The 237,420-nt window shown below is 49.7% G+C and overlaps 16 protein-coding genes and 1 long non-coding RNA gene across 40 annotated transcripts; 5 read left to right on the forward strand and 12 right to left on the reverse strand.

Annotated features, from left to right (window-relative positions):
• The first annotated feature begins 796 nt into the window (after positions 1-796).
• HDAC6 (histone deacetylase 6) lies at positions 797-20,486 on the forward strand. 5 transcript variants are annotated; one of them, XM_082609073.1, is made up of 29 exons: positions 797-932; positions 1,955-2,095; positions 2,180-2,308; positions 2,444-2,532; positions 4,495-4,579; positions 4,668-4,708; positions 5,440-5,536; positions 5,683-5,780; positions 6,771-6,875; positions 7,000-7,068; positions 11,991-12,117; positions 12,214-12,279; positions 12,371-12,430; positions 12,509-12,598; positions 12,899-13,005; positions 13,095-13,162; positions 13,402-13,573; positions 13,668-13,796; positions 13,966-14,134; positions 14,445-14,578; positions 15,112-15,180; positions 15,290-15,482; positions 16,938-17,087; positions 18,411-18,585; positions 18,696-19,162; positions 19,246-19,350; positions 19,484-19,630; positions 19,728-19,856; positions 20,065-20,486. In XM_082609073.1, the coding sequence occupies exons 2-29, from the start codon at positions 1,985-1,987 to the stop codon at positions 20,131-20,133; spliced, it is 3,450 nt and encodes a 1,149-aa protein (XP_082465199.1). In that variant the 5' UTR covers positions 797-932; positions 1,955-1,984; the 3' UTR covers positions 20,134-20,486. The 5 variants fall into 5 exon arrangements, with proteins under 5 accessions (XP_082465199.1, XP_082465201.1, XP_082465203.1 ...); XM_082609075.1 differs by having other exon boundaries at positions 2,183-2,308; XM_082609077.1 differs by having other exon boundaries at positions 1,955-2,077; positions 19,728-19,860.
• Positions 20,487-20,569: 83 nt separating this feature from the next.
• Positions 20,570-25,034, forward strand: ERAS (ES cell expressed Ras). 2 transcript variants are annotated; one of them, XM_082609078.1, is made up of 3 exons: positions 20,570-21,485; positions 21,734-21,791; positions 24,042-25,034. In XM_082609078.1, the coding sequence occupies exon 3, from the start codon at positions 24,086-24,088 to the stop codon at positions 24,785-24,787; it is 702 nt and encodes a 233-aa protein (XP_082465204.1). In that variant the 5' UTR covers positions 20,570-21,485; positions 21,734-21,791; positions 24,042-24,085; the 3' UTR covers positions 24,788-25,034. The 2 variants fall into 2 exon arrangements, with proteins under 2 accessions (XP_082465204.1, XP_082465205.1); XM_082609079.1 differs by lacking the exon at positions 20,570-21,485 and having other exon boundaries at positions 21,491-21,791.
• A 1,134-nt stretch (positions 25,035-26,168) lies between these two features.
• On the reverse strand, positions 26,169-31,872 carry PCSK1N (proprotein convertase subtilisin/kexin type 1 inhibitor). The gene is made up of 3 exons (XM_082609821.1): positions 31,681-31,872; positions 26,914-27,386; positions 26,169-26,530 (listed from the first exon to the last, which is right to left on the reverse strand). Exons 1-3 carry the CDS (start codon positions 31,792-31,794, stop codon positions 26,338-26,340), a joined length of 780 nt encoding a protein of 259 aa, XP_082465947.1. The 5' UTR covers positions 31,795-31,872; the 3' UTR covers positions 26,169-26,337.
• A 4,594-nt stretch (positions 31,873-36,466) lies between these two features.
• On the reverse strand, positions 36,467-52,021 carry LOC309797008. Of its 2 annotated transcripts, XR_014292524.1 has the most exons (6): positions 51,904-52,021; positions 50,080-50,389; positions 45,971-46,022; positions 38,534-38,624; positions 37,840-37,877; positions 36,479-36,553 (listed from the first exon to the last, which is right to left on the reverse strand). It is a non-coding gene; the product is annotated as an uncharacterized lncRNA (long non-coding RNA). The 2 variants fall into 2 exon arrangements; XR_014292523.1 differs by lacking the exons at positions 37,840-37,877; positions 38,534-38,624 and having other exon boundaries at positions 36,467-36,553.
• A 1,382-nt stretch (positions 52,022-53,403) lies between these two features.
• TIMM17B (translocase of inner mitochondrial membrane 17B) lies at positions 53,404-57,328 on the reverse strand (the record flags this gene model as incomplete). 2 transcript variants are annotated; one of them, XM_082610028.1, is made up of 6 exons in its annotated part: positions 53,404-53,777; positions 53,868-53,978; positions 54,065-54,193; positions 55,114-55,177; positions 56,272-56,371; positions 57,161-57,258. In XM_082610028.1, 6 exons carry the CDS (start codon positions 57,184-57,186, stop codon positions 53,689-53,691), a joined length of 519 nt encoding a protein of 172 aa, XP_082466154.1. In that variant the 3' UTR covers positions 53,404-53,688. The 2 variants fall into 2 exon arrangements, with proteins under 2 accessions (XP_082466154.1, XP_082466153.1); XM_082610027.1 differs by lacking the exon at positions 56,272-56,371 and having other exon boundaries at positions 57,161-57,328.
• On the forward strand, positions 57,242-60,985 carry PQBP1 (polyglutamine binding protein 1). 3 transcript variants are annotated; one of them, XM_082610024.1, is made up of 7 exons: positions 57,242-57,339; positions 57,843-57,927; positions 59,458-59,569; positions 59,770-59,882; positions 60,064-60,348; positions 60,541-60,604; positions 60,771-60,985. In XM_082610024.1, the coding sequence occupies exons 1-7, from the start codon at positions 57,283-57,285 to the stop codon at positions 60,925-60,927; spliced, it is 873 nt and encodes a 290-aa protein (XP_082466150.1). In that variant the 5' UTR covers positions 57,242-57,282; the 3' UTR covers positions 60,928-60,985. The 3 variants fall into 3 exon arrangements, with proteins under 3 accessions (XP_082466150.1, XP_082466151.1, XP_082466152.1); XM_082610025.1 differs by lacking the exon at positions 57,242-57,339 and adding an exon at positions 57,360-57,495; XM_082610026.1 differs by lacking the exon at positions 57,242-57,339 and adding an exon at positions 57,636-57,732.
• A 77-nt stretch (positions 60,986-61,062) lies between these two features.
• SLC35A2 (solute carrier family 35 member A2) lies at positions 61,063-69,437 on the reverse strand (the record flags this gene model as incomplete). Of its 4 annotated transcripts, none has more annotated exons than XM_082610769.1 (5): positions 68,877-69,437; positions 67,180-67,362; positions 64,265-64,416; positions 62,630-62,776; positions 61,063-61,319 (listed from the first exon to the last, which is right to left on the reverse strand). In XM_082610769.1, exons 1-5 carry the CDS (start codon positions 68,965-68,967, stop codon positions 61,152-61,154), a joined length of 741 nt encoding a protein of 246 aa, XP_082466895.1. In that variant the 5' UTR covers positions 68,968-69,437. The 4 variants fall into 4 exon arrangements, with proteins under 4 accessions (XP_082466895.1, XP_082466892.1, XP_082466893.1 ...); XM_082610766.1 differs by having other exon boundaries at positions 61,171-61,319; positions 62,630-63,366; positions 68,877-69,428; XM_082610768.1 differs by lacking the exon at positions 61,063-61,319 and adding an exon at positions 61,486-61,546 and having other exon boundaries at positions 62,630-63,366; positions 68,877-69,430.
• Positions 69,438-71,256: 1,819 nt separating this feature from the next.
• PIM2 (Pim-2 proto-oncogene, serine/threonine kinase) lies at positions 71,257-75,860 on the reverse strand. Its single transcript, XM_082610538.1, has 6 exons — positions 75,692-75,860; positions 75,449-75,558; positions 74,702-74,752; positions 72,425-72,797; positions 71,808-71,984; positions 71,257-71,710 (listed from the first exon to the last, which is right to left on the reverse strand). The coding sequence occupies exons 1-6, from the start codon at positions 75,750-75,752 to the stop codon at positions 71,547-71,549; spliced, it is 936 nt and encodes a 311-aa protein (XP_082466664.1). The 5' UTR covers positions 75,753-75,860; the 3' UTR covers positions 71,257-71,546.
• Positions 75,861-78,944: 3,084 nt separating this feature from the next.
• OTUD5 (OTU deubiquitinase 5) lies at positions 78,945-106,161 on the reverse strand. Of its 3 annotated transcripts, none has more exons than XM_082610721.1 (9): positions 104,805-106,161; positions 94,898-94,991; positions 86,511-86,575; positions 86,267-86,423; positions 86,022-86,170; positions 82,197-82,400; positions 80,520-80,721; positions 80,318-80,431; positions 78,945-80,006 (listed from the first exon to the last, which is right to left on the reverse strand). In XM_082610721.1, the coding sequence occupies exons 1-9, from the start codon at positions 105,396-105,398 to the stop codon at positions 79,882-79,884; spliced, it is 1,704 nt and encodes a 567-aa protein (XP_082466847.1). In that variant the 5' UTR covers positions 105,399-106,161; the 3' UTR covers positions 78,945-79,881. The 3 variants fall into 3 exon arrangements, with proteins under 3 accessions (XP_082466847.1, XP_082466846.1, XP_082466845.1); XM_082610720.1 differs by having other exon boundaries at positions 94,898-94,988; positions 104,805-106,141; XM_082610719.1 differs by having other exon boundaries at positions 78,945-80,003; positions 104,805-106,141.
• Positions 106,162-108,892: 2,731 nt separating this feature from the next.
• KCND1 (potassium voltage-gated channel subfamily D member 1) lies at positions 108,893-116,910 on the reverse strand. Its single transcript, XM_082609640.1, has 6 exons — positions 114,195-116,910; positions 112,094-112,256; positions 111,908-111,991; positions 111,721-111,819; positions 111,199-111,449; positions 108,893-110,115 (listed from the first exon to the last, which is right to left on the reverse strand). The coding sequence occupies exons 1-6, from the start codon at positions 115,313-115,315 to the stop codon at positions 109,887-109,889; spliced, it is 1,947 nt and encodes a 648-aa protein (XP_082465766.1). The 5' UTR covers positions 115,316-116,910; the 3' UTR covers positions 108,893-109,886.
• A 1,715-nt stretch (positions 116,911-118,625) lies between these two features.
• Positions 118,626-139,515, reverse strand: GRIPAP1 (GRIP1 associated protein 1). 3 transcript variants are annotated; one of them, XM_082610661.1, is made up of 26 exons: positions 139,449-139,515; positions 137,311-137,377; positions 137,108-137,169; positions 136,099-136,125; positions 135,085-135,192; positions 132,365-132,515; positions 131,349-131,533; positions 131,109-131,156; positions 130,376-130,407; positions 130,225-130,272; positions 129,986-130,085; positions 128,602-128,679; positions 128,298-128,390; positions 127,428-127,562; positions 126,927-127,022; positions 126,484-126,696; positions 126,239-126,352; positions 125,364-125,441; positions 125,184-125,279; positions 124,999-125,055; positions 124,793-124,892; positions 122,699-122,829; positions 121,447-121,569; positions 121,200-121,293; positions 120,209-120,363; positions 118,626-119,174 (listed from the first exon to the last, which is right to left on the reverse strand). In XM_082610661.1, exons 1-26 carry the CDS (start codon positions 139,488-139,490, stop codon positions 119,082-119,084), a joined length of 2,526 nt encoding a protein of 841 aa, XP_082466787.1. In that variant the 5' UTR covers positions 139,491-139,515; the 3' UTR covers positions 118,626-119,081. The 3 variants fall into 3 exon arrangements, with proteins under 3 accessions (XP_082466787.1, XP_082466786.1, XP_082466788.1); XM_082610660.1 differs by having other exon boundaries at positions 131,109-131,159; XM_082610662.1 differs by lacking the exon at positions 128,602-128,679 and having other exon boundaries at positions 131,109-131,159.
• Positions 139,516-148,724: 9,209 nt separating this feature from the next.
• Positions 148,725-160,708, reverse strand: TFE3 (transcription factor binding to IGHM enhancer 3). Of its 5 annotated transcripts, XM_082609855.1 has the most exons (11): positions 160,449-160,533; positions 158,315-158,401; positions 158,056-158,169; positions 156,778-157,081; positions 155,865-156,110; positions 155,682-155,786; positions 152,866-152,983; positions 152,452-152,508; positions 152,199-152,274; positions 151,070-151,217; positions 148,725-150,576 (listed from the first exon to the last, which is right to left on the reverse strand). In XM_082609855.1, exons 4-11 carry the CDS (start codon positions 156,994-156,996, stop codon positions 150,133-150,135), a joined length of 1,413 nt encoding a protein of 470 aa, XP_082465981.1. In that variant the 5' UTR covers positions 156,997-157,081; positions 158,056-158,169; positions 158,315-158,401; positions 160,449-160,533; the 3' UTR covers positions 148,725-150,132. The 5 variants fall into 5 exon arrangements, with proteins under 5 accessions (XP_082465981.1, XP_082465979.1, XP_082465982.1 ...); XM_082609853.1 differs by lacking the exon at positions 158,315-158,401 and having other exon boundaries at positions 160,449-160,708; XM_082609856.1 differs by lacking the exon at positions 158,315-158,401 and having other exon boundaries at positions 156,778-157,016; positions 158,056-158,227; positions 160,449-160,561.
• An 8,741-nt stretch (positions 160,709-169,449) lies between these two features.
• CCDC120 (coiled-coil domain containing 120) lies at positions 169,450-184,512 on the forward strand. Of its 3 annotated transcripts, XM_082609737.1 has the most exons (12): positions 169,450-170,061; positions 173,968-174,131; positions 177,393-177,529; positions 177,661-177,751; positions 177,880-178,013; positions 178,680-178,820; positions 179,175-179,478; positions 179,825-179,887; positions 180,183-180,357; positions 180,489-180,587; positions 181,922-182,836; positions 183,337-184,512. In XM_082609737.1, the coding sequence occupies exons 3-12, from the start codon at positions 177,476-177,478 to the stop codon at positions 183,449-183,451; spliced, it is 2,091 nt and encodes a 696-aa protein (XP_082465863.1). In that variant the 5' UTR covers positions 169,450-170,061; positions 173,968-174,131; positions 177,393-177,475; the 3' UTR covers positions 183,452-184,512. The 3 variants fall into 3 exon arrangements, with proteins under 3 accessions (XP_082465863.1, XP_082465861.1, XP_082465862.1); XM_082609735.1 differs by having other exon boundaries at positions 177,393-177,492; positions 181,922-183,424; XM_082609736.1 differs by having other exon boundaries at positions 177,393-177,435; positions 181,922-183,424.
• Positions 184,513-184,925: 413 nt separating this feature from the next.
• On the reverse strand, positions 184,926-187,850 carry PRAF2 (PRA1 domain family member 2). Its single transcript, XM_082610031.1, has 3 exons — positions 187,560-187,850; positions 186,181-186,398; positions 184,926-185,747 (listed from the first exon to the last, which is right to left on the reverse strand). The coding sequence occupies exons 1-3, from the start codon at positions 187,736-187,738 to the stop codon at positions 185,608-185,610; spliced, it is 537 nt and encodes a 178-aa protein (XP_082466157.1). The 5' UTR covers positions 187,739-187,850; the 3' UTR covers positions 184,926-185,607.
• Positions 187,851-188,195: 345 nt separating this feature from the next.
• Positions 188,196-193,391, reverse strand: WDR45 (WD repeat domain 45). 2 transcript variants are annotated; one of them, XM_082610029.1, is made up of 11 exons: positions 193,289-193,391; positions 191,807-191,878; positions 191,604-191,678; positions 191,410-191,514; positions 190,434-190,542; positions 190,216-190,310; positions 189,646-189,725; positions 189,325-189,533; positions 189,144-189,245; positions 188,915-189,060; positions 188,196-188,668 (listed from the first exon to the last, which is right to left on the reverse strand). In XM_082610029.1, exons 2-11 carry the CDS (start codon positions 191,859-191,861, stop codon positions 188,559-188,561), a joined length of 1,086 nt encoding a protein of 361 aa, XP_082466155.1. In that variant the 5' UTR covers positions 191,862-191,878; positions 193,289-193,391; the 3' UTR covers positions 188,196-188,558. The 2 variants fall into 2 exon arrangements, with proteins under 2 accessions (XP_082466155.1, XP_082466156.1); XM_082610030.1 differs by having other exon boundaries at positions 188,198-188,668; positions 190,434-190,539.
• Positions 193,392-201,460: 8,069 nt separating this feature from the next.
• On the forward strand, positions 201,461-201,857 carry LOC309796689 (cytochrome c oxidase subunit NDUFA4-like). The gene has a single exon (XM_082609939.1). The coding sequence runs from the start codon at positions 201,480-201,482 to the stop codon at positions 201,726-201,728; it is 249 nt and encodes an 82-aa protein (XP_082466065.1). The 5' UTR covers positions 201,461-201,479; the 3' UTR covers positions 201,729-201,857.
• A 14,910-nt stretch (positions 201,858-216,767) lies between these two features.
• Positions 216,768-224,210, reverse strand: GPKOW (G-patch domain and KOW motifs). The gene is made up of 11 exons (XM_082609641.1): positions 223,670-224,210; positions 222,727-222,881; positions 222,503-222,627; positions 220,598-220,707; positions 219,583-219,796; positions 219,082-219,214; positions 218,273-218,426; positions 217,971-218,094; positions 217,810-217,879; positions 217,190-217,275; positions 216,768-217,096 (listed from the first exon to the last, which is right to left on the reverse strand). Exons 1-11 carry the CDS (start codon positions 223,825-223,827, stop codon positions 216,965-216,967), a joined length of 1,461 nt encoding a protein of 486 aa, XP_082465767.1. The 5' UTR covers positions 223,828-224,210; the 3' UTR covers positions 216,768-216,964.
• Positions 224,211-237,420: the final 13,210 nt, after the last annotated feature.

The raw sequence follows: 237,420 nt of genomic DNA on the forward strand, positions 1-237,420 counted from the left end.
CCAGGTAGAAAAAGAGTGGAAGGGAAGAGAAGGCTGGAACTGGGGTTTGCAAGTGGGTAAGAGGGCCCGGCTACTGGGCGGCGGGGCTGTCAATCTGTTAGTTAGTCAGCGATGCTGAACCCCAGACCGCTTATCTCTCCCGCCCCAGCCTACAGCCCGGTAGGAAATGGTGAAGAATGAGAGAGGGAGATTAGGAGGACAAACCGGCCTCCTACGGGTCTGACATTTAGGCATTTAGACACGGTGTGGGGGGGGAGTTGGGGGGTGGTGCACAGTGGCAACTCCCCCTACCCCTTAGGCACACACTTTCTATTACAGCCTGGGGGCAGAGGTGACCCAGTGGAGGGGGCCGACAGGGAGAGCCGCCGCCCAAAGAAAAACTCCCCTCCTGAGGTCCATTGCTCCGGCACTATAATTACCAAAATTTTCCAGATGAGAAAACTGAAGCCCAGAGATGCTCAGTAACTTGCTCAAGGTCACATGGCTAAGTCGCATAACCTCAGTTTCCTTATCTTCAAAGCAGCCTTAAGGAACTACCTTACAGAATTGTGGCCTGCGACAATGCCTGTCACATGTTACTTGCTATCATCACAGTTATTTGCCTCTACTAAGACTCCTTCCGCTCCACCATTCATTTTCACGGCAGAATATTAGTAGCTATCATTTGGTGAGTGCTTCCTGTGTACCACCTTAGTGAATATGAACTCAGAAAATCCTCACATTTATTAACATCACCACTCCCATTTTGGCCGCCACCAGCCTTGTCCACTTCCCACCGCGCTCCAGGCCCACCCTCATACGTCATCACGGCGCGTCGCGCGGGAAGCCACTGGGAGGAGAGAAGACGCCCCTTCCTAACGGCCTTGCTTGCTTGCTTGCACTCTTGAGTTAATCGTACGGTACAGTTGGCGCTGGTCCGGAGGGCTCCTAAGGTAACTGGACAGGGACGGAGGGACGGCGGCCACGGCCGCCAGCGGCGGTGGTTGGGAGAGGGGCTAGTCTGACCCCGAGCGCATCGTCCAGCCATTGGCGCACGCTTCTTACAGGCGCAGCACGGCCTGCGTTGCCAGCTCTCGGGCAGACCCGCAGTTTGTGAGTTCGCGGGAGGTGTGGCCCGTACGAGGGGTGCGGCCTTGCGGCAAGACCCCCAGTGTGGGAGGGATTGGGGCGGACTGTAGAGAACCCCGGCCCAACGGAGAAGAGGGCGCTCGGGGAATTTTGAGGCGTCAGCCAAAGGCGGAGTTTGAGAAAGGGGCTGCGCCCGCGTCGACGGTAGGGGCGGGAAGGGGGAGGGGCTAGCGGGAGGTGGCTCGGAACTGGGTGAAGGGGCTTGGTGAAGCGTTAGGGATTGGGCCTGGGTAGGGGGTGGAGCCTGGTGGGAGGAAAGGGGCAGTCCCCTGAGGAGCTGGGCTTGTTGAAATGTGAGGGGCGGGATCTAGCCAAGTAGAAGGTGCCGGTCGGGCCCGATAAGGGGTGGAGTTAAGTGGATCGTTAAGGGTGGAGTCGGGGCCCTGGCTGGGTCTGGCTGAGTGAATGAGTGGGTGATTATCCCGGGAGATTGGCTGGAATGCGCAGGTTTGAGAAGGGGTGGGGTCTGGGTGAGGCTTTGAGGAATGAAAGGGTCTGGGAATGGGGCTTGATAGAGTGGAAGGGGCGGTGATTAGCTGGAAAGGGCAGGCTCTAGAACGGACTGAGCCAGGGGGTTAATTGCTCTGTGAAAGGGCAAGACTTTGAAAGGAGAAAGAATAGTGTTAAAGGGGTGGAACCTAGTGGAATGGGCGGGACCAGGTAGAATGGAGGGAGAGAGCCTTGAGAGGCAGAGTTTAGAAGGTGGTGTGGAATAGGTAGCAAAAGGGATAGAGACTAGCGTAGGGGGCGGGGCCTGGGAAGGGCTGGGATGTAGGGTTTTTAGGGCGTTGGGCCCCTTCAGAGTCACCTCCACCCCACCCCCCAGAAACGCTTCAAGGGTGAAGTCTCCCCAGCCATGACCTCCACCGGCCAGGATTCCACCACAACCAGACAGCGAAGGAGTAGGCACAATCCGCATCCAGCCCCCCACGACTCCAGCATCACCTCGGTGAGGCCCCAGACCTCGGTGAGGCCCCAGACCTGCCCTGATGAGGGGGATGGGGAGCAGCGGGCTGTGCGTTGGACTCTGACCCTTCTCTCTGTTTGGCAGAAGCGAGGTGTTAAAAAGGGTGCCGTACTCCGCTCCAGCCCCAATCTAGCGGAGGTAAAGAAGAAAGGCAGAATGAAGAAGCTTAGTCAAGCAGCCGAGCAAGACCTAGTCGTGGGGCTGCAAGGGCTGGTGAGAGGGGCCTGGCCGCAACTTAACCTCCTGTGACAATCAAAACCCTGAGCTTCTCCATCCTGGACAGTGTGGGATGCTCCCTCCGACTCAGGCCCTCAGTGCATCAGTCTCTCCCATTTTTTTTCCTTGCAGGATCTGAACCGGGAGGCCAGGACACTGTCTGGCACTGGCTTGGTGTTCGATGAGCAGCTAAATGAATTCCACTGCCTCTGGGATGACAGGTGAGGCTGGCTCCTCCAGGTCATACCCAAGCCATACAAAGACATACACTTAGAGCCCATTAGAAGAACGAATCCTTTCTTACTCTAGCCTAGAGACCGGAAGCAGATGATTTAGGGAGATGGGGCTCAGGCTTGAATGGGTTGTTTTCATTTAGCCAACAAACATTTATTGAGTGCCTTCTGTGTGCTGGAGATGGTGATACAAATGTGTCAGACAAGACAGGGAGCTGACAGGTGAGTAGGAGAGCAGGTCACTAAACCGCCATCAGCAGTGTGAGGTGTTTAATGAAGGAGGACCTAAGACCAGAGCTTTCAAGAGTGTTTAATAGAGGACCCTAGACTAGCATCCAGGGTTCCCAGAAGGATTCCTTGAAGAAGGGATGTTTGTGCTGAAATGGAAGAATTACACTTCCCATTCAGTCACACATTACAGTCCATCAGCAAATTCTTTTGGCTCTATGTTTGAAATGTATTCAATATCTGACCTTTCCTCACCGCCTCCACTGCCACCACCATCATCAGTCACCTAGACTTGCAGAGGCCTCCCTGTTTCCACCCTCACCCCTTCTGCCTGTTCTTCACACAACAGCCTAAAAAAATATGTACGAGATGATATTCTCTCTTAAAGTCCTTCAAGGGCAGGGTGTTGCCCTGAAGGTAAAGTTCAGATTCTTCATCCTGGCCTCTAAGGTTCCACATGATCTGGCTCCATATCACCATGGTGACCTCGTCAGCCAATCCTCCCCCTCATTCGCTTCGCTTCACTTCACTTCACACACACTGATTCCCTTGCTGTTCTTCCAACATGCCAGGCCCTCTCTCATCTCAGGCCTTTACCCTGGCCAATCCCTTTTCCAGAGATTCATTTCCACCTTCTCGTCTCCTAGTTAACATTCACACCTCAAGGAGACCCTCTGAGAGGGCTTTGCCTAGCCACTCCGCTTCCCCCACACCTGAGCATCAAGATATTCCTAGCCCATGCCACTGTTTGTCCATTATTATACTTATGTGTTTACTAGTTTAGTATCTATCTCCCCTATCCCAGTGGAAGACTCAGGATGGCAAAAGACTTCATTATTGAATACACATCTACCGTCTCCTGAGGTGCTAGGGACAGGCAGTACACAAAATAAACAAAACTCCTGCCTTTGTGGAGATTACATTTTAGAGGAGGGAGACAGATAGTAAACAAGGAAAAAGCAAGTGATAAAGTGTGTTAGAAAGAGAAGTGCTGTGGAGAAACACTGAAGCGGGAGGGGAAGTAGCAGAAAGTGCAGTGGAGGGGACTCTTCAGTTTTAAATACGATGATCAAGGAAAGCCTTACTATCTGAGCAGGGATCTGAAGGAGGTGAGGGAGTGAGCTATGGAAACATCTGGGAGAAGATTGTCCTGGGCAGGAAGAAGAGCTAGCGGAAACGTACTTGGTTTGATTGAGGAACAGGGAGAAGCCCAGTGTAGGAGAAGCAGTGAGTGAGGGGGAGAGCAGTAGGAGATAGGGGTCAAAGAGGGGATGACACAGGTCGTCAAGGGCCTTCTGGGGCATGGGGAGGACTTTGGCTTTTACCCTGAGTGAGCTGGGAGCCAGGAGAAGTTTTTGAGTAGAGAAGGGACGTGACCTGATTTGAGTTTTAACCAGTGTCTGGGCTGCTGTGCAGAGAAAGGACTGTTGGGGGAGCAAGGGCAGAAGCTGGGAGGCCAGCTGAGTGCAATAGCCCAGGCGAGAGGTTATGGTAGCAGCAGTGGGGGTGATAGGAGAGGGCCAGGCTCTGCATATATCATGAGAACGGAGACCAACAGGCGCCAGGGATGACTCCAAAGTTTCATGCATCAGCAGCTGTGGAAGGGCAGATGGGGAAGATGTGCAGAAGCAGATGTGGTGCTCACCAGTGTCATATATATATATATATATATATATATATATATCTGTATCTATATCTGTATTTGTATCTCTGTCAACCCAGCTTCCCTGAAGGCCCTGAGCGGCTCCATGCCATCAAGGAGCAGCTGATCCAGGAGGGCCTCCTGGATCGCTGTGTGTCCTTTCAGGTGAGTCCCCCAGCCGACATCCTGGGCAGAGGGAAGCAGCTGGTGGGACAGCCAGAGCCTTAGCCCTTTATTCCTCGTGTCTCCCCAGGCCCGATTCGCCGAAAAGGAGGAGCTGATGTTGGTTCACAGGTGAAGGCTTGGGGGCCTTGTAGGGATCGGGAGGAGGCTGCCCTGGGCCAACCAGGGCAGGCCAGATGCTTTGGGAAGGAATGTCATGGGCTCTGTGGTCTTGGGCAAGTCACTGAGCCTCTCTGAATCTCAGTGGCATTGCTTGTAACTTGGGGGCTAGTAAACATGAGCTCCTCAGGAGGGCTTGATATGTGTCAGGTGCTTAGAATGGTGCCTGACATATCATCAGTCCCTGATGAGCTCTTTTTGTTATTGTAATCTGATGTGTAAACAGATGATGGATATGTGGACAGAGTGATCAAGGGGTTCCCCCAGGGGGCTGAAGGAACCCAGAGTAAGAGGCCCGATGTGGTATGGCTCAAGGAAAGTTAGTGTGGCAGAGGGGGTATCTGAGCTGAGCTTTAAGAGGAGAAAAAGAATGAGTCCCGTGAAGCAGAAGGCTGAGGAAAGGGAGATGCAGACAGCTGGAACTGTCTGGTCAAAGACCTGGAGGTAGGATTGGCTGTGGCCAGAGCAGAGGGCAAGGGTTGTTACTGGAAATGAGGCAGGCTGGGGAAGAAGCAGGGAAGGTATCCTACATCCCAGCTATTCCCTGGATTGACAGTTGAGGAGGCCTGACTTGTCCAGGGGTTTGGTGCGTGGAGGACTCAGCTGGGAAGGGGATAGGGCCCTGGCTCAGGGCCCGGGAGGGAGGCGGGCCCCTGAATCCCATCCCCCATCTATGTACCCAGTCTAGAATACATTGATCTGATGGAGACGACCCAGTACATGAATGAGGGGGAACTCCGTGTCCTAGCAGATACCTATGACTCAGTTTATCTGCATCCGGTATGGATGAGAACTGTGAGGGCAGAGGGTGGTGGCAATCCCGGGGTCCCCCATCCCCACGTCCACCCCACCTTGGAGGGGGGCAGCTGAGTGGACAGGGCTGCTGTGTCCCTCACTCCCTCTCTGGCTCCCCACTGTCTCTCCAGAACTCATACATCTGCGCCTGCCTGGCCTCAGGCTCCGTCCTCAGGCTGGTGGATGCAGTCCTGGGGGCTGAGATCCGGAATGGCATGGCGATAATCAGGTAGGACCCACTAGAATAAGGCTTTTTCACTTTACAAAACATTCCTTTCTCAAATGTAACAGGTAATGGTATGGGAAGTATATTCACATGGTTCAAGAAGCAAATGTTAAAAAAGGTTGGGGGTCAGGTACAAGTAAAAGTCCTCCCCACCCCCGTCTCCAGACACCTGAATCCTCTCCTGGAGGCAATTGCTGTCACCAACGACTCTTGTGTCCTCCCAGAAATAGTCTGTGCCATTCATGGAATAAATACCATATTTTGTTGATTCTAAGATGTATATTGTTTTCATATTTGAAACATCTTGAAATCCAGATGCATCCTATGAACAATGGTGCCTCAGAATTCCTTTGGCAACATTTTCTGCTTTGTTATTGGCACGTAAAATCACAGTACATCTTCTCATCACTGGCATCCCAGAAGTGATGAAATGCAGAAGACGTAGCTTTTCTCCTACCTCCCCGTTTTTAGCCACAAATTATGGTAGCACTCGACACACTCCCTGTATCATGCGTTTTTCACTTATATATCTTGGAAAGCTTTTCTCTTAACAGTGCATAGCCTAGACCCATGTAGAACGCCATTATACAAATGCACAGTAAGTTAACCTGCCTGCTACCACTGGGCATTTTGGTTCTCTCCAATCATTTGCTGTTTCCAAAAAATGCTGCACCAAATATCATCCATTTATAAACATGTTATTTCACCCTTTTTGTTATATAGGTTGTGGACTAAGTCCCCAGGAGCAGAAGGACTTGGTATGAGGGTGTATGCATTGATAATTTTAATGAGCATTATCAAATTTCCTTCAGAGAGAGAAGAGTAGACTGGGGGTGAGGATCTGAGGGACCCAATTACTCAGTTCCTGGCAGATGTGCAGGCATCGGCACTGGGGGAGTTGGTGGTCCAGGATTAGAGAGCAGGGAAGAGTCCATCTCTGAAGAGTAGGACCCCTCACCACCATCAATCTGTGGCCTTCCCTGCCCTTCCCAGGCCTCCTGGACACCACGCCCAGCACAGTCTTATGGACGGGTATTGCATGTTCAACCACGTGGCTGTGGCTGCCCGCTATGCTCAACAGAAGCATGACATTCAGAGGTCAGCAGCAAGCAGCAGGGTGGGTGTAATGAGGGTGGCGCAGGGTTGGGTGTCTTGGTCTAGGCACTTCCCCCAGATGCTCCTTGATCTTCTTACATAGTGCCCCCCTCTCTCCCACTCACAGGGTCCTTATCGTGGATTGGGATGTGCACCATGGTCAAGGAACACAGTTCACCTTTGACCAAGACCCCAGGTATGCCCGGAGTACCACCCTAGATGCTAGACTCCCAGCCACCCGCCACCTTTACAGGCGCAGCCAGAAGGGGCCCAGGAGGGAAGGGGAAGCATTCACATTTGTTGGGCCTGCCCTGGCAACAGGCTCGGTACTGCCCTCTGCGTGTCTGCTGTCTCTTAATTCCACTCTGAGGCAGGGACTGTTGGGTTCCCCATTTTACAAATCAGGGAGCTGAGGCTTACAGGTTAAGAGGTCATAGAGGAAGTTGAGGAGACGAGATTTGAGCCCACAAATGTTTGGAGATCTCATTCACCAGTTTATCCTGGAGCTGGAGTGAACCTCAAATTACTACTTTATGTTTTCCGATTATGACAATACTGCAAATTTTATTTCTTTAAAAAATTAAAGGGAGTTAGTTCCCTGGCATCCTAGTGGTTAGGATTCTGGCCTTTAACTGCCTCTGCCAGGGTTCAATCCCTGGTCGGGGAACTGCGATCCCGTAAGCCACATGGCATGGCCAAAAAACAAACAAAACAACTAAATATCGAAATGTCTAAAGCAGTGAGTCTCCTGTAATTCCTATCACCTCAAAAGTAACTGTTGATAGTTACAGAATTTTTCCTGTAGATGTATGAATATTCATCATTATCATTATTATTATTAACATACTACCACTACATTTTCTTCAACAACTTGCTTTTTGCATTTAACAGCATGGTGTGGACACCTCTCCATGTTAGTGCCTCTGAAGAGCATCTCGTTCTTTATAAGAGCTGTACAGTGTTCCATTGTATGGCTATACCTTTGGTCATTTAACCCCAGGACGTTTATAGGTCTTCCCAGTCTTTGCTATACAGATAATTCTACAGTGAATAGTCTTGTAAATATATAATTTTATACTCCTCTGAGTATATCTGTAGGATGAATTTCCAATTCGTCAGAGGGTCACTGTGCTTGAAAGTCTAGAATCTAGTGCCAGACTTCCCTCCAGAAAGAGAACCACCTTACCCTTCCTGCAGAAAGTGATTGAGCCCATCCTTGTCAGTAGGGGACACTACTAAACAGTTGTTGTTTTATCCAGCCTTTTATTGAATTGACTGCATAAATTCCACTTTTTCCCATGGTTCCTGAGCTCCTGTGGCCCACTATCTAATCTAGGTTGGTTGTTCTCCAGACATTGCTTCATTATTTTCCACCATTCAGTGTTGCTGACAGATGTCTAGATGTCAGTCTGATTTTCTTTTTTTTTTCTTTTTTTTTCTTTATTGGAGTATAATTGCTTTACAATGGTGTGTTATTTTCTGCTTTATAACAAAGTGAATCAGTTATACATATGTTCCCATATCTCTTCCCTCTTGCGTCTCCCTCCCTCCCACCCTCCCTATCCCACCCCTCTAGGTGGTCACAAAGCACCGAGCTGATCTCCCTGTGCTATGCGGCTGCTTCCCACTATCTATCTACCTTACGTTTGGTAGTGTATATATGTCCGTGCCACCCTCTCGCTTTGTCACAGCTTACCCTTCCCCCTCCCCATATCCTCAAGTCCATTCTCTAGTAGGTCTGTGTCTTTATTCCCGTCTTACCCCTAGGTTCTTCATGACATTTTTTTCCTTAAATTCCATATATGTGTTAGCATACGGTATTTGTCTTTCTCTTTCTGACTTACTTCATTCTGTATGACAGACTCTAGGTCCATCCACCTCATTACAAATAGCTCAATTTCGTTTCTTTTTATGGTTGAGTAATATTCCATTGTATATATGTGCCACATCTTCTTTATCCATTGATCGGATGATGGACACTTAGGTTGTTTCCATCTCCAGGCTATTGTAAATAGAGCTGCTATGAACATTTTGGTACATGACTCTTTTTGAATTATGGTTTTCTCAGGGTATATGCCCAGTAGTGGGATTGCTGGGTCATATGGTAGTTCTATTTGTAGCTTTTTCAGGAACCTCCATACTGTTCTCCATAGCGGCTGTACCAATTCACATTCCCACCAGCAGTGCAAGAGTGTTCCCTTTTCTCCACACCCTCTCCAGCATTTATTGTTTCTAGATTTTTTGATGATGGCCATTCTGACTGGTGTGAGATGATATCTCGTTGTAGTTTTGATTTGCATTTCTCTAATGATTAATGATGTTGAGCATTCTTTCATGTGTTTGTTGGCAGTCTGTATATCTTCTTTGGAGAAATGTCTATTTAGGTCTTCTGCCCATTTTTGGATTGGGTTGTTTGTTTTTTTTTGTTATTGAGCTGCATTTTCCTCTCTGGAAGGTTTTAGGTTCTTCTCATTATCCCTGGCGTTGTGAATTTTCACCGTGCCCCTCATTCTGCTTACCAGTGGTAGATATTTTATATCTGAAGACTCATGCCTTTCTTAGATCCTCAGAAGTCTTCTTCTATTAGATTGTTGATGATTTCTTCTACTGTGTCCTCTCTGGTCTCTCTGTTAGTCAGATGTTAGACATCCTGGGTTGATCCTCTGTGTCTCTTATTTTTTATCTCATGTCTTCTGTCTCTTTTTTCCTTTTGCTCAGTGTCCTGGGAGATTTCCTCAACTTTACCTTCCATTCCTTCTTTTAAGCTTCAAGAGCACTTTCTTCCTCTCTGTGTTTATGCTCTACTAAGCTTTAGTTTAGTTGTTTTCCTTGTCTTCATAATAGTATTTTAAGGGCTATCCAATTTGTCTCCAGCCAGGACCCTCCTGATGGAGTTAAGAGATCGAGAGATGGGGAGCTGGGAGATTGAACGTCATGGATAGATTTTTTTTTATTTATACATTCTTATTCATAAAGAAGAATGCATTGAATATATTCACAGTTCTTCATATCTATGCACATAGTCATATATCCACAAAATAACACAGCTATTGCCTCCAATGCACTTTTAAAACAAAAAGGAATGATTAATGATATTAAGGAATTCTTGTTATTATGCCTAAGAAAATTAACAAGAATTCATTTATTAAACTAAAGCTTAGTAGTTAAAAGGAACAAGTAAATTTAGTGAGTTGGTTATGCAGTGAATTGGCTATTCAGAATTGATTTTGTGAGCATTGACCTGGATCTGTGCTTGACTTCTCCAGAAGGGAAACCTCAGATTGTCTTGGGTGACTTCCCAACCTGTTCAGCATTGGAGAGGGCCTGCTGGGGCCCCTGGAGCCTCAGACTACTTTCCAGAGATGTGTTGAAGTCTCTAATTGTCTGACATCCTTTCTCCCACTCTCTGTCTTCCTGGGTTGATACTTGTTTAAAATTCCTTTACTGTCTTTTGACTAGGATTGTAGGAGAATGAGGAGGTAAACCTGTGCTATCAGTCCACCATTCTTTTTTTTTTTTTTTAAAGAAGATGCTGGGGGTAGGAGTTTAGTAATTTATTTATTTATTTTTGCTGTGTTGGGTCTTCGTTGCTGTACGAGGGCTTTCTCTAGTTGTGGCAAGCGGGGGCCACTCTTCATCGCGGTGCATGGGCCTCTGACTATCGCGGCCTCTCTTGTTGCAGAGCACAGGCTCCAGACGCGCAGGCTCAGTAGTTGTGGCTCACGAGCCTAGTTGCTCCGCGGCATATGGGATCCTCCCAGACCAGGGCTCGAACCCGTGTCCCCTGCATTAGCAGGCAGATTCTCAACCACTGTGCCACCGGGGAAGCCCAGTCCACCATTCTTTTACTGGAAGTCGGTTGAACTTATTTTAAAATCTCCTTCTATTTGCTTTATAAACTTAATTTCCTTGGGTGTTAGTTCTTCTGTTTGTTGACTTTGGTGGCTCTCTTGTGGGGTGGACTTTCTTCAGATCTTTTCTTTATTCCTATCTTTCCCAATGATAATATTTATGTTCTACTGTATGTTTATCTGTTAGAGTCAAAAGTAAAACAGTCATCCCCCATCTCCTCAAGACCAGAGCTTTCACATGGTCTTTATTCCCCAATTCCAAAAATCCTTGTATACCAATTGCATTTAATTTCACAACTATATTATCAACATTTATTAAAATGTGACTGTTAAGTTTGTCTAGATTTATTGCTTACCACTGTTTCTTGCATTTCCCTAAAAAAGGAAAAAAATGCTGCCTTAAGTCCTTTCTGGAACAAGGCAGGGAGTGGATGAACAGATGGATGGAAGGATGGATGAGAGATATTCATTTTGATCGCCTCAGTCAGAATCAAGCCCTCCTACTTGGCTTACTATCAGAACATATACCATTGTGTCTTTTCAGTATCTGTTCTGTGTCAGCCCCTCTCACTGCTCTGAGTGCTCAGTTTCTCACCTAGAAAATAGAAGAAATAGTAGAGGTAGCCTGTAAGGTATTGGAGACAAGGAATTGCCCCCTCACTGGCCTCATGGAGCCCCAGCCAGCATCCCCACTCCAGCTCCACATACAGAACCGAGTCCCACCCCTCCTAACCCCTAGGCCCCGAGTCTCCCCACTTCCTTCAGGGAAAATACTAAGCTCCCTAGCCTTGCCTGGTGTTCTTTTCAGCCTTAGCTGGCTCCTGCCAGCTAAGAGTCTCATGCCTCTGTGGACCTCCAGTGTCACAGGGTTTGTCCTGCTGGTGGGTGGGCAGGCATGATCTAGAGTCCCCCACGGGGTCAGGAGCCCTAGGGGGTGGGATAGACTTGATAGCTCTCAGGGTCTCAGAGCTAGAACTGGGTGGGCACTGAGAGGGGCAGCAGTGTTTGCTGAGGGAGCAATTTCAGTAAGAGAGCAAATGAATGAGTGAGTGAGGTAATGGATGAATAAATGGAAGAATTAATGGATGAGAGGCTGAAGAAGCCGGAAACTGAATGGAAGAATGAATGAATATATGAATTAAAGAATTCATGGGGAAATTAATGAGAGAATGAATGAATGGTTGAGTCAACTGTGGTAGCTGTGGGTTGGGGGTTTCTGGGGGGACTGATTCCTCAGCCCCCACCTCTTTTTTTTCTCTGCCTCTAGCGTCCTCTATTTCTCCATCCACCGCTACGAGCAGGGTCGGTTCTGGCCCCACCTTACAGCCTCCAACTGGTCCACCACAGGTTTTGGCCAAGGACAGGGATACACCATCAATGTGCCTTGGAACCAGGTCAGTATCTTCCCACCCTTTGCCCCCAAAATGAGGCCCACCCCTGCCCTTCAGGGCAGATGGCAGGATGTCCCCATCATGCCTCCCTGTCCGCAGGTGGGGATGCGAGATGCCGACTACATCGCCGCTTTCCTGCACGTCCTGCTGCCGGTTTCCCTTGAGGTCCTGGGGGTCTGGGGTGTGTTGGGGCAGAGGCGATGTTGAGGGAAGGGCTGTGAGGGCAGGTGGCCTCATGTAGTTCCTTCCCTCTCAGTTCCAGCCCCAGCTGGTCCTGGTAGCTGCTGGATTTGATGCCCTCCAAGGGGACCCCAAGGTAAGGCAGGTGCACTGGGATGGCAGGAGGGCAGAAGGGGGCTGCACGGAGCAGGGCTGACCCTCCACGTCCCTCCAGGGCGAGATGGCCGCCACTCCGGCGGGGTTCGCCCAGCTAACCCACCTGCTCATGGGTCTGGCAGGAGGCAAGCTGATCCTCTCACTGGAGGTGAGTGACTCACTTCGTCTCTCAGTCCGTGGATCCTGAAAGACGTAAGAACAACTTTCAGTCCTGTCCCAGCAGTTCCACTTACTAGCTGGACAACCTCTCCTAAGTCACTCAGCTTCCCTGTGCCTCTGCTTTCCTTATGTAAAATGGGCATTATAATTGTAGTAATCACCCCATAATACTGTCCAGCACGTGAAATGAAGTCAGCCTTCAAATGCCCTGTTGCTTGACAACACCCTACTCGTCTCTGGTAACATCTGGCTCTTTCCTGCTGTCCCTCATGTGAACTCCTTCTCCCAGGGTGGCTACAACCTCCGCTCCCTGGCTGAGGGCGTCAGTGCCTCGCTCCACACCCTTCTGGGAGACCCTTGCCCCGTGCTGGAGTTCCCTGGCGCCCCTTGCCCGAGGTGAGCCCACGTGGAGGAGGGGAGAAGTAGGCCCCTCATTGCCCACTCAGGGGCCAGTTGGTCACATTTTCCTCTCCCTTGCCCTCCAGTGCCCAGGCGTCGATCTCCTGTGCTCTGGAAGCCCTTGAGCCCTTCTGGGAGGTCTTTGTGAGATCAGGTAGTCGGCAGGGAGTGCGCTGGGTGGGGGGTTGGGCAGGGGAGGAGCTGTGGGAGGAGACTCTTCCAGACCCCACTCTGACTTTCCTCGCCGCCTTGATGGGGGAGGGTCAGGCCCTCTCTCTCACTGGGCCCTTGTTTCAGGCCTCCCACCCCATTTTAGGTTTGGGTAAACTGAGTTCCAGAGTATTAAGGGGATCCAGGGTGGGGGAGTAGGGTGAACGTGGCCTCCCCATGCAGCTGAGACCCTGGAGGAGGAGGACACTGTGGAGGGGCACGATGTGGAGGAGAAGGAGAAGGAGGGAGCGTGGCAGCCCCCTGAGCTCCCAGTCCTGACGTGGCCGGTGCTGCAGGCTCGCACAGGGCTGGTCTATGACCCACAGATGATGGATCACTACAACTTGTGGGACAAGTATGCAGTCGAGAGAGCCGGGCTAAGTGGGAGGAGGGGAGGGAGCCCCCACTTCAAGCGCACTAAGCCCTGCCTCCGATTCCCCCACTCCTAGCCACCACCCTGAGACGCCTCAGCGCATCAAGCGTATCATGCACCACCTGGAGGAGCTGGGTCTTGCCAGGCGCTGTCTCGCCCTACCGGCACGTCCAGCCACGGACGCTGAGCTGCTCGCCTGCCACAGGTCAGACCCCTGTGGCCGGGTTGGGATGGGGCCTCAGAGCACGCAAGCCACCCTGGGGGCTGGAGCCTGGGCTTGCCTCTGTTACATGGAGCTGCTGCGAGACACAGGAGAGGACGTGGAGGAGACAGTCACCTGGGTGTCCCCTTGAGTGCCCCCTCTGTGCCTCCAGTGCTGAGCACGTGGATCGTCTGCGGGCCACGGAGAAGATGAAGACCCGGGAGCTGCACCGCGAGGGCGACAGCTATGACTCCATCTACATCTGCCCCAGCACCTTCACCTGTGCGCAGCTGGCTGCTGGCGCCGCCTGCCGCCTGGTGGAGGCTGTGCTGGCGGGAGAGGTGCCTGCACTTCGGGGAGGGGACCTTGGGCTCCAGGAGAGGAAGTCCTGGGGGTGGAGGGTGGGGAAAGAGGCGGCTCTGAGAGGTGGGCCAGGCCTGAGGAAAGGAGGCATGCAATGGGAGGAGATCCCAGCTCACCAGAGGCCTGGCTCCTGGGGAGGTGCACCCAGCGGGATGGGGGCTACAGGCATGGGGGCCCCTAGCAGCTGGTGGAATAGTAGAGGGACAGGAGAGATGGAAGAGGAGAGGAAAGGGAAGGGAAAGCGGGGAGGGTGGGTGGTCTAATCTTTGTTCCCTGCCCCTCCCCCAGGTTTTGAATGGCATTGCTGTGGTACGTCCCCCCGGCCACCATGCAGAGCGGGATGCCGCTTGCGGTTTCTGCTTTTTCAACTCTGTGGCTGTGGCTGCTCGCCATGCCCAGGCCGTCAGTGGGCGTGCGCTGCGGTGAGGGCTCCCTGCCCCCACTGCCTGGTGCTTATGCAGCAGGCCCCATAGTGCAGCCCCCAAAGTTACCCTGAACCACCCAAGGGTCCAACTGCCCAGCACTTCCAGAAAAGGACCAAGGATCTAGCCTCTCAGTGCTTACCCAGATAGTATCCCCAGATTGCGGCACCCAGGTACTTATAAAACAGAATCCAAGGTCCCCTTCCCCAGAATTTCTGGCCCCTGATGACTATCCCAACAGAACTCAGGGTCTGGCCTCTGGTGCTTCCTTCAAAAGACCCACGATCTAGCCCCTGGCACTTACCCACACAAGGCCCAGGATCTGGCCCTGAGCACTTGCTCGGGCCCACAGTGAAGCCCTTAGGACTCTGATAGGACCCACAAGCCTGCCACCCAGTGCTTTCCCCAGGGACCCAGGGTCCCCCCATCTGCAATAAATGCCCCTGCATACAGACTCCAGGGGTCTAGTCCCTGCCCTCCCCCAGGGGGCAAGTGTCCCAGGGTAACTGAGAAGCTGTCCCCTCCCTCCTCAGGATCCTGATCGTGGACTGGGACGTCCATCATGGTAATGGAACTCAGCACATATTTGAGGAGGACCCCAGGTGAGGGGCTGTGGCAGGGGGTGGGGTGTGGTCAGGGAGGTGGGCGGGCCATGCCTCATGGGTGCCTCGCTAACCAGGCACATCCCTCCTTCCCACCATGTTCCTGCAGCGTGCTGTACATTTCTCTGCACCGCTATGATCGTGGCACCTTCTTTCCTATGGGCGACGAGGGTGCCAGCAGCCAGATAGGTCAGGCTGCAGGCACGGGCTTCACCGTCAACGTGGCCTGGAATGGGCCCCGCTTGGGTGATGCCGACTACCTGGCTGCCTGGCATCGTCTGGTGCTTCCTATTGCCTATGAGGTATGATTTAGGACGCACGTGACAAGACTGTGTGGGTGGCAGCAGGCGTGCATGTGTCCGACGTCTCAGTGACTGATCCTGTGAGAGGACCTGCAGGTGGCTGCTGTGATGGCTTTGGGGGAGGGGATGTGACTCTGATGGCCTTTGGTTACGTTTGTACAGTGGCTGTATGTGACTGCCTTCTGTGTGTAACTGTGAGGACTTGGGAGTGTGCGGGGGTGGTCTTGCCTGGGGGTGTGCCTGGCTGTGTACCTGTCCTGTGTGTACACCATCACTAGTGCCTATCTGTGTGTGATGGTGGCCCCATGTGACTGCCATCTCTGGGGAACTGCACGTGCCAGGTGGGGAGGGGTTCGAGCACGTGTGAAACTCTGCGCAGGGAGCTATTTGTCACTACCGCTGCTCTGTGTGATGGGTGTGATGTTGTACGTCATTGCACATTGCTCTCTCTGACAGCCAGCGTGTGACTTTCTGCATGTGGAAGGCTGTGTGTGACAGTCATCTCTCTCTCCTATGGCCTATATACATTTCCCTGACTCTGTGTGAGTGGCTGTAGGTAACTGCCTCCTCCGTGTGTAAACTGTGTGTATGTGTGGCAAATCATGTGTACATGACTAACTCTGAGGGTGGATGAACGTGAGTGCCATCTCTGTGCAGACATGCGTGTTCAGATGTGTATGTGTGTCTGTGCACAGTTGGCTGTGACTATCTCTGTGTGTGTGTAACTCTATGAAATAGTGTGTGTGTGACCATGTGCAAGCGACCACCTCCTGTGGGTGCAACAGCACATGTGACTATTGTGACTGGTGGTGGCATGTGTATGATTGTGTTTGTGCAGGGGTAGCTGTGGATTACTCTTCCCTCCGAGAAACTGTGTGTGTGTGCGTGACTAGTACCATGTATAGTCTGGTCTGTGTGAGACCGTCTGATTGTGTGTGGGTGTATGTGACTGTATGTGACCATCTTCTGTGTGTGGCACTTGGGTTGTCATCTTCTGTGATGGAAACGTGTGCACCTCTCTTTGGTGCCATGTGTATAAAACCCTGTGTTGTGCCCATGTGTCCCATGTCTGACCCAGGGAGGGGAGTGTGTGCCTCTTGGTCTCACCCTTGGGTGTGTATGTGAGGACATATCTCTCCGTCTCATGTCACTGTCTCTTGACATGAGTCTCCACACCTCACAACTCTGCTTCATGCCCCTGTCCGTCTGTTTCTTACATCTCCGTATCTCTGTGTCTCGGGTCTCTAAATCTGTGTGTGATGTATCCACGTCTCTGAATCTCTCTTGTGTCTCCATGTCCTCCCCTCCCTATTTTCAGGGCTCTGGTCTTGTGTCTCCATCTCTCTGACTTGCATTGCCGTGTCTTCGTTTGTCTGTGTCTCTGGGTCTCCCTGAACTGCTGCCTCCCCACGCCCCCACCCTCATGCTCACGTGTCTCTTCTCTCCCTGCCTCAGTTTAACCCGGAACTGGTGCTGGTCTCAGCTGGCTTCGATGCTGCCCTGGGGGACCCACTGGGCAGCTGCCAGGTGTCGCCTGAGGGCTATGCCCACCTCACCCACCTGCTGATGGGCCTGGCCAATGGCCGCATTATCCTTATCCTAGAGGTAGCTGTCTCGGTCCCTCTTCCTGTGGTGGGAGGGTGGTCGGGAAGACTTGGGTGTCCCCACCTGGGGTTGTGGGCACACACTGGGCATTAGTAATAACACCAGCATTAGCAACTTGAATTGAGCACTCACTATGTGCAAGACACTCTTCTTGGCACTTTACGTGCATTATTAATGCATTTACTTAACAAAGGAGCCTTGTGAGGTAAGGTCTACTGACCTCATCATTTTCCTCTCTCAAGATCAGGGAAACTGAGGTACAGAGAGCTGTGGTGACTAGCCGGAGGTCACACATTTAATAATGGCAGAGCCAGGCCTTGAACCCAGGCAGCTTGGCTCCAGTCTTTGCTTTTTACCTCTACTTGAACTACCTCCGACAAAATCCTGAGACAAAGGAAATTCACTGACCTTTTGTAAAGCACTCAGTGCCCCCACCCCCTGTGCCTCAGTTTCCTTGTCTGTAAGGTGTGGCTGGCTAATCGTGGAGGGGTGCCTGGCACATGGTAAGCCCTGTACAAGAGCCGTGGCTTCTTATGGTTATGCGTTGTTCGTACACGAGTTTAACCCACTCAGCAACCTTCTGTGCTGTCATTTGTACTCCTTCACAGATGAGGACAATAAGTCACAGAGAGATTAATTGGCTGGTAAGATGTCCCACTGTGTGCCCAGGCCTGCCTGTGGCGGAGCAGGGTGGTGGACTCTTTCCTCAGGTAGCCCAGGTTCCACCCTCAGTGCTGCCTCTTACCAGCTGTTAAGACCTCAGACAAGCCATCTAACCACTGTGAGCCGTAGTTACTTTATCTGGAAAAAGAGCAGAGACGGGGGTTCCTGTAGAGTGTGAGAAAAGAGGGTTCCCATACCAGGTCAGGATAGAGATTCACGTAGAGAGAAAGACCAGTTGTTCCTGTACCAGGGCAGGGCAGGGCCTTCTGTGTGGGTGGGGCCAGAGGTTCCCATACTATGAAGGCAGGTCCCCGCACCGATTCAGCACACGTGGTTGTGAGGACTCAGTGCTTAGAATAGGGTCTAGCACACAGCAAGCACTTAGTGAGCGTCAGCGGTTACTAATGTTGCCATCAGTACTGTCATTCTTGTGGTTATTATTATCTTGCACTTTACGTCACAACTCTATCCCCCTCAACGACCACCTCACACAGTGGGTGCTGTCCATCTGACAGATGTGGGTTCTACTTACTTGTCCCCAGTACCTACCCTCCAGACTTGCAGGACCCCAAGGGGAGATTGGGAGGCAGGACATCTCATCTCCCAAATTCCCTGAGGACCCCCCCATCATACCTTTCCCTCCTCTTTTCCTTAACAAAGGGTGGTTATAACCTGACATCCATCTCGGAGTCCATGGCCGCCTGCACCCACTCCCTCCTTGGGGACCCGCCACCCCTGCTGACCCTGCTGCGGCCCCCACTGTCGGGGGCCCTGGCCTCGATCACCGAGACCATCCAAGTCCATCGCAGATACTGGTGCAGTTTGCGGGTCACAAGTGAGTGGGTGACGGGAACCGCGGGCAGTGGGGGCTCAGGGGAGGGCAGGGATTAGAGGCAGGAGAAGGGGTAGCACCCTCACTCAAGGATCTCCCTTCCATGGTTCCAGAGGTCAAAGATAAAGAGGGACCCTCCAGTTCTAAGTTGATCACCAAGAAGGCACCCCAGCCAGCCAATCCTGGGTCAGCCAAGGGGATGACCATGCCAGAAGGGAACATTCTGGAGACAGGCACGGGGAAGGCCACCTCAGCAACATCTGTGAAAGAGTCCACTCCAGGCCAGACTACATCAGAGACAGCTGTGATGGAGTTCACTCAGGACCAGTCATCAGAGACAGCCATGGGAGGAGCTGCTGCGCTGAACCAGGCCACCTCAGAGGCAGCCACAGGGGATGTCACGCTGGACCAGACCACCTCGGAGGAGGCTGTGGGGGGAGCTGAGCTGATCCAAACCCCTCCAGCCTCATGCACTGACAATCAGACTCCTCCAGCGTCACCCATGCAAGGAGCCACAACCCAGATATCCCCCAGTAAGCTGACTGGAAATCTCAGGACCTTGGAACTAGACAAGGCACAGGTAAGGCCCACCACACCCAGGTAGGGGAAAGAAGGGACAAGAATCAGGCCTCCCGGATACATCTCTTATCTCTGTGTGTATAGGAACCCCGAGAAGAGGAGGAGCTACTAGGAGAGGCAGCTGGAGGTCAGGACATGAATGAGTCAGTACTGATGCAGGTCACTGGAGACCATGCTGACACTGACCAAGTGAGCTCTGGGAGAGGCTAGAACAGTGGCTTCCTTCTCATGCCCGTTTGTGCCTCCACGTAGGAGCATGGGCTATAGGAACATATAATGGGAAGCTGGAGTCCCTACCTTACTCAGTTTCACCCACCCCCAGGCCATGTTTTATCCTGTAACACCACTGCCCTGGTGTCCCCATTTGGTGGCAGTATGCCCCGTACCTGAAGCAGGCCTGGATGTGACCCAACCTTGTCAGGACTGTGGAGCACTCCAGGAGAACTGGGTGTGTCTGTCTTGCTACCAGGTATGCAGCCGAGGAAAGGGATAGGGTGGAGGTTGGCCCAGGAGCAAACCACAGGTGGGTGCTGATTCCCCACCCAATGCTCACTCCCCAACCTCAGGTCTACTGCAGTCGTTACATCAATGCCCATATGCTCCAACACCATGAAGGCTCGGGACACCCGCTGGTACTCAGCTACGCCGACCTGTCTACCTGGTGTTACCACTGTCAAGACTACGTTCACCACGAGGTGGGCCCTGGGCAGACCCTCTAATGTGTGCACGCTCACTCACACTCCCCCCCCACACCTTTTGTGATTGCATAAGGGGCGAATGGAGACCCTTCTGCATGTGGGATAGGCCAAGAGACAGGGAGGTTGAGGGCTGGAGTGGGGGTAGCCTCCTGGCTGAGGTGGAGGGGTGCTCACTCTTACCTCCCCTCTCTTGCCTCCTCCTCAGGCTCTCCTAGCTGTGAAGAACATCGCCCAGCAGAACAAGTTTGGGGAGAACACGCCCCACTCACACTAAATCCCAGAGTGTGCTCCTCTTCACCTTCTGAGAGCCAAGATAGACCAGCCTTAGTTCATCCCAAGCTATACCTTTGATGAGGGGGTAGCCTCACTCCATCCCATCCTGAAGACCCTTTACAACTCCCCCAGGGTGCTGATTTAAGTGTATATATTTGTAAGAGGACTGTGATCAGTTACAGATCTCCCACTGCCTGCTCAAGGGACTCCATCTGCTCTGCCCCAGAAGGCAAGGGGAGCAGCTCAGTGACCCCAAGAGGGGGCTGATATAAAGATGATACTTTGGAGGGAAGGGGGATCAACTGGCAGGTATGGCGGGGTTGCATATGTAATAAAGTACAAGCTGTTACAAAACTTGGAGAAAGCTTTTAATCTTGAGTGGGTAAAGAAGCCCACCTTCTGGGCCAACAGGGCTGATGAGTAATGACGGAATGAGGGTGTGGGTCTTTATCAGGTCAACCCCCTGCTCATCCAAAAACTAACTGGAAATAGAGCAAGCAGCTTGACTGGCTCCACAAGAGATTAAATGGTGGGAATCTGTGAGAAAATGAGCTCCTGCCTTAGAAATAGGAGCCTCACAGCCAGTCCCAGCTACACCCTGGGCTGGGAAGGCAAGAAAACTATCATGAAGTGTCTTCATTAGGCCTCAGTCTCCCCATCTGTCTTTGTCTTGATTGGGGGGTGGGGGGGTCCAGGTTTAACATACTTGGATTTGGTGGTCATGGGTAGCTTCCTGGGGGAAGGAGTGTCTACCACTGACCAAGGGTGGGGAATTGTGGGATAATTTTAGGGTTTTATTTCTCCCACATAATAAGAATTGCTTCGGCAACGCAAAGGAGTCTGGGTTGAGGTTTCCTGGACTTTTCTTCATGGCCACCCTCTGGTGGTTTCTTCCGAAACCACCCTCTGGTCATCACCCAAGATGACCACCAGAGCCCCACCCAATCAAGAAGAGGAGAATGGGAAAGGGGAAGGGTCAGCTCAGTCATCCTCTTTGAAGGAGCATTGTGGTTGCCCCCGCCCCACAACTCCTGCTTACATTTTATGGGTCAGAATTGTGTCACATGACTACCATAGCTGCAAGGGAGTCTACGAAATTGTGTAGCTTGGAACACATCCGCCTCAAATCAGGTTCTCTCTGTCTTTACAAAATAACCCCTCCTCTGCAACTCTCTCCCTCCAGGACTGGACGCAACTCTCTCCCATGCTACCAAAAAGCCCGCTTGAGGCAGCACAAGCTCCAGGGCCTTAGGCCCTCACAAAACATTTGGCAAAGTCTGGACATTCAGGTCAAAAATCTGACACCCCCCCCACGCAGTAAAAACACGAAATCACGTCCCAGATGGGGATAAGGTAAGGAAGAGGTGCAGCGGGATGCACGGGGCACACAGCGGAGGTCAGCGCTCAGAGCGCACCCCAAGAAGACCTCCTTTGCGCACACTCGCCTGGCGGGCAGTGACCCAGCACTCACCCCGGGGCAGGGGCCGGATGAGCTACGGAGGGGCCCGAGGGCGGCTGGCTGCGCATGCGCACTCCCTCCCCGCCCATTCCCCCCGTCGCCCCATACCCCCCGCTGGAACGAACATCTCCTTCCCTGTCAGTCCTGTCAGAGCAGCGGAGGGTTCGGGTCCCAGCGCCACCGGCCATCCCGGGACACAGGTGAGCCGGGCCGCCCAGGCCCCCCCCCCCCCCCCGGCACCGACCTGAGAGGTCCTTCCACTTAGGGTTGTGGGGGTATGGCCGAGGTCGGGTGTCGGGGACCCTCCCCTGTTTCCTCCCATCCTCAGGGGCCAGCAACCCCGGGCCGCCTTTGTGAGGACGGACCTGGGTGAGGGTGTGGGCGCCGAGCAGGGAGCCGGGAGCTGAGCGGGGAGGTCCAGGCCGAGCACGGGGTAACGGCTTCGGGGTGAAACTGGGGGTCCCCCCTCCCAGCCCCACGCTGGCCAGCCGCCCGGGCTTAGGGGATGCGTGTACGGGGCCCGGGCCAGCCTGGAAGGGGGTGGGACTGCGCTTGGGGGTCGCCCCCCGCTCCCCTCAGGTCAGGGAGGTGACACAAAGGAAGGGGTACGGGCGTGGGGGAGGGACCCCCGACAGTGCTCCACTGGCACTTGGCACTGCGGTGCTTCCATATTCCCGTGTCGCCCTGCCATGGGCTGTGTGACCTCGGGCCAGTCACCGCGGCTCACTTCCCCGAGCCTCACGGCTCCTTGACGAAGCGGCCATGGCGCCGCCAGCCTAGCGCCCCTCCAGGTGTCGGGAGGTCGGCCGGCCCTCTGCTGCCAGTGTCCGGTGCTCTCGGTGTCAGCCCCAGCGACCGCCCCGCCCGGAGCGAGGGCCCCCTCACCAGGCCCTGCCTCGGGAGACGGCACCCACCTCTCCAGTCGCCTGGACTCCGTCCCCTTTTTCCCAGTCCCTCAGCAAATCCTGTCAGGCCTGCCTTCGGAACTTCTCTGAATCCCACCCGGCTCATCCAGATCCCCCACTGGTGGCCCGCATTACTGCCCTGGCCTCCTCGCTGCCCCCCTCCCCTCAGCTCTGTCCTCTGCTTACATCTCCTCATCATGGCCCCCTTCTTCCTGGGCGAGCACATTCCACAACTCTTTTCAGGGATCCTCTCTGGGCTGAGGGCCCCACAGCTGGATCCCCACCTGGGACCTAGCCCCCCAACCCTGACCCCCGGATCCCAAATTCCACAGAACCCCCCTCCACCCCCACCCCCTGTGGATCCCTCAAACCCACCACCTGCCCCCCAGCTGCCACTGTCCCAGGGCTTCCTGGGACACTTGGGGCCGCAGCCATTATGATGCATTTCCTGAGGCCACACACCGAACCAAGACCAGGATGTGTATTGAATGGGTTAATGGTGACTTAGTATTAATAGTGAACGCTAATTGAGTACCTGCTGTGTGCCCATCCTCTTCTAACTACATGGTAATTTACTTGCTTATCTTGTTTATTGTCTCTTTGTCACTTTCAGAATCTAACCCTCCCAAGGGCAGGGACTCTATTTTGTTCTCAGCCATATCCCCGCCCCCCACCCCACCCCCCATCCCTGCACCCATCACAATGCCTGGCACGCAGGAAGGTCCTCGAATTAATGAATGAAAATTAAATTATAATAGAAATACCTAACATTAACCAAGCACCTTCTGCCTGCTTATCACCTATTGCTGAAACATTTTTTACTGATTTATCTTTGTTGTTGTCTGTCTTCCTGACTAGAATGTCACGTTCATGAGGGCCAGGGGTTTCTTAATCTGTTTTTTCCCCACCTCTTTGTCCTTGCCCCACAGTAGGTTCTCAACAGCTGTATGTTGAATAAGTAATAAAGACTAAATTCCAATGACAATGGCTAACAGACCTCATCATTTGCTTACCTATTTGGTTTATTGTCTCCATCTTTTAAAACGTAAGCTCCTGGGGGCAGGAATGTTGCTTTGCACCAACTATGACTAGCAGTGTGCCAGGTTGGGGTCCAATGGTGACACAATCCGAAACCAAAACCGACGAAATCCCTGCCCTCCCTCCGGAATGGGGAGGGACTGCTAATGGGCAGGGGGTGTCTTTTCCGGGTGACTGGAAATGTTCTAAAATTAGACTATGGCGATGGTCACACAACTTCGTGAATGTACTAAAAAACATTGAATTGTACACTTTAGCTAGGTTAACTTTACGGTCTATAAATTAATTAAGCTGTTTTTAAAATCTCACAGCGTTTATGTGGTAAAAGGGAGTGAGAGAGAATAAACAACATAAATAATGTATTATAGTATATTAGGTGATTAGCACACACTAGGCACTCAATAAATGTTGATTCGATGACACCCGGCTGTCCCCTTGCCCCTAAATGGTCTCACCTAACCTCCCAACCCCCCACCCCCATTGTCTTTCTTCTCTTTCCACCTGCAGGGCCTGCTATCCACATCTCTTCCCTGAGCTGCCCACTTGGGGCCATGGCGCTGCCAACAAAGCCTAGCATGATTGATCTGGGCCTGGGCACCTGGAGCCTTAGCTCCCAGGAGCAGAGCCACAGGGCTCGGGCACCCTCCAGGGGTGTTGGCAAGCAGCTGCCTGAGTACAAGGCCGTGGTCGTGGGCGCGAGTGGCGTGGGAAAGAGCGCGCTGACCATCCAGCTGAACCACCAGTGCTTCGTGGAAGACCACGACCCCACCATCCAGGATTCCTACTGGAAGGAGATGGCCCTGGACCACGGAGGCTGCATTCTGAATGTGCTGGACACGGCGGGGCAGGCCACTCATCGGGCCCTGCGTGACCAGTGTGTGGCGATTGGGGATGGTGTGCTGGGTGTCTTCGCCCTGGATGACCCCTCGTCTCTAGCCCAGCTGCAGCAGATGCGGGCCACCTGGGGCCCACACCACACCCAGCCCCTCGTCCTTGTGGGCAACAAGTGTGACCTTGTGACCACCACCGGAGATGCTCGTGCTGCTGCTGCAGCCCTCGCAAAGAGCTGGGGGGCCCCTTTTGTGGAGACCTCAGCCAAGACACGCCAAGGTGTGGAGGAGGCCTTTTCCCTGCTCATCCATGAGATCCAAAGAGTCCGGGAGGCCATGGCAAAGGAGGCCATGGCAGGGCCAGGTGGGGATAAAGGCCGGCACCAGAAGGCCATGTGCCGCTGTGGCTGCTCTGTGGCCTGAAGTTCTTGGTCTAGAAAAGTGGACCCTCCCCCAGACCAGGGTGGTGGTTCCTTCACTTGAGACCTGCCCGCCCCACCCCCCCCCCCACTCCCCGACCCCAGCAACTAGCTGTGTGGGACACTGTCGGTGTACTGGGGATAGATGGACCCTTCTCCTGGGGATGTTTTCTTTTGGTGATGGGCTTTTTGGCAATGTGGGGCCGTAGCGTTGGTTATATATTATGTCAAGTTGATTTTGTGCAAAATTAAATAGTGTTCTTAGGTTTCAAAGCTGCCTCCATGCCAAGTGTTATGTGGGTGGGAATGAGACTGGGGAGAATGTTACTTGAATTGTGAGAATTATTTCATTCAAGAAATGTGGGGGAGGGCTTCCCTGGTGGCGCAGTGGTTGAGAGTCCACCTGCTGATGCAGGGGACACGGGTTCGTGCCCCAGTCCGGGAAGATCCCACATGCCGCGGAGCGACTGGGCCTGTGAGCCATGGCCGCTGAGCCTGCGCGTCCGGAGCCTGTGCTTCGCAGCGGGAGAGGCCACAACAGTGAGAGGCCCGCGTACCTCAAAAAGAAAAAAAATAGAGGCAAGCAAGACACTAAAAGCCCCTGCCCTTGTAGATATAACATAAGGCTATGTATTGAAGGCAGGCAGAGGAACAGAGTGACAGGGAGGTCAAGGAAAGCCTTACTGAGTAGGTGACATTTGGGTAAAAACTTGTGCATAACTAGGGGCAGAGGGAATAGCCAGTGCACAGGCCATGACCACAAACCAGTTACCACACCAACTCCCAGTACCTTCAGGGCTGGGATAAGAGTACAGATAGAATGGCTTCTATACTATATAACTAAACATTACATATCAAACTAACAAAATACATCCTAGCCTCCTACCTTGACCAATACACTTCCTCAAGGCCCAGAGAGTTCCAGGCCAGGAGGTGATGGTGTTGGGAGGGCTGGCCCCTGGCCGGCAGCCCACTCCGTTTCTCTTCCTGCTGGTAGCCCCTCCCCATATCAGCAGGCAGGCGCTCATGTGTGCAAGTGGTCGTGCCAGCACCGCCCAAGCTCTACTCATATGCCTCACAAACAGCCACCCCTTGACCACCACTTGGTCCCCAGGAGGATGGACCCCCAGAAGATGCCGCTGAAAGTGGCTTCAAAGTCTTCTTGGCTCCCCATTCCCAAGCGAGGCCTAGAAACGGCACAGAATCCGGGTGGGCACTGCCATTGTCCATATGGGTATCTCTCCAGTGAGGAGAGGCAAAGACTGAGGCAGGGGTTGTCTCAAAAATGCAGGATGGAGGGCAGGGGCCCCTTTCCCCTTGTCTGAGGGCAGCCGTCTCCACCCAGTCCACCGGCCCCCTAGACACTGCCACTCAAACAAGCACATAGTTGCTTCAGATCATATTTATTGTGGGGTCAGGGGTGGGGATCTTGGGGTTCCAGGGCAGCAACTGGCTGTCGGGGTGTCAGGGGCGAGGCGGTCCCGGGCCCCCGGAGTACGCGCAGGATCCAGGCGGTGCTCAGGGCAGTAGGCGGCGCGCTGATCCAGGCGGTGCTCAAGGCAGGAGGCGGCGCGCTGGGGGCTGGGGTGCGGGGGTCTCCAGACGCTTTACGCGCAGCAGGGCCCCCAGCACGCCCTCAGGGGGAACCTCAGGGCCCAGGTCCTGGTCAGCGGCTCGGCGGAGGCGACGCGGGGCAGCCACAGCTTCGGGGTCTGCGCTTCCCGCGAGGATCCGCCCCAACAAATACCTGCAGGGGAGCAGAGCGGAATGCAGTGAGGACGTGTCCGTGCGCCAACGCCCCGGCCCTAGGACCTGGACAGCGCCGCTACCCCTGACCGCCTGGGGACCTGGCAGCCACCTCCCACCCATCCCACTGCTTCCAGGAGACAGATGTCTCCGCCTTCCATCCCTGAAACTATAGTTTCCCCGCCTCCCATTCGGACGAAGGAAGCCGGCCAGGCATCTCTGCCTCCACACCCTATGTCCAGGACTAGAAAATTTTCTCCCAGGGTTCCAGGACCTAGGTGTTCGCACCTCCACCCCGTGAAGCAGGCCCCCGCCGCTCCTCGCCCTCCTCCTCCCGGGATGTAGGCGCCCGCCCCCGCCCCGACCACCCCTTGTGGGGGGGACCTCAGCAGCTCCGGATCCAGGTCCGGCGTCTCGTCGCCGGTGTCCTCGGCATCTGGGCCCGTGGGGCCGTCGTCGTAGACTGGGGGCCGGGGTCTGAGTGCCGCGGCGGGGGCAGAGGCGGGAACAAGCTGGGCTGCGAGGGCAGCGGGGTCCAGGCGGGCGCGGAGCAGGGCTCGGGCGAGCTGCGCGGCTGGCGCGTCGGGGTCGTCCTCCAGGCCCAGCGCCGGGTCGTTGGTGCGGGGCGCGCCCCAGACGCGCAGCAGCTGCGCCAGGACGCGCGCTTGCTGATCCTCAGCCTCCTGCGCCTCGGCCCGCGCCCGCTCCTGCCGTTCGGCCTCCAGCAGGTGCGCCAGCGCCCGCGCCAGCTCCTGCACAGCCCCCGCCGCCTCTCCTCGAGTCGCTGCCCGCCGGAAGCGGCGGGGAGTGCTGGCCTCAGCCTTTGGCGGAGAGGCTGCGCCCAGGCTGCGGGGCTCCTGCGGGAAGACAGGTGGGGAGCGAGAGGTCGTCACCGTCCGTCAGGCCAGGGACCCCCAACCCGGGGGACTCCGTGGATCTCAAATATCCCTAGATGCCAACATGCCAACAAAGGCACCATGGCCCCTCAAATATGAGTAGACACCCCTAAGGTCAATGGAGACCTCCAAATATCTCTGGACACTTTTAGGACCACCAAAGACCCCTAGATTCACCACCCCTAACGATTTCCTAGTGACTCAGAACTTGTCCCAGGGCTGCTGAAGACCAGGGTTTTTGTTTTGTTTTGTTTTGTTTGCGGTACGTGGGCCTCTCACTGTTGTGGCCTCTCCCGTTGCGGAGCACAGGCTCCGGACGTGCAGGCTCAGCGGCCATGGCTCACGGGCCCAGCCGCTCCGCGGCATGTGGGATCTTCCCGGACCGGGGCACGAACCCGTGTCGCCTGCATCGGCAGGCGGACTCTCAACCACTGCGCCACCGGGGAAGCCCAAGACCAGGTTTTTTGGTTTGTTTGTGTTTGTTTGTTTCATAGGAGTAGCGATGGTAGATACGACAGCTATGGATTTTTCTATATTGATGTTGTGGACAACAGGAACCTGTATTTGCATTTTATAGATTCCTATTGTCCACTTGTTTTACCCTAAAGGTAGCAGACTGTTCTGCACCTTGCTTTTTGGAATCTAGATCTAGATCAGTACCTTAAGAGCATCCTTTCTCTCTCTCTTCCTTCCTTTCTTCTGTATTGATTCTCTTTTGTATGGATGTATAATAGTTTATTTAACCAGCCCAATTGATGAACATTTAGGGTGTTTCCAATCTTTTGCTATTCTCATAAATAATGTTGGGATGAATAACCGTGCCCATATATCATTTGGCATGTGTGCAAGTCTATCTGTAAAATAAATTACCCAATGACTAATTTTCAGTTCAGGCAGTTTTGAAACAATTTCAATAAGTTTAAAGAAATAAAAGACTATCAAAAGTATGAGAGAGGAACTAATGACCATTAAAATGACCATGAAGATTTGAAAAAGAAACATCTAGAACATCTAGAAAAATACTTTTAATGAAATCAAAAATTAAATGGGCAAGTTAAGCCGCAGATTCGATTGCAGTGGAAGGAATAGGATTGAACAGAGCTTGGAAACAGATCCACACACACTGACACTTGCTACGACAGAGGGGACACTGCAGAGCAGTGGGGACAGGACCAACTCCTTCAATAAATTGTGCAGGAACAACAAGTGATCCAAATTTGGGAACAATGGAAAGGAAAAGACAAATAATTTTAACTACATTCAAATTAAGAATTTCTTTTTATCCCAAGACACCCTAAAAAGAACGAAAAGTGAAACCAGAGTGGGAGAAGATGCTTGTAGCACAAACAGTCAATAAAGGATTAATGTCCAATAAACAGAGAATGCCTAAAAAGCAGTAGGAGAAAAGCAAACTAATATAAAAATAGGCAAAATTGATGATCAAGTATTTCACAAAAGAGGAACCAAAAACAGTTACTAGGGCTTCCCTGGTGGTGCAGTGGTTGAGAATCTGACTGCCAATGCAGGGGACATGGGTTCGAGCCCTGGTCTGGGAAGATCCCACATGCCACAGAGCAACTGGGCCCGTGAGCCACAGCTACTGAGCCTGTGCGTCTGGAGCCTGTGCTCTGCAACAAGAGAGGCTGCGATAGTGAGAGGCCTGCGCACCGCGATGAAGAGTGGCCCCCTTGGGGCTTCCCTGGTGGCGCAGTGGTTGAGAGTCTGCCTGCTGATGCAGGGGACACGGGTTCGAGCCCCGGTCTGGGAAGATCCCACATGCCGTGGAGTGGCTGGTCCCGTGAGCCACAACTACTGAGCCTGTGTGTCTGGAGCCTGTGCTCCGCAACAAGACAGGCCGCGACAGTGAGAGGCCTGCGCACCGTGATGAAGAGTGGCCCCCGCTTGCTGCAACTTGAGAAAGCCCTTGCACACATTCGAAGACCCAACACAGCCAAAAATAAATAAATAAATAAATTAAAAAAAAAAAAAAAGAGTGGCCCCCACTCGCCACAACTAGAGAAAGCCCTCGCACAGAAACGAAGACCCAACACAGCCAAAAATAAATAAATAAATAAATAAATAAATTTTAAAGAAAAAAAAAATACAAACAAAGTTACTAAACAAATGAAAAATAGTGAACCTCATTAGTAATCAGGAAAATGCAAATTAAAATACCAGTGAGATACACTATGCAGAATACGTCCAAAAGATTGCCAAAATTAAAGTCTGATAATGTCAAATGTTGACATGGATATAGAAAAAATGGAAGCTCTTATACATGGCTGCTGGGAACTCAATTGTTAAGATACCTTTGAGGAACAATTTGGCAATGTCTTAAAAGATGCACATATCCTATGCCACACTCCTGGGGTGTTACACCCCAGACTAGCTTTTGCACATATACTGCTGGGCACAAGTGCATGAAGAACTACAGCAGCACTGTTTGTAATAACATAAAAGTGAAGGGAGGAAAAAAAAAGAAAGAAAAGCTGGAAACAACCCAAATGTTGTTGCTGACGTATTAAGAATGTATCTATAAACCATGATGTACACATGGGATAAAATATTATGCAGCATGGGCTTCCCTGGTGGCGCAGTGGTTGAGAGTCCGCCTGCCAATTCAAGGGACACAGGTTCGTGACCCGGTCTGGGAAGATCCCACATGCCGTGGAGCGGCTGGGCCCGTGAGCCATGGCCGCCGAGCCTGCGCGTCTGGAGCCTGTGCTCTGCAATGGGAGAGGCCACAACAGTGAGAGACCCGCGTACCGCAAAAAAAAAAAAAAAAAAAAAAAATTATGCAGCAATAAAAATAAATGAATTATAGCCACATACTTCAATGCGATGAATCTCACAACCAATGTAGAGAAAAAAAAAAGCAAGTTACAGGATTCCACTGCAGACTGCCTGCGACTACCAGACACCCTGACTACCTAGTGACCCCTAGTGACTACCAGGAGCCACACACCCAGTATGATTCCATTTCTGTGAGGAAAAACTAGACAAGATATTGTTTAGCGATACATACATATGTGACAAGCTGCAAACAAAAGTAAGGGATCAATTAACAGAAAATACAGGATAATTATGGAGAAGAGGGGCTGCCTTAGGGAGAGGCACCCAGGGGCTTCTAACGATTGGTCATGCTCGATTTCTTAAGCTGAGTAATGGGTACACAAGAGGGTTATCATTATTACATTGTATATACATATGTTTAAATGTATTATGTCATATATAAAAAATATTTAATTAAGAAAAACACCATCCTTGACGCAGACAGCCTTGAACTCTTCATGAAGAGTATGTGCTCCAAGTGCCCTTGATGCCCACCACCCCTCAGACACCCCGGGGAATCACACACAATCATGGCCTCACACACACTCATTTGGACTGACAGGCCTTGAGACGTCACATATGCAACTCAACACTGCCACATCCACACGCAAGGAACTGCACATGTTCATGCACACCGATGCTCATGCGGTTACAGTCGCCAAGCCATCCAGATGCAAGAACAAGCACCACCCTTAAAGACATAATGCAGCACAGAAAGAGACATCATGGCTCCTCTCCCCACAATGACACAGCTCCACAAAGAAGCAGGGAGGAACAGCCTCGTGAACACACATACAAAATCCTAGTCACTCAGTTCAACAGAACCAAAATGGGATATGCACTCAGGGATGCAGAGACCACTCTCTCCCAAACAAAAACAAGACCACACAGACACACAGAAAGACACGCCCATAAGTCACGCCATTACCATAGAATTCACAAGCACACAGTGTCACTGAGAAAAGTCACAGGCAGAAGCATCACACACTGCACACCCGGACCCACACTGGCACCTTTGTATGGATGCTCGGAAGCTCTTACATGAAAAGACACACACAGGGAGAGCACACCCTCACGTCCCTATCATCACATCATGCGCACACAAACCGATGCCCGCACCCCCTGCCTTAAAGCGCGCTAGTCCCATGGACAGAGCCACAGGCGGCGGGCGGGCCGAGCCCGGGCGGACCGGCAGAGTGCGGCGGCCCAACTAGCCCCGGACACTGCCACCCGCACACCCAAGAGACCAACCCCGGCATGGCCTGGGTGCAGACTGGCGGCTGGACCCCCGGCCACCCTGGCCGATCTCTCCGCACGTCCCGGGAGCAGGACCAGCGAGAATGAGGAGCCAGAGGCCAGGCACCGACCGTCGCCGGTAGCATCCTCCACCCCACCCCCACGCCGCGCCCGACCCGGGTCGCACCTTTACCGGCCTTGCGCAGAGCGCGGGGGGCGGCTCGAGTAAGCCCAAAAGCAGCAGCACCAAAAGGCCGACGCCCCCGGCCCGCGGCCCGCGGAGCAGCGGCGACCCCGCCATGCTGCCCCAGCGAGCCGGGCTCCGGACGGGCTGACTGGCTGGCAAGTGCGCAGCGCCTGGGCTAGCGGACACGGATGCGGTGCTCTGCGGCTGCGCACGTCAGGGAACCCTGCCCACCCCCTCCCGCCACTCCACGCAGGTGCAGCCTAGGAGCTCCCGCAGCCCCTCCATCCCGCCCGTTGCCATGGAGATGCCCAAGGGGCAAGGTGGCGAGCTGGAGACTGCGATGGCGGTTGCCATGGCGGTCGGAGGGCAGTTGCCAGGGCAACAGACCTTGCTGTCGCCTCAGCAGACAGGCAGGAAAAATTGACGCAGTGGAGGGGAATGAGGGTCTGGTGTCAGCCTCTCCCTCCTTGGGGAGGAGATATATGACTTTGTTCATTGGATAAACAGTTACGGATGCCCTATGGACCAGGGCCTTTACAGGGTGATGGGTTCATTCCAGGTGATGTGACCATACATAGGTCAGTTCACCATTCTAATGTGCAGCCCCTTACCTGCATAAAGGGGTTACTGGTAACTGCTTCCCAGAGTGGCTTTGAAGGTTTAATGACATTCAGCAGGAGCTCAATAAAAGTTCCTTTCTATCCTCTCCTTGTCTGTTTGCCAGTATCTTCATCTCTCCATGGCTTTGTGTTTCTCTTTCTGACCCTATGTGTCCATAGCTCTCTCTGTCTTCCCCTCCCATCTGTCTCTCCCTGCCTCTGATTCTTTCTCTCCCTTCATCTCCACAACACTCCTCCCGTCTGTCTTTATTTTGTTGTCTGTATCTACTTGTTTTTCCATAGATATATAGATAGATACACTGATAGATTTTACTCATATATTGTTCCAAAAGGATTTCAAGCATCAAAAGGATTCAAAGGATTTCTTTGCATTCCTTCATCAAAGGAAACAAAACTTTGGTAAAATTTGTGTATCCATAGGGGGAAAAATGTTAGGAAGGGCATGTCAGTGGTATGGAAGGGCATGTCACTGGGGGCAGGGAGAGATAACTGATGGTTTGTCACGTTCTCCTTTACACTTTTCTCAGTTGTCTGGGGAAGAAAGATTCAATGAATAGGTATTACTATTATAATCAGATAAAAAATAAAGATATTTTCATTTTGGTTGGAATTAAAGTATGGTAACATGACATAAATCAAAAGTGAGGAAAAGAAAGATCCATTTATGTTGTGAATATATCTAATCCATTTATTCTAACTGCCTCTATCTCCTCAGTATTACAGACAACTTTACAATGAAAATCCTTTTACACATCCCCTTTGGACCTGAAGAGTATATACCCAGGGATGATGTAATGGACATGCAATTAAGATGACTCCCATGATCCCTGCCTTCTGATGTTCACATCCTTGGGTAATCCTCTCCTTTGAGTGTGTGTGTGTGTCCAACGGTGACCAGATGTACATGATTACATGTAGATAATTATGTTAAAAATGAGGTTGAAATGATCAACTTGTGAGGCAACTCCCACTCCCTTGCTGGCTTTGATGAAACAAGTGGCCACTTTGGGGAACCTCACATGGCAAGAAACAGAGGGTGGCCTTTAGGAGCCTAGGGTGGCCTTCAGCTGACTGCCAGCAAGAAATTGAAGCCTTCAGTCCTATGACTTCAATGAACTGAATTCTGCCAACAACCTGAGTGAGCTTGGAAACAGATCTTTCCCCAGTCGAGCATCAGATGAGACTGCAGCCCTGGTAAACACCTTAGGGTCTTGTGAGACCCTAAGCAGAGAACCAAGTTAAGCCACACCCTGACTCCTGACCCACAGAAACTGTGAGTTAATGTTTTTTCAAGTTAAGAAGCTTATGGTAATATTGTTACACAGCAATAGGAAACTAGTATAAATGGGATAATAAGACTTCTATAGAGGGATTTCCCTGGTGGTCCAGTGGTTAAGACTCCATGCTTCCAATTCAGGGGGCATGGGTTCGATCCCTGGCTGGGGAACTAAGATCCCACATGCTGCACAGTGTGGCCAAAAAAAAAAAAGACTTCTATAGAGAAAATGTTAAACTTCACTAATAGTTATAAAAGATGATCTGAATAAATGAAGACACATTTCATGCTCTTGGATGAGACTATTTCATATTATAAATATTTCAATTATATCCAAATTAATATATAATTTAAATATAATCTTAATTTAAATCCCAGCTGAATATTTTAAAGAAAATCAAGAAAACATTTCAAAATGTATATAAAGAGTCCACACAAAGCTTATACATGAATGTTCAAAGCAGCATTTTTCATAATAGCCCCCAAATAGAAACAACTCAAATGTCTACCAACTGATGAATGGATAGACAAAATGAGGTACATCCATACAATGGAAGATTACTTGTCCATAAAAAGAAATGAAGTACTGATACGTGCTACAATATGGATGAAACTTGAAAATATGCTAAGTGAAAAAAGCCAGACACAAAAAGCCACATATTGCATGATTCCGTTTATGTGAAATGCCCAGAATAGGCAAATCCATGGAGATAGAAAGTTAATTAGTGGTTGCCAGGGGTTGAGGGGAGAAGAGAATGGAATGGCAGTGGGTGCGGGGGGGCAGTTACTGCAAATAAGTACAGTGTGTCTTTTTGAGGTGATGAGAATGTTTTGGTGTTCGATAGTGGTGATGGCTGAATATACTAAAAACCATTGAATTGTACACTTTTTTTTTAGGGCAATATATGACTTATCTTCATTTCAAGTAAAGATATCTTTATCTAACAATTAACAATTTCCTTTTATTCAAAAGTACCTTTAAAATACCATTTAGTCCCAACGACAATTTCTTGAGATGGAATTGTTCTCTTTACAGATGAAGACATTAATGCTCTGAGAGAATATATTGAATTGTACACTTTAAAATGATGAACTTTATGGTATGTGAATTATATCTCAATAAATAAATATCTATATAAAAGAATAAAGGTCTGTGAAGAGTTAAATTAATTCTGAAAAAGAGAAGTAAAGGAGGTAGACTTTACTTACCAGGTATTAGGATGTGTTCTAAGGCCAGAAAGGTAGATGGTGCTTGGAAAACTGGAAGAAAATAAGCTGGAGCCCTACCTCACACCATATACAAACAGTAACTCCAGACCTTCATGTAAAAGGAAACACTATAAATTAATAGAAAAAAATAGCCTATGTGACCTTGATATGGGGAGGGACTTCCTGAACAAAACTTCAAAAGCACAAACCACAAGGAAGAATGTTAATGACAGTATACACATCAAAATTTACAATTTCTGGGGGATTTCCTGGTGGTCCAGTGGTTAGGACTCCCTGCTTCCACTGCAGGGGGCATGAGTTCAATCACTGGTCAGTGAACTAAGATCCCACAAGCCACACGGCACGGCCAAAAAAAATGTACAATTCCTGTTTAATGAAAGCCCCTATACACAAAGTTAACAGACATAACAGCAAATATCTACTTGCTATGGCTGAAATCACCAGAGGTTAAACATCGGAATATAAAGGTGCTTTGGGAAATCAGCAAGAAAAAGACAGGAACCCCAAAGAAAAATGGACAAAGGATAGCAACAGACAGATCACAAAAGAGGAAACCCACGGGGTTATCAGGCATATGAAGACACGCTCAATTTTACTAATGATTAGAGAAGTGCAAATTTTAGAAAAAACAGTGAAATATTACTTTACACCCATCATATTTGCAAAAATTAGAAAACCGAATCACACGAAGTGCTGGAAGTCATGTGGGGATACAAGAACCTTCATGTACTGCTGGTGAGAGTCTGGGCTTGAGCAGCCATTCTGGACAGTTGTCTGGCAGCACTCAACCAAATTTAGCCTCTACACCAGAGTTGTCAAGTACCCAGTGGTAAGAGGGTCTACCACCCATAGTGAAGGGGGGCTGGGAAAATTCCCCCTGAGAAAGGGTATCCATGCTGAGAACTAAAGGTCCAGGAGGAGTTACCCAGGAAGCTGGGTATAAGGGAAAAGCATTTCAGGCAGAGGGAACTGCACAAGAAAAGGACCTAAGGTGAGAAGCAGCATGGCACATTCATGGCACATAAAGTAAGGCCAGTGAGCCTGAAGCACAGCAGGGACATGTTCTGATTTGCTGCATTTTGAAGCCTTCTGGGAGAGTGTAGCAAATTGGTCTAATGAGCACACACATCTGTTGATACCTCCCTTCCTTCCCCAAATTCTCCCAAAGCAACCCAAAAAATACCCTGAAAAGAAAATCTTCAGTGGTGCCTTTCTTTCCTTCTTTCTCTGTTTCATTCATTCTTTCTTTAATTTTTAGTTTATATTGAACTATAGTTGATTTACAATGCTGTGTTAGTTTCAAGTGTACAGCAAAGTGATTCAGTTTATATATATATATATATATATATATATATATATATTCTTTTTCCAATTCTTTTCCCATTGAGGTTATTACAGAATATTGAGCAGAGTTCCCTGTGCTATACAGTAGGTTCTTGTCGGTTGTCTATTTAAAACATAGTAGTGTGTATATGTCAATCCCAAACTCCCAATTTATCCCTCCCCCCCTCAACCTTTCCCCTTTGGTAACCATAAATTTGTTTTCTAAGTCTGTGAGTCTATTTCTGTTTTGTAAATAAGTTCATTTGTATCATTTTTTTTTAGATTCCACACATAAGCGATATCATATGATATTTGTCTTTCTCTGTCTGACTTACCTCACTGGTATAATAATCTCCAGGTCCATCCATGTTGCCAGTGGTGCTTTTCAAGGGAGCCATCAGGGGACCGAATATTCTCTAGGAGACTGCAGATGGAGTCAAGCCATATGGAAAAAAGAGCTAAGGGAACCACAATCTAAATACAAGCGGCAAGGATGGACTTTTGCAGAAGTCCATCCTGAGTGGAAGCAGACTGTGTGGCTTCAGGCTGGAGCACTCAATTGCCAGTATGAGCTCCTCCAGAGCTCTGTCATTCTAATTCCTTTATTTAAAAAAATATATATTTATTTATTTAGGCTGTGCCGGGTCTTAGTTGCAGCATGCATGCAGGATGTAGTTCCCTGACCAGGGATCAAACCCAGGGCCCCTGCATTGGAAGCATGGAGTCTTACCCACTGGACCACCAGGGAAGTCCCTCTAATTCCTTTAAATAGCCTGTATTCACTGTAACTCCCAAATTCACATCTCTAGCCTGGGCCTCCCCAGATTCAAAATCCAACTGCCTCCTCAACATTTCCACTTTGATGTTTCATAGGCATCTCAATGCTAACTTCCCCAAAATCGAACTATTGAGTTACTGCCTCCAAGGCCTGCCCTTCCACGACAAAGACAAAAACAAAACAAACAAAAACTCTATTCCTCTCTCAGTCTCCCCCATCTCTGTAAATGGTCCCTCATTCACCCAGCTTCTCAGGTCAAAAACCATAAAGCATCCTTTTTTTTTACACTTTTATCGGAGTATAGTTGATTTACAGTGTTGTGTTAGTTTCAAGTGTACAGCAAAGTGAATCAGTATATATACATTTTATATATAGTAATGTGTATATGTTAATCCCAATCTCCTAATTTATCACCTCCCCCCATGTTTCCCCTTTGGTAACCATAAGTTTGATTTTGAGATCTGTGAGTCGGTTTCTGTTTTGTAAAACGTTCATTTGTATCATTTTTAAATTAGATTCCACATAAAAGTGATAATCAGGGGCTTCCCTGGTGGCGCAGTGGTTAAGAATCCACCTGCCAATGCAGGGAACATGGGTTTGAGCCCTGGTCCAGGAAGATCCAACATGCCGCGGAGCAACTAAGCCCGTGCACACCAACTACTGAGCCTGTGCTCTAGAGCCCGCAAGCCACAACTACTGAGCCTGTGAGCCACAACTACTGAAGCCCACGCACCTAGAGCCCATGCTCCGCAAGAAGAGAAGCCACCGCAATGAGAAGCCCGCACACCACAACGAAGAGTAGCCCCCGCTCGCCGCAACTAGAGACAGCCCACGTGCAGCAATGAAGGCCCAACGCAGCCAAAAATAAATACATAAATAAAATAAATTTTTTTTAAAAAAGTGATATCATATGATATTTGTCTTTGACTTACTTCACTTAGTATGATAATCTCTAGGTCCATCCATGTCGCTGCAAATGGCATTATTTCATTCTTTTAAAAACCATAAAGCATCCTTGATGCCTCTCTTTTTCTCACCCCCACATCTAGTCTCTGAGGAAGTCCTTTTGGCTCCACCTTCAAAATAGATCCATAATCCAACCCCTTCTCATCCCCTCCACTGTCAGCACTGTCATCAGTCATTTGGGCCCTTGCAGTAGCTCCCTCACTAGTCTCCCTGCTTCTTTCCTTGCCTCCTTACAGTTTCTTTTCCTCATAGCAGCCAGAGGTATCCTACTCTAACTCAAGTAATTTCTCTTATGTACTCAGAATTCCTTCCTGGCTCCCATCAGAATAAAAGCTAAAGTCCTATGGTCCACAAGGCCCTGTGAGATCTAGTCCTTGTTACATCTCTGACCTCCCATCCTACCACTGTCCCCCTCACTCTTTCTGCACCTACACTGGTCTCCTTTCTGCTCTTCATACATGCTGAGTGTGCTCACAACTTCATGCTCTTCGCTATTTGCTATTCTCTTTGCATGTGCCTTGTTCCCTCATTTCATCCTGGTCTGTTTAGATATCGCCCCTTCAAAGAGGCCTTCCTTGATATTTCTACCTCAAGTTTTCTGTCTCTAGAGTCTGCTTTATTTTACACTGTAGCACTTAACAATTCCCTTCATCATATTACCTCTATAATGCTTTACATACTGTCTCCCCAACTACAGTGTAAGTTTCACGGGGACAGAGTCTTCAATCTCTTCACCACTGCATCCCCACACCTGGAATATAGTAAGAATTCAGTAAGTATGTATAAAGCATTGAGTTAATTTAAGAATAACCAATAATACAAAACATAAGGACTAAGAACAAATGGAACAGGAAAAAAAAATGAGAGGAAACAAAAGTAATCAAAGGAGTATGGAATCTTCTTAAATATTGATGACACTACACTTGCAAAATAAGAATGGGCCATGTGTGGGGGCAAGGGGCATTGGAAAATCTTTGTATCTTTCTCTCAATTTTTCTGTGAACCTAAAGCTGCTCTAAAAAACTATAGTCTTGGACTTCCTTGGTGGCACAGTGGTTAAGAATCCTCCTGCCAGGACACAGGTTCGAGCCCTGGTCTGGGAAGATCCCACATGCCGCGGAGCAACTAAGCCCGTGAGCCACAACTACTGAGCCTGCGCGTCTGGAGCCTGTGCTCCGCAACAAGAGAGGCCGCGACGGTGAGAGGCCTGTGCACCGCGATGAAGAGTGGCCACCACTCGCCGCAACTAGAGAAAGCCTTTGCACAGAAACGAAGACCCAACACAGCCAAAAATAAATAAATAAATAAATAAATTTATTTTTTAAAAAAAAGAATCCTCCTGCCAATGCAGGGGACACGGGTTCGAGCCCTGGTCCAGGAAGATCCCACATGCTGCGGAGCAACTAAGCCCGTGCACCACAACTACTGAGCCTGCACTCTACAGCCCACAAGCCACTACTACTGAGCCTGCGTGCCAAAACAACTGAAGCCCGCGTGCCTAGAGCCCGTGCTCCGTGACAAGAGAAGCCACCGCAATGAGAAGCCCGCTCACCGCAACGAAGAGTAGCCCCCACTCGCCGCAACTACAGAAAAGCCCGCACGCAGCAACGAAGACCCAATGCAGCAAAAAAAAAAAAAAAATAGTATAGTCTTGGGCCTTCCCTGGTGGTCCAGTGGCTAAGACTCTGCACTCCCAATGTAGGGGGCCTAGGTTCGATCTCTGGTCAGGGAACTAGATCCCACATGCCACAACTGAGAGTTTGCATGCTGCAAGGAAGATCCCGCACACAGCAACCAAGATCCGTGCCACAACTAAGACCTGGCACAGCCAAATAAATATTAAAAATTTTAAAACTATAGTCTTTTTTTTTCTTTGCTGCACCACAGGGCTTGCGGGATTTTAATTTCCCGACCAGGGTTTGAACCTGGGCCCTGGCAGTGAAAGAGCCGAGTCCCAATCACTGGACCACCAGGGAATTCCCGAAAGTACAGTCTTTAAAAAGAAAAAAAGAGGCTGCAATGAAAAGAGCAATCAGCAGACAGAGGGCTGAATAAATAGAATGGCCGTAACTGAAAACAGAATTAGTAATTCGAAAAATAATTTTGAAAAAGTCTTTCAGGTATGAGGATCCAAAAAGACCAAGAGATAGACAATGGAAAAGGGAAGTTAAGGGCTATGAAATACTGATGTTGAAAATTCAACATGCATCCTCCTTTTCTCAGTGCATTTGCAAATGCTATACTTATTTAGAATCAGCTGCTCCCTTGAGCACCTTGTATAAATATCAGCCTTGTCCTCCAGACATTACTCTCTAACATTACACCCTGTTCATTCCCTTTATTGCATTTATTGCAACCTGTATTTATGTATTTGTGGGTTATCTACCTCCTTCCCCCATTAGAATGAAAGTTCTGTAAAAAAGAGCAGGGGGAATTCCCTGGCAGTCCAGTGGTTAGGACTCAGTACTCTCACTGCTGTGGCCTGGGTTCAACCCCTGGTTAGGGAAATAAGATCCCAAAAGCCATGCAGCTCAGCCATAAATAAATAAATAATTAGCAGGGATGCCATCTGTAATGTTCATGGCTGCATCCCCCGTCACTATGTCCAACATAAAGAATGCATGTTGTATTTGATTAATTAATTGATTGATTGATCCTGGGGAAATTTAGAACTCCAAAGGTAAAGAAGAAGCTTCAAAAGATGTAAAATAGGGCTTCCCTGGTGGCGCAGTGGTTGAGAATCTGCCTGCTAATGCAGGGGACACGGGTTCGAGCCCTGGGCTGGGAGGATCCCACATGCCGCGGAGCAACTGGGCCTGTGGGCCACAACTGCTGAGCCTGCGCGTCTGGGGCTTGTGCTCCGCAACAAGAGAGGCCACGATAGTGAGAGGCCCGCACACTGCGATGAAGAGTGGCCCCCGCTTGCCACAACTGGAGAAAGCCCTCGCACAGAAACGAAGACCCAACACAGCAAAAATAAATAAATTAATTAATAAACTCCTACCCCCAACATCTTAAAAAATTTTTTTAAAAAGATGTAAAATAGGTCACATAAAATATTACAGGAGTATCGGAGTTTTCTCGGTCAGCACAGTACTCTAACACAATGGGGCAATATCTTAAAAGCTATGAGAGGCAATTTTTAAGCTAAAACTCTTTACTCAGTCAACCTAGTATTCAAGTATGAGGGCAAAATAAAGATCTTTTAGGATATCTACAATTTTGATTATTATGTACAAACCATCTCTGAAAGAATTGCAAAAGCGTGAACTGAAAGAAAAAAAACAGAAACAATGACAAGAAACTTCCCAATTTGGTGAAAAACAGGAATCTATACATCTAAGAGCAACAAATACCAAGTAGGATAAACTAAAGGAGATCCATATCTATACGCATAGTAGTCAAACTGTTGAAAGCTAAAGACAGAGAAAATCTTGAAAGCAACATGAGAAAAATGACTCATCATGTACAAGGGTATCACAAGAAGATTAACATCTGACTTCTCAACAGAAACCATAGAGACCAGGAGGCAGGGAGGCAACATATTCAAAGTGCTTAAAGAGGGAATTCCCTGGTGATCTAGTGGTTAGGACTCTGTGCTTTCACTGCCAAGGCCCCGGGTCCAATCCCTGGAATGACTGTCAACCACGAATTCTATATCCAGAAAAGATACCCTTTAAAAATAAAGGAGTTGGGCTTCCCTGGTGGCACAGTGGTTGAGAGTCCGCCTGCTGATGCAGGGGACACGGGTTCGTGCCTCGGTCCGGGAGGATCCCACATGCCGTGGGGCAGCTGGGCCCGTGAGCCATGGCCGCTGAGCCTGCGCGTCCGGAGCCTATGCTCCGCAACGGGAGAGGCCACAATGGTGAGAGGCCCGAGTATCGCAAAAAATAATAATAATAAAATAAAATAAAATAAAGGAGTAGATTTATGTTATGTGTATTTTACCACAAGTAAAAAAAAATTTTTTTTAATAAATTTATTTATTTTGGCTGCATTGGGTTTTCATTGCTGGGCGTGGGCTTTCTCTAGTTGTGGCGAGAGGGGGCTACTCTTCATTGCGGTGCACAGGCTTCTTATTGTGGTGTTTTCTTTTGTTGTGGAGCACGGGCTCTAGGCGCACAGGCTTCAGTAGTTGTGGCACGCAGGCTCAGTAGTTGTGGCTTGTGGGCTCTAGAGCACAGGCTCAGTAGTTGTGACGCACGGGCTTAGTTGCTCCGCGGCATGTTGGATCTTCCTGGACCAGGGCTCGAACCCATGTTCCCTGCATTGGCAGGCGGATTCTTAACCACTGCGCCACCAAGGAAGTCCCAATTTTTAAAAAAAAATTAAATGAGGGAGAAAGTGAAGACATTTTGTTTAGTAAACAAAAACATCACTAAACAGACCCACAAGAAATACTAAAGAGAGTCCTTCAAGCTGAATTGAAAGGACACCAGGGGACTTCCCTGGTTGTCCAGTGGTTAGGACTCCGCCCTTCCACTGCAGGGGACACGGGTTCAATAATCCCTGGTTGGGGAACTAAGATCCTGCAGGCAGTGGCACGGCAGAAAAAAAAAAAAAAAAAAGAAAGGACACCAGGTAGTCACTCGAATCTGCATGAAGAAACAAAGAACACTGCTAAAGGTAACTACAGAGGTAAATATAAAAAACAGTATAAATATGTATTTTGTAACTCTTTTCTTCTGTTATCTGATTTAGATGACAAATACATAAAGCAATAATTATAAAATTGTTGATGGACTTATAATGTATAAAGATGTAATTTACCTAATGATAATAGGGCAAAGGAAGAGAAAAGGAACAGCGCTATATTGGAGCAAATTCTCTGTATGTTATTGAAATTAATTAATAATAATTTAAATTAATTATTAATTACTCAATAATTTGAAAACTTCCCACAGAGATGCCCAGATCAAGATGACTTCACTGGCGAATTCTACCAAGCATTTAAAGAAGAATTAATAGAAAATTTTCACAAACTCCTCCCCAAAATTGAAGAGGAGAGAACATTTTTCAACTCATTCTATGAGGCCAAAAGCAAAACCAGACAAAGGCAACCCTACAAAAGTACAGACCAATATCTCTTATGAATGTAAACTCAAAACCCCTCTTCAAAATTCTAGCAAACTAGGGGTGGTGGTGTGATGAATTGGGAGATTGGGATTGACATGTATACACTGATGTGTATAAAATGGATGACTAATAAGAACCTGCTGTATAAAAAAATAAATAAAATTAAATTAAAAAAACATTCTAGCAAACTAAAGCCAACAACATATAAAAAGGATTATACACCATGACCAAGTGGGATTTATCCCGGGAATGTAAGGTTGTTTAATATCTGAAATCAATTAATATAGTAGGCCATAACAATAGAATAAAGTACAAGAACCACACGATCAACTCAACAGAAGTAGGAAAAGCATTTGACAAAATTCAACACCCCTTCATACGTTTTTATCGTGAATCAACATATCATCAACAACCTAGGAGTAGAAGAAAACTTCCTCGACATGGTAAAGGACAAAAACCCCACAGCTAATATCACACTTCGTTTTTTTTGTCACAAGAAACTGATCTTTACTCAACAAAGTTCTACACAAGTGGAATCTCATGCCACCTCAGTGCCAATCCCCAGCACAACACAGTGACAAGTGGACAGACCCTGGAGGAAGTGGGGGGAGGGACGTGGGAATGAGAAGGACGGCAGATCCAGGCCAGTCTGGGTCCGCAGCCCCAGGCGGGGGAAAAGGTTGAGAAGCTGAAACTTCATTGTGCAAAAATCAACCACAAATATTTTAAAAATTAAATAGTTTCTTAAAAAAAAGAAAGAAGAAAAGGAAAGATAACTAGAACGCCTTTCCTGAAGGTGGTTGGAGCCACCCATCCTGGATGGAAAAGGGGTTACCAATCCCACCAGGAAGCCAATCCATCCACACACCCCAAGACGCAGCAGAGAATGCTCCAAAGAACCTAACGTCATACTTAATGGTGAAAGGCTGAAAGCTTTTCCCCCAAGGATCAGGATTAAGACAAAGATGTTTGCTTTACCACTTCTATTTGACATTGTGCTGAAGGTGCTAGCCAGGGCAATTAGGCAAGAAAGGGAGATAAAAGGCATTCACATTGGAAAGGCAGAAGTGAAATCATTTCTGTTCGCAAATGACATGATCTTGTACATGGATAGTCTTAAAAGAATCCACAAGAGGGCTTCCCTGGTGGTGCAGTGGTTGAGAGTCCGCCTGCCGATGCAGGGGACACGGGTTCATGCCCCGGTCCGGGAAGATCCCACATGCCGCAGATAGGCTGGGCCCGTGAGCCACGGCCGCTGAGCCTGTGCATCCGGAGCCTGTGCTCCGCAACGGGACAGGCCACAAAAGTGAGAGGCCTGTGTATCACCAAAAAAAAAAAAAAAAAAATCCACAGGAAATCTGTTAGACCTAATAAATGAGACCAGCAAGGTTTCAGTATACAAGGTCAACATTACAAAATTCAGTTGTATTTCCATACACTGGCAATGAACAATCCAAAAATGAAATTAAGAAAACAATTCCAGGACTTCCCTGGAGGTCCAGTGGTTAAGGCCCCACGCTTCCACTGCAGGGGGCATGGGTTCCATCCGTGGTTGGGGAACTAAGATCCCACATGCCACGCGGTGCGGCCAGAAAACAACGACAATACAATAGCATCAAAAAGAATAAAAATGGGCTTCCCTTGTGGCATGGTGGTTGAGAATCTGCCTGCCAATGCAGGGGACACAGGTTCAAGCACTGGTCCGGGAAGATCCCACATGCCGCGGAGCAACTAAGTCCGTGCGCCATAACTACTGAGCCTGCACTCTAGAGCCCATGAGCCACAACTACTGAGCCCGCGTGCTGCAACTACTGAAGCCCATGCACCTAGAGCCTGTGCTCCACAAAGAGAGAAGCCACCGCCATGAGAAGCCCGCACACCGCAACGAAGAGTAGCCCCCTCTTGCTGCAAGTAGAGAAAGCCTGCATGCAGCAACAAAGACCCAACACAGCCAAAAATAAATAAATAAAATAAAGTTTTTAAAAAAGAATAAAGGGCTTCCCTGGTGGCGCAGTGGTTGAGAGTCCGCCTGCCGATGCAGGGGACACGGGTTCGTGCCCCGATCCCGGAAGATCCCACATGCCGCGGAGCGGCTGGGCCCGCGAGCCATGGACGCGGAGCCTGTGTGTCCGGAGCCTGTGCTCCGCAACGGGAGAGGCCACAGCAGTGAGAGGCCCGCGTACAGCAAAAAAAAAAAAAAAAAAAAAAAAAAAAAAAAAAAAAAGAATAAAAACACTGAAAAATAAGTACAAGATTCGTACACTGAAACTATAAAACTACCTAACACGATCTCAAATCCAATAACTTTTTTTTTAAACACAGTAGTGCACACATCTGTAACCCCTCGTGCCTTCAGCTAATTGAGTTACACCTCCTTGCCAGTGTCTGGGAGTAAGTACACAGTGAATTGAATATAAAACTTTCTGCCTTGGATTTCTTTGTTTTCCCAGGGAAAAGGTTCCCCAGGACTTTGGTTACCTGATCAGATATGCTTTGTTATTTGGTAAAGTTGTTTTCTACCTCTCTACCACTGCTCCTATAGTCTGTCCACTTGTATAGTATGAGTGTTATGTTTAATTACACAGATGAGTGTTATTTTGCAAGAAGTGGGAAAGTCTATAGGGAGAGAATGAGCATATTTGTGATACTCTATTCTCCAGCTGTCCCTGGGGGCTGAAGAAGTCAAAAAGTCTTCTCAGACCAGCGTCCTTTGGACAAACCTACTTTGGATCACATCATGTGGAAGCAGGGTCTTGAAGAGCTATTTGTATACCTCTGTTCATAGCAGCATTATTCACAATAGCTAAAATGTGGAAGCAACCCAAGCATCCAATGGTGGATGAATAGATAAGCAAAATGTGGTATATACATAAAACAGAATATTATTCAGCTTTAAAAAGGAAGGAAATTCTGACACATGCTACAACATGGATGAACCTTGTGGTTGTTATGCAAGGTGGTTGTTATGCAAAGTGCAATAAGCCAGTCACAAAAAGACAAATACTGTATGATTCTACTTACATGAGGTAGTCAAATTCATAGAGACAGAAAGTAGAATGGTGGGTGCCAGGAGCTAGGGGGAGGAGAGAATGGGGAGTTATTGTTTAAGGAGTACAGAATTTCAGCTTCACAAGATGAAAAGAGTTAGGAAGATAGATGGTGGTGATAGTTGAACAACATTATGAATGTATTTAATACCACCAAACTGTGCACTTAAAAATGGTTGAGGGCTTCCCTGGTGGCGCAGTGGTTGAGAGTCCGCCTGCCGATGCAGGGGACACGGGTTCGTGCCCCGGTCTGGGAAGATCCCACATGCCGCGGAGCGGCTGTGTCCGTGAGCCATGGCCACTGAGCCTGCGCTCTGCAACGGGAGAGGCCACAACAGTGAGAGGCCCGCGTACCGCAAAAAAAAAAAAAAATGGTTGAGGTAGGGCTTCCCTGGTGGCACAGTGGTTGAGAGTCCACCTGCCGATGGAGGGGACCCGGGTTTGTGCCCCTGTCCGGGAAGATCCCACATGCTGCGGAGCAGCTGGGCCCGTGAGCCATGGCCGCTGAGCCTGCGTGTCCGGAGCCTGTGCTCTGCAACAGGAGAGGCCACAACAGTGAGAGGCCCGTGAACCACACACACACACAAAAAAATGGTTGAGGTAAATTTAACGTTATGTGTACCTCACCACTAAAAAAAAAAAAAAAAAAAAAAAGGAAAAAAAAACCTTACGTGAACTTTCCTCAGTCTTGTTTTTGTGTCCCTGAGAATTGCTTTGTTTAGTTTCATCTGCCCAGAATCAGGAAGGTTTTTATTCCTGGCCCAATATCAGTGATGATTGGCCTTTGGCCAAAATCTGGAGACACCAAGTCACACAAGCACCACCCTTCTGGAACACTGCAGTTCTCGGGAGAACTTCCAGTCTAAAACCGTGCCCCTTGCAGGCACGGTTGCTTCCTTCATGTTTTCTCACTGTAATGTCAACACATTATCTAAGTGGCAATTTTCACCAGGGAAATTTTGGAATTGAAATAACCACTTTGAGAAACTTTTGCCATGAACAAGATTGTCCATTTGAGAGATTCCTTAGAACAAAAGGGCAAAAAACCACACGAAGAGCTTGCCTCTTTTATTTTTTTTAATATTTATTTATTTATTTGGCTGCACCAGGTCTTAGTTGCGGTACTCAGGATCTTTGTTGAGGCCTGCAGGATCTTTAGTTGTGGCATGTGGTATCTAGTTCCCTGACCAGGGATGGAACCCCGGCCCCCTGCATTGGAAGCGTGGAGTCTTAACCGCTGGACCACCAGAGGAATCCCAAGCTTGCTTGTTTTATCTGTCTCAAGGAGAGAGATCATTTTGTTTAACATAGGAGACACCCTCCTCTTCATTTCTGTATTTGGGGATTAAGAAGTGCTTATTTTTTAATAGTATGCCTTGATAAAATTGTCAAATTGCCTGAATTATTGTTTAAACCAGCTATAATAACTCTCTTTTGAGTATGTTTATGTCAAATCGCATTTTCCTGCAGCCAAAATTCTTCCCTTCTCCTTTCATAGGGAAATGTAACTAGCCTTTTACAGTGATAATTTCATATTCATCTGAAGCCACTACAAAACCCTTATCAAAATGGACAACAAATGAAGGAATTTCTATATAGCTTTCCATTACTTGTGTAAACAAAGAACGTTGCCTACCATTCCAATTCTACGAGGAGCCGTTGCAATCACTCACCTACAAGTATACCCTGAAAGGAATTCAGGGGGAAACATTCTATGTTTTGGATATATGGGCCCCTAGATAGTTAAGATGCATATCTAAAGAAGAATTTCAATGACCCCAGATTCTTGCATCTTCCCATATATAGATAAGCACTAAAATCCTTAACTGAGATATGGTGTGTGTGTGTGTGTGCGCGCGTGTGTATGTGTGCGTGTGTGTGTGTGATTAGCAGTAATCTTTTACCAAGATGCATATTTGGCTACATGTATTTCCCAGCCAAAAAAATTATACATTTACTAGTTCCTCCCCTACCTCTTTGAAGCAGTTCCCAGTTTTCAGAAACACTGAATAAAACTCAACTCACAGCTCTTATGTTGTGTGTTTTTTCTCCAACTGACACTTGAGATCACCATAAGAAGAGTGGAGGTTAACAAAAATGCTTCATGATAATAGCCACAATAGCAGAGATAAATTGGCCTTCACACTGAACCAACATTGATGGGGTAACTTTAAGGGTCTTGCTGAGATGGTTCCCTTGCGTGTCACACCTCATAACAATCATGACAAAGACTGAAAAGGTAGGGTGCGGATAGAAACCAATAGCTTGAGGCCCTTTTGAACACCTCCAAAGGGCTATGAGCAAGTTCTGGCTGTGGTTTATTTTCCAGGTGAACTGAGTTTTTCCTACTGGTCAGAGAGTTATCACTGTAAAGGTAGGGAAACTGCTTGCTTTTGTATTCCCGACTCAACTTACCTCTCCAGTAGCAGGGACAGGCATTGCACTTATTTAAAGAACTCTGTTATTTAAAAACTCTGTAAAGTTTTAACTTCCTCAGAAACTCTACAGCCATTATCACCTATAATCTTCAGAAAAAGTAGAGAGACCTAATGGAATTTGGAAAGTAAAATCAACAAACTTCTAATCCTAACCCTCAAACTTCCAGGGACTAAAGTATTGCCATTAGCCTTGATGGCAATAAGCTCTAACCCCTCTGGGGACCACCTATAGTTAGCTACTTCTGAGTTAATAACAGACTACCCTAAGTGTTTTGTAATTGCACCTCAAATCCTAGATTCTACTCTCTTACAGGCCAATGTGACTTCATACTACTAGAGACTCGTGTGATGCCTCCAGATGTCTCCATAATAGGTTCAAGCTGCATTTCCAAAAAAGTCTGCATGATCAAAGGGAAAACTGCCCTTGAGCCTCAGCGAAAAAGACCTTATTAATAGGCTTCAAACTGAGGATTCTTAGGAATTCTCCAGAAGCTGATGACTGCAGACTTGGATGGCTTCTGCTCAAGGTGACAGAACAAGATTAATTTTCTGATTCTTCAGCACCTTTTTTTCTTTTTACTTCACTATTAATCTTGACTATTACTGTACCTTGATACCTTCTAGTAACCAAGTAAAATATCTCTCACCCTGTTACTTTTGACCTGCTATGGATTCCCTCTGTCACTTAGGGAAAAAACGAAACTACCTTGTGTGTTTTCTCAGACTACAGTACTATGAATTTGATTGCTGGATCTCTCAATCTTGATCTCTCTCTCTCTCACTCTCTCTCTCTCTCTCTCTCTCTCTCTCTCTCTCTCTCTCTCTCATGCAGACTCACACACCTACCTCAATCTGACAAAAATGTAATAGCTCATCTTTTAAATACCTCAGAAGGTAGCTTTCTTTCTATAGGTCCTCTCACATTTCCCTTAAAAAAATAATCCCAAACCTTGATCTTGTAAAAATTGGCTGTTGGCCTCAGAGAATACTTCTGCTGAAGTCATTACAACCCTATCAGCAAGACCCAGCCCATCAGGAATGGGAGCTAACAGTTGGGGCAGTTTTTTCTCTTCAAACACACTCTAGCCTGTTTTGCTGCTACTGTTTAACTCCACTCAAGAAATCCACTCTAGAGGACTTCCTTGGTGGTGCAATGGTTAAGAATCGCCTTCCAATGCAGGGGACACAGGTTCGAGCCCAGGTCCGGGAAGATCTCACATGTCGAGATCAACTAAGCCCGTGCGCCACAACCACTGAGCCTGCACTCCAGAGCCTGCGAGCCACAACTACTGAAGCCCGTGCACCTAGAGCCCATGCTCCACAGCAAGAGAAGCTACCGCAATGAGAAGCCCACGCACTGCAACAAAAAGTAGACCCCGCTTGCCGCATATAGAGAAAGCCTGCACACAGCAACAAAGACCCAACGCAGCCAAAAATAAATAAATAAAAATAAATAAATTTATTAAAAAAAATAGTTCACACCATCCATGAAAACCTTCAAGTAACACCCACAATTAGGATGGATAATGTGTTGTCCCGGAAATTATGTTGCAAGTGACCTCTGAAACTCTATACACCGTAAATAAGACTATAAATCCCAGCTTTGCCACTTTCAGGCAGTATAACCACGGGCAAGTTGCTTTACCTTTTTGTGCTTTCAGTTTCCTCATATGTATAATGAGCGTAAGGAAAGGAAGGTTCCTCTGTCACCTCCGAAGTGATCACTGGCATATCCTTCCTCTTCTACAGGCTTGCAGGTAATCTGATGACACTGCAGACCCCGTGGAGATGGCCCCGATCGGTCAGTTCCAGAGGTTGGCCCTAAATGGGCTCCTTGGGATGGTTGCCAGGTCCCGACATCAGAGCGTAGATCTCTAAAGGTGTATCCCTGGGGAAGGCAGGGGTGGAGCTATCAGGGCTGTCCTGCCCAGCCAGGTCCCGTTCTCCAACTGCCACTAAGAGAACAGAGGAAATGAGAACACTCAGACCAGCAACTCCCAGACTCAGAGTAAGGTATGCACCCAACTCTTCTGACTCTCTTACTTTCTCTTCCTCCCACTTCTCTTTTTCTTCTCTGCCCCTTGCTTCTCTTTTCTTTGCTATCTCTGTCTCTCCCAATATGTCTCTATCTCCTCACTTTCATTCCCTCTTTTCCCTTTTTTTTTTAATGTGTACTGCTTTTTCTCTTGGTATCTCTTTCTCTGCAACTCCATTTCTCCTTTGATGTCTCTGTAAACTGGCTATTTGTCTCTCTCTCTATCTTTTCTCTCTGTCTTTGATTTCCCCTTGTCTCTCTCCCCAGCCTCTCAGGGTCTCTGCCTGAGGAAGTGGACAAAGGGATTTCCCCAATCCACTGTCAGGGCTGGAACCTCTTGCTCTTCTCTGATTCTGTCCACCTCTCTAACCCTCCTCATCCACCAAATATCTTCCCTTCCCCACCGCATGCAGACAGGTGGATGGCAAACCCCAGGACTCAGGGAGGGTGAGAGCCACCAGCCAGAGAAATCAAAGCAGAGAAATGAGGAAAAAGAGCTGAGAGACAGATCAAGACATAGAGGCAGAGTTGGGGCTCAGGCGGGGAGGGAGACCGGAAGGAAGAACCTGAGGGAGAGCCACTGAAATCCTTATTAGAAACAGATGGGATTAAGTTGGAAATGAGAGAGAGAGAGAGAGAGAGAGAGAGAGAGAGAGAGAGAGAGAGAGAGACTGCAATGCAGTTTGGGCATCTCTGCCTCTCTGAGGCCCCTGAGCTGGAGGGTAAGTGGGCAGGCAGCCTGAGGAGGCCTGGCCTGACAACCCTTGTCGGTTCAGCCCCTCAAACCAGCTCAGAACTCTACACTGCCACCTCGACTTCTCTCCCGCCTTGGCCTCCTTGACGCTGAGGGTCTTCCTACTTGCATTTCTGACCCTCAAACGGCTTCTTCTTGCTCCTCTTCCTGTCTCTGCCCTTTCTCCTCGTCTCTGTCTCTTTTCCTTTATTTCTTGTATGTCTCTCTGCCTCTATCTCTGTCTTTCTACGTGTCCATTAGTGTCTCTATGTCCCTCTGTGTATGTCCCTCAATTCCTACTTCTCTCGCCATCTGTTTCTCTCACTCTTGCCTTCCCCGTCTCCTGCCTTTTCTGGGTCTCTGCAACCCCACCCCCACCCCCGGTGGAAACCGTCCGGGGTGTGACCCCGCATTCCCTTCTTTTGGGAAGAGCAGCAGTCAGGTCAGGGGGCGGGGCCTGAGGACTCGCCCTGGCTCCAACTCCCCCCAACTCCGGAGACCTGCACGACACCGGACGCGCCAGCGCCACCTAGGAGCCGGGTGACACCGCGGCAGCTAGGCTCCCACGATGCCCCGCCACCACTCGATGCCGCTCTACAACTCTCAGCCGAAGCCCAGTCCTCCGCTACTAAACCCAGTACTGGTCCCGCCCGGCCCAGCCAGCAGCCCCAGGAGCCAGAGCACAAGGCCCTGAACTTCACCATGAACCGTTCCACGGCCCCACGGCTCCAACATCCTTCCAGACCCGGAGACCTTGAGCGGGGCCCCCAAAGTGGGAGGAGGGCGGGGCGCCCGGGCGTTTGAGGTTCCCGAAGCGGCGGGACCTTAAGGAGCAGGAGAGGGCGGGGTCTGAAGACGGGAAGAGGTAGGGTCTAGAGGCTGCTGAGGGCGGGAAACCTGGGCCTGCAGGAGGCTTAGAGGGCAGGGCTGAAAGATAGGAAGGGGGTGGACCTGGGGGCGGGGCCTGGAGACTTAGGGTCTTTGAACAGCACAGCAGCCCGAGGTGGGCGGAACCTGAGGGCTCAAGGAAGGAAAAGGCTCAGAAGAGCTAGCGGGCCTGTGTTTGATAGGAGCAGGGTGGGGTCTGGAAACGCAGCGGGGATGGGGCCTGGAAGTGAGGAAGGGCGCGGCCTAGGTGTACCGAATGGGCGGGACCAAAGGAAGTGGCCTGGAAATACAAGGGTTGCAGCCTGGGATACCCAGGGTCTGACTGGCATCCCAGTCCTACCCAGGCAGGTGTGTTGCTGCTGCTGGCGTGGCCATGGAGTCGGCAAGTTCGAGGCCAGGGCCCTGCTGGGGCACTGAGAGCTGTGTGCACGGCGCCTGCTACCCGCGCCTGGCACTGAGTCCATCAAGCAGCGTTGCAGTTCTACCTCCGAGGACCACTAGGACCTCGTTGGGGCCTTGGGAGGCCTGAGAACTCCGCATTTGCACCCCCAGGGAGCGAGTTTGTATAAGAGAGAGGGCATTTCCACCTCTTTGCAATGGCTTGCATAAAAGGGACAGTTGGTGTGTCTCCCATGAGGCCATCTGCACCCCAGTGGAGGCGTCTGCCCCACACGTGTTTGCATGCAAGAGACAGTGTTTGGAGCTGATGTCCATCCGAGAAAATCTCTCCCCCATAACCCCCACTCCACCCCCAAAACGAAACCTCATCTGGTACCCTTAAATACTGACAACCCTGAGCATCGCAGAGCAGGAATCTCTCTGTAGTGCAGAAGAGAAGATTAAGGGCACTGTCTTCAAGGAAGCTGGGTCTCCCCGACCCCTACTTCCATCCCAGGTCCCTGGTGAGGCCACATGGACGGGGAATTATCTTCACAAACGGGGTGACTGGTATCCAGAAAGACAGAGTTCACTGTGAGGTCAGATTTCCCAGTCTTTCCAATGGGGACATGGGGGAGAGGGGTCAGAGGTGCCGCATGCTGAACCACCCCTCCACCCCAGCAATCCTGTGTTCACTCATTTCTTTCCCAAGCCTGTTCCTCTTCTGTCTGCTTGTGATTCAACACTTGGCCCCCTTATTCATGTACTATTCACATCTGGATTCATTCCCCCTCCTACACATTCATCCCACAAACCTTTACTAGAGCCCACTCTCTGTGGGACTCCAAATCCTAGGGCTCCCAAGTCCCTGAAGAGGGTTCTACCCCTTGTCCTAGTGAGCAGCTCCAATGGGTGGCTCAAGGAGTACATACATAGGCATTTCAAAACTGGCTTTAAATACTGATCAGGGCACAATGCAAAGGGACTGGGGTGAGAGCTTGTTACATATGAGTGGGGGCTGGGGTGCCTGAGAGAGAAGGGACCCATCCATCAGGGCAGCTGGGGTGCCCCACCCCCAACCTGGGATAAGGGAACAGAGTAGAGGCCCTCTCTGGAGGGTCCCAGGGCCACCTGGGAGCCAGCCCTCCCTTCCGAGGTAGATCATCGCGGAGGGAACCAAGGAGGAGCTCCCACGGTGGCGATGACAGGCGGTCACTTCCTCAGTGGTATTGCTGATAGCTGGGGTAGCCTGGGGCCGGGGTACCCTCCTTAGGGGGCAGCTGGCTGGGGTCCTCCAGGAATGGCGGTGCTGCAGTGGGGGGAATTAGATAAAGGTGAGTGGAGGAGGCAAGGCAGAGCATTTCCCACCTCTCCCTGGCCAGCTTCACCAGGAACTCACCATTGCGGAACTGCTGGGCGGTGTAGCGAGTGAGGAGGATGCCAACACCCTCGATGAGGGCCAACAGAATGCCTCCCATCATTGCTGAGCCCACCATGGCCAATGGGCCACCTGGAGGAATGAGGAGGCACGGGGAGACAGGTGAGAGCAGGCAGAATAGGGTGGAATGGGCTGGGGCCTGGGGATGGGGCACTCACTGCGGGCAGCCAGCACAGCCCCGGTCAATGCTCCACTGGTGATGGAGTTCCAGGGATCTTCCTTGCCCCGCAGCCGCACCAGACCGCAGTCGATGGTGGAGAACAGGCCCCCCCACACTGCGAAGCTACCTGTTGGGGGACCATGGCCTAATTAGTGTTTGTGGAGAATCCCCAGAATATACGGCTCAGGGTCCAGGGACTCCCAAGGCCTGAACGCTCTGGCAAAGAATGGGGAGAAAAACCCAGAGGCAAAGGCAGATGGCAAACTCCTAGGGGAGAGCCCCCATCTGTCTCTGTGGTAGCTCCTTCAATCTGTCTGTAATTGCCATCGGCACTCCCTTCACCTTCATAGGGGGCTGACAAGTGTTTACGGGTAGATTTATCTGCTTCTATATGGCTTTTTTCTTGGCCTCCCCATGCACTCATTCCTCTCAGTTCTCTGACCAGGGACTGAACCCGGGTGACGGCAATGAAAGCCCGGAATCCTAACCACCAGGCCACCAGGGAACTCCCTTCTATATGGCTTTTAACAGAGCAACTTTGATTTTCGTAACTACCACACAGAATTGGAATTCTGACCTTGGTTTCAGGGAGAAGGAAAGGGGTTAGCAAAGCCAGTTAACAATACAATAGTTAAAATGTTTACTCAAGTCTTACTGTGTGCCAGGACCTGATCTATGCACTGCATGTTACTTGACTTCTGAAAATTTATATTAGTTAATACTATCAAAGCGCTTAACAGAGCAACCAGCGCTTAGTAAGTACTACCTAAGTTACATAAATTACAGAACTTACTGCTTTGTCATCCCCATGTTGCAGATGAGGTTCAGAGAGGTTAAGCCACTAGCCCAAGGTCACACAGCAGGGAAGAGCCAGGTCCTGGATTTAAACTCCAGAACTCACCCATATGAAATTGTTGGGAAACGTCACTCCCCCAGGAAGTCCCAGGCAGAGTTGGGACTAGAATCTGGACCCCCAACTTGCAGTCTAGACTCAAAGGAGCAACTACCTCAACTCTGTTATCACACCTGTCTCCCCAAACCTCTCACCTCCAATCTGAGGGGCTCGGATCCTCACAGCATTGACACTGCCTCTCATTCGGTGCCGAATTCCCTGGAGGAAAGTGAGGAGGAAGGAAATCAGAGCCCAGTTGAGGCCACTGGCAGACAAGGTTTCTAGCTTTTAAGAGAGGGATGGGGGCAGGAAACCTGGAGGAGTATCAGGGGTAGAGATGTGGGGAAGTGGCCAAGAACTAGGGGGCTGGGGAGCACCCCAATATAGGTGCTCTCAGAGCTGGGATGAGAAATCATTCATTCATTCATTCATTACTTAGCACCTATGTGCCAGGCACCGTGCTGTATGCAGGGATACAGCAGTAAACAAGGTAGACCTGGCCCCTACCCTCTCAGAGCTCACATTATAGTCGGGGAGACAGATCCTAAATAAGGGTACAGATAAGATAGCTTCAGACAGAAATAAGAACCCTAGAGGAAATAGGATAAAGAGCTATGACAGTGGCTGAAGGGTCAGGAAAGACCTCTTTAAGGAGGGGGGCATTTATGCTGAGACCTTGAGGATGAGAGGGAGAAACCTGGACAAAGATCCAGGAAAGAGAGCTCCAGGAGATGAGGGGAAGGACAGGGCTAGACAGAAACTGCAGAGACCTTGACAAATGCATGGCATTTAAAGTCATTACATTTGATGAGGTCTCCCAGGAAGGGGAGGGGGGTTGTCAGGGATATATATAGAGAGAGAGAGAGAGAGAGAGAGAGAGAGAGAGAGAGAGAGAGAGAGAGAGAAGGAATCGATTACGTTAAATTAAAAGCATTTTGTCAGCTTTAAGGCTGCCCTCCTCCTGCCAATTAAACTCCTGTCACTTCCCTCTATCCAGGCTTCCAACCCAGAATCTGCCTCTAGGTAAAATCTGACTGGCTTTGCACACACACATTTAGGTTTTGGTGATGACCCTTTTGACATCACAGCATTTCCACAGAGGAGCTCCAGTTGGGTTGGGGGGTGAGGGGCAGAGATCATGTTTGCAGTTCCTCCAAACTTCCAGATCCTGGAGCCAGGCCTGGCATATAGTAGGTGAGCAGGCACCAGAATGAATAAGTGCATGTGACTGGCAGCTCCAAGCAGTTTTCAGAACAGTATCCCATGTGGGCAGGGCAGGACCCCCGCACCACCCAGGGAAGGCCAGGACTCACGACAGGGGCATTGCGGAAGCCCTTAATGGCCTGGAAGACTCCACCGCCGATAACACCCATAGTGAAGGCGCCACCGCAATCATCCACAATTCGCCATGGGCTGCAAGCGGGAAGGGGAGGATGGGGTTAATGTGAGCCCTCCCTCCTGCCGTGTCACAAGGACTCTTTCCAACTGGGAGAAACTAAGTCACCCAAATGGGAAGCAGAATTTCAGATAATAGATTATTCTCCCCCTCATTTAAGCAAGAAGTAGTGCGAAGGAGGGAAAATAGTAGTAGTCTTTGCCCTGTGCGCCCCTCCCCTTCGCAGCCAACCAAGGAATCAACCGCTTTACTACTATCAATGATTAAATGAATTGATAACAAGCAAAGAGTTGGCAAGTTTAAATAAGCGCTACAGAAGTGTTAAGCTAGCACTGTTACTAAAGCAGAACGGGCTCGCACCCCCTTTTCCCACAATGAGCACGTCCAACCAAGCTACGCCCTCTTTTTTTTTTTTTTTTTTAACCCGTACAACTGGGAAAAACCAAGCGCAGACCGGGGGGATGATCCAGCACCGCTCAACACCGCACCACCCCCTCGGCTTTAATGGATTTGGCCAGTGTGTCTTTTCGTTAACAAAGAGAGACTGGGTGGTACGAAGGCAAGGGAAACGTGGAGTGGTTCGTCCTTGCACCGTACCTTCTCCTTTAGGCACACAGTTGTGGCCCCTCTTAACGGAGCCTGACTAGGAGGAAGCAAGTGGAGGGGAGCAGAAGGAGACAACAAACGTCTAAGAGTCTCCCGAGTCTGGGACGTGGCGCTGTGTGGCCAGTGCCTCCCCCGCCCGCCTCCCACCGCTGGCCGTGGCGCCCCAGCAACAGTCCCGAGGCCTGCGCCCCTCGCCGTACCAAGGCTCCCGAGCGTACTCCTCCATGGCGCCGACGTCCGGCCACGCAGTCTGACACCGGCCGGGCCACACCCCCACCGTAAATGCTCACAGGCGACCGAGCGTTCCACCTATTCCAGGGCAATGATTGGGTCGTTTTGCCAGAGGTCAGACCAAGGCGCACTCTCATTGGCCAGCAAGGTTTGCGTCTTTTGTTCGCTGTAGCCTGAGCGTAGTGCAGTTTCCTTCAGGCTCAGAGAGAGGACTTTGTTCTGGGCTTTGGGAGAAGAGAGTCGTGTAGATGAGAGAGAGACACGGCCAGGCCGTCAGCTTTCCATTACCCGCGTGACTGTATTGGTAATGTCGGGGTGGGCGCATTTTTTGGAGCTGGAGGTGTTGCACTCTGTTCCCCCATCCCAGCGCTTTGGTTCCTTCCACCCAGTAGTCTTCGGGGGAAGTTGGGTGAGCCCATTTCTGGGGCGCGGTCCTGGAGCACCCGGCCCGGGAGAGGAGGATTGTTGAGAGTTTTGGTGATATTGCCATTTATCCCTTACACCTTTTAGTGTAGGGTCTGTCGCCCAGCTCCTAGTGTAGGTGGGGAGGTGGGGGTCCAGATGAGTACTTGCTGGGGGGGAGGCGCTTGGTTACAAGATCAGTTTCAGTCCTCATCTGAGATGTTTTTTGGTCTGTCTGTTCTTCCCTAGGTCTGTCTGCTCTCCGCTATGCCGCTGCCCGTTGCGCTGCAGACCCGCTTGGCCAAGAGAGGCATTCTCAAACATCTGGAGCCCGGTGAGAGAGCTAAGAGCAGATAGGCCTACCATGTGGCAGGCTTGACAGGCACTTTGTTGTTCATACTGCCACTTGATACCTAGCATGGACCTACTTCGCACCAAGCAGTGGGGTGGCAGGCATTTCACTGTTAACGATGCGTATTCCTGACACCCATTCCTACCGTATGAGGAGGCGGGTGGGGACGGGGAATAGACATTTCATCCTTAATAATACTGGCAGCTGACGTGTATTTTGGGGTCTTCTATATCCCAACTTTAATCCATCCATCAATCCCTGGAAGTGGTTACAAATTATCTAATAGTAAGGATAGTAACAGTTGACAGAAGCTGACATCTACCGCAGCCTCCTGTGGGCCAAGCAGAGTGGCAGGATGCTAATACTTTGTTCTTTACCATACTAGTAGATAACATTATTTTAGACCTACTGTGGAGCCAGGCACTGTGCTGGTGATATGTACCTTATTGTTCACCGTATCAATAGCTGACAATGTATTGTGGGTCTACTTAAGTGTCTGTCATACACATTATGGTAAACAGTATATAAGATAATGATAGGATCTATCATTTAGGCCTACTGTGCCGCTGTTGCTAGTATTTCTACCTTATTGGAAATAATAGCAAAAGCTGGCATCTGGTTTGGGCTAAGGTGTTCCAGGTACTGGAAAACTCATCTTATTTTCACTTTATTGATAAGTGACATCTATTACAAGCCTGTTGTGTGCCAAGCACAGATCTTTGGTTAATAATGCTGATAATGATCATTGATATGACATTTACTTTAAGACTGTTGGTACCAGGCCCCGTGCTGATTGTATATATCTTACTAACAATACCGATGATTATAGCTGACATCTATTTTGGGCCTGTTGTGTGACAAGCACTCTGCTGTTGCTGACATATACATTTCATTGTTAGCTATATCCATAGGTGAAATCTATTATAGACGTATGGAGGTCCAGGTACTCATACACCTTTTTTATTCTGTTGATAGTAACTGACGACAGTCGTAGGCCTCAGGAACTGAATAGATTCAGAGAAGCGTTTGGATAAATCCCTTGCTATCCAAACTTGCTAGTCAATATACTGGAGTCAGAAACCTCGTATTTGCCAAGTTTGGGAGCTGAACAGATTTGGACATGTTTTTAGATAAACCCCTTGCTGTTGAAACTAATTTTATCCAAATAGATTTGGATAGTATGGTATCACATACTCTCTGAACTCAGGAACTGAATAAATATGGATACATGTTTTTTAATGAATCCCTGTCTAAAGTCTGAAACCAGATAAGTTCAGGTAACATTATGTCATATCTGAACCCAGAAACAGAACAGATTTGGGTAAATTTTTTGGTAAATCCTGATATTCAGATACTTGGATTTGGAATGTGAACAATATTTTTTAGGGCACTTGAGACCTGGCACACACACGTGGTCCATGTGAATGTGAGTGTGTCTCCTCAGGCCCTGACTGCAGGGTGGGGATCCCTCTGGTCCTTACTGCTGTCCTCCTTCCCTCCTTGTCCTGCCAGAACCAGAGGAAGAGATCATTGCCGAGGACTATGATGATGATCCTGTGGACTATGAGGCTACCCGGTTGGAGGGCCTGCCACCAAGCTGGTACAAGGTGTTTGACCCTTCCTGGTGAGTCTGGGGATGCAGGGGCGTGGGCTGGGGGTAAATGGGGGCCACAAGGGAAGAGATCTGGGGGTCCTCCCTGTAGGGTCCTGGCATGGGGCAGGTACAGGCAGAGACTGGGGAGACAAGAGTTGAGGCTACAAGGAGAGGATATCCGTGCTGACATTCCTTCCCTCCCTCCCTCCCTCCCTTCCACTGCCCTGCAGCGGGCTCCCTTACTACTGGAATGCAGACACAGACCTCGTGTCCTGGCTGTCCCCACATGATCCCAACTCCATTGTTTCCAAATCTGCCAAGAAGCTCAGGAGCAGTAACGCAGGTGAGTTGGCAGATACAAGGGTGCCTCAGGTGTTCTAGCAGTTCTCCAAGAGGGATCAGGTAAAAGACCAGGGCAGGTAAGACCAGGCAGACCCAGCCCCAGGCAAAGGAGGCTGTTGAAGGCAGAGGCTGCTGGCTCCTGAGGTGGGAGGAGGAAGGTCACAAGGCTTTTGAGTCACCAGATGCTGAGGAGAAGTTGGATCGGAGCCATGAGAAATCGGACCGGGGCCACGAGAAATCGGACCGAGGTCACGAGAAGTCGGATCGCGGCCATGAGAAGTCAGAACGGAGCCACGAGAAGTCTGACAGAGACCGGGAGCGTGGTTATGACAAGGTGGAGAGAGAGAGAGAGCGGGACAGGGATCGGGACCGGGACCGCGGGTATGACAAGGTGGACCGGGAAGAGGGCAAAGAACGGCGCCACCATCGCCGGGAGGATCTGGCTCCCTACCCCAAGAACAAGAAGGGTAAGCTGGGGTGAGGCAAGGGGGGCACCAGGGGGGCACAGTGTAAGGAAGCCCTCTCTTGGCTTCACACGAGTGCCTGAGCCTGGGGCCTGGCAGCCTCAGGCTCCATTTCTTCCGGGGATGGGAGAGCTCGGTGATCCGGGACTCCTTGTGCCCCCGTCGAAGACCCCACTCTGCCACCTACTTCCACAGTGGCAAGCCGGAAGGATGAAGAATTAGACCCCATGGACCCCAGCTCGTACTCAGATGCACCCCGGTAATTGACCACCCCTCAAGAGCCCTTCCTTTTTCCTCTTGACTCACTGCACCGCTGACCGTTCCTTTCTTCCTGTCTCCTTTCCCCCTTTGTCAGTTGTGGGTGGGAGGTGCCTGCCACAGTACACATATTATACATTCCCGCCCCCACCCCTTGTCACCCCCAGGGGCACGTGGTCAACAGGACTCCCCAAGCGGAATGAGGCCAAGACGGGTGCAGACACGACAGCAGCCGGGCCCCTCTTCCAGCAGCGCCCTTACCCATCCCCGGGGGCTGTGCTCCGGGCCAATGCCGAGGCCTCCCGAACCAAGCAACAGGACTGAACCTTCCCCACCCCGGCCCGCCCTGGGGTTTTGAATAAAAGCTTTTCGGTGAATCATGCCCATGAGACCTGAGTGCTTCCTTCTCTCACACTTTTGAGACTGCCCAACCCAAGCCAGCAAGATGCAAAACACGTTTTATTTACAAAAACTCACCTAAGAAATAGTGTACGGGTAGCAGGGGCATGGGGGTGGTTGGGTCCTGTCTGGGCCAGAGTTTAGTCATGTCAGCCCTGCGTGGGAGAGGGGGTGTGGGGACAGGGGGTTCGGTGTCTACCCCTCCCAATACTGATCAGAGCGTTTGGTCCTGGCTGGACCAGGGCAAGAAGGGAGAGCGAGGCCAGGCCAGCGTCTTCAATCCCAGCGGCTAGGAACCCTTCACCTTGGTGAGCAACCTGTGGTGGGAACGGGGAGGAAAGAAAAACACAGAAAGCTGGGGTGGGCTGGCAGGTGGACGTCCTGAGCAAGCGAGGATGACTAGTGAGGCTGGTAGTCCCCAGGGTTAGTAACAGAGCCCGTGTGGAGAGAGCGGGTCCCCTGGGTCAGAAAGCTACACGTGGACTAAATAAATACAGTATCTTTATTTGGCATTGGGTATCCTGACATTTGTTCATTACAGTTCCTTAAAAAAACCAACCAAAAAATCAGAACAAATTAATCAAAAATAAAGATCCAACGGCCCCATGTACATATAGCAAAGACAGCCCAGGCACTGTGCACACGCACGTGCGCGCGCACACACACACACACACCCATATACACCCTGGGAGACAGTTAAGGGGTCAATAAGCTTTGGGGAGTGCAGGGGGCAGGTTCCACATTTCAACAATTTAAAGACACCCCTCCCCATGAAGTAAGGGTGCCTCATACAGCCAGTGGGGTATCACGAGTGTGGCTGGCAGCTTTATTTTTCCTCTCAGGATATCTTAGAAAATAACCCTGCATCCAGCAACTGATGGTGTCTTAGATTGCATGAGATCAGGCCACTTCAAGGACCTCCCTTCTCCATTTTTCCCACACCCTGGATCATTCATCTGATTACACCACAAACCCCCAAATCACAAACAAATGGCCCCTACTGCACCCTCCCCTTGAATGGGCCGATGCAAAAATCTCAGCTGTCGCCCCCCTTCCTCTCTCCCTGGGTGCTCACAAGAGGCCCATTTTCAAGTCCCTGTGTTAGGGAAGCTGCCCCAAGGCCACAAAAAGAGCTACTAATATGATCCAGTGTGGTTGTCAGGGAGGAGAGAAGGCCTCAAGCTATCAGAATCAGAACCCCACACGTAGGCATCAGTCATTACTAAAGAGCTGTAGGATTTTTGTCCAATTTGTCCCTACAAAGGTGGAGGGATTGCTGGGAGGGACTCTCCCAGGCATGAGACACAGGACGCCTCTGGCTGAGGGGGGCAGACAAAAAAAGCCTTGAATGACAACACCCCCAACCCGGTCCCCAAAGGGGTTAGACTGAGACAGAGGAGGCAGCTCTAAAAACCCCTGGCTACAAGGAAGGGTTCACGGGATGCCCTGCCCTAGTCCCACAAGCTTCCAGAAGTCTCGACAACCTGGAAGAAAAGACCCTTCCAACCCCAGGGGAGCCAGGCCCTGGTGGCAACTTGGGTCCTGCAGATGCCCAACACCCTCCACCCAGTGTCCCTCCCTGTCTCCCCCCACCACCACCGCCAGCCCTCACTTCACCAGCACTGACTTTGGCAGAAGGGGCTCCGTGCTGACGTCTCCACGGTGGGAAGACAGCTGCGGTGGCGGTGGCTGCCCTGGAGGCTGCTGGCGAGTGCAGGGCCCAGAGGTGGAGGCAGACGCGGAAGCTATGGCTTTGGCTGCACCTCGGGGCAGGCTGTAGAGGTAGACGGCACCGATGACCAGCCCTGCGCCAAGGGCAAACAAAGGGTCCACGTGGAAGCCAAAGAGGCGGATGGAGGCAACAGTGGACAGCACAATGGACAAGGAGGTGGCAAAGCCCTTGAGGATATTGTCGGCATACTTGACGACAACAGCCACCAGTAGCCCGCCGAAGGCCTGGTTGAGCACCACGCCCCAGACAGCAGGCGTGTACCCGAAAAAGAAGCCGCGGTGGGCTACAGCAGTGCCCTCGGTCCACCAGAGCCCCACCAGGCCCAGGGCTGTGCCGAAGAGGCCCAGCTGCAGGTTGCGCAGCCACACGGAGCCTGAGCTGCCTTTGAGGATCTTCTCAAAGTAGACACCTGCGAATCCCGAGGACAGACAGGACGCCACGACAGCTGCTAGGCCCACCCCAGGGTTCTGATCCAGAGGCCGCGGGCCCCCACCGCCGGCTTGCTGTGCCTGGACAATGGCGACTCCGGTGAAGAGGAGCAGCAGGGAGGCCCACTGCAACCGGGAAAGGCTGCGGTTCAGCATAAGCACGGAGAACAGTGCCGTGGTCAGGATCTTCAACTGGTACGTCACCTGCGAGTGGCATGTGGAAGACACTGAGGGCTGCTCCCGACGCCCAACATGTACATGTCGGGGACGGCACCCACTGTGGGCCCCCAGGCACAATGGAGGGACAGGGTGGGGTAGATAACCATAAAAACAGCAAAAATATCCAGCCACTGGCCACTGACTGAGATGCGGCTAAATAGCTCTGAGGTGCCTCCCAGAAAGTACACAGGAGGATGGCTGTGCAAGAACGTCCTGGGCCACACCCAAGTCCACATCCCAACCCCATGTCCTAGCTGTGTGACGAGGGACAAAGCACTTGCCCTGTCTTGAGCCCTGACATACCATCTGTAAATACAATTGATGTATGTGAAGCACCTCACACAGCAGGTAATGAATGAATGGTAAACATCCTGATGAGGGAGGTCTTGATAAGGATGTGTTGATACAAATGAATCAGCCATGAAATGACGTCAGTAAACATTTACATAGAGCCTACTATGTGCCAGGTGTGGGTCTAAGCACTTCACATGAAGTCATTTAATCCTCACATATGAAGTGTGTTATTGTAATGTCCAATTTAAAGATGAGATGGAGAGGTTACGTGACTTGCCCAATATCACACAGCTGGAAAGTAGAGCTGGGATTTGAACGCAGGCTCTTTAACCATCTTAAAGGTTGCTTGTAAATAGCCTAAAGCTTATCCATCACCAACCAAGGGCTCTTCCCAGATATTACTTCTTTTAATCATCTCAGTGAGTAGCTACTATTACCATTTCCATTCCCAGTTCTCACAGATGAAGAAACCGAGGTTGAGGAAGATCCAAGGACATTCTGGAGGAAACACAGCCCCTGCTCTCTGCAGCCCTCCCTCCCCAACATCCTATATCCCCCACCCCAGCCAGTTCCTGGGCTTGGGGCTCACCTGGAAAGTGGCAGCTGGCAGGTTGGAGATGGCAACATACTGGAGGTTATTCTGCAAGGTGTAGATGAGAGAGGGCACTGCGAGCTTGAGTGTGTCCACATACTGCACCAGGACAGCCTCGTGGAGGAAAAGAACCAGGTGCTTCACGTTACCTAGGTGGAGGGAGGAGAGCCCTGTTTAGCACTGAGTTCCAAAGATGGGGATCCTCTAAAGGACAGGACTGGGCCTGGTCCTGTGTCTCCCCACCACACTCTGACTCCCTGAGGGCTAGAATGAGGTCTGCGCTCTCGGTTTCTCTACAGTACAACCACGTCTCCAGCAAGCCTTTCGGATACTCAGTCTGAGAATCACAGACCATATTTCACTCATCTTAGAGCCCACCTCCCTGGCACAAAGCCCCGGGGCAAGCACTCAGTACAGTTTGTGCAATGAAATAATCAGCACTAACTAGGAACTTGTGAAGTAGAAGCTCCAGGAGTGTGGGTGGAAGGCTGTTTACCAAGCAGAGGGAAAGTTTTAGACTCAGCTTTTATTTATTTTATTTTATTTTTTTAAAGATTTTTTTGATGTGGACCATTTTTAAAGTCTTTATTGAATTTGTTACCATATTGCTTCTGTTTTACATTTTGGTTTTTTGGCCGCGAGGCATGTGGGATCTTAGCTCCCTGACCAGGGATCGAATGAACCCACACCCCCTGCATTGGAAGGCGAAGTCTTAACTACTGGACTGCCAGGGAAGTCCCTTAGACTCAACTTTTAGACTTTTTCTAGTTCCTTCGTAGCCTGAGAGCTGCCTGAGGGCAGGGGCCATCTTCCACTTGGCCGCCTCCTTCTGTCAGCCCCACACACACCAAGCATTTGCCCCTGTCACATGGAAGAATGCAGGCTTGACTCTAAAGCAGAAAGTCTGGTTGGGACCTGCTCCAATCAGTAAATGAGAATACTTTCCTATATAATAAGACCTTTGCAAATCTCACCCCACTTTTTTGCAGTTCATCTTCTAAGACTCATCTGAGTGTCCCTCCTCAGGGAAAACCCCACAACCACCGCACAAGGTTACTGCAGGAACTCCTGCTGATGCTCATTCACAAAACCCTGCCCTTGCCCTTCATGGCATTAATCCCAGGAGTAATTATCAATCTCTAACCCTTTACCCAAATTCCCTGGGCCCAGGGGTTTGGGTGTTCAAAAATGTCCAGGTGTTAGAAAGGTAACACAGCATATATGCTATATATTTCACATAACACACACCAGGTATATGGGGCTGCACACCGTAATCAAGCACATTCATATTTCTGCAGTGACCCGTGACACATTCACACCAAATGAGAAAACTAAAAAAAAAATAAAACGGGGGGGGGGGTTTGCTGAAATTATAGATAAGAAATGAAAGCTGTGATTAACCTGTAGCTATTTGTTTCTCCCCATCTAAAATATCAGCCCCCTGAGGGCAAGATGCACGTCTGCATCGCTAACATGTCCACCTCCACAGCCAGAACACGGCCTGCCACAGTGTTCACTCGAACCGTCTCAGAATCAATCTAGAACAGAGCAGATGAGTTCCTAATGAGTGTTAATGGTGCTAATGAGTGGGTGAGAATGCTTTCTTCAGTGTAAATACCTAGGGCAGAGCCGCATGCGAGGCCTCTATAGAGAAATGACTGGGCAACATTTTAAAGAAGAAGGCCTTTGGGGAGCTGTTTAAATTAGTAAATAAATTCAACTTATAGGAAATATAGAGGACAGAAGAACATGTTAAATGAGACCATTGGGAGGCACTCAGCAAAATCCAGGCTACCCAAAGTCTACAAGACAAACAACCTTATGTCTTCGAGAACAGAGGAAAAAAAAACAGTTGGAGGGGAACCTAGAGGCTAGCCGACCTAGAAGACACCAACCAATTACAAAGCACTGACTTTATATAAACCTGATTCAAACACAATTTTTAAAACTTTTATGACATTTGAGAAATCATTACGAATTTAAACACTGACTGGATATTTGATTATTTTATTAACTTAAAAAATTATTGTTAATTTTTTGATGTACGATTTCTAGCAGTCATGACTGATTGAAGTCATTATTTTAAATGTACCGAAATATTTACCCAAGATAATAAGAGGGAATTTACTTCAAAATAATACTTCATGTGGGACATACTTCAATAGAACAAGGTGCAGGAGTAGGTAAACAGACACATAGATTGGTAGTGAGTGGATAATCACTGATGCTGTTTAATGGCAGAGTGGCCAGGAGTTGATCGTTGTTGAATCTTGGTGATGGGATGTGGATATTTTACCATTTTTTTTTTTTTTTTTTTGCGGTATGCGGGCCTCTCACTGTTGTGGCCTCTCCCGTTGCGGAGCACAGGCTCTGGACGCGCAGGCCCAGCGGCCATGGCTCACGGGCCCAGCCGCTCCGCGGCATATGGGATCCTCCCAGACCGGGGCACGAACCCGTATCCCCTGCATCGGCAGGCGGACTCTCAACCACTGCGCCACCAGGGAGGCCCTATTTTACCATTTTATTATTTTCTCTGATTTTGTGTTTGAAATTCTCCATAATGAAAAGTTAGAGAGAAATCAATAAATCATCATGTAAGGGTCACCTGCTACCTTATGGGCACAGACTGTCTCATTCCTTCAGTGTTTACTGGCCAGCTCCTGGGGAGTTAGGGGTATAAACATGTGGATGCAGCTACTCATAGCTGGAGGTACAAGGCAGCCAAGCCGCACTTACACAGTCCCCAGGCATTTTCATAGACACAGAGATACTCCCCCAACCAAATCCTCCACGTGGGAGCGGGTACGCACGCACGCACGCGCGCGCACACACACACACACACACACACACACACTGCCACCCACCGACTCCAATGCAGCCCCCTCCCTGCAGCCCCCCTCCCTGGCTCATACCCCTCTTCTGTGCGAAGAGCAGCAGCAGGCAAGTGAGACCTTTGAGCACTTCAGCCATGACCACAGCAGTGGTGGCAAAGAAGCGGTCCCCAGGCAATGTGCGGGCATAGCGGATGCTGAGGATGAGGGAGGCATTCTGGACCACCAGCACAGCTAGGGATATGTATTTGAGGCGCCGGCGAGCTGTGGGGAATGGAAGGAGTAAGGGGGAAGAAGGGGTCAAAAGCTGCTGTGGCATAACCACACTACCACCCTCCCCTCTCCTTTCTCGACCAGGATCCTCCTAGCCACCGCTACTTCCTCCTTCTGCCTGCCTATCCTGAGCCAACGTGAGTCTCATCCCTGCCAGCTTCCACTGCCTCAGCCACAGGCAGGAAGAGCCAGAAAGGGAGAAGTGGGCCTCTCCCTGTCCAGCCCATACCTGGAATCCTTGCTGAGGTGTCAGGAAATGGGTGGGGCAGGTCCTGGACACCCACCTCAGCCCTCTCTCTCCCTCCCCTGAGTGAGAAGCAACCCTGCCCTGGGCAGAATACCAACTGTATCCTCGACATTTATTGAGTGCTTACTGCGTGCCTATCACTGGGATAAGGGATTTATATGGATCACCTCAACAGACCCCTACATGGCTCTGATCTCTGAAGGAACTATCAGTGTTCCCATTTTATGGATGAACAACCAAAGATGTATATGAAATGATGGTTCTATTTAGTGAAGGATTGTCTTATGTGAAAAATGATACCCTAATACAAGGAATGAGACCACTGTATAAGGCATGTCCATCCCCTGAGGAACTTTCTCTCATCTAAGTTATTCCATTCCCTTACACTCAGAATGGTCTCTCCAACCCCTCCCGCCTATGATGACTGATTCCTCCCTGCCCCAGAATGGTCTAACAAATATAAGAAATGATTCCCTCACTGTCCAAAGGACTGAACCCCATGTAGTAAATGGTTACTCCACTAAGAATGGTCTGGGTCCCTTAACGATATAAGGAAATATTTCCCTATACACCAATCATCCTCCCACCACCGCATACCCCCACCTCCAGCCGAGGAATTACCCCTTGTCCTGCTCACACTCACAGTGAACTCTCCCCATTATAAGGAGTGGCCTGGCACCCTCAGAACGTCCTTTCTCCGCCATATAAGGAAGGCCCCTCCCACTGCAACATACAATGAACTATCTCCATCAGGAAGGGACCCCCAGAACGGTCTTCTCCCCATATAATGGACATCCCTATCCTCAAAACATTCTAAGTCATATAAGGAAGAACCCGCCCCACCCTAACTCACAATACCCCTGTCCCTTTACAAGGAAGAAACCACTACTCTCAGAAGATCCCCTCCCTTCTGTAAGGAAGAACTCTCCCGCTCTCAGAATGGTCTCTCCCTTGTATAAGGACGGACCCCCACACACACTCAGAATGGTCTTAGTGGTCTTAGCCTCCCCAAAAGGAAACACCCGCCTCCAACTCAGAATGGTCTCTACTCCCCATTTGCAGAAGGGACCTCCCCATCACCCTCAGAATGGTCTCTTCCCCGCCCCCAAAACACACGTCCTCCTCCCACCCCCCACTCCCCACACATAGGTTGGTCCGTACGGGATGCTCCCTCTCGCCTCAGTGAGGAACCTTTCTGACCCCCCAGCGATCCCGCCCCCCGGCCCGCCGCCGACTGCTCAGCCACAGCCTGTCTCACCCGCAGTCGCGGTCCCAGGCTCCAACGCCCCTGCGGAGACCGCCCCTGGCCCGGCCGCCGCGGGGGAACCCCCGGACCCCACCGCTGCCATGTTGGCATCTGCCTGGCCCGTCCCCTCGGCAACAGTAGGCCACTTCCGTGTCCGTTACTTCCGGTTCCGGGACCCCAGGGTGGGGATGGGGCGAGCGAGAAGCTGCCCAGAGCGGTGGCTCTCCTCGTTCGCTCCTGAACGCTAGTTTAAGAGTGGCCTCAGGATTTCCAAATTCCGTTGGGATCCGGAGACAGGGCACGCAGCCGGCTCAGTCTCCCGCCGTCTTTACAGAGCCTCTTTAGCCTACTCCCATGACTAAACCCGCCCTCATCTTCTTTGACCCCGCTTTCCACATCGCCCGCCCATTCTGTCTCCTCGTCTCTTTGGTTCCGCTGTCCGTCTCCTGTCTCGGCTCTTTATTGCCACCTTCTGATGGCACCGCCCTTTCTGCATCAGAACTCCTGGGTCCTTCCGGGTTGGACTGAAGTTCTTTCCCCTTCTGCCGGCGAGGCCAACCCCCGCCCCCTGGAGAGACAGAGGGCTCCTGGGAGGGAAGTGAGACTTTGAGGGAGCAGGGCAGGTGAGGGTCAGGCAGGTAAGCGAGCAGATAAAGGCAGGGCAGTTGAGGATACACTAGTGAAATGGCACAGGAGAGTTCAGGCTGAGAAGGGAGGACAAGTGAGTCACCATTAAGAATAGAAAAGTGAGAAGGGGGTAGGTAAGCCAGCAGGTGAGAGGTTTACAGCTTAGTTGTATTTTTTGTTTTTTTGTTTGTTTGTTTGTTTTTTTTTGCGGTACGCGGGCCTCTCACTGTTGTGGCCTCTCCCGTTGCGGAGCACAGGCTCCGGACGCGCAGGCTCAGCGGCCATGGCTCACGGGCCCAGCCGCTCCGCGGCATGTGGGATCTTCCCGGACCGGGGCACGAACCCGTGTCCCCTGCATCGGCAGGCGGACTCTCAACCACTGCGCCACCAGGGAAGCCCTGTTTTTTGTTTTTTGCCACGCTGCCTGGCTTGCATGATCTGAGTTCCTCGACCAGGGATTGAACCCGGGCCACCTCAGTTAGGACTAGCACCTAGCCCTAACCACTGGACCGCCAGGAAATTCCCTAGATTAGCTGTTGAAAGCAGGGCAAGAGAAGGTACAGCTGAGGTCGGGACAAGTGCAACTATGATAGAATAGGGCAGGGCAGGTAAGTCAAGAGTTGAGGAAGTTGAAGTGAGCGGGATGAACAGGTAAGAAGACAAGGAAGAGGTGAAAAAGGTAGGGGCAAAACAGGTGACTCCACCTTGGAGGTTATTAGAAAACAAGGGCGGGCTAGGAAGATTCCTGTCAGCGCTCAACCCCCACCCTGCCCTCACCAAGCCCCAGAAAGGGCTTTTCTTCTCCCATGGGGAAGGTATTTCCTCCCCTGGGCTTGGGGGAAAGGAGTTTTTTCTGCCTCTGAGCTGACCATCTTTGATTTGGGAATGTGTCCCATACATCTTCAATGTCTACGGTATCTCCAAAGCAGCCCTTCTGCACATACGGGGTGCTACATAAGAGCTGAGGGGGAAATCAAGTTTTTCTTTCACCTTAAATGAACCCATAAAAGACCTTCAGGATGGCACCACAAGACTGAGGCTTCCCGTGGGCAGAGAGGTCCAATCCATCTCCCTCTTGGCTCAGCATTCAGTAGATGCTCCACGAATGCCTCACCACATCTACAAATGGCCAGTCGCTTCTGATTCTATTACGTTTATTAAATAGTGGGTTTCCACACATGGCTTTTTAAATAATCCAGGCGGGGGAGAAGGAAGAGGAAGATACAGTTGGAGCTCTCCTTCCCCAATACATAAGTATTTACATTTCAGCAACTGGACAACCCTGGCTCAGGAGGCAACAAGAACCCAAAAAAGGTGGAGGGTGGGGCCCTAGGAGAACAAACAACAAGATTTATTTCCCCCAACCCATCCCCCCAAAACCATCCACCCCATCCTAGTGGACTCTAGTAGTGTCCATCTCCCATCCCCTCCCAAATCATGAAAGTGGGGCTTCTCCTCACCAGAATAAGAGCACTTGGGATAACAGAGTAGGGTCCCCTCACACACACACACACAAAAGCCCTGGGACAACAATAGGGCTTACCTCCCCCAGAATAAACAACCCTGGGCTGAGGTAGGCAAGCAGCTTGACTGAATATGGGACCCTAGGCTAGGGGAAAGTGTCCCTTTGCTAAAATAAGAGCCGCTGGAGTATTGGAAGGAAAGCACCCTTGCCCAAGTCAGAGCATTTCAACTAAATTTGTGTGGTGGTAGCAGGAGGTGCCAGTGTAGGGGCTACTGCTCATCAGAATAAGAGCCCTGGAGGCTCAGAATGTAAGTAATTTCAACCAAATAAACACCCTTAACAAAACAAGAAGCAAAGAAGGACCCCCTCCAGAATAACAGAGCGTACGTTCTGGGAGGAAGGCTCCTTAGCAGGATTGGGATGGGGACTAGGTAAACTTGGCTTATGTCTTCTGACCCCTGATCCCCAATCTCTGACCCTAGTAACACTGGATTTTTAATGACCTGTAAAACCAGATCAACAGATGTCCATCTATCCCTGTGGCGTGGCCATGGGATGGCTATTCCAACTAATGGGGGCCCTGGCCAGGACTAGGGCAGTAGGGACCAGGCCAAAGGGGTGGAACTCCCTTTGGGAGTGTTGAGGGATGCATCCTCGGCTGGTATCTGCATCCAGGGGTCCAGCAGGATCTCCTCCAGTGTGGGTCGGGCAGAGGGTTTGGGGGCCAGGCACCGGCGGATTAGGGCACAACAGTCTGCAGATCAGAAGCACACAGGAGATTAGCAGTGAGTTGGGGGCACCAATCCCTGGGAGGGATGAAGTTTGGTGGGCTAGGGCAGGTGGGGCCTCACCTGGGGAGACGTGGGCAGGGAAGTGGAGCTCAGCCTCCAGAATCTCCTGGTCTCTCTCAAAGGGAATGTCCCCACATACCATGTCATAGAGGAGGATACCCAGTGACCAGACAGTGGCTGGGAGTGCGTGGTACTGGTGACGAGAGATCCACTCCGGGGGGCTGTACACCCTTGTCCCTGCACACAAGCCACAGGTTAGACCATTCTCTGATAATGCCCTTCTCCCATCCCACCCTCCCCAGGAAGTATGGTTGCTTCACTGGAATTAAGAGAACTCACTGTATGAGCAGGGTCCCCTCACCAGAATAGAAGCTCAATGGAATAAAAGCACTTAAAAGGTACAGTAGGACCTCCTTACCAGAAAAAGAAGACTCAGGATAATAGCAGGATCCCCTCATCAGAATAAGAGCCCAGAACAAGATCAGGGCACTGTCAGAAGATGGACTTATTAGAGGGCGAGGCTTGAAAGCCCCTAATATTAAAATTCAAGAACCTTATAAAGGTGTACTATAGATCAAGGGTTACAGGATATCCCGGCACTGGAGGTCAAATGTCAAGAGGCCAGAAAGATAAAAGGTGAAAACTCCCCCCCGCCCAGAGATTTAGGGAAGCCTTACCATCAAAGTCAGTGTAGGGTTCATCATGAAGCAGGGCGCCAGAACCAAAATCAATGAGTTTGGCACAGCCCCAGCGGAGGTCCATCAGGATGTTCTCATCCTTGATGTCACGATGGACAACTCCACGGGCGTGGCAGTGCCGAACAGCTGCCACTACCTGGGCAAAGAGACAGCGGCTTCGGCCTTCACCCAACGGGCCCTGCTCTGTGATGTAGTCAAAGAGATCCTGGGCAGGCAGAGGCCGCTCAAGGACCAGCATGAAGCCCTCTGGTGTCTCGAACCAGTCAAGCAGGCGGATCACACCAGGGTGCCCACCACCTGCACCCACCTTCCATAGCAGTGCCACTTCCAGTGGGCATGTGACTGAGTCTGACTGGGTGGGGGGAGCAGGGAGAGAAAAGAGAATACAGACATCAGGCTAGCAGCTTTGAGGCTGACTTCTCGCCTGAACTTAAATCATAGCTCCTCAGCCTCCTGACTGTGTGGCCTTGAGCAACCTGCTTCCTTCCCTGGGCCTCAGTTCTCTCATCTTAAGGGCTTAAAACTCACACAGCCATTGGGAAGGCGATTCAAGCTTAAGGCTATGGGGTGGGGAGGGATAAATTGGGAGATTGGGATTGACATGTACACACTACTATATGTAAAACAGATAACTAGTAAGGACCTACTGTATAGCACAGGGAGCTCTATTCAATACTCTGTAATGACCTATATTGGGAAAGAATCTAAAAAAAGTAAAAGTGGATATATGTATATTTATAACTGATTCACTTTGCTGTACAGCAGAAACTAACACAACATTGTGAATCAACTATATTCCAATAAAAATTAATTTTAAAAAAGCCAAAGCCTTTGCACATCTGGCATGTAATAGGAGCTCAGTTCTTTTTTTTTTTTTTTTTTTTTTTTTGGCTGTGCCGCTTGCAGGATCCTAGTTCCCCAACCAGGGACTGAACCTGGGCCACAGCAGTGAAAGTGCCGAATCTCAACCACTGGACCACCAGGGAATTCCCTCAGGAAATGTTTGAGGAATAAATGAAGGTGGTTATTTGAAGGCCTTAACAAAAGGCCTTCAGCAGAGGCAACTGATAAACACTATTACGTAGTAATTTATCTGTTTTGTCCACTGACATCTGTAAAGAGACTAGAATAGTACCTTACACACAGTGTTGCTTGATAAATGTTCGTTAAATAGATAAAAGCACTTTATAGCATAGAATCTGACACAGTTAGCACTCAGTAAATACTATTATTGTGTGATGGTTTGTCTGCTTTGTTCATTGCCATAGCTCAAACACTAGAACAATGCTTGGTAACAGGGCAGAGCTCAATACATAGTTGTTAAATAGGTGAAAGCAATTAGTAGAAAAGGACTAGCACAAAAAGAGCTCTCAATAAATGTAATATTTTGCCAAGTGCCTAGAATTGTACCTGGCACGTTCTAGGTGCTAATATACAGTTGTTAAGTGGCTAAAAGTGATTAACTGCAAAGGAACTGGCACAAAGTAAGAACTCAATAGTGTCATTATGTGATATTTTGTCACTGTCACCAAGCATCTAGAACCGTGTTGAATGAAAGTACTTAGTGGAACTTGGAACACAGTAAGCTTTTATGATGAAGCAAAGTCTGAGGCATACAGTCGGTGCTCAATAAAAGGCATACATGTTACTGCTCACAAAACCCGCCCCGCTCTCGAAGCCCTGCGCGGGCACACGGACTGCCAGAAGCAGCCTTCCTGCCTGAGCTAGGGCCCTCTGCCGGCCAGTGCACTGACTTGCACAGCCGCAGACAGGTTTTCTCACGGTGATGAAAATTCCGCTACTGCGCAGGCGCACCTTCTCCCTCTGGGTCCCACAGCCTGCTCAGGCGCAGTTTCCCCAGAGCCCGCCAGGGAGCGCTCCCGCCCCTACAACTTGCCCAGACCCGCCCTGTTGTCCATTAGCGCTCTAAGGCAGAAGAGAAGCAGCCACCGTCACCATGGCAACCAATGACCTCTGCCCCTCTTTCCTCACCAGCATGCCCTGCGGGCAGCCCCTGAGGCAACGTTTGGAGGCTGAGAAAGGAGGGTGGGAGGGGAGAATCCAGGGCTCTAGGGGAACTGGGGTGAGTCAGAACTGTATGGAGGTGTGGATATCACCACAGGGGAGTAAACATGGGCTGGTAGGAGTGTTCTTCTCACCGTTACAGGGCCCAAGGAGTTACACAAACCATAGAAAGGCGAAATCCATCGTCAGAGATGGCGTCGCCAGGTCAAAAAGGACTGCAAAGATACTCACCCAGGGGGACCAGCCCAGCACGCGATTCCGGGGGATCACTTTGATGGCCACCTGAAGAAGCGGGCTGAGATGAGGGGGCCAGCACATGACCCTCAGACCTCTCCCGGTCTGGACCCTCACCCTAGTCTTTCTGGTCCCAACCAACCACTCCACACCACAACCCCAAATGAGCTGGAGCTTCTCCCCTGCCCTCCAAGTCTCCAAAACCAAGTACACCTCTCCCACCATCTTTGGCCCTGGGCTCTTCCTTCTCAAGGCTTCAGGACCCCTCACTCCACGTGACGAGTTCTGAATTTCCTAACGCCCCAAGCCCTCGATCTTCCCATCCAGCCCCAGGACACCCCAACCCTGTAGGGGTGGTCCTGGTCCTCACGGCTCCACCCTGGACACCTGCCTCCAAAATCCCCAAAATCTCAACTCTAGGTCCCCACCTTCCCACATATTTACACCTCTCCTGGATCGCAAGGTCTAGAGTCCTCACGACCCCCCACTCTCCAGTCTCACTCCCTGGACTTCCAGAATCCTTGCCCTGAAACACCCCCTTCCCCCACATACCCACCTGGACCGCCACACACACACAGGCGCGCGCGCGCACTCAGACACCCTCAGCAAACCGGATCCCGGCCCTCATGACCCTACCACTCGCACACTGTAGGCTCATTCCCTGCTCAATTAGCATCCCAGCCCCGGGGCTCCCGCCGCTGCCACACACACACCTGGCCCTCCCAAGACCCTCGTGGTGGATACCTGGAGTCGGTCTGTGACGCGATGTCCTGCGAAGACGGTGCCAAAGCCCCCCTTACCCAGGAGGGGGCCGAGTCGGTACTCGGCCTCGAACGCTTCCCGGCCCTTGCCTCCTACGCAGGCGGAGGCGAGGAAGTCAGGGTGGCGGCGTGCTGAGGCCGGCCGCGACCCTCTCCCCCTCCCCCCGCGCCGCCCTCAACCACTTCAGCCCGCCCGGCCTGGTCGCGCGGTAGGGGAGTCTCTCACCTGGCGGCGGCGTGGGGGTCATGGGGGCCACCGGGAGCCCCTGAAGAGGCTTAGTCAACATGGAGGAGGAGCTGCGTAGATTGAGTCCGTTGAGCCCGCAAGGCGTGGACGCCCGGGGTAGCGAGGCCGGGGAACCAGGACTGAGGGGCACCAGGGTGGAAGGTAAGGAAACTGGTGGCCCAGAAGAGCCGGCAAAAGGCGCAACGCTAAAATTCGCCGCGCGCGCCAGCCCCGACGCTACTGAGGCAGGGCACGAGCTTCCCGAGAGAGTCGCCCCGGGCGACGGCCCCGCCCACTTGGCTTTGATCAATCCGGACGCAGCACCTGCTGTACCCCAGCCAATCGGAGCCAGCCCTTATTTGCATACCACCCTCAACGTTTCAAGTACCCCGTTATGCAAATAACATGCCCGGATCTTCCGCGGGGGCGGGGTCTGCATGCAAATGAGGGGGCGCGTGCGAAGAGGAAACTGGTTTTGGGAATCCCTTTTGCAGCAAGCGCGTTTGTTTTGGTTGTTGCGCGGAGTTGTTTTTATATGTGTGTCTGTATGTGAATATATAAACTTAAAAAAAAACTGCACCGCCTCCTTTCCTAGGAAGTTGGTCGGCCGCCGCTGCCTCGAGATTAGCGCGGAGATAACGCCAGGCCTTCTAAGGGTTCTAAGAATCCCGGCCTGTGGTTATCTAGGACCCTGTCTCCGGAAGGGTGCTCCTCAAACCAGGACCAGAGCCCTCTAAGCGCCCGGCGGCCTCCGCCCGGAAACTGAAGCCGGGGATCCTGGAAGAACCTGTTCAGCCGTCAGGGAGGGCTAACCTCCCTGACAACCACCTCAGGGGAAGCGCTGGTCCAAGGCACCGTTCCCATGCCCGGAGGCCACGGCCTGTGGGGTGTTTGTGGAACCCTTAACGTAGACAGACCTGGCTTGACCCAGCCATGAACCCTGTCAGCAGGTCTAGAATCGGGAATGGCGAGGGGGGTGGGGTTCTTGGGGGTGGGAGCAAGCCAGAGTGGTGGTGGCTTGGGGTGTGCTTCTGGATGAGAGAGAGAGGGGCTACGAGGGCTCAGGGAGGTGGTAAAATACCCTCAGTCACAAATTTGGGAAAAATAGGCCTCATGCTGCAGGCGGACAGACATGCACTCCAAAGACACACACACAGAAGCACCATGTGAGAAATACACATACGGCCAGACACATTCACATGAACTTGTCCTAGACACACATGTACATATGTACTGTCACACAGAGGCTGAAATCTACCGTCAGGCAGGCATGCTGCCAGAAAATTATGTCCCAGAATGACACCAGAGATGCACTGTTACAGAAAGGCACTCCAGATAGATTCACATAGACCTACACTGCCATGTGACAAAGACACAGAAATGTCCTGTCAGACATACCACCAGAACTTGTCACAAAGATACTGGCACCATCAGACATACAGTGTCACAGAAAGACTTGTACTGTCCCAGAAATGAGACCCAGAGTCTGTCACAGGAAGACACACAGATGCTCAAGACACACATGCACTGCTCCAAAGGCAGACATATACTTATGTGATAGAGCCACAGATAGGCAGTGTCACAAAAACAGACATGGATTGACCCAGTCACAGACACACACACACACACACACACACCAGCAGACATGCAGTGTTGTCACTGAAACTGTCCAGAAATAGCTACCCAGAATCTGTCACAGGAATACAAACGGACATCCACCCTATCAGAAAGAAACCACAGATGCACTGTCACAGACAGACCCACACAGACATGCACTTGTCTCAGAAACAGACACAAACTGTCACAGATAGAGTCCCACACTCAGTCACCATCTGACACACCTGGAAATAAGCCCTTGTCGTACACACTAGAGAAAGACACTGTGAGATGCACATAGAGACTTGGACTCACCACAGTCTCACACACACACACAAACACCCAAAAAGCAAATACACACATGTACTCTCCCTTATTCATCCAACATTTATTAGGGGTCTACTGTAAGCCTGCAAGGCCCTAGACGGGGTGCAGATATTAAGAGATACACAGAAAAGTCAGGCATCATAGCCCTTGCCCAGGAAGGTGATAGTACAGTTACTGGGAAAGGAGTAAAGACATATTTGTAGATAGAAGTGAGAATGTGGACGGGGTCACGCAGGACTTCTCAGGAGACCCTCTACCCATCTTGAAAGACAAGGTTGGAGGCTTGGGACAGAGGAAAGGCAAATTCCAGGCAGAGGCCAAGGAAAACTGGACAGAGCGGCAAGATGAAGTAGGCAGGGGCCAAATGGTGCAGAAATTTCAACATTAGGATAATAAATAATACCTGCTAACATTTGAGCTCTCAGAATGCGGCAGGCACTGCGCCGTCGTACATTATGTTGACCATATACACTCTCTCAATGCTCACAACCAGAGAGAGCATGAGGTAGTAGACATTAATCACCCCTGTCCTACACATGGGACACTTGAAACTCAGAGAGACTGTGATTTGACCAAGGCCACATAGTTAGAAAAAGCCGAGGTTTCAAACCAACTCTCCAACATATGTGCTTAACCAGTGGATTCCACAGAGACACCCTGCAGACAGCCACACCCTCACCTGCAGAACTGGACACACATCCTTCCACAAGGGCCCCATTATTGAGGGACATCAAAGACAACTGACAAAACCTGAGGGCCAGCCATCCTTCTCTGCCTTGGCTTTACCTAGTCTAGGAAGGGAAAGGACAGACGTGTCAAGAGAACTGGGGAACATGAACAAAAAAAGGTTTAGCTATTCCTCGGTTTCTAAAACCAAGTGTGGGGGGGTCCCCTCTGGTCACTTCCACTAAACTCATGTTGCTATGAAGCAACCGTTGTGGCTGACCAAAGCATTTCCTAATCAAACAATCACAAGGAAAGAGCAAACATATTGGGGCGAGAGGCAGGCAGAGAAGTTGGAGGTTCAGTCCCTGCCTTTAAGCTCACAGTTCTCTGCTCCCATCACACCCCAGGAAATAGAGTGGGCAGGCTACATCCTGTGCCAATACTGAGGCAAGGGCGATGGGCAAAGACAGAGCTTTCTTGGTGGTAACAGGTCCAAAAGCTGGTTTAGTAACCAGTGAATCAAATATGAACAAACTCTGGGCCCCCAGAAAGACCCCAATGGAGAGCATATGGCCCTTAGAGGTCAAGCCAAAAGGTCTGTGCCATCACCGCCTCATCAGAGGCTCACCCACCCCCGTCCCACACAGAACAGAGGCGCTCAGGGGAAACTGACATTTGGTTTTATTGTGCCAAGGACATTACAGATGGTGGATCTTGCTGACACCTGCAGGGCGTGGGTGCCCCATCTGCCAAGGCCGCTCCCACCCCCCACACTCAAATCCTGGGCGGCGGCCGTGATCCTCAAAGGTGCCCCCCACCCCGAGATTCCAAAAAGACTGGTGGTGGTGGTGGAAGCATAAGGAATGCAGCAAGGTCAGAGTCTCATTGTCCAAAGCCCACTTGACACCTGCCCCCCCTGCCCTCCCACCCCACCCTGGCTCACACTAGACCCTGCCCGCCTCCACAGAGCTGGAGGCCAGGGACATCAATCACATCTTCATGCCCCATGGCCTGCCTGCCCCCAAACCAGAGAGATGCCACTTTCATAGAGCCAGTGCTGTTGTCTACATCACTTTTTGATTGGCTGATTTTATAAGATAAAAGTACAGTTTAATAGAGAAAAATTTCAACAATGACTGGGGTACTGGGAAGGGGATTTTCCCACTTTCTCCTCCCACCTCCTCGGCATCATTTGTGCTGGGGTGACAAGTTTCTGATCTTGGAAGGAATCGGGGACAGGGAGACTTTCCTCTGTCTGAATGTCACTCCTCAGGGGCTGCCTGGCTGCCAGCTGGTTTGTCTCTGTGTGCCTCTCGCCTACCTTCAGCACCCTTGCCCGAGTCCCCTGTGGAATGCAGGGATGGTGCTGTGCAGGGGGCAACAGGGCACGTCAGCTGGCGAAGAGACAGGTGATGATGGTGGTGGCAGCGATGAGAGGGCACGCAGGGGTGGGCTAGCCAGAGGGAAGTGGGGAGGAGTGAGAGGAGGGGAGAGAGGGAAGAAGGAAGAAGGCAAGAGGGAAGAAAGCCAAAGAAGGTGGGGTGGCACCAGAGGGCAGGAGTGTGGGGGTTGGGAGATCGTCTCCAGTCTCTGGGTCTCCATCAACTCTTGTCTGGGGGTGGGTCTCTGTGCACTTTGTTTTTCTTCATACTGTCTAGGTATTCCTGTTGGGACACTGCCAGCACCGACGCTAGGATCTCATCATCATCCCAGTCGTTCAGGCCTGCTGGGCAAGAGGAAGGGAAAAAGGATGACAGAGCACTTTAAAGCCTGCCGTCTCCTTGCCCTTTGCTGATCCCTGGCTCTGGAGAGATCCCATTCAGGCCCCCATCACTCTTTTCTCTAAGGAGAAGACTCCTCTAGGCCTACAAAACCCCACTCAGATCCGCCTCTGGGACAGACTCTTGGACCTGAAAAATTCTCTTTTCCTGGGGAGATGGCCAGAGGCCCAAGAAGCCCCCTTTTCAGGACTAGCTGGTTTTTCCATCTCTCCCCAACTCCCAGCTGGCCCCTGGACCCTAGACAGACGAGGCTTACCAAAGGCAGAGGGGGACATCTGCTGAATGAGGGCCCGGCACTCCAGAGCAGGGTAGAGGGACACGAGGGGAGAAGTAGCCCGGTCGGCCCCTGTCGAGAACTGGCTGCTCGTACCTGGGGCAGATGGACAGTCAGAGGCAGGGCCCAGGACCTAGGCAGGACCTCCTGACCCCTGCATGCTCCCTATCAGCAAGTCACTGACCTGGTGCACAGGGTGAAGGAGGTTTGGCAAGAGCTAAGACAGTGCCTGGGGAAGGGGGCTTGATGCCCAGCTCGGCATGCAGCTCAGGGTGCTCGGGTGACGAGGCTGAACTCCGCTGCCTTGGGGACCGGCTGGTCCACTCCTCCAGACCACTGGAGGCTGCTGCTGTGGCAGAGCTGCACGTGGCGCTGGCTTTCCGGGGCTGCAGTGAGGAAGGAGGAGGAGGTAAAGACCAATACCAGTCGCAACCCTCCTCTGCCCCATTCCCAAAGGGCTCGCTCCCTCCCAGGATCCTGGCTATGATATAGCTTCTACATAGGCCACCACCATTCTTGTTCACACAATGGACCACAGGATGAAGGTAAGCTCTTTTAAAGCCCCTCTCATACCCTTACAGCCAATCTGACAGGAAACCTGTTACCTCCACCTTCAAAATAGATCCAGAATCTATCCCCTTCTCACCCCCTCCCTTGCCAGCACTGTCGTCAGTCACCAAAACTGCTATAGTAGCCTTCCCCTTGTTGGTCCCCTGCTTTCACCCTTGCCCCCTAGACTCCGTTCTACACTCAGCAGTCAGGAGGATCCTGTTAAATCCTAAGTCAGATCCCACTCTTTCTCTGCTCACAACCCTCTCATGGCTTCTGCCTCATTCAGAAAAAAAGCCAAAGTTCTCACCACAGCCCACAAGCCCCTTCCAATCTGGCTCCACCGCCTTCTGACTCCATCTACTACTACATTCTCTTCTGCCACAGTGGCCTCCAGGCTGCTTCTGAATCACACCAGGTGTGCACTTTCTTCAGGGCCTTTGCTCTAGCTGGCTCTCTGCCTTCCCTGGCATAGGCACTTAATCCCCTCACCTCTGCAAGCTTTTGCTTAAATCTCACCTGCTCTGAGGCCAACCCTGACCATGCTATTTAATACTGTGAACTCCCAGCCCCACTCAGTCCTACTCATCCCCTTTATCCTGCTCTACATCTTTCATCCATACTACCTCTCAATTAATTTATTCATTATGTTTATTTTGTTCCACTCTGCATAAATGTAAGTACCACAAGTACAGGGATCTGGGACTGCCTGGCTCACCAATGTACCCCTATACACTGAGAACAGTGCCTGGCATAGACCTGCAATAAATATTTGTTCAACGAATTACTCAGCTCTTGCCAATGTCTATTAATCACTCTAAACTCCTTGTGATTCCTCAAATGCCTGGCTGTCATGCCCTAAGAATTCAACCTTTCTGTGTGGAGACTGACCAGAGCCCTCACCTTCACTGGTCTCCCAGCCAGGGTCAAGGGTCCCACTGATGCATGTGTTTCCCTTAACAGACAGAATCACTGAGGGTGGAGTGGGCCAGACCTGATTTTACATCCTCAGCACAGAGCCTGCCACACAAGAACATTCAGCAAAAGCCTGTCCCTCTGAAACTATCCATGAACCCTGCATGTCACCACCAGTGGCTGCCCTCCCTCACTCCTTAAAAGAGCTAGTTCTGCACAAGCGTTGAGAGTTCTAAGGCACAATGCCAAGACTATGGCCAAGATGAGGTACAGACGGGGCTGGGAGCTTCCTTCTCTCCCAGATGCCAAAATTGCTAGTTTTTTTCTGCCCGTTTGTGGGCAGAACGTGGGAATTAACAGGTTCTTAGCCAGGCTAGTGACAGAACCCAGGACCCACCTGGCTGGGGCCACGGACTTGGCGAGCCTGTTTCTCCTGATCCCTCAGCCACTGCAGGTAGGACTCCCGAGCCACCTGCTCCTCAATGGCCTCATTTGTGGCCTCCCAGTCTGTGGCCCGCTTCTTGTCTTCCAGCATCTGCTGTTCAATCCACGATTCCTCTGATGTTTTTATGGCATTCTTCATCAGGGACTGCTCTGCAAACTGCAAGAAGTGGGGGAGGAACAGTGATGTGGGCTGACACTCTGAACTCTGGCCAAGAGCCAGAACTGGCTCAGGGAGGTGGGCCCACAGGCCCGGAAGAGAGTAGGCACAAAGGCAGGTACTCTTACGAAGCAACCCCCTGGGCAGGCTGCCTATTCATCAGGGACTGGGGGGGAGGCGGGCTTGGGTTGTGGGACGTGTCGTTCCAAACTCCTATACTCAGAAGCTCTGCTCCCAACCCCAAGACACCTCAACTGAAGTACTAAGCCTGGGGCAGTCAGGTGTTCGCCAGCCAGGGCTAGAATTTAAAGAAGCCTCACCCAGTGACGACTCAGTTGTTGAGGCCTTCCTCACCTATGCCCAGATGGGACAAGGAGAAAAGATCACCCGAGAAGTGAGCTCTGTGTCCACAGGGTAGAGGGAGTATTGGGGCATTTAACTGGACAAGAGAACAGTGTCAGCATGGTGTAAGGTGCTGTGAGTTGTGGAACACTGTGTGAGAGTGTTCTCTGTCAGGCTGTGAGACATAACAGATTTTTAAAAACAGAACAATGAAAAGTATCACTGCATATCTCAGGGAATAAATGTGCAGTACTGTTCAGTGAAACTTATTTTAATGCACATATACACACCACACACCAATGTGTGCATGCACTAAGTAATGATGTAAAATGTAATTTTTTACCCATGGATAACTGTCCAAAAAGAATGTAAAACTCTGTTAGAATAAGCCAATTAAAAAACGGGGAAAAAAATCTAAGCACAACTTCAAAGAAGATATACAGATGGCAAATAAGCACATGAAAAGATGCTCAACACCATCTGTCATTAGGAATTGCAAATTAAAAATAACAACAAGGTACCCATCAGTTAAAGATATCAGTAAGAACTATAGCTTCATGTAGATACGGATGGTTACATATAGAAATATTTCTAGATATGTGTATACACACAGATTAGTATATACACATATACTTCCTTGCTTTGTCAGCTGAAAGGGCCTAGAAACAAGGATACCCCAATAGCAAGGAGCAAACTCAGCACCCAGATGCTGGTTTCTAATAACATTCTCCAATAAAAGGAACTAGGACTCCTTGGAGAAATGGCTGGTTCTAGGAATGGGGCAGGAAATATACAAGGTGAGCCTGGAGCACCTTGTAGTGCCAGAAAGTAAGTATTCAAAACAAAATAAAACAGGGACTTCCCTGGTGGCGCAGTGGTTAAGAATCGCCTGCCAATGCAGGGGACACGGGTCAAGCCCTGGTCTGGGAAGATCCCACATGCCGCGGGGTAACTAAGCCCGTGCGCCACAGCAACTGAGCCTGTGAGCCACAACTACTGAGCTTGCGTGCCACAACTACTGAAGCCCGTGTGCCTAGAGCCCGTGCTCCGCAACAAGAGAATCCACTGCGATGAGAAGCCCGTGCACCACAACGAAGAGGAGCCCCCGCTCGCCGCAACTAGAGAAAGCCCGCGCGCAGCAACGAAGACCCAACACAGCCAAAAATAAATAAATTAATTAATTAAAATAAATAAATAAATAAATAAAACAAAAACGAACAAACCAAGAAACACCCCCCGCTGCCAAAACACACCACCACAATGATGGAGGTATGTCAGAGACGCAGGAACCAACAAAAAGAGCTCCCAATAGCCAAAATTGGAACAATTTGAGCATCAAAATAAAAACAGTGTTGGATTATAACCCAAAGTGTAAAAGTATTAAAGATATACCCATCAGTCCACAATGATATAAATGATTGAATAAATTAATAATGGAGGATAAGAGACAAATCTCCCTTGCAGAAGAATTCCAAATAATTTTTGTAGATACTATGCTCTCAAGGAGATGGAGTATAACACCCCCCCCCTTTTTTTTTTGGCTGTGTTGTGCGGCTTGCGGGATCTTCTTTCCCCAACCAGGGATTGAAGCCAGGCCCTCGGCAGTTAAAGCGCAAGTCCTAACCACTGGACTGCCAGGGAATTCCCTAACCCCACTTCTTAAGTGTGGGCTGTAAATGACTTCCTTCCAAACAGTACAGCATGGAAAAGGGGGTGGTGTGGGGGAAGAGTAATTTTACAGTGGAGAAAACTTGATAAACACTACTTCTGCCAGATGATCAAGGTCGACATCAACAGTTATAAATCACGTTCACAGTATACACTGTTGATATGATGTGATGAGAACGGCACTTTACCACTGTGATCCTCCTCCCTGAAACCCACAGCCCCAGTCTAATCATGAGAAAAACATCAGACGAAGTCCAAAAGAGAAACATCCTACAATATAGCTGACCAGTACGCCTCAAAACTGTCAAGGTCACCAAAATCATGAAAGTGTGAGAAACCATCACAGATAAGAGAGCCTAAGGAGATATTATGACTTTAGTTAATAATGATATGTGAATATTGGTTCATATACTGTAACAAATGTAGCACAGTCATCTGATATGTGAATAATAGCAAAATTGTGTGCAAGGGGGAGGAGGGTATATGGGAACTCTTTACTACCTTCTCAATTTTTCTGTAAATCTAAAACTATTCTAAACAAGTCTACTAAAAAAAAAACTTAGGGCACTCACATTTTTAACAAAAGGAAAAAGAAAAGATACACGTGATTAAACCACAGAAAGTCACGGATGAATCTTAAGTGTACAGTGTTACTTGAAAGAAGCCACTGGAAAAACTACATACTGTATGATTCCAATTATATGACATTCTAGAAAAGGCAAAACTATAGAGTCTGTAAACAGATCAAAAACAAGGAAATTCAGAAAAACTGTCACAGAAATATGGTCTTTAGTTAATATATCAATATTGGTTCATTAAGTGTGACAAATACACTATGCTAATACGTTAATCATAGGAGGGTATATGGGAATTCTATAATCACAATAATTACATAAATCTAAAACTGTTCTGAGATTAAAAATTTAAAAAACAAACCCAAAAAACCTTTATGTTAGAGGGTGTGTTGGTGTTGGGGTGTGTTTCCTAAAATGAGGCAGGAGCACTTTCTGTTTGTAGGAAGTGAAACCTGAATAGAAGATACCAAAATCCCCAGCAGACAACTGTTTATGAGACAGAGAATCAGAATCTGTCAGTGTGTGCTGAGAAAATGTACTGCCACCTTCTGAGCACCTACTAGGCACCAGGCCCAGTGTTAGGCACTTTCTGTATCGGCCAAGCTGCCAGTAAAATTACTTGTACAATCTGCCTTAGGTCCCAAGCCAGTAAGTGGTGGGGCCAGGCCTACACTCCAAGTCTCTGTGACCACAGCTGTCTGTACCTGCTGAGGTTCAGAGGAGGATCCATGTGGGTGCCAAGACACCCAGACCAAGCCCTGGCTCACAGTTCCCAAGTGTGACTCCATATCCCCAAATGCCAACCCTTAACAGGCACAAAAGATGGGTGAGCCAGCTCAGACAGGCAAACCAAGACCACAGAATGAGCCCTGAGAGACCACCTTGGGTAACTTCCTAACTTCACAGAGGTGAGACCTTACGGGCGACTCAGAGAGGTGACAGGATGTTTTTGTGGGCTAGGGGCAAAACTGAAACTCCAACAGAGATTTCTGGTCTCTATATCCAGCATCCATTCTGGGCACAGGGACCTGCTTACCCCCGGTTTGAATGATGGCAGGCCCAGCCCCACGCCAATGGTGGCCTTGTTAGGATTCACCACTGAATTGTAGTGGATATTCCGATGGTAGCTGACACGGATGGGTTCATCCTCATTTTGATGGATCCCATGGAATGTGTTGATGGGTTCTGCAGAGAAAGAGAAGGAGGGAGCATCCACAATGGGCTGGGTGGGGCAGGCTCGGACCAGGCGTGATCAGTCGCTCACCAACACCACAGAAGTACCTGTGCTGTACTGGTACACCTCCACGGGCCGGTTGTACATCTCTGCCATGGCCTGCATCTCAATGTGGTTGCCATGGCAGTTGTTTTTCCGCTTCCGGTTGATGTAGGTGGTAAAGTCCTCTGTGACATAGTTAGAGAAGTAGTCGGCATTCTTCATCTGCAGAATAGATCAGAGGAGCAAGCTCTATGTGGAGAAGAGATCCTCCCACTCTGCCCCCGCCCCAAGGTCTCTGCAAGGTCTCACCAGATAGTCCATGCAGTGCTTTCGCACAACCTCATGCATATCCTGGTCTCCATACACCTGGTCAGCTGTGGGGACAGAAGGAGAGGCTGGGGTCAGAGCTGCCACCAAAGAAGAGTTCTGAGTCATAGAACATCCTTGGGGGTGGAGGGCTGGGGGCCAGGGAAATGCCCTTTCCTACCCTAAGGCATGGAGAGTTCTTGGCCTTGTGGGCTGGAATAGGGTCATGAAAAAAGAGGCAGGCAGGGACAGTCTTTAAGAACAAGAGTACAGGTAAGAGGGACACAACCACAGGCCTCTTGAGCAGATGACTTTGTCAACAAACATTTTAAATCCCTAAGTGGCCTTAAGCACCTTCAATTCCACATACACCCCCCTTCGCTTTTCACATGAGGAAACTGAGGCTCGGGGAGTTTGTGGCTTGACCAAGGTCACACAGAAGTCAAGTCTGTGACAGATTCTAGAATTCAGTTTCCTGACTCTCAGGAGTGAGTATGGCCTTTATAAGGTTAAAAAAAAAAAAAAAGGAAAGGAAAGGAAAAGAAAAACAACTGGGCTCTAAGCCCAATTCTGCTAGGTACTAGTGAACAAAATGACCAGAGGCAAATGACCCAAGTGTTCTGACCTTCATATGCCTCACGTGTAAAATGGGATGGAGCTGGATGACTTCCTGGCAGGCCTCTCGTGGGATTAATAAGATAATAGGTGTGAAGTGACTAGCACTGGGTTTGGGACAGAGCAGTCACTCAGAGCCCCCTTTCCTGTAGTGGGGCCTGAACGTGCAGTACTGTGAAGGTGATAGAGGTGAGTAAAATCCTGCCCCTATCCGCAAGAAGCATGTAGTCTATAAGAGAGATAAGACACATATGCATCTAACTTAAGCTTAATTCAGGAAAGGCAGCCTGTGGCCCAAATGGTCCAGGCATTATAGGGTTTTGGTCACAATAAGAACTAGGCTCCCTCTGCCTCACTTAAGGATGTTCAAACATGCCATTCCCTTTTCAAGACATTATCTCCATCCTCCTTGTCTGCCTACTTGTCAAATAGCAATGTATTCTTAAAACAGTTCCCCACCCTCCAGAGCACCTCTATCACCAGATTTATCAAAGGTGCGTACAGACTTCATCTGCCTGATCACACTGGGTTCCCACTGAGGGCAGAGGGCAGTTCACATCCAAGTCCACCCCCAGCTCAGAGCCTGATGCAGTGCAAGAAATTGGGAACAGTTTGCTGAGTGGATGGGAAGGCTGGGGGAGCCAGGGAGCCTTCTCCCTGAGAAATTAAAATGGGCTTGAAGATGAGGCACGCCTTATGTCCACTGGCTAAGAAGAAGAGGGAATTTCCCTTTGTCTCCCCGGAAGACCGTTGCTCTGACGGGATCTCCCTGGGGCACTGGGGCACTGGGGCAGGGGCAGGGGCAGGGGCAGGTCCCGCAGGGAACAATGCAGAGTTCTTCCACGACAGCCAGTCTACCTCTGTGAAGAATCGCCAGAAGAACGCCTTCGCTGCCCTCCCCTTCCTTCCCTGGAGGGTTATGTGAGATAAGGAGAAAAAGGCCGAAAACAGGGCCCATGCCTGTCTCACGTCCTCCTGGAGGTGCAGAGACCTGAGAGGGATGGGGAGTGGGGGCTGTGAAGGCGGGAAGGGGTAGTCCCTTCACCGATGTAAACAAGGATGTGGGTTCTGCGGCCACGCTCTCCCCTGCCCCACCCCCCAGCGGCACTTCCAGCAAGTCACATGCCCTGTGCACAGGCTGGGGGCCCCCTGCCGCTGCCTTTCTTAGAAGCCAGGACCACAGAACCCGCTGTGGCTGCCGGAGCTGCCCGAGGAGCTATTTCTGTAGAATAAACTTGGGGTGCCAAAGAGGCAGTGCTGTCAGCAGCTGCAGTAAACAGGAACTGAGACAGGAGTGAAGGGGTTAAAAAATAGGAGTTGGTCTGTCAGGCTCAGGGAGGTGGCTGAGATGCTCCTAGGGAAGGGTCAACCGGCATTTCCCGGCCTGGGAGGTAGATCTACCCGACCTAGATGCCAGATGCAAGAAGTTGGGGGAAAGAGGGGAGACTGTGGACAGGGAAGGGAGTTGGGGGAGAACCTTCCCATGAGGGTCCCCCCATTGCCCTGTGACTCCTTTGCCTGACAGAAAGGCTCTTCTGCCTCCTAGCTATGTGGCACTGGAAAAGGCCTTTAACCACTCTGGGCTGCAATGTCCTTATCCATAAAGTGGGGGAGAGTAACGCCTCTTCCTCTCATGGGGCGTTGTTAAGACTACAGGGGATGGTCTGCTGAACACCTAAAGCATACTAGGTGTTCAAGAGACAGGGCTCCGTTTGTCATAAGGAGGACGGTGACTCCTTCAGATAGCTAGCCACCCACAAGTCAGCTAGAATGTCACCGGAACCACTTATTAAGCCCTTCCTCATTTCTGTTGCACTTCATCAGCCAGAGGAAAGCCCCAAACTCGAAGTCTAGGTTGTCCCTCCTCATGAAGGCAGAACTGGTTCTCTACCTTTGCTGAATCCAAAGGTCCACAAGCCTACATTCTGTGCCTGTAGTTCAAATCTTTAGCAACCAAACAGGCCTCACAAACTGGGTTCCTTACATGTGGGCAAAGTATGACCTTCTCTACTCATCTATAAAATGTAAAATACCACCTTCTCTATGGTACATGTATTTAATCACAGCTTTTGGGAGGGGGGAACCCACCTCACTGGTTATAAGATGTACCCTAGGGCTTCCCTGGTGGTGCAGTGGTTGAGAATCTGCCTGCCAATGCAGGGGACACGGGTTCGAGCCCTGGTCTGGGAAGATCCCACATGCCACAGAGCAACTGGGCCCGTGAGCCACAGCTTCTGAGCCTGCGCATCTGGAGCCTATGCTCCGCAACAAGAGAGGCTGCAATAGTGAGAGGCCCACGCACCGCGATGAAGAGTGGCCCCCGCTCGCCGCAACTAGAGAAAGCCCTCGCACAGAAACGAAGACCCAACACGGCCCAAAAAAAAAAAAAGATGTAGCCTAGTTTGGGGATCATCACCATGGAAGAAAATGTGCGTCTCTGATCCAAGGAAACAGAGCAACAGAACCAGGCTCCCTCTGCCTCACTTAAGGATGTTCCAATGAGGCAGAGTAGAAGGATCTTTTGAATGACGTAAGGCAGGAAAAACACCCAGTGCAGGGCTAAGAACACAGACATCCTCATTCAGGAGATGCTTGTCTGATTTTGCCAGCCCTACCTCTGTCCTCCAGAAAGCCCTCCTCCTCCCGAGAAGGTGGCACATGGAACCCGGGGCTGAGCTGGATTTCCCTGTGGGGTCCAAGGTGGAGGGAAAGGGCCCAATGGTCCTGCAGAGGTAGGGGAATTCACAGCACTTGTTTTGATAGAAACCGAAACTCCTCCTCTTGCTGACACTGCACTTGTGGGCAATCTGCACCTGCTCTCCCCTCCCAGAGTCCAGCTGGAAAGGGGTCCCCACTACCTCACCTCTGTCCCCAACCCAAATAGGGCTCAGAAATCCTCAGTACAACACTACAATTGGTTCCACCAAGGCCTTTTCACATTCTAACTCATTCCATTCTTACCCCAAAAAACCCTACTTTACACAGGACAGATACTGAGGTACAGAAATGTGGCATAGTTGGCCCAAGGTCACACATTTGGGAGGTTGAAGGAGAGGCCAGGCTTTCAAGGAGTAACTGGTAACTTCAAGCACTGATGCCCCAGGTGACATTACCACCACTCCCAATCCAGCTATCCACTTAGCCACCTGACTCCCTAGGCCAGGCCTGATCCTGACTGCCTCAGTTTCCCCACCAGCACAAGCAGGAATCAGCTGGAATGCAGGAAAGGCCTGAAAGTGGGCAGAGATTACAGGTATCAGGGGCTGTACCCCTTACTAGGGCCACAGAGGTCAGCATGGACTTTCCCTCCCCACACCCCACTTCTGTCCCTTCTCTGAGCGTACAGAGACACCAGTATAGAAATGCACATGTGCACGCACACAGCCAGCAGATCCTGCCAAAGATGTTCCCTGAGGCCAAATACCCACACAACAACCCTCACAACTGCAGAGGACTATCGTATCCAACAAGTAGATGCCCTTGCCACCAACCAGGAAAGACTGAAGGCTGGACAAGACACGAGGCTGTACAAACTGAGGACCCCTCCACGCCTCCTTCCTAGCCTTTGCCAGGGGGCCTGATGGGAGGGGGGAATAGCCAATGGCTCTAACAGACTTGTCTCAACCTCCCTCCCGTGCTGCCTGGGGGAAGGTCCCCCAAAATGTAGTCACTATTTGTTGAGGAATTATGTGGAAGAGCAAGACAGGAGAGCCTGGACTCTCTAAAGAGTTTAAGGGAAACTTCATTGGAGTTCCAGTGATTAAGACTCCATACTGCCACTGCAGGGGGCATGGGTTCAATCCCTGGTCGGGGAACTAAGATCCCATATACTGCATGGTGCAGCCAAAAAAAATAGTAATAAAAAGTTTTAAAAATAAATAAAGAGTTCAAGTACAAGGCCCTACAATTTGTTTTAGAGGCACCTGGGGATTACCCCCTACCAGGCTGCTGCTGCTGCCTGCCTGCCTGCCTGCCTACCTGCCTGCTGGAAGAGCCACAGCGAGTTCCATTGAGGACAGAAAAGGAAGCTTGGTGTGTGCAGGGAAATCTAAAAACAAACCACACAAATGTGTGTACAAAGCAGTAGAGGGAGACAGGACCTGCTCTATTCCCTGCTCCTCTCCTGGCCCAGTGGGAACCCTGGCCCCACTGAGGAGATGAACCAAAAAAAAGCCCTCACCTGCCTGTCAAGCAGCTGTGGTGCATACCTGGCCTGTGGCCCCAGCTACCCCAACTGGCACACCCTCAGCGGGGGAGAAAGCAGGACTCAGCCCTCTCAATAGCCTGGTCTCTGAGATGCCTGCTCCTCTACTCAAGAATGCCCATTGCAGGACTTCCCTGGTGGTCCAGTGGTTAAGAATCCGCCTTCCAATGCAAGGGACGTGGTTTTGATCCCTGGTAGGGGAACTAAGATCCCACATGCCGCAGGGCAGCCTGCATGCCACAACTAGAGAGCCCGCACGCCACAACGAAAGATCCCATGCGCTGCAACTAAGACCCGACGCAGCCATAAATAAATAGATAGATAGATAGATAGATAGATAGATAAAATGCCCATTGCAAAGATGGGAACACTGAAGGAGGCAGGGCAGAGAGAGGTCAACAGAAGCTGGTGTACATGGTGGCCCATGGGATTCTTCTCCTTCTGGCCTGGTTCAACCTCAAACACCAATGTTCTGATACTGGCTGTGTGACCTAGATAATAAGGCCCTGACTTTCTCTTACGGCCTATTTCCCTTTTATAGAAGAGTCAAAATTGATCGAAGATCCATTCCTCCAATGCTGATAGTCCATGTTCCAAGACTAAAAGGTCCAGAGCAGTGGGCCTCGCTAATGTTTCCAGGCCCCATCACTGTAACGTGCACAGTCCCAGCTGTATCCCCAAGGTCCACACAGACACACGCACATGTGGCTGCCACTCTGCCCACAGAGGCCGAGGCCAAGGCTAAGACCAGGGCCAGGGCCAGAGGTTTTGCTGAGTCAAAGCCATATAGAGAGAGGGAGGGAAGAGAGATGCAGACTCACGTTTCCAGGAGGAGGTTATCTGAGCATAGCAGGGGCAGGGTGGACCACAGGATACCTCTGGGACCCAGGCTCCCAATTCCACTCCACCCAAGCCTGTGCCAATGCTCACGAGTTCCCAACAGGCGGTGGTGGAAAAGAGAACTGGGCACAAGCAGTGGATATTGGTTCACACTGGGGACAGCCAGACCTCAGAGGTAAAACAGAGGGTAGAAACCCACCTGCCTCAGGATTCCTAAGAGTAGAGGACCACAGGCTCCTAGTTGGAAGAAGTAAGACCCAGAGAGGTCAAGGAATAAAGCCAAGGTCACCCAGCCAGTTGACGGCTAAGCTAAGAAGCTAGGGCTTCCCTAGGGTCATAGAAAGAATGTGTCCTTTGGATACCTCTAGGTTCCCATGCAGTTCTGCCACTAATGACCCTGAGCATGTCACCTCCCTTTCGTGAGCCTCAATCTTCTCACCTGTCTCATGGGATAATGATCGCAATTTTGCAGGTGAACCTGAAGCACCCTGAGGAATGCCTAGCAATCACTCGGGGTCAAGGAACGACAGAGTGGTCTCTGTGTTGGTCCCCCCTCCAACTCCAGCCCTCAGTTACGTGGTCCTTCTACTATTCAATATGTGGCAGCCTGTAGCCCTCCTCACCAGAGCCTAGGGGAACTACCACCTGTCCCTGTCCCAAGCTAGGCTGGAAGCAAAGGGGCAGCAGAAAGCTTGAGGATAAAGTGCCCTCCCCAGGCACGTGTCCTGTGCACTCTGCCCCAGGGAAACCTCAAGGTGAGGCCTAGAGACCCGGGGGTCATGTACTTCTCAGGGAGAGGCCGTGGGGCTTCTGAGGTTTTACGAAGAAAACCCAAGGGCAGCCCAGTCAGAGGAAATGTGTAGCCATAGTGCTGATAGGGAAAGGCCTTCAACCTGTCATGGTCAGCTCTTCCTGTAAACTTAGGCCCCTTACTGGAAGGCCCCAATGAGGGGGAAGGGTCAGAAGGTGTTTGGGGAGAACAGCTAGATGGACACACCCTTAAATTTTGTTCTTGACATGGGTTACTGCCAAGCCAGGTCCTCACCAGGCCCAAGGTCTGCCTCAAAGACCACCCAAGACCCAGATGCCCAGCTGCATTCTCTGACCCTCACGCCACCAGCAGCCTTGCTTACCCCACATTCAACCTAAGGTCTCGGCACAGGCCTAACACCTAATGGGCCCCCACCTCTTCTTTCTTTGCCTTCCTTTGGTCCAAGATGCCCCCAAACCTAGCTCTTTCTCTAGGAAACATCCCAGGGAGGACATGGACTTGAGCCACAGGGATAGGAAGGCTGGAGTTTTCCCAGCCCAGCAGATTCCATTGCCTGAACCTCTTCTGCTTGGTAGAATAGGGAGGCAACCAGTCACCCCACCTAACTTTCTTTCACCCACTCAAACATCTGTGGCTCTGAGGCACCACTAATAATAGCATTCAAGCTTTATCAATGCTATTGTTCCATGAGAGTCTACCAAGTCAGGCACTAAAGGGATTTACTACAGTAATCTCATTTAACCATCATAACACGACATCTTTTAGCCTCATGGTACACAGGTACCTGAGATACAGAAAACAGGCTCAGGGAAAAAAGAGGTGCTTGCCCAGGGGCACACCAACAATCAGTGGTAGAGCCAGAAGTGGAGCCTGAGTCAGTCCAGCCCACCAACAGACATGAAGGGTGTGCAAAGACTAAGAGAATAGCAGACCCAAAAGGGATTCAATGAGCCCTTCCGAATCAACACCATTCACAGATGGGAAAATGGAAGTTATGAGTCAGGGGAGGAAGAACTAGAAGAAAGGGCTTCTGACTCCCAGCTCAAAGCTCCTATGGGAGAGCACTTTTCCTTGGGAGATATCAGGGCTCCAAAGGGAGGATCAGATCACACTCCCAGCTTCCCTTGGACACCAACACAGGACCTCACAACTGCTTGTTGAGTCAGAGATTCAGAGCCAGAGAAGCTTCAAAGATCTAGCTCAGACTGGACAGTAGATGGTATTAAGGAATTATTAATTTTGTTAGGTATGATAATGGCATTTTTGTTATGTTAAAAGAGAAAGAGAGGGCCCTTATCTGTCAGAGAAACATACAGAAATATTTACGAATGAGATGATCCATGATGGGGTTTTGCTTTAAAAATACTCATTGCAGAAGAGTAAAAAAGAGTGGGTGGGGTAGTGATGAAACAAGGCTGGCAATATGTTAACGATTATTTTGAAGATGAATGATGGGTACATGAGGGTTCACTATTCTTCTTTCGTGTACGTTTAAAAAAAGTCCTATGATTCCAGGGTGACAGCTGTGTGCTGCAGTTAAGAGGCCTCAGACTCACCTAACCCAGACTCCGACTCCCGACTGTTCTATGTACTCTCTGACCCTAGGTAAGTCATTCCCTATTTCTGAGATGCTTTTCTCATCTAACAACTGGAAGCAATAGTCCTACACTTACCTAGCTTGGAGGAGAATTAAAAGGGTTTACTGTAGTGTCTGACAGAGCAATCTGCCCCTAAGTAATGTTACTTTCTTTATCACTATTATTGCTGTTATTACTCTCATACCACCATACTACCTCATGACTGAGGGCTAGAGGCCAGATACTAACGTGAGGCTGGGGACTGGAGTCCCTAAAAGATCAGCTAACTCTGCCCCCAACCCTGTCACACGGGTTACTCCTGACAACTGGGACACAGCTCAGGGGCAGCCCTAGGCCCTTGAAGGCTGAGGCAGAGACTCACCTACAGCCCGGAAGAGACAGGCGCCGTCCTCCTTCATCTGCTTGATGATGAAGCCCTTCTTGTCTCGCAGGGCCTTTTCAAACCAGTGCTCCTGCTGGAGGGAAGAGGTGGGGGTCAGCAACAGGAAAGGCCTGTACCCTCGCCCCAGGGCCCTGCCCCTGAGCTCTCAAGGGGCCCAGATGATTGGCTGAGAGGACAATGGGCAGGGTCCAGTTTTCTGCCCTGCCTGACAACTCTGTGCATGTGAAGCAGGAGGAGACCCTTTCTTTTAGGGAATCAGTCACTGTGTGAGCAGAGCAGACTTGCTCCCAGAGGGGTCTCAGCTGCCCTGAGAGCAGAAGCCCCATCTGTATTCTGACCACTGCTAACCATGCTGGGAATCCAGTGTTGGGCCTTCCCCTAGGCAGCCAGAGGCCCAGACCCAGCAAGTGCCTGGGGGGAAAACCTGGCTCTACCTCGAGGAGTTTCACCTGGGGACCCTCTAGTCACTTAGGGTAGGGGAGATGTTTAGGAGGGAGTGACTGGCAAGAGTCTAGTTCCTGAGCTCCACATACAGCTAGGGAATTCCAAGATATACTGTATAAGGCAAAACATATACAAAGTATGATCTCACTTGTGATAGAACACATTTAACATATATATATATGTATGCATATGTATACAAACACACATGCACACAAAGTTGGGAAGACCTTACACAACAAAATATTATCCCTAAATGTTGGTATTACAGGTGATTTTACTTCACCACCTCCTTTATAAAAAGAGGTATACAATACCTTACCCAAAATTCCAAACTTCTAAAAGCTTTTAAAACCAAGTCTTTATTTAACTCATTTAGCATCACAATCCGACCTGAGTTGACAAGAACCCATTTATTCCACTTAGAGGAAAATATTCAAACATTTCTATGCAGAAACATTCAGGCGTTTGACTATGAGGTGCGGCTATAGACCCCACGGGAGGTGTCACATAATACACAGTACATATACCAGGTGACTTTCCTAAATTCTGAAATTTCTCTGAATTCCAAAGTACAGCTGGCCCTAAAGGTGTGGGGTTAAGTGAACCTGTACAAGTGTGTATTTTCAGATGTTTTTAAAAAAAATAATGGAGAGGGACTTCCTGGTGACCCAGCGGTTGAGATTCCACGCTTCCACTGCAGGGGGCACGGGTTCAATCCCTGGTCAGGGAACTAAGATCCCGCATGCCGCCTGGTGTGGCTAAAAATGAATGAATGAATGAATGAATAAATAAATAAATAAATAAAGGAGAGATGGATAGGCGGAACATATAGGATGTCTAGGGCAGTGAAACTATGCTACATACTGTAACAGTGGTTACATCATTATACATTTATCCAAACCCATAGAATGTACAACACTAAGAGCAAACCCTAATGTAAACTATGGGCTTTGGGTGATTATGATGTGTCCGTGTAGGTCCAATGATTGTAACAAATGTACCACTTTGGTGGGGGACACTGATTATGGGGGAGGCTCTGAATGTGTGGGGGGGCAGGTGGTATATGGGAACTCCCTGTACCTTCTGCTCAATTTTGCTGTGAACCTAAAACTGCTCTAAAAAATAAATCTATTAAAAAATAATGTCCAAGTGTCACTTAAAACATGTTTTCCATCTCAAAACAAAACAAACCAGAAGCAGCAGATCTTTCCCAGCCTCCTCGCGCCATCTGCTGGCCACCAGAAGAAGCCAGCCTGAGCCCGCATCAGGTCTAGGGACCAGAAAGTCCAAGGCTGCTCCTTGGGGACACGACCCAGCCTAGGGATTTACAGGATCTGGGCTAATGCCAATCAGACAGAGGAGGTCACCTCTCTGCAGGCGATTTTTAGCCAGCTCAGGTGAGAGAAATTCCTGGCAAAGTAGGAAGCACAAGGTTTAGAGGCTAAAAAGCTCTGGGTTCCAACCCCAGCTCTGTCACTCACTTGTTGCATGAGTTCAGGTAAGCTACCTGAACTCTCCAAGCCTCAGCCTATCAAACAGGGGATATGTGATCTGCCCGACAGCTGTCAAGAGGTTAAGAGGAGCTTCAGGACCTGAAAAGGCTTTCTGAACAACATACCATGCACTGGTGAGGTGGTCATCAGTAACAGAAGAAGGGGCAAGACCAGCACAGACAGAGATGACGTACAACTGAGAGGCCTTCAGAAAGTCCCAGGTGAGTGGCTAGACAGGAGGGGATGAAGGGAGGGTGACAAGGGAATAGCCAGTAGCCCCACCATCAGGGCCCGCACACCAGGAAGCTGTGGCTGGCTTTCCAGAGATGACAAAGGCACCTGGAGGCTCTTAATGGGCTTCCACAGCACAAACTCTTGTTTGTGTACAACATTCCAGCAGTCCAGGTGTCCCTCCTGCCCTGAGGCTGTCAGGCTGGACTGGCCTACTCCAGCCAGTTCCCCTATCCCTGACCTGCAGAGTCAGCCATCTCCCAGCACCATGGTGCCTGCCCCAGCCAGGGGTCTTCAGCAGGGAAGCTGCAACTATGACTACAACCCCAGACTGGACAGAAGTAGTAGTTCTAAAAAAGCAGGGCACACAGCAACCTCCTGCCCTCAAGCATGGGGGGAAAAGAGATCGAGAGGGGACAGGGGATCAAAGAGGACGAGAGTGGCTCCTACTTACTCATCCAACAAAAGTTTACCAGGTAGCTACCAAGTCGGACCCTGGGCTGGCAATGAGGACAGAAAAATGAATCAAATTTGGTCTCAACCTCGATAAATTCATAAACTGCTAGAGGGGTGGGGAAACAGGCAATGTCCACACTGAAGTGTGAGCAAGGGCTTTGAAAGAGGTGAACACAGGGGTGCTATGAAACAGAGGAAGGGACCTGGCCAGTCATTAAGGCCGGCACTTGAGAGGAGGTGCCACCTGGGTGAAGGAGTAAAACACCAAGACCTCCAGAAACGCTTGTTAACTGGATAAGAGATCACTTCTGTCACTCCAGGGATGCCAGAGGCCCAGCAATGAGTTCAGCAGAGCTAAAGTCCTGGATAGGACTAGGCAAGTAAGCAGGACAGGGCCAAGAAAAAAGATGAATTCATATTAGCCGAATGCCTGCCCAGGCCAGGTGCCAGATGCAAAAGGTGACCTCATTTAACTGTCCTTACCACAGCTCAGGTGGCAGGAAGCATTATCTTCATTTTACAAAGGCAGAAAGGAACTGGGGTTTGGGCACCAGCAAAGCCTAGTGTAAAGGCAACAAGAGAAGCCTCATGAGTCACAGCATGGAGATGTACCTGGCAGCCCATTTGGGAAAATCCTGATTTGTCCTTAAAAATGAAGAAGGCCTGAGCATTCCCCTTGCACAAGCAAGGCTTTGGTACTGGGGCAGCCAGACTGGCATCTGGGCCTGGATCTGGAGGCCAGACCACTAGCCACCCACTGCCTTTGGCACCAGCAGCCTTTAAAGCAGGCTCTGGCTGAAACCCCTTCTCTCTCTCCCTCTGCGGGCAGAAACAGGGAGGTCATGGTCCTGGGCTCCAAAAAGAGCTTAGAGCCCCAAGAGCTCAGAGCACAGTCTTTTCCTTTCCCCAGATGGACAGGAGCCTCCAAGGAAAGTGCCAACTTGAGAGTCGTTTAGGAAAATGGCCCAGGAAGGAAGGGCTGGCGGGAGTGAAAGGTGGGAGCTGGCCCAGCCATAAGCTACATCAATGTCCAGGCCTAAGAAAGTCAAATCCAGACCCTGGGACTTCCCCGGCGGTCTAGTGATTAAGACTCTGTGCTTCCACTGCAGGGTTCAATCCCTGGTCGGGGAACTAAGATCCCACATGCCGTGCAGCACAGTCCAAAAATTAAATAAAAAGTAAATAAATAAAATAAAATAAAAATACAAAAAGTCCAGACCCTGAATCTTCCAAGCCCACTGCTGAACCTGTGGGTGACTCTCTCCACATCTCTGAGCCTCCACAAAGGGGCTGGGCAAAGCTCTCTGACACCAGGGGATCCAAGGTGCAAGACTGCAACCTACTGGTCCAAAGGCACAACAGAAGTTGAAGCAGGCTGTGGGACCCAACTGACTGAGGTTTCAATCCAACTCCACTAATTATTAGCCATGTGATGAACTGCTCTGAGCCACAGTTTTCCAATCTGTGAAATGGGATAACAAGCCTCCCAATAATAGGGATACTGGGAAGACTCAAATATTATACGACTTTGCCCAGTATGAGAGCACTTAATGAGTTCCCTTCCTCGCCCTGGAAGGGAAACAAGAACACCTCTGTAGTAGGCTGAATAATGACCACCCAAAGACATCAGGCCCTAATCCCTGGAACCTGTAAATGTTACAGGAAGAGGATCTTTGCAAGTGTGGTTAAGAATCTTGCGATGGGGAGATTATCTTGGAGTATCAGGGTAGGACCTAAATGCAATCACGAGTGTCCTTAGAACAGCAGAGGAAGACCTGATACAGACAGAGGAGGAGACCACCCATACACAGAGGAGAAGCAGGCAGAGGTCAGAGTGATGCGGTCAAAAACCAAGGAATGGGAGCAGCCACTAGAAGCTGGAAGAGGACTGGATTCTCCCATAGAGCCCGTGGAGTGAGTGTGGCCCTGCCAACACCTTGATTTGGGCCCAGTGAAACTGATTTCGGACTTCTGGCCTCCAGAACTGTGAGAGAATAAATTTCTGTTGTTTTAAACCACCCAGTTTGTGGTAATTTGTCACAGCAACCACAGGAAACAAATACAACCTCCTTGTAGCACTCCCTTGTGTGAGCTGTGAGGCAACGTGGCAATGCTCATATCCCACAGGATCCACCCTGTTTGCATCCCCCCAGGGAAAGGGTTAGAATTAAGGCTGCAGGGGCCTGGAATCCCCCCTCCCAGCCTGGGAAGCTGCTGACTCTGTCTATTGATGAATGAGTTGCCACTGAAACGGGGAGGAGGCAGGGGGAGATGGCAGCAGCAGTGGCAGCTCACGGACAGATGTCTTCCCAGAACCCACGGCCAAGAGGTTTTTCGTATTCTGGGCTACACAGCTCTGTCCCAGCAAGCCTGGTGCCAAGACCACCCCTCTCTCCCCCAAAATACCCAGGAACGCTGGCTCTGCTCCACGGGCTAAACACAGGCAACACATCCAATGAGAAACAGACAGACACACTGCTAAGGACTAACACAAGCTCTCCAGGGCAGAGGAATCGGAAAAGAGCAAAAGGCCCCAAACCTACTGCCAGGCTGCTGGGGTGGGGGGTGAGGGGGATTAAAAAATGAAGATTCTATTATTCTGCAACAAAAAGAAACAAAGTCCTGATGCATGCTACAACATGGATGAACCTTGAAAACATTATGCCAAGTGAAAGAACGAAGTCACAAAGGACTGCATGTTGTATGATTCCATTTATATGAAATATCCAGAAAAGACAAATAAATCAAGACAAAAAGTAGATTAGTGGTTGTCAGAGGCCGAGAGGGGATGAGGGGATGAGGGGATGGGGGATGATGATGATGCGGGGTTTCTTTCTGAGGTGAAAAAATGTTCTAAAATTGACTGACTGTGGTGATGGATGTACAACTCTGTGAATACACTAAAAGTCACTGAATTGTACACTTTGAACTGGTGAACTGCATGATGTGTGAATTATATCTCAAGAAAGCTGTTAAAAACACACACACAGGGGGTTTCCCTGGTGGCGCAGTGGTTAAGAATCCACCTGCCAATGCAGGGGACACGGGTTCGAGCCCGGGTCCGGGAAGATCCCACACGCCGCGGAGCAACTAAGCCCTTGCGCCACAACTACCGAGCCCGTGTGCCACAACTACTGAAGCCCGCATGCCTAGAGCCCATGCTCCGCAACGAGAAGCCACTGCAATGATAAACCCGTGCAACCGCAACGAAGAGTACCCCCGCTCACTGCAACTACAGAAAGCCCGCACGCAGCAACAAAGACCCAACACAGCCATAAATAAACAAACAAATAAATAAAAATTTAAAAAAAACCACACACACACACACACACACACACACACACAGGGACTTCCCTGGAGATCCAGCGGTTAAGACTCCACGCTTACACTACAAGGGGTGCAGGTTCAATCCCTGGTCAGGGAACTAAAATCCCATATCCCGAGTGGTGAAGCCAAAAAGTAAAAACAACATCAACAACAAAAGAAAACAAAACACACACACACAAAGGCCTACAGCACTGGCTGGGGAGAGGGAAGCTGGTAACTGCTTGAAACTTCATAGCATACTCCCAAAAGCCAAGGGGCCCCACTCAAAACTTTCACAATGGATGGGGGGAGTAGGGAACAGAGAATTAAAGAGATTACAACTAGCTTCAGAACAATGAGTACAACCTCCCTCCCCACCACTACCCATTTTATGGATGGAGAAACTGAGGCCCAGAAAAAGGAACTGCCAAAAGATACAGGACTCAAGCCCAGACCACCCAGACCACCCAGGCAGAGACCACTTCCTGCTATACCACTCTGCCTCCTCACCAGAGGAATCAGCAGGTTCCTAGACGCCAAATGAAGGGTCTTTGCCAACAAAGATCAGTTGTTGCAAAGGCTCCTAGGAAGAACCCAGATGATCCTGGGGAAGCTTCAAGAGAAGAATCAGCCAAGGTCCAAGGTGGGCCAGGTCAGGTATTCAGACACTCAATAACCTTGGGCATGGGTGGACTTTTAGCAGCTAAGCAGGAGGTCCTGGGATTTGAACTCAGGCCTGCCAGCTCCAAAGCCTAAACTTTTTCTACACACAACCCTACTTCCAAACCATCCAAGAGGTCTCCCAACAGGCAACCCCCGAGCTTATTCACCACAGCAGAGCTGGCCACAAAAATCACTGTCTGCCAACCCTGAGCCTCACACTGACCAGGCCACTTGTCCTGACCACCAAGCTTGGATGGTTGAGAGGGAACACGGGCAGGGGAGAGAGGAGAGGAACCCAGTTCTGCCTCGAAAGACACCTACTGTTCCCTGTCACCTCCAGGCCCAAAGGGCTTTGGTGTGAGCTCCCTAAAATCCCAAAGCTAAACAATACTTCACCAGCTCCTTACCTGACCAAAGAGAAAACTGTGGCTCAGAGAGCACCGGCAGAACTATTCTGGTTCATCCAGAAAAGCCCCATCAGAGCCAGGGTGGGAACCCAGGCATCCTGGCTTCAGTGTCAGGTCCACCTCCTCCCACCACTTCAGCACATGGGCCCCCTTCACAAAATGCTCTGTGGGGTCCTCAAGCCCAGGACGCTCTCAAGCCATTCTTTTCATAGGGAAGACTCTCGGCAAGGCAGCCATACCTGGGAAAGGAAACCCCTGACACCACCACCTTCCTAGCAGTGGGACCCCCAGGGTGTCAAAAGGGCTCCCAAAGGCAGTAGATACAGTAACAGGATCAGGACAGACAAGTCTGAGTAGTCACAAGGACCAGATTCACCATCTGGGCTCCCTCTCAACAACTCCCCTCTTTCCCAAGGATCTAATTGGCCTCCGGGTTACAAATGCCCCCAGTGATGGTTCAGGACCAAGCCTAGGGCAGCAGGAAAAATGTCCCCTCTTTTCATCCCCAAGTTCAACCAGGTGAAGCAAAAAGCAGCATCTTCCTCCTCCCTTTGTCCCAAGAAGTGGGAGGACAGGAAGCCTCTCCTCCGTCATTGGGAAGGGAAGGTATCATGCAACCACAGAGCTTTACTTCCATGTTCTTATGGGAACAATTACAAGGGAGGGACTCCTAGCCCAGGAGATGCAAAGGGGATGTAAGGAGGTGTCTTTCTAGTCACCATGGCAGCATATGACTTTCTCTCTGTTCCTGGCACTCCTCGTTTCTGTGGAGAAGGAAAGGCACACTTTACTGTAACCAGAGAGAAGAAATAACTCTTGGTCCTCACCCTGGCAGATGATTTATCCTGCCTGGAGAAGTAGTAATGCATGGAAAGGGAACAAGAACGGGGGCTCAAAACCAGGCCCTGGCCCTGGCCCCCGTGAAGTACACAAAGATTTACCTGAACCAAGAGAGAGAGGAATGTGGGTGGAGAATTTCCTGCAGTGGGGATGTCCCAAACCCCTTCCCTGTCTCTGGGAAGAAAAAAGCTTATTGAAAGCAATTCAGGAAGCTGAGAATACTTCCATGATCCAGGAAATTAGAAGCATAGCTGGGTCAGGGAGAGACTCAACACATCTCCTAGATCTTGAGGGCAGGCCTCAGTCCTCACGTCCCCAGTACCTGACAACTTTCTCACAGAAAGTAAGGAGAACTTCCTAGCCTGAGCAGGCTCAGGTAGGGAGTTCTTATGACTGTGAAAAGCATCCAGGTCCTTCTGTCCAATGGGGGAGGCCTCAGGCCACATTGGGGAGGACTTCCCGTCCCTCTCCCTGGTGAGAAAGGATTGCCTGGTTGGGGGGGAAGGGAGGGGAGGAGGAGCCTCATACCCAAGTGGGGAGCTCAAGCCCCTCCCTAAGGTGAAGGATCTCTTGTCCCAGAGGGGAAGCTCAGGCCCCTGCGAGGAGGCTCAGACCCTTTCCCCCAGAATCCCACCTTACCCATGTCCCCAAGAATAATGAGGAGCCCGCAGGACTTAGTTCAAAGTGGAAGGCGGGCTTAGGCTCAAGTCCCCAAGGCATGAAATCTTATGCCCCCAAAAGGCCTCTAAAACTGGGGTACACGTATGCTGAGAGAAAGTTCAAACTCATGAGGGGAGATGCGGAACCCTATTCCCCAGGGACTCTACCCATGCCCCAAAGGAAGAGTCTCAGGGCTCATATCTGGTCAGGGGAGACCTCCCGTTCCTGTGGAGTACCTTAAGTTCCTTGAGGGGGAAGTTTGGACCTCACCTCTAGAGACACACTGGTCACTGGGGGTAAGTATGCATCTCTTGTCTTTGAGGGAAAGCTCAAGAGTCCTTGGCACAGTGTGTCTCAGCTGCCCAAAGAGAATACTCAGACCACTCCCTGAGGAGAAAAGTCCCCTAAAGACCTCTGTGGAGGGGTATCAGTTTCCCGAAGAGGCTTCAGACCCAGTCTCTGAAAGCCCCAGTCCATAAGCAGGGGGAATCCTAGGTTCCAGTATCCGAAACAGTGAGTCCCATTTTCTTGAAGAAAGGTTCAGGCCTGGTGCTGGGGGCGGGGTGTCTAGACCTTAAAAAAAGCTTAAGCTCCTAGAGAGAAATGCAGACTCTTGTCTCCAAAGAGGTCTCAGACCTCTTAGAGAAAGCACAGACCCGTGTCACTTAGAAGGGGATGAATCTCATGTACCCTAGCACGCTTTCTGGTCCCAGGGTGTTGGTTTTGACCCTTGTTCCCATAGGGAAGGGGATCTTAGGGGGGTATGTATGTGTGTGTGTCAGGCCCTTGACTTCTAGAAGAGGGAGTCTCAGACCCCACTGCTGCATGGTCCTGTGCTGTATCCCCCTGAGAAAGAGAAGGGGGTTGTCCTATATAGAGTGTCTCAGACCCCTGAAACGGTTTTGGCGTCTTGGGGACACTCATATCTCTGAGATCTCCACCTTACTTGTATTCCCTGGAGAAGAAGTCTTAGACTCTTATCCCAGAGGAAAAGAAATCTCAAGTCACTGAACACAGACCAAGGTCCTCTGGAGAGTCATGAGACTCCCCTCTCAGGAGGCATTCCATCTTTCCTGTCTCTCCTGGGGAGTTCCTACCTATTGACCCTACACGATGAGGTCCCTGGGCCCAGAATGACAACTACGGGCCCTAGAAGACACCACAGACCCCACTTTTAAGTCCTCCATCTTATCTGGGGCCTCTAACCCCAAGTCCTTGGCGGGGGAAAGAGGGTCTCTCACACCCCCACTACCAGAGAAAAGAGTGCCAGGCTCAGAGAGAAGAGAAAGGCCCCTTGGAGCGATCTCAAATAGCCTTCCTTGGGTCCCTACGCAGTCTGGGCATCCCGTCCACCACACCCAGTCACCCGTCACCCCCCGTCCATACCTGCTCAACGGTGGCGGGGTCCATGGTCTCTATGCGCGCTGCAGCCGCTTCATACTCATCCTCACTGTTGTAACCTGCGCCGACCTCCTCACGCTCAGGGCTGGCCCCGCCAACCGCGCCAACCCCAGGGGCTTGACGCCGCCGCTTGCTGTGACCCGGCCCAGAGCAGCAACCACCCACGCCAACGGCGCTGCCCACGCCCACCACCACGCCCGCCGCGCCCACGCCCGCTGCCGTGGTACCCAACGCGTCACCGGGACCGCCGCCGGGACCGCCGGGGCCCCCACAAGGAGGAGGAGAGGCCTGCTGTGGCCGGGGGCCCGCCACGGCGCCAGGCGGCACGGCCAGCGCCCAGCGATGGAGGGCACCCGGTGGCCCCGGGAGCGGGCCCTGAGGCGGTGGCGAGGCTCGAGGACGGGCGCCAACGACTCCCGAGTCACGGTCGCGATCGCCGCCGCCCACACCCGTGCCGCCGCCGCCCACGCCTACACCCCCGCCGCGGCGAGGCGCCGGGGGCAGCGGCCCGGGCGGCGGCGGCTCGTTGGCGGGGTCGGCGTCGGGAGGCGGTGGTTTCTTTTTGGGGAGAATAGTCATGGCGGCACCGCCGAGTACCCCCCACCAAACTCGGCGCGGGGCACGCCGGGAGAGGACCCGGATGAGGGGGGCTACAGTGGTGCGCGAAGCACGACGGGATCGCCGGGACCCGGATAAAGAGATCGAGGCACCGGTTCTCGAGCCGTCGGCGGCGCGCGGGTCACGCGGCCGGAGAACCCGGATGTGAAGTCCAAAATGAAGACACCACGGCGAGCTTGTCGTAGCCTTCTCTCCAAGTCCAGCAAGTTTATTGCTACGCTCTTTCCGGCCTTGGGCTTCAAAGAAAACAGAACCAAAACAAGCACCTCTTCGCCCCGCCCCCTCGCAGGTTCTTGAACTACCGGGTGGGGCCCGGGGCGTTGCGCAGGCGCGCCGGGGCACAGCCCCGCCTCTCGCTCGGAAGTACGTGGGCAAAATCTTCGCCGCCGCCACAACAATTGAGGGCACCAACCAATCGAAGCGGTTGCGTGGGTCCTCGATGATGCCCACGAGCCAATCAGAAGCGAACAATCGCCCTCCCCTGCCCTCTGTCTCAGGTTTCAAAGTCTGCACCCTTGTTCCTTGCCTTTCCTCTCGGTCCCGTCGTGCTCTTGTCTCCCCGAGGCTCTGACTCGCAGGCGGGGGCACTGCAACAGGACAGCGTGGCCTGCCCCGTGCACGAGTTTTTAAATCGCCTCCCTTCCGGGCTTCCAACTTGGCCCCAGTCAGCCGGACTGACTGGAAAATATCAACACTCCCAGAGCTTAGCTAGCCCCTGAAGCATCACTTCCGTTTCCACCCACCAGAAATCCGCATCCGGTAGAGAGGCGGGCACTGCTTCACCCTGGCAACAGGCCGGGTTCTGCGGTGATTGGTTAAGACGTGCCACCACTCAAGTCGAACGGGCCAACCCTGGGACAGACGTGCACCTTTGGGACAGTGGGTGTTTGGGAAGCAGACACGCCCACTCTGGCACCGGCGCACCGCTGCCCTCGTGTTGACCTCCCCGCCCCCGTGGCTAGCGCGCAGGCGCAGCACAGCCTTTTCCCCCACCCCACAACTCCCCTCAGCTGTGTTTACCTGAATCGAGCAAAGTTTCTAAACCAGCTCTGTCAGCAACCAGCGTCTCGCAATAAGTTTGGTAAAATTGCTGCTACTGAACGGGTGGAGAGCTACAAGCTAATCCTAGCTGTGCCCCTCCTGAGTGATCTCTGGCAAGTCATTTAACACCCACCCCATCCTCAATTTCTACTTCTCTGTAAAATGGCAATGATAATCCCAATTTAAGGATCAGAGGTTAATGCTTGCAAAGGGTCTGGTGCTGTGCCTGGCATCTAGTGAGTGCTCAATAAATTAGTCTGCACTGCAGTGCAGTGGAAAGAATCCCAGGCTTTGGAGTCAGGAAGACCTCAGTGCCAGGCACGGTGGACCATTACCAACTGTATGACCTTCAGGAGGTCATTGTGTCTCAAATTTGAGGTTACCCATGTGTAAAACGGGAATGATAATGCCTGCCCAGACTACCTCAGGGAGTAGTTATGGAGTTGAGATGAGCTCATGAACGGAGAAGTTGTTGTGAGAGGTGAGGGCTCCCTGCCAGTCTTAAGAGCCAAGCCATATACAGGCCATCAGAAAGCTCTTCTGAGTGCCACCTAACCTGCTCCCTTCAGATGCCAACCCTAGTTGAAGTTCTTCCTTGAAGGGTGTTAGTAATAAACAGACTATGGTGGTATTTTCTGCTCATGAGACTTAATGGGAGGAGAAGACTCACGTTTACTGGGCTTACTGTGTCTAGGACACTGTGCCAAATGCCTGTGCACATTATCACATTGAATCTTCTCAGGACCATCTCACTTGATCCATGTATCCCACTCCCTACTCAATATTTGTCCAGCACTACACATCTAAAACTGAACTTATGATAATAATTGTAGTTAACCTTCACCAAGTACTTTCTATGTGCCTGTCACTGTGTGCTCAACAGCTTTGATGTTCCCTTTGACAGTGAATGAATGGCACCCCCTCCAGCCTTTGCCCAAGGCAGAAACCTGGGAGTCAACCCTGACTGCTCCCTCCTCCTCAACTCCCACATACCTGTCAATCCTAAATCTTGCCAGTCCTATCTCTGAAATCTCTTGACTTTCCAACTCTTACTGCCACTATCCCGTCTAAGCCACTATCACCTGCCAACTCGGCAACTGCAAAAGCCGCCTCACTGTTCTTCCTCCCTCCAGGACTGGCTCTCTATAACCCACTCCCCACAGCCAGAATAATCCTTCTGAAACACAAAACTAGTGATGACTTTCCTGTTTATAAGCCTTCAGTGGTCCCCATTATCCTTAGGATGAAGTCCACATCTGTATCATAGCTTCAAAGGCCTTTTGTGATCTGGTCTACCTCTACATCCTCACCCTCATCACAGTCTCACACTCTCCTCACTAGCTGTGCTGAACCACTTCAGTTTCCCAAGGCCCTGAGCTGGCACTCTAACCTCCAGGTCATTGCACATGCTGTTCCCTCTGCCTAAAACATTTTCACTCTTTTGTCTTTTGCCTGGCTAACTTTGACTCATTGTTCAGCCAGGTTAGGTTCTCTTGCCATCTATATGCTTCTGTAATCCACTAATCTTGGTTCTACTACACTATATTGTAACTGCTTAATTGCCTTCCATGCTCACCTCTGTAGATCAGAGATGATGTCTACTTTGCCCATTTTTGTACCCCTAGGGCTAGCACATGATATGCAGTTAATAAATATTTGGTGAATGAATGAATGATTATTTCACAGATTAGCAACCTGAGGCAAGAGAAGAGAAGTGATTCTCTCACCCAGGGACTGGAATCCAGGTCAACCTGAATCCAAGGTCTATCTTCTCTGTGCTCCACAGAGCTCAGTTACACTAGTCTAGTATATCCAGTAGTCCAGAAGAGACAATACAGATAGGGGACATCCACAGGGAAGGGGAATTTGCCAAACTGAGAGATGCTTCTCATCAGGGTTCAGTTCAGAGCTGTTTGCTATCAGGAAGCCTGGGTTCAAGTCTCCTCTAACCAAGCGTGTGCTGCTTTGGGTCTCAGTTTCCCCATCTGTGAGTGAGGGGGCTAGAGCAGATTATGTCCATGGGGCATGTCTCAGGACGTCCTAGCCTACCTCACTGGCTGCAGATTCACCTCTTCGAGCACCCTCTTTCATTTCTCCTAGATCCCCATCTTCCAAAACACACCAGCAACCATCCACCTCCCATAACTTTCCCCATAACAGCCCTTCTACTAGTTAAAAGGAATTGAAATTGGGAGTATTTTCAACCCCTCCAGCCCAACTCAGCCCCCAAACCCACAGAGCCAGGAGGTGCTCATCCTTGTCTCTCCTCTCAGGTTTTATTGACTGATGGAAACTACATCTTTGTCAACCACCAGCTCCGCAGGGACAGTGCTGGGGACAGGGAACCTGAGATGATGCCAGATTTCAGCCTGAGAGCAGACAGAGAGTTCCGGAAGGTGACCGAAGAGGGAGAAGAGAGAGGGATATGTGAAAAGGCATTGTGGGGTGAAGGAGGAGATCAAGAAGTTCCTCCTGCCTCCTCCAGCTGCCAGAGCTCAGGAACAACCCAGGCCTCAGCCCCTGCCACTTCTGGACTCCTGCCCAAGAACATGGAATCAGCCCATGATCTCCAAACACAGCCCAGCTCTCGCCAGCTGCCAGGCTTTTATCTCAGCCAGTCCAGACTCCAGCCCAACCCAGGAAGGAAGCAAGCCAGAGAAGAGAGAAGGAGGAGTAGTTAGAGGTGGCCCCTATGATTAGGGCAGATGTAAATACTGCAGCAAACTGGGCAGAGGCTTTGCATAATGTCACGGCAGCAGCTGCTATTGCTAGAGTTTGCTGGGGGCCCAGTGGAGGACGGGGTTGCAGGGGCCCATTTCCAGCAGCCAGGAAAGGGGGGTGGTGTTTGTGCTATCTGTGTGTGTTGGGAAAGGCAGCCTGACCCCTGAACCAAGGTCACTGCTGAGGCCACAGCCCAAGAAGCCTGTGGTGGCACTCCAAGCTTCGGAATTTGAGAGTTGTTGGGCCTGGTGGAGGGTGGGGACTTCTTCTAGAGGCCAGATCAGAAGTGAGGGTTCTCTTCTTTGAACCCCCAAACCTCCACGGCTCAGCCAGAGAGAAGAGGAAGTTTCACCTCTTCTTCTTGGGCCAGAACTCCTGAGGGGAGGAGCATGCAGGAGGCCCGCTTGGGTAGAGGGGCCAGTCCCAGTGTGCTGGAGCAGGGAGGCTGGGGGCCTGAGGAAGCCCAGTGCTTCAGCTCCCACAGGGAAAACTGTCTGGGGTAGGGGAAGTTTCCCTTTCCCTGGCTATTTCCCCACCAGGTGGGCCATCCCATGAAACTCCATTGCATAGTTCTCAGTGGGGGGCAGAAGGGGTCCCCAGGCTGTCCTTCTCTGCATCCCCAAAATACGGCTTTGGAAGGGAGCCCCCAAGAATTGGGAGAGCGCGCTGTATGGGCAGGCCCGTCCCTCATAGGGAAGAGATCTTGACAGTCTCGGGAAGGAGGCAAGGGGTACCCAGGCTGGAGTTCCTGAGGGTGCTGCTGGCCCCACTGCCACCACCGCCAGGGGAGGAAGGTTGGCTCTCATCTGGGGTGTTGGCAGGAGGGGTGGGGATACTGATGATGGCAGCCACGAAGTCCCGGCTGTCGCAGTTCAAGTCAAGGCCGTCATGGGGCTTGGCATTGAGGCTTGAGCGGCTGTGGATAAGGGTGGGAAGATGGAAGGCTCTTAAAAAGTCATCTTAATACTTGCCACGGCAATCATGACATTTATTGAGTGCCTACTGGGTCCCTGGCACTGTGCTAAATGCTTCCCCTGCACCCTCAATTATGGTGGTGCAGAGTGAGGGCTCTGGAGTCAAATAGTCCTGATCCCACCTCAACCACTCTAAACCTCTCTTCTCTCATCTGTAGCATGGGAATAACAATGTTTTCTACCTCACAGAGATGTTGTGGAGATTAAATAAGATAATAAATGATACAAAATGCTTAGAGTAGTGTCTGCTACATAATGAGCACACACATCAAAGTGTTATCTATTGTGCTTACTCCTTGCAGTGCCAGAGTCCTCACAACAGTCTACTGTAAGATCTACACAATCTGGTCCCTGTTCCTTTCTGATTTTACCTCCTACCACTCTCCCCCTCACTCACTCCACTCTACTCACAGAAGCTTCCTGGCTGTGTCTCTAACATGCAGACCCATTCCTGCCTCAGGGCCTTTGCACAGGCTGTTTGCTTTGCCTGGAAAGCTCTCCCTCTAGGTATCCACATGGCTCATTCCCTCTCCTCCTTCAGATCTCAGCTCAGACATCACCTCAGCAAAACCTTCCCCGACCACACTGTTAAAACTGCATCACACCCTGTTCTACACTCTCTATCCTCCATCCCTGATTTATTTTTCTCCTTGGCACTTAACGCACTGCATCATCTGTGTATTAGTTTTTTAACTGTCTCATCTCACTAGAATAGAAGTTCCATAAGCTCAGGATTTCTGTCTGTTCTATTCACTGCCAAAATTGAACTAAACTCCTAAACTAAAGTGAATTCCAAAATGCCCCAAATTGTGCCTAGCATACAGTAGATGCTCAAAAAATGTTTATTGAAAGTACAAATGAAAAATGAGGAGTTCCAGACAAGATAAGCCCAAGCTTCCAGCATGGAGGAGTTTGGGTTTGCGCTTGACTTGCTAGGAGGCCCGGAGTCATGAAATCTCAGACCGCTTGGTCCAAGCTCTGAGCTTCCCCGGGAGAGGGGCTGCACAGCAGGTCAGCATGCTTACCTCTGAGGGGCAGGGCTCCTCTGCAGCCCTGCCAGCGTGTCCAGCTCCTGCATGCTGCCACGGCTGACCGAGGCAGTGGAGTTGGCAAGGCGGATGGCACGGCGCTTGGCTCTGCGGGGGCAGCAAGAGGATAGCAGGCTGCCAGGCCCCACTGGCTGGGAGGACACGGACGTGCTGCGGCTGGTGCGGCCACCCAGCGAGACAGCGCCCAGGGCCTCACTGAAGGTTAGCTCATCCGTGAACTCATGGCACTGTGGGCAGAAGGGAGGCATGGTCACAGGGCACCACAAGGAAGCTGACCTCACCCCCAGGCTTTTGCTTAGGCCATTCCTTCCTTTCTGTAAGTCGCTCTCTCTTCCCTTCCCTTGCCCATCCTTCAAGGCTCAGCTCTACTTGGGCCTCTTCCGGGAAGCCCTGTGTGATTTCCACAATTAGTAGTGAGCCTCCCATCCCAGGAGGGAGCTGGCTTGGTGGCAAAGGGACACCCTTCATTCTGCCACACCACCTCTCATTAGGCCTCACCGTTGTCTTCTCTAGACAATGCAGCAAGTGGTGATGTTGCTGCTCAAAAGCAGAACGTTTCCTGACACACAGCGCCTGTTCTTCCCCACTGCTGCTGTCCTGGAGTGGATAGAGCAGAGAGGTGAGGTGAGCACCTTCCTCCTCCCGTCACTGCTCACCTCCCACCCCAATCCAGGCCCCTATCCACCTCAAGACCCCCGTTCTGCTTGTACTGCAGGAAGGCGTTGGTGGTACCACTCTTTGCCAACCGGATCCTTGCCAAGCGCACCTTCTACAGAGAGAGGAGGAGATAGAAGGTCAGGTAGGCAAACATAAGAGTAGACTGGCTTGGGGTGTGGGGAATAGGAGGTACTCAGACGGAAGGTGCAGTTACCTGCTGTGCTCGGCGCTTGTCAGCACGCTGGTTCTGGTGGTAGATGCGGCTAAAGTTGGACACAATGACTGGCACAGGCAGAGCAATGACCAAGACGCCACTGAGTGAGCAGATGGATCCGAAAATCTTGCCAGCAATGGTGCTGGGCACCATGTCTCCATAGCTGGGGCCGGGGGAGGTAAGCCAAGGTCAAGAAAAATACCCACCCACCCCTCAGTCCCCCACTGCATCCCATCCAACTTGACTCACTCTGTGACCCTGGCCAGGCATTCAAACTCTCTGGTCTCAGTTTCTTGCTCTGCAAAAATTGGGGAATGACCTCTCTGGCCACCAGTGGGGGTCAAATGAGAAATGGGCCCTCAGCCCCTACTGTCTGCTGCCCCCATCCAAGCCGTGCACCGGGCATCTGAGTCAGCTGGAAATCTATTAATACCAAGCATGGGGGGAAGGAGGAAGTCACAGGCAGTAAATATAGCCTCCCGGAGAGAGAGTCCCACCACCACAGGCCAGCTAAGGGGCTCTGAGTCCTGGGAGCAGTGCTCTGTTGGTTTTGCTTGTGTCTGTCTTACCTTCTCTAGGTAGCACCCTATCCTATTCCCCCAGGGGAAGCCTTGAAACTGTCCTCATATTAAAAAATAGAGGGGGAGCCTTGAAACTCCTCCCTCCCTTTCTCCATACCACCCCCCCTCCCATGGAGATGGAGCAGAGCCAATCTTACCAACTTGTTTGGTTGGGGGTGGGGGGCGTGAAGCTCAGCAAGGTTCCATAACTGATTTGCTCAAAATCACACAGCATACTCTTGTTCTAACCACGGGACCAATCAGATCCCCTCCACAGAAACGCAGCCTCTGCAGTCTTCAGCCTCTAGGCCTTTGCCCCCACCCCTCCCCCAGGATGCCTCTTCCTTATTCTTTACTTTGACTCATTTAAAAGTCTCTCCAGGGCTTCCCTGCTGGCGCGGTGGTTGAGAGTCCGCCTGCCGATGCAGGGGACACGGGTTCGTGCCCCGGTCCGGGAGGATCCCACATGCCGCGGAGCGGCTGGGCCCGTGAGCCATGGCCACTGGGCCTGCGCGTCTGGAGCCTGTGCTCCGCAACGGGAGAGGCCACAACTGAGAGGCCCGCATATCGCAAAATAAAATAAAATAAAATAAAAAATAAAAGTAAAAGTCTCTCCAACTTGGCCATTTCTGGCACTGCGATGTATCATCTCTGACTGGGTCCTCAAGTATGAGACATATTCCCAGGGTGAGGACTGAATAGGATAAAAAGACATCAGAATACCCAGTTCCAACCTGTTCTCAGTGCTCAGTATTTGTCAATACAATCCTGAAACTCCAACCAGAGTTAATTTCTACTTTTTAGAAACCTCAAATCAATTTTTCTGTTCTACTACTAAGGTCCTGAGTAATCCCAATGTATCCGTTCAACAGATACTGAGCAGCAACTGCATACCTAATCCCAGTGATAGGAATTTAGAAAAGGACCACAGTTATCTGCCCTAGACAATGTCTTTAAGAGCAACATGAGTTTGGTGATTTCATTTGATGTGCTTATCCCATTTCCTCTCAAGGACTGGCAGTAAAAAAAAAATGATGCTGAAAATATCTTGTTCTGGGGAAACATCAAGGAATCACCGAGCCACAGAGGTAGTGCCCCACACAGCAGATGAATCTAAAGGGTTGAGAGACATGGGTCCTCAAGATGGAAAAAGGGGTGATAGAAAGCGAATATCTATTTATCCTGCACCAGAAACATTCAGATAACTTTCATAACCATGATGTCACTGAATCCCCTCTGGATGTTGAAGGGATCATCATTTCTCATTTTGCAGAGGGGAAAACTAGCCCAGAGAAAACAAGGTCAACAGAAAGAGTGCAGCTAAGACCATCGTTGAACCCAAGTCTCCTGACCTGAAAATTAAGGTATTGTCAGAGCTGGGAGGGATTTGGAGATTAATCCAACTCCCTCACTTTTTACAGATGACCAAATTGAAGTTCAAATAGAGAGAGAGAGATCATTTATCTAACCTTTTTAATTTTACAGAAAAGGTGAGTGTAATTGACTGATCAGGCAGCTCCCCACACAGGGTCTGCACTCACCCAAGTGTGGTCATGGTGACAATGGTATACCAGAAGGCCGCGGGGATGCTAGTAAAGTTGGTCTTGTTTGTGCCCTTCTCGGCATAAAACATAACAGTGGCGAAGATGATGATGGCCATGGTAAGGGAAAAGAGGAGAAAGCCCAGCTCAGAGGCACAGCTCTTGAGTGTGTAGCCCAGAATCCGCAAGCCCTGTGAGTGCCTGGAGAACTTGAAGATACGGAACACCCGGAACACCCGCAGGGTGACAAAGGCCCCCGAGACATCTTCGTTCTTGGGCACGAGGAGCCCAATGTAGTAGGGCAGGATGGCCACCACATCGATGAGGCTCATTACACTCCGCAGGAAGCGGCAACGGCTAGGGGCCGCGAACAGCCGCAGAAGGTATTCACCTGTGAATATGAGTACACAGGCCGTGTCCATGCAGAAAAAGGCCAGCGGGAAGCGCTCGCCACAGGGCTGCTCCCTCGGGGGCCGCCGTGAAGGGCCGCGGCACGGAATGGTCTCAACCACGTTGGCGATGACCGACACAGCGATGAAAAAGCCGGTAACGTAGTAGAAAACGAGGGCTGCGGTGCTCGTGTGTGGGTTCTCAAAGGCCCGCCAGAGCTGTTGCCGCAGGGAGCTGCCAGCTGGCAGGGATGGGCCGTCCCCGGCCTGCTCAGCCTCCTCGTCCTCCGCCAGGCGCTCGGCGTTCTCCTTCTTGCGGTCCCGGTACTCTTCGAGGCAGCAGTCGCCCATGAGCTCAGGCACCAGGCCATAGAAGGCCAGCTCTTCGTCAAAGGCCTGGATGCACTCCTGCCGTGGGCAGTGCAGGCGGCCCGTGCGGTAGAAGTTAAGCACGTGCCGGAACATGTCTGGGTCGCGATCAAAGAAGTACTCGCCTGAGTCGGCGTCATAGAAGAATTCCTTTTCTGAACTGCCCAGCAGAGTGTCTGGGTAGCGGTCGAGCGTGTTCTTCCAGGTCTCAAAGCGCCGTCCGCTCACGTTCACCACCAGAACCTCATCCCCTCGAGATGTCTTCACCCCCGGCGCGGGGGGCAGGGGCTGCTGGGCCAGGGGCAGCCAGCCCACCGCGGCCGCCCGTGCAAAAGGCAGCCATGTGGCCACGCCTGCTGCCATCCTGCCGCGCCCCAGGCCCACGGAGACTTGGGTGGGGGGTGGCCTTTAGGAGAATGTGGCTGTCTCCAGGATGGTGGAGGCTTGGAGAGGCCCTGGGCCACTCGCACAAGGAAACTGGGGGTGTCTAGAGAGGCCAAGAGGAACCGGGAGGAGGAACTAGAGAGATGGGCAAGGGCTTGGGGGACATATAGAGGGTCTTAGAGGGACCAGGGCGATGTCTTGAGGGAGTGAGAAGGGGCTAGGGGACATGGAGAGGAGCAGAAGAGGAGCGCCTAGAGGTGCCAAAAAGGATCCGAGGGAGTGTTTAGAGACTGAGATGATTCTAGAGGGGTCAGCACTGCCTGAGAGGTATCTGGGGGTGTCTAGGATGAAGCAAGAAACACTGGGGAGTTGTCCACACTCTCAAGAGCTCTGAGGGAAGGAAGAAGGGACTGGAACCACTTAGTGGGGTTGGAGAGGGGATCGGGGCATCCGAAGGGGTAGAAATGGAACCAGAGGTGTTTGCAAGAGGCTGAGAGTGTCTGGAGGGGGATTCTGAAGGAACTGAGTGAGGAGGGTTGTCCAAACCCTCAAGACTTCTGGGGAGAAGATAAGGGGGTTGGAGCCCCTTTGTGGATCTAGGAAAGGGGTTGGTGCATCTAAGCGGTGGCTACAGAGCCAGGAGTTTGTAAAGAGGCTGAGAGGTGTCTTGGGAGTGCCTAGAGCTGCCAAGAATAGCCTGAGGGTGGGGTGTCCACAATCTACAGGAGTTCTGGGGAAGGAAGGAGAGGTGGGGCCCCCTAGCGGGGCTGGAGAAGGGGGTGGGGTATCTAAAGGGTTAGATATGGGGCCAGGTTATTTTTCGGAGGCTGAGAGGTGTCTGGTAGAGAAGGGTATCCAGGGGGGCTGAGAAAGCCTGGTCCACCCTCTCAAGAGTTCAGGGGGTACGGAAGGGACCTGGAGAACCCCTCAGGGCTAGGACTCAACTGGAAGAAAGTTGGGCACAGCCCCAGAGCATCCAGAGAATCAAAACAGACTAAGATAAGAGGAAGACGGGGTCCCCCTCAAAATGGGTTGGAGGGCAGGGTGGGGTGTTGAAAGGGAGTTGGGTGTGTCTGCAGGGAGGGGGGCTCCTGGGCCTTACGGGAGCCCAGGAAGGCTGGGATCAGGCTGCGTCCCACCGTTGGGGGCTGGTCTGGGGAAACCACACCCCGAGGGGCTGGTGGTATGTGCTGGGCAGCGGCAGAAGCAGCAGCGGCAGCAGGACGAGAGGAGGAAGAGGAGAAGCAGCCACAGCCAGGCCTGGGAGAGGAGAAGGCAGCACAGGCAGGAGGAGGGGGCTGGGTCCCTGGAAGGAGGCTCTGGAAGGACAAGGTCCAGTAGGAGTGTCCCAGGATGGGCTAGGGCCTGGGGGCTGGACCAGGGAAGGACAAGGACAGCACTGTTGGTGGCCCCCTCCCCCTCCCCATAGGGCCGTCCTCACCTGTGTCCCCGCTGCAGCAGCGGCAACAGCGGTGGGGCTGGGGGTACCAAACACCGGAGCTCCTGCCCCACTCTGCAGAGCTGCCCAAGTTCTCCACCTCCTCTGGCTCTCTCTCCCCGCCCCTCTGAGCTTGCCGGGAGATGGAGAGAGAGGCAGGGAGGGGCCTCGTGGCTCCCAGAGCCCCCTCCCCTAGGACTGCCTGAGAGGGACCCTGGGGAGACTCCGCCTCCTACAAAGCTGGTTGGGCCTCAGTCGCGTCATCTGGAAAATGGGGGTGGCAGGGAGCTTTGCCAATTCTCCCCACCTCCTTCCTGGACTCCCCCCTCTTCCTGCCCAGATCCTACCCCCTCTGCCCCCAGGGGCCCCCACCCCCACCCGTCTGAATCAGCAGCACTTAGCAGATCCGATCGATGGGGAGGCATCTGTTAATGGCCCCAGAGCGGGGAGTGCCACGGGGAATGATGCAGCTGCAGCGCTGTGTCCCCTCCCTGCCCCCTAGGCTGGAGAAGGGGGGGTGGGGGAAAACTGGTGGGGGGGTGTTTCTCTAGAGGCCAGGCCCCCAAAGCTGCTCCCCAGTGGTGCTGGAGGGGTTAGAGTCCTGCTCTAACCAAGACTGCTGCCTTGGGACTGGAGCACTGTCCTGTTTGCGGATGTGGAACGTCGCGGGGGGGTGGGTAAGGGGAGTACAGATGGGGACAAGCCAGGTCCCACCTCCATAGCAGGTTCTCCCCCAGGCAGGCCCCACGCTGAGGTGCAGTCTCCATCATCTGTCCACATCCAGGAGCCTCAAATCATGCCTCCTCCGCTAGAGGGCTCTGCTCCTGGGTAACAAGAGCACTGGGTACCAAGTGCCTCAGGCATGGGTGGGTTCAAGCCCCAGCTGTGCCACTGACTTATGTCCTTGAGGAAGTGACTTGCATTCTTTTTCTCTTTGTCGGGTGGACAGTTACCCCAGCTTGATAGTGTCTTTGGGAGCAGTAAATGGAGTGATGTGAAAGGGCCATGGCACACAGAGGACGCCTTACCTTTAACAAAGGTGTTTGGTAATGTGGGAGCAGTAATGCAGGGCCAATTTTTGCCTTTCAATGGATTTATCCATCCATGTAATCCTCCATTTGCTCATCACACTCCTGATTTGTCCATTTGTCCATCCCTCCTCCCATCCACCACCCACTTATCCATCCATTCTCCCCCTCACACAGCCAATTACTCTGTCCTTCCCTCTAGCCACCCATCTGTCCATTTAGTCATTAATCCACCTACCTATTCACTCATCCATTTGTATATTCACCCCATCTACCCCTACCCATATGGATCCCCACCACCCAACTACCTGTCCATCTATCCATTGCTCTATCATTTATTCACCTACTCTTTACTCTTCCCATTAGCTCATCCATCTGCCCACTCATCCATCCACACATTTCCCTAGCCATCCATCTGTCCATTTATACCCCCACCTATCCATCCTCTACCTATCCACCTAGCAATCCATTTGTCCATTTATTCATCCAATCACCTATCCATCCATTTATTTCCCAACCTATCCATCACCAATCCATGCAACCTTCTACTTATCAATCAGTCCATCCAACCACTTATCCATCCTCCCGTCTATCTACTCATCCATACCCACACCCCATACACATTCACCCACATACATATCTGCAGATATTTCTGCTCCATTCAGTTTGAGAGGCTGGTCAACAGTAACTGGAGACAGGCTGGGTGAGGGTGGGGGAAGGAGAGTAAAGTTGCAGCCAGAGACCACCCTCCCCGTTCTAATGGTATAACCTCACCACCCCCAGCACACCCCTCATGGTTGGAAAGAATCAGAGCAGACAGTCAGTGGGTGGGCCAGTCTGGCCAGATGGTATTTTGGCTGCACAGCTTTTACACACACACACACATGTTGCTAGAACGCTGAACATGGACCGTGCCCCACCCAGCATCCCCAATCCCAAATGCAGAGTAGCCAGGCTTCCAGACATAAATTAAAAAATAAAATAAAATAAAAAAAGAGTTGGTCTCTGGGAGGGAGAGCTCATGCAGAGATGAAGGCAAAGGCCCCTGGGAGCCAGGGCCAAGAAGGAGGAGAATCCCTGCCCCTCCCCTCAGGATTCCCCACTCCCCAGGGGCCTCAGCCCCTAAGACAGGGTCACTAATGCCAGCCATCAGGCCTCCAACCCCTTTAATGTCCAGTCTCCCAACCTATCTGATTTTGGCGCTGGCCCCCATTTTCCCACCACAGCCCAAGGGAATGGCGGGTGGGGAAGGGAGGGAGTGGGTGCAGCCTGCAGGTCTTTAGCTGGCTTCTCCCGGCTCTAGGTCTGGGTCGGGGGACCCCACACACTCCTTGCTGAGCCGCACAATTTCCTGGGACAGAACTTCCATGTCCTAAGAAACAAATGAGCCATCAGGAGTCAGAGAAGGTGGCAGTCGATGGCACCCTCAGCAAGCCTGGGTGTCATCCTTCTCATCCCATCAATGCCCAGGTATGTCTAGCCTGAGACAGGAAGGTATTTGGAGCAGCTCCCAGAGCTCCCAGCAGTAGGCTGGGCTCGGAAAGGTGTGTGTGGTGTGTGTGAGGGGGTGAGGAGTGCCTGGAGCTAGGGATATGGACATGGGAGTGGATCATCTGCTCTGTGTGGTGAGGCTGGAGGACATGACCCCTACCCCTGCCACCTTCTTGTCTCTAAATGGTGAGCTTGCTTCTCAGAGGCAGGGGCCGGACTTGCATCCTTTCTGACTTCCCCCAAAGGTGGGGAAATACTTGGGTGGCAGGATGGGTTAGTGGACACGTGGGTGGATGCATGGGAGATCCATGGTAGGCAAATAGGTGGAAAAATAAACTGTTCAGAGGACAGATGGAGGACAACAGGTAGGCAAGCAGGTCGCTGGGCGGGTGGGTAAAAGGTAAGACAAGGGGTGACTGATGAGTAGGTAAGAGAGAGTGATGCATCAGGAAATGGGTGCAGGGGACTTCCCTGGTGGTCCAGGGGTTAAGACTCCATGCTCCCAATGCATGGGGCCCGGGTTCGATCCCTGGTCAGGGAACTAGATCCTGCATGCTGCAACTAAAGATCCCATGTGCCGCAAAGACCCGGCACAGCCAAATATTAAAAAAAAAAAAAAGGAGATGGGTGCAAAGGCATGGGCAGATGATTAGACGGGTAGCAGGGAAGATGGGCAAATAGTAGGTGGGTTGATGGGAGAGTGGCTGAATGTGTGTATGAATGGATGAGTGGGTGGTTGCAAGGACAGAAGGAAGAGTGAAAGACTAAACTGTTAGTGAGTAGGTTGACTGGAGGATGGGAAGATGAGGGGGAAGGAGTGCTTGGTGAATGGGGTGTGTGGAGAGGGGACTGACAGATGACCCAGGGGCTATGTGGCTGGAGAGAAAAAGGGGTAGGCTGGTAGGCCACACTTGCCTTGTGCAAGTGCATATTCTTGGTGAGCTGTTCCTCCAGCATGTTCTGTAACTTCTTGTTCATCTCCCGAAGGTTCTCGTCGCCTGGCTTCACTAGGTCTCTCAGGACGCTGCCCAGCCCACTGCGGTCTGTGTGGCCTGCTGCCACAGACACATCTGCAAGGGCCCAGGCTGAGAATCACCCCCTCAGTTGAGCCGAAGGAGAGACAGAGACAGAGCGGGAAAGAGGGAAACAGAGAGTGGGGGAGAGAAATGGGGGGAGAAGCCATCTAACGGAGGGAGCAGAGGCTTTGCCATGTGAGACCTGGCTTCACTTACTAGCTGTGCGGCCCTGAGAAATGGGGTTAGGAACTAACTCATGGAGCTGGAAGAACACATATGACTGTATGCAAAGCACAGAGCACACGGTCAGCTCTCAGCAAGCGTCAACTGGTATTGTTCTGATTAATAAGGAAAAAACAGGGAGAGAAGATTTGAAAGAAGGGAACAAAAGAAATAAAAATGGGGGATGGAGGAAGGAAGAGGAGAAAGGAGGACAGGGGAGGAAGAGCGGAGAGAAGGACCCTAAAAGGGATATGCATCCAGAGAATGAAAATTTCCAGAGGTGGAACCATTTAGACAGGCAGTAGGAACAGTGAGACAAGATGAAGGGGGGGGGGGATGGGGCGGAAAGAAGAGAAGGGAGAGAAAGCAGAGGAAGAGACACAGGGAGGAGAAAGGGCAACGGGAATGACAGAGAGACACTAGAGAAAGGAGAGTGGAGAGACGACAGAGACTCAGACAGGAGGGAGGAGCCGAGACAAGAGATGGAATACAGAGCAAGACACACAGGTCCTGGCCTGCCTGGCTCTTCCCTCTAGCACCTGTGGTCTCGGCAGTAACTTTGGTGAGTTCCGTAAGGAGAGGAGAGAAGCCGCAGCTCTGGACAGTGGGGAAGGAGGGGGTAGGTGAGGGGCTGGACGAGGGGTGAGGGCTGGGGAGGGGGCACTGACCAATCCGGCTATCCATGACATAGGTCTCGATGATGGCGCTCTTCCGGCAGAGGTCCTCTGCCATGGACGCGCTGCTCACCTCCAGGTGCTTCACCTGCAGGGTGGCCCAGCCCACCTCAGGCCCTCAACTGCGCATGTTCACCCATGAGGAGGGGCCTGGCCAGATATCGCCCCACCACCCCCAACTCCTGCCACCCCGCCTCCTCCCCAAGGGCAGGCCAAGAGGGGACGAGCAGGCAGACAGCACCTTCTCCTCCAGCATCCATTTCTCCTGCTGCGTCTCTGCCAGGCGCTGAAAGAGCTCAGCCACTTCCTCATCTGACAGCTCTGCTGGCCGCGGGGGCTGGGCCTGAGGGCTGCTGGATAAGGACTGCGGGGAAGAAGGCAGAGAGGCCAGCCCAGGCTCAGTGCCGACACCCCAGATAGGATCAGGGGCTGAGAAGGAGAACCAAGCCGGGGTGGGCTTTGCAACTGGGGCTGCAGACAAACTGCAGACAAGTCTCGGCACCCTCAGAGACTCTGGATCCCCCTTTGCCTTTTAAAGGGGGAGACAGGAACCACCACACCATAGCCTTACTGAGACCATGAAGGGAGAGCCTATAACAAATGAGCTCTCACTTCCAGTTGACAGGAAAACTAGGGGAGAGAGAAACGAGCTGAATGATACCACTAGGAAGCCAGCAGGAAAATCCCAAAGGTGGGACACTTTCTTCAGGTCAACTGGGTTGGTCTCTTCTACAGGTTGATGTCATGAAAAAAAGGGATCACACTAGATTCAAGAAACTTAAGGCACATAAAGCAACCAGATGCAGCAAATGTGCTCTGAAATTGAAAGCAGGTTTTCATAAAACCAGCAATAAAGCACATTTTGGGACCAACTAGAGAAATCTGACTAAGGTCGAAGTATTCAAAAAGATGAAAATTTACCAAATTGGGAGGGTAGAGATCAACAGGTTACTTGTAATCTTATTTAGGTTTAAAAAAGAGAGAGAGAGGTCTAGAACGGTATGAACTAAGGATTTATAGTGGTGATCTCTGTATGGTGAAGATGTGATTTCTTTGGATTTTTTAAAAAAATCTTTGCTTGTGTTTTTAAAACTTTTCTACAATGTATACATACTACTTACAGAATGATAAAAAGGTTATTTACAAAGAAAAGTGTCTGGCAAGGAAGCCGACACAGACAACAATAATAATAAGTGATAATTATGAGTTGGAAAAAAGGATCTCCCACATGGATAATGCACCTACTATGAGCCACATATTTTATAGCACCAGGAAAGGTGGAATTAGCCCACAGATGATGAAACAAAAGTCAGAGAGAATAATTTGTCCATCCCCCATTTAGCAATCTGAATCCAAGTTGGTGAGCTCGAGGAAAAGTTGACAAGAAAATGTGTGTGCTGGGCCCAGAGTAGAAGATGGCTGCAGGGGAGGGAAAAAGGAGGGCCCAGAATTTGGGTAGAAGCTGGGGCTGTAGGTTCTTCCCCGCCCCTTACCCTGGCTGGAAGAGTCGAGCTCTCCTTCTCCCGCAAGATCTCGCGGTAGCTGAAGGAGGAGATGCTACTGCTGTCCCCAGTCTGGGTCCGGCTTGGTGAATTCATCTCTGATAGAACCAGCTCCTCGAGCCCTGGGAAGAGAGGGAAGAGAGGGAAGAGAAATCTGAGCCCCAATCCCCCAGGGTCCCAGGGCACCAACTGGCAAGAAGAGGCAGAAATAGATTTGACAGAGATGGAGGGAGGCACAGAGACACTCAGGCATGGGTAACAGTGGAAGCAGACAGTAGGGTAGGGAAAGGCAGAAACCGAAAAAGGAGCTGCCTCTCTAGGCAAACACACACCAGAAGTGAAACAAAGGTGAAGATGGGGAGAAAGATGGTGATGTGGACACACATGGGCATAAAGTGGCGAATGCACTCAGACTCAGGGTAAAGACAGCTGGAGAGGGCAGAGGGGCACCCCTATGTGCAGACAGAAGACCCCAGAGAGACAGCAAGCCAGAGCTGATGATAGAGGCAAACAGAGACCCTGGCTAAGGACACTAGTCAGAGCAGAGACAGAGAGAGAAAAGATGGCGGCAGACTCGTAGCCATGCACCTAAATCTGAATTTCACCTAATGGACGGATAGAATGTATGGCACACAATTTGAATCTGTTTGTTGATCTGTACACCAATCTGTAACAGAACAGAAATAAAAGTCCTCCCTTATAAAGAGAGGTAACTTCAGGAGACTGAGTGCCTCAGCGAGACACTGATTTGGTAAGAGATACACCCGTTTTTGCCATGTCACTTGAAACACAGCCACTAAGCTTGTGTCTCTGTTCTTGCAGCTGCTTCTGGGTGTCAAGGATGGGGGCTGACACCACAAGCCAAGGATCTCCAGCAAGAGCAGGATGGCTGTGGAGGGACAGGGAGCACATTTTCTCTCGCTTGTGATACGGGAGATGCACCAGAGCCATCACTACATCTTATTTATTTAAACATATTTAAAGGCCATTTCTTTCTAAAAAAAAAGTCCAAGGCAACTCAAATTTTTCTGTTGTGTCTTCTGCCTTAAGTGGCAAAAATAACATGGATTTTAGCTGCATAATGATCACACAGTAGTGTTGCTGCCTGATTGTAAGTCTGTCTCCCTAGCTCAACAGGGAGCTCCTAGGGGACTGAGACTTGGGGGGGGGGCCTCCTACCAGGGATCCTGGATGTGAGCGAGAGGGCTCAGTCCGTATTTATAGAATGAGAGAATGGATACAAGAGACTTAGAGACTCTGGGTGAGGTGTGGGAGTGTATGAGGGATAGTGGGGAGACAAACAGAGACACAGACGAGAGAGAGAGAAGAGAGAGAGAGATAAAGGAACAGAGAGAAGAAAAAGGCAGGAGGAGAAAAGGAGAGAACTAGAAAGAGAAAGCCAGGAGAGAAAGGCAGATACAGAGATGACATGAGGAGGCAGAGAGAGACAGAAACAGAGAAGAGACACAGCAAAAAGGAGAGAGACACACAGAGAGATAATGCAGAGAGAGACAGATGAAGGAGGGACCTCCCTGGTGGCACAGTGGTTAAGAATCCGCCTGCTAATGCAGGGGACACGGGTTCGAGCCCTGGTCCGGGAAGATCCCACATGCCGCGGGGCAACTAAGCCCGTGCACCACAACTACTGAGCCTGAGCTCTAGAGCCCGCGAGCCACAACTACTGAGCCCACGTGCCACAACTACTGAAGCCCACGTGCCTAGAGCCCGTGCTCCGCAACAAGAGAAGCCACTGCAATGAGAAGCCCGTGGACCGCAACAAAGAGTAGCCGCCGTTCGCCACAACTAGAGAAAGCCTGTGTGCAGCAACGAAGACCCAACACAGCCAAATATAAGTAAATAAGTAAATAAATAAATAAATAAATAAATAAATAAATATTTTAAAAAAAGAAAGAAAGAAACAGAGGTGGGACAGACGCAGAGAAAGGGTAAAAGACAGACAAAGTGCAAGAGGGACAGAAGACACAGGAGAGCCCTGCAGAGTGAAGTACAGGAAGCAGCCCCAGCCTTCAGACCCAAGCTCTGCCTCCCCACACCTAAGCCTCCCCTGCCGTCCGGGCCCCTCACCTGAGCGGCTCTTGCTATTGGTGAGGATGTCCTGCAACCGCTCCTGCAGTTTATCCGCCCGTTTCCGCTCCAGGTGCAGCTGCCGTTTGAGGTCCTTGAGCTGTGGGGAACGGGGGAAAGATAGGGGCTGAGGCCCGGTGGGCCCACAGGTGGGGGTGGCCGCAGGGCAGGAGTGGGCCATGCTTGGACCCCTTCCCCCATCGTACCGCAGCACTGCCCTTCTTCTCCAGGATTCGCTGCCCATCCACCGTGTCCTTCACCTCCTGTGGGATAGAGAAAGCACAGCTGGTGGGTGCCAGAATGGCTGCATGCAGTGTGCTCCCTCCCTGCCCCATTACTGCATGCTGAGGCCCGGGGTGTGTCGAGGGACCAGGAGGGACCAGTGGGTGACCTGCTTCAGGCTGCTGATGGTCTTCAGGTGGCAGTCTCGCTCCTCCTGGGCCTGTTGGAGCTGATCCCGCACACCCTGCAGCTCCTCTTCCTTGCTCTGCAAAGCAGAGGGCAGCTCAGGCCGCAGCTGGGGAAACCTCAGTCCTCCCACCAGAGAGGAATGCCATCATGCAATGGGCACCTTCAGCTCGCCGGCGTGCTGCTCCTGACACTGCTTGAGGGCTTCCTCTTGTTCCTGCTGCTGCTGCTGCAGAGATTCCTACAAGACAAGTCCCAGGTCTGACCACGGCCCCCCCAGAGGATGTCACACCCCCCAGAGGACATCACACCCAGTGAGCGGTGTGAGGGATTGCAGCAGGGCCCCTGTGTATGCAGAGAAGAAACAAGAGTGTCACGTTGAGGGCTGCGCCATTCACATCGAAGACCAACATCTGCATTTACATCTTACTTTATTTAATAAAACATAACGTAGCGCTTACTGCACACCAGGAATGTTGTAGGGATTTTATATATATTAACTCACTTTATATAACCCTCCCATAACACCTAGACAGCCGGTATTATTGTTATCCCTTTTTTTACGGATGTCGAAAATGGGCCACAGAGAAGTAAATAACTTGCCCAAGGCAAGTTATTTACTTGCCCTGTCTGGGCTAGAAAGCAGCCCAGACAGGATTCAGACCCAGGCAAACAACTGGCTCCAGCACGTGTGCTCTTCACTGCTACGTGACACTGCCTCTTATGTATTACCATGACTTTTCCAGAAAATGGTAGTAAAAGTTCTGGTTGCATCAAAATTAGAATTATTACATTATAATAATTTTCCGACAGAAGTACAATTTCAGAAGGAAGAGGTATCTTTTCAAATTTGCACATCTGACATTCTGCCCTACTGATTGATGGCCGTGGCCTGATCCCCTCCAGAGGGCTGCTGTTGAGCCAGGGGGCGCTGTGGGGACGCCCAAGTCCAGAGCCTCACAAAGTTCCAGGGTCTGACCACTTCCAGTCCCCTGCTTTGACATGCGTACCCTCCAACCAGCCTCTGCAGCAACTCACCTCAGCCTCCTTCAAGCGCCGTTCAAACCAGCCCTTGGCTCCATCCATGGAGTGTACCTGAGCTTGGAGTTCTTCCACCGTCTGCTGGAGAGTCTCCAGCTCCCGCGTTCGGGCCTGCAAGAGGGCAGAGCAGCAAGGGCCAGGTGGAGGAGCGGGCGCCTCACCCACGCCAGCCCCTGGCCCATCAGCAAGGCTACGCTCTCCAGGTTTTAGAGGCAGAGAGGCATCATCAGCTGCCCACCCACCTTCTCCTCGCGGATCTGCCCGCGCAGCTCCTCCTCCTGCCGCTTCTTGTCTTCGTGTAGCTCACGGAGCTCCCGCTCGTAGCGGGCGCGCACCCCCAGCACCTCCTTCTCATGCCGTAGTCGGGCTGCTCCCAGCTCCTCCTTGTGCTGGGACTTCTCCTGCAGCGTCTCCATGGCTAGCTCATCCAGCATGGCCTTCCGCTTCTCAGCACTCTGGCACCCAGGAGAGGGGGGCAGGAGGATGTCAGTCAACCTCCTCCCCCGACGCCAAACAAGGCCCAAGGAACAAGCCGAAGTCCACCTCCTCCCCATCCCGACTGAACGGCTAAGTCACTCACCCGTCCTCAGGGAACTGGTCACTTTCTGTGCCCCCCCATTCCCGTGGGCTTACCCACATCACCTGTCCCCCTGCAGACTGGGCCTCCCCCTGTGGTGTTGCCCACCTTACGAGCCTCCTGTAGTTCCTGGGTCAATTGCTCCTTCTCTTGTCCGAGTTCCTGAAGTCGTTCCAGCAGCCGACTATTGGCTCGCAATGACTCCTAATGTGGGGACAAGAAGGGTGAGTTTGATAAAGAGCCCCCAGGAGGTGCTGCTCACCGAGGACATTTCTGGTAGAACATCTCCCTTAGCCCTGGTAAAGTGGGTGACGTTCTGTTTCTAGATGAGAAACATGGCAGAGGCTGCTAGCTGCTCCCCAGCATTCATTCTCCCGCTATAATTCCGGTTTCTATTGTGGAATCAGAATGGCTGTCCTAACTAACTGCAGAGGCTCAGTCTCAAGTGAAATGACTTGGTCTAGGACACATAGGTGCTAATAAGTTCGGGAGTCAGACTGGAACCCAAGTCCACCTGACTCCATGGTCTTCCCACAGCACCTCATGCGAAACTCCACGGATCCAGGACTAGGGAACTAGGAGGAGACAGGTCAAAGCCAGAGGCGTCACCTGGAGCTGGGAGTTGAGGTCATCTTTCTGTCCCATGAGGTCCTCATACTCAGTCTGTCGCTGCTGCAACTCAGCTGTCAGCCCAGCAGTCTGTTCCCGGAGCATATTCAGTTCTTGGGTCTTTGCTGTTTGGATCTGGAGAGAGTGGTGGTGATGGAAAGTGGAGTGAAAGGGGCCCCAGGGGCCACTCACGGGGTGTTCCAGGGAGACAGGGAGAGAGGTGAAAGGAGAGCCAGGAGTAGAGAGAGAGTATTTCAAAGAGAAAAGCAGTGAGACAAAGAGATCAACAGGGGATTGGGAAGAGTGGTATATTCATACAATGAAATAGTACACAGAGAAAGTAGGACACATCAGTGCTACATATGGATAAACCTCACAGATATAACGCTTCAGGAAAGAAGCCAGACATAGATTGGGTGTCTGATTCCATTTAAATGAAGTTGAAGAGCAAGCAAAACTAATCTGTGTTGCTAAAGGTCAGAGGAGTGGTTACTTCTGGGGAAGTATTGATTGAGAAGGGGTAAAAGGGACCTTCTGGGGTGCTGAAAATGCTCTGTATCTTCATCTGGGTGGTGGCTACACGGAGACAGATAAACATACAGACAGGGATGGTTCACTGAGTGTACACTTAAGATTAGTACACTTCTTGCACTTTACTGGAGAGAAGAAACTAGAATGCAAAAAAAGCAGGGATGGATGACCAGAGACAAGAGGGGTGGGAGTCAACAGAAAGAAGAAGCCGAGAATGAAACAGAAACAGAGGCAGGAGAAGAGCATGAGGTCCAGACAATGTTGCCCCAATGTGGATCAAAGGCAGAGGGAGACGGGGAGCTGGGGAGGGATCGGCGCAGGCTCCCACGTGTCCTGTACCTGCTCCAGGGCAGCCAGGCTAGTCCTCAAGGCATTGTTCTCAGCCAAGAGTCCTTCCACTTGTTCCTGCGCATCCGCACTCTGGATGGACACCTGGCCCCACCCCCACAACGAGTGAGAGTGGGTCCAGAACAGGAGGACAGGACCTACCCGCAGCCAAGAAAGAAAGGACACACATACACACACCCACGAGAATGACGACCAGGGGAAGCAGGACCCTGGGGCCTTGCCTGCCTGTACAATACCCACTGAGGCTGCCCCCACCCTCACCCCCACCTCCCTGAGCCCGCTCAGTACAATGTACCTGATCTTGTAGGGCTCGCAGAGCTGCTGCATGCTCCAGGAGCTCCCCCTGCCGCTGATCTCTCAGCTCTGCCAAGCTCTGTGGGGACCACGTCAGGGGAGCCCATTCCAGACCTCAGCCTCCCCTGGAGTACATATGACCACACAGACTCCCTCTCTGACCACCTGGCAGCATGCTGCCAGTACTTGAGGGCCTTGGACTACCCAGCCATCAGAGATCTCAGGCTCACCCAGACTCTTGGTCATTATCCCCAGGGGCCTCACACACCCCTGTGTCCCAGTTCTAAACACCTCAGAAACCATCTAGGCTCCTGGGGATTTCAAATTCACTCAGCCCCCATCCATAAGATGGTCTTACACTCACTCAGATTCCAGCTCAGAGGCCCCAGGATTCTCAGACACACTCAACCCCCAGGGACTACAGCTTCACCCAGATTCCTGACCCCAACCCCCAGGGGTTTTAGACACATGCAACCCCCATGTCTCTAGTTCCCAAGAGTCTCAGACCCACCCAAACTCACCACCCCCGATCCTATAGATTTCAAACTGATACAAGTGTGTAGTTTCCAGCTCCTGGTGAGGTCTCAGACTGATACCTCACCTGCCGCTCCTGTCCCCAGTCTCTGGGGATCTTCACACCCAGCTTTACCCAGACTTCTGTCCCCAGCTCCTAGGGGCTTTAGTTAGACCCACAAGCCATCATATCCCCCAATCCAAGGGCCCTGAGACTCACTCACTCTAAGGGGAAGGCTGGAGGCTTTAAAGTCACCCGGCCGCCAACCCTTAGGAGCCTCAGACCTACCTAGACTTTTGCTCCAGTCGCTGGATGTCTCAGACTCACCAGTTTTTTATTCACAGCCCCCAGGGACCACCAACTCACATGATCCAACTTCCTACGTGTCTTAAGACCCAAACCAGCCCCCAAGCTCTGAGGGTCTCAAATGCACTCAGACTCCAGGCCCAACTGTCTTACCCTTGAAAGTCTTATATCCACCCAGCCCCCATAGGTCTCAAAGTTACCCAACCTCCAGGGAGTTCAGACTCACTCCAAACTCCTGTTCCCAATCCAGTGACAAAAGATTTCTCCAGATTCCTGTCTCTAATCCCCTGGAGTTTCAGATTCATCCAAACTTGTGGCACATAGGCCCCTAGTCCTCAGCCCCGCTGAGATCTTTAATTCATGCAGATTCCTAGCCCAACTCCTAGGGCTCTCGTGGTTCCCTAGTTCCCATTTTCCTAGCTCCTAGGGGGCCCAGGACCCATCCAGTCCCTATATTTCCAACACAGGAAATATCAGACTCCCCAACTAGCCTCCGTAGACCTCAGAGCTCCCCGGACTCCCAGCCCTGTCCCTATCCCAGTGATCTCAGAACCCAACCCCTCACCTGATTGGCAGCCTCAAGTTCCTGCTGCAGCTTCTGAGTTCGAGCCAACTGGGCTTTGAGATCAGCTTCCTTCCGCTGTTGTAACTCCTCAATCTTGTTCCTGGGGGTGATTGGTGGGAGGGAGGGGCACATTGACCACAGACTGAGGCCCAGTCTCCCAGCTCTGCCCCTGTGATCTTCGGTTAATCCTGCTGGGCACTGACCCATTGTCCACCAATATCCCCAACCCTGGTAGTTACCGGCTGTCATTGAATAGCGTCTCCTTTTCTGTCTGCAGACGGCAAAAACTGGGCACAGAGAGAGAGACATATATGGGTCCATTCCACAAGTCAATCCCCTCCCTAGTACCCCCAAACCCCTTCCCCCCAGCTCTGGAAGAAAGAAATTTACCTTTCTTGTTTCTTTTTCAGTTTCTCGGCGAGCTGGAGTGGGGGAGGAGGGTACAGACAAGTGATAAGAATGAGAATAATATTAATAAAGACAAAAATTAACTTCATGTTTACAGACACCTCCTACTAAGTCCTTTACAGAAACTGGAATTTACTTTTGTTACCTCATGGAATCCTCAAAACAGTCCTGAGAAGTGAGCACCACTGGCTTTACAAATGGGAAACTGAGTCTCAGAAGGGTTAAATAATTTGGTTGCGCAGCTGGTTGGCAGCAAAAACATGACCTCTACCCAGCTCCTCAGGCTCCAAAGCCCAACATTTATGCCTCCGACCTATCGACCGATGGCCATGTCATAGAACAGCTAGGCTGGGAGGCCTGGAAAACAGGATCATGATTGGCTGCCTCACCACTGCGTCTCAAGTTCCTAAGATAAGAGCCAGCAGTCTATAAATGCTTGGATGGATGGACGGATGGATGGATGGATAGATGAATAAAAAAGCAGAGATCGGAGGACCCAGAAGGATGGGATGGGGCCTGCCATGCACAAGACATAGAAGGACATTAGCCCATTTCATATTGAAAGCAAATCTGAGACATAAATGTGGGTCTCTCCATTTCACAGATGACAAAACTGAGGCTTTGAAGAGATACTCTGCCCCTCTACCCTACCAGGGGAAGCATGGCAGGTGGGGAGTGGGTGGGGCAAAGTCCAGGGAAAGCTCGGCAGCCCCACCTTAGCAAGTTCTTCCTGCAACCTGGATGTTTCAGCCTGCTTCAAGGTCTGCTGGGAAGGATGAGGGAGGGAGTTGTTATCAGCAAGGGGGGAGGTAAGGCCTGTGCCTTTCCCTGCCCTCCTGCCTTCCTAATCCATCAGCCCACAAGATGATGTCACAGATATCTCCGTGGGACCACAGGCAGAGCTAGGGCATCTGCCTGCCTCCTGGCACCCCAGCCCCAACAGACCCAGATTCACCTCCAAGCCTTGCAGTTGCTCCCAGAGCAGTCTCTTTTCCTCCTTCTCCATTTCCCATTTCAGCTCCACTTCTGCCAATGGCATGGGGGCCAGGACAGGGGAAGCTGGGCCCCCCAGGTGATTCCCTTGATCCCCAATGGCAGCTGGCAACCTCCCAGCCTTTTTCCCATAGCGCTCCTGCAGGGCTGGTGGGTAGAACAGAGACATATGATGGATGAGGTAGTCTCAGAAGACCCCTGACACACCTCAAATAGAAGGAGAACTGGCCTTCAACCCCTTAGGTAGCAGAAACCCTGCCTCGGTGGCCATAAGCCTACAAAACAAAGGTTCGCCCCCACCTCTCACAAATCTTTTAAGCCCCACCAAGCTCGGAAATCCTGTCTACCATCAAATCAGCCCAAGATAATTTCCCAAGCCCCACCCCATCCCCAAGCCCCACCCACAACCCTCCAAGGTGATGCCCACCATCTTCCATTTACAGCTGAATCCTCCTATAACCTCTAATCCCCAGCCACATTCTACGAAGTCTCCTCCCTGATCACCAAACTACCACTCACCACCCCACAAGCCCAGCTGCTCTCCACAAGTCCACACATCAGGACACTCACTCCCACACTTTATCAAATTTTCTTTCAGCTCTCATCCCAGACCCCACTGACAACTTGGGCTCAGAATCTTCCTAACACTCCTTCATTCACTTTCTCCATTTAGCAAACACCTCCTTTCTGATGTCCAGTCTGCTTATCAGTAACATTTGCTAGGTACCAGGTGCTGAACTGAACTCAGAAAGATATCACCTCTTATCTCTACTACAGTTTTCCAGGTGGTGGACATCACTACATGCACTACGTAGATGACGAAGCTTTGGCTCAGAGAGGTGAAATGGCTTGTCCAAAATCATACACTGGTTCGTGGCAGGGCCAAGCCTGATTCTGAAGCCTTTTTCTTCCCCCAGGGAAGACAACACCTTACTCAAGCCCCAAGGTCCCCACATTCCCAGGAGGGTCTCCAGGCACCTGCCACGTTCTTCTGCAAGGCTGTGTTCTCTGCCTGCAGTCTCAGCAGCTCCCCATCCACAAAGCTCCCGGCTTGGGCAGCCCCTGCCCTGGCAGCCCCATCCTTCAGTTGCTGGTTCTCCCGCTCCAGCTGTTCCATCTGGCTACAGAGCTGAGCAGGGGACAAGTGAGGTAGCAGAAAAGCAAAGAATCAGAACAACATTTGCTGAAATATACATAGCATTTGGCCCATGTACTTTACAATTCATTTAATTCCCATAACGCCCCTGTGATGTAGAGGCTCTCATTACTCATTATCCCCACTTCACAGATAAGGACACTGAGGCACAGATATTAAACAACCTCAAACTCAAACACCTGTTAAGTGACAGAGACATGGAAGATGGAGAATACTGAGAACAATTTTTCGCTTGCCCGCTTGCAACCTCACAGTCGCAATCCACGACCTCAGGCTCCTCTGGAAGTTGCTGGTCCAAGATGTCAGCATCATGGATAGCCCCACTGCCAGCCTTCTTCTGTGGAGGGGTCTGCGTCTGGGAGCCGAGGCACCACAGACAGCTTTCAGAGCATTTCCAGGGTTAGCACTAGCCCTTGGAGAGCCCGTGGAGAGGAGTACAACGCAAATAAAACTAAGCCAGCCCCCTGCTCAACTCCTGGAGAAAACACAGTTCACACAGCAGACCTGACAAGATCCTTTGTCCCCATTTTCAGATGAGAAGACTGAGGCCCACAGAGAATTTTTATTTTATTGCCTGGGATATTTTCTACCCAGAACACCTTTCCTTTCATCCAGTTCTTCACATGACTGACTTTTTTGCATCCTTCTGTGCTCTGCTCAAATGTTACCTTCCAAGTAGTATCCCCCAACACAGAAATTCCAATACTCTCTAGCACAGCATTCTGTTTGCTTCTTTCTTACCTAGCAGGAATCGCAATTAAATTTACCTAATATGTTCTTAGTTTTTTAAATCTCTGAAAATGTTTGGATCATAAATTGTGATTCACAATTAAATTTTGTTTTGTAACGTAGGTCACAAGCATAGATTCAGAAGCCAGACCGCTTGGATGTGAATTTCTACTCTGCCATTTCACCTTGGCACAAATTACTTCATCTCAAGGGGGCTCAGTTTTCCCCATCTGTCGAATAGGGATAGTAATGATATCTCATCGGTTTGCTGTGAGAATTAAATAAGTGAATAATGTAAAGCACATCAAACAGGACCTGGTACACAGTAAACACTATGTAACTGTCAGCTGTCAGTACTATTATTATTATTTGTTTACTATGTTATCATCTTTTTCCCCATCCCACCCCCAGAATATAAGCTACCCAAGAGGGAGGACTATCTTGTACTGCTCACAACTATTTCCAGAACACAGAGCACATAGTGGGGGCTCAATAACTATTTGTTGAAGGAACAACTGAGCTGAAATATCTTGGCAAATACGTGGTGGAGGCGGGCCCGGAACTCAGGTCTCCCTGTGAGCATTTCTAGCGTCCAGGAGGAGGAGGGGTACTGCGAAGGAGGTTCTATACCTGGCTCAGTGCCTAGCCCAGGGCAGGCACTGAGAAACACGAGCTGGGTTTATAGAGGAATAACTGCCCCTGCCTCTCCCGGCAAGAACCATGATACCACTGAGGCCAGAGGCAGGAAGCAGTGAGAAGTGAGGCGATGAGGTCAGCTGTTATGTGAGCACCAGGGGTTCTGAAATTTCGGGGACGGGGACCCACTGGGAGGTGTTGTCTAAAGAAGCAACGTGGTAAGACCTGCGGGTCAGGACAACCGTTATGGCTTGGTCTGGTAAAAGATGCTAGAAGTGAGGAGACCAGCGAGGAGACTGTGGGAATAGAGGTGGTAAGGGCTGAGGCAGGGCAAGGTCACAGGATGGATATAAAACTTTTAAATAGTCAAGAAATATTTTAGAGGGAAAATGAATAAATAAAAGGATACTATCAGTAGCTAACACCTACATAGCTGATACTATGTGCAAGGCTCTGTTCTAAGTGGTTTATAGACATTAACCCATTCAATCCTCACCAAAGCCCTGCCAGGCAGGTACTGTCATTATCATCTTTTCCATTTTAAATATTTGGGAACCAAGAAACAGGAAGCTTAAGTGACTTGCTCAAGGTTACAGTTAGTAAAAGGCAGAGCCAAGAGTTTAATCTAGGCCTCTGGCTCTTAACTACTACTTACTAAATTGCCTCTGGTATTGTACCTACACAAAGGTTGTGTTTTTGGTTTGTTTTCTTTTTTAAGGTTTTGAGCCCTACATTCTCAGGTAGAGCCTTGGAAATACCTTTTTTGTTTCTGTGAGACTTTTTCCCTTAAAACACATGAAAAACTTAGAAAAGGGAAGCAGCTCAAACATCTTTCCATCCCATACTAAGCATAAGAATTTTACCTAAGACCTCCCAACAACCTGGGGCTCCATAGCATCGGCCCCAAAATATACACAAGGAGACTTGAAGCTCAAAGGAAAGGAGTGACTTGGTCAGGAACCAGCTGACCTCATGGCTTGGAGCCTTCTAATCCCAGCACAGTGGGTGGTCCCATCTGTCAAATCACTGCCCCCCAGCAGAGATCGAGGCCCTGTTTCAGCACCATGGACAGTGACCCAGGGCCAGCCTCTGTCCAACCACCCTCAGCTGCCCTCCGGCTTCAGCCCAGGTGGCCCCTACCCCTTGGACCCCCCTCAACTATCCAGGGCACCAGCACCTTGCTGAACTCGGCCATAAGCGTGCTGTTCTGCAAACGGAAGTCCTCCTCCTGGCTGTGCAGCTTTGCCTGCAGCATCTCATTTTCACTCAGCAGCCCCTCGACTTCCTGCAGTGGCAGATGTGGGCCAGGTCTCCAACAGGGGTAGAAAGGATGGGGCAGTAGGGCAAAGAAACAGGGAAAGGGAGAAAATGACATTGGGGGGAGAACATAGGGTACAGAGAATGAGATGGGTGAGATCAAGAGATACAGGGGGAAAGACAGACATAGGATGGATAAAAGAGGAGATAAGGAGGGAGAGAGGGAGAGAGGGAGAGAGAGACATGGGGTAGAGAGAAGAGAAGATGCGGAAGGAGAAAGGGATGAGGGGAGACAGTGGGAGGAAAGAGAGGGGTATATAGAAATAGGGAAGAAAGGAAGCAGAGAAAGATGGGGAAAGGGGGTTAGATAGGGAAGGAGAGAGGGGTGGGATGGGGGAGAGAGAAAAAAAGAAAAGGTAGGATGACAGAGAGATAGGAACAGAGAGATCACCAGAGGGAGAACAGAGAGAGGGGGTCAGGGAAAGAAATGAATCAGGAAGAGAAAAAGGAACAGGAGAGAGAGGAACGGGGAGAGAGACACAGGGGAGAGAGAAACAAGGAGTCAAGAGACAGAAAGAAAGGGAAAGAAGAAAAGAGAGAAACGATGGCAGAGATAGGAACAGGTGGGGGAAAGAAAAAGAGAAGGTTGGGGAGAGAAACAAGAATCCGAGAGGAACAGAAAGACAGAGACAGAGACTCAGAGAGGAGGACACAGAGAAAGAAAGGGGGAAGGAAAGGCACACAGAGAGAGGTGCAGAGTGAGAGACAAAACAGGAGAACAAAGATAGACACAAAAACACATGGCAGGGAGGTAGTCACAGATGCAAGCACACACACAGAGAAAGAAAGGCCAATACCAGGAGATCCCAGCATACAGAAATATCCCCTCTAAGACAGTCTCCCAGACACATTTACCCGCCAGGGGTCCCCTTACCTGAGCTTTCTTGCTCTTGCTCAGTGCCTAAAGGTGAGGGAGGTGAGAAGAGAGATAAGGTGACCAGAGACGGACTCCCTCACTAGGGTATGGAGATATTGTGGCAAGTGTCAAGGGGGGACAATGATAACAGGGGGTGAGGGATGGGGGTGTCTTTAACCACAATCAGTAGCCCACAGGAATGATGGAGTGAGTGAGTGGGTGAGTGAGGAGCACCCTGCTTACATCCTTTCCTCTACGGTCTTGAGGCTTTTCATGGGTCTTAGTATTTAACCCTTCATAGGCTGGATCTCTGGGCTCAGAAATTATGGCTTCACTGTTCCATCTGTCCAAACACATCTATGTGGATCCCTCCCATGCACCGTGGAAACTGCTGTTCCCCTGCTGGGCAGCTGAGGGCATCGCCAGGTTGGGAAATCAGCACCCTACCAAAGAGAAGCCTAGCTTTCTGACTGCCAGACTTTCTGCATTCTGTGTTCCTTCATCTAACAAATATATATGGAGAACATACTGCATATAACATTGTACTATGCATGGGGACAGAGCAGTGAAGAAAGAGACAAAGGAGGGCCTTGAATGCCTTGAGGGGCCGTGATAGGTTATATGCTATCTCATCTTCAAAGGATTTGAGAGGTAGGTTTAGTCTCACTTTACCAACAGGACCAGGACAGGGGTGGGGAATAGGAGCACAAGGCAGGAGTATGAGTGGGGGACAGGAGGCAGATTCAAGGCAGATTTACTGATAGATTTCATTATTTAGTTAGAAATCAGTGAATGAGAATGAGTAATTGAAATTAAAAGTGAATTAAGAGTAAATGAAAATTAATTAATAAATTAAGCAGACCTAGATAAGATTACCAGACAAAGGAGACTTCCATGAGAAATTTTTGAATGACTAGTGACAGCATGTAACATTAGGTCTGGTTCACTGTAGGTGCTCACTGGACAGACGAATGAGTCAGATGGCTACAGGGAACACATGGGTGGGTGAGTAGGTGGAAGGAGGTACCTTCTGAGCTTTGTTGAACTCCTTATCCAGGTAGGCGACCTTCTGTCGAAGACTGGTAAGTTCTGGTGTGGGGAAAGCAGGGAGTCTCAGCCTCAGTCAGCGGTGAGGAGCTGAAAGGTCCTCCTGCCAGGCCTCTGAGATTTTTTCCCCTTGGCCTCTGTCCTCCAAAGCCACCCCCATCTAATGAGACCCTCTTGGCTCACCAACACCATTCTTGCGTAGTTCATCTGAAAGCTGGTAGTTGTTTGTCCGGAGTTCTAGGAGCTGAGCCTTAGGGGGAAGCAGGGAAGGAAATGACTTGGCAGGAATGTGCCCCCTACCCTCATGAGGAGAGAACCAATCCTCTGAGCCCTACAGACCCTGCTGCCCTCCATGCGCCTCTTTAGTCACTCCTAAGACCCATGCCTGCTTCATCCCAAATGAGTCCAGCCACTCAGCCTGTCCCACCTTCTCCAGTTCTGCTTACATAAACACAGTCAGCCTCACCTGTCTCCCTGCTGCCTCCATCTCTCCCCTTCCAATCCAGCTATGCCCTCAGGCCATGACAGAATGCTGACCCAGTCAGTCTCTTGCTCATGTGTGTTCCAGGCCCAAAGGATAAAGTCTGCCTCTTCATCTGGATTGGCCTCGTCACACGCTAAACACTGTTCTGTCTTCTGTCAGAGGTGTTGCCTAACCTCTTGGCCAGAGTAGGGGGCAGGGGATTGCCTTCCTCCCTCTTTCCCAAGGGAAGAGGGCCTGGTATTATGACCAATTTCACTGAGTAAAAGGGGGCTGCCCAGGGTCCCCACCCCCAAAGCTCTCAAAATATGTCCAGAGCCCTTTCAAGAATTGAGGGAAAGTGAAGTATGGGCCATTCCAAACAGCATATCCCTACCTACCAGCCCTGTAGGGTGCTGAGGCCAATTCTTCCCAGACCACCATCCCTTACCCCACCAAGACCTTTCCCTCTCTCCCATGGCACCAGCCTCCATCCCTGGGTGGTCTGCTAAAGGTGAGAGGGCTTGGCCTCTATAGAATCTTTCCTGCCCCTGTCCTCTCCCAGACCCAGTGATCTGTCTCCCCCAGTCCTGATCCAGTTGGAACACCCCTGGCACCCACTTACAGTCTCTATCCATCAGAGGCCAATGGTTTTCCCTTCACTCATGACCAACAGAATCAATCTTCCTCATTCAAGGATCCCCTGTACCCCTCAAGATCTCCCCAGTCATAATCCAATGGGATGATGCTATACCCTTCAGGGTTTTTCCCCCACAAGGCCTTGGGTGGGCCAGCTGGATTACTCTTACATGGAATACTTTGCACAAGTTACAGGGGCCTTCCCCTTTTTTGGTCCAATTATCTCAGTCTTCCACCCTCAGGGTCCCTCACATAGCGACAACTGGTTTCCTTCATTCAAGGATGAATGGAATACCTGCTCTCACTCGGAGTTCCTCCTGTCTTCCCACAGGACCCTACGCAGGGTTTCCCCCTTTCAGAGTCTCCACACAAAATCCAATGGTCTTCCCCAGTAAGGAATTCTCTCAACAAGGGCCCACTCTGGCCTTTCATCCACCTCAGAGTCCCCCCAAAAAGAATCAAGTGGTCACAGTACTCAGTCAGGGTACCTTTCCACAGACCGGTGATTTCCCCTCCAAGCAGTCCAAGGTATCTATCACTCTTTCACCTCCTCTGGTCCTCTCTCCAACAAGGATTAATCGTATTACCCATTCAGGGCCTTCTTCACCCCACATCTAATGGGATCACCCGTAATCATCCAATGGTACTGCCCTCTCTTGGGATCCGCTACCACCCCTCGCACAGGAGCTCCACCTCCCAGCAACAATGACATGTGGGGTCTTTCCCCAGTCCCCTGACATAGTGGTATCTCCCACAAAAACGTCCACCTCCCACCGGTAATGGTATTGCCCTCTCCAGGGCTCCCCCCACCATGAAGCAAACAGCCCAACGCCCGCTTCCTTCCTCTCCAGGCAAAATGGTTTCGCCCTCTCAGGATCTCCTTCCCTCAAAGCCCAGCATTACCGTTGCCCACCCAAGGTGTCCCCCGCACGGGCCCAAAGGTCTCGTCCCCTCCAGGTCTGAGTAAGGTATCGCCCACGCTAGGACTCTCTCTTCCGCCCACAAGGCTAACAGAATCCATCCCCTCAGAACCCAACAGTATCTCGGAATCCAGTAGTCTCACCACTCGGAGTCTCAGTTTCCCTTCTCCAGACCAACCCCTTAGGCTCAAGGTCCATCCCAACCAACCCCTGCTCAGAGCCGGTGGGACGATCTTTCTCTTCCCCGCCCCACCCCCCCCCCCGTCGCCTAGCCCGGTGGTCTTTTCCCCGGCGAGCGGCACCTGCATCCGTTGAAACTCCTCCTCAGACAGAGCTTGCGCCATGTTCCTCCCCCCACCCCCCGAAGAGCTTTCTGCGCAGACGCAGTTTGTCCCTCCTGTCAGTAGCATTAAGGTCGGACCAAACCACTGGGCAGGAATAGAGGGGGAGGAGTCTACTCCGGAAGTTCAGCACTTTGGGAAACGAGAGAAGGAAACTGACAGGTTAGGTGAATTGCAATGTAATATTTTACCAGAATCAAGGTAATTTGCTCTGGCTTTTGAGCTCTCATGGACTACTCATTGTGATGCGACACTATGGCATCCCTGTGTCATGGGTGGACTCGTCGCTAGGGATGCGTTTGCAGACCGAAAATCACGCTTCCGTGGTACTCCTTTAAGGAGAATGGTTGGCTTTACCGTAGAAAAGAAAGCGGAAGCCTTGCGCACGTCTTGTTCCCGCCCTCCTCCGGGTGACCCCAAAAGGGAATTCCGCCTCTGGTGAAACCGTTGGCGTTTTTTGTTTTGTTTTGTTTTGTTTTTAAAGATTTGACGCTGATTTTCTTAACATGATGCTGTTGTTAGATAAAGGGCCTAGCCACCAATAAATTTAAAATACCTGTGAGGAAAGAATGGCAGTGACTCAAACGGGAAAGCTGCATTTAAAAAACAAAAATAGGATGACGAAACACCGGGAACATTCAAATAAGTATTAAAATGCATTATAAGCCTCTCTGGTGCTTACTGGCCACCTCTGCAAACGCTGCCACCCAAACAGTAGTTTTTATGTGGGAAAGAAAAAAATCAGAAAGCATGTTTAGCAGCAACATATATGTACCAGGATACACCCTATTTATTTTTTGGGGGGGGGAGGAGGGAGAAACTTAATTTTGATTCCATTTTAAACGTACAGAAAAACAAGAATGGTACAAGGAAATTCCCTGTACCCTTTTGCCAGATTCATCAATTGTTCACATTTTGCCACCTTTGCTTTATCATTCTCTCTCTCTCTGTCTCTCAATATAAAAATTTTGAACCATTGGCTTCAGCATCCATCGATTATTTTCTAACACCAACATTCCTTTGATACTTGTTAGTTACTCTTCTACTGTAAGGAAGCGCTTTCTCTTCTTCCCCATTTATGTGTTTATATCTGTACAGACTCATGTTCTTATTTTATTCAGTAAATTATAAATTATAATACATAATATAAATTATAATCAATCACGCTCAAATTGTCCCAGATTTGGCCAGTGGGAGCTCCTTCAAGTTGACTTTTGTGTCCCTTTGACATGCCCCCATCATTTTTGTTAACGCACTTCCTTTCTGGCATTACAAGATGCTCCAGACTCAACATTACTCCTTTTCAGCCCCAGTTGAGAAAGTATTCATTGCTACTAGGGTGTAATTGTTTCTAGGCCCTCTCAGTGTACAGAGCTAGAAAATACATGTATATAGTCTAATCCATGTAAACACACATCTATATTTATATATTTTGCTATAGGTATATATACTTTAAAAACATAGGTACACTACTAATACCTTCTATTTCAACACAACAACACAAGATTCATTCTAGTTTCCTCACTTTTCATATTTGTAAATCCCTTCTCCAACAGAAAGAAACCTAGCTCCCAAAATCCACAATAAATTTACTTATTTGTGTAATCATATAATACACATTAACTCCAGAATTGCTAACCCATAAGACTGTGCAAAACAAATCTACCAACTACAGGTCAATACTTTTTTACAGCTTCTTTTGTCTTCAGGTTCCTGGTGGTCTGTAGTAAAAATACTGTGTTTAACAAGCCTATTGTAGCTTCAATATTTGATGCAGTTCCTTTTTGTTTTTAATCTGATGGTAATCAAAATACTGTGCTCAAAAATTACTTGGGAGGGCTTCCCTGGTGGTGCAGTGGTTAAGAATCCGCCTGCCAATGCAGGGGACATGGGTTCGACCCCTGCTCTGGGAAGATCCCACATGCCACGGAGCAACTAAGCCCGTGCACCACAACTACTGAGCCTGAGCTCTAGACCCTGAGAGCCACAACTACTGAGCCTGAGCTCTAGGCCCCGAGAGCCACAACTACTGAGCCTGAGTGCCACAACTACTGAAGCCTGTGTGCCTAGAGCCCATGCTCTGCAAGAAGAGAAGCCACTGCAGTGAGAAGCCCGCACACCGCAATGAAGAGTAGCCCCTGCTCGCTGCAACAAGAGAAGCCACCGCAATGAGAAGCCTGTGCACTACAACAAAGAGTAGCCCCCGCTCGCCGCAACTAGAGAAAGCCTGTGCGCAGCAACGAAGACCCAACGCAGCCAAAAATAAATAAATAAAATTAATTAATTAATTAATTTTAAAAATTACTTGGGTTAGTTCTCCCTCTTCCCACCCCCGCCATGAGGCTGCACGATTCATTTGAAATATTGTTAGGTTCCTTTATTTTCGTTTGAATTCCATTTTGCCCTCCCCTCCACCCCCTTGTTGAGGTAACTAATCTATTTAATTTCTGGTTTATCTTTTCTGTTTCTTTTCGCACAAATGAACACATATGAAGGGGAGCAGAAATGCCACCCCAAAACGTGCCACTTTAATTTGCATTTCTCTAATAATTAGCTATATTGAGCATCTTTTCATGTACCTGTTGGCCATCTGTATGTCTTCTTTGAAGAAGTGTCTACAAAATGTTCCACTTTGGCGTGTGGCTTATTTTAAGCTGAAAACAATCAAGACCCAGCACACTCAAGAAAAATCTTACCTCTCTTTTAACTGCTTAGAAGAACTTAGATAGAGGCCTGGCCCAGAAAGAGAGCTATATCAGAGATAACTTTTTATCTGAAAGACTTACCCACATGGCAGGGCAAACATTTGACTACCAAACATCTGCTCTTCTTATCATCCTGTGAATTGCCCTCCTCCCATTTGAAACCCCTTTGAAGCCCCTATTCTATTCCTTAGCTCAGGATGGCATATAAGCTTCAATTGCCTAACTACCTTTGGGTCTCATATTTTTATGGGTGTCCTGTACATACGAAATTAGTTTTTCTCCTCTTAATCTGTCTTATGTCAATTTAATTATTAAACCAGCAAAGAACCTAGAAGGGTAGAAGGAAAATTTTTTCTGCCCTGACACATACATGTATATTATCTTATTTATCCTACATTAAGGGTAGCATCCTATAACTATTCTTTTACACTTTGCATTTTTCATTTGATAATATCTTCTTTCTCTCTCTCTCGGTCTCAGGTACGTAGTACCCCATTTTGTAGATGTATCATAATTTAGCCACTCTTCTATGTTTGCCCATGTAGGTGGTTTCCAATATTTTGCAATTATAAACAATGCCAAAAAGAATAACCTTGTACATATAAGTATTTCTTTTATTATCTAAGGTGTATCGTCAGGGTAAATTCATAGAACTGGGATTGCTGCATCAAAAAGTGAATATCTGGATTTAGTTGATACTCCCAAATTCCCTCCCAAAAGGGCTGTTCCAAGTTCATTCCCACTATCGACGTGTTTGAGTGCCTGTTTCCCCACAGACTAGCCAGTAGCCTGTGTTGTTGTATTTTTAAATTTTCTCCAATCTCAGAACAAAGAAATGGTATCTCATTGTAGTTTTTTTACCCCTTTCATTTTCGTCAGACTAAACGATCTCCCTGCTGTGGGAAAATGGTTTCAGCCAGGGCTTTTTTTTTTTTTTTCCTTTTTCAACGTATGAAATTTATTGAGATATATTCTCTATCTGTATACCCCTCTACCTACTTTGAGGGTACAATTCAATGAGTTTTGACAAACACATACAAAGTTGTAACCACCACCACAATCAATATATGGAAAATTTCCATTACCCCCAAAAGGTTCCTTAGTGACCCATCCCAACCCTCCAGTCCATCTTAGGCAACCACTGATTGGCTTTCTGTCACTGTAGATTATATGTGTTTTTGTAGGGTTTCATACAAATGGAATTAGACAATATATACTCTTTTGTGTCTGGCATCTTTCACTCAGCGTAATGCTTCTGCGATTCATCCAAGTTGTGTGTACTAGTATTTTTCCTTTTTATTGATAAGTAGAATTCCATACTGTGGATATACCACAATTTGTTTCTCCATTCTCTTGGTGTAGTTTTAATTTGTTTTTCTCTAATTATGAGTGAAATTGCGCTTTTCATATAATTTAAGGCCATTTTAATATCCTTTTTTAATCTGTGAGTTGCCCACATCTTTTGCCCATTTTTTTCTAGCGGCTTTTTGGACTTATTTCCCCTTAATTTTCAAGAGTTCTTTGTATATTGGAGATATTAACACTATATTGCAATATATGTTGCATATATATTGTCCCAGTTTTTCAGTTGTCTTTTGACCATGTTTATGATCCTAGGAGCTAGAAAATCGATGTATGCATGCTAACCCATGTATACACATATATCTATAAGTATTTCTGTATCTATTCATCTCTCTATTTTTTTTAAATAAATTTATTTATTTGTTTGTTTGTTTTTATTTTTGGCTGGGTTGGGTCTTCATTGCTGCGCGCGGGCTTTCTCTAGTTGCTGCGAGCAGGGGCTACTCTTTGTTGCGGTGTGTGGGCTTCTCATCGCGGTGGCTTCTCTTGTCACGGAGCACAGGCTCTAGGCATGCAGGCTTCAGTAGTTGTGGCACGTGGGCTCAGTAGTTGTGGCCTGCAGGCTCTGGAGCGCAGGCTCAGTAGTTGTGGCACACAGGCTTAGCTGCTCTGCAGCATGTGGGATCTTTCTGGGCCAGGGCTCGGACCCATGTCCCTTGCATTGGCAGTCAGATTCTTAACCACTGTGCCAATAGGGAAGTCCCCATCTATATATTTTAAGATACATACAAATTCATACTGATATTCCAGTACCACATAGCTCATTCTAGCCTCCACTTCTTGCTCATCTGTAGCCTTCCATTCCAACAGTGAGAAACCCAGCTCCAGTCATCCACCACCCATTTACTTAATTGTTTGATCCCAGTGTATATGTATAGCAATATCAGAATTGTTAACCTGTACTCCTGTGGGAAACAACTTTACCAAAGTTGAGTTAAGTGCTTTTCTATGGTTCCCTTTGCCTTTAGCCTTGGAGTTTCCAGTCAAAATACCATTTTTCAAGGTTACTTAGATCAGCATACCTTCTCCCCATGCACTTCAGCGACATTATGTCATACGTTTATAATAAAGTTAGATTATATTGTCACAGCCTCCATTCCATACTGGGATTCCCTGACCTCCTGGTTGATTTTTAAATTTTTTCATACATTAAGATGCAGTTTTTTGTGTGTGTGCTGTAAAGATCTATGGGGTTTTTTAATTTTATTTTTTTACTTTTTTGTTTGTTTGTCTTTGCGGTACGCGGGCTTCTCACTGCTGTGGCCTCTCCCGCCGCGGAGCACAGGCTCCGGAAGCACAGGCTCAGCGGACACGGCCCATGGGCCCAGCCACTCCACGGCACGTGGGATCTTCCAGGACCGGGGCGCGAACCCGCGCCCCCCGCATCGGCAGGCGGACCCTCAACCACTGCGCCACCAGGGAAGCCCTTTTTTTAAAAATTTTTAACATCTTTATTGGAGTATAATTGCTTTACAATGGTGTGTTAGTTCCTGCATTATAACAAAGTGAATCAGTTATACATATACATATGTTCTCATATCTCTTTCCTCTTGCGTCTCCCTCCCTCCCACCCTCCCTATCCCACCCCTCTAGGTGGTCACAAAGCTGATCTCCCTGTGCTATGCAGCTGCTTCCCACTAGCTATCTATTTTACGTTTGGTAGTGTATATATGTCCATGCCACTCTCCCACTTTGTCACAGCTTACCCTTTCCCCTCCCCATATCCTCAGGTCTGTGCTCTAGTAGGTCTGTGTCTTTATTCCCGTCTTACCCCGAGGTTCTTTATGACATTTTTTTTCTTAGATTCCATATATGTGTGTTAGCATACGGTATTTGTTTTTCTCCTTCTGACTTACTTCACTCTGTATGACAGACTCTAGGTCTATCCACCTCACTACAAATAACTCAATTTCATTTCTTTTATGGCTGAGTAATATTCCATTGTATATATGTGCCACATCCTCTTTATCCATTAATCTGTTGATGGACACTTAGGTTGCTTCCACGTCCTGCCTATTGTAAATAGAGCTGCAATGAACATTTTGGTACATGACTCTTTTTGAATTGTGGTTTTTTCAGGGTATATGCCCAGTAGTGGGATTGCTGGGTCGTATGGTAGTTCTATGTGTAGTTTTTTAAGGAACTTCCATACTGTTCTCCATAGTGGCTGTATCAATTTACATCCCCACCAACAGTGCAAGAGTGTTCCCTTTTCTCCACACCCCCTCCAGCATTTATTGTTTCTAGATTTTTTGATGATGGCCATTCTGACTGGTGTGAGATGATATCTCATTGTAGTTTTGATTTGCATTTCTCTAATGATTAAGGATGTTGAGCATTCTTTCATGTGTTTGTTGGCAATCTGTATATCTTCTTTGGAGAAATGTCTGTTTAGGTTTTCTGCCCATTTTTGGATTGGGTTGTTTGTTTTTTTTGTTATTGAGCTGTATGAGCTGCTTGTAAATTTTGGAGACTAATCCTTTGTCAGTTGCTTCATTTGCAAATATTTTCTCCCATTCTGAGGGTTGCATTTTTGTCTTGTTTATGGTTTCCTTTGCTGTGCAAAAGCTTTTAAGTTTCATTAGGTCCCATTTGTTTATTTTTGTTTTTATTTTCATTTCTCTAGGAGGTGGGTCAGAAAGGATCTTGCTGTGATTTACGTCATAGAGCGTTCTGCCTATGTTTTCCTCTAAGAGGTTTATAGTGTCTGGCCTTACACTTAGGTCTTTAATCCATTTTGAGTTTATTTTTGTGTATGGTGTTAGGGAGTGTTCTAATTTCATTCTTTTACATGTAGCTGTCCAGTTTTCCCAGCACCACTTATTGAAGAGGCTGTCTTTTCTCCATTGTATATTCTTGCCTCCTTTATCAAAAATAAGGTGATCATATGTGCGTGGGTTTATCTCTTCTGCCCACTAATTTTAACATTTAGCGTTTAGCTGTGGATCCACTCCCCAGTATTACTGTGGTATTCTAATGGTAATTTTCTATTTATCTCATTCCTTCTATATTTATTATTTGGAATTCTAATGCAAGGAAGAGTTGTCCCATCTCCAGCATTTATTTACTTACCCAATTATATCACTGATATATATAAGTATGGAATCATGGATGTTTAGTTTTTGGACTACAATACAGCACTATCATTATTTTTTTGTTGCTCAAATTGCTCCATATTTGGTTATTGGGAGTTCTTTCAGGTTGGCTCCTGCGTCTTTATGACACACTCCCATCTTTTTTTGTTTAGGTTCTTCCTTACTTTCTGGTACCAAACAGAGTGCTCCAGGCTCATCATGTGTTTCCCTTCCCCGGCCTTAAAATCAGCCATTTCTCCAAGGAGCCCTGGTTCCTTTCATTGGAGAATGGCATTTAGAAACCAAGATGTGGGTACTAGATGTGCTTGTTGCTTCTGGAATAGCACAATGTCTAGGCTTCTCAATGGGCAGACAGAAACTGTCCAAGGAGACCAAGAAGATATGACAGCTCAACCCAATGTGGTAGGGAGCTTCTAAGATGTCCCCCCAGTGGTCCTACTGCTATTCATTATCTTGTGTAATCCTCTGCCATGAGTAACTTGCTTATAACCAACAGAATGCCTCAATGGTGAGGGTATGTCACTTCCATGATTAGATTACAAGAGATAGTAACTTCTGTTTTGCTAGCAGACTCTTCTATTGCTGACTTTGATGAAGCAAAGTACATATGCTGTGAGCTGCCTCATGGAAGGAAAGGCACACATGGTAAGGACTGAGTGCACCTCCAGCTGACAGCCAGCAAGGAACTGAGGCCCTCTGTTTAACAGGCTGCAGAGAACTGAGAACTGCCCCAAACAGTTGCATGTGAGTGCAAGTGTGGAGCAGATTCTTCCCCAGTCCGGCTTTCAGATGAGTCCTCAGCCCTGCCCACACCTCCCCTGATTGTACCTTCTTGAGAGCCACTGGAGTAGAGGAGCCAGCTAAGCCAGCCTGGCTGCCTGACCTGCAAAAATTGGGAGATAATGAATGCATGAGTTTTTAGCCACTAAGATTGTGGTAATTTGTTACACAGAAAGAGATAACAAACAAGAGTATCCTTATTTGGATCCTAGAACAGAAAAAAGACATTCGTGGAAACACCAGTGAAATCCAAATAAAGTCTGGAGTTCCTAGTACTGTGCCAATGTGATTTTCTTAGCCTTAATAAATGTGCCATGGTTATTCAAGCTGTTAACATTAGGGGGAGCTGGATAACAGGTATGAGAACTCTCTCTACTGTCTTTGCCACACTTCTGTAAATCTAAAATTATTTCAGAATACAAAGTTAAAAAAAAACCCACTTCTGGGTATTACATGTTATCTTTGTAAAATAAAGAGAATATAGCCAATTTGAGGAGAAAAAAAATAAAGCTATCAGGGAGCCACCAGTCTGGTGGTAGAGGTTCAGCAACCAGGCCCTAGGGCTCACAGTATGTTAGGCTAGAAATGGGCAGGCACCAAGTGTGGTGGTCACAGCCTGATGGGGGTGACACAGGACCAGGCCTGATACCTGTCCTGGGAGTCAGTTCGGTTGAGAAATTCCAGGAATATTTTTTCCCCAGCCTAAGATACTTGTGTCCCTTCACTTCCATTTAAATTCCCCACAAATGTCAACACCTGTTCCAAAACCGAGTTGTTTGCTTGTTCCCCTACCTTTACGGTTTTTGTCTTTGCCATTTCCACCATCTGGAATACCTCTACTGTCTGCCTGGAGATATCCTCATATACTTCCTTATCAGCTTCAAAAGTGAACTTGCAAGAAAATCTTCATTGGCCCGTCTGTCCTCAATGACATTGTTCAAACCAGAGCCCTCACTTACCTCACTTTACCATTTAGCGCTTCATCCATTTACCAGCTGTATATCGTCAGATAGTTACTTAAACACTGTTCTATTCGTGTTTCTTCAAACGTGAAATAGGAGTAAGAATCAGTACTTTCTTGATGAATATTCCTTAGAATAATAAATTGGGTAAAACGCTTGCAACAGTTAGGAGGCTGCCTAGCAGATAGTTAAGGACTGATTGCGTTTGTTTGTACATTGTTTTCTCCAGCCCCTGTATCTAAATTCTTGTACCCATCCCACTCAAATCTGTTTCTTCCAAGAACATCATGAGCCATGCTCATTGCACAGATAAAAAGCAAGGACAGGAGACTCTTTGCCAAAGTTAAAAGCGCATCAAACACGCCTAGCATTTATTATTTTAATCACAAACCTACAGACCCCTTAGTACACCCTCCTCGGGGCTCGGCCCCAACAATCCAAAGCTGACAACCTTGGGTGTATGGGGTAGGAGGGATGGGGATGGGCAGGGAGTGTCTCTTGATAACTCTGAAATGGGGAAGATTTCTCCAAATGGAGAACTAGGTGGAGGCCAGAGGTTGGGGGTGACCTAGCTTCTGAGTAGGGGGTCAGTAAAAAATTCAGATAAAGAGGGGGTATATATGTTTTTTCAATCCTCCCCCTAAGCCTCTGCCTTGGTGAGACAGGCTTCTACTTGTTCCTGGGCTGGGGAACTCCCTGGAAAGGCCCCTTCCTTTATCTTATTCCTCTACATGTTGAAAAAGAGTACTGGGGTGCTGGTTCTGGGAACATGGACCCAGTACCCCCTTATCTCCATCACCTCCCCAATCTACCCTTCAAGGAAGGAGGTAAAACTCTGCCCAAGTGTGGGGGTCTAACTCTCACTCACTCCTGATCTAGGTCTGGAATGTCAACCCACAAGATTTCAAGATCTGCCCCCTTCAAGGGCCAGGTCGGCTTAGAGCCCTCCTAGGTTAAGTCACGATGGTCCCAGGTTAAGGCGGGGGAGCTTAAGTACCACTCCTCCCTGCAGTGTGGAATGATTGGATGGGATGTTGCTAAGAGACGAGGGCTGTGATCTCCACAAAGTTGCCTGATCTTACTGACTCCTCCACGACTGAAAACTGAAATACCTGCGCCGGGCTGTTCCTATAGGGAAAGGGCGGGGCCTGACTCCTCCATTGCTAGAAGGCCAGGACTGAGTTCCCAGGCAAAGGAGTTGGCTCTCATCCTCACTTCTGTTCCTTGCCTGCGCAGGGCAGGGTTCACGGGGAAGGGGCAGCGCTTAAACCCCCAAGGTGGGACCTCCATTTTGACTCCTCTTCCTTGCCAGGATAGACTAGACTGTTGGTTCCAAGAGAGGAAATGGAGCAGTATCCTGACACTCTTTATCCCAGGAAACATGGCTAGGACAGTCCCTAGGGGCCAGGGGCTGACCTCATCCTGTCTCCTTCCCTCACTTGGGTAAGGGCGGGTCCCATGGGGCAGGGGTGAGGCTGCGTTCTGCAAGAGACAGGCCCTGATGTCCCTACCTTCTCCATGTCTGAAATACCTGCATTGGCCTGTCCTATGGGGAAGGGGTGGGGCCTCATCTGACTCCTCCTCCTTGCCTGGTTATAGGGTTGGGGCCTCATCAGTCTCCTCTTCCCCCAGTACACCTGGGCAGGGCAGTCTCATGAAAAGTGGGAGAAAAGGCGGGGCCTCATCCTGACATGTCCTCCTTTCCTGGGTGGGGAAGTCCCAGGGGAGGGGTGAGGCCTGATCAGGACTCCTCCTCCATGCTGAAGCTGCTGCGGCGACTGCTGGCCTTGGAGACTGCGGGGGATACTGAAGAAAGCAGGGGATCGGAGGCAGCCCGCAGTGGGGACAGGGCGCCCCCTGATAGTCCCCCCACCACCCCCTCCTCCTCCTCCATCAGAATGTCCTCCAGCCCCAGGTGGAAGGGGTCCCCCAGATCCCCCAGGTGGTCGCTGGGAAAGTGCAGGTCCAGAAGGGCATCTGAGGGTGGCGCTGGGGGCTGCTGATGGGGAGTACTCTGGGAAGGTCCCCCCGCTGCATGAAATGTTGCTGTGCCTGGCCTGCCCTCCTCTTCAACATCCAGCTGCTCTGGCTTGAGACTGTCAGAGGCTGAAGTTGTGGCCAGTGAGAGCAGCCCTGGGGTGGGAGGCACTGGCAGACCATGGATCTGGGCCTGCAGTTCTAGCTCCTGCAAAATGTAGGGGGGTGGGTGGTGGGGGTGGGATAAGATGGGGTTCAGAGTCCCTCAGAGGCAGAGGATATAACAGTTAAAAGGGTAGGCTGCCTGGGTTCGAATTCAGCCTCTGCCACTCACTAGTTGCGTAACTTCAGGCAAGTTGCTTACCGTCTCTGAGCCTCAGAGTCCCAACCTAGAAAGTGGGTATAATAATGGTCCCTGTCTCACAGGATTGTTGTGAGGATTAACTTAGTAAATGGAGATAAGGCTCTTGTCATAGTGCATGGCACAAGATAAAACACTGTGTCCGTTAACCAATATTCATTATTATTCTTGCTAATGTTATGATTACTACTTATCATCATCATCATCATCATCATCATATGAGTCAGGAAGCCCGGGGATCCCCCAAATATGCCAGGAGGAGAAATCCTAGCCTGTTCTCCCTCTGCCTCTGCCTCCAGGAAGCCCCCCTCACCCCTGCCACCGCCTTCTCCTTCCAGACCTGAATTCGGAGCTGCAGGCTGCGGTTGGCTTGCTCCAGGGATCGCTGCCGGCTCTCCAGGTCTTTGGAGCGCTGTTGCTCCTTCTGCAACTTGCGGATGTAATCCACAGAGGCTTTCAGGATGGTGCCCTTGTTCCAGCGCATCTCCCTGTGGGGCCCGAGGGGGAGGAAAGAAGGGAATGCTGCACACGGAGTCTCTTGGGAGCTGAAGGGGGCGATTGCACCAGGTAGATGGAGCACCCCACCACATGCCTAGAACTTGAGGCAGAGGGACATCAAGGGTACTGAATGCTCGGATGTAAACCACCTGCCTGGAACCTTCCAATGATGCCCCATCACACCCCGAACCCAGGAAGCCCTCTCTGACCTGATCCCATACTGCTCCTCTTACCCATGCCCCTCTGTTTCATCTCACTGCAGCCACACTGGCTTCTCAGTGCTCCTAGAACATGGAAAATCATTCCCACCTCAGGGCCTCCAGCCCAGCTCTGCCCTCCACCTTGAACACTCTTCCCTCAGACACCCAGATGGCTCCTGCCTCACCTCTTTAGGCTCTTTATTCAAGTATTTCCTCATCAGTTGAGGCCTGCTCTGTCCCCACCCTCCTCACCCCAAACTGTGACCCTCCCCAATATCCCATCTTCCCTCTGTTCTTGATTCCTCTCCACAACACTCATCATAACCATCGGAATTTACATATTTATCTTCTTTGCTGTCTGCCCCCACTAAAACATCAGTTCCATGAGGTCAGGGATTTTTGTGCATTTTGTTCCCTCTGGTATCCTCAGGGCCTAGCATGGTACCTGGCACAAAGCAGAAGCAGCTCAATACATTTTTTGAGTAAATAAAGGAGGTACTAAATAAGCGGAAAACTGTCTATGTCGTACAGGGGGGCAGACGACGTGGACCATAATGACGTGGACCATAGTGTCATGGACCTAAAATTTTAGATGGGAACACGGTGAGGGGCTGCCACCCTGCTCAGGGTGAGGAAAGCTGGGTGAGAAAGGGGCAAAGGAGGACTGCCCGGGTGGTTCCCACTTAGGGCAGGCCCACCCGGGAATGACTTTCAGGGGGTGGGGCCCCCACCCCACCTTCCACCGGCCTGGGGCTCCTGGCCCAGACTCACGGGTCACTGGACTTGGGGATGAGGGTGCCCAACTCCTTGATCCTGTCGTTAATGTTGAATCGCCTGCGACGTTCAACTTTGAAGGCGGGGGAGAGAAAGAGAAAGTGGGAAAGAGTCATCAATAGGCTGAGAAGCGAAGAGGAGAAACTGGGGCATTGGGAGGCTGCTGCAGAGAGAGGCCCCCAAGGAAGGCCGGGGGCAGAGTGAGGCAGGGCTGCACAGCACGTGGGCAGGAGCCCGCGCTCTCACTCACTCAGGTTGTGATTGTCTTTCTTCTGCCGTTCCTTCAAAAGGGCCTTGGCCTCTGTCTCTGGAAGAGAGTGCGGGAGGTGGTCAGGGCCTCTGGGTCTGAGAAAGATGACAGACGACGGTAGGCAGCATGTGCAGTCGCTGGGGTAGGCTTTGGTGGGCGCAGGCAAGGGAAGTGCCACCATTTTTACAATTTTTAAAGAAGCCATGGTGACAGGCCACTTGTTAAACCCAAGAGGAGAGGGAGTGGAGTGAAAGCAGGACCACGGGCCATATGGACAAAGATGGCAAACAGCCCCCATTTCTGTCTGTTTAAACCCTCTTCCCTTAGAATCAGGCCTGATCCCCAGACGTGGTAGATATGGGGCTCACCCTGGGGTATATGATAATTGCACGGGGCCAAGACCCTGGCCCTTACCAGAGATCTCCCGTTTGATATTCGGCAGCTCAGCTGGACAGGAGTTGCTGACAGTGATGGCTGGTGTGGCCACGCCCTGACTACTGTACACATCAAGCAGATTCCCTGACACAGGCAGCTGCAGGCAGGGAGAGCGGAAAAATGATGGTTGGAAACAGACCCCGGGCTCGGCCCCTTCTTCGACCAGGTTCCTGACCCTCCACACACCCCAAAGATGGGCCCCCTCATGCAAGGATTGGCTGGCTCAGCATGGGAACCCTTCCTTCTCCTTCAAGGGAATTTCACACAGCCACTCAACAGGGAAGACAGGGTCACGGGGACCTACCCTGCTTTGCTGGGGGACTGGAGCCTGCCTGGCCTGCTCATAGTGTCCCCACAGCCCCTTGAATCCCCCAGTGACTTCTGAAGCCCCTCTCCCAAACCTCCACACTGGCTCTAAGAAGTGCCAGAAAACCACCCTTCTCAGGTCTTTATCAGCTCCAGTGCAACATTTCAGCCCCTCCTAGAGCTACATTCCAACTCAGCATTCTTGGAACACTCCAACTCAGTCTTCTCAGACCTTGGGAAATTGTCATGGTAACATTCCACCCAAAATCTGGCCTTTTGGAGAGTTCCAGCCCAATCTCCAGTCTTTTGCTGTGACTGCGTTGCATACAGTCTCCGGCTGCCATGCACCGAGGTTCTGATCTGGCACCCTCTTGCACATTCTGATCTCTCAGGATTTCTTGTCCAGCTACTCAACAAGCACTGTTTTTATGTCAGCCTAGTTTGTTTTTTTTTTCTCCTTCACACTCTCCTGGATACACCCTAGGGCAAAGAACTAATCCATAAGTAATTAGTCCCACCTCTTGATGAGTTTTCATCTCTTGAAACCCCCACTAGACTGCTGGATCCATCCAATCTCTAGCTGTGCCCAAATCAATGAAAAATTCTGATAAATTGGTACCATTTTTACATGTGCTTCTATCCTCTTGATAAGTTGGAAAGAAGTAGAGCTATAGGCACTTGGTATGTCCCAAAACTAGTTATGAGACTCCTGGAATGTTCAGAACCAGAATGTTAAAATTCATTGGTGCATCTCCTGCTCTAGAAAGTTTTATCCAGTCTTTACAAGGACCCAGCCTCTCGGCACAGTTCACTTTAAGAGATGTGGTATGTTCTAGTCACTTCAAGGTCCAACCACATCAAATCTGGACGCCTTTGGCATATTATGTTCCAATCACTTCATGGTCTGGGTGTGTCTTCATGACCTGAATGTCCTGGTACACTCAAAACGCTACAGGAGGGCTTCCCTGGTGGCACAGTGATTGAGAGTCCGCCTGCCGATGCAGGGAACACGGGTTCGTGCCCCGGTCTGGGAAGATCCCACATGCCGCGGAGTGGCTGGGCCAGTGAGCCATGGCCGCTGAGCCTGCATGGCCGGAGCCTGCGCGGCCGGAGCCTGCGCGGCCGGAGCCTGTGCTCCACAACAGGAGAGAACACAACAGTGGGAGGCCCGCGTACCGCAAACAAACAAACAAAAAAAAACGCTACAAGATAATCTGTATAACAAAGAGCTTCTCTGTTAATTTTGGCCTATGTTGTTAGAAATAAGATAATACCTTGCATGTTTAGAATAAGTTTCTGTCCATCTCTGCACTAAAAAATTTAGAGAGTTACAAGCTCTAAAGTGCTATAGAGAAACATCACTTAGGGGAGGAAGGTGGAAGTGTATTTATGTTGGAGTGTAAGCATGTGTGGAAGCCTCGCAGCACCAGGACTTGGCCCTGTTCTTAGAGCATCCTCTATCCATTCTCTACCTGTCCTGCTTCAAGAGTTCCAGCTGGCCTGTTGTGAAGCCAAGAGCTACTCTGGAGTGCTGGCTGCAGGATTAAGCCAATTCTTATGCAACTGACTCAGTTCTTAATGGCCATTTCTTCTAAAAATTTTCTTTTGTGTGTGGGGGAGGGTGTGGGTCTTGGGATGGGGGTTAATTTGAGGTTTAAAGTTTAAACTAGAAATAAGATGATGTGGTCTGCTTGCTCTCTGTTTAGATAGACTTTAAGACCAATTGGATTTACATGGAGGCCAGGCCAGAGAATGGCAATCGATGACTTGTGTGCGGACAAGCATTTATCCAGGTTGCATTGTCCAAATTGGTTTGTTAAAGCTCCAGGTTAGGGCTTCCCTGGTGGCGCAGTGGTTGGGGGGTCCGCCTGCCGATGCAGGGGACGCGGGTTCGTGCCCCGGTCCGGGAGGACCCCACGTGCCGTGGGGCGGCTGGGCCTGTGAGCCGTGGCCGCTGAGCCTGCGCGTCTGGAGCCTGTGCTCCGCGATGGGTGAGGCCACAACGGTGAGAGGCCCGTGTACCAAAAAAAAAAAAAAAAAAAAAAAAAAAAAAAAAAAAAAAAAAAAAGCTCCAGGTTATTTTCTTACACAAATCAAAACATTCAGTAAACATGAGACAAGTCTAGGAAAACTTAATAAAAAAAACCTGTCTTACACTCAAAACAAACAAACAAACAAAATGCTACAAGAGTCCCACCTCTTGGTCCCTCCCACAGTGAAGCCTGAGTGCTTCGGTATGCCCTAATAGCTCCATGAAGTCCCCACCGTGTAGATATCAAAATCTACAAGGTTCACCTCTCCATGCAGTGCAACATGGCCCCAGGGCATTGGTGTGCCCCATTCTCAACATACAGCCTCTATCTCTATCTCAGTACAATCCAAGGTGACAGTCTCTTATGTACACAGCTAGGCCGGGTGTATATAAGATATCCCTCAGTGATAGAGGGATGCGCTAATTTTTAGACCAACCTCCCATCTCAGGGCCTCACCGTGCTGGGGAGCTGCAGCCCCGTGGTGCCTCCGGGCAGATAGCTGAGCATCTCATCGTTGTAACTGGACTCCAGGCTGATGATCTCATCGATGACATCATCAATCTGGGAGAAGAAATATGGAAGAGCCTTAGAAGAAGTTGGGGCAGGGGGAGCATGGGAGGGTCGTCTGCAGCCACTCACCTCCTTCTCTGAGCTAGACCCGATGGTGAGCAGTGCCATGGGGCTGTTGGGAGCACTGCCAGTGGGGCCAGTAGCATGGGCAGCCTCAGGGGCAGGAAGCGGCTGGGCACTAGCAGCCCCCGGTGGTGGGGTGAGGGCCTGGGACGCCAGCTTGGGCCCAAGTGTGGTGGACAGGTACTGCTTCACCTGCTGCCGGCGCGCCTGCTGCAGGTGGTAGCGCGTCGGGTTCTCCAGATGGGTCTGTACCTGTGGAATGTGGGGGAGACAGGATGGGAGGGAACAAGGTAGAACAGGGCTCAGAGGGGTGACTCTGAGCCCCAGCTTGCCCCTCAGAAGTCATCTGTTCCTAGGCTCAGGATGGCAAACCAGGCCCAGAATCTGAGAACCCTCTCCCGCCCCCAAATACTGATTAAAGTCTCCCCTAGGACCCAAACTCCCCTTCTCAGAGATCCTTCACAGCCCTCAAGATCTACCTACCCATGGGTGGCAGAATCCTTCACAGTTTCTGGAGCACCCTGTCACAGTCCCCAAGAGGCCCCCCTCAAAGCCTGTGACCCCACCTAACAGACGTGGGAACTATACATGGCTTCCCAAGACACTCCAATGGCCAAAGAATTCCTGATGCATAACCATATGTGAAGTGCTTCCTACAAAGCCACTTCACAGACTCCAGGGCCCACTCAGGGCACTCATGAGCCTCCATGATCCACCAAGACATCCTATGGCCCCCAAGAACCCCTCACAACTCCACAAGAACGCCTTGGAAACCCTAAACACAATGGGATACTAACACAGCCCCCTTTTAACAGTACCTGAGACCTTCCTTAGAGCCCCTAGGACCTCGTCCCGAAGCCACCAGGACCAATCCTCAGTCACCAGGAGCCCCTCCCAGGGCCTCTGGATGTCACCTTACCTTGAGCACCTCCCTGGGCACCTGAGCAGGGGGAGGACGACCCAATGTGTGGCCCCCAGCAGAGACGCCGACCACAGAGATGGCAGGAGAGGCAGGTGCAGGATTAGGGAAGGGAGAGGCTGCAGCCTGTTCCCGACGCTCACGCCTCTCCTGCTCCTGGGCCTGGGCCCGCATTAGCTGCTGCCGCAGCAAGACCCGCGATGAAGAAGATGACGACATGGCAGGGGTCCTGGAGCCCCCTGCAGAAGATGATGCAGAGAGTGTAGCTGGGGTGGCTGGTGTGGCCTGCAGTGATATTGGGAGGCTGTGGAATGGGAAATACGGGGCCAGAGGTAAGCTAAAAGTCTCGGCCCAAGCCTAAGGAGTCACAGTGCGATGGAGCAGACGTAGGAACCTGGCCTGTTCTCTGCCTTCAGAAGCCACAATGTGGAGGGGAGATAAAGGAACCAGACCTGGTCACAACCCTCAGGGGTCACAGTCTGCTGGGGGAACTTTAGCCCTCAGTCCTTATGGTGAAGACAGGATTTGGGCCTGTTCACATATCAAGCGGAGACACCATTGTTCAGCTCTGCGAGCTATTTAAAGGAGAGCAGAAGGAAACAGGATTGAGGTTGTGGGAGTAGATACGGACACAGAGGGCTCATTAAGCTCAATTCGGGGCTGGAGATGCTCCCTGAGCTCCTGGGGGTGGGCATCAGGCTATATGGGCAACCGCAGGCCCTTCTTCCTCCCCTGCCTGGGCCTCTGGTCCCAGGAGCTAGTCAGTCTTGAAAATCTCAGAGATTTCACAATCCTCTCTTCCTGCCCCTCTTCCAGGTCCCCTCCCCTCTCTTAGAGCCCAGGCCCATGACTCAGCACATTTAGACTTTCAAGCTTGGGGGAAAGAAGAGACCAGCAGGGGTTCTTCAAGGGCTGGGAGTGGGTGAATTTGTTGAGTTGAGGGGAGGGTGACCAGGGGTTATGGGAACGGCTCTGCCTACTTGGGGGCTGGGCTTGAGCAGGCCACGCCCTGTGTCTGGGAACTCCAGGCACGCTGCAATTTTTGTCTATGAATGGATGTGCAGGTGGGGGAGGAAGCAGGGGAGATTTTGTCTGAGATACTAGAATCCTAGCTTGGCCTCCTGCTTTCCACATGCTCTTTCTGGCTCTTAATTTTACTATCTGAAAAATTCAGGCTGGTGAGAGAATGGGCTGGGCTGGCACTGAGGGCCTCTGCCCATCAACAGGGGATGGAGGGGCCTGAGGAATCGGGAGGGGAGTCAGAGAGAGGAGACATACCTTGAGCGTAGCGATAGGGGTTGGCTTTTGAGCTCGTAGAAGCTGTCAGGATCAAGGACGTTTTCTAATTCGATGTCAGCAACAATCCCGGATTCCGGAAGCAAAGAGTTCAGGCTGAGGGTGGGGGGAAGGCAGGGGTGATGGTCAGTGATTGTATGGAGACGTCATTCCCCTGAGAGAGACAGAGACAGAGACAGAAGAGAAAAGAAGGGAAGAGAAGCATACACCAGGAGAGAGGAGAATAGAGGGTATCACTCACATTCGGCCACTTTGCTGAAACCACCACCATGAATTCCCATGTCTTCTCCCCTCTCCACTCTCTTTTGCTCCGTGTTACCCATAGTTCCTTAAGATTAAAAATAATAAGCCTGAACCCCAGATCCTCGATCTAACAGTCACCTGGGTGTACAACCTGGGTTTCAGAAGAACAGAAACGAAGAATTGAGGAATGACAATTCACTTTGTGGGATCCCTGACTTTGCATTCAGAGTTCTCCCAGCCCCCACACCCCCCATTGTTTTCCTGGCTGCTGAATGTGAGCCCACATAGGTCCACAGGCATACTGCACGGTAGGGGCTTCCCTCGGCAGAACAGTCCATTGTAACACAAACTGAATGCATCACAAAGAGAACTGGGGTAGCTGATTCACTTTACTGAAGGATCCACTACTTCCCAAAAGAGCTCCCGGACACCAACCCTGCCCCAGCCAGAGTTTGTGGGATGCGAACACGCATCCAAAAACAAGATGGAAATAACAAAGGCTCCCCTCAGTCCAACAGTCTGGATTGACAAGAGGGAGAATTTGGGTGGATGATCTGCTTTATAGGAACATTCTTTTCTTGGTTAGAGGAGCTTGCCCAGCACTCTCCAGTTTTTTCGATAGATCAAAACACAAACACACCTCCAATACCAACACCCACTGACACACAAACTAAGAAGCCATGTACACCCGTCCCTTTCAACTATCGCCACTACTGTGATGACCTAGGTTGCTATAAAGGCATCAGGAGATGGTAAATTCATATATTGAAAGGCTCCTGCTTAACCCTCCATGCTGGCTGCAAGACCCTAGTGTGTAGGGGACATTAACATGCAGGCAGATAGGTATGCATCCTTGAATTCAGTCAAAGATTTAGAATCCTGAGATTGTCGGTGACTTGCCCCTCCCCAAGAATCTGTCTTCCTCCCTTTCCTCACTCACAGACGGGGCCCTAAAACCACCCCAGGAAGTCGGGAAGAGGAAGCTGGGGAGCCGCTGAGCTCAGCACAATCCCAGGCAGAAAGTAGGCAAAGCCCCCTCCCATGCTCACACTTCCATTGCACAGAAGTTGGAAGAGGTGGGCACTGGAATGGGCAGGGTATGGACAGAGAGGGCTGGGGCTTCCAGGCCCGCTGATGGAAGTGAGGCTAAGAGGTCATAGAGGACCCACCCAGGCAGGGATGGTGCAATTGGTGCTCATTCCAGCTCTAGGGTCAGATTCAAGATTGCCTCCAGGGCCTGAGAGACAGACTGGGAAGGTGAGATTAAAAAAAAAAAAAAAACCTCTGTGTCTGTGTGTGTGTAGGGGGTGAAAAGAGCTGGCTGAGAGGCTAGGGCAGGTGGCAACAGGAACAAGACCCTCCTCTGGGTTCCCAAATAAGGTCTGAGGCCTTCTCCGGGCTAAGAGGTGGCACCATCTCCATTGCCTGTCTGTCTGACTGTTTCCCATTCAAGCCCCTATGGGGTGTGGGAAGAGGGCTTTTCCACTACCCGGCTGGATGGGTGGGCAGGTGAAGGGCTTATTCTGATCAAGTCTTGATGAATGTTGCTTTTCTTGTTCACTCACACACACTCACAAGGCTGGTCCCACGCAGTATATCCGAGATACCCCCAAATCCCTCCAGAGTCATTTTATCCCCAAACACAGCCTCCAGCAACCAGCCGCTGGGAGTCACCAAGCTCCCAAGACAGCACCTCTATCTCCCAGGACGCCTTCTCTGAGGGAAAAAGTCCCTTAAAAATCAGTGCCTCACCTACAGAGTGCCCCCTCAAATTCATTCCCCTCATATCTGACTCAAAGACCCCAAATTCAGCCTCTAGTCAGAGTCTCAGTCCCTGAAGTTCAGCTACCCTAGACTAGTTTTTGGACACAACAGAATCAGCCCCTCGAGACCCAGTCAAGGGCCCCCGCCAAATCTGAACTAGGCCTCCCTTACTGCACTTCCACGACTCCTTGAAGCCTCAGTCCAAGCAAGCCACCGCCAGATTCCTTAGGTGCCCCCCCAAGTCAGGCGCCCATACGTCTTCCAAGACTAGGCCGAGGGCCTCCAATCACAGTCCTGGGCCCCCGCTGCCCCCAGATCAGGCCCCCGGGAACCCCAGTTAGCACTACCGGTCCCAGGCGGTCCCGCACCTGAGCAGCTGGGCCGAGTCGGCCGGCCTGCGCTCCTCCAACAGCACGAACACGGCTCGAGGGCCCTCCGCGCTGGCCTCTACGCCGTCCCGAGCTGGCTCGGCCGCATGAGACATGACGCCCGGCCCCGGGCGAGCCCTGCCAGGCCGGTCGGGCCTCGGCCCGGTCCCCCTAACAAAATAAGAGTCCCCCTCCCCCGCTCGCCACCGCCTCCTCCGCTAAGCCATGGAGCGAGCTCTGCGTGGGCGGGCGGCGTCGGGGAGATGGGCTGGGCTGTGAGTCATCCCCCGCCCAGAACGGACCAACACCCCCCCCCAACCTAACCCCGGACGACCGCCCTCCTCCCCCTCGTCCTCTTCCCCCTCCTCCCTGGGCTGGGGAAACTCCACAGGAAGTGACCACACTGAGGATAGACAGCTCTCTGGGCCACGCCCTCTGGGTGAGGTGGCCAATCGTTGAGGGGTGGCTCAAGGGCCCGCCCTAAGCTACGCCTCCGAAGCCGAGAGAGAACTAGATTCCGCAGGCCCTTATTCCGAGAAGGGGGCACCGAGGCCACGCCCTCAGAGACAGAGGCAAATCAATGAGAGGTAATTAGATTGAACCACGCCTCCTCTTCTGAAATTATCCCTCCGCAAGATATTAAGCCGCTCCTTGGGTCCTCTGCGCCTGCGTCCTGATGGCCAGTCTGCGCGCGGAGGATCTCCAGGACACGCTTCTAGCTGCGGAAACGCGCCCTCTATGGGCCAATATTCATAGTATCCACTCCCTAAACCGCGCTCCAACCTTGATCTAGCGGTGCCTCCTCAGCCAAAGCCATAGCCTTGAGGCCTAGGCAGCTACATTCCCGGAAGGTGCGCACCAGAAACCTCACCCTTTCAGTACCTACAGTCCAGCCGCCCAGCTGGTCTTCCTGGAAGCGGTCCGCCTACTCTATGTCATTTAGAGCGGTTGTTGTACTAGGTCATTGCGCTGCACTGTAGGTGTTTAGTGAATCCTTGGCAGATGGATGAATGAGTGGAAGGATGGAGATTAGATCTGGCCCCTTCTGTGGTTGACTTCTGGAATTATAAAGACCAAGGTTTGAATATGGGCAAGGGACTTCCCCTCTCTGAGCCTCAGCTTTACTGGCCTGTCAAATGGGGGTCATAATACCTGTTTGACAGGGTTGTTATGAGGATTGGAGGTAATTTTTGAATAGTGCTAGCAGGTTGTTTGGCATACAATAATCTCTCCAAAAATTGATTCACTCATTTGTGCACTGATTTAACAAACATTTATTGAGCTCCTCTGTGTGCTAGATACATGCAAGCCGGCTTGCACACAGCAGAGGGTCCCACCCATACCTTCAGCTGCACAGTCAGCTCACAAAATACCCAGACCTACAACCTTCCCTTTATCCCTCCCAACATCCCGAGACCATGCCCATCAGTTGGACCACTGGGAACTTCTCTGAGCGCCCATTTGTCTTGCACCTTCCTGTATTGGCACCCTTATTTCCCAAGTTGGCTTGGTAAACACGCACATCCCCACATGCTCACACACAAACATTACCCACATAATAAAGACAATTCTTCCCCAAATTAATCTTTAAAAAATCAATACATTACCAATAAAAACTGCAAAATGGAACTTGTAGACCTGATGTTAAAATTCCTACAGTGCCTTAAATACACGAGAATATCTAATTTTATAAAAGAAAAAGAAAGAGGAGGGTGTCATCTTACCAGATTCAAAATATCTGACAAAGCTCTAGTTATTAAAACATTGTGGTACTTCCCTGGAGGTCCAGTGGTTAGGACTCCGCACTTCCACTGCAGGGGGAGCGGGTGGATCTCTGGTCGGGGAACTAAGATCCCGCGTGCTGCACAGCCAAAAATAATAAAATAAAATAAGCACAGGGAAATACAAACATAAAAAGAAACATTGTGATATGGGAGTAGGAATAGAAAACTAGATCAATGGTACAGAAAAAAAATCCAAAAATCGACCTAGGTACTGTGGGAATTCATAAATGACAAAAGTGATATTTCAAGTCACTGGGAGAGAGATGGACTATTTACTAAAATAGTTTGGGGAGAAATGACTGTCTTTTGGGGGGAGGGATTAGATTCCTAATTTACTCAATTCAGAAAAATTAATTCCAGATTGGCTAAAGACCTAACCATTAAAAAAGAACCTATAAAAAATATCAGAACAAGATATGTTTGGAGACTATCTTTAAGTCTTTGGCAACAAACAAGGCCTTCTTGAACAGGATACAAAAAAGTGAAAGCTATAAAGAAAACTAACAATAAGTAACATTTATCGGTCATTCGTGGCACTTTATCTGTATTCATTCATTTTAATCCTCACAACAGACCTCTGAGGAGGGTTCCATTTATTTTCCCAACCTACAGATTAGGAAACCAAGGTACAGCAAAGTTAAGTCACTTGCCCTAGGTCACACCAGTTTATAGAACCTGGGATTGGAACCCAAGCACACTTCTTTTTTTTTTTTTTTTTTTTTTTCTTTTTGCGGTATGCGGGCCTCTCACTGTTGTGGCCTCTCCCGTTGCGGAGCACAGGCTCTGGACGCGCAGGCCCAGCGGCCATGGCTCACGGGCCCAGCCACTCCGCGGCATGTGGGATCCTCCCAGACCGGGGCACGAACCCGTATCCCCTGCATCGGCAGGCGGACTCTCAACCACTGCACCACCAGGGAGGCCCCAAGCACACTTCTTTTAAAAAAATTTTTTGTATTTTTCTTAGTTTGAATGAGGCTGCCATTTTGCGGTACGCAAGCCTCTCACTGTTGTGGCCTCTCCCGTTGCAGAGCACAGGCTCCGGACGCACAGCCTCAGCGGCCATGGCTCACGGGCCCAGTGGCTCCGCGGCATGTGGAATCTTCCCGGACCGGGGCACGAACCCGGGTCCCCTGTATCTGCAGGCGGACTCTCAACCACTGCGCCACCAGGGAAGCCCAAGGCTGCCATCTTTTTTCCCATTTATTTATTTATTTTATTTATTTATTTTGGGCTGCATTAGGTCTTCATTGCTGCGTGCTCTCTGTCTCTGTCTCTGTCTCTGTCTCTCTCTCTCTCTGGAAGCTGGGGTTTCATTGCAATGCAACTGAGGGGCGGGGTGAATGGGAGATATGTAGGGAGAAGAGAGGGCAGTTGGATGGTGAAATTGGGGATGTTTATAGAGAGATGTGAGGGGTGATTGAGGGTGGTTTGGGGTGAGGTTGGGATCTATTACAGGACAGTTGGCACACAACTAAAGGACCACGTATTCAGGAGGAATGGGGCTGCTAGAGGACAGTTTAAGAGTGCAGGTGGCAGCTATTGGAGGGTAAATTGGGAATACTCTCCGGGGAGTTGGAAGATGGTTTGAGATGCAGTTGGAGGGACTATGGAAGGTTAGTGCGTGGTCTTTTGTAGTTTAAGGAGTTGTTAATAGAACTGTTAACTGTCATAGGATAGTGTGTTAGCCTAATGGCCCCCCCCAAAGATATCCATGTCCTAATCCCTGGAACCTGTAAATGTTACCTTATATGTCAAAAAAAAAGGTTTGCAGATGTGATTAAATTAAGGATTTTCAGGTAGAGAGATTATCCTGGATTATCTGAATGGAACCTAATTGTAACCCCTAATTGTAAGCCCTTATAAGAAGAAAGAAGAGAGACAGATTTGACAAACCATAAAGGAGAAGGCATTGTGACCACAGAAGCAGAGATTGTAGTGATATGGCCACAAGCCAAGGAATGCCAGCAGCCACCAGAAGCTGGAAGAGACAACAGATTCTCCCCTAGAGTCTCCAGGGAGAGTATGGCCCTGCTGACTCCTTGATTTTGTCCAGTGGAATTGATTTTGGACTTCTGGCCCCCAGAACCATGAAAGAGTAGATTTCTTTTTTTTTTTTTAATTTTTGGCCATGCCACGCAGCATGTGGGATCTTAGTTCCCTGGCCAGGGATCGAATGCACTCCCCCTGCATTGAAAGTGTGGAGTCTTAACCACTGGACCACCAGGGAAGTCCCATAGATTTCTTATATTTTTAATCCACCAAATTTGTGGTAATTAGTTACAGCAGCCACAGGAAACTAATATAGATTTTGGTACCTGGATATGTGATGCTGCTGTGTCTTAGTCGGCTTGGGCTGTCATAACAGAATACCACAGACTGTGGTATTAAACAACAGAAATTTATTTTCTCACAGTTCTGGAGGCTAGAAGTCCGAGATCAAGGGGCCATCTGGGTTGATTTCTGATGAGAGCAGTCTTCCTGACTTGCAGATGACTGATATTTTCTGTGTCCTCACGTGGTCTTTCCTTTGTGCGTGTGCACTCCTGGTGTCTCTTCCTCTTCTCATAATGACACCATTCCTATTGGATAAGGGCTCCACCCTTATGACCCCATTTAACCTTAATCATCTGCTTAAAAGCCCTATTTCCAAATACAATCATATTGGGGGGTTAGGGCTTCAACAAATAATTGGGGGGTGTTGAACACAATTAATTCCATAACGTGTTGCAACAAATACCTAAAAAAATTGAAGTGGCTTTGGAATTGGATAGTGGGTAGAGGCTGGAAGAATTTTGAGGCACATGATAGAAAAAGCCTAGGTTGCCTTGAATAAACTGCTAGTAGAAATATGAATGTTAAAAGCACTGCTGGTGAAGGCTCAGAAGTAAATGAGCACAGTAGAGAAAGCATACATTGTCTCAGGGAATACGTATATCATCATAAACAGAATATTGGTAGAAATATTAATGTTACAGGTGCTGCTGTTAACAGGGCTCAAGGAAATGAGGAACATGTTATTGGAAACTGGAAAAAGAAAATCCTTATTATATAAGGCAGAAAACTTAGCTGAATTGTGTCCTACAGTTGTGTGGAAAGCAGAGCTTGTAAGTGAGGAGGAGTGAGCTTGTAGCTGAGGAGGTTTCCAACGAAAATTTTGAGGTACTGCCTGGTTTCTTCTTGCTGCTTATAGTAAAATGTGAAAGGAAAGAGATAAATTGAGGGAAGAACTGTTAAGCAAAATGGATCCAAGATTTGATGATTTGGAAAATTCTCAGGCTGTCCAGATTGTAAAAGACATAAAATTTAGGAGATTCACTGTCAGGAAAGTATGCTCTGGAGAGAAAGCCAAGGGTGTGGCTGGACAGCCTTTTGCTAGTGCTAAAGAGATTTTGTGTGTGACTCATGGATCCTCTCAACCATCTCAGTAGAAGTCAGGAATAGAGATGGGATTATCCATGAAAAATTTGAGGAGGACCCTCTTGTCTAATGATGTGAATCCTTGTGCCTTCCATGGGAGATCCAAAAGATTTTTCAGAATGTTATACTAACGGAAACACTGCCTGATTGGCTTGAAAAAAAACAAACAAACAGAGACACGATGAAATGAAGGAAGGATTTTGGACTCCCAAAATTTTACTGGAAGGATACAGGCTAAAACTACTCAGCAGCAAACATGTGCTACCCTTCAAGGGAAAGAAAGAATGACTCTGAGGACACAGCCTTGAGCCCAGAGGTAGAGCATCAAGCCGCAGAGGATTTATTATTCCCAGGCCTTGAAACTGAATGAAACTTGCCCTGCTGGATTTCACCATTTCCTGGGACCAGTGACACCTTTTTTTCCTTCCGTTTTCTCCCTTTTGGAATAGGAATGTCTATAACTCGCATCCTATGCCTGTCCCACCACTGTGTTTTGGGAACAGATAACTTGTTTTCTAGTTCCACAAGTCCAGAGATGGAGAGGAATTTTGACTCAGGGTGGATCATACCCAGAGGCTCACTCATACCTGATTTAGATTATTTAGATAATGAGATTTGAAACTTCTGAGCTGATGATATTAAAGTCAGATTTTGAACTTGAGTTGATGCTGTAATGGGTTGAAATTTTGGGAGTATTGGGATAAGGTACATGTGTTTTTCACATAGAGTGGATGTGCATCTTTGGAGACCAAATGGTGTACTGTTGTAGGCTGAATGATGCCACCACCAAAGATATGCACATCCTGATTGCTGGAACCTTTGAATGTAACTTAGATGGAAGAAAGAGAAGAAAAGAAAAAGAAAAGGGACTTTGCAGTTTGTAGATGTGATTAAGGTAAGAATTTTGAGATGGGGAGATTATCTTGGATTATCCAGGTGACTCTAATCATAACCATAGTGTCCTCGTAAGAGGAAAGCAGAGGCAGGTTTGACAGAAAAGAAGGCAATGTGACAGTCAAGCAGAGATTGTAGTGATGTGACCACAAGCCAAAGAATGCTGATAGCCACCAAAAGAGGAAGAGGCAACAAGCAGATTCTCCCCTAGAGCCTCTGAAGGGAGCATGACCTGGCTGACACCTTGATTTTGGTCTTTTGGCCCCCAGAACTGAGAGAATAAATTTCTTATGTTGTTTTAAATTTTTTCTTATGTTTTAAACCACCAAATTTGTGGTAATTCATCACAGCAGCCACAGGAAGCTAATACAGATGGCTTAGGGGTAGATTTGGGGTTGTTGGAAGGACTTAGGGGTATGCTTGGAGGTGATTGAGGGAAGTTTGAGGGTATAATTGGGGCGTTTGAAAGTGTTTGGGTACAGTTGGAGCCATCAAAGGGAAGACTGAGGTGGGGTTGGGGGAGTCACCAGAGGGTGGTTTGGAGGTGTGGTTCTTGAAGGGTGGTTTGGGTGGTACAGTTGGAGAAAATTGGAAGATGTTTTGTGGGTGTAGTTGTATGTCCCTTAGAATCCATGGGGAGATTGGTTCCAGGACACCCCCATGTGTGAATACCAAAATCCAAGGATGTGCAAGTCCCTTATATAAAATAGCATAGTACGGTTAGCCCTCCCTATCCCTGGATGTGGGACCAGTGGATATCGAGGCCAACTGTAATTTAAGACAGCTATAGCTGTCATTGAAGAGTGGTTTGGAGGTATAGTTTGGGGCTGTAGCTGTGGGACCAAGGGAAGGTAGTTAAGGGGTATTTAGAAGCAGAGTTGGGGGCTCTCGGAAGTGAAATTTGGGGGGGCGAGGTTTGTAATTGTTGGAGAGTAGTTTGGGATTAGCGTTGGGTATCACTGAAAGGGCACTTTGGGGATATTCTTGGGATTTAGAGGACAGTTTGAGGGTAAAGTAGGGTCAGTTGGAAGGTTTGGGGGTGAAGGTGAGGACCTGGTTGGGTAGTTTAGTGAGGAAGTTTGAGGATCAATAGTGTTGTTTGGGGATATAGTTGAAGGCTGGCGGGTACAGTCTGGGATGCAGTTTAGCGGCCTGTTTTTTTTTGTTGTTGTTGTTTTGGTTTTTTTAGCGGCCTGTTTTGAGGTCTGGATGTCAGAGGGATTTTATGCATTATAGTTGAGGAGCTATTAGCGGGTGATTTGGGGGGCAGTGAAAGATCATTGGACGGAATACTATTCTCAGCAATAAAAGGAACAAACTGCTGGTACATGATACAACATGACTGAACCTCAAAAACATTATGCTAAGTGAAAGAAGCCAAATACCAACAATCCACATATTGGATTTAAAAGGCAAATCTATAGAGACAGAAAGTAGATTAGCAGTTGCCTGGGAGTGGGAATGGGAACAGAGAGTAAATGTATTTGGTGCCACAACTAAGACCCGATGCAACCAAATTAATTAATTAATTAATTAATTAATTAAAAAAGGTATTTGGGCATGAGGGATCTTATAGGGATTATAAAAATGCTCTAAAACTGGATTGTGGTGATTGTTGCACACTTTGGTAACTTTACTAAAATAATTGAATTGAATTGCATGCTTAAAATGAGTGACATTTATGATATGCAAATTATACCTCAATTAAGTTGTTTTAAGAAAAGATCATTGTCACAACAATGTGAATGTACTTAATGCCACTGAACTGTACACTTAAGAATGGTTAAAACAGTAAATTTTATGTTATAGATATTTTACCACAATAAAGAAAAATGTAATAACTGCAAAAAAAAAAAAAGAAAAGATTGTTGGAGGATGCTTTGTAATATATTAGAGTCACTGAAGAATGATTTAGGGTGTGGATAAGAGTCATTGGAAGGGGCTTCCCTGGTGGCGCAGTGGTTGAGAGTCTGCCTGCCAATGCAGGGGACATGGGTTCATGCCCCGGTCCGGGAGGACCCCACATGCGGCGGAGCGGCTGGGCCCGTGAGCCATGGCCGCTGAGCCTGTGCGCCTGGAGCCTGTGCTCCTCAACGGGAGAGGCCACAGCGAGAGGCCCGCGTACTGAAAAAAAAAAAAAAGTCATTGGAGGGCTTGAGGGACACATTTGGGGTCACTGGAGTATGATTTGGAGGCCCAACTGGGGTAACTACAGAAAGTTAGTGGTTATGGAGGTTTGTTGAGGACTGTTGGAGAGTCAGAGTTTGGATCAGTGGAATGTAGTGGAGGTGGAGAGGGTGTTGGAGGGTAGTTTGAAGTGGGGGGATCCACCTTGAGTAGTTAGGAGTACATGGGAGTTTTGCCAGGAGTGGGGTTGGTCAGTGGAAGGTTTGGTGGTGGTGGTGGTGGGAGTTCATGGACCATGGTTTGGAGTTAGAGCAGGTGACTGTTGGAATTGATCTGGTGTGCAGGTGGGGGCCACTCCAAAGGTAGTTGAGAATGTTTGGGGTGGTGTTGAGGGCTCTTTAGTGCCATTTGGGGATCAATAGAGTATGATTAGGACGGTACATGGAGAGTGGTTTAGGGTCATGGAGGGTGTTTTGGGTGCATATTGGGGGTAGAGGGAGGGTGATTTGGAAGTGCTCTTCAGAGGTGAACAGTTTCAGGGCTGATTGTAGATAGTTTGGGGGAACAACTTGGGAGTATTGGAGGGTAGCTTATTTGTACAGCTTGGGTGACCAAGGAAGGCAGATTGTGGGTACTGCTTTGGGATCAATGGACAATAGTTTGGGGATACAATTTGGGAGATGATGGAGTGTGGTTTGGAGTGCATTTGGGGCACGGGAGGGTAGTTGGGGGAATTTAGAAGTGTGGTGGTGGCTGATACAAGGCAGTCTGTGGGTAATTCTTGGGTGCTTGTTGCGGGGTGAATTGGGGTGAGGGGCGCTTGTCTGATCACTGAGGGGGCGTGGCCTCGGTAGGGGACAGCTCCACGGCCCTCGAGAAAGCGTGTGCGCAAGCGCTCCGAACTGGTTCGCTCCTGGCGCTCCCAGGGCAGGGGAAAAAGAAAAAAAAAAAAAAAAAGAAAAGAAAAGAAAAGAAAAGAAAAAAAAAAAACCCACGAAGACCCGAACTGGCGCCTGCGCACTTGGTCTCCGCCGCTGCTGTGGTCTCGCGCCCCGCCCCCTGTCTCTTCCCCCCACCCCACCCCGCCCCTCCAGGCTCGCGCTCAGCGGCGGAGGTGGCGGTGCCGCTGGGAACGGACAGACCTGAGTTGAAGGTGGGGGGCCGGGGTCCACTGCCCTCGGCCGAGCAGCTGCTACCCTCCCACCCTCCCCGCGCCCCCCGTCTGGCCCCCAGGGTTAATAGTCGCACGGCCGAACGCGGCCCACGGGCAGGGCGCGGAAGGGGAGTAGGCAAGAGCCCGGGAACGAGCTGGGGGCAGCGAGGGAGGGGCGCTCCCACCACTCTTTCAGGCCTGCACCGACCCCGCCTATGCCGCGGGGCGAGGACCCTCGGTGAGTAACGCCCGCTTGGGGTTGGAAGGGAGGAGACGGCGGGGTGAAGGCCCGGAAACGCTGACCGGCGATGTACCTGCTCGCGCACCCCCGACCTCTGACCCCGTGGTCTCCCCCTCGACCCCTGCCTTACCTGGCTACATCTTCTTTTAACCTCGAACCCCGGCCAGTCTTGGCCCCAGGAGCTCTGGTCTGACCCCTGACCTAACCATGTTTTGGCCTGATGTGATCCTCAACCCCTGTTTTGTACCTCTAAATCCAGTCCTGACCCCAAACCCCATCCAGTTATGTTCTCAGGATCCTTGACCTGACCCCAGATCCTTGCCTGACCCTGTTCCATCTCTGAAGCTCATCGTGCCTTGTCTTGATCTCCCCAGTTTCTGTCCTGATGCTTGACCTGCCTATTCTCTTGTCCAGTCCCTGAACCCCTTCCAGTCATGTCCTGTACCCCTAACCCCAGTCTGATCCAGGTCTGTCCCAATTCCTGACCTCTGACTTATGTACTTTCTCCCCACCCAGTACTATCCCCCGGGTCCCCCTCCTGTCTCCTGAACTCCATCCTGGCCCACCACCTTTATAGACTGTCCCTCTTGCCTCCTGCCATGTCCCTGCCCCCAAACCTATGCCGTTTTCCCTTGTCTTCTCTTGGCCCATCACTGTCCTCGTTCCTATCCTCATTCTGTGCTGGTCTTTTCCTGTTCCTTACCTCCACCCTGAACCTGCTCTTTTCCCTATCCTCTTCCTTGAACCGCTGTCTTGGCCTGTCCCCCATCATGTCTTCTGACTACCATTTTATACAGATCCTGATCCCTGCCCTCCTCTTTTGTCCCCTACTGTCCCCTACTTTTTCTCTGGCCTTTGTCCATCCTATCCCCTGGCCAGTGTCCTGGATTCTTCTCTGTCTTATCTTTTGACCTCCATCCTACAACTCTGATTCTGTTTTGTCCCTTATACCCCTTCCTGTCCTGTGTCTTCATTCTATCCCAACCCCAGGCCCCTGTTTTGCCCCTTCCATGCCCCTCCACGCTGTTCAGATCTCCCTCCTTCGTAACACCCACTTTCCATCTCCTCTGAGCCCAGAAGGACAGGGGTTCCATTATACCGTGACCATGAACTTGGAGGTTCCACTGTACCTATTATCTCTGAAATTCATCCCAAATGCTTCTCTTAGCATGAGCAAGAGCAAGCAGCCTTGTGGGCCCCGTGAGGCTGAGGGAGTTTTCACATGTGATTTCCCCCACCCAGTGATCTCACACAGAGCTTGCATTTCTCTCCCTGCCCCAGGAGGGCATGGAACTCTTCCTGTGCCCCCTACCCTCTCCAAGTGTGAAAGAACACCCTAAATTATTCAGTGACTCTCTGGGAGTCTGTGAGGTCTGGGTCATGTTTCCAGCCTTGCTAGGTTGGGGGCTGCCCCATGTAGGGGTGGGGGACTCAGGGGTATGTGTGAGTCTTCTAGGTCATGTTACCCCCATCTCCTGGTCTTGGTCCCAGGTGCAGTGATCCCTGCTTTCCTGGCCTGGAAAAAAGTCCATCCTAGGCCAGAGGCTTCAGGGCTTGGTAGGGGTAGGATGGGGGCAGGAGTTTATCCTCCTCCTGTCAGCAGTAAGCAGTACAAATCTTGATGCTGAGTCCATCTTGATGCTGAGTCCATCCTACCTCTGTGGGGAGGTCTGTGTGTATTGGGGGGCCTCTGTTAGAATCAGGCTCATCCAGTAGTGACAATAACAACAACAAGAAAAATAAGAAGTTCTCTTACTGTCTGAATCACCTTGATTTTGAGGACAGACGGGGAGAATTTGAATAGTGAGGAAGTAGCATGTCATTCAATTATGTTTTATTACTGTATTTCTCATAGAGAATAGTGAGAGTTTGAATAATGAAATATCAGACCTGTTTCATTTATCCCAAACAGGTATCCAAACCTATTAATAACAACACACACATCCCTCACTGTCCCAGTATATTTGGTACACAAGTTCTGAGAGGGAGAGTTTGGATAGTTCAGACAGTGAAAGATATTAAGTTATCTGAAGTTATTTTGTTTTTGCATTTTGCAGAGTGAGTAGGGAGAATTCAGAGAACGAGGGATAATGGCTCTAACTCAGAAATGTATTCAAATCTATCCATTTTCCTGTGCTCCAGTGGCAAGAGTTGGGATAGTAAGGGTACCGCATTATATAAATGTATTTGGTTCCTCTATTTTGCCTGGTGAGTAAGGAAAGCTCAGAGAGTGAGGGATACCAGTCCTATCTCAAAAAAGTATCCAAATCCATTCAGTTCCTGTATTTGGATAGTGAGAGTTCAGACAATTTTTCTGAATATATTTGGTTCCTGCATTTTTGATGTTGAGGAGGGAGAGGTTGGATAATGAGGGAAAACAGCTCTGTTTCAAATATGTCTGGTTTGGCAAGTAAGGAGGGTTCTATATCTGGGCAGCAAGTGGGGAGGGTTTCGAGGCTGAGGGATACCAGCTGTGTCTCAAAGTGTGTGTGTGTGTGTGTGTGTGTGTGTGTGTGTGTGTGTGTATTTGATTCCTGAGTTCGGACTGGGAGGAATACTTGTAATTATGTATGACATATTACATATATATATTGAGCACTTACCATGGGCCAGGCACTGTCCTAAGCAATCTTTGAATGTCTTAGCTCCTGTCATGCTCCCAACCCCCCTGTGAGTTTTATACTGCTGTCAGCACCCCCATTTTACAGATGAAGGCACTGAGGCACAGAGAAGTTGAGTGACTTGTCCAAGCAGTCACACAGCCTGGAAGTGGTAGAGCTGGGTTGAATCTCAGACCCACCACTTGCTAGCCCTATGGGAGGCCACAGGAGGCTCAGGTCCCCGCTGGGGTGGGGCTTAGAGGTGGTTGTCTTCCAGACTGTTAAAAGCTGTGGACCAGGGCAATGATGTGTGTGGGTGACTCCGCCTTGCCTGGCCCAAGAGACCCAGTTACCTGCTCTTCCCTCCTTACTCTCGCCCCAGCCCACCTCTGCCTGAGTTTATTATTGTAGTTATTAACAGTTGTTAATGATGTGGTATGAGTTTTCTTGCACTTTGAAATGTCTTCCAAAGTTACTTTGGCCTCCATTGGCTCTGTTAGCACTGTTTACCCATTTTCCAAATGCAGAAATCTAAGCCTTGAGACTCAATCTGCATTGCTGGCCAGATACACTTGTCCCTCTCGGCTCTGATTTTTTTTTTTTTGGCCGTGCCACACGGCTTGCAGGATCTTAGTCCCCCGACCAGGGATCGAACCCGTGCCCCCTGCAGTGGAAGTGCGGAGTTCTAACCACTGGACCACCAGGGAATTCAGCTCTGATTTTATAAACATCCCCCTTCCCAGCCTCCTTGGTGTCCCACAAGAGGTGGGAGAGACCATGGCTGAGAGGACACTCCCCACCAACACCCAGGCAGCGAAGGGAGGGAGAAGGGGGTGATGAAAGGGGCCTTTGGGTCCCGTGCCGGAAATCTCACACCCAGGAAGAAAGGTGGGCAGGGTGGCGGGAAGCCTCAGTAACACGTACACTGGGGTACACTGGGCGTTGCTGATACAGAGCAAGTTCCTCTCCAGGCTTGGCCCACCTGCCAAGTGGAGAGGGAGCTTTCCTCACTCTGCTCTTTCACATCTTGGCGTGGGCTGCTGTCGGGGCCTGGGTTGGGCTTGGGCCCTGAGGTCACAGAGCAGATGGTCCCAAATGGAGCTCAAGATGTGTGGTGTGTGCCGGGGCAGGCCCAAAGCCCAGGTGGTGGTGTGGGGTTAACAGTACATCGCAGAGACTCAGAGCCCTCCATTTCCTTGACTCCTGGCCAGAAATGCCCCAGGAGGTGGGGGGAGGAACTGGGGAGACCCAGCCTGGATGTGAAGAAGCATGAGCCCCGTTTCCCACTCCTCCTCCCATGCAGGAGTTGCCTCTGTCAACTTGCAACCCAGGACCCAGCCCCCTGAGTTCTGATTCTACCTGCTGTCATGCCTCTGTGATCAGAATCGGGCCTCTTCACTTCTGCGAGCCCCAGCTTTCATCTCTCCAAGCTGGCTATGAGGAGCTGGGTCTGTGCCATCCTCCCAGGTTTGTAGGGGTCAGGAGGGGTTAAACCACCAGTGTGTCTCTTCCGTTTGCTAGGATGATTTCTTCTGAAGCTGCAGAAGGTGGTAGGGTCCTGAGACATGGTCTCTCCTTAGAATAGTGGACCTTGTCTGTCCCAACTTGGGAAACTATCACCCCAGTGAGGGTGGGAATTGCCCTAAGACCTTCTCCCACCCCTGCCTTGCCCTGGGAGGAAAGGGCAGGGGTGTCAGGAACGTGGAGTGCTGCCAAGAGACGCACACCCGAGGTACCCCAAGTCCTCTCCTGTGCTTACAACTCCCCAGACCTCCATCCCTTGGCTCCCAGGTAGTACCCGAGGGTGGGCAGGGTCTGATCTGGATACTTGGACAGCACCAGAGGCAGTCACCGCTCCCACGACCCTTAGCCCTTCTTCCTCAGTCCTCTGTTAGGTGTATGGGGTGAGGGGGGAGGTCCAGGCTCTCTACTTGGCCGTGCTGGACACCCTGAGGGGACTTGGCTCCAAGACAGCTCCTAAGGGTGGCCGGAGCCCTGGTGTCAGGCAGGTAAGGGTTAAAAGGTATGGGCCAGCCCAGTCCCTGGCCAGGTAGGCTGGGCCATTGCCTAGTGGGAGGTGGCCTAGGCATCCGCCACTGCGCTCACCCACTTATTGCCACTACCAGCCGGAGCAGGGCCTGGTCGAGACAACTATATTTTTTTGAGGTACCTGAGGCCACCCCACAGCACCTCTCTGCTCTGGCATTGGTGAGCACCTGGGAACAACGGGCCCAGGGGCGAGGGGTGGGGGGAGAAGGGCACAGGGTGTGCTGGAGTTCCCTGTGGGAGAGAGCCAGGTCTATGTGAGAGGCACAGCGAGGAAGGAGGGCCTGGCTAGAGGGGCGAAGCCTAAAATGTCCAATTTCCTTTCCTGGCATGAAGCCGATTCCTTGCCGGAAGTGGACGAGGGGAAGGGATGGGGGAGAAGAGAAGCCAGCGTCCCCCTTCTCTACTCCCCGCTACTTCCTCTCCCCCTTCCTCCCGTGCAGGGGTAGCCTCTGCCCTCCTTCAACCTGGGGCCCAGCCCCCTAGGAAAGCCCAGACTGGGCTGTTGAGAAACTACTTCCCAGCACCTGCCTGGTCCTCCACACTGTTCCCCTAGAGTGAGGGCAGTGGGGGAGGACCTCTGGGGCGGTGTGGGGAACAGTCCCAGACATTGGGAGTTTGTATTTGCTCCGAAGGTGGCGGGATGTGGAAATGGGGGTCCCACTGAGGTGTTGGGGTGCCATCCAGGTGAGGTGTCTTGCTTGTAAACAGTCATCACAGCCAGGAATTTCTTTCTCGGCTGTGGTGTCAGAAGGGCAGACCTGAAAAACCTGCTGGGCCCGCCTCTGGGTGTGGGGGGGTGCCCTCTGCAGCTCTCTTGCTGTAGCCCATCCTGGGACGGGACGGGGACACAGGGTCACCAGTGGGGAGACCCAGGGGCTGGTGTGGGCGTGTGTTGGGGAGGGGACTGCTGGGATTCCCCCTTCTCACCATCTTTGGGTGGGAACCAGGCAGTTCCACGACCCCAGGCCAATACGCAGAGGGTAGGTGAGCAGAGGCAGAGACTTGGGAACGGGTGTGAGTGTGTTGGGGGTGTGGAGCGTGGACCCTGCCCGATGACCCCATGACTCAGGCCCTAGCTATGTCCCCGAGGTCAGGCTGACAGGGTGGAGTCGGGGTTCCTGCCTGTACCCCATATGGACTTCCAGGATGCCACGAGCTCCCAGGGAAGGAAGGCTCGAGGCATCCCAGTGTGGGATGTGGGACCAATCCTGGTGAACGGGCCCACTGGGGAGGAGTTGAGGTTCCTGTTGAGGTGGAGGAAGGTTTAGAGTTCCTCAAACCCAAATGGGGGCTGGGGAAGAAGGAACCCCAGGAGCCGAGGGGCAGAGGAGGCTAAGCTGGGACCTCAAGGAAAGCCTGCCATGCCGGGCAATGTCAGACCTTGGAGGGGGGTGGTGAGGGCATGTGAGCACCTCTGAAGAGCGCATGCTGCTGCCTGGATGTGCCAAAAGGCTTTAGGGACTGACCCCGCCCCTGATGTTGAGGACAAGGAACCCCTGCTTTGTGGGAGGGGCACAGACCCCATGGGGTGGGTGGGAGGACTGCCGAGAAGCTGGTGGCACCCTATTAGCAGCTTGGCCACACCCCCAATGCATAGATGGGGAAGGGGCTTGAACCCACCCCTCCATGGCTGCCTGGGTCTTCACACCTGGCCACCATGTCGTGACAAAGTGCGAGGTAGGTGGGGATGGGACCTCTCTGGCCTCATGGTCCTCCCAGTCGCCTGCCACCGAGGTCAGGCCAGGTGGTGGGAGGTGATGTCACCTGGTTGCCCAGCTGGGGGCTGAGCAGGCTGTGGGACAGAGGGAGCAAACTCCAGAGGAAGGGATGAGGGCAGGGCTGGCAGCCAGCCAAGGCCGGCTCCATGGTCAGCCAGGGTGTCTGGGGGCAGACGAGGAGGCAGGAGGCAGTCAGCTTGTTATCTGCATCTGTGGGCTCTGCCACTCCCAGTCCCAGCAGGCTGACTTCCCTGTGCCAGGTGAAGGACAGGCTGGCGTGCGGGGAGGGGCCAGAGGGGTCCTGAGGCCAAGTGAATGCTCTCCCTGCCGCACCAGGGCTGCGGGATAGAGTTGGGACAAGTAGTGACCCACAGACCACAGTCGTTCTTTTATTCACCCAGCAGATTTTCATTGAGCACTTGATGTGTGCACAGAAGTGTTCTGAGTGCCAGAGATACTGATACATTTTCTGTCCTCCTGAATATACAAGGGAGACACAGTCTTGTTTCACAGCAGTTGTGAGGGGACATAATGTGGGGGCCCACCTCTGGAAGTGACACTGAAGCCCCAGAATGTAAGAGAGAACCAGGGGCTGGAGTGGCGAGAGGTGAAAAGTGCACTCCGGACAGCAGCGGCAGCCTGCACAAAGGCCTGGAGGCCTGATGGGCTGTGAGCTTACGAGGGATTGGTGGGGTTCAGCACCTCTAGTAAGGGGGAGTGTTGGACCGGAGGGGTGGGCCTGGCTACATCTGTAGCCAAGGGCAGGTTATTTCATCTCTTTGTGTCTTACTCTCCTCATCTCTAAAATGGGGGTAATAATAATCACAGAACTGCCATCACAGGGTGGTTGTGAAGATTAAATGTGGCATAGAAGGTAACTGTTCCAGGCACCCAGGTGCTAAATAAATGCCCACTGTTCTTGTAGTTGGTTGAATCTGTACCATTAATTCTCCCTTCCCAGGCAAGACTCCTGACTGTGGCCCATGGGCCTCTGAGGAGGCATTGTAAGTCCGCCCAGCTCCCCACTTGCTGTGCTCCCACTCAATGGGAAGGGAACCAAGGTACCAGGGCCTTGACATTGACACAGATTCTGAGAGGGCAGGCCAAGCAGGTGGGCGGGGTCAGGGTACCCCTTATTCCCAGCTGGGGTGTGGGAACCTGGGTAGAGGGGGAGGTTGGCGGTGCACACCGGCTGTGCTTCCTCAGTGGCTCCCGTGCATCACTGCTAGGCCTTGTCCAGCCATCAGCCACAGCCTCTTGACAGCACCAGGATGGAAGTCAAAGGTCAGCTGATCAGCTCTCCCACCTTCAGTGCCTCAGGTTAGTATCTGGTTCCCCTCCCCTGCTCTGAGTCACCACCTGCCCACCGGGGAAGGGTTGGTCCCTGGTCCCACAGCTGCCGCAGGCTGCCCTGATTGCCCCCCGATCTTTGCTCCCTCTGTGTCCAGCTGCCCTGTTTGGAGAGGCTGCCCCCCAGGTGAAGTCAGAGCGTCTGCGGGGGCTGCTCGACCGTCAGCGGACCCTGCAGGAGGCCCTGAGCCTGAAACTTCAGGAGCTACGAAAAGTGTGTCTCCAGGAGGCGGTGAGGGCCGGACCCTAAGGGTGTCGGTGGGGGGTGAGGAGCAGGCACGAGGTAGGCAGACTGCGGTGGTGATGGCTGAGCCACTTGTCCGAGCTGTAGAGTCCCCAAAGCTCAGCTTGCATGTCTGAGAATCAATAAAATATGGTGATATTTTGCCACCATCCCCTATCAACAATTTGAAATCCAAAAACCCTCAGAAACAAAACAAAACAAGTTAGTTCCAAAACTTGGCAGTGAAACCTGACCTGAACTGACATGGGGTGATTTATAGTTTCGATTTACCCCCCCTTGCTGTGAATGTCCACACAGTTTGCCAGAAATAATAATGTAGTTCAGAGCATGCAGCCCAGGCCCTGAATGGAATGTCATATAATATGCAGTGTACAGATGGTGTCACCTTTATAAAAACTATGAAATTCTGGATTCCAAAGCAGGTCTCCCTGCCTCCCGTGCCCACTGCCCCGGGGACTTGGGCCATCGAGGGGCTGAGAGTCTCTGCTGCACACCCACCTGGTGGAGAATTGGGAGGAGGAAGAGAAATAACAGGCATGGGTGCTGAGCAGGGCTGGGGTCCCAGTAGGACTTCTGTACCTTCGGGGGTTGTTACTGCTTTGCCACATCTCCCCAACTAACCCTTGGTAGTCTCTGACCCCTGCCCCCGCCCAGGAGCTGACTGGCCAGCTGCCCCCCGAGTGCCCACTGGAGCCTGGTGAACGGCCCCAGTTGGTCCGCCGGCGGCCGCCTGCAGCCCGCGCCTACCTTCCACCGCACCCCAATCCAGCACACCACTCCTTGTGCCCTGCCAAGGTGAGCAGATGGGCGTGCAGAGCAACATGGGGGTGGCACAGGAGCCCGGAGGAAGCCGAGGGCGGGTTGCAGCCAGGGGAAGGAGAGGCTAAGGTGAGGAGGGAAGGAGCTTGAGGGAGGTGGGTTCCAGGTCTGAGAGAGGATGCTGGTCCCTGTCAGGATAGGCCTCTCACCCGCAGGAAGACAAAGAGGCCCAGCCCTAATCCACACAGGCCCTGCCCCCAGAGGGAGAATAGGCCACCCCCAGGAGGGGCAGGCCCCGCCTCCAGCGTAGCTGGGCTCTGCCACCAGTTGGTCCTGGTGCTTGGCCATTTCCCTTTCCAACATTTGGTCCTGTCCCACCCTCCCGGGTAGGCCCCGCAGGAGCTGGCGCTCGAGGCCCTGGAGCGCGAAGTGTCAGTGCAACAGCAGATTGCGGCAGCTGCCCGCCGCCTGGCCTTGGCCCCTGAGCTCAGCGCCGAGCAGCGCCGACGTCGGCGCCAGGTCCAGGCAGATGCTTTGCGGAGGCTGCATGAGCTGGAGGAGCAGCTCGGGGACGTCCGGGCCCACCTGGGTCTCCCGGGGATCCCGATGCCCCAGCCCCTGCCGCTGTCCACTGGGGCAGTTATCACTGCCCAGGGAGTCTGCCTGGGCACGCGCCTCGCTCAGCTCAGCCAAGGTGAGCCAGGCCCTGTCACCCCACCGATGAAAGCGGGAAGGTGGGCATTGGCTAAGGGACATGGTAGAGGTGGAGTGGGTGAGCAGCCAGTGAAAAGTGGGAGGTAGGCAGGACTTAAGGGGCCCTACCAGTAAGACAAATTGTGTAAACTGGCTCCTGGGCAAGGGTGGGGCCCTTGGGAATAGGCATCAGGAAAGTGAGGGACCAAGCCTCTGGTGGTCTTGGATTTAGGTTAAGGTGGATGCTTGGGAGGGGTACGGGATTGCGGGGAGACGGCCCAGTGGTGTAAGGGGATGGCGCCCAGACCTTGCATTGATAGGCCGGGGTGTCCCCTTCTTACCTGTAGAGGACGTAGTCCTGCACTCGGAGAGCAGCTCCCTCTCAGAGTCTGGGGCCAGCCATGATAATGGTGAGGACCCCTGTCCCCCAAATCCGCCCATCTTTTGATGCATAGCCCCCACCCTCCCTCTTCAGCTCCTCTTTAGCCATGACCCATCCTCCTGTGGAGCCCCCATTTGCTTTGCTTCAGTCCCCCCGCCCCACCCCATCAGCCCCAGTTCCTGCCTTATCCCTTAGCTCTTCCTCAGCCTGTCCTACCTGCTTAGCCATCTGCCCCTCCCTACCTCCCTAGCCCCTGCCCTTAGCCCACAACCCTTCAGGCACCCTCCCATTGAATTCTCCCCCACTTCCTCCCTTCCACCCAGAGGAGCCCCGTGGCTGCTTCCCTCTGGCTGAGCGCCCTTCACCACCGAAGGCCTGGGACCAGCTGCGGGCAGTATCTGGGGGCAGCCCTGAGCGGCGAACCCCGTGGAAACCACCCCCGTCGGATCTTTATGGGGATCTGAAGAGCCGGCGGAACTCTGTGGCCAGCCCCACCAGGTGAGGGTGAGCCCCTCCCCTCCTTCCCCAGGAGCCAGGAGTGGGAGCTGAGCCTGGGCTGGCAGGAGGGCCTGCTGCTAGGTACGGTCTCTAACCTGGACCCCCACCTGGGCCTGCTCGTCTCTGTCTAGCCCCACACGCTCGCTGCCCAGGAGTGCCTCCAGTTTTGAGGGGCGAAGTGTGCCTGCCACCCCTGTCCTCACCCGGGGCGCTGGCCCCCAGCTCTGCAAGTAAGTGGACTCTGAGGGTGAGATTGAAGACCAGAGGAGGGAACCGGTAGTTATAACTGGGCGTGTTGGGGAGAGCATTATCAAAGGGTGTGGGACATGAAAGACTGGGCTTTGAATCTATCAGTTTTATTCTGATCGTCTATGTAGGTTGTATGAAAATGCAAGAATTTTATTTTTGTTTCAGAACTTTTGTTCATAATGCACCCTATTGCATGATAAAGAAATATAGGTAAAATATCTTTTGGAATATGCCATGTGTGTATATGTGTAATATCACATTATAAATAAAAATTTTTTAATTGACAAAAAAAAAAGAAGAAAAGAAAGGCTGGGTCTTGAAAGGTGAATAGGAGCTATCTTGGTGGAGAAGGGGGTGGGGATTTGGGGCAGAAGCACCAAAGTTTGAGAATGGGCTTTTCTGTGCATTTTGGGCAAGTCATTTCCCTTCTCTGAATCTTTGTCTCCTCATTTGTGAAATGGGGATAATAATATCTGCCTGTGGAAGATACTGTAGGCATAAATGAGTTCTGGTTAACTTGTACTGCGTACCTACCATCTGCTAGAAATCAGTGCTTTACTTGGTATCAAACTCATTTAATTGTCACAACATCCCTGTGAGGTAGGTGCTCTTGTTATTCCCATTTTAGAGATGAGGAAACTGAGACACAGAGAGGTTAAGTAACTTGCTAGTAAACTGAAGACCTGGTATTTGAACCCAGGCAAGTTTGACTCAAGAGTCCATGCTTTTAACCACGGTACTCTACTACTTCTTAAACAAATATGTACTTACTAAGTGCCTACTTTTTCCGGGCTGTGAACAAAGCAAAGTCCCCATCCTTGTGACACTTGCATTCTATGAATAGTGGCTGTTGGGATGATAGTTTTGGGTGGTTCATACACATGATGGGACAGAGAATTCAGGAAGGGTCTCGAATTCCTGGCCTAAGGTTTAAGACCTCATGTTAGAGGAGGCGGGGAGCCCTGAGAAGCACCTTAGCAGGGGATGAGGGGTCAGATGTGTTAGGAAGAGCCCTCCGCCCTCCCCTGCTAGCATTTCCTCTTGAGCCCTACACACACGTACATCTCCCTGGGAGCTAACAGTCCCAGGCACCCCCGTACATTTTTAACCCCTCTGATCCCCAGTCCGTGGCAGAAGCTCTGCTGCTCTTTACATGCCACTACCTTTCACCTTTATACACACAGCTTCTAATCCTGGGCCCATTTTGGAGGTGTGGAAGTGAAGGCTCAGAGAGAGGCAGGATAGGAAGGGCACTCATCCCATCTCCCTGATATTTCTGACCCTTCTCCCATCACCCCCACCTCTGCACCCCCAGACCTGAAGGCCTCCATTCTCGCCAGTGGTCCGGCAGCCAGGACTCCCAGATGGGCTTCCCCCGGGCGGACCCTGTCTCCGACCGTGCCTCCCTCTTCGCAGCTCGCACCCGCCGCAGCAATAGCTCCGAGGCCCTGCTGGTGGACCGGGCAGCTAGTGGGGGAGCTGGCTCCCCGCCTGCGCCTCTGGTTCCCCCTGCCGCTGGTCCCCCAGTCTGCAAGAGCAGTGAGGTGCTATATGAGCGCCCCCAACCAACTCCTGCCTTCTCCTCCCGCACGGCTGGCCCCCCAGACCCTCCCCGGGCTGCCCGGCCCAGCTCAGCCGCCCCTGCCTCCCGCGGGGTCCCCCGGCTCCCGCCTGTGTGTGGGGACTTCCTCTTGGACTACTCTCTGGACCGGGGCCTGCCCCGCGGTGGCGGCGGGACAGGCTGGGGGGAGCTGCTGCCCGCAGCTGAGGTCCCAGGACCCCTCTCCCGCCGGGATGGGCTCCTCGCCACGCTCCCAGGCCCACCACCTGTGTATGCAGCTGACGGCAGCAGCCCCCTGCTCCGCAGCAAGGACCCCCACAGCCGTGCCACCCGCACCAAGCCCTGTGGCCTGCCCCTGGAGGCCGCTGAGGGCCCGGAGGTGCATCCCAACCCTCTGCTGTGGATGCCCCCACCCGCCCGTATTCCCGCAGCTGGTGAGCGCAGCGGCCACAAGAACCTTGCCCTGGAGGGGCTGCGGGACTGGTACATCCGGAACTCGGGACTGGCCACAGGGCCCCAGCGCCGGCCTGGGCTCCCCCACATGGGCCCGCAGCACCCGCCCTTCCTCCATGCCCGCTGCTATGAGGTGGGCCAGGCGCTGTATGGGGCCCCCAGCCAGGCGCCACTCCCGCACTCAAGGAGTTTCACGGCGCCCCCTGTCTCCGGCAGGTATGGGGGGTGCTTTTACTGATGGGTAGGGGTCTCTTGAGGCAGATGGCAAAGGTGTCCAGGCCAGGGAGCCAGCTAGTCATGGTAGCTAATGACATGGACCACGAGAGAAGTAGCTGCAGCCTTGGCCCGGGGTCACTGGGCCCTGTCTGACTCGCATTAGTCCGTGGGGTCTCGGTGGAGGGGTATCTTGGGTCCTGGTAGCAGCAGTTCTTCACCAAGCTAATACAAGAATTTTAATATCTGAACAACCAGTGCATGTCAGCTGAAAATGAGCCTTGAAACTAGGGTGCTGGGAGGAAGGGACATCCTGCGCCCCTTGCCTTTTTCTTCCTCTTTTCACCACGCCCCACGCTTGCGAGCCTAAGGGTGCTGTCCTGTGCCTGCCTCCACCTCTTTAACGAGCCTCTTTTCCTCTCTCTTTCTGTGTCTTGTCCGTCTTTTCCTCTCTCCTCTGTCTTCCCACCCTGTCCTCCGGATTCCTGCTACCCCTTCTAAAGATACTACGCGGACTTCCTGTACCCCCCGGAGCTGAGCGCTCGTTTAAGTGACCTGACGCTAGAGGGGGAGCAGTCCTCCGGTTCTGACCCCCAGACCCCGGGGACACTGGTCTGACCCCTTCTCACATGCCCCTTGTTGGCCTGGGTATGACTTCAGTCTGGGGAGCACACAGCTGACCTCGCTGGGCCCTGGGGTGTGGCTGCTCTCGGTCCTGGGGGGGCACCAATGTGATCTTCCAAGGCCCCTGGCTCCCCGTGGGCCCACGAAGGTGTCTGACACCCTGTGTCTCCTCTCACGCTGTGCTGGGGACTGGGGCCCCTCCGCCAGCTTAAAAGAGAGGAGAGGGGATGATGTAATGGGGACTCCAAGCCCCTTCCTCCATTTCTGTTTACAGTTGTGAGCTAGGTATTCACTGTCTTCCCTCAACACTAGACGTTTTATAAAAAAGGAAACTGTGATCTCGTCCTGGTTGGGTTCATTCCTGTCCCCATGACCAGCCTGTTCCATTCAGCAGCCCCCTCCACAAAACGGACCATATAGGGTCTCAGGGCCCAGTTTGGGGCAGCCAGGAGACTCCGGTGTGAACAGAACTCCCTGCCACCCCCCACTGGGGCATTTTTTCTTGGGGAGGTGCCCACATTTGGAAGGAATGAAGTCTGGGTGGGGGGCTTGTGTTCATTTTCCCTCCCCCAGGGTGCCTGAAGGCGCCCCAGTCCCTGTCTGCCTGTCTGTGCCCGCTGCCTCTGCCCACAGAGTGAGACGGCCCAGCCTTTGGCGGCAGCCTCCTCTGCCCTGACTATCCCCAATCAGGAGGCCCCGCAGGAAGACCAAAGGGCAGACCCGTTGGGTGTGTTGTGTCCTGGGATGTGGCGGTGGTGGAACCTGGCGTCTGGTAGATGCCAATGAAATCCTCAAGTGACGTCTCGCCACGGGTTATGTCACACCTTCCTTGGCTTTCCTTCCATCCACCAATTTTTAAACAAATCCACACAAGCTGTGTTTTCTATGATACCTGTCTGTGGCTTTCTGGAGCTGGGGGTTCCCCTACCCCCTTTACCTAGTGTTAAAACTTTTCTTTTTGTACTAATGGATCTGGGCCCAAGACGCTACCCACACTGGAAGGGGATTTCTATAATAAATGTGTAAACTGAACCCATGCATTGCTTCCCTGTCTGCCTTGCCTTGGGGCCCCACATCTTTAGCTAAGACTAGATAATGTATTTTTACAAGAAAAAAAATACAGCACCATGGAAGCAGCCTGTGATAATGTCATCTGCTTTGGTTTTACTTGCTTTGTGACGTGGGGCAACTTCTTTGCCTGTCCGTGCTCAGATTCCTAGCCAAGAGCCCTTAGTAATACAAATGCTGGCAGCAAACACTCCGTGCCCTTAACTCCCTTGTGTGTTAATGCCACCCTAGAGGTAATAGGTTCAGGAAAGGAACTGAGAGCTCCTCCTTCAGCCCACATATTTGACAGGGACCCACTCAGAAAGTCTCTAGTAGAATTGAAAAGCAGGTCACTTCTGGCCGTTGGAACACACAGACTTTACCCAGGAGGCCCAAATTGGCTTGAGCAATGCAACAGCCTTTATTATTGTAGCAACACATATATATGCCCCATTCCTGGTCAGGGCTACCCCCACCCCACTCCATCCCACCCCTTGGTCCTTGTCACTGTGGAACTTTGTGGGGGGTGGGCTGGGGAGTGGCAGAATCCCTAAGCAGAGCTGGAGGGAGGCAAGTGGGACTGGTGAGTGTTGGGGTCACCTGGGACCAAGGGTTCAACCGGGTCAGGATACCTGAATCCTCCACCCAGATGGGGGCTGAGAACACTTGGATCCTGGGTTCAAAGCTGGGGTGGGGTCTGGAAAAGCCTTGGTCCAGGGTTCAAGAACTGAGAATGCCTTGGTCCCAGTCCCCAGTTTTGGGGCTGAGCGTGGGAGATAGGTGGGTCCCAGATTGAGGTTTGGGGGTAGTGTCTCTGGGCCCAGAGTTTGAGGTTGGCCATGGATGCTCTGGTCTCCAAGCCCCAGTTTTGGGCTGGGTGTGGGTGTCTCTGGTTCTCAAGTTCAGGGCTGGGAGACTCTGGTTTCCTAAATTGGGGGGCTGGGTATGAGGGAATATCCCAGTTTGGGACCTGGGGGAAGGGTTGCAGTTGTCCTTTTTTTGAACTGGGCAGGTGCTCCTATTTTAAGGACTAGGAAAGGGCTCTGGGTCTGGGCCAGGGTGGGGATGGCATTCTCCATGTCTTGGGTACAGATCCCAGGGCCCTAGGATCCAGCCTCCTGTTCTTGTCCCAGTGCCTCCAGCAGCAACCCCATTGGCGTCCGCTTGAGACCAATGCTCTCGATCTGGTTCTCAATCTTGTTCTTGAGGTTGCGCAGGCGCAGTGACGCGTGCACCAGGATCACTGTGGGCAATACCGAGAGGAGCGGGGTCAGTGGGATGGGACATCAGCCTTTAGCTAATGGGGGCCCAGAGAAGGGAACTGGAGCACAGGCAGACCAATGGCATGGTCAGTAGCCAGGACGCCTCTGAACCCTGCTAGTGTGGTGGAGTAATAAGCTTCGCAACAGGGGCGTGGCCAGGGAGGCTGCCCAGTAATGGGGACGTGGCCGGTGGAAGGCACTTCATACTAGCAGTGACGCCCAGAAGGGCGGTTGTAAGAGGGGCGTTCCCAGGGAGGGGAGCAAAGCCAGGGAAGGCGCTTTGTAAAGGAGGTGTGGCCTTGCCCGCCGGGTGTCCCAGCCCCCTCTCAGCCCAGGAACCAGGGTAGGGCGGGCCTGGCGCCGTTTGCGAGCGGTGGCCGTCTTCCCGGCCATCTCAGGGTAGTGGAGACTCACGAAGCACGGGCCCGGCGATGCTGAGCAGGAAGGTGCAAGCGCCGCCCGTGGCCCAGAGAACGAGGAGGCCGACGGCAAGCACTGCAGCCAGGCAGGCGGCTGGGTGGCTGCGACGGCAGCGGCGCACGACTGCTCGAGTCTCAGCCGCCCACACCAGCATGCCAAGGGCCACCGCCACTACCAGCGCGCTTAGGAGGGTGTGCAGCGGGCGCACGTACCTGCGGGGACAATGGAACTAAGATAGCCGGGCAGGCGGGGAGAGGGCCGCCTGGCCCCCGTGCCTCCCAGACCACCGTCCACCAGAGTCCGTGCCCCAAGAGCTTTGGTTCCCGCCCCCACCCCCACCCCCACCCCCCGCCCCCGCTCCGGTCTCTCCAGCCCGGCAAATACTCACGTCAGCCCTGTCTCCAACAGGTCCACCCTTCAGGGATTCCAACTCCCAGGAGCCCTGGGCTCCCCTGTGGACCCTCATTTCTTTCTTGTCAATCCTACAGTCCCATCTTCCTGAGATCTCCTGCTTCAGGCCCTCCCATCCCGCTAGGCCCGAGGGCTCACACAGCCTTTCCCTGCTCTTTCCTTCCGACCTTACCCCTGCAGGACCCATTCCAGCCGGGCCCCCCATCCCAACGTGCCCCAAAACCCACTCTTTGCAAAGGCCCAGCCCTTGCAAATTCCTCTTCCAGTGCTTCAGTTTCCATACATTTCCCTCTCCCCAGGCCCAGAGTCCCTTCCAGACTTCCCTTCAAATTCCCCCTCCAGATTCCCATTTCCTATAGATTCCTCCCTCCATCATTACTAGAACCCCTTCCAGGCTTTCAGTGCCACTTAACTTCCAGTCCTGACCAAGTCTCTCTTTCAGGTTCTCCATCCCTCCCTGGTCTCAGGCCTTCCATCCCCGGGTCCTCCCTCTAGACTCAAGTTCCCCAACAGGTACCTGCTCCTGGAGCATTCCAGTTATAGCCAGGCCCCTCTCCAAGCCCAGATCCTGCACAAGTCCACCCTTCAACTTGACCACGTCCTGTCCCTGTCGTAAGTCCTCCAAGGCCATCTTAATCTGGCCCCATCACCCCTCAGGCACAGTCGTGTCCCACTTTCGGGCCCTCCTTATCTTCAGGTCCACACTTCCCCTACCCTCGCAGGACCCACTCCAGCCGCTCCCCCCCATCCCAACCTGCCCCTAAACCCACCCTTTGCAAAGGCCAACCCTTTCAGATTCCTCTCCCAGGCCTTCTGTCTCCCAGTTTCCCCTTCAGTTTCACACTCTACTGAATTCGCCCTTCAAGGTCTTGCAGCCCCCTAAAAATCCCGCGGGTCCACCCTCCATGCCCAGCGGGCGCCCCCGGCCAACCTGCGCCTCCCTCCCTCCCTCCCTCCCTCACCCGGCCAGAGCGAGACCGAGGCCGAAGCAGATAAGGTAGTTGGTTTGATAGTAGAGAAGGTTGTTGATGACGCGGTGGCACCATCGCTGCGGGTCGCGTGGATCCGGGGCCGCCAGACGCGCCGACCCCAGAACGAAGTCGTCCAGGGCGCGTAACGGTGGCAGCCGCACCTCCGACATCCTGCCGGTCGATGTAGCTGGACCAGTCAAAGGAGCGGCCGGACTACAACACCCGTTCTACACCGCGCCACCGTGGGGCACACCGGGAAACGGAGTCTGGGCCCTGCAACCCCTACCCTGACGACCTAGTGGACTGCGCAGGCGCAGCAGCACACGTGACCGAAAATACCAACAACACGCCGGAACTGTAAGGTAGCAGGGGCCGCTGGGAAATTAAGTCTCCGCCGCGGGGCGAGTCATTCCCGTCCACCCACAGGAGGTGGCGCCACGGGGACAGTTCTGGGCGGCTCTGGCACACAGTGGCCAGACATTAGAGGACACGCAGAGACTGTCAGAAGGACCCGAGCAGGATCCCACTTCCTTCCTGTCAGGGTCCAAGAGGTTCACACCTTTCCGGGAAACTCCCGCAGGGCTTTTTCAGCCTCATCTCCTCCAGGCCCCACTCCCGAGGTCCAGCCATAAATACTATTAAGGGCCTTTTATTCATATTCATCATATCAGAGATCGTCTCTTTCTGGTAAGTCTTTTAAAAATCCCCACAGGTTGGATTAGGGCACCTACTCTGGGTCCCTAGCAGTCTTCTCCAGGCTGGGAGCCCCAGGGGGGCTGCTATCTCTCTGAGTCCCTGGCCTGGCTCTGCGGGCACATAGTCATCAAGAAGTGCTTGGGGCGACTGAGCTGTTTAGGCATTGCTCTTAAGAGTGGAAAGTGGGCACCTGCTCCATTAATGTTTGCTGGCTGGTGACTTCCACAGCACTCCCACCCCCGCACAGGCTTTGCAGTCTGCCACTGCAGGTCCCTAGCACAACCCACAGGGTCCTTAAAAGTCATCGTCATCACAGATGTCAAGGTACACATCGAAAGCCTCTCTGTTGCAGTTTCCATCGGGAGTGAAGACATATTTGTGGAAGGTCCCATCTACACAGATGGCTGGAGGAGGGGGGAGGATTGGAAAAGGTTAGATGCTGCCAAAGCCACACACTCCAGTCCTCTCAGGTGTCCCGTGGCCCAGGGTCTATCGCCAGGTCTTTGCCACGTGCCATCTCCCTTAGTGATGGTGGAAGTGAACCACCCGTTTGGCTCCCTCAGGCCTCCCATGCCCTAAAATTCTTTCAGGTCCAATTTGTAGGCCTTCGCCCATGCAGTACCCCCCAGTCAATGGCTATTCCTACTCACCAATGACAGAGTTGACATTCTTGGAAGTGTTGCGACCGAAAGCACAGATGCAGGCTGACTCAGCAGGCACGGTGAAGCTCGCCAGGCTCCACTGAGAGTCCACATACTGCCCAATCATAGGCCCCACCTTGCCCACGCGAGCCAGCCTGCAGGCAACACTGGCTAAGCCCAGGTGTGATATATGGGCAGGGGGATGGGGGTGAGGCAGGGTGGGGCAGGAGGCACTCACGCTGAGCGGCGGTTGAGGCGGGTATCCTTGAGAGCAAAGATATGGACTGTGCCCTTATCACTGGATGCACACAGGAAGGAAGAATCATGGCTGAAGTTGATGCTGAAAGACAGACCAGCGGTGACGCCCACGTGTCATGTGGTGTGGGGTCAGGAGCCCACCAGGCATACCCTGTGCTCACCAGTAGAGGGTGGCGGGGTCAGTGCCTCGGCGCAGCTCCACCAGCTTCTCCTTGGACTGCGTGTCAAAAAGGCGAATAAGGGTGCCCTTCTGAGAGGCTGAGGCCACTACCGTGCCTGGCTGGTTCAGAGACACGCAGGCCACGTCGCTCTGATGTGCATTGATGGTAAACGGAGCAGATGAGGTGCCGGGCTTTGTGCTTGCCAGGTCCTACGGTAGAAGGAGCAGTTTGGGCTTGGGGTAGGTGGTAAGGGGGTAAGTTGCCAAGAGTCCACAGGGAGAGCCAGCCCACCTACCCACCCCTGCCCACTGGACAGCTCACCACAAGTTGCAGGCTCCCACACTTGTGTCCTGGGAACACTAGCAGTTGTTTCTCCAGGCTGGGGCAGAGGTCACAGAGCCCTAGGGTGGGGTGGGGGGCTGGTAAAGAGGATGTCGGGGCCAGGATGGACAGAGCTGGATAAGGGCCGGACTTCAACCTTCCATGATACATGTTACCCACAGAACCCACAGGGGACTTGCCCTCAGGTGTGCTCCCCACCATCAAGGCAGATTCCCTGCCTCCCTATGCAGCTGTGGCAGCCCCAGGAGGCCCAGGAATCCCTGGCATACCCACTAACGTCCTTAATGAGCCTTTCTGCTCTGCTATCTGAGGTAGCCAGGGGTGAGGCGGGGCCAAGAGTAGAGAGAGAGAACTGGCTAAGGATGGGAAAATGGATAGACTGGGAGTATGGGCATCTCAGCCCATTGGAGCATCTCTATGCATAGACTCTCTCCCTGCCTCTCTTTCCCAGTTACCCTCTGTGTGCCCCTTTCTATCTCCCTTCATTTCTGCCCCTCTGCCCCATCCACTGCCTCCTGCCACTACACCTGCATCTCTGGGTCCTCTCACCCTTGGGGTTGTCCCGGGTGTCAAACTCAAACAGCTTTCGGGGATTGTCGGGGAAGGAGTACACATAGATGCGGTTCTTCAGCACGATCACGATTCTGTGGGCATCACACAACACAGGATGGTCGTGAGGGGAGGGCAGGGTGCCCATGCAGGACTAACCCTCTAGCCTGCTGTGGGGACCTCCGACCTCCCCCACCCCCAGCCCACCTCAGGCTCACTTGTCATGGCGCATGCGCACAGCCAGCACTGGCTTGGTGAAGGTGAACTCCAGCACCAGCTTGTCCTTGGAGTCCTTGCCCTCCCGGGCATCGTCCCAGATCAGCACTGCTGGGCAGGTGGGTGTGTTGTCGGGGCCAAGGTTTAGGGTGAGGGGCAGCCCTGGTGACACAAGACCTACCCCTACTCCCCATGGGACCTCAACCCACTTGCTTCACCTTTTGCTAACACCCAATATGACCTCACACAGCATGAGCACTTGTAGATGTGATTCCTGAGAAGACACGTTCTAGAACCGTTATACTCATTTACAGATGAGGAAGCTGAGGCTCGAAGGGGTTTACTATCCAGCCAAGGACCTCACAATCCATCAGCAACCAAGCAGGGACTCACATCCAGGCCTGTAACTTCTCATCAGTAACTATTTCTGCCTCCAGGGTCCCAGCTCATACCCCCCAGAAGATTTCTGTGAGGAATCCTAGGGCATCTTTTGCCATGTCCCAGTGGGATCAACAAAAGCCCTTAAAATAAGATGGTGCTTGAGACTCAAAGCAAGAGGGCACCAGGGAGACAGCCCCAAGATTTTAAAACCTATTAGTTGTGTGACCTTGGATAAATCACTTAACCTCTTTGGGCCTCAGTTTCTTCATCTGCAAAAATGGGGATGATGATACTTCCTACCATACAGAGTTACTGTGAGGATTAAATGAGTTAATACATGTAAAGTGGTAACAACAGCACCAGGCTCACAGCAAGCGCTCCATAGGTAAGGACATGGCATACAGGAGGCATTCAACAAGTGTTTGTTAAATGAAGACAAAACACCAAGCTTCTCAAGCGATAAGATCCAGGACTTGTAAGCTGTAGGCCTCACTGTGTGACTCTGAATTACTCTGACATCTTCATTTGCCAGAGCCTCTGGGAGGCCAGGATTCCGGGGAATCTGGGCCAAGGGTGGGACCGGATGAGGACACTTACCTGAGATCTCTGAGAACTTGGGGCTGCTACCACCGCCCACCAGGGCCAGCAGGTTGGAGCGGTGCAGCATTTCCACCAGGCCCATGCTGCCCACCTGCTCATGGTCTGGACAAGGACCAGGGTGTCAGTAGGGGTGGGTGCCAATGCCCAGCCCATCCCTTCTGCCCATTGCCTCTCCCCCACCAACAGCTCACCCAGATGCCCCTTCTCCATCAATGGCTCCACGTTGTAGATGCGCACACCTGTCTCCATAGCGCAGCAAAAGCAGCCTGGGGATGGGAGGAATCCGGGCTGCCTCAAAGGATGTCCAGGTGGGAAGCTAGGGGCTTAACACCCACCTCTGGCCATTCTCTCCCTCCCTCCCTCCCAAAAGGGCACAGGCACAAGCCTCTCTCACTTTGGTCTTGGTTGAAACGCAGACTGGTCACTCCTCGAAGTGGCTGCTGAGTCATGGTCCAGGATTGCTTCCCTGGACAAAAATGGGGGTAGGGTTGGGAAGAGTCCTGGGGTCTGTTCTCTGAGTCCTAGAACTCCTGTCCCCAACTGATTTCTTCTTCCTCCTCCCACTCTGCTACCTAACCCCAGCAGGACTGCAAAGAAGACAAAATCAGGGGGAGAATCCTAGGGTCTCCACTCTAAGCTCCCAAGACCCCAAAGAGCATGGACAGGAACATTCACATCTTCTTACACTTGGTTGACTCCAGCTCTCTTGGCCTACCCTGACCTGGACATCCTCACCTCCTCCTTACTCCCTCCCTGGCTGACTGCTTATCAAGAGATAATGGGGTATGGGGTATCCTAATGATATCTCCTCTCTACCCTCAGCCAGTCCTGGCCCCAGTGCCCAACATGGCCTGGAACCACCCCCTACCCACTTCTCACCTTTACACCTGGACCCAGCACCTAAGTCTGCCTGTCAATAAATGGGGAAAGGGGGCTCAAACATCCACTTCTTCCTGCACCTCCCTGACCTGGCCCTGAGACCTGCTACGGTTGGTCCACTACTCACAGGAACTCCCCCGCCACGTCCTTCTACTCCAACCTATTCTACCACTCCAGAGCTCTCTCACACCTTCCTTCCTCACAGGCTTCCCGAAATCCCTTCAGGATCCCATTCCCACCTCCACACAACCCTTTCTCATGACATGCTAACTTCTGTCCAACCATGGACAACCTGGACCTTCCCCCAGCCCCTGTATGCCCTAAAGACCCTACCTCAGGATTCCCTTATCACTCCAAATCCCCCACCCCTGGGACATACACTTCCATGTGTTCTGCTGTCCCTGACTCTGACATGGGTTGGCTTGGACGTACCCCCAGGAATTGCATCTCCCTAAGGTTCCTCCTCCAGACCCCCTATCGTCTCCCCAAGACCCTGCTCCAGGGCACCCCAACCCCTCAAAACCCTTGCCCAGGACACACACTTCCCAAAACCCCTACCTGGGACAACTCAATCCCCCCCCCCGCAAGACACCTGCCCTGGACCCCCCCTAATATTCCCCAAAACCTTTGCCCAGGCACACCCCTTCCCACTCTCCAAATGTCCTCCCTTACCCCCTGTACCACCTCCACCAGACCGCCTCACCCCCAAAGACCCATTCTTTAGACAGCCCCACCTTCCAAGATCCCTTTTTTGGGACCCCCATTAAAAGACACTTGCCACCCAGGAACCCTGCCCAGGGATGCCTCACACATGGCTAACACCACTGATGTCCAAGACCACCCTCATACTCCTTCCAGTGCCAGCACCTATTCAAGATCCCTGTCCTAGATACCCCCCCATCCACCAAGACCCTTGCTCAAAAGACCCCTCCGTCCCCCAGACCGCAACCAATTCTTGGACCATGCCCCAGCTCCCTGCCGCCTGCACTGAACTGACCTCTGCACGTCCCCGATCCTGGCCCAAGCTCTCGGTGCAGCCCGAGGCCCGGCTTTCTGACCTCCCGGGCCTTTACGTCCCACTCCCTTGTTTACATCAGGCCTTACTTCCGGGGGAGGGAGTCTGTGACCGGAAATGACTCACCCTCGCTGGGAAACGCGGCTGCAGTTTTCCTAAACCAGCTTCTGGGTCTTTGGAGCAAAGAGAGGGAGCGCGGGGAGCAGAGGACGCTCCGCTAGGGCATGACTGTCTGAAGGAACCGAGGACAGGTGGGAGAGAGAGAGCCTTCCCCTCGCTGAGCGGAAAAGGGCGAGAATTCCATAACTCGGTCCTGCTCCGAGAGCTAGCGGCGTTACATTCCGTAACTCGGTCCTGCTCCGAGAGCTAGCGGCGTTACCTTCTGGGCTAACAAGACTTGGACCTCTGAGGTGGGCTAGAGGGGTCGCCCCTTTTAGCTATTTGTAGTTCTCCCAGACTTCTAGGGAGGCGACCGGGGAGCCTCGAGGCGGGGGTGGGCCTGGAGACCTTCAAAGCTGAATCTATCCCCATAGCCAGGGGAAGCCAGGATGGAATTCCCCACCCCACCCATGCTTCGTTTTATTTACAAAGTGAAAAAGTATTTTTGATGGCAAGAGGTATAAGTGTTCAGTGTGGGAGGAAAATACCCCCAATTATGTACATACTGGAAATATTTTTGTATTCAACTTATAAATTTTGAGATGTGGACTCACGTGTAGTTTTAAGAAATAATACAGAGAAATCCCATGTGCTTTAACACTTACCCGTGAAGGTAACATGTTGTATAGTAAAATACTACACTCAGAATGTTGACACAGTTGTGACACAAGTATCACACAGTTGTGATATTGACACCCATCCTTTACTTTTTTTCAAATATTGTTTTGATTCTTTAAAAAAGTATTAATATATAATGGACATCTGTTTTATTCATCCTTTTTAATTGAGTCATGGTATTCCGTGGAATAAATGTATAACTGTTCATCTGTTCCCCTACTTATGGCCATCTAGGTTGTTTGATGTACTGTGTTGTCAACATCCACAGACATATTTACTTGTGAATTTTGGTCCCCTGTACTACCCTAGGCGTGACTCCATTGCTGTGCTCCTCAGCAAAGCCAGTCTTCTGGCTTTCTTCGGTCTCTACTTCCTCACATCCCAGAGCACATTTAACTTTTTTTTTTTTTTTTTGGCCACGGCATGGGATCTTAGTTACCCGACCTGGGATTGAACCTGGACCCTCGGCAGTGAGAGGGCCAAGTCCTAACCACTGGACCACCAGGGAATTCCCAGAGCATACTTAACTTAATTCAGTTTGGCTTTTGTCACTTCCATGTCAGAGACTGCTCTTAACTAGATCACTGATGAGTAACAATCTTCCCAAAGCAGCAGTCACTTCTCTACCCCTTCCTGTAACCACCCAGCATATTCCACAGTTTCTTGCTCTCACTCTCTTTGTTTTCTCCTATATCTCTGGCTACTCCTCCATCTTTATCCAATTTCCAAATACTGTGGTATCCTTGGGTATGATCCTGGCCGCCTTACTTTCGTAGTCAGTATTCTCTCCCTAGGTGACTTCATGTTGTCTCATAGCCTTAATTATTGCAAATATTTGGAAGATCCACTAATTTAGGCCTCTAGCCTAGACCTCTTTCCTGAATACCAGACTCATATGCTATGGCCTGTTTGACATGTTCACGTGGATGTCTCATAAGGCATCTCAAATTTAACGCATGCAAACAGATCTCTTGAATTTCCCTGGCTCAACCACCCTCCTGTCTCCCTCATCTCAACCAATGGCACCATAACACCCAGTTTTTTACTCGAGCCAAAGAGCAGATATACCATGCTTGGTTCTCCTTCTTTGTCACTGGCAAATTCTGTTGATCCCACTGTCCAAGTGGTGTCACAAATACAACCCCTGGCTCATGCACTTTTAGTCAAGATGGAGTAACAGGGACCAAATTTGTCCTCTCACATGAAACAACCAACCACTGCCCCCCCACAAAGGCAGAATACATGAAACAATGGTTTTTAAGACATACACATCAGACAGTGAAGGACAGTGATCCCTGAGAAATGGGAAAGAAGATGAGCCCCAAAGTGCCCCAAGTTACCACTTGGAAAGTTTTCATGCTGTGGCACAGAAAGGGGAGAAGGCAGAGCCTGGTGGCCTCCCTAAATTAAAATAATCCAGAGAGACAAGGGCAGCTAGAGTTCGAAGGACAGAATATCAGGAGAGAATTTCACAGAGAGAGAACCAAAGAGGTCTGCAAAGAGTCCCCCTTGAATATTCAGCAGAGTACTGATAAGTGCATGCATATGAAGAAACTACCCAAGTCCAGGGAAAGAACCACCCAACTGGATTAGAACAAGGCCTGGCACATAGGTCAATTGGAAAAACATAATTCACAGGGCATAGAATACACAGGAAGGTTGTGGGGAATAATTAGCCCTGGACTTAGTACCAGTGCAGACCCAATTAACAAATCATAAAAGGAAGACCCTGAAAGATCAAATTGTTTCCAAGTAACTTAACTATCTCAGTACAAAGATCAGGAAGATTTATAGGAATACTAATAATAAAACCCTAGCACCTAAGGTAAAATTCACAGTGTCTGTTATCCAAACAAAGATGATTAGGCATAAAAAGAAGCAAGAGGTACATACCACAATATGGAAGAACCTTGAAAAACGTATGTCAATTGAAAGGAGCCAGTCACAAAGGACCACATATTGTATGACCCCATTTATAGGCAATGTCCAGAATAGGCAAGTCCATAGAGACAAAGTAGATTAGTGGTTGCCTAGGTCTGGTGGGGTGGGGGAGGAAGGTGACTGGGGAAAAAAAGGCAATGACTGCTAAGGGGTATGGGATTGCTTTTTGGGGTGTTGAAAATGTCCTAAAACTGATTGTGGTAATGGTTGCAGAGCTCTGTAAGTATACTAAAAAAAACCATTTAACTGTACACTTTATTTTTTATGAATTTATTTTATTTTTGGCTGCATTGGGTCTTTGTTGATGTGCGCAGGTTTTCTCTAGCTGCAGCAAGCGAGGGCTGCTTTTCGTCGCGGTGTGTGGGCTTCTCATTGCGGTGGCTTCTCTTTTTGTGGAGCATGGGCTCTAAGTGTGTGGGCTTCAGTAGTTGTGGCACGCGGGCTCAGTAGTTGTGGCTCGTGGGCTCTAGAGTGAGGGCTCAGTAGTTGTGGCACATGGGCTTAGTTGCTCCACGGCACGTGGGATCTTCCTGGACCAGGGATCAAACCCATGTCCCCTGCATTGGCAGGCAGATTCTTAACCACTGCGCCACGAGGGAAGTCCTAACTGTACACTTTAAATGGTATATTGTGTGGTATGTGAATTATATCTCAATAAAAGAGTGTTGTTTTTTTTAAAGCAGGAAAACACGAACCATAATGATCAATCAATGGAAACTAACGCAGAATGGACACAGATGTTAGAATTAGGAGACAATGATGCTAAAAAAGTTATTAAAGTTACACTCCATATGTTAAAAAAGTTGAGCAGAGACATGGAAGATATATAAGTACCCAAAATGAAATTCTAAAGATGAAAAATACACCAGATGGGATTAATGACTAGACATTGCAGAAGAAAAACATCAGTAGTTTAAATCATAGCAGTAGAAACTAAGAAAATGGAACAGAGGAAAAAAGAATCCCCAAAAAATGAAAATAGAAAAAAGCATAAATGAGCTGTGGGACAATTTCATGTGGCCTAATATGCAGGAAATAGAATCCCCAAAGGAGAGGAAGGGGGACAGAAAAAGTACGTGAAGAAGTAAAGTCCTAAAACTTTCCAAAATTAATAAAAAATATAAACTCACAGATCCAAGAAGTTCAGTGAACACCAGCAAAAGGTAGATGAAAAATACTACACAAAGGCACATGCCTAAAAACAAACAAACAAAGGCACATTGTTATAAAACTGCTCCAAACCAGTGATACAGAGAAAATCTTTTTTGTTTATTTTTTCTTCCAATTTTATTGAGATATAATCAACTTACAGCACTGTATAAGTTTGAAGTGTACAGCGTAATGACTTGACTTACATACATCATGAAATGATTATCACAATAAGTTTAGTGAACATCCATCATTCCATGTAGATACAAAATTAAGGAAATAGAAAAAAAATTTCCTTGTGATTCTCTTAGGATTTACTCTCTTTTATATATAACATACAGCAGTGTTAATTATATTTATCATGTTGTACATTACATTCCTAGTACTTATTTATCTTATACCTGGAAATTTGTACCTTCTGACTGCCTTCATCCAATTCCACCTCCTCCACCCCCATCTCTGGTAAACACAAATCTGATCTCTTTTTCTATTAGTTTTTTTTTTTAAATATAATTGACCTTCAACCTTCCTGGTGCTGTTATAACTTCTGGTTATAGAAGTATCACCCCACCTTCACCTCCACAATGAGTGTTTTACCTCACCTTTTCTCCTGGAGCAAATAGGACTTAACATCTTCTTTTTTTTTTCTTTTTTTTTTTTTTTGCTGTACGCGGGCCTCTCACTGCTGTGGCCTCTCCCGTTGCGGAGCACAGGCTCCGGACACACAGGCTCCGCGGCCATGGCTCGCGGGCCCAGCCGCTCCGCGGCATGTGGGATCTTCCGGGATCGGGGCACGAACCCGTGTCCCCTGCATCGGCAGGCGGACTCTCAACCACTGCGCCACCAGGGAAGCCCAACATCTTCTTTTTTTTTTAATTTTTGGCCAGGCTGCGCAGCATGCAGGATCTCAGTTCCCTGACCAGGGGTCGAACCCACACCCCCTACATTGGAAGCGCAGAGTCTTAACTACTGGACCGCCAGGGAAATCCCTAGGACTTAACATCTTATTTGAATTAAGATGGGTTCCTAAGTCTTTAAATGCTTTTTAGTTTGCTTTTCAAACCAGTGGTCTGGTTATTTACTTAATGCTGTATATTAATAGGACAGTCACCAGAGAATGAAGAATGATGCACATGCCTGTCATACAAAGTTGTCATGAGGAAGGGTGTCAGGATTGAAAAGGACCAAGATCTAATGACTGAGTAACCTGTGGAAGAAATCCAAACTTGGATGAACGTTTAGGCATTCCAGATTTGTGGGAATGAGTTGTAAGTATCTATGTCTCCGTAAAAATCTTTCTCAAAACATAAATCTTGAAGTTAGGCATGGCTCTGCTGAGACCCGGTTGGGTCAACTTTAATATTAGAATTGCTCCTTGGGGCATTTCACCTTCTTTTGTGGATGTGGCTCAATGAATTAATTTTCTCTAATGCATCCTGGAAAATGGATTGTTTGTAGATTGAGAAATTGTTTAAGTTTTGCTCTGATGTCTTGAAAAGTAGCATACTAATCTCCTTCATTTAACAACTAATTATTGAACATTCATTCATTCATTTATCCAATATATATTGAGTGCCTCCAACATACCAGGCACACTGTACTAAATTTGGGGAATCAAACAGTAAACAGAGCAATGTCCTTGAAGGAGAAAGGTGATGAATGGATGAATATACATCTATTTATATTTATATATAAATTAGAGATAAGATGGATTAGGGGACAGGAAGGGTTGAGGTAAGGGTAGGAAGTTGCTATCTTATTTGGGATGATCAAAGAAACTTCTGTGATAAGATGACATTGGAGCAGAAACCTGAAGGGAGTGAGGGAATGAACCCTGTGGAAATCTGGGGGAAGAGCATTCTGGGCAGAAGGAACAACAAGGATATCAGTGCAGCTTGAGCAGATGAGTCACAGAGGGGTGGAGTGGGGGCAGAATATGCAGGGCCTTGTAGGCCATTTAAAATGCTTTGGCTAATTGTGAACATGTGGTTTCCCAAACCTGAGTAACCTTCTCACATCCCTCTGTTGTTCCCTACTATCCCTTGGCCACATCCTCTGGATAACTTGTACCAATTCCTGAAGGCTTAGTTTTTGCATTATACTTGCTTGAGAGCCTTTACTAATATAAAAGTTGGATTAAAAATTCCTCCCCCATGGTGCTCCGCACCCCGCACAATGTTACAAGCTACAGAGTTGACTTGCTATGCTTGAGACTTCTCCAAGGGCAGATGTTATATATCCCCAGTGCCCCTCATCAAATCTAATACTTAGTAGATGCTCAAGAAAATGTTTGTTGAACCAAATAAATGTACAATTCATTAAAAAAAATGCTTCGGCTACTATTCTTTTTTTTTTTTTTTTTTTGCAAGTTAAGTTTTATTCAGGGTCTTACTGAGAACTATAGCCCAGGAGACAAACTCTCAGTAGCTCTGAGAAGCTGTTTCAGAAGAGGCTGGGGAAGAGGCAGTATATATATGAATTTTTTGGCTGGGAAATACAAGTAGTCAACCATAAAAAGATTACTGCTAATCACAAAGAACAGAAATCTCAAGTTAATGATTTTAGTGCTTTTCTATGTATGGGAAGGTGCAAGAATCATTGAAATTTTTCCTTTGATATGCGTCTTAACTATCTAGGGGCCCGAATATCCAAAGCACAGAGCACTTCATCCTGTTTTTTCCATCCTGAATTCCCCTCAGGGCACACTGTCAGTGGGTAACTGCAGTGAGTTGTGACTCAGTCCTTTGTATAATGATGAGTGATGATGAGTGACACTCTTGCTTTTGTTTGCAAAAACAAACAACTCACTGAAAATGCATAAAGATCTGAACAGACACCTTGCCAAAGAAGTTAATATACATAGTAAATAAGCATATAACATAATGCTCAACACCATACAATTACAAATTAAAACAACAGTGAGGAAGCACTGCACACCTATAGAACCACTAAACTATTCTGAGTGGGATAGGGAGCCATTTGGAAGGTTTGGAGCACAGGAGAGAGACACGACCAGACTTGCCTTTTCAAAATAGCATTGGCTTCTGTGTGTGGACCAAGGCAGGGAGCAGGAGAAGGTAAAGCAAGGAGGGCAGTTAGGAGGCTATTTCAGTAAATCAGGCAATGATTTTTGGTGGTTTGGACACTGGGCAGTGGAGGAGATAAGATGTATTCTGGAATTATTTTGAAGGTAGGGCTGCAGGGATATGTTGATGGGTTAGATATAGGGTGTGTGGATGATAGGAGTTAAGAATGACTCAGAAGGTTTTAGTTAAGCTGAGAGTCAGCTGGAGGAACAGATTAAGAGGGGGAATTGGGAGTTTTGTATTATTTTTTGTGAACTCTGAAATGCTTATGAAATATCATATAGAGATGTTGGGTAGGTGATTGGATATAACTGAAGGTCAGGAGTGAGGTACAGGCTGGAGATAACAAATTTAGGAGACATCAGTATATCAAAGTCGTTTAAAGTCAGGAGACAGAGATCACCTAGGAAGTGAAAGTAGGTGGGGAGGTTAGAAGCCTAAGCTCTGAAGCATTTCCAAGGTATAAAGATCAGGGGAAAGAGGAGGAACTGGCAAAAGATTGAGTAGGAGCAGCCAGTGAGGCAGGAACAGAACCAAGAAAGGATTTCTGTAAGTCAAGAGAAAAGGCATTTCAAGAAGGGAGTCAAATGTTGCTGAGAGGGAGGAATTCCCTGGTGGTGCAGTGGTTAAGAACCTGCCTGCCAATGCAGGGGACACAGGTTCGAGCCCTGGTCCAGGAAGATTCCACATGCCGCGGAGCAGCTAAGCTCGTGTGCCATAACTATGGAGCCTGTGCTCTAGAGCCCACGAGCCACAACTACTGAAGCCCGCATGCCTAGAGCCCGTGCTCCTCAACAAGAGAAGCCACCACAATGAGAAGCCTGCGCACCACAATGAAGAGCAGCCTCCACCCGCTGCAACGAAGACGCAACGCAGCCAAAAATAAATAAATAAATAAATTAATTAAAAATGTTGCTGAGAGGGAAGATGAGGAGCATTCATGATCTGCAGGCACTGGGTGTACAAAGATGAACCAGAATGCCAGGCACATAGTAGGTGTCCATGTACTTTTAATTGTAACAAAATATACATAACATAAAATTTACCACCTTAACCATTCAGTTCAGGAATGTTAAGAATATTCACATTGTTGTGAAACAGATCTCCAGAACTTTTACATCTTGCAAAACTGACACTCTACTCGGCGCGGAGACTGTTTAGTCCTGGGCCTTGCAAGTTTATTGTTCTCTCCATCTGGACTCAAGGCTTCTGTCACAACCATGCTCTGCCTAATCATCGGTCAGGCCCAGAAGCATCTTAGCTTGATCCCCCTCTTCATATTTATTGAAGCGGGAGGTACTGGAGCAACACTGTATGTCTTGCGCCTGGCATTGTTCAATCCAGATGTCAGTTGGGACAGAAGGAGTAACCCAGAACCCTGGAACAAACTGGATCCCAATGATCAGTACAAGTTCTACTCAGTGACTGTAGATTACAGCAAATTGAAGAAAGAAGGTCCAGGTTTCTAAATGAAATGTTTCACTATAAAGCTGCTTAGAATGAAGGTCTTCCAGAAGCCATCCGCACAATTTTCCACTTAACCAGGAAACATTTCCCCTCTAAATGCACGAAATCAGGGACTTCCCTAGTGGTCCAGAGGTTAAGACTTGGCGCTTCCACTGCAGCGGGCGCCGGTTCGATCCCTGGTCAGGGAACTAAGATCTCACATGCTGCGTGGTGTGGCCAAAAAGTAAAAAATAAATAAATAAACGCACGAAATCATGTTGGTGTATTGTGTTGGGGTTTACACTGGTTAATAAATAGTCTGAAACTTGAAAAAAACCCTGAAACTCTAGATCCATTAAACATCTCCCCATTTCCCCCTCCCCCAGCCCCTGGCAGCCACCTTTCTACTTTATGTTTCTATGAATTTGACTCCTTTACTTTATGTATGTATTTTATTTATTTATTGGCTGTACTGGGTCTTAGTTGAGGCACACGGGATCTTTTGTTGCAGCGCACGGGCTTCTCTCTAGTTATGGCACGTGGGCTCCAGAGCATGTGGGCTCTGTAGTTGCAGCACGCGGGCTCTCTAGTTGTGGTGCACCGGCTTAGTTGCCCCGTGGCATGTAGGACCTTAGTTCCCTGACCAGGGATCGAACCGGTGTCCCCTGCATTGCAAGACCAATTCTTAACCACTGGACCACCAGCAAAGTCCCAATTTGACTCCTTTAGATATATCATATAAGTGGAATCATACAGTATTTGTTTTCTTATGACTGGCTTATTTCACTTAGCATAACATCCTCAAGGTTCATCCGTGTTGAAGCATGTGTCAGAATTCCCTTCCCTTTAAAGGCTGAATAATATTCTATTGCATGAATATACCACATTTTGCTTATCAATTCATTTATCGATGGACACTTGGATTGCTTCCACCTTTTGGCTATTGGGAATAATGCTGCTATGAACATGGGTGTACAAAGTCTCTTTGATACTGTGCTTTCAATTAATTTGGATATTTGTCCAGAAGTGGAATTGCTGGATCATATGGTAATCGTTTTTTTTTTTAATTTTGGGGGGAACTGTTTTCCATAGCAGCTGCACCATTTTATATTCCTACCAGTAGTGCACAAAGGTTCTAATTTTCTCCACATCCCAACCAACACTTCTTTTCTTTCTTTTTTTTTTATAGTAACCATTCTAATGGGTGTGAGGCCCAGAAAATTGTCATTCTTGACCTGTATAGCAGTTCCCTGGAAGCCCTAACTTATAGGGCTTGTCTTTATTTGACCTGATTCAGAGCTCTTTCAGGTCAAATAGCCTTTAAAAAAATAACTGGTGACAGCTGTTTAACATCATAGCTGCCCAAGGTGGTGACAACAGCTGGAGCAAAGAAGTTGACCAAAAATCATGAAAAATTGGGAATAAGATATCCAGAGGGACGTTGAAAAGCTCTGACATATTTCTGGGAATCTGGAAGGCCATATGCATGTGCAAGTGCAGGGCTGCAAGCATGCCAAGGAAAGAACTGAGAAGGCCCTAAGCTTTCAACTCTGGGTGATTTTTTTTTTATCGGAGTATAGTTTATTTACAGTGTTGTGTTAGTTTCAGGTGTACAGCAGAGTGAATCAGTTATACGTACACATATATCCACTCTTTTTTAGATTCTTTTCCCATATAGGCCATTACAGAGTACTGAATAGAGTTCCCTGTGCTATACAGTAGGTCTTTTTTAAAATTTATTTTTGGCTGTGTTGGGTCTTCATCGCTGCGCGTGGGCTTTCTCTAGTTGTGGGGAGCGGGGGCTACTCTTTGTTGCAGTGCACAGGCCTCTCATTGCGGTGGCTTCTCTTGTTGCAGAGCACAGGCTCTAGGTGTGTGGGCTTCAGTATTTGTGGCTCGTGGGCTCAGTAGTTGTGGCTCACGGGCTTCAGTAGTTGCAGCGCACGGGCTCTAGAGCACAGGCTCAGTAGTTGTTGTGCACCGGCTTAGTTGCTCCATGTCATGTGGAATCTTCCCGGACCAGGGCTCAAACCCGTGTCCCCTGCATTGGCAGGCAGATTCTTAACCACTGCGCCACCAGGGAAGCCCTACAGTAGGTCCTTATTTGTTATGTATTTTATATATAGTAGTGTGTATATGTTAATCCCAGTCTCCTAATTTATAATTTCCCCCCACATTTTCCCTTTGGTCACCATAAGTTTGATTTCAAGATCTGTGAGTCTGTTTCTGTTTTGTAAATAAGTTCATTTGTATAATTTTTAAATTAGATTCCACATATAAGCGATATTGTATATTTGTCTTTCTCTGTCTGACTTACTTCGCTTAGTATGATAATCTCTAGGACCATCCATGTTGCTGCAGATGGCATTATTTCCACCTCTGGGTGATCTTGAAGCTCTGTGGAGAGCTCTGCTAAGGCAGAGTTGTAAACTACCTTGCTGGAGTGTTCAAGCATGCTCCAACACACACAGAGAAAACCCTAGGCAAAGGTTGAAGACTTATTGGTTCAAAGGATTTGAAGAAATCTCTCTCTAACCATTAGCTGACCACTAAGTTAATGAAGCAGAGACTTTGGTGACCACACATATCAAAGAATACAGACTTTACAAAACTAGTTCAGAAAAGTCACTAAACAGACAGCAGCAACAATAAAGCCTGGGGTGGAGAGAATCTGAATTCCAGAGCTGCTGCATTATTTAAAATATCTAGATTTTAAAATAGAAAATAGAAAGTATGAGCCATACACAGGGCAAAAAAAAAAGCACTAAATAGAAACTGTCCCTAAGGAATCCCAAACATTGGATGTACTAGACAAAGATTTTAGGTATTTTTTGAAGTATAGTTGATTTACAATGTTGTGTTAGTTTCTGGTGTACAGTATAAGTGATTAAGAATATACATATTCTCTCTCTCTCTTTTTTTTTTGGCCATGCCTTGTGGCATGCAGGATCTTAGTTCCCTGACCAGGTATCAAACCCGCACCCCCTGCGGTGGATGCACAGAGTCCCAACCACTAGACCACCAGGGAATTCCTGAATATATATATTCATATATATATATATATATATCTGCTAATCCCAAACTCCTAATTTATCCCTCCCCCATCCCCTTTCCTCTTTCTTAACCATAAATTTGTTTTTTCTGTCTGTGAGTCTGTTACTGTTTCGTAAATAAGTTCATTTATATCATATTTTATATTTCACATATGAGTGATATCATATGGTATTTGCCTTTCTCTGTCTGACTTCCTTCAGTTAGTGTGATAATCTCTAGGTCCATCCATGTTGCTGTAAATGGCATTATTTCACTCCTTTTTATGGCTGAGTAATATTCCATTATATATATACCACATTTTCTTTATCCATTCATCTGTTGATGGACATTTAACTTGTTTCCATAGTGCTGCATGAACATTGGGGTGCATGTATCTTTTTTTCTTTTTTGGCTGCATTGGGTCTTCATTGCTGCACGCGGGCTTTCTCTAGCTGCAGCGAGCGAGGGCTATTCTGAGTTGCCGTGCGCGGGCTTCTCACTGCAGTGGCTTCTCTTGTTGCGGAGCACGGGCTGTAGGCATGTGGGCTTCGGTAGTTGTGGCGCGTGGGCTCAGTAGTTGCGGCATGTGGGCTCTAGGGCACATGGGCTTCAGTAGTTGTGGCATGCGGGCTCAGTAGTTGTGGCTCACAGGCTCTAGAGCGCAGGCTGAGTAGTTGTGGTGCGTGGGCTTAGTTGCTCCATGGCATGTGGGATCTTCCCGGACCAGGGATCAAACCCATGTCCCCTGCATTAGCGGGCGGATTCTTAACCACTGCACCACCAGGGAAGTCCTGTATATTTTTGAATTAGAGTTTTCTCCAGATATATGCCCAGGAGTGGTATTGCTGAATCATATGGTAACTCTATTTTTAATTTTTAAAGGAACCTCCATACTGTTTTCCATACTGGCTGCACCAATTTACATTCCCACCAACAGTGTTGGAGGGTTCCCTTTTCTCCACACCCTCTCCAGTATATATTATTTGTAGACTTTTTAATCATGGCCATTTTGACTGGTGTGAGGTGATACCTCACTGTAGTTTTGATTTGCATTTCTCTAATAATTAGCAACATTGAGCATCTTTTCATATGCCTATTGGCTGTCTGTATGTCTTCTTTGGAGAAATGTCTATTTAGGTCTTCTGCCCATTTTTTGTTCAGTTTTTTTTGTTGTTATTGAGTTGTATGAGCTGTTTGTATATTTTGGAAATTAAGCCTTTGTTGGTTGCATTGAAACCATGCAACTCAGATTGCGACTTGAACCCAGATGGTTGTTTCTGGATGCAAAAAAATAAAGTGATGGTTACAGAAAGTAATGAAAGGTTTGTGGAAAGTGGACTGTGAGAAAAGTGTTTTGTGCATGGTCAGGATTGACTAAGTTTAGAATAAATTTAATTGAGTAAATGAATTTTAAAAGTAAGCTGGTGCAAGACTTGAATGTGGCTTTTCTCTCTTTTAAGAGGACAGGTTTTCTTTTTCTTTTCTTTTTTTTTATAAATTTGCTTATTTATTTATTTATTTTTGGCTGTGTTGGGTCTTCACTGCTGTGTGCGAGCTTTCTCTAGTTGTGGCAAGCAAGGGCTGCTCTTGGATGCGGTGCACGGGCTTCTCATTTTGGTGGCTTCTCTTTGTTGTGGAGCATGGGCTCTAGGGATGCAGGCTTCGGTAGCTGTGGCACATGGGCTCAGTAGTTGTGGCTCGTGGGCTCTAGAGCACAGGCTCAGTATTTGGGGTGCACGGGCTTAGTTGCTCCACGGCACGTGGGATCTTCCTGGACCAGGGATCGAACCCGTGTCCCCTGCATTGTCAGGAAGATACCACTGCACCGCCAGTGAAGTCCCAAGAGGACAGGTTTTCTTAAAATGTTGAACTGCCTTTGATAACAGATATTAAGTTTCTTTACCTTTTAAATGATCTGTTCTGTATTTGTCTTTGAAATCTTTTAGTGTCACTTTGATTACGGAATAAGTATTGTTTCACAGTGACCTATGATCTTATTTTACCAAGTGTTTTAAAACTTTTTGACAAACTTCCCAAATATCAAATTTTAATTAAAGTTCTTTTGATTTCCAGCTAATTTTGGGATTCTGTAGAGGGCCCCTGAAGTATCTCAAAGAGAAATATTTAACTAGGGTTATTTGGTATGTTGAGTTAAATGCAATCATTCGTAACTCTGGTTATTGTAACCAAGTTTCTTTACCAATTACACTGTAATCACGTGTTTAACCATGCCTTCTAAGTCTTTTGTCATTTATAGTTATTTTTGTACTCTGATGCTGTTACAAAACGTGCTTCATCATCAAGGAGATTCATAGAAAGGCTATGGAAGCAGTTACAACAGTTCCACATCAAGATGATAACTATGTGAGGATTCCAGCCCATACTGACTTAAAACAAGTAGCTGTCTTCCCCCTGGGGCCCCTAGATCAGGCATCCAGAGATGTTTTTACTCCCTGACAGGTAGTGTCGACACCCCTACTCAGCCTCGAAGCAGTTACGGAAGATGGACCATTGCCCCTCTGCTTCCCATAAGAATATGGGAGTAAAGTCTCTGAGAGGAGAATGAAACAGGAGGGAAGGGGGCAGGGCACAACCTTTAAGAGAATGGTATAGCCCAAGGACACAACATAAACTTATTAGAACCAAATAGGTCCAAGATGGCTTCCACTAGACATTGAACCTCAGTTTTTGCTCATTGTAACACACCAGCAAGCTAAATGACACACCCACAGGTGACATGACAGTTCCAAGGCCGACCATAAAGGTCAAAAAGTGGGCGGTGGCCCTATTTCTGGAAATCCCCACCCCTTCCGCAAAATAGCTGGAATACTCTTCCCACTCATTAGCCTATGAAATTACCCACCCCTATAAAAACTGACAACCCCATACCCTGGTGGTGCTCTCGCCTTCTCAGATGGCCCACATTCTGTGGAGTGTGTTTCTCTCTAAATAAATCCACTTCTTACCTACTTTGTCTCTCACTGAATTCTTTCTGTGATGAGACATCAAGAACCTGAGCTTCATTATGTCCTGAGACCAGGTGTGTGATCTCAGTTAAAAAAACGTGGGTTCAAGTCCCAGTCTGGGTTTTGGCTGGGTTCAAGTCCTGGCATGTGGGTTCAAGTCCCAATCTGAGTTGCACAGTTTCAGCATCATTTGCAAATATTTTCTCCCAGTCCCTAGGTTGTGTTTTTGTTTTGTTTATGGTTTCCTTTGCTGTGTAAAAGTGTTTAAGTTTGATTAGGCCTCATTTGTTTATTTTTGATTTTGTCTCTATTGCCTTGGGAGACTGACCTAAGAAAACATTGCTATGATTTATGTCAGAGAATCTTTTGCCTATGTTCTTCTAGGAGTCTTATGGTGTCATGTCTTATATTTAAGCCCTTAAGCCGTTTTGAGTTCATGTTTGTGTATCGTGTGAGGGAGTGTTCTGACTTCACTGATTTACATGCAGCTTAGACAAAGATTTTAAATCACTAGCATAAATATGCTCAAAAAACTAAAGGAAACCATATCTAAAGAACTAAAGGGAAGTATAATAACAATGTCTCACCAAATAGAGAATATCAACAAAAAGATAGAAATTAAAAAAAAATTCAGGAGTTAAAATAGTTGAATATGATAAAAGTAAATAAAAAAATAATAGAATATGAAAATAATGTAAAGAAAATAAATATGAAATAACTGAAATGAAAATTCACTAGAGAGGCTCAACAGCAGTTCCCCATATCCATTGTCCCACAAGATGATACTGAAACAAAAGGGTCCAGATGACTGCAACACAAGTGGTGGAACACCCTGTTGCTGCGGAGCTGATTTCATGCTGCAGGTAAGCATTTTTATACCCTGCAGCTGTACCCTAAGGGTGAGGCAGAAAGCCTCGTATCTCATCAGAATTTGGGAGGTGATAAGAATCTCTCATGACAGCTTCCCATGAAGATAAAAAAGTGAGTGGGAAATGGCCTTGTAGCAGTTCTTCACAAGCTTCCCATGCTCTCATGTTCTGGGAGGATCACAAGGCTTCTGCCAAGACCTAGATAGATCAGCTGTGGTTAAGCATTACCTACAGGAACTATGAGGATCTATGCAAGGTCAAGGCACCAGCATGAAGCAGTTTCCCTATATTACCAAGATAGACCATTTTCTGGGCCATAAAATTAATCTCAGTAAATGCAAAAGGATTCAGGTTATACAAATTGTTTTCTCTGGCCACAATGGAACTGAATTAGAAATTAATAACAGGAAGATCTCTGGAAAATCTCCAAATATTTGGAAACTAAGTAACACACTTCAAAATAATTCATGGATCAAAGAAGTCAGAATGGAAATTAGAAAACATTTTGAACTGAATGAAAATGAAAACTCAACATATTAGTATTTGTCAATGCCACTAAAGCAGTATTCGGGGGTGAATTTATTGCATTAAACGCCTGCCTATATTAGAAAAGAAGAAAGAACTAAATAAGAAAGGTCTAAAATCTATTATCTCAGCTTCCACCATAAGAAACTAGAGAAAGAAGAGCAAAGTAAACCTAAGGTAAGCAGAAGAAAGGAAATAATAAAGATCAAAGTGGAAATCAATGAAAATAGAAAACAGAAAAACAATGGAGAAAATCAGTGAAACCAAAAGCTGGTTGACTGAGATCAACAAAACTGATAGACATGAAGACTTACAAGAAAAAAAAGAAAGGAGAAGACACAACTTACCAATATCAGAAATGAGAGGTGACATCACTACAGATTCTACAGATACTAAAAAGGTTAAAGGAATATTATAAACAACTTTATGCCAATAAATTCCACAACTTCATTGAAATGTACAAATTCCTTGAAAGACACAAATTACCAGAGCTCACTCAAAAAGACACAGATAGTTGCCAGGGGTTGGGGAGAGGAAAGAATGGGGAGTAATTGTTTAATGGGTACAGAATTTCAATTTTGCAAGATGGAAAGGTCTGGAGATGGATGGTGGTGATGGTTATACAACAGTGTGAATGTACGTAATGCCACTTAACCGTACACTTTAAAATGGTTAAGATGGTTGCAGGGGACACGGGTTTGTGCCCCGGTCCGGGAAGATCCCACATGCCACGGAGCGGCTAGGCCCATGAGCCATGGCCGCTGAGCCTATGCATCTGGAGCCTGTGCTCCACAACGGGAGAGGCCACAACAGTGACAGGCTCGCCTACCACACACACACACATACAAATGGTTAAGATGGTAAACTTTATGTTATATGTATTTACCACAATTAAAAAAAAAGAAATAGAAAACTGAATAGCCTTATATATATTAAATAAATAAATTAACTTTATACTTAAAACCCTTCCTGGGACTTGCCTGGTGGCACAGTGGTTAAGAATCTGCCTGCCAATGCAGGGGACATGGGTTTGAGCCCTGGCCTGGGAAGATCCCACATGCTGTGGAGTAACTAAGCCCATGTGCCACAACTACTGAGTCTGTACTCTAGAGTCCACGAGCCACAACTACTGAAGCCTGCGTGCCTAGAGCCTGTGTTCTGCAACAACATAAGCCACCACAGTGAGAAGCTTGCACACCACAACGAAGAGTAGCTCCCGCTCGCCACAACTAGAGAAAGCCCATGCAGCAACAAAGACCCAACACAGCCAAAAAATAAATAAATTTATAAAAAACAAAACAAAACAACAACAACGAAAAACTAAAAACCCTTCCTACAAAGAAGACTCCAGGCCCAAATGGTATCACTGGTGAATTCTTTTTTTTTAATTAAAAAATTTTTTCACTGGTGAATTCTATCATGCATTTAAGGAAGAAATAATATCAACTCTACATAAATTCTTGCAAAAATTTGAATACTTCCCAGCCCATTCTATGGGACCAGCATTACTCTGATACCAAAACCAGATAGACATTACAAAAAAAGAAAACTAATATCCCTTATGAATACAGGTACAAAAATTCTAAACATAATTTTAGCAAATTGATTCCAACAATATATTATAAGGATAATACATCATGACCATGTGGAGTTTATCCCTAGAATGCAGGGTTGCTTTAACATTCAAAAAATCAATCAATGGGGCTTCCCTGGTGGCGCAGTGGTTGAGCGTCTGCCTGCCGATGCAGGCGACACGGGTTCGTGCCCCGGTCCGGGAAGATCCCACATGCCGCAGAGCGGCTAGGCCCGTGAGCAGTGGCTGCTGAGCCTGCGCATCTGGAGCCTGTGCTCCGCAACGGGAGAGGCCACAACAGTGAGAGGCCCGCATACCGCAAAAAAATAAAATAAGAACTGCTTTTTGAAAACAGTTTATTAATAGGATATGGCAAAGACAAAAGGGGTGGTATATCTCTAATTTTCATAAAGATTCTTAAAGCGCTTTTTAAAAAGAATCAGCTTTATTTTTTTAGAGCAGTTTTAGATTCATAGCAAAACTGAGTAGAAAATACACCCCTGCCCCTACCTCCATGCACATCTTCCCCCACTATTGACATCTCGCAGCACGGTGCTACATTTATTACAATCAATGAACCTACATTTATTGACAATAGTACATCATTGTCACCAAAAGTCCCTAGTTTACATTAGGGTTCACACTTTGTGTTGCACATTCTGTGGGTTTTCACAAATGTATGACACATATCGACCATTAGAGTAGCATACAAAGTAGTTTCATTGCTGTAAAATCCTCTGTGCTCTGCCTGTTCATCCCTCCCTTACTCTCTTAACTCCTGGCAACCACTTTTTACTGTCTCCATAGTATTGACCTTTCCAGAATGTCATATTGTTGGAAACATTCAGTATGTAGCATTTTCAGATTGATTTCTTTCACTTAGTAATATGCATTTAAGTTTCCTTTCATGGCTATATAGCTCATTTCTTTTTAGCACTGAATGATATTCTATTGTCCGCATGTACCACAGTTCATTTATCCATTCACCTACTGAAGGACGATCGTGGTTACTTCCAATTTTTGGCACTTATGAATAAAGCTGCTGTAAGTATCCATGTGCACGTTTTTGTGTGGATATGTTTTCAGCTCCTTTGGGTAAATATCAAGGAGTGTGATTGCTGGATCATATGGTAAGAGTATGTTTAGTTTTTTAAGAAATGGCCAGACGGTCTTGCAGAGTGGCTGTACCATTTTGCATTCCTACCAGTAATGAATGAAAATTCCTGTTATTCCACATCCTCACCAGTATTTGGTATTGTCAGTGTGTTGGATGTTTGCCATTCTCATAGGCGTGTAGTGGTAGCTCATTGTTGGTTTTTTTTTCATTGTTGTTTTTAATTTGCAATTCCCCAAGGACTTAAAGCACTTTTGAAGACAAGGATGGGATGAGGTTATAAGGAAAATCAGTACTACCAAAAGATTAGTGAGCAATGTTGTGGCATTTAGTCCTCTTTTGAGATGCTGTGGAGAAACAGGATACATTTAGTGCCTCTCCTCTTTAGCTGGTGGTGTCTGTTTTCAGACAATAACTCTTCCAGAGAAGCGGTTAAAGAGGGGGGTTGGGTGGGGTGTGGAAGTCAGGTGCTGAGGATTCCTCCGAGGCCTGGGAAGGAAGTTGCTTCCCAAGTTTGAGGCAATGCCTCAAAGTACCCCACTGGCACTGACAGAGAAGTAAGCCTTCCAGGAACTTCCAGCAGCCCCACTGGGCAGCCAGTGGGAGAGTCAGTTCCCGACAGTGGAAATCAGCCAGACTGACCAAAGCACTTGACGGGCAGCTGTATTTAATGTGGCTGTAGGGGTGGGGGTGGCATCAACAGGCAGTCTCTGGCAGTGGCTGCATGGAGACTTATGATTGGCACCTCAGTGAGAACATTGCATGTGGCCCTCAAAGCGCCATAGTACCTCTCGGACCTGACCTCCTACGTCCCCTCTCCCTCACTTACTCCCCTGCAGCCACACTGGCCTCACTATTCCTCAAACACACCAGCAATGGTGCCACCACAGGGCCTTTGCACTTTCTGTTTCCTGACTCAGACCACTCTCCAGATAGCTGCATGAGTCTCCCTCACTTCTTCATATATTTGCTCAAATGTCACCTTTGTAGTTAAGCCTTCCCTGGCCATCCTATGAATACTGCCCACTCTGGATCCCCTTTACCCTGCTGTACTTTCTCCCCGCTCCCCCCCACCCCGCCCCGTGGCTGTTAGCATCTTCTAACATACTGGATAATTTACTTCTTATGCTTATTGCCTCAGCCCCACTGGAATGTCAGCTCCACAAGGGCAAGGATCTTTGTTTTGTTCATGGTGTTTTTTAAATCTTCAGTAGCTAGAATCATGTCTGGCGTAGAATGGAGACTCAATACTTGTTGAATGAATGATTTACCCTTTACTGTATCCCTAGCATGCAGAATAGTATCTGGCATACAGTAGGGGTTCAACAGATGCCTGATGAATGAATTGGAGAAATAGGGGTAACCTGGTGAGGACGTAGCTTTCCAAGTTGTTGGATACTTTCTCTCTCTGCTTGATGCTACAAACATGGAGATTAAGAGGCCCCAGTGCGGGAGTGGAGGGGAGCATCCCCGGGCTGAGGAAGCAACGTCAGAAACGAAGGGCCTACCTGTATATTTCTGCCACCAAGCTCAGCCCCACGCAGTAGTCCCAATCACCCAAATAATTCACTTCTCTCTCAAAAGGCAGAGAAGCTGCTTCTTGAGTCTGTTGCCACACATTCCTGGTTCAGTGTCTGGACAGTTTTTTAACAGAGGTTGCACCCTGCCAGGGAAACTTCTGGAGACTTGGCAGAAGAGGCAGATGCTTTTTCACCCACATCTTGCTCAGACCCTGTGACGTGGAAGAAGCCAGTCTGGACAAATTGTACGGGTCACGGTCCTCAGCTTGTGAGTGGTCTGTGGAGAGTTCATGGGCTCACAGAAGCTGTCGTTGCAGTAACCACTGCCTAAGGGGCAACACTGGCAGCAAGCACAGCAGCCGAGAAAACTGCACAGACTCAAAGGGTATTTGTACACAATGAACAAGGGGCAGATTGGGAAAGCTTCCTGATACTGTCTACGCTTCCCAGAATGTAAGCAGCCCTGTCCTCAAACTGAGGGATCAGGAGGGATCCTCTCAGGGGAAGCATGTAAAGCCCCGATGATCTGCCCCGGGGGGACCAGGCGCTCTGCCGAGGGCTAGGCTTTCTGGACACAGGGCCGTATTCAAGAACTTCAGGCCCCATTTCCAAAGGCAGGCTCGGGAGAAACATTAACTCCAGGAAATCAGATCTGATGAAAGATCTGTTTTAAGTGTCATGGCGCACAGAGGAGATGGAGGGATTTGGCTGAAACTGCCAGGTTATGCCACGTTGCAGGGCAGACACATGGGACCAGGGCCATTCCCCGAGGAGCTTTCTGTCCTTCTCAAGGGCATTACCAAGATGGATTTATTATGATTTGGAGAAAGGAGGCGGCCTTCTCGACTGGGTGAAGCACATAACAGCACAGGAAACTGATTTCTGGGCGTGCCAAATTGCGAACCTCTAGAACTCCCAAACCTTCCCAAGAATTTTTTAAAATATTTATTTATTTATTTTTGGCTCACGCTAGGTCTTTAGTTGCAGCACGTGGGATCTTTTTAAATAAAGTTATTTATTTATTTTAATTTTTGGCCACGTTCTTTGTTGCTGCGTGCGGGCTTTTCTCCAGTTGCAGCGAGCGGGGGCTACTCTTCGTTGCAGTCTGTGGGCTTCTCATTGGGTGGCTTCTCTTGTTGCAGACCACGGGCTCTAGGCGCACAGGCTTCAGTAGTTGTGGCACGCGGGCTTCAGTAGTTGTGGCACGCGGGCTTCAGTAGTTGTGGCTCACAGGCTCTAGAGCGCGGGCTCAGTAGTTGTGGTGCATGGGCTTAGTTGCTCTGCAGCATGTGGGATCTTCCCGGAGCAGGGCTGGAACCCGTGTCCCCTGCATTGGCAAGCGGATTCTTAACCACTGCACTACCAGGGAAGCCCCATGTGGGATCTTTTAGTTGTGGCATGCGGGCTTCTTAGTTGCAGCACTCACATGGGATCTAGTTCCCCAACCAGGGATCCAACGCGGGCCCCCTACACTGGGAGCATGGAGTCCTACCCACTGGACCACCAGGGAAGTCCCCTAACCCTTCCCAATATTAAAAATACAACTCAGCCTGGAATTCCAGGGCAGCGTGTGTAATCACGATGACGACTCAAGAACGAGCAACTGGGGGTGGGGGTTTGTTCTCTGGTATCTGCCTTAACAACCCTGTCTGGCTAATCTTGAAAACAGAGTTCTGGAATTAAGCAGGGACGATTAAAAAAAAAAGTAAATCGGTCTGTGTAAGTGTCCCTCATATTGGGGTTACTATATTGGAAGGTTTTCTAATCATCCCTTGCCTTACTGGGCACACTGATCTGGCCAACTCACTGTCTTTCTATACCTGCTCATTTTGGCTCAAAAGGGTAGTCTGCCTCTGCTTGGCAAGGACAGAAGCTCACCTTTATGATCGTGCTTGAGGGGGAAGTGTTTAAATTCTCCACAGCTGCGCCGTGTTCTGAAGCATCAGGAGTTTATACCAGAAGCCTAGATCTAACTCAAATACCATTAGTTACATCAATGACTTAGTGACTGGGGATGATTTAGAAAGACTTGTGCCTGAAGTTCTGACTTCCCCTGGTTTTTTTTTTCTTCCCTTGTTGATTTTGTATCTTAGGCCATTAAACAGGAAAAAGGATTCTCTGGAACCCTTTAATGGAAAAAGGATAACCTTTCTGAGAACCCAGTTACCTGGAGCAACCAGAGAAATTCTACTCGAGATAGACAAAACTTTTTCACCTTCAAAGTTCTGGGACTAAAACGTGGGCCCCGAGATTAACTGGCTCCTGTGGAAAGTAGTGCTAACACTTCCCACTGGTGGGGAGAAGCCTCCCTTCCACTTGACTCCTGTCACAGGCTCAAGATATCCTCTGGGCATCTACTCTGGACCAAAAGTAAAAGCAGAGCCTGCTAGATTCTTGCTCAGAAAGTTGTCCAGAGATATGGTGTTCCAGAATCCCTAGTCTCTGCTCGGGGACAGTGTTCATAGCTTCTGGACTCCGATAGTGAGCTCGGGAGCGGATGGATCCTTCCACTTGGTGAGCAGCCCAAGCTGGGCGGTGGGGCTGAAAAAAGGACTGGTTCCCACCTCAATCAGTGCAGCTCCCATCTCCACTCACAGCTCAGCACACCATTTTTTTAAATTATTATTAGTTTCTGCTTTATAACAAAGTGAATCAGTCATACATATACATCTGTTCCCACATCCCTTCCCTCTTGCGTCTCCCTCCCTCCCACCCTCCCTATCCCACCCCTCCAGGCGGTCACAAAGCACCGAGCTGATCTCCCTGTGCTATGTGGCTGCTTCCCACTATCTATCTACCTTACGTTTGGTAGTGTATATGTGTCCATGCCTCTCTCTCGCTTCGTCACAGCTTACCCTTCTCCCTCCCCATATCCTCAAGTCCATTCTCAAGTAGGTCTGTGTCTTTATTCCTGTTTTACCCCTAGGTTCTTCATGACATTTTTTTTCCTTAAATTCCATATATATGTGTTAGCATACGGTATTTGTCTTTCTCTTTGACTTACTTCCCTCTGTATGACAGACTCTAGGTCTATCCACCTCATTACAAATAGCTCAGTTTCGTTTCTTTTTATGGCTAAGTAATATTCCATTGTATGTATGTGCCACATCTTCTTTATCCATTCATCCGATGATGGACACTTAGGTTGTTTCCATCTCCGGGCTATTGTGAATAGAGCTGCAATGAACATTTTGGTACATGACTCTTTTTGAATTATGGTTTTCTCAGGGTATATGCCTAGTAGTGGGATTGCTGGGTCATATGGTAGTTCTATTTGTAGTTTTTTAAGGAACCTCCATACTGTTCTCCATAGTGGCTGTACCAATTCACATTCCCACCAGCAGTGCAAGAGTGTTCCCTTTTCTCCACACCCTCTCCAGCGTTTATTGTTTCTAGATTTTTTGATGATGGCCATTCTGACTGGTGTCAGCACACCATTTATGATCTCTTCGTGTTACAAAGCATTTGAACTGGTTTTTATTATATACTAAGTTCTGGTAAATACTGGGTTTGTTTCTAGCCTCCCTTCTGGTCCATCCTGTCCCAGGGCTGCACTGCAAGTGGAGGGCGGAACCATGAGCCCCCCACCTTCGTGAAGGCAGGCTTTTCACACTGTATGGGATTGGTAACAACCTGGGGGATGGGAGTGTGTCCACAGGTCAGTCCTCCGAGTCGCTGGGGCCCACATACTGGCAGATGGCATCATAGTGAAGCTCCACCACCCGATTCTCTCTCTGCAGCTGCACAAGAGCCCGGCTCTGCTCTCTGTCCCGGTCCAGCAGATGGCCCACCTAGAGTAGGGACGGGTGGAGTCAGCAAGGCCAACCCAGACTCAGGGACATTCCCTGAGTGCTCCCGCGCCCATTCCCAGGTCTTGGACTCACCGTTCCAGCCCATGGCCCCAGCACCACCATCACCCGGTTGCCCTGGACCTTGGGGACCAGGGTCTCCAGCATGTCTTCCCTCAGGCCTGTGGACAAGGAGAGGGGAGTGAGGCCCGCAGCAAGGGTCAGCCCAGTCAGGGTCCTGTCAGAAGGGCCTTTCCTGTATTCCCTGGTGCCACTCTGTGCCTGTTGACAGATGCGAGGCCCCCACATCCATTTCACAGAGGAGGAAACCTAAGGAGCGGTTCCTGGCAATAGTTGTAATAAAGGGAGCATTTATGTATGATGATGATGGGTGGGGGTGATAACAGACACCATTTACTGTGGGCACGTTGTATGCCCTGCCCTGCACGGGGAGCTTACACACATCCCTACAAGGCACCAGTTATAAGAGGGAGAAATCGGTTATCTCCATGCTAATTTTGCAGAAGAGGAAAGTGGGGCTCAGATATTCACCATCATGGGAGCGTCTAATGATCTGTTAGAGGATGCTGGGCCTTACAAAAAACCTAACTCTGTCCAACCTCCCACCCTTGCCTGGGCCAGGCTCTTGGCCCAAGACAGCCCTCTCAATCAGCCTCCAGGATGATAACGACCCAATGGCCATCCCTCAGACTCACCTTCCAGGACCTGGCCTTCATCTGTCCGACACACACAGGTATCTGGGCTCAGGACATCTTCGATTGTCATCTGGGGAAAGGGCCAGGGGATATGAGAACGTTAGAGAGCTAAGAGGGCCCAGTCCCTGGGGAGAAAGCGGACCCAGGTGCGGGGCTCCCACCTTGGTGTTGTAGTACTGGCCACCCTTGTGCAGCTTGTCCACAAACCGCACACGCAGGTCCCTGTGCAGCCAGTGCTGACTCCTGGGAGCTGCTTTCTCACTCTTGGCAGCAGGCTCATCCTGTCTGTGGAGCGGGGCCAACACCAGGCTTAGTTCTTTATCAGAGGCACATTCTGGTCATCCCACCTTTGCCGATGTCTTAAAACCCACTCATAATGCCATTCCTAGTTCCTTCTAGGCACATGCCTTGCCCTAGAAGCCTTCTCTGACTGCTGGAGCCTCCCCACAGCCCTGTCCCCTACCTCCATCTGAGATGCTCAGGGTCCCACTGGTCTGGATGGTGTTTCCGCTTCCTCGCTGAGTCCTCCTGCCGGACGTGGAGATCCTGATCCTGAAGGGCCTTCCATGACGAGGTTGTTCCATTCTGTTGCCTTGGGGAAGTTTTGCTCACCTGGCCTGTTCAAGGGGGTGTGGGGAGAACCAGGAAACAACCTCAATGTCTCCCTCTCTTCCCATCCAGGCCACACCTCAGCCTCAGGCCACCTCCCATCTGCCAAAGTGCCCGTCTCACCATCAAGCCTCTGTCTGGGCTATTAGAATGCTCTCCCCTTCCTTTCAACTGCCTCGGCCTCCTTCAGGAAGCCTTGCTCAACCACCTTAGCCTGTCCTGTCAGTGCTTACTTGAGTCAGCAGCCTAGGGCGGGCTAGGGACTCCTGGAGGGCTGTCCGCTTCCACCACCTACGTGCCAAATGGATCCATCCTACTGACGTGCCTAGAATGCCTTTCTCCCCATCATGCCCTAGTCCTAGCTACTGTCAGTCCCTAGCAAAAGAGAGGTTCACCACCCCAAAGAGACAAAGACATCCCAAGGGTAGGAACTGGTTTCCACACTCATTCCTTCTTCCTCAGAAAGAGGCTAAAGACCCAAGGGTACTAGATCAACCTCTCTTCAATCAAACTGAATAAACCACTATGTTCATTCTCACCTCTTAACTCTGACCAGAAGTCACTCTTGCCAGGCAGACCACTGTCCTGCCCTTCTGCAGATTTAACCTCCCGCACCAGGAATACTTCCCCAACTCCCCCAGCTAGGTTAAGAGGCTCACTCACTCAGATCCAAGGAGTTCTTGTCAAACTGCTGCTGGGAGACAGGCCGCAGGCAGTACTCACTCACAGTCACCATGCGGCTCCCCACAGCCAGACGGACCATGGCCCGAGCATTGTCAGGGTCGAGGCCTTCCACCTAAAGTGTTGGGGGGAAGAAGTGAGTGGACCTGACCCACGTTCCTAGGACCACGCTGTCCACCCTTACCTCTAATAGGCCCGACCCCTGTGCCTCTCCCAGCAGACTGTGGGGCTTGGGTACACTTTAAGTATGTAATCCTCAGGGACTTGTGCCATATGGCATTCTCTCCCTTTTAGTTGAAAACTGAGGCTCAGAAAGGCCCAGCAAGTAGCCCTGAGTTACTGAATGCGGCGGCAGGCCAGGCAGTCCTGAAGGACAAGGACTTCCAGCCTTTATACCCCAAACCCAATTCTGCCTCCCTCTGACCCTCATGTCAGTTTTTCCTGCTGCCTGTCTTGGGCTCCAGGCACATCTTGGTTCCTTACCTTCCCATAGAGGCCTCGGTGAGGGCCAGAAAGAACCACCACAGCTCCTCCAGGCACCAGTCCTTGAGGCTGGTCTTCCTTATCCTTCTCTTGCTCCTCATCTGGCCTCAGCAGGTGGTGGGGGCCGTTGGGGGCCAGAGCCTGGACCTCAGTCAGGTTGGCGCCCAGCCCTAGCCCCCTGGGCCTCAGTGAGTTGACACGGGGCTTCACCACTCTGCAGGGAACACAGAATATGGGCTTGTTGGGGGGATTCATTGGTCTTCAGTGCTCCGTTCCCCACCCCTACCCCCAACCACCACCGAAATCCCAACCTATCAATATGTTTGAGAATATCCTTCCCAATCTCATATTAGGGACTATTTCTGACCTGCAGAAATGGCAATTTTATTTGGTTCAACCTAATAACCTACGGTGTATAACATCTATGACACAGTATTTACAGTGGGATATGAGGCAGATCCCAATAACCAAATATATTAATTTTTCTACAGGGGAAACCATGACTATTCACACCAAGCAAGAGAAACAGATTGTAAAAAGCTCAATGTCAATTCAGTTCACATTTGGCTGCCAAATAGTTTATGAAAAAATAAATGTTTGGTTTTCAGAATTCTTTACGAGCTTGGAACTGTGGAGAACGGATTGTAATCTGTATGATCATGATAATAGCAAGTGTTTAGCCTATGCTTATCTGGGGCCAGGGCCTACTGTAAATGCTTTATGTGTATCATTTCACTTAACTCTCACAACAGCCCTGGGAAGTCAGTACTGTTATTATCCCCATTTTTCAGATGAGGAAGCTGATGCCCAGAGAGGCAATCTTTACATAATAGGATCTCTTAATGGAGTTTCAAAGGGCAAATAGGAGGCTTAAAGAGTAGTGGAAGGGGCTACTGAAATACATAGGGTGGTAATGTACCCTTCTCCCTGCCTGGATGGTTCTAGGTGGGCGGTAACCATGGGGGTCTGTTCCCTGGCCCGTCTGCTGTCCCCCACCCCTACCCTAGAAACTCACTGATTGAAGGTACGGCCGATGCCCTCGCCAGGTTTCCAGCCCATGCCCCGCAGCATGGCCAGCCCATAGGCCTCTACAGGGACTGCCTCATAATCAGCCTCCTCCGGCACCTATGGGTTTAGGCAGAAGAAGGACGGTCAGGCTTGGCTTACAGTGGGCCCTCTGAAGTGTACTTGCTATCACCCACTGGGTGACCCTCGAGACTTCTTTTCCAGTCAGCTCAAGGGTGAATTTTTATTTCCTCTTGCCATCCCTCCTTTATTCCTCCATGTTCAGTCCTTGGACAAATCTTTATAAAGCACCTATTCTGTGCCAGCTATTGTTCTAGGTGCTGGGGATAAAACAGTGAACAAAACAGACAAAAACTCCTGCCCTTTGTGTGGCTTACATTCTAGTTGTGGAGACAGAATAAATAAAATTCATAAAACATGATAGGCCAGGTAGTGATAAGTCATATGAAGAAAAATAAAGCAGGTTAAGGGGATGCACAGGGCTGAAGAAAGGAGTGTCAGTGAGTTGATATTTGAGCAGAGACCAGAAGGAGAGACAGAGGGAACCCTGAAGATAAGAGTCCTCCAGAGAGAAAAGTAAGAGCAAAGGCCCTGAGGCAGGACAAGATCTGCTATGTGTGGAGAGCACTGTGAAAGTCAATCTGACTGAAACAGATGTGGAGGCAAAGAGGGGTGGTAAGGGATTAATCAGGAGAGCTGGGCAGGAGCCACGATAGGGTGGCAGCCACAAGGGGACCAGTGAGGAAGTTACTGCAATAGTCCAGATGAGAAACGCTGGTGGTTCAGACCAGAGAAGTGGTAGTGGTGATGGTGAGAAGTGGTCAGATTCTGGATGTATTTTGAAGAGGAAGGATGGATGGAACTGTGATCAACTGAGATGCGGAAGGCTCTGAGAGGAGGGAAAATTAGAGAAAGGAGGCCCAAGCTGGAACAGGATGGAGAGTGAAGTGAAGGTCTTTTTAAGATGAAAGATACCAGAGGATGTCTGAAGGCTGATGAGAACAGTTCAGTCGAAAGAGTCTCTCTGCTTTGGGGCTATAGGAGAACTAGGACCCAAACAAGCATTGCCAAAAAATTGTGAATGAAGAGGTGAAAAGTAGGATCCATGGGTAAGAAAGACAGACTTGGTTACTTCTGTGGACACACCCCTCACCTCTCCTGTTATCATCTCCCATCATCACTCCCTCAATTCTTTATATTCGCTCTAGACACACCACAGATTGTCACGGATGGACACACACCACACCGATTTTCTGCCACCGTGCCATTGTCTGGGTGGTTGCTGCCATCAGGAGCACTCACCCTCCTCTTCCCTCTCACTAAACCCTACTTGTCTTCCCGGCCTCACTCCTACCACTCTGATCTGAGTCACCATCACCTCTAGCCTGGACTGCTGCTCTCCTTGCCTCCACCTCTGCTTACTAGTCTGTTCTGCTCGTAGCAGCCAGAGAGAGCCTGTCAAATCATAAGTCTTGTCCCTTCTCTGCTCAGAGCCCTCCCATGGCTCTCATCCCACTCAGAGTAAAAGCCAAAGTCCTCACCACGGCCCACTCCTGACCTCACCTACTACCCTTCCCTGTCACTCATTCCACTCCAGCTACGTTGGTCTCCTTGATGTTCCTCAAACACTCCAGGCAGAGTCTACCCTCAGGATCTTTACAGTTCCTGTTCCCTTTGCTCATCTCCTTCAGATAATCCCAGAATCCAAGTATCTTTTCACACTTCAATATCTGGATTCATTTGTTAATGCTTCCAAAAAGGATGGAAGGAGGCAGGGCAAGGCAGCAGGCCTTTAGTACACACACAGATTTTGCCTGCTTTGTGAAGGGACGCAAGTCCTGGCAGACAGGGCAGTGAGAGACTGGGGAAGGAGGGAGGCCAGGGGCCAGCTCACTGTCTCAGCCCGGGGTTCGCTGTCTGCCCCTTCCCCGTTGGGGGTGCATCCTTTCTGGATCATGGGGATAGCGAGCGTGGGGTCGACACCCGCATTCTCTCTCTCCTCCAGAGACTTCGTGGATTCTAAAGAAGAATGGGAGGGAGCAATGAGGTTCCACCCTATCCTTCCATTTTGCTCCCCTTCTTCCTTCACTAGGGCAAGGCAAAGGAGGGATCACTCACCCTCAATGAGCTCCTTCACAGCCTGGGACAGCATCCCATCCACCAAGACCTCAGTATGTGTGGATGGCCCAGGGGCCTGGGTCGGTGGCTGCCTGAGAGGGCCGCTCTGGATCAAAGGGATGACAAGTTCCTTGGGGGCTTCTGAGGGCTGCACACTGATGTGGACACAGAGGAGTGAAGTTGGGAGAGTAGCACAATCAGTGAGTTCTGAGCCACAACCCTTCATTCAGAAGGAACACAAGAGCCAAACACACCCCCAGCCCCATTGACTACACCCTCCCTTCTCCTGTCTGGCTCTCCTGTTATATCTCTGGTGGTGCTTTCTTTGGATTCTCTCCCCCACCCCCAACTCTTAAATGTCAGTGCCTTCGAGGAATCAGTCCTCAGTTCTGGACCCTCTGTTCATCCCAAGACCCACTTCCGTGGTTTCCACTATGACCTAAAAATCACCATCTTCAGCCCAGACTCTCTCCCCAGCTCCAGGCTCCACACCAGCCTCCTGGATTGTTGATTCTCTTCTGGAAGTCCCTCCCTCAGACTGTCCTTTCCGAATTAAGCTGACGATCACCTCCCCCAACCTGAATCTGCCACTCCATCCTGCTCCCCGTATGGGAGAAGCCCCAACGCTTCAGCTGGGACACTAGGAGTCCTGTCATTCTCCCCTTTTTCCTTCTTTCAGAACGCACGCTCCTCAGGGTCCCCAAGTCCTAAAGACACTCCCTCTCAGGAATACATCCTCTCCTCTCCTCTCAATCCCCTCGGCCAACAGGTCCAATTTCCCCACCCCCGCTACTAACTCCCGCCTTCTGACCTCCACGGATTTTCTCCGGCTGGGCTTCACACTTCCCAGGCCACTGTCACCAAGAAAATCAATTCAAGATTCCACCCTCCCGCAGGCACCCACCGCACCGCTTTCCAAGGGATGAAACACCCAGCGCTTTACCTCTGCAGCTCCCTCCGTTTCTCGGTCTTCAAGAAGTCCTTCTCCGGAGCCGCGTCTCCCGTCAGCCATCTCCGGGCGGACGTGCGACTGAAGCTGAATGAAATTGGGGCACTGGAGGCTCCCGCAGGCCTCAAAACACCATCTTTGGCGTCCGCCATTTTCCCCTCTTCCCAGGCCGGCGCGCTGCTTGCTGGGAAGTTTAGTTTGCGCTTGCTTTGCTGGGGCTTGACCACCAGCGCTACAACTACCTTTCCCAGGAAACACTGCGGCACAGCCAGGCGAAGGCGGATAGGGGCAGTAGGAAGTAACTGCCGCTCTTTTTACTTCACAAGAGCGCGTGGCGCCAAGCGTACAGGGAAATGTAGTTCTTGGGGAAGGTAGGCGTGGTAGAAGGTGGCTTCCTTCTTGCTAAGTCGTCACTTCTTCGTGTAGGCGTTTATTGGTCGCCTACTGTGTGCACGTTACTGTGCCCTACTGGTGTGGGAAATGTAGGTAAAATAAATCATTAAGAAAAAAAGACCTGGGCTTCCCTGGTGGCTCAGTGGTTAAGAATCCGCCTGCTAACGCAAGAGACACGGGTTCGAGCCCTGGTCCGGGAAGATTCCACATGCTGCGGAGCAACTAAGCCTGTGCGCCACAGCTACTGAGCCTGCGCTCTAGAGCCCGTGAGACACAACTACTGAGCCCGCTCACCTAGAGCCCTCACCTAGAGCCCATGCTCCCAACAAGAGAAGCCACCGTAATGAGAAGCACGCACACTGCAACGAAGAGTAGCCCCTACTGGCCGCAACTAGAGAAAGCCCGTGCAGAGCAACGAAGATCCAACACAGCCAAAAAAAAAAAAAAGTTATATAGAGATTTTAGACTGTGCTGGGTCGGTGCCCCTAATGCCTACATTGTTCAAGGGTCAACTGTATTAATAAAATAGTCTGGCCTCCTCTCTAGAGGCTCCAAGTCTAGTGGGGAACAATGACACTCAAAACGGATTTTAAAAAAAATAGTTCCTACCAACTTTAAATATGTTGTGAGAGCCAGGTCCTAAGCCCTCAGAAGATTAATGAGACAGACGCCTCTGAGTAGGATACCTTAAGAGTTTGTGAAGTAGAAGAGTGATACTTAAACAAATAGTCACAAGAATACTACAAATCTGCTAAAAATTCATCCCAAGGAAATCATCCAAGATGTGCAAAAGTATTTTTATATGAGATTCATCAGAGTATTATTTATTGTAACAAAAGCTTGAAGACCACTTAAATGAACAACAAAAGGGGATGGGCTAAATGAATTATAGCACATGATTTGGGTGGAATGAATATACTAGAGCCTTTAAATGTGAAGCTATACATATAATTAAATGAAATTCAATTATATATATATATATATATATACATATAATTAAATGAAATAGGGACATAGTCACAGTGTTTGGAAAGTAGAATAGTATGGTGGGTCAGAGGTTGCTCTTGAAAACAGGAAGCCCAATATTCAATCAATTTCGTGGCCATGTTTTGAGGCTTACAAGCCGTGGGCACCTTGGGATGGGCCCTGGTATCTCAAGGGAGAAGCCATTTTGGTTTTCAAAATATACAACAACAACAAAAAAAACTTTAAATTTTTATTTTGAAATACTTTTAGACTAAAAGAAATGTTGAAAAAATAGTACAGAGAGTCCCTGTATATCTAGATCCCCCCTAAACATTTTATATAACAATAGTATAATTATCATAATCAGGAAATTATCATTGATGCAATACAATTAACTAAATGACAATTTTCTGTTCCAGGATTCAATCTGGGATCATACTTTGCATATAATGGTAATGCCTTTTTTTAAAAAAATTATTTTATTTTATTTTATTTATTTTTGGCTGCGTTGGGTCTTTGTTGCTACGCACGGGTTTTTCTCTGGTTGTGGTGAGTGGGGGCTACTCTTCATTGAGGTGCGCAGGCTTCTCTTGTTGTGCAGCACAGGCTCTTGGCGTGTGGGCTTCAGTAGTTGTGGCACGCGGGCTCAGTAGTTGTGGCTCGTGGGCTCTGGAACGCAGGCTCAGTAGTTGTGGCACACGGGCTTAGTTGCTCCACGGCATGTGGGATCTTCCCGGGCCAGGGATCAAACCCTTGTCCCCTGCATTGGCAGGAGGACTCTTAACCACTGCACCACCAGGGAAGCCCTGGTAATGCCTTTTTAAGTCTCCTCCAATCTGTGAAAATTCCTGTTCTTTCCTTGTCTTTCATGACCTTAACATTTTTGAAAAGTACAGTTCAGTTATTTTGTAGAATGTCCCTCAGTTTGGGCTTCTCTGATGAGTTCTCACAATTAGGCTGAGGTTATGGGTTCCTGGAAAGAATGACACAAAGGTGATGTGCCCTTCTCATCACATCATATCAGAGGGTTCACAATATTATATCTTATTACTAATGATGTGAACATTGCCTGGGAGGTGAACTGTCCATGGCTGAAGTGATACCCATTTCCTGAAGCAGCCATCTGAGATAGTGTGCACAATACAGGCTTACACAGGCTAGGGCCAGAGGTCCCTGAGGGTCTTGCCTTCTGGGTTGGTTCACCCCTGGTCTCTGACTCACCCCTGACATGTGCCACAGAGCTCATGCCAAGTCCTGATGCAAAACTTCGGGGTGAAAATGTAATGGGAGAAAAGACACTTTTTTCCTATCTTTCCTTCATTCTGAAAACAAAATCAGGAATTTTTTTCTATACAAGCATTGAGAAAAGTATTTGCTTGCCATGCAATGAAGGAAGAATATGAAAGTTTTGCAAATTCAACCATTTATTCTTTTGTTCATTGAATAAACATTAATTGAGCACCTACTCTGTTACATGACCTTCCTTCAAGGTACTCATATGGGATTATGGGAAAAACCCATGGTTACGAGTGTGGTTATGGCTGCAGACAAACAGGGCTGTGGGAAGGGGTGGCTGAGAAGACAGAAGGGGATTAGTTGTACATGATACCACTTCTAAGAGGGGCTGGAGATTTGAAAAGCTTTCTAAAAGATGGCAGGAAGTGAAGCTGGAGCGATGTGCAGTGGCTTGCTCATGGGTAGCGAGGAATTCGAGGCTTAGGACTTACTGCTGCATGTGATGAGAGAGTCATGAGAAGGTTATGTGACATGACAAAATTTGTGTTTTAAAAAAGTAACGTAGGGGGACTTTCCTGGTGGCACAGTGGTTAAGAATCCGCCTGCCAGTGAAGGGGACATGGGTTCAAGCCCTGGTTTGGGAAGATCCCACATGCCGCGGAGCAACTAAGCCTGTGCACCACAACTACTGATCCTGTGCTCTAGAGCACGCGAGCCACAACTACTGAGCCCACATGCCACAACTACTGAAGCCCGTGTGCCTAGAGCCCATGCTCCACAACAAGAGAAGCCACCGCAGTGAGAAGCTCACGCACCGCAATGAAGAGTAGGCCCCGCTCGCCACAACTAGAGAAAGCCCACGTGCAGCAACAAAGACTCAGTGCAGCTAAAATAAATTTAAAAAAATAAAGTAATATAGGGACTTCCCTGGTAGTCCAGTGGTTAAGACTCTGGCTTCCACAGCACGGGGCGTGGGTTCGATCCCTGGTCGTGGAGATCCTGCATGCCATGCAGTGTGGCCAAAAATTTAAATAAATAAATAAAAATTAAAAAGTAATGTATATCAAAGGTATAGGGACAATGTACTCAATACACAAAGAACTCCTGTAGTTCAATAACTATAAAAGACAAGCAACCCCCAACTGAAAAATGGACAGTGGACATAATTAGGTGGTTCATGAAATGGGAAATACAAATAGCCATGAAGCACATGTAAAGATTCTCAACCTCACTAATACTCAAAGCAATGCAAATAAATAAATAATAAAATGTTGTTCTTCATTTAACTCATTGGTAAAGACCAAAAGTAAAAATGACAATTACTTCTGAAGTAAGTTCTCTATGCCAATTGCCCAACTAAGCACTCATTTGGTCCTCCAAAGGATTTTGTGAGGCAGGAACTATTTTAAAAATCCATTTTACACATAAGAGAACTGCAGCACAGAGAGGGTAACTGAGTTGGCCAAGATCACAAAATAGTAAGTACTATGGATGATGTCCAGAGTTACTAAAGATGGAAGAAAATGGGCATGTTCATACACTGCTGATAGGGGCACAAATTGATTCAACATTTATCAGGGGCAGTATAACAATATATATGCCTTCCCTGACCCAGTGACTCCATTTCTAAGACTAGATCTGAAGGAAAGAATGGAAAATTGGGGTAGGATGTTCTGTATGCTAATGAGTGAATGTATGTCATACTTTTACTAAAAAGGTTTAAAAATTCTTCATGGCTTGACAAGGAACAATAGCTACAATATTTCATTAAATGGAAAAAGCAATTTGAGGAATATGTAGGGGATTTCTGGGAAATTAATAACATTCTCTTATTTAACCTGGTGAGAGTCACACAGGTACTGTACTGATTTTACAATTTGTCAAACTGTTCATGTATGTTGTATGCATGTTCTTCTCTATTAGGTATATTTCACTTTTTTTTTTTTTTAATTTATTTTATTTATTTATTTTTGTCTGCATTGGGTCTTCTTTGCTGCGTGCGGGCTTTCTCTAGTTGTGGCGAGCGGGGGCTACTCTTGGTTATGGTGCTCCGGCTTCTCATTGCGGTGGCTTCTCTCGTTGTGGAGCACAGGCTCTAGGCACGCGGGCTTCAGTAGTTGTGGCACGCGGACTCAGTAGTTGTGGCTTGCGGGCTCTAGAGCGCAGAATCAGTAGTTATGGCACACGGGCTTAGTTGCTCCGCGGCATGTGGGATCTTCCCGGACCAGGGCTCGAACCCGTGTCCCCTGCATTGGCAGGCGGATTCTTAACCACTGCGCCACCAGGGAAGCCCCATATTTCACTTTTTTAAAAAAATAGAGAAGCACTTCCAGAATAGTAGCACTAGGAGCTTGGTAGACCTTATCCTCAACAAAGCAACCCTAACTACTGAAAATTATTTTTTAAAACAACACTTTAAAGTCTCTTGGAATTGCGTAAGGGCATACAGGAATGGAGAAGCATTTGTTAAAGAAACTCCAATAAATCACTGTAAGAACACCAAGAGTCTGGCACTTGGGCCATGACTTGCTCCCTCCCTGCACCCCAGCTCAGTGTGACAAAAAGAAGCTCTACTCCAGGACAGTGTGGCCAAGAACATGGGGCTCTCTCTCCCTCCAGCTCCCAGTCTAGGGCAGTGGTTTCTCCTCATGAGGGGTAGGCTACCAGCATGTCTCATCTCCTCCAGCCCCATGTTACAGAAGCTCTATTCTGGGAACACATGACTAAGAGGTCTGGGGCTCTCTTCTACCACCCAGACCCCATTCTTAGGGTGGAAGCTTTACCCCAGTGTGGCAGACCAAGCATACTGGGCCCCAATTGCCCACTCCACAGCTTACTGTTAGAGTGGGGGTTCCACACTGGGAAAGACAAGCAGATAATACCTCCCCAGCACCCTGCTCATAGAAGAGGAGTGTCAGTCACTCCAAGAGAAGTGGGCTTCTGATCCACCCCCAGCTCTTGAGGGGGAGTACAAAGAACAGAGTGTTTAATAGCTCTCCTTAAGGGGACTGATGTACTTGGACAGAAAGTCAAGAAGTTAAAGAATAAGGGCTTTTTGAGCAATTAAGTGGTGGCTGGTATCTCCAAGATAGCAACAAGCAAAACAGAGAGAAACAGCTAAGAAGAATCCTTCTAGGGTCAGAGCAAGCCACAAAGACTGCTCTCAAAGACTACACCATACTTATACCTGAAACATTGTAAATCAACTATTCTTCAATTTAAAAAAAGATTAAAAAAAAAGACCACCCCATATTTTAATTGAATAAGGGGCCTGACTTTAATTGAATAAGACTTTAATTGGTTAACTGGAAAAAATTATGCACCAGGGTACTGTAAAAAATTAGTACTGGTTAAGCTAGGTGTGGTATCAATACAGGCAGACCAGCCAGAAATTAAACTAGGAGATCAGGGAAAGAAACAAAGAGAGCCTGGATAAAAAGCAAGGTCATTCCAGTGTGACTGTGCTCATGCCCAAGCCTGAACCCTTTGAAGAAGGACATCAGGTGGAAATAGATTTGACTAAATTAGTCCAATCAAGTCACTAAACAAATAAACAAGCAAATGAAAACAAAAATGGGCAGATCAGTATCCAGAGTTGCTATAATATATTATCTAAAATGTTCAGTGAAATATGCAAAAAAACAAGAAAATGTGACCCATACATGGCAGGAGCAGGCGGAACAGGAAACAGAAACTGTTAGAGGGCCCAAATGTAGGACCTAACAGATAAAGACTTCAAAGTGAAACAGGAAGGAAGGGGGCAGGGTATAGTCTTTAAAAGAATGACATACCAGTTGAGGATAAGATATAAACTGGTTAGAACCAACTAGGTCCAAGATGGCAGAAGATTCAACTTCCAAGAGACCTTGAGCCTCATTATATGCTCATTTTAATATATTAGCATAAGCTAAATGACACACCCATAGGCACCATGACAGTTCCGAGGCTAAACATAGAAGGCCAAAAAGTAGGTGGTAGCCAAATCCTGGAAATCCTTGCCCCTTCTCCAAAATAGTTGGAATAATCCTCCCACTCATTAGTCTACAAAATTACCCAGCCCATAAAAACTAAACACCCTATATTTCAGGGCCTCTCGCCTTCTGAGGTGGTCCACACTCTGTCTGTGGAGTGTATTTCTCCCAGGGCCACTATCATCTTTTGAGACAGACTGCATTCTGTCTATGGAATGTGTATCTCTCTAAATAAATCCACTTTTTACCTATCCCTTTGTCTCTCACTGAATTCTTTCTATGATGAGACACAAAGAACTGGAGCTTCATTAAGTCCTGAGACCAGGTGTGTGATTTCAATTAAAAGACAGTGGGTTTAAGTCCCAATCTGGGTTTCAGCTGGACTTGAGTTCCAGTCTGAGGTGTATGGTTTCAAAAACAGCTATTATATTTGTTCAAAGAAGTAAGAAATCATGTATAAAGACGTAAGAGAGGAAAAAGTGATGTGATGACAGGAGCAAAGAGAAAGAGATTGGAAGATGCTATGCTTCTGGCTTTGAAGGTAGAAGAAGGGGCCACAAGCCAAGGCATATAAGTGGGCACTAGAAACCAGAAAAAGCAAGGAAACTGATTCTCCCCTAGAGCCTCCGGGAGGAATGTAGCCCTAACAACACCTCGAATTTAGGAACTCTGACCTCCAGAACTGAATCAAGATGGCGGAGTAGAAGGACGTGCTCTCACTCCCTCTGGCGAGAACACCAGAATCACAACTAGCTGCTGGACAATCATTGACAGGAAGACACTGGAACTCACCAGAAAAGACACCCCACATCCAAAGACGAAGGAGAAGCCAAAATGAGATGGTAGGAGGGGCGCAATCACAGTAAAATCAAATCCCATAACTGCTGGGTGGGTGACTCACAGACTGGAGAACACTTATACCCAGAAGTCCACCCACTGGAGTGAAGGCTCTGAGCCCCACGTCAGGCTTCCCAAACTGGGGGTCTGGCAACGGGAGGAGGAATTCCTAGAGAATCAGACATTGAAGCCTAGTGGGAATTGACTGCAGGACTTTGACAGGACTGGGGGAAACAGAGACTCCACTCTTGGAGGGCACACACAAACTAGTGTGTGCATTGGGACCCAGGGGAAGGAGCAGTGACCCCAGGGGAGACTGAACCAGACCTACCTGCTAGTGTTGGAGGGTGTCCTGCAGAGGCTGGCAGTGGCTGTGGCTCACTGTGGGGACGGGGACACTGGCAGCAGAAGTTCTGGGAAGTGCTCCGTGGGGTGAGCCCTCCCAGAGTCTGCCATTGGCCCCACCAAGGAGCCCAGGTGGGCTTCAGCGTTGGGTTGCCTCACGCCAAACAACCAACAGGGAGGGAACTCAGCCCTACCCATCAGAAGTCAGTGGATTAAAGTTTTACTGAGCTCTGCCCACCAAAGCAACAGTCAGCTCTACCCATTACCAGTCCCTCCCATCAGGAAACTTGCACAAGCCTCTTACATAGCCTCATTCACCAGAGGGCAGACAGCAGAAGCAAGAAGACTACAATCCTACAGCCTGTGGAACAAAAACCACATTCACAGAAAGACAGACAACATGAAAAGGCAGAGGGCTATGTACCAGATGAAGGAACAAGATAAAACCCCAGAAAAACAACTAAATGAAGTGGAGATAGGCAAACTTCCAGAAAAAGAATTCAGAATAATGATAGTGAAGATGATACAGGACCTCGGAAAAAGAATGGAGGCAAAGATGGAGAAAAGGCAAGAAATGTTTAACGAAGACCTAGAAGAATTAAAGAACAAACAAACAGAGATGAACAATACAATAACTGATATGAAAACTACACTAGAAGGAATCAATAGCAGAATAATTGAGGCAGAAGAACGGGTAAGTGACCTGGAAAACAGAATGGTGGAATTCACTGCTGTGGAACAGAATAAAGGAAAAAGAATGAAAAGAAATGAAGATGGCCTAGGACTGTCTTCCTTCCCAAGTCCAGGAAGCGCAGAGAGTCCCATACAGGATAAACCCAAAGACAAACACACTGAGACACATAGTAATCAAACTGGCAAAAATTAAGGACAAGGAAAAATTATTGAAAGCAGCAAGGGAAAAATGACAAATAATATACAAGGGAACTCCCATAAGGTTAACAGCTGATTTCTCAGCAGAAACTCTACAAGCCAGAAGGGAGTGGCAGGATATACTTAAAGTGATGAAAGGGAAGAACCTACAACCAAGATTACTCTACCTGGCAAGGATCTCATTCAGATTTGATGGAGAAATCAAAAGCTTTACAGACAAGCAAAAGCTAACAGAATTCAGCACCAGCAAACCAGCCCTACAACAAATGCTAAAGGAACTTCTCTAAGTGGGAAACACAAAAGAAGAAAAGGACGTACAAAAACAAACCCATAACAATTAAGAAAATGGTAATAGGAACATACATATCTATAATTACCTTAAACGTGAATGGATTAAAGGCTCCAACCAAAAGACACAGGCTTGCTGAATGGATACAAAAACAAGACCCATCTATGTGCTGTCTATAAGAGACCCACTTCAGACCTAGGGACACATACAGACTGAAAGTGAGGGGATGGAAAAAGATATTCCATGCAAATGGAAACCAAAAGAAAGCTGGAGTAGCAATACTCATATCAGACAAAATAGACTTTAAAATAAAGAATGTTAAAAGAGACAAGGAAGGACACTACATAATGACCAAGGGATCAATCCAAGAAGAAGATATAACGATTATAAATATATATGCACCCAACATAGGAGCACCTCAATACATAAGGCAACTGCTAACAGCTATAAAAGAGGAAATCGACAGTAACACAATAATAGTGGGGGATTTTAACACCTCACTTACACCAATAGACAGATCATCCAAAATGAAAATAAATAAGGAAACAGAAGCTTTAAATGACACAATAGACCAGATACATTTAATTGATATTTTTAGGACATTCCATCTAAAAACAACAGATTACAATTTCTTCTCAAGTGCACATGGAACATTCTCCAGGATACATTACAATTTGGGTCACAAATCAAGCCTCAGTAAATTTAAGAAAATTGAAATCATATCAAACATCTTTTCTGACCACAACGCTATGAGATTAGAAATGAATTATGGGGAAAAAAACATAAAAAACACAAATACATGGAGGCTAAACAATATGTTACTAAATAACCAAGAGATCACTGAAGAAATCAAAGGGGAAATCAAAAAATACCTAGAGACAAATGACAATGAAAACATGACGATCCAAAACCTATGGGATGCAGCAAAAGCTGTTCTAAGAGGGAAGTTTATAGCTATACAAGCCTACCTCAAGAAACAAGAAAAATCTCAAATAAACAATCTAACCTTACACCTAAAGGAACTGGAGAAAGAAGAACAAACAAAACCCAAAGTTAGCAGAAGGAAAGAAATCATAAAGATCAGAGCAGAAATAAATGAAATAGAACCAAAGAAAACAATAGCAAAGATCAAAAAAACTAAAAGCTGGTTCTTTGAGAAGGTAAACTAAATTGATAAACCATTAGCCAGACTCATCAAGAAAAAGAGGGAGAGGACTCAAATCAATAAAATTAGAAATGAAAAAGGAGAAGTTACAACAGACACTGCAGAAATACAAAGCATCCTAAGAGACTACTACAAGCAACTCTACACCAATAAAATGAACAACCTGGAAGAAATGGACAAATTCTTAGAAAGGTATAACCTTCCAAGTCTGAACCAGGAAGAAATAGAAAATATGAACAGACCAATCACAAGTAATGAAATTGAAACTGTGATTAAAAATCTTCCAACAAACAAAAGTCCAGGACCAGATGGCTTCACAGGTGAATTCTATCAAATATTTAGAGAAGAGCTAACACCCATCCTTCTCAAACTCTTCCAAAAAATTGCAGAGGAAGGAACACTCCCAAACTTATTCTACGATGCCACCATCACCCTGATACCAAAACCAGACAAAGATACTACAAGAAAAGAAAATTACAGACCAATATCACTGATGAATATAGATGCAAATGTCCTCAACAAAATACTAGCAAACAGAATCCAACAACACATTAAAAGGATCATACACCATGATCCAGTGGGGTTTATCCCAGGGATGCAAGGATTCTTCAATATACGCAAATCAATCACTGTGATACACCGTATTAACAAACTGAAGAATAAAAATGATATGATCATCTCAATAGATGCAGAAAAAGCTTTTGACAAAATCCAACACCCATTTATGAGAAAAACTCTCCAGAAACTGGGCATAGAGGGAACCTACCTCAACATAATAAAGGCCATATACGACAAACTCAGAGCAAACGTCATTCTCAATGGTGAAAAATTGAAAGCATTTCCTCTAAGATCAGGAACAAGACAAGGATGTCCACTCTCACCAGTATTATTCAACATAGTTTTGGAAGTCCTAGCCATGGCAATCAGAGAAGAAAAAGAAATAAAAGGCATACAAATTGGAAAAGAAGAAGTAAAACTGTCACTGTTTGCAGATGACATGATACTATACATAGAGAATCCTAAAAATGCCATGAGAAAACTACTAGAGCTAATCAATGAATTTGGTAAAGTTGCAGGATACAAAATTAATGCACAGAAATCTCTTGCATTCCTATACACTAATGATGAAAAATCTGAAAGAGAAATTAAGGAAATTCTCTCATTTACCATTGCAACAAAAAGAATAAATTACCTAGGAATAAACCTACCTAGGGAGACAAAAGACCTGTATGCAGAAAACTATAAGACACTGATGAAAGAAATTAAAAATGATACCAACAGATGGAGAGATATACCATGTTCTTGGATTGGAAGAATCAATATTGTGAAAATGACTATACTACCCAAAGCAATCTACAGATTCAGTGCAATCCCTATGAAACTACCAATGGCGTTTTTTATGGAACTAGAACAAAAAAATCTTAAAATTTGTATGGAGACACAAAAGACCCTGAATACCCAAAGCAGTCTTGAGCGAAAAAAACGGAGCTGGAGGAATCAGACTCCCTGACTTCAGACTATACTACAAAGCTACAGTAATCAAGACAATATGGTACTGGCACAAAAACAGAAACATAGATCAAGGGAGGAAGATAGAAAACCCAGAGGTAAACCCACGCACCTATGCTCAAGTAATCTATGACAAAGGAGGCAAGGATATACAATGGAGAAAAGACAGTCTCTTCAATAAGTGGGGCTGGGAAAACTGGACAGCTACATGTAAAAGAATGAAATTAGAACACTCCATAACACCATACACAAAAAGAAACTCAAAATGGTTTCAAGACCTAAATGTAAGACCGGACACTATAAAATTCTTAGAGGAAATCTTAGGAAGAACAGTCTTTGACATAAATCACAGCAAGATCTTTTTTGATCCACCTCCTAGAGTAATGGAAATAAAAACAAAAATAAACAAATGGGACCTAATGAAACTTAAAAGCTTTTGCACAGCAAAGGAAATCATAAACAAGAGGAAAAGACAACCCTCAGAATGGGAGAAAATATTTGCAAACGAATCAAGGGACAAAGGATTAATCTCCAAAATATATAAACAGCTCATGCAGCTCAATATTAAAGAAACAAACAACCCTGTCCAAAACTGGGCAGAAGACCTAAATAGACATTTCTCCAAATAAGACATACGGATGGCCAAGAAGCATATGAAAAGCTGCTCAACATCACTAATTATTAGAGAAATGCAAATCAAAACTACCATGAGGTATCACCTCACACCAGTTAGAATGGGCATCATCAGAAAATCTACAAACAACAAATGCTGGAGAGGGTGTGGAGAAAAGGGAACCCTCTTGCACTGTTGGTGGGAATGTAAATTGATACAGCCACTATGGAGAACAGTATGGAGGTTCCTTAAAAAACTCAAAAGAGAATTACCATATGACCCAGCAATCCCACTATTGGGCATATACCCAGAGAAAACCATAATTCAAAAAGACACATGCACCCCAATGTTCATTGCAGCACTATTTACAATAGCCAGGTCATGGAATCAACCTAAATGCCCATCGACAAATGAATGATAAAGAAGATGTGGTACATATATACAATGGTATATTACTCAGCCATAAAAAGGAACGAAATTGGGTCATTTGTTGAGACGTGGATGGATCTAGAGACTGTCATACAGAGTGAAGTAAGTCAGAAAGAGAAAAACAATATCGTATATGAATGCATATATGTGGAACCTAGAAAAATGGTACAGATGAACTGGTTTGCAGGGCAGAAATTGAGACACAGATTTAGAGAACAAATATCTGGACACCAAGGCGGGAAATTGCTGGGGTGGTGGTGGTAGTGTGATGATTTGGGTGATTGGGATTGACATGTATATACTGATGTGTATAAAACTGATGACTAATAAAGACCTCCTGTATAAAAAAATAAATAATATAAAGTTCAAAAAAGAATAGACGAAAGGAAAGTATGCTAAGAGTACCTCAAAAATAGAGGACATCCATAAAGAAGTAAAGTTACAAAACAACCAACTGGAAATCCAGGAGCTGAAGATAAATAAAATTCATATTTCATGGCAAGACAAGAAAAATTTAAACATAAATATTCTTCTCTGTCCTTTGGCCTCCTCTCTCCCTGCACTGTGCATTGTGTATGTGCGTTATACATTGACCAAACCTCCCCCAGCAGCAGGAATACCTGCTCAGCCATAAAGAGCAGCATTCTCCTAGCATTGAAACAGGAGAGAAGGGGGCAGGGCACAAACTTTAAAAGGACAACAGGGACTTCCCTGGTGGTGCAGTTGTTGGGAATTCCCCTGTCAATGCTGGGGACACTGGTTCAATCCCTGGTCCGGGAAGATCCCACATGCCACGGAGCAACTTAGGCCTGGGTGCCACAGCTGCTGAGGCTGCACTCTAGAGCCTGCGAGCCACAACTACTGAGCCTGCGTGCTGAGACTACTGTGGCCCACGTGCCTAGAGCCCGTGCTCCACAACAAGAGAAACCACCACAATGAGAAGCCCGCATGCACCGCAGTGAAGAGTAGCCCCCACTCGACTCAAGTAGAGAAAGCCCGCATGCAGCAACAAAGACCCAACACAACCCAAAAAAAAAAAAAGAATGATATAGCCATTGTGGATAGGACAAAAAGTAGTTAGAACCAATTAGGCCCAAGATG

The sequence above is a fragment of the Mesoplodon mirus genome (genome assembly GCF_964341445.2).
Source record: "Mesoplodon mirus genome assembly, chromosome: X".
NCBI lineage: Eukaryota > Metazoa > Chordata > Mammalia > Artiodactyla > Ziphiidae > Mesoplodon > Mesoplodon mirus.

Excerpts from the sequence above, each read along its gene's own strand:
- HDAC6 (XM_082609077.1), top strand. The coding sequence starts at position 1,985 with ATGACCTCCACCGGCCAGGATTCCACCACAACCAGACAGCGAAGGAGT. Across the intron at positions 4,709-5,439 it reads GAGCTGATGTTGGTTCACAG|TCTAGAATACATTGATCTGA; the intron begins GTGAAGGCTTGG and ends CTATGTACCCAG. Across the intron at positions 14,579-15,111 it reads GTCAGTGGGCGTGCGCTGCG|GATCCTGATCGTGGACTGGG; the intron begins GTGAGGGCTCCC and ends CTCCCTCCTCAG.
- ERAS (XM_082609078.1), top strand. The coding sequence starts at position 24,086 with ATGGCGCTGCCAACAAAGCCTAGCATGATTGATCTGGGCCTGGGCACC.
- PCSK1N (XM_082609821.1), bottom strand. The coding sequence starts at position 31,794 with ATGGCGGGGTCGCCGCTGCTCCGCGGGCCGCGGGCCGGGGGCGTCGGC. Across the intron at positions 27,387-31,680 it reads TCTGCGCAAGGCCGGTAAAG|GAGCCCCGCAGCCTGGGCGC; the intron begins GTGCGACCCGGG and ends GTCTTCCCGCAG. Across the intron at positions 26,531-26,913 it reads CTGGATCCGGAGCTGCTGAG|GTATTTGTTGGGGCGGATCC; the intron begins GTCCCCCCCACA and ends GCTCCCCTGCAG.
- PQBP1 (XM_082610024.1), top strand. The coding sequence starts at position 57,283 with ATGATTGGGTCGTTTTGCCAGAGGTCAGACCAAGGCGCACTCTCATTG. Across the intron at positions 57,928-59,457 it reads TCTCAAACATCTGGAGCCCG|AACCAGAGGAAGAGATCATT; the intron begins GTGAGAGAGCTA and ends TTGTCCTGCCAG. Across the intron at positions 59,570-59,769 it reads AAGGTGTTTGACCCTTCCTG|CGGGCTCCCTTACTACTGGA; the intron begins GTGAGTCTGGGG and ends ACTGCCCTGCAG.
- PIM2 (XM_082610538.1), bottom strand. The coding sequence starts at position 75,752 with ATGTTGACTAAGCCTCTTCAGGGGCTCCCGGTGGCCCCCATGACCCCC. Across the intron at positions 74,753-75,448 it reads GCGTCACAGACCGACTCCAG|GTGGCCATCAAAGTGATCCC; the intron begins GTATCCACCACG and ends CCGCTTCTTCAG. Across the intron at positions 72,798-74,701 it reads TGCTGGGCTGGTCCCCCTGG|TCAGACTCAGTCACATGCCC; the intron begins GTGAGTATCTTT and ends CCCCCCACCCAG.
- OTUD5 (XM_082610721.1), bottom strand. The coding sequence starts at position 105,398 with ATGACTATTCTCCCCAAAAAGAAACCACCGCCTCCCGACGCCGACCCC. Across the intron at positions 94,992-104,804 it reads ACCCCGCCACCGTTGAGCAG|CAGGAGCACTGGTTTGAAAA; the intron begins GTATGGACGGGG and ends TCTTCCCTCCAG. Across the intron at positions 86,424-86,510 it reads AGCACTGCATGGACTATCTG|ATGAAGAATGCCGACTACTT; the intron begins GTGAGACCTTGC and ends TCTATTCTGCAG.
- KCND1 (XM_082609640.1), bottom strand. The coding sequence starts at position 115,315 with ATGGCAGCAGGCGTGGCCACATGGCTGCCTTTTGCACGGGCGGCCGCG. Across the intron at positions 111,820-111,907 it reads AGCAGAACGGGGGTCTTGAG|GACAGCAGCAGTGGGGAAGA; the intron begins GTGGATAGGGGC and ends TATCCACTCCAG. Across the intron at positions 111,450-111,720 it reads ATTGTCTAGAGAAGACAACG|TGCCATGAGTTCACGGATGA; the intron begins GTGAGGCCTAAT and ends TTCTGCCCACAG.
- GRIPAP1 (XM_082610660.1), bottom strand. The coding sequence starts at position 139,490 with ATGGCGCAAGCTCTGTCTGAGGAGGAGTTTCAACGGATGCAG. Across the intron at positions 126,353-126,483 it reads GGCAGATCCGCGAGGAGAAG|GCCCGAACGCGGGAGCTGGA; the intron begins GTGGGTGGGCAG and ends GCCCTCTTGCAG. Across the intron at positions 120,364-121,199 it reads TGTCATGGATAGCCGGATTG|ATGTGTCTGTGGCAGCAGGC; the intron begins GTCAGTGCCCCC and ends GGGCCCTTGCAG.
- TFE3 (XM_082609852.1), bottom strand. The coding sequence starts at position 160,564 with ATGTCTCATGCGGCCGAGCCAGCTCGGGACGGCGTAGAGGCCAGCGCG. Across the intron at positions 157,082-158,055 it reads CCCCTATCGCTACGCTCAAG|CCTCCCAATATCACTGCAGG; the intron begins GTATGTCTCCTC and ends CCCATTCCACAG. Across the intron at positions 156,111-156,777 it reads TGCCCAGGGAGGTGCTCAAG|GTACAGACCCATCTGGAGAA; the intron begins GTAAGGTGACAT and ends CACATTCCACAG.
- CCDC120 (XM_082609737.1), top strand. The coding sequence starts at position 177,476 with ATGGGAAGGGAACCAAGGTACCAGGGCCTTGACATTGACACAGATTCT. Across the intron at positions 177,530-177,660 it reads TTGACACAGATTCTGAGAGG|GCCTTGTCCAGCCATCAGCC; the intron begins GCAGGCCAAGCA and ends CATCACTGCTAG. Across the intron at positions 177,752-177,879 it reads TCCCACCTTCAGTGCCTCAG|CTGCCCTGTTTGGAGAGGCT; the intron begins GTTAGTATCTGG and ends CTCTGTGTCCAG.
- PRAF2 (XM_082610031.1), bottom strand. The coding sequence starts at position 187,738 with ATGTCGGAGGTGCGGCTGCCACCGTTACGCGCCCTGGACGACTTCGTT. Across the intron at positions 186,399-187,559 it reads CTCGGTCTCGCTCTGGCCGG|GTACGTGCGCCCGCTGCACA; the intron begins GTGAGGGAGGGA and ends TTGTCCCCGCAG. Across the intron at positions 185,748-186,180 it reads CATCGCCGGGCCCGTGCTTC|TGATCCTGGTGCACGCGTCA; the intron begins GTGAGTCTCCAC and ends TATTGCCCACAG.
- WDR45 (XM_082610029.1), bottom strand. The coding sequence starts at position 191,861 with ATGACTCAGCAGCCACTTCGAGGAGTGACCAGTCTGCGTTTCAACCAA. Across the intron at positions 190,543-191,409 it reads CAAGTTCTCAGAGATCTCAG|CAGTGCTGATCTGGGACGAT; the intron begins GTAAGTGTCCTC and ends CCACCTGCCCAG. Across the intron at positions 189,726-190,215 it reads CACCCGGGACAACCCCAAGG|GGCTCTGTGACCTCTGCCCC; the intron begins GTGAGAGGACCC and ends ACCCCACCCTAG.
- LOC309796689 (XM_082609939.1), top strand. The coding sequence starts at position 201,480 with ATGCTCTGCCTAATCATCGGTCAGGCCCAGAAGCATCTTAGCTTGATC.
- GPKOW (XM_082609641.1), bottom strand. The coding sequence starts at position 223,827 with ATGGCGGACGCCAAAGATGGTGTTTTGAGGCCTGCGGGAGCCTCCAGT. Across the intron at positions 222,628-222,726 it reads TGTGAAGGAGCTCATTGAGG|AATCCACGAAGTCTCTGGAG; the intron begins GTGAGTGATCCC and ends ATTCTTCTTTAG. Across the intron at positions 219,215-219,582 it reads ACCGAGGCCTCTATGGGAAG|GTGGAAGGCCTCGACCCTGA; the intron begins GTAAGGAACCAA and ends CCAACACTTTAG.